This window comes from Falco biarmicus, chromosome 13 (assembly GCF_023638135.1).
Source record: "Falco biarmicus isolate bFalBia1 chromosome 13, bFalBia1.pri, whole genome shotgun sequence".
In the NCBI taxonomy this organism is placed as follows: domain Eukaryota; kingdom Metazoa; phylum Chordata; class Aves; order Falconiformes; family Falconidae; genus Falco; species Falco biarmicus.
Window position 1 is genome coordinate 19764380 of NC_079300.1, and position 261567 is coordinate 20025946.

The following is a 261567-nucleotide window of genomic DNA, read 5'->3' on the forward strand; positions in this document are numbered from 1 at the left end:
GTACCCCTGTACTGAAATTCTAGATAAAGCATTTGCTCTTGCAAGCAATTTTTCCTTGTATGTGTCCAAAGGCCAAAGAAAATCATACCAGTGGCAGTCAAAATATTTGAATTATAAATGGAAGATTAGCTGCTACCTCAGTAATGCCACCTATGTTCTTGTGCTCTGTATTGTGAGTGAAAGCCAAGCCAAATAATTCACTGGTATGTTTGCAGGTCCAAGTCATTGCTAGTGCTTCTTCTTCCACCTGAGTTTGTTCCTGATCCATCTGTGTGAGGTGTATTGGTACTGGCTGGTCTTGTGTGAGCACTGTTCCTGTACAGACAGAACATGCACCCACTACCAGTCCCCCAGTTGGTTAATAACCGAATTGAGTTAGGACTGACAGAAAACACCAGTTTTGGTTTAATTCTGTCAAGTTTTGTTAGTCCTTCTCCAGATCCACTTTTAAAGGTGTCTTTAATGATTTCAATAATTGATCCAATCTTGGTAAAAGAATTTCCCCCAGACTAGTTGTCCTGTGAATGAATCATGGAATTTTGGGTAAGGTTTTTTCTGAGACTCTTCTCATTAGCATTAACAAAGTATTGTCTGTCTGTCAAAGGTCACAAAACCCTCAGACTGTACAGGCTGAATGAAGCCTTAGACTCTTTCTGAAACCTTTTCAGTATCAAGCTTGCTGGATTCGTGCACTGAACTGGCAGAGGCACAGATTCTGATCCAGAAGTCACGATGCTTCAGATCTGCCTCTTATCCATTGGTTGGAGCATAAGCAGAGGAAACTCAGGATTGTCTTTAAAAACCCATGTATATTATCTTTGAAAGGTTTTGGTACCAAAACCGTGCTGAGTGGAAGCTGACTGAATCACTTCCTTTTAAATGACTGAAGAAAAGAGTGGAATTTTCAGTTCTTTAAAATATTATTTTTTGATCTTTGGAAGGAAAGACCTTATTTTTCCACTGCTGATATACACTGATACCTGAAGAGAAGGGGAAAGATGAGAAAAGGAAAACTGAGATATGAGTGAATAGGTGTCTGACCAGATAAAAACCAATCATACATCTCAAAACTTGCATGATATTTATCGTACCTCAGTCAAAGTTATTCTTCATGGTTAAATTAAAGAATCTAACATCACCATTGCTGTCTTCCTAGAAATAAAGCACTGCAGTCTTTTACTTTGGTGGTGGAAGCTAATTCTCCTGCAGTCAGTGAGTATAAAGAAACGGAAATCATGAAATGTGGTTTTCAAGTGAACTGGATACTTTCCAGGTTTCTTTAATACAGCTGAAGTGAAGATTGTGTAGGACACCACTGAGTCTCTCGACAAGAGAATTCTAATGGAGCCTGAGATTGTGAGCTTTCTGTTCAGGCAGAACAGAGCAACTTTTCAAAGATTGTCAAGGATGAAACTTAATTGGTTGCTGCAAGAGACCAGGAAATAATAATTCAAACTGCCTGACCATAACTTAAGAAATAGAAAGGCATTAAAGGCCAGATGTCATGCATAATCATGTAAGAGCTGAGAAAACTTATGTGAAGTCTAGACCAAGAAGAAAATCTAGATAACATAAAATTTTCTGCCTATATGGTTCTAGAGATCTTGGATGTGAATGACAGTGCAGTAAGAGCCAGAAAAGTAAAACCAAAAAACTCAAATTCCCAGATTGAAAGACCATGCTGGACATATGAAAACCAGGGAGAACCTACTCTGAGTTTTCAGAAAGCTAACATTTACACCATGGCAGTCAGATAAACAAGCTATTAACGTTGGTACTGCAAGAGGATTTAATGTACAGAAATACAGAACGCTGCTGCAATTTTTGCAGAAGCAGATAAGGTTTATCTCTTGTTGTTATAAGCATATGCAGGATTTTCTTACAAAGAAAAAAGAACTGAATGAAAAAAAGGAAGAATACAAACCAATTTCCCAACATCGAATGGAATTTTCTCATCTGTGAAAAATGCAACCACCATATTCTTTTTCCTCACTTACTGCTCCAGCTGGTTTCCCCCCACACGTCATCAAATCCTTTTATAGATTTCATTAGCCCAGCGTCTTCTTCTTTAACAATGTGAGAGTCTTTTTCTGTGCTAAATAAATACAAATGAATATTAATACACTCTTCTTTTGTTTGACTCTTCTAACTTAGAGCTACAGCAGATGCAAATTTTGTTCACTGTGCTAGTATTCCATTGGAAGGCAAAGGACAACAGTTTTTCATAGACTTTAATAACAGTAATTTAGAAACATAGATTAGGTAAGGTAGGTTTCCTGCTGCACATGTGAAACAGCTCTATGTCTGCAAACATAAGATGATCCTAAACAAAAACCCTTCTCAAAACATGCACAAAATTGTGATTGTTTTATACATCAGAAGTTACATTTGCAAGGAATCCTGTTAATAGATTACTAGATGGCATCCTAGTTCTTTTCCCATACAGGAAACAAAAAGAAAATCCTTAGATAACACTACATAATTCTATCCTTTAAGGATTTCTTTTGTCGTAGTAACATGCAAAATATTTCAATGCAACACAGACATAGTTTTACCTTAGTTAAGGCAGGAAAAAAATCCATCAAAGAAGAGTTAATCACTCCCAGCAAGAAAAACAACTTATCTTCCATACAGTTGGATTCTGTGTTCAGTAATTTTTGATTAATTTTATTTACAAATGAAAGATCCCCCTTCATCTGTGTAGCATTTTTTGTATCATAGGATTTCAAATATGAAGATGGCTTATATTATTTTTCTTTTTTTTTCACAGCAGAAGTGGAATAAAGTTGCTGTGCTCTGATATATTGCTTTATCCAGCCATCCCAGTGGATCTAAAGAACCTGAGTTAGTAGGTCACTTAAAGTGCTGGGGAGAAGTGAAGGACACAGGAGAAAGGAGCATGTTGGAACTCAGTCATGGAGAACAAGATTTGTTAAACTTTGTAGTTCATTCTATTTCGTATTTTGATCAAAGGAGGAAAACATTGCTGGACTGAATTGCACTCCCGTTCTTCCTCTAGCCCCATCCTAGAGGACAAGCTTGCGTGTTTTACTTCCATCTGGTTTGTGCCATGTCAGCTTGGAGTCCTCGGCTCCTGACCTGTCCTTTTTTTCCAGTTTTTCTAAAGAACCTTCTTTTCTGTCTAGCATAACTAAATGTTTCATTCCCATGCTTCAAACTTCATATGGCTGTTCACAATCTGATTTATTCTTAAAACACCAATTCATTCCTTAATGCTTGTCTACCTCATAGTTATGTATCTGTACAAAATTAACTTGATGGTGGGAAAGTTCTGCACACAGATGTGGAAAGCTTATGCTAGGATCAGTTCTCAATTATTAACAATGATGTAAACTTTGAAGAGTTATACTGAAGATTTTTCCATTTAGGGTGGTTTTCAGTATCAGGTGGCATTTCTCATAAATTTATGCCACAGGTTGGTAGTACACTTCATTTGGTTTAAATGAATTTCACTTCGATTAGGCTTAAATAAATTAGGGACAGGATTAAGCTGTAGATACACATTAACTTAGTAAACAGCTCCTGCATTCCAAGATATTATTTCTTCTTATGTAGCACTGAACATTGACTCCACATCTCTACCAGCGGATCAGAGCATATGAGCACTCACTAATCTACTTCAGCATGAAGCAGACAGGCTTAGCTCAGGATCTGCACGGATCTACTGCAGGGGTTTTTTTTGGTCTCACATTACATATTTACTGAAGTTAGACTGAATGACAATTTATCCTGTCTTCACTAAGAATATGAAGACGGCTGAAAGAGGAATTTGATTCAATTCTTTTATTTGAATCCAGCCTGAATTGAATTTTCTTGAATCCAGCCTGAAGTTCACACTACTGGCCCAAAATAAGAGCTTGCTTTTTTTAAAAAATATATATATATATGGGCTCTACATAGTGCACATGGAGTAGTATATTTGGCAGATTTGAAATCAATCCTGTTCAGAAAAGCTGTATTATTTTGCACTTAGATTATTGTAAAAGTATCCTGCCAAGAGAGTATGTAGGAAGAAGATCATTCAGTTACCCTGATTAAAAACATTTGTAGATGTCATTTGAAACTTGTATGCAGAAACCATTTCTTTTGTTACCATTTCTGTAGTTGGCATTTTACTTCTCCATATATGTGCATGCTCGCAGAAAGCTGCCAGACTGTTTTCCCAACTGCGCTGCAGACAGTACAGAAACCTTGTTTCAGGTCAGCACCCCGTTGTGGTGTGCTAGGGTCATATCAGTAGCCTGGGGAACATCTGATGGTGCCCCAGCAACAGTTACCCTTGATCCCTTAGGTCCTGGACTTGAATTGTTGAGGTTGTTGCTGCCTAATCTCTCCTGCTTGGCTTTGTCTCCAGGTGGAGCATGTGGGTGCACTCGCGTGAGGGTTGTGACCACTAGCTGTTAGATGTCATGTCCTGTAACTTCTAGCAAAGTCAGAGCTAGTTTCAAGAATATCTATGTGTAAATGACAGTAGCAGATCATCTACTATAACTACTTCACCAAGAAAACCAGAATCAAACAAGTTGTAAATATTTTTCTTTTAAAAGCTGAAAATAATCTTTTCCATCATGTAAGAAACTGATATAATTCTTCATCCTTTCTAACAATTCACATTCACAATGGGATCACAGTGAGAAATAGAACGTGCTTTATTAAAAAAACTTGCCTTGAATCCGAGATACAACAAACTGCACTCAAATATATAAGCCCTTCCTCTCCATTTAGAGGGAGGTAGGCCTTGCCTCAGATATGGTCCACAAAGAATTATTTTGCATTGATTTAGGATAACTGATTCCAGCACTCTATTACTCATATTGTTCAATGTCTTTTGTTTCTGCCTGCTCATTTAAAAGTGGCAAGTTCCATCATGAGAGGGTTAACAAAGATGTATCACTGTATTCCAGGGATGGATGACCTTTTCTCTCACATCATTTAAGATACGGCAAATCATTATTTTTCTCAGAGAATTGATGCTTGTTTCCTTTAGATTTGATTAAAGATGCAGATACTGGCAGAAATTTTAAGAACCCAAATGCAAATACTGATTAAGAATCTTAGTTATTCAGGTATCAGGGTCTTGCCAGAGCTCTGGTTTGCAGCAGACAGGAATCCTGGTGTTAGAATCCTCTTTCTAAAGATTTGAGAATGGTTGAGGCTTCTCCAGCACACTTAACTTCTGTAAGTGAGCAGCACTTTTAAATGTGTGAGTCTAAGATTAGCAACAGTAGGTTTTAGTGAGATACATAAATTACTGATACTAGGAGCTTTCCACCTGTTCAAATTATCTGAGTGTTCAAATACAGAATGAATAATCAACTTAGTCACTACTTTTTGAAAACTTAGTTGTGCTATACATAATTTGTTGTATTACTATTTTTTAATGCTTTGTACTTTTACTCCTAGGGAATGTTAATTATACTGTCAGATTAAAAAAAAAAATCAGCTTAGCATAAAATACTCATCGTTCTCCCTGAAATATCTGAATGCACTGCTGTGCTGCATTTTAACTCTAAGATGAATTGGTTAAAAAGGGAAGAGAGCACTGGGTAGACACATTTCATTAAATGTCCAATTATATTCATAGCTGGAGCTGCAGTGATTCTTCCCTGACCTTTAATAGAGAAGTTGCTCTCCCAATAATTATAATTGCTTGTTAAAATAACCTAATAGTGCAGTACTAGCCTATCAAGAGCTATTTAAACTTAAGATTCAGGTAGCTCTTTCTAATTCTAGCCACCTCTTTTGTTAGGGCTAATTGAATCATACAGGTTATTCCACAGTCCTCTAAGAGAAAGCATTCTTGCTTTACCATTCACACAAAATCTTGCCAAACAGTCATGCAGCAACATCTCCGGCTGAACTGCTGTTTTACTGATTTTAGTAACAAATGTCACTAAATCTAAGGACTGAGATAATGCAATAAATGACAGAAAACCCTTAAAATATGAAGCTTAGAATTGTTTAGAAATACTCCCTATTCTCTCTATGAAATTTTTTCAGATATACTACGTCAGCCAGTTGCCTGAATATGGAATACCCACCTATCTTCAGTGGAAGTGAGTTCAGAGCATAAGGGAAAAAAAAAGCAGTTCAAGGGCAAGAATGCTACATTGGATAAAAAAGAGAGGAAAATATAATGCTGAGGAGGAATAATAACTAATATTAAGCTTGGAAATTTCAGAAAAAAATACTTCCTGGTTTTTAGTTTAACAGTAAAGAAAGCTGTACAGAGCTGTCCAAAGTGATGAACTTTAAGCTGGCTGATTAAGCTGAGGAAAAAATATGGATTAAATTTAAACAAACCAATCAACCAACCAAACAAACCAAACAAAAAGAACCTTGACCTTTCAGTTGAATGAATTTGTTTGGTAAAGTGTTTATTTTGTTTTTTTCCTTTTAAAATAAAATAAAGTTGTTTCCTTTTAAAATAAAAACACTCCCCCTTTTATTTCCTAAATGTTCTTAGTTCTCCCTGCCCCTACTTTTTTCAAAACAGCTGAACAATTCAAATTTACAATGACTTTGGCCAACCTGAGTCTGCATCTTTCAGCATATTCATCAGTTTCTTAAAGAACCGCCTCAAGTCAAAATGCAAAATGAAACACTCATTCTCCTGCTGTAAGCTGAATGAAAACCTACAGACATACCTGTACTGGACTGATAGTTAAGTGTAAGTTCAGAAAGGACTTGTTCAAAAAAGATTAAGAGTTTCTGCTGAGTTAAAGGAGGGATAAACTTCGGTAAACTACTCAACAGTTCAAAGTTACTCAGCTGGAAAGCTCTGCAAAGCCCTTGCTTCTTTGTACAACCACCCTGCATACCTGTAAAATAAGGGGAAAACAGGAATACGTTCAGAAGTTGGTGTTCCTGCAGGGAATGGTGAAATGAGCATCCTGTTTGAGGGAGGATGTGGTTTGCAGGTGGCAAAGAGGAACTGGAGATCTGCCAGTGTGAATACCAGCATGGCATTCAAGTTAACTCCATCAACCTCCCAGCCAACTCTAAGTAACACATGCTGCATGCTAATAAACATCATATGGCTTTTCAGTCTGTGGTGGGAAGGGCCAAAGCTGCAATTTTTCAGATAGATAAAGTACTGCTCTGGTATCAGAAGGATGGTTTAATTAACAAGATTCATTGTAAAGGCAGGAAAAGATTTCAGAATCACAGCAATGTCATGGTTTAAAGTTTGCACTGGATGGAGGAAGAGGGAGAATTGGCTAATAAGATCTTGCCAAGAGAAGACTCAGGCTAATGGCATGCTCAATAGAAGGACCCTGGAATGTCTAGATACATCTTCTGCAATGTCTTTAGACAGTTGACAACAGCATATTAATAAAATGCAGGAAAAGGTTAAAATATCTTGTCAGTAAGACACTGTATGAAGGTTCCTTGGATGAGGTTATTTTATGTCATTTCTTATTTCAATACACAGCAGCCACCAGGCCACATGAAATTCCTAAATTAATATTATAAATTATGTAATTTTACTGTTCTGTCATGTCTGTCAACTTCAATTCGTGATGTCAGTAGAGAAGCCATAGAAGGAGATGCATGTCTGGAGGGGGTTGCTTATGTTTTTCAGTAAGTCTTTTCCTTTTTTGGATTTGAAAGGTCTGATTAGAATGTGTTGTCTAGTACAAATATTAGATAGATACTTGGAAAGATCTTAAAAATTTGCCAGGAGTGTTAACAGTGGGACCCAATTACAGTAGAAAAGGTACAAAACAAGTATGCAAGATGTAATCACCACAAGTCTCAATGACCAGTCTCTCTAATTATCAGGTGTTTAGCCTCCATAACTGCAATTCCATATAATCCTCATGAACCAGGCAATATATAGGAAATTAAAGTAGAATCTTCTTGTTGAAGGGAATGCGTCAATGTGGATTGTAAATGACAGATACAAAAAACAAGGGGACAACAGTAGGAACATATCAGCTCATCTGCAGAACCTCATCTGATAGCTATTAATCAGAGAAGGAAACCTTGGGCTGGATTCTTAGGCAGCCTAAATTGAATCGTCTAGACTAGTGTGAACAGAAAGGATTTACATGAGCTGAGGTCTTGTCTCACAAGTTTGAAATGTCAATTTCATTTTATAGCGTATCAGAAAGCCCTCATTCTTCTTTCTGAAAGTTCTACTGGTTATATCTGCAGAAAATTAACCTTGTCTGTCTGAGGTCATCAGCTGCTTTTACTACTTTTTAAAAAGAAAAGGGCTTTTAGTTGACTGTCTTCAGAGGTACACATTTAGGACGCAGTGTAATTATCTAGCTTGAAGCTGTGATCTGTAGCTGTGGAAATAATTGCGGAAAACTTTAGCAGAATTCAAGAAAAAGGAGCATATATGCTTTAGTTATGTGAGGGAAATGTGAATCTTCCAGATGTGAAACCATAACGTGCAGCACAGGAAAAGCCCTCAAAATTCAGGCAAGTAGGACACGAGAGGGTAATAGAAACTGTTGGGTGATGTGATCATGAAGCAATATGCTTCATGCTCAATCCACCGCCTGATCACAGCTGCATCAATCCAGATTCAAATATCTTTGGGCAAGTTGCTCAGGAATTACCCAATATATGTAATTGAATAAAATAGACTTTCTTTCATTTAATAGCAACTCTTGTACCCAACTTTCTAGGGCTTTTTCTTCAATAATTTTCCTGGAGGAAGGGGACTGTACAGAAACTAAAGCTTTATACAGTTCCAGTTTGGAAAAGCTTAGTATTAAAATCTTGCAAACCTTATTTTTCATAGACTGCCCTAATGGCAATAAAAGGAATCTAGCAGCCCCTGCAGAGCTGGGGTGTTCCAGCACACATGCCTTATGTTTTTCTAGTAACTTTAATACACTGAGGCATGTCAGTCCAGGTAGAAAACTCAGCCTTCTGAAATAAGCCTATTTAGGTCAATGTGTCAAAGAAATTAAATTAGTTTGCAATTTTTTTTGGTGAAGACCCATTAACAGTTGAAAAAACCTTCAAATTCTCAGAGTAGTGTGTTTATTTGAATTTGAGGCTCTACTGTAATAATTTGTATTTATTAACAATCAAAAACATGAATCTTGAAAACTATTTTAATTCCACTGTTTGGTTGAGGATATAAACTCAGCTGTATAAAGATTCAGTGTGGTGGTTCCCACAGTGACTGTAGTTACACCATAGAATATGCAAATATATTTTCTTCTAAAACTGAAAATCTACCATTGTCTGTAAAAAATCTGAGCAATTTCACATGCATAGGGAGAGATATATTTTTGAAGGAACAGCACTATTGAATTTTGAGCTTCAATAGTCTTTCATTTCTCATCTATAATTACCCATTAAGATAGGGTTTGCACCACTGTATTTCTATAGAACATGACAACAATTCCTTTTACAGGCACTTATTTTTGCAGTATTTCAAATGTGAAGATCAAAGTGATTAATGGATTCCATTTCAGTGCAGAAGTACTAAAGAAAATGCTTCCTTAGATGACTTCTGTAATCAGGTTTAATTAAAACAATTTTTGTACTTCACAAAATGAGATTCAGATATTTATTTGAATGTAACTATAGTCATTTAATTAAATGATTAGCAATCACAGAGATGACATTATTAGTTCAAGCTCACTTAGCGTGTATTTTAGCTTGAGGCAAAGCCATGGGCTAAATTCAAGACAGGCACCTAATTTTTTTCCATTGCATTAACATAAAATCTTGTGAATGTAACATATTATTATTGTAGTCTGACTTATAGCAAGCTCTAAGGAATTTTACCCAAGACTGGAACCCAATGTGCTGGGCCTAAGAGCTGCTTGGAAGAGAGTGCTCCTGACAAGCTCAGTTTATAGTTCAAGTAGACGATACAAATAAAGAATATGAAGAAGAACAGGTCGATGCTGCTCCCCGACCTGCTGCTGGTCACAGCCTATCTCCAGAGGATCAGGTCTGATGCAATAGCCAATGTACCCTCCACTAACTCCACAGAAGTTGTGAACCCACTCTCTTAATTACAAATTAAGGGCTTTATAGCCATTCATTGTTTTTCTGCCTATATGTTGACTAAAAGGTTTGTCCTTACTACTAATGTGAAAAGCTTGAAAGTAAGCATCAGTTAGTGCAAATTTGTTGCTTTGTCATCTTCCTTTTATTCTGTGTCCCTATGCCACTGAAATAGTCACCTGTTTCTATTGACATTTCTCTTGTTGGTTTTGGTGCAACGGGACACAAAAATCTGGAGGTGATTTGGAAACAAGTGGTACTTCTAATGAAGAGTAGAAACCTTAATTCCATTAGATAAGCATAAGACAAGAGGAGAGAAAAACCTCTTAGTGAAAGACACTCTAGAGATACAGCTTAACAAGATTGTCTCCAGCAGGGCTTTCAGACCGTATAGTACCACGAGTGTGGCCTCATGGTGTCTTAGAGCCCCCAACCCAAAAGGCCATGTGTTCCTGCTGTGCAGTCAGTCTACGTGTTTGAAGAGGAACCAAACAAATGATTATTAGGGTACAGAAGATTTCCAAGAGAGATGCAATTATTATACTGCCACAGTCCAACCCTGATTAGTGTTATAAAATGTGCTGTCTTTGAGGTAGATGGACAGGTAAAGATATTTGAGAGATGGGAGCCAGAAGCCAAATCGCAAAGTATTAGTGTGCTACTGTGGGAACAATATTAAGACAGTTCTAAAAGCTGGAAGGATGCAAAGGGAGAAGTGGGATACTTGGCTGTGGAGGTCTTGGGCAGAAGTGTAATATGCTGGCTGTTTATTCCAGTTCTCTCATTTGCAATTTATGAATAGATGAAAAGAGCAACTGAAAACAAAATAAAAGTGTAATTGCCTTTTTCAGTCTTCATTAGCATTCTCCTCTTGAACAGATGGGACTTCACTGGATATTCTTATGTTAAGTTTTGTTCTGTTCTGGGCCATATTATGTTATTTTAATTATTTAATAGACAAATTTATAGACAGAGTTATCTGAATTGTCATGAACAAAAAGCTTAGAGCTAGAAGAAAAACAATTTTTTCATGTCAACTTAAAAGTCACCTGAAATTTACCTAGTTTCTGATTTTTCTTATCATCCTGAAACCAAGGACATGTTTAGTAAAATATTCATTGTGGTTTACAGACCACATCTGTTTTGAGACCATCACCCCTGTTAAGCTTCGTTACCAGTTTAAAATTCAGCTCATGTTTTCTAAAGTGGTTGCTGAAATTTACAGACATAGAACATGTCTGCAAACTGCACCAGATTTACTGTCTTCAGGTGCATGTGCTGCTGCTCTTTACATTTTGTTGTTTGATTGATCTGTAGGCAGGAGGAAAACTCAAGCACTGAGATAGATCAGCAGTATATTTTAACTCCTTTTATTTTCCCTTGGTTTTTTGTTTGGTCTGATTGCAGTTATTTGTGTTCATATGGCATGGTGTCGCTGAGTGAAAAGTTGCTGGTGTTGTCTTAACAGGTGTAACTTTTAAATAAATACTTATTCTCAGAAAAGGAGAAAAAATCTGGAAAACCAAGACTACATTTGTCAGATTTGGCAAATATTTTCTTTAAGAAAAGGAAGCGGGAATTCTAAACGTTAAACAATGTTTCATTCTGGAGCTGACAAAAACCTGGATTTTAACATTTGAGACATCATTTGAATGTGTGATTTAAGTCATAGTATTAGGTTAATGAGCCTCTAAATTTATAAGGAAAGTATCTAATTTTGAGTCAAATTAACTGTTTAAAATGTCTTGCTTTTATTCAGAGCATCTAAAATGCTTAATGTTAAATCAAATTTCTTTCAGAGGTTTTTTTTTTTCTTTTAGCTATCAAACCAAAAACTCATTCTCTCTCAGAGAGCAGACAGATTTGTTAACCATAGAATCTTTGCTGTTGGAAAGGCAGAATGGGAAAGAGGCAGAAAGAAAAATACATTTTCCTTCCCCATTTTTCTTGATACAATTTGACCTTTGTGCTTGCTGCAGCCCTGTTTTGTGGAGCAAATGTTCATCATCATGTGATCTGTCCTGCCAGTTACAGCAAACATTGGCTTTTTTTTTTTCAAAAAATCCTGACAGGCACCTATAATTCAAAATACATGATAAAAATAAAACAAACCAGTACAATGCTAGAGGTTTACAGAGATACTTGACTGAAACTTGCCAAATAAATGAAGATGGTGTGCAAAAGGCAGGATTTGGGACAAGGTGATCATTAGTCACTGTTTTAAGAATGGACATTTTCTGGAAAACCCAAATCTTAAAGTTTGCTTAGTCTCTCAAGGGGGAAGAGTAGGAATGCAGTTTGGAAAGAATTAAAATTAATTCTGTCTTAGGCCAAGTGGTTGAAAGCAGGTATCAGTCTCTTCAGACAGCAAGAGTCACTGATATGTGGAAACATGTGCAGTAGATCTCAGTGTGCTCAGCAAACTAGTCTTTCTATTGCTGATGCCATTTTCTGATTTTAATTATAGAGGCTAGTTTTCTTGCTGTAATCAAGCAAGAACCTTCAAAGAGATGAGAAATGTGTAAAGAATGTGTAGAGAAATGCTATAAGTTAAAACTTTGCAGATCCTTGCTGGCTTTGGTGTGACTTGGTCAAGGAGTACAGGCAGAGCTGCCTGCTCCAAGGAACCTGTCTGTTGGCGTGCAAGAGGTAAGAAGGGGAGCAGGCTCCTGAGATGCTGCCTGTGCCTGGCTGGCGGAGGAGTCAGGAGAAACCAGTTTGTGTTCAGTGCAGGCAGCTGGGCTGCCCACAGGCCGGGGACAGGCAGAACCCACTCCATCTAAGCTCTTTCTAACTGAATGAGTTTCATTCTTTTGTTTTATTATTTCCCATCTAATGATGTAGCGTTAGGTTGGCTGTTTCTCTCATCTCCCTCTCTTGTTTTCATCCCTTCTGCCACTTCCAAGTTAATTTTCCTGTGGTCTTCCTTTGACATCCTTTCCCCAGATGACTCATTTTGTCATCTTACACTGTTGTTCACCTTTTTGAAAATAACCCAGCATAGTCCCTTGCTCTCCTGCTCTCAAAGGTAACATATTTGCTTTTAAAAATTTAAGAGAATGGGAGAAGGAGGGAAAGTGAATAACCAGAAAAAACAGAATACATCAAACAGAAAAGTCAGAAAGTAGCAGGCAGATCTTTAATTAACTCAGGAAAAGACTTGGCTGAAATGAAATACATGATCTTGCCAATGTTTACTAAAAATGAGCACAAGAACAGATACACAGAGCCGCATGAAAGTTCCACCTAGCCCAGACTGCAGCTCAGGAGCTTTCCAAGGCAAATGTGGTTTCTGTATCTTTAGTTAACCCTCAGTGGATTTTTCTGTTCTGAACTTATGTCTCTTTACATCCACACAGGCATTTACCATCCATAGCATCTGTTGCCTTTTGAACCAAATCAGGATCCCAATGCTTCTCTTCTGTTCCTCTTCCCTGCTCCGCTTTTGATCTTTGCACTGTGTAAGGGCCTGTTTCTCAGTCGGTTGAGTCTGCAGCTCTTGCCAACTTCAATGGGAATTTGAGGAGCAGTCAGAAAGCTCAGCAATTCAGAAGAAATTCTAATGAAAGAATGACTTGAAAAGTTAATAATTTCCTCTCTGCCATTGTGCACAGTTCTAGGATATTTCCAAAATCTGAAAAAAAACAGGAACCGTTTCAAAAGGTATTTGTAAACAAACTTTGGGAAAACTAGTACCCTCTCTCTGCAATGACTGAAATGAGAAGTATCCCAAGCACTTGACATGGGGGGTGCCTTAGGATAATGGTCATTTTTCACCTGATGTAATCTGAATCATATCAACAAACCATCAGAAGAAGTTACAGTAAATGAAACAAACATTAACTCTTTCATCATCTTAGTCTGGAGACCTTAGCGCCTAACACACACTTCCTGTTTCATGCAGACTATTGCAAGGATTAAAAAGTGAATCTAAAAATAACCTACTGGGCATAGAAGGTCTTGTATAGGATAACCCCACCTCTACCCTTTCACAACTGCATTTTTGAGGGCCAAATTAGGTAAATTCTGTTTCACCTAGGAGCACCTATAAAGACGCTCCCAAGAAGGGGAACCTATGACCCTAGCATGTATTTAGTGTTGGTTTATTTCCTAAAGAGTTTTGAAGTTGTTTTGATTTTGCAGCTGATTCTCCCATCTTCTTTATGCTGTCCTACTTCACTTTTCTACCATTAGCACCCTGGCTTGCAGGTCCACCACCTTGATAAGAATAGTGCAAACTGCCCTCTCAATGAGAAAGTAATGCTTGTGGATGTGATACATTTCACCGGTGCATTTTTCAGCATGTTTTCTTCCTTTCCCACTTCACTCATGCAAGTTTCTTATTTTGAAATACCTTTCTTTGTCAATGTCATGGTTTAACCCCGGCTGGCCACTAAGCACTACACAGCCACTTGCTCACTCCCCCCACAGTGGGATGAGGGAGGGGATTGGAAGAGTAAAAGTAAGAAAACTCATCCGTTGAGATAAAGACCATTTAATAGGTAAAGCAAAAGTCATGCATGCAAGCAAACCAAAACAAGGAATACATTCACTACTTTCCACCGGCAGGCAGGTGTTCAGCCATCCCCAGGGAAGCAGGGCTCCATCATGTCTAACAGCTACTTGGGAAGACAAACGCCATAATGCCGAATGTCTCCCACTTCCTTCTTCTGCCCCCAGTTTATATACTCAGCATGACATCCCATGGTATGGAATATCCTTTTGGCTAGTTCAGGTCAGCTGCCCTGGCTGTGTCCCCTCCCAGTTTCTTGTGCCCCTCTAGCCCTGTCACTGGCAGGCCCTGGGAAACTGAAAATTCCTTGACTTAATATAAACATTACCAAGCAACACCTAAAACCATCAGTGTGTTATCAACATTGTTCTCACATCAAATCCAAAACACAGCACTGCACCAGCTACTAAGAAGAAAATTAACTCTATCCCAGATGAAACTAGGACAATCAGCATGTCTACACATATCCCTATAGCACACAGTATAACAGCTCTCTAACTTACCTCCCTACTGTTCTGAACAAGGTATTGAAATGGAGTTAAACTCAGAGTGAATTTGTCCCAATATGTTGCAAGTGTGATGTATATTTTATCAATTATTTGAACAAGATTTGTATGCCAGCTTCCAGTTTATACCTGATATACTTGTAACTATTAGACAAAGATCTGTGACTTTCAGCTGCTGCACATCTAATTTTCTAGATTTACAACTGTGGACTGCAGATACTGCCTTACCTGGAATCTACAACAATCAGTAAGAGCAAATATAACACTTACTTTCTTATACAGTACCAAAATGTTTAGTAATTTTACTGCTGTTTCTGGAGAAATAAATTTCTTCATAAACCTATTTTTTTGGACCGAGGCTTTTTACTACGTATAGAACAATGTTGTTATGTTGGGGGTTTTTATTTTACATCTTTCTAAAAGTAATCACTGCAGTGAGGACCACATTGGGAGAACCTTTGTACAGTATCTGGGTAAAAGCTATCTATGGCTGAAAGACTGTAGTATCTTCTTTTGGTTTGTTTTGCTTAAAGGCATTTGTGATTTATTTCGGTGTTCCACAGTCCAAAGACTGTAATGTAATATTTAAATACTTGTTCTGCTTCTCTTCAAGCTTTGTTTAAAGTATGTATTTGCGTGGAGGCCTTAGGCTCACAAGTGGAAAAAGCCAATGGGGAATCCAAAATATCCTTTGGCCATCCAAGGACTGATCTGTAGGATCTTTGAATTGTCTGGTTCTTGAGAGAGGACACCTTACCACAAGGAAGCTCAGCACACAATGGTTTAGATCACACTGATCCTGCGTGGGACAGGGAGGGGATTACGTGCCAGATGAAGGAGCATTTTTCTACCTTTTTGAATCTGGAGATAGCCTCTCAACCATGCATTCTAGTTCAGTGCTCTGTGATTGCACACAAAGGTGGGTGTAGATGCAGGAAGTGAGGCTTAACTCATTGCCAAAATTTTTCTTCTTTCTGTATGCACAAAGTAATTCCACTAACAGAGCATGCAGGCAAACAGAGCATGCAGGCAAACAGAGCAGAGCCCTAGGTTCGGCTGCAGAAACTTGAACTCCAGCCATAGCAACTTGCTTGATATGTAAGGCAAAGCATTTCTTTGTCTCAGGCTGTACTTTCCCAGTTTTGAAAGTAATTACGGTGATACTAGTATGTGCTGTAAAACACATTTCAAGAGTAGATATTCTAAGCTAGGTGTTGCTATTATTGGGAGCAAGCTGCCAGGGTAAATGGAGTGAACTGCTATCACTCCAAATGATTACTGGAGCGAGGAATAAAATGTGGTTCACTGGGTCTCACTCCCTTTTTCCTATCTGGTGTTTTACATTTGTCTGGTTTACATTTCTGGAGCCTCCTTTGTGACCTGCACTGTTCTGTACCTGACTCTCCTGTTCCATTTTCCAGTCTGCCACCATGCAGGCTTTCTTCCTGAGCTACAGCTGTGTCTCTCCTGAGAGGCATGTGGCCAGCATAGGTCCCCAAATGTTAGTAGCCATCTTCCTTGTAACGTTAGTTCAATGTAGTTATTAAACATCAATGAGCTCAAGTTTCTTAAGGGTCTGTGTGTATACCAAGGAGTCTGAGAAGAATTACCATTGCCTGTATTGGCCACAAATATCCTCTCAGTATGAAGCTATGGCAAGTTGTTTTAATTCTGGATGGAAGGTCTTTTCTGCTGGAAATCTGGTATTGGCTGCCAGCAAATAAGACAGAAATGAGGAATTCCCAGACTGTTCCTACCATATTACAAATCTGGCCCCTTCAGCTATAATCTTGGCATTCTTCCTTACCGTAAAAAAGTGTGTGAACATCTTGTCATACTCACTAAACCAAGAATTTGAGAAACATACTGGAATATTCATCAAGGGAGACCATGTAACTTGAAAATATGCACATCTTGAATAAATCATTTATTTTTGAAAGAGATGGAATAAAGTTCTCTTTCATCTCTTGGAGTCATTTTATTGATATTGTTACTTTTTGCCCTTCATAACAAAAGGGAGTGTTTTTTTAGCTTTACATTGTATTCAATTTACCCTGTAGATTGGGGAAAATTTTATTCTTAGTTTGAAATGTGGTGCAGGGAACTTCATAATGAAATCATGTTAATAAGAATAGCTTTATTAAAGAGCTATATAAAATGAAAGGGACGCTAGCTGATCCTTCTCTGTCTACTTTAAATCCAGAAAAATTACACAGATACTGTTATGGTAATCAGAACTAAGTACTCTACCAAGACTAAGTTTATACTGTTCCTCTTATTTCTTTGTCTTGTTTGTGGCTGTTGAATTTCAAGAATGTAAAGATTTCAGATGAGAGCCTCATGGTCAGGCTAATCTTTTTGTTTAAAAAAAAAAAAAAGAAAAAAGTTAAATGTCAGCATTTTTCACGCGAGTTAGACTGACTCCTTTAACATGTTTTTTTGGAAAAGAGTTTTCCTGCCTTTGTTTTCCTGTTCACCACTCTCTTTTTCTTTGTAGCCCTTTATCTACCCGAAATGAAACAGTTCCAGTAGGAAGAGACAGACTCTATGTAAAGTCTACTGTTAATATTATAGTTTCTTTTCACAAAAATACATTGAAGTTATAATTCTGGTATCAAAATGTGCTTGACCATGACTTACAAAGGTCTGATATTTCCCTTTTGAATGCCTGTAACCGTTTTTCAGCAGCTAAAAACCTTTTCCAGAAGAAAGTAGTTCCTACTCCTGTTTCTGTATGGAAATGGACCATTTAATCTACCTTGAACTTAACTACATTGTGCTGCTAAGTGCCATGTCATAGATATAAGTAAGAGACTTTACGTGGTCAGGGAAATTGTGTGAATTCATGTTCAGGATTCTGACTCAAACAGAAGGAGATCTGAACCTTCCTTTCCCATGTTCCTCTCCACTGGGTTATAATTTAAAGGGAAAATTCTAGTTTTGGAAAGCTTGTATTTTCCAGAGGAAAAAAAATTCTATTGGAAACTAAAATTCCATATTAGTTCTCTTAGCAGTTAGCATAAAAGGTCTATTAAAAGTATTTTCTGGGTTTCAAAGAGCATGGTTAGATAATTCCCTCAAGATATATTTGCTTGATAGGTTACTTACATGTGTGGAAGCTTTTCCTTACTGGTGCTTTGCAGTCAACCACTGATCCAAACCTCTTTGGACATGAGTATTCACCTTTTTGCTATAGAAGCTGATGAAACTTCCAGAGACAGAGGAGTATTCTCTACTTTTTTCCAATTCTTGCTTTGCACAATTGGAATAACTCCAAGTGGAGGGCAATAATATAACTCCTACCATCTAAAAGTAGTTGTCTTATTTAAGGGTTTGTTTCCTCATGTTCCCCATGTTACCTCAGCATTTAATAGGCCCAGAATGTCTTGGTGGGCTCCTGGCCAGCTTTGCCCTCTGCAAAATGCATTACTAACTAGCAAACAGAAGTGTATTAGCTTAGGGCTTGACTCTTCCTCACCCAAGAATCCAACTTGAGCAGCTGATGTTAGTCTGTGCAAATATCCCCCAGTTATGGCCCTCCTGTTGTTCCACGACACATGTTCAGCCCCAGAATGTACAGGAAGAAAATGCACCAGCCCCCTGACCATTTTGGTGGCCTTCTACAGGAGTCACTTCATTTTATCAATATATTTAATTTGCTGTCATGACAGCCACAACAACCAGCTAGCTGCAGATGACAAGTCTAGCTAACTGTGGTATGTCTACCCTCCATGCTACAATAGAAACATGCCCTGGTATCGTCATATAGTCATTAGGAACAGATGTCTGTATCTGGCAGTTGCTCCCTCATGTGTTTGAAAGGGCAGCCATCAGCTCTGCCTTCATTTCTTTAGTGTGCTCTGGTCCCATGCTCTGTCAGGAGTAGGCAATATTGGTAGTGGACAGGTATAATTCACCTGCTTCTGGAGGAGCTTGTAGCTTTCTGTGTTTGTCTTGCTTCCAGGCAGGTGTCCATGCTGTAACACTGCTGTGTAATTTCTTGAATAGCATGGTGCACAGCGGCTCTGGTTACCATTTGTTTATTGGTTGGATGTGCCAAGGTTCCTATAAAATTATATTGGCCAGAGGCTGTATATTTTGATAGTAAAGAAGCATGAGCTGCTAAGTTTTGACCTTTTCCCTTGCAATTGAAATTTCTTTTGCCCACTGGCTTTATTGCTAGTGCAGCAGCACAGAAGTGGTGACTTTAGAGGAGGATATGATTCAGGCAGAGAGGAAATTGTTAAGAGGAAGATGCTGTTATCAGTACCAGCATGGTTATGTGGGTTTTTTTAGGTCACCTGCTGGTTGGCTTAAACTAGAAAGACCAGTAAAACTTTTATCACCTGAAATTTCTTTGTAAGAAGAGGTATCTGCCTTTGACCAGTTGCACAGTATCATTTCTTGCAATGGCATTGCTTTCAGTTTGCAAGAAATCTGTGCTGCTCATTGAAGCATAATGCTCTGGAAAGGGAGTAACTCAATACCTTTAGAGGAAGGGTAACATTCTCCTCGGCACTGAGTATTCCTGTTGTGGAATACAAATGAAGGTTTACAGCTGGTCATTCAGTAAAGCTTATTAGAGTGAGCTTCATTAGCTCTTTTGTATGATTTTGCTAAAGGCTAAGCAGTATTCTTTATGTCTTTGTTACTTTTTGCGCATGCTTGTATGCAATCTAAATATAGGAACCTATAGACATGCAATTGGTTACAGAAGACACAGCTGTGGAGTTATTATTTACAATCAAATTAGAGGAAAAGAACAATTGAAGGGAACAGAGACCCCACTAATAACTGCTGGAAGCTTTGATTGAAATACTGTTTCTTCTTATATCCAAATGTATCATCAAGAGAGAAACAATTCTGTGTGGTTGCTTTGTTATTGGAGTACTAGATTATGTTGTTTTTCCATTGCCAGAGTTTACTTTTTAACTATGTTGTTCACCATTTTATAAAAATACTGTCTCATATTAATCTGTTGCTTTTCTTTTTCTTATTTTCTTTCTCTCATGAATTGCTGGTTTCCACTGCGGTACTCTAAGGAGAAAAGAATCCAAAACCAGCATCGGCCTTCCTTAATCAAAACCAGACTGCAGAGCTGGTACCACAGAAATGAAAGGAAACATCACCATCCCAGATCAGCGATGTCATTCCATCATGTCACTGGCTGGCAAAGAGGCTCAAAGACTAACATTGGCAGCCTAATAAAAAAACAAGCTCTGTCTGTATGGGTATTTTAAGTCTACCTTCTTATTGTTCAAGTCTGTTCAGCAAAATTCTCCGATACCTCTATGTCGCCATGTTGACTTCACGCATGTTTTGTCACAGCCCTATCCTGTGGTGCTCCCGTCCTTTAACACCCTCATTTCAGGTTGTATTTAACACTCTGCTGCAACCTACTGATGCTCTGAGGAACTACATATTAGGCAGCCCGTACTAAGCTTCTTCCCTCCTCAACCCCACCCAAGCATAAGGTTTAAAATAATTTAAACACTCCATTTTCAGCACTTGTGGCATCATTTTTTGGAGGGGAATGCTTTTCTATTTTGGCATTTCTATATTTGAAATTTTACTATAATGCAAACTTAAAATGAGTTACAGGTTCTGAAAATGGCTGTCAAGTTTGATGAGCACAGCAGGATGAACAGATTGTAAAGTCACTAACATGCTGAATTGTTTCCTTCACTGTTACAGTCTTTTCAGAGCTCCGTTAAGTTGACTGAATTTATGCAGAATGATTAATAAAATCAGCTTTGATAACGGTTAGTAAGCACTCACTGTTCAGGAGCATCTTCCTCTATTAAGCTGCTAAGAATAATAATATGCATAGAAGGTAGCAGAGTTTTTCTCTAGTAAGATGCCTTATTACCAAGGTGCTGGGATTGTTATTTGTTCGAGCATGGCAATTACTATGTACCCCTCTTAGCAGTTTGTCTTTGAAAAGCTGTGCAAAGATAAACTGGGATTCTCAAAGGCACATAGCTGCTAAGTCTTGTTAATTTTAGTAGAAATGGGTAACCCAACACCGAGCTGGCCTGAGAGACAAGATAACTGTTATAGCTGTACAGCTGAAATGATGGGTGCTTAAGAATGTGACTAGTAAATGTTAAGATAAGACTAACAAGCAGAATACCTAGCAAACATCTACCACAGACACCTGTCCAGAGATGATAAGTAGATGGGGAAATATCCAAATTCAACTTTCAGAATTATACTATATGTGCTGATAGGTCCAGATGATGATGGGAGCTTGAGTATATGATTGGAAGGAAAATGTATAGGAAAATGACATAGGGGAACTATGAACTTGGTGGTTTAGATCTACGCCCCCAGGTAGCTGTGCTTTATGGTATGCTTTTGAATGACTACACCAGCAGTCCAGTGCATTTTCTTTACATACTGTCTGCACATGGTACCTGACTGGAGTCCATCCCTGAATCAAGGCTCTCCAAAGCACTTGATGAAAGAGCCGATTCTGGAGAGGTGGCTGTTAATGGTTCATGTGCTGTGGTTTATGACCACACTTGGAAAGCCCTTGGGACCACACTTACACGGCCCCGTGGGAGATGCACAGCCTGGCAGGAAGTAATGACTTATGGTCAGTGTTTCTGCAAGTTTTGTTAGATGCCAGTCTGCAAGTCACCAAGTTGGTCTTCAGCCTCATTGCTCGTGGAGGGTAATCACACACTCCCAGGATCAGCCTAGAACACCAGTTACTGTTCAAGATGAAATCCGTGTTAGTCAAAGAACTGGGGAGGTTCACAGTCTCCCAGAAGTTGCCTTCATGTACTTCTTTGGGATTTTTAGCATTTAAAACAGTTCCCAAATGACAGGCTAAGAAATTGATTCCAGAGGGTGCCATGCTTTCTAGTTTAGTGTGCTTGCACGAGAGCTGAGGAAAAAATTTGACGTAAAAACCTAGAAAGGTAAGTGTCGCTCTCATGTTGGTGTTCTGACTTCACCAACCTACTGAGCCACCTCCAACTTCAAGCCTCAGACCTCAAGAGGGAGCTCATAAGTACTCTACTGTCTTATTTATTATGTCCTTTACATTTGAACTAAAAAATTTCCTCCTTTTAGGGACACAGAGATCATTAATCTGAACTGAAGGTCTTTGCCCTGTGTCTAATTTTTACGTGTTAAATCCACCACAGTGCTACTGAGTAATGCCTGCCTTTGTGTGAAGGCCTTTGGAATAGCAGAGCCAAATCTGCAGCTGATTAATGTTCCTACACACTCAGTATTAGTCAGAGAATGAGAATATTCTTCTGTATCTTTTATAACAGACATCAGAAAATAAACAGTGAAGAAGCATTTTGACGTTTAGCCTGAAAGGAGAATTCAGCAGCCTGCCTCCACACCAGGGAGCGGACACAGGCCATCCCCTCCGCTGATCCTTACCTGTGCCAGTTTTCCCAGACCATCAGGTCTGTCAGAGATGAGGGTGTTCAGCATTTCACACAGGCCCAGCTCACCGTCTCCAGACCTAGCGCTCACACCGATCAGACCTCACCGCCAGTCCAGAGCCATTGCCCAGGGAGAGCCTTACTTGTAATGGGCTTACTAGTAAATGGCATTTGGCTCAGCCCACCCACTGACCCCACTCAAGATAAGTCATATAACCTTATTCCTTTTCTGAAGACCTCCTTCATGTAACCGAAGCCAAAGTCTACCTGTCCAAGAGGCTTTATTAAGATGTCTGTCTGGCATTGTGTTAAGTATGGAAAGCAGTAAGTTGCAAGGAAACATAAAGGAAGTGGTTTATGGATCATGTGCTCCACGGGGAGACCTTGTGTGCCTGTAGCTGCAGAATCATTGTGGGTCTGGAAAACAGCCAGGCGCTGGCAGGACATGCTTGAAATGTTCTGTTCTCACAGTCCTTCCATGCCCTGCCACCTGCTTCTATGTCTGAGCCTGAGATGTTCCCTGTTAGTTTTGGTACCAATAACCAAACCAGAGTAAACCAGCTCTTTCCCTATTAGGATCTCTAAGTGTCTGTCCTGCACAGAATGGTCTGGAGGATGAAAAGCTCCTGAAGGGGAATGATCTGGGAGCAGAAGCTCATTGGGCTGTAGATGGCTTGGGTAAGGACAGCTAGGAGACAGGTATGAAATATTGTATTAGTTCTGGGGAGTGGGAACCTCTCCATGATATTCTGTAAAGGGAAGATGATGCTTTTATTTAACACTGGCAGTGGAAGATGGATTATCTGAATACTTGGAGGAAATTGTGTGAGGAGATGAGTTAAGAGCTATTAATCAACAAGGACTTCTAAATTGAAACAAATGCAATCCAATATACTTCAGACTGTCCTGGGCTTACACAGATTGGGATCACAAGAAAATAATTTATGCTGGAGAAGTTTCAACCCAGGAGGAAATTATAAGCATATGTTTTGGGGCAACTGTAACCTAAAGCTTTGTGGAATATGATTCTTACTAATTAATATTGCAAAAGCGAGGAGACCAGCGTCTGCAGTGCTAACTTTAGTATATTAGCAAATTACTCTTAGTAATAGGAGTACTCTAGATAACAAAGAACTTTGAGCCTGATGGTGGCAAATTAATTATTGGATCAGAGAGAGTCTTGCTGATTAGACAAAATGGCTGAATAGTAATAGGATAGACAATGTATTATATAGATGGAAAATATATTAGAAGAATGTAAAACATATGGAAAGCATTTTTAAGACTGCGAAGGAGGAAAATTGCTGGATCAAACTTGTGGAATCTGAAGAAAGAAATGTACTCTGGGAAGCACAAGTTTTGAAGCTAAAAAGAGACCTTAAAATTCATGGTTTCTGCCTTTCTTCACTTTCTTATGAAATAACTGTTCTTATGGGAACCTGCAGGTCACAGCCAGGCACAGAGTACTGCCAGCCCACAACTGCAGCTGTGCCAAGTGTTACTCCTTTCCTATTTCTGAAGGCAGTAGGACTTCTCTTCCCCTCACTGTGGCAGCCCTGCACCCAGCCCAGCTTTCCCTCCCAGTATGATCTGTGCACTTTACTAGCAAAATGATATATTACTTTGACTTCTGAAAAGATGAGAAAGGGTTAGATTTTAAGTTTGGAAATAAGTAGAAATTAAAGTCTGTGAAAGAAAAGAATACCCGCAAATGGTACCTAAGAGGTAAAGATGTCCTGTAAATGCAAAGCTTGTGGGTAGACTGACTGGTAATGGCTTATACCTTCCTTAAGACTATGCAGCAAATCTGGCACAGAAGGTGATGTATGCATTTTTCTAGGCCGCTGACTCTAGATAGATAAATGTTCTAATGCTTTCCATTCTGAAAAAGCTGTTGTGGTACTACAAACCATTGTTTCTTTCCCATCTTTTCTTATGAAAACAGCAAGTCAATAGTTTAAAATCTCTGTCTGTTTGGGAGCTATTAACACTATTGTATTTGGGAGCTATTGGGAGATAACACCACTGTGCTTGTTAAAATCCAAGTCAGCGGAGTTTTTCCTGGAGGGACCACTGACCATTACTTGTGTTTGAACACAGCAGGAATTTAAAGCTGGTTCCCAAAAAGGGGTTTGCCACCCATCATGCAACCAGGTGGAGCTCAGGTGATTTAAGTTCACAGTTGTGATCCTGCAAACCCTGCCAAACTGCTGCCTAAGAATCTAAGCAACACAGACAGCCCTGCTTAATTTAATAATGCTGCCTGTGTCTAATGGTACGTTTCTTAGAACACATATAGTATATGTTGGTTGGAGCAGACTCAGTTGTGGCTAAGTGTTTATTTCTTAAACAAAAGGTGTGCAAGAATTCCTTGTCCTAAACTGTTCTCTTTAAAACAATTTTGGCACTTTGCACTTGGTCTGACTGTGTATAAAATAGTAGATTGGAACAGTTTTTACCCTTCTTGAAAGATTTCAAACCCACGTTTCCCATTCCTTTGGCTATCTATACTCTAAGCAGCAGGAACTCTTCTATGTTTTGGTAAGGCCCAACCACTGTACAAAAATATTTCTGATTTCTATGAAAATACAGAAAGAGAACACACACAAGACTGAATATATCATTGCATTTTGGCATTCTGCAAGAATGCTGAAGTATTCCATGTCAAGTAGTACAGTGTAGAGGAATGAAGCTGGGTTAATTAACATTGATAATATACAGCTGTGGGCTGGCTTCAGGGGCGGTGGGTTGGCTGATGTAGATAAGGTGCAGCTGTGGCTGGGTCTGGTAAGAGGTTGGGCAGCTAAAGAAGAGAGAGTAGCTGAGGAAGAGAGAGGAGGAAGAAGCAGAGAGAAGAGAGAAAGAGCGAGCTCACCCTGGGTGAGGAGAGATTAGGAGAAGGCAGCAGAGAGACTGGTATGAAGAGTATGCTGGTATGAGATAGTAAAAGACCTTGGACCTTGTTGCAGCTGGCTAGTTTGGAGAGTGTTGTGACAGTACACCTATGTTTTTAACTGGATTTTTGGTCTAGATCAAAGTAATTAATTAGAATTTGCAAGAAAAATCCATGCTAAGGCTGGAGCTCCAAACTGAATTTGCTGCCTTCAAGTCTTCCCTCCATACCTAAACAGGAAATTAATTTCCCAAATGGTCATTATGAGAATACAGTACTTTTATTTTTTCATATAAATCCATGTTAAGAGGAGATGCCCACTGAACAACAAGATGCACTTGTTTTTCACCTTGTTGACGTTATCTTCTGACTTAAAAACTGATGTTTCTCTTGCATGTGTGTGCATGTGGCATTTGTGTTTATGTGTATGTAGCTTCAGAGCTTTAAAGAAAGTTGGAAAACATCAGATGAAAAGCCAAGAAGATGATTTGTTGTATCCATAGGGTGGACAACCAGTTTAAATACTACAATAAACAATATGGAGGGTTAAATACAGACTAGAAGTAGTCAAGTATAATTGGAAGCAAGCAAAGGCTGGGAGGAAGTGGGATACCATGACTAATGTGTGGTATCTAGTATAAAACTAAACATTAAACATGTCACACTCTTACCAGCAAACTGATGTCCACAGGGCCAATTTACCCAATGACATGCTGAGTTTAATGCAAGATAAAGAGTCGCAGAATGTTCCAAATTCTAACCAGTGTGACTATTCCCCCAACATTAAATGAAAGTGATGTAAAATTTTAAATTATGTGATATTACTATTTGAAAAATTTAAAATTTTATTTATTTTCAGCATATTGTATATTACTTTACTCTCCAATGTCTGTGTTTCCTGCAAGACAACTCTTGAATGTTGCCATCCTATGTATACGTAAAGACAGTGTGTGTGGGAAGGGGGTATATTTTTGGGGCTCTGACAAAATCCTTGATCCAAAACTCATGTACAGGAATAGTTAAATGTTACAGTACTGGAACATACTAAGTAAATGTTATAACACTGTAACACTTGTATGAACACTGATCTCTATCATGCCTCTATAAACTGGATGTAGTTCTCTGGCAGGGTACCTGCGCAGGTATCTAAATCACATGATAGAAAATCTTTGAGAAACAGACCACATTCTCTCGGTTGTGTAGTACAGGATCTCACCCTTGCATTTAAGCATGCAAGACTTCTGTATTTGATATTTTTCCATCATAATTCTGAATTCTCCATTGTTAATAGAAATTGGCTCACTCCAGGCCCTTTGTTGTGCTATTGCTTTCATCTCTCAACAGAACTCTTTTTTTTTTTTTTTTTTTTTTTTTTTAATTATAGAAGTCTTCAACCAGCATATTAAATCGCACTGTTTTCCAGACACAGAAATATAGTGTTTCTAGGAACTTGAATGCCTTTTAACTTTAAGCATTGTTATGATCAATGCTTTAGCTCTTGAGTAGCTAGGCTGTACAAGACTCCTTTCAGCCCTCTTGTGCTATTCCCACTCTTGGGCAAATCTAGTGCTAGCGACAAACTGTGGAAAAAAAAGAGTATGCAGTGTCCTCAATAGCAGATGTGCTCAGCTTTCATTGTAAAATAGGCAGACTTTGACCTTAACAAGAAGGTAACAAACTTGTATTGTTTGTTCCTTGATGCTGTTCCTTGAAACAGTTCTACGAGAATTGTTTTGTCTGTTGCTGTATCTCTTTTGTTAGCTACTTTGGATAAGTACCTCATTGATTAGATGTTCCTGCCCATTTTACTGCTTTGAACCAGTGCCTAACTCTCTTGTCCCTCTCCAGGCCTCTGCTGCCACTCTGAACTTTTACCCTGCATTGGGAAGGATATGGATCTGACTGGGTTTTATCATTTCTTGAAATTCCTCACCCTGTTTCAAAATGTTGATTTATTGAAGTGTCTACTAAAAGCTGCTACGTGCCTCCACCAAATGAGACAAAGAAGGCACAGCATAAGAGTTCCACTGACCAGCTATGGGATTTAACAACATTTAAAGCTGAAGTACATGGCTGCTACTTACCTACAAAATTAGAATTCAGACTTTGACTCTGCTGGTCTCCTGCTGCTGTCTAAACTTGTACTGGTGCCCTAAGTCATCAAAATTTAACTTCTTGAGATGCCCTGGAGTATCTCATTCTAGGTAGTATTAAGTACCAGTGCACAAAAGTAATGCTTAAACCCTTTTAGCATTCACAGTCTGCATCCTTCTGATTCACCTCCAGAGCACAGTCTGGTAATTTCCAAGTCTGCCTGACAGATTAGGGCAGGGTTGTTGTGAAGAACGTCCCTCAGCAGTGAAAAGAAATAGCATGCACACCTTATCCAGCAGCTCAGTGTTAGGGCACTCATCTGAAACGCTGCAATTCTCGGATCAGCTCACTGTTTAGGTGAGCTCATCTGAATCCCTTTCTCCCAGGATAATGCCCTCAATCTCTGACTGGGGTTGAGATACCCAGCCTACAGACTGGAGTGTCTGCGGTGCACCAAGACATCACAGCCAGTCTGCAGCACTCTTCCACTTTTCCTGAGGATTCTTCAGTCCTTTATGACTATGTGACTGTGTCTGTTATTTAAAAGCAGGGGGGGGTTGGAGCTGCACTTGGGCTTGAGCAGTAAGGCTGATCACAGGACACGGGAAAGGCAGGAGCCTATGACCTCAAGTCTCTCTATTTTGCTGCTGCAATAGAAAGTTGAAATACTGTTACCTTTTTGGTGTGTGCAGCAATCAAATAAGGGCTGAGACAGAGAGAGTATGAAAAACTAGAGGTACTGGCAATTACCCAGAAGAGGAGAGGCTTGTAAATCTGGGAGAGGAGGGGTGTTGGGGTGTTTCATCTTGTTTCTTCTCTGTGCACTGTGTAGTCCAGATTGCCTAAGTAATAATTTGTCAAAACATTTGCATTCAGACAGTGAAATTTCTTCTTTGACAGACCAACTGGCCCTCCAGAGCAGGGTTGTGCTACATCTGATATGAGCCATACTCATAACACATTCCCACATGACATTCTCATAAACAGACTAAGGCAGCATGGTTGAGATGAAATCATTAGCTGAGTACACAACCAGTTGAAAACTGTCCAAAGGTTAGGTATCATTTGGTTTGCTGAAACAGGAGGAAATTTCAAGAGAGCACTGTCCTCAGCCTAACTGTAATTAACGTTTTCGCTAGTGACATAAGAATGGAACAAACATTATCTGTTAACATTTGTAGGTGATGCTGTGCAGGGAAGGTCTGCGAGTGCTTTGATGCAGAAGGCAAATATATTATTTAGAAATTTAAGAACTGATATGAAATTCACCTCTTGACATTCAGTCCAGGTCCAAAATTTTGCATTTCAGAGAAATCAAACGCAGAAATATGAAATGGGAGAGTAACTAGCCAAGCAGCAGAAAGATGCAGGAGTGTCTGGCACCTAAATAGGAGCACCAAGATGGTGTTACTGTGAAGGCAAATGTCTTGGCGATTAGAAAAACTAGAGAGTTTAGTCCAGGAAGAAAAAAAGGCAGGGGGTATGTGGAGGGAAGGACATAATACAAAGCCTTGGAGATATCCTAGACCCTGCCTCCAAAAAGGAAGGTAAAACTAGATGAACTCTTATGACCCCTATGACCATACATGTCTTTCCTACCTAAAGACTTCTTTACCTAAGCTGAGGCAAGTTGAGGAAAAAAGAGAGAATGTAAAATGGAATAAATAATGACAAGTGACTTGGGGTTTTAGTGTTAATGGATTATTATTGTTTCTGGCTTAATCATCTAATTGTAACTTAGCCCTATAGGTGGGAAAGCATTTACAGGGGCAGAGCTTACCTCCCACCTGTGACTAATCAGCTGGCAAAAACTCAAGTGTCACCACCCCAAGTGAAAGCTGGGTAGGGATAGAGCTTTGAAAAGGGACTTTATAGTGTGAACCTATGGAGAAGGGAGAGACAGGTAATATCCACGCTTTTGTTTATGGCATGTGTTATGCCTGATTTGCATGCATCATTCCACTTCTTTATAAGTGTAATGTGATGAGAAATTGGGCCTAGAAGTTTTAAGCTGTTGGGGTCCATATAAAAACAACATTTAAGGGCACAGTCTGGGACTCCCTGCATGTTAAACTGGGAATTCAGAGAACTATAATTATTAATGTGCCATTAGTGACAAATAATTACATTCTAGTCATAAAAGTAATCTTGACGTTCGCCCCTGATGCTTTTCTTATTATCTCTCAAAGGAGCTATTAAGTGTCACAGATCTGTGTCATATTGTGGCTAAGTGAGGAGTAAATGTCTTATTCCAAAGAGAAATTGAAGAAATGGCCTTAAGGAAGACCAAGCAGCTCAGAAAACAGAGCAGCAGTCTAATTGTGGTGGGCCCAGAGGCACAGCTAAAGCCACCTGGACAACTTTCCATATAGGCAGATGCTGATGCAAAAGACTTTAGAATTTGATATCTGGCTACTCAGCCCACTGATCTAGGGGAAATACACAGGCAATATATGCCTGCATGCATGGGCAGTATCAAATCCCAGGTAGTATACTAATGTAATACTCATGTTTTCTGATATTTTTAGTGTTAAGACATTTAAAGTTGCATCTTTTTTCAGCTTCCCAAATGTAGTTATCTTTTAAGAACAATTGTTTATGAAAATGGCACCTTCTCAGCATCTAGGTCTGCTTTTTACACTTCTGTGAACTTCACCTGCTGTCTGCAGTGCCAAAGTATTTTCATTTTCCTAGTCCCATCAGCTCTCCAGGTGTGGTTAGGAGAGAAGCATCTCATTTCTATTCCCTTGTCTCTGATCTACCCATGAGTCATTCCCAGTTGATTGTCACCTTATAAACTGCTGAGAGACAGTGGGACTGTAGTGGAACCTCATTTAGACCTGGATGTTACAGTGATTTGACCTGCTGGGAATATCTGTCATAGTTGATAATAAATGTTGCAGTAAGTAAATGTAAAAAACAGGTGGCTTATTATCATGGGTGCTGAGGGCAAAAGCTGGACCAAGAACATTCTATCTGACTGTTTTGATTATAGCAAGTAACAGTGAAGGCCATATGTTAAACTTACTTTGTTTTCTGCACTTGGGGAAGTGAGGGGCTCTTTGTTCCACTGCACAGATGGCAAAGCAAAAGGTAGCATATAGATAAAAGAAAGTGGTAGTTAGTATAAAAATCTTCTCTTGAATGGTATAGCCACATCTTTCCCCTGCCACATTAATTTAATTTCTATAGAAATTGAATGAGAATGCATGTGTACATTTCAGGAGAGAGTTTTTCTCTCATATTAAAAATGTATGTCTGTGCTAAGTTGGAATCCTTTTGCTTATGCGGGGGAGAATGCCAAAGTCCAGTAAAATCAGTGGATTTAGTCCCATTAATGAGATTTGAGCAGTCTCAATAATGTGTTGTGTCATTACTACCAACTAAAATCAAGAATCTGATAACAGCTTTAGAGTACAGTTGCAGGAGTTTTTTAACACTCTTCTCTAATTACATGAAGTATATAGAGTTACCCTAAGCAGAGTACTTCTTAATCCATCTTGTTGAATGCTTTTGAGTACAGAGAAAGGAGAGAGATGTTGGCACCTGCCATTGTTGCAGTCAGTGGGATGGAATAATTTTGCATTGACTGACGTTGGCAATCGTGTTCAGATTTTCAGTTGGTCTCCTTGGGTAGGTGACTCCATAAGAAGTTATGCAGATATCATGCCCATCTCTGCTTTCATTTTATATCAGATCACTTCCTAATAGTCTTAGTATTTTTGTTCTCTGTTACTGTATTAGCATTTCTATTTATAGATGTTATCATACACCCCCGAAGATTTAAGAAATCCATCAGAAAGAAGATATTAGATTTTCCAGTGTACAATAAGCTCACACTACCTGCTGCTTTCATTTACATTATATGAGTTACAATCTCAGCTTGACCTCAAATTGACCTTGTTGCTGCATAGGTGAAAAGGATTTCTGTTTAAAATACATAATAAATTAAAATGAGTGATTGTATCTAAATTTAAATTAAAAGTAAGATTATTGCCATTCTAGTGTTGCTGTTTTTAAATAGCAATTGATTGCTCAAAGGCATACAAACTTTAAATATTTATATGGTGCAACCAAATCTGACACAGAGGCAGCTTCTAAACTCACAAAAATTAGATTAAAATCCAGATTTTTAATTACATAAATTAGTTATAATCAACTGCTAGGCAAAGAGTTTGCTCTTCAGTGAGGACCTTTTCCCCTGTTTCTTTTGCCAACATCCTTGAGAAATGTTGAGATTTTTTGTATTTTTGACCTGTTTGTAACTGGATATGAAGGAGACAGGGATGATAATTTGATTATTTCCCTTTTTATTTCACAAGCTCTCCGATTAAGGGAAGAACAAAGCAGCAACCTTTGACAAAATAAACTTCTAGGAAGTAAATTTCAGAATACTTGTTTACATTTTTTTTCTGACACATGTTTATAGTGTAGCACTTAGTTCAATTCGTCTAACTCAGAAGTGAGGGTGAGCCCAAGAGTCTTCTAGCTTGGCAAATGCAGGTGTCTGGTTGTTTTACAGAGTACTAGATTACATCAGTTTGCTCTTCAAAACTATTTTGTTTTCCAAAAATAAGTCATCTCTGGCAAAGGCATTTTTGCAGTTTCCGGACAAGATTCCAGAGGGGCTGTGGGAGGCACCTTAAATCTTTTTGCATTTTGGTGGCAAAGTGAGTGGGGAGACTTGGTCTCACAGCTAGTGTTTGTGCATGTAACCAAAAGTGGTTCCAAACACTTCGTGTGAGAGTCAGGAAGAGAAATAGAGAACAAAACTTACCCCAAAACCACATGTGGCCATGTTTTTGCTTTAAGGAGCAGGCTTTAAGAACCCACCACTGTGCATGCTGAAGGCAAAAATCCCTGCTATGGCACAGCCTGACAGTCAGGGGGGCTTAGGCTGGTGCTGTGGGTCCTAGTTGCTTTTCTAGCATGGCAGTAGAACAGCAGTCTCAGAGGGAGCAGAGGGAAGGCCTCTGCTTTTCTTGTGACATTTGAGGACAATTTTTCCACACGTGCAGGCAGAATTTACCAATGGGAGATGGGGGGAGGAAGGCAAAAGGTAAGGGGAGAGGCCACTTGCTGCAGTTCCTGGCTGTAGTTAGGGATGCACAAGCTGGTGGGATGCATTCCCTGTTTAACCTCCTCCACAAGTGAAGTGCTCTGCCTGCAAACTCTAGCAGGCAGATTTGCATCCACTCTTTCATTTTTTTTCTTAAATGGAACAAAAAAAATTCTTACCTTGCCAAAAGAAGGTACTGAATCATGTCCCATAAATTTATCCTCTTCATTCATGTTCTGCCATGCAGAATCTGCAGTCTCCAAGGTAGCCATTTCCCACCGCTGCTGCTGGCCCTGGCAGCCGTACATTGCTATAGGCATCTTTCTGCACCGCACCCAACCACCCCATGAAGGACAACAGTAGGCTCAGGCTTTACTTCCTACTGCTTTGAACTGGACCTGTACTCTATTGAAACCTGCTTCCACCTTTTTAAAATGACTGAGCTATATACTGGCCTTTCTGCCTTACTTGTATTGCCTGCTTTGTTCTTTGGTTATGGTTATTGTCTCCCTTTCCAAAGGAGCTGACTGCATTTGTGTATGTGCGATTCTCAGAGGCTTGGCAGAGGTAAAGAGAAGTTGGCTGGTTTTGCTGTTTATTTTTATACCATAGACTTTGTAGTCTATGTGCTCTATATTTTCATGAAGGAAAAGAGATTTGTGCAATATCTGTTTGTAAAAAGGAAAACGTCCAGCTTTCACCGAAGAGGATTACCCATTCCATTGTGGTTGCATTCGGCACCCACCCCAGTTCATCTCCATTGGGAATTTGTACCTGTGAGGTAGCAGGCTGAACGAATTTTAAAACAAAATTTAGAGGTTGTGAGACCCTTCATATTAATAATTTCTGGCAATAGAAAAATCAAGCAGACTGTGTGTTTAGAAAAGAAAAAGAAGTCTCCTGGAATGCAGTCCTCAATGCCAAGTACACTTTGTATAGTGTACCATGGAAAAACAGCACTTAAAAATGGAAAGGTCAGGTTCTTGACCTGGTTGACTTCCACAAATGGTAAAATATGCTTACTGTGGAAGAAGAATATGTGCCATCAAGGTATGGGACGTGAAAGTGAGAATTAATAGCTTGAAGACAATTAATCTTGCCTTTAGTATCATCTATAAGTATAGTGAAAATTTTACAGGTGGAGCTCTTACTAGAAGTTTCAAGATTCTCTGAATATTCCTAAATGAAGATTGTGATTATGTGGAATTACCTTAAGCTTCTCTTATTTCTCATTTGATATTTCTCCTTGTTTTTCAAACTAAAGAGATAGTTATCATGATGCACACTTGCCAACTGCTACATGGAACAGATAGAATTTCTACTTTAAAAGGTAAAGCCTGCTTGATCTATAGTTCTGTTTGTGTGATTATATGCAATTTCACCAATGCAAAATATGACATGGATATGTGCATGTCATGACAGCTGACCTCAGTCTATTTACAAGTGGCTTGGTGTTGCAATTAAATCATGAAGAAATTGTATGGGTCATACCAAATAGTCTCTTGGCAATGTATATTTAATGTAATTGATAATGGAGAAATATTTTGAAATTGAGAACATATCAGTCATCCAGTGATTAAGATAAACTTGAAATTGATTTGACGTGATTTCTCTTGCAGCTTCCATGATAGAATTTTAAAAGAATTTTTTAAGTGGACCTAATGACATTGCAGAGAGAGGACGTGAAGAATGAATCTTAGAAAGGCTCCACTTTTCAGGTGTTGCAGGGTGAAACATATAAACACCAAACTTGTTATTTTCTGCATACTTAAGAAAGGCATTCTGTGTTTAAGGGTGTCTGTACTCCTGTGGATGCCAAAGCATTTGCAGGATAAAAGATGAGTGTCTTGTGAATCACTGAATAATGCTTCTGCTCCATAAAGGTGCATGAATACATGTGTGTATCATCTCCTAAGAGGCTAATACTGCTGTTTCAATTTCAAGGGTTTACTTTTGCACAGCTGAAGTGGAAAGCACTTTTTTTTATCTTCTAGCTAGGTGTTTATAATGTTGTTCTTAATGTAGTGTCTGCATGTCTTATAAACTATTGATCTTGCACTTGTACCATATTGAAGGAGAAAGTATTGAAACCTTTTTACTGTGGAGAATGATTAATGGGAATTGTACAGCTGGCCAGCAAATGGAATATAGTATTTAGATGAACATTTTTAGTGAAACTCCAGATATGTCTGAGACTGATAAACAGTTTTAAATAATTAACATTAAATTAGGACTAATTTCTTTTTTTTTTCCTAAAAATATTTACTTACAGCCATATTTAGCCTTCTTACTCATTTGGACCTTGTGAACTAAACATTTGAACACCTTTAAACTACATCCATGTTGAGGTAGCAAAGTGCTATTTTTTCTATCTTTCAGAGGAAACTCAAAGGGAGTAAGATAAATTCTGCAGAATAGGAATCAACCCAGATGTCCAGACTATTGCTTTAACCATTAGGTAGTGCCCCCTTTATGTTTAACATTATACAAGTTTAGGACCATGCAAATGCTGCTGCATAAAAACTGTCAGTAAATATTAAATCTTCAATAGAAGCAGCTCTAACATTACAGCTTCTGTGGGGGGATAGCTGGAGGCCATATGCTGAATGTGCCCTCTTGTCATTAAATAACTACAATGCAACCTCGCATTTTACATGTCTTACACCAAGTACAATTGTGAGTAAAAATATTTCCCTTAATTTTTTTGCTTTCCTTGTTTATCCCCAATGGTAATTAGTTTTGTCTTTTAAAATAGCAGTTCCACTTGTCCCATGAGGCACTTGTAAAGGCAGACTTAGGTCACTTGTCATGTTGCATCTGTATCTTCAAGTAACAGGTGACTTTTCTTGCTGTGTTATTGCAAGAATATATGTTCCTCAATGGAATAAGAATATTTCCTGTTCTTTCCCGGGGGGATGCCTGCTCTTAATCCAACAGGATCAAGGATTTTTCTCCTGACTTCAATGCACAATTTATGCCTCATTCTTTTCTCAAGGCAAAACCAAGTTACCCCAAAACAACTGGTTTGGATGAATAAGTATTTCTTGTAGTATAAAATTTGGGGGTGTGGTAGGATTGTATCTTTACTGTTCAAAGGTATGGATGAGGTCAGATCCACACGATATACTCATTTTTCTCGTCACTTATCTAATTGCATTCCTTTGTCTTGTCAGACATACTGTTAAATATGTATATTTCTTTGTTCTTATTGAAATTGTGTACTTGAATACTACAGTATCCTTTCAATACAGCAGATATTTTTTCCTGCAATGTTCTTTTCTTCTCAACATCTTATATTTAACACTCTAAAAGGACAAGAATTTTGATCCAGCAATGTAACTAAATATGAGGTCAGATCTGATATTCCATAATTAAGGGAAAATACTCTGACCTTGATGAGCCTGTAAAACAAGTACAACGCTTATCTTCTAAATCACACAAAGCAGTGTGATTTCTAGTAATAAGTCCTTATAAAAAGGATACATGTTTGCCTGGTGTTTGAGGTTTACACTTAATTACCTACTTGATCCTGATTATTAAAGATATGCATACATGTTAATTGATTACTATTAATAGCTCCACTCTTATCAGTCAGTTGTATCTTTTAAGTGATCAGCCTACATCCTTACAAATCTAGCAGAAATCATTAAATTTGTATAGAACCTGTACATGGGGTAGGCCATAGGAAGAATCCTGAAATATTTAGAGCCACCCTGTGGCCCTCTTACCTGCCTTGCTAAAATAGCCTTACTGATGACAGCGATGCCTCTACTCAAGCAACTACACTGAAAAGGAAAAGCTAGCTGAAGTGTTAGAAACTTACTTCTCTTAGTAAATATCTTTTAAGCTAAAAGCTGTTTTTACAAAGTATAACCTTTACAGTAAAGTGGACCTATAAATGTAGATATTAGAGGCATTTCCAAGAGTATTAATTCTGTAGTTTTAAAATTTGAGCATTGAAGGAGATATCTTGTTTGCATATTTTCATTTCCTTCTATTATTATTTTGAGTTATGACATTATTGGCTCGGTGTTAAAACTCCAGATAGATGTGTCACCTTGGTAATTTGGTAAGTTCACCCACTGTCAAATGAAAATGCCAAGGGAAGTCAAGTCTTGGAAAAGTAACCCAGACACAGTGCAGGTAGCAGCTACAGAGGGAGAAAGCACTCAGTCCTGTGAGGCTGTTCTGCCTTGGTAGATTGAACTGTGCTCAAGAGCAGTTGTAATCCTCCTGTAAAGGGTAGGTGCCTGCAGGCTGGTTGTATGCCATGTTCTGCAGGTGGCAGAATCATTAAGGACTGTGCAATGTTGTCATTTGTAATAAATCAGATGGACTTGGAACTAGTTGGGAAGTGAATAGTGAGGTCTTACAAGTTTCTGAATTACTGAACCAACTTAAAAGGCACTTGCATTTAAAATCATGTTAAAATAGTTAACTTTCTTGTGCTATTAATAGTGATGGAGATTGCTAAATTCCATGTTGTGCAAGCGGCTGCATCAGCAGTCAGTGACAACTTGAAATTATTCTAGAAGCTATGGAAAAGGGCACATGGACAGGAGAATTCATTTCATTGCAGGCAGGAAGAAATTCAAAGCCAAAAAGAAAATGAAGCTGCATTATACAGTATGTTTACGTCTTTTGCAGCTCAGATAATAGAAACTCGCAGCAGTGAGTTTCATTTTGCAGTTAGTGTGTGCTGAGAACGGTACAGAACTCAGGTTGTGAATAGTGACAGAAGAGGCAGGGGGCTGAGGGAAGGCATTATGTCAATGGAAAAAAATGTTTGCATTGAAATTTGTGTGCTTCATCTTAGAGATATATGAAACAACTTTTTCACTAATCAAATTAATGGCCATTTCAGGGACAAAGAACAGACCTCAAACTCTTATTTTAAGAATTACTTGTTTCTGTAACTCCGGATCACCAGCCTAAGACTTACTGAATATCCAAAGTTACAACTTTGCTGTTACTGGTGTTTTACTAATGCTAATTATGTGTTTATCAAGCTAACAGTTTTTTTTTTTAAGGGTGGAGAATCAACAGGATATAACATACATACTTTTTTTTTTAGCAGTCATGCTAGAACTACACTATGGGATACCTGAAATCAAATGGAAAGACTCTTAAGAAGTACAGTGGCCCTGTGTAACAACTGGTCGAAATCTGAAAACTAAAAAACTTCTGAAATAAAGAGGAACTATGAAAGAAACCAAAATAATTAATTTAGCATAATAATTACTTGGTAAACAACCATTTGCATGTAAAATCCTGGACACCTGTGCTTTGCACTATGCATGACAATTTCAGAGGCAGTAGACTTGGCTCATCATTGACAAAGCTCCTTGCCCAGACTATCGCTGAATGTTTACTTAAGAGGATTATATTAAAAAAATGTGTTCTATTTAATCAAACTGCCTTTTTTGCTAATTGTTTCAGTATTTGTGGATATTTCTTGCTTTCCTGCAGGCTTGAAAATGTTTCTGATGCAGAAACAGCTAGCTCTCTTATTTCTTGATGTCTAGTAATAGATTTAAGCGGCCAGCTGCTCACTGACAAGTATCTGCACATTTGCTCAACCCTTAGCTTGCACATGCATAGCTGTGAAGAGAGAAGTAATGTGGAACACAGGCTGTCATTGCCCGACCACAGAGCTGACCACATCTGAGCAGGGGCAACAGTACTGTGCCTAAAGGCAGAGCTGGCTGCAGGTTCCTGACCTGGATTATGGTGATTATTTTCTTAAAATCATTTGTCAGAATGTACATGCACATACTGCATGGAAGAAACTGTTAATTGTCATTCTTTCTCACAGATGCAATGTGTTTTCTCTGCTCTCTGCAACAAATTGCAGTCAAATTTATTGTAAATTATAACTTTGTGTTGAGGCAGAATACTTTAGAGTCACTCAGGTTACAAACTTTTTTTTTCTTCTTCTTTGCAACATCAGGCTGCAGTTTCCTATAATGAGCCTTATCTGGATTATCTGCAAAGTGAATGGAGTCTCCTTTTTCCATCTTTCAATATTTTCTTGTGTCACATTTATCAAGAGCAAGAAGACTTTCCCAATCCAGTAGTACTTTCTTACTGAGCTTTAGCTTCAAACAAGTATAACCTCCAAGACATTACAACGTAACACCCATTGAAAGCTAGAAATATTTAGAGTAGTGTCTTTAATTGTTTTAAACCAATTCTGGGGCACTTAACACTTCAGATAGTTCACCTTACTGGGTAATGTTTCCCTTGCAGAGGAATTCTTAAACTCTGGACTATGATGCCCACTTATCATCGCTGCCTTTGGTATCTTTAGTAAGTTTTGGAGGAGAGAACTAGGAGCTATGCAGAGGTTGCAACTCATAGCACACAGGTACCTACAGAGACTTAGAGCCAATTGCCTCAAACTAGCGTGCTCCTCTGTGAGGATCTAAGCCAGGAGTTGTTGCAACATTGAACTCTAATAAAACAGTCTAACTAGCTGTTAACTCACTCTGTTGGGGTTTTGTGCCTGAGCACCTTTGCAGCCTCAAGTGTTGCCCTCACCCTTCTGTAGCATCATCGCCTTGTCGGGGATGACACCTAAAGTTCCTTGGATTTTATTTCGGTTTTGTCTTACAGGGACTGGCACGCACTCAAATGTGCAGTCACTCACAGGCGCCGCCTGTCACCCACCGACCAGTGTAACTGAGTGGTGAAGACTCTGCATGGCAGAGGAGAACCTAAGTGTTCTTGTGTGAAGAAATTCAGACACAGCTCTCACAGCAATCTTGTATTCTCCTCACCACAGCTTAGCGTTAAGGCATAAAGCTGTATTCCTACTGACAGGAGATAGGATCGCTCTGCTGGGGGAAGAGCCGTGACTATTGTGTAACTTCTGTGGGCTTAAATGGCTAAATTTGTGTATGGGCAGAGTTTTCCATAGTGAAGAAACACAGGGATGCCACGCCAACTGGCAGAAGGGCTGGAAGCCATCCAGCCCCACTTGGTGCAGGGACCACAGCACCCATTGCGGCTCGGCGAACGCTCCCACCAGCTCGGAGCCGCGGGGCTGGCCAGAGAGTCGGTTTCTCATGCGACCCGGCGGCCCGGCTCCGGGGCTGCCCGGTGAGCCGGCGTTCCTACCCCGGCGAGCGGCAGTAGGTAGCTCTCCCTCCGTCGAACCCGTCCCAGCGGCCTCCCGAGGGAGCATCCCTCGGGGACCGCCGCCCGCCCGGAGGGCTGCCTTCGCCGCCCGGGCTCCCCGCCGCACCCCGGCCCCCCAGCGGGCCCCCCTCGCCCCCGGGGCGCGCCGCCGCCTGGGGGCTGCCGGGCGGGAGCGGGGCCGTCCCCGCGGCGCCGTGCGGGGCGGGCGCTCGGCCGCGGCGCACATGGCCAGCGAAGGCGGCGGGGGCGCGACGCTCCCCCGGGGAGGGGCCGCGGCCCGGGCGGCGGCGGCGGGCGGCCCCCGCCCCGCACACCTCCCCCGCGCGGGGCGAGCGGGGGGGAAACCCCCAGTTCCGCTTCCTGACGGCGCCCGGGCCCGGGCGGGGAGCGGCGGCCGCGGCGCGGGGCTGCCGGCGCCCATGGCCGGCGAGCGGACGCGGCGCTTCACGCGGAGCCTGCTGCGGCCGGGGCAGGCGGCGGAGCTGCGGCACAGCGCGGCGGCGGCCGCTGCCGGCGGGCGGCTGCAGCAGCGGGTGAGTGCGGCGGGCGGCGGGCAGCGGCCCAGGTGCGAAGCGCGTTCGGGGGCCGCCGAGGGCTGCGTGCGGCGCGGCCGGGGCGGGGGGCACCGCGCGGGGTCGCACGGCCGAGCCGCCGGGCCGGTACCGCCGCGCCTGCCGCCCGTGCCCCGCCGGTCCGGCGCTACAGACGGTAGCTGGTGTCCCTCGCCCTCCTCCGGCGCGCTGCCTCCCGCGGCTTCGCCGCTTTGCTTTTCTTCGGAACGCGCTTTGCACGGGGCGATGAAGTGACACCGAGGACCTGGCTGTCGGTGCCGGGGCGAGCCTGGCGTGCCCGGTGGGGACGGGACCGAGCGCTCCGGCTCGCCGAGTAGCTGTCGGTCACGTGATTTTTAGGTACTTCACCGCCCACATGCTCGTATATAACCGTAGCTACCCAGATGCGGGTGCGCTCCTGGTGATTTCCACTGGAAATCCCATGGAAGGGGGCCCGAAGCCCTGCACAAACACAGCTCCTAGCCTTTGGTAGCGACGCTTCTAAACTGCATTGCATAAGGCTTCAGTCCCCACGTCTCTCCATCAGTGGAACAGCGCAAAAGGTCTGCAAGCTGTTGCCACCCTACCTGACCAGCATTTTCCCTTTGCATGGTGGTATGTAAGACATTGTTACAGTTCACAGAGAAACGTCCACTGGACTTTTCAAATCACTAGCCATTTCTGAGTCATTCATTAACCATTTTAATATTGAGATCCCTTTGCACTTAGAGCTATGTGTTATGAGAGATGAATGACTCCTTCTTAGATGATTAAGCATATCATTTCTGTGAATCATGTGGGTCGGATAAATATTTTCCTTTTCTAGTAGTAGACTAAAACGTAGACTAAATGAAGTAGACTGAAGTAGACTAAAAAGCTGAAAGAGGGAAAGTTGTAAGTGAAATGTCATTGCTTATCAAAGTTTATCCAACGCCCGTGCCTAAGTGCAGTGCGTTCTCACTCTGCATAAAATGGGAAATAATTCTGCAGCTATGTTCCTGTAAAGTTTGTGGGTTGTTTCCATCTTCTGAGAGGCCTTGCCCACTGGAAGCAGAGAGCAGTGAGCGCTAAAACGGCTGCTCTACTTGGAGGCAGTAGCCAGTTCATGCTTCCTAGCTATCTGTGCACCAAATGCGAGCTGTTCCCTTTACCCCACTAGACTTGCAGTGCTTTTGCAGTCAGTTTTGACAGTCTTCATAAAGCCTTTACCAAACTTCCAATATGCGAAAGCTTGGTAGAAACTTAATTGTCGCTCCTGGCTTGCTGCAAAGGTTGTACATGGCATCAGCTCTTGTCAAAACCTGAAGGGTCTCTACAACTGAACCACCAGCAGATTTGCCCTCTTGGCACAAAGAGATCAGAATTTGGCCCATTGCCAGGCAGTTAATTGCGGATGAAGTTTTGGTGGAAATGTTCTAGGAACTATCACAGTAGTTTGACTCTGCCCAGATACTGTGCTGAGTAGTTGTCCCATAAGGGAGTGTATTTAAGTCCACATACCAGCTAAACTATTGTATTGTCTCCTTGCATCTTGAAGTATTAGAAATGAAGTTCTGTTACAAGTATATTTTACTCTGCTGTGCCTCTTGCAAAGATGCAAAAAACCCCAGAGAATGAGATTGATGAAACAAATCTGAATTTGATGGTCTGGTTTCCTGGAGGAGAGTACTTTTTTAAAGTGTTGCTAATAGATCTTACACTGCTAACTTAATAATACAGTATTTAATTACTGTTCATGCATTTCAGTTGCATTTTATTCAATCTGTCTTCAAAACATCGAGACGTAAGTTGTGGGGCAGCAAAAACCGTCCACCACTTCTGTGAGTCTGACTTCCTGTTGACTGATGAGACATACTGGTGCTGTATTTCATCAGGGCTTTGATTCGATATCTGAGGCAAATGCAGTCAGATCTGCAAAGATGGTCTTTTAAAGATACTGCAGTTAAGATTGGAAGAGGCCAGGCCAAATTCTGGTTTCAGTTATACTGCGCAGTGGGAGCGCTTAGGGACTTCCAGATGTTACGTTTTATTCACCAGCAGGCACAATAGTTCTGAAGTCTGGATTGCTTGCTGTGTTGAATATGTATGGCTCTGGGAAACTTAATGAAGATACCATCCTTTTTACCATCCTTTTTTGGGTTGCCAGTAATGTTGCCTGTGAAAGGCAAATTTTTATAAGATACCTTATGCCAGAGTACAAGGCAGTTATCTTCAGGGTTAAACCTTTTCTAGCTACATTAACTAAGAGTGAGCAGAATTAGCCAGTGTATCCTGGCTAACAGGCAGAGGAGTCCTTGGCAGCTGTAACTGGGGTTGCTGGTTGTCCATAGCCAGGTTTGGGGCTGCCACATGGAGCTGTGATGTCCTGTGCTGGCCAGCGACTGGTGTTTCTGGATCCATACCATGGAGTGTTGGGGCCAGCAGGTCTGTTGAGGCACATTTTCCAGGGAGGCTCCTCTGGCCTCTGTGCCTTGCACATGTGGAAGCTGGGGTGACACAGCCATTCAGGTAAAGCTGTTGTGTTGCTACTGTAGAAAAGTCCTGCAGGACCTGAAATTTCTGGCTGAACTTGTACTGACTTTTTTTGTACCATAAGTGAATATTCTTGCAGAAGAGAAAGACTGTGTGTATTCAGTGAGGTGCACTGGGTCTTGTCGCATCTTGCTCTGGGTGTATCAGTACCTTATATTCCAATTATACTGAATCTGACTTGTGTTGGAGTACCCTGAAAGCTAGCACAGCTGCTGTCAACAGTCTGCAAATAACTGCCTGCTACAGACTAGGGAAAGACTAGGTGTAAAGAATTAAGTGTAGAGGTGTAAAGTGTAAAGAATTAAGCCTTCTGGTATTGTTTTTGTGTCTATCCTGTATTGAATTGCAGCTGGGCTGTCAGGATCTGTGACAGCACCTGCAGTAGGTATCATTTGTGTCTCAGCAGTCTGGTAAGAGCCCAGGGATCAAATGCCTGTTTGACATTAAGTGTCTGAGAGAAAAGTGGAGTGTTGTGTCTTTTAGCTCTTTACTGTTTTCAAATATATTGCTTTTTCTTTTGCGTACTTTACCTTTCCTTTTGCTCAGATTTATTCATTTAACACAGGAAAACCCGTTGCTAGCGTTCAGCACAAAAATCTCTTGGTAGAAAGAAAGAAGAGTCAGTGTTAATCAGGGGGAAAGGGGTGGAAGAAGTACAGGTGTTTATGATTTGATGTACTGTGTAAGAGGAGCTTCGGTGGCACCCTGAAAGACAGAACATGGAAATGGAGTTTGAGGGTGGAATATATGTATGTATCTAGTTAGTAGGGGGTAGTAGCTGCAGGGGTTTTGGCACAAGTAATAACATTCTGCATTAATTACACAACTCTTCCGCAGATGGAGGGAGGAGGGGCACTATCAGGTGTTAACGGTATGTGGCAGTGCTTCAGGTTGTTTCCGTAAGTGCCTAGTTAAGCTTCCATGTAGAAAAGGAAATTCACCAAACTGGTCAGTGAAATATATCAGCATCCTCTAGAAGGTAAACAATTTATTGTATTTTGAAACTTTGTTGCAAAATTCTTTGTTACTTTTAATAGAAGAGTCTTGTCTGAAAGTTGGCGTCTGAGTGCTTGCTGCCAGTGCCCAGGAAAAGTGAATAGCTTGCCCAAGAAAGAGAAATTAATCTATCTGTTGTTTCGTTTGTGCCTGTAGCTGCAGCAGTATTTCACTGGAAGTTTTGAAAATAGGGATGGGCCGGTCAGTGCTCCTAGAAATCAGCTTGCTGGTTGCTTAGGTAATGCTAAACTTTTTGTTAGGTTATTATTTCCATATCTCAATTAATTTGGCTAAAGTACTGCTGGCTGCAATACTCATCCTTTACATAAAGTATTCTGACAACTGTTTTTATAAAAGAGCTGTGGGGGGCCTTGCTCCTCATCTCTCTTCCATACTTAAACAAGTTAATAGCAGTCTGGAACTGGGCTGCTGCTCCACGTGTCTTTTTTTTGGCAGCGGTTTCTTTCCATCACGCTGCAGCCAAGCACAGAGTTGTGGTGTCCGATGTCCGTGTACTGGCTGTCTCTCTCAAGTGGAAGGCTGGGTTACATGGCTTTCCCTTCCCCACAAAATGGGTTTCTCTCCTTGTTATTTTACCTGGGGCTGCTGTAATTCCCTCCTGAAAGAATAGGTTCTGTTTGTTTCCAATGTGTATTTTATGTGGTATGTTCTTTAGAAATATTAAATTCTCTATTGTAGCTGTATATTTCTAGTTTTGGGTAGGTAACAGACTGTTGTGGCACTTTTTTGTGACTCCACAGGTGTGTTGTTGTCTCTGAAGAAGAGTAATGTATATTGTTTACATCCTCACAGAGCACCCACTGCCTTGGTACCCTGGATAATAATAACAGAGCTTTGACTGTGCTTATACTGTAGGATGGTGTTGTATGGCCTTTTCTTGTTACATGGCCATGCTTGAATTGGACTTCCATGTTGAGAATCGGCTGATGAATGGAATGACACTGAAAACTTCATCTGTTGAGGAGGTGCAGTGTTAACTGAGCTATTCCAAAGACAGAAACTGGCCTGTGAATGGCTCCTGTCTTCTGAGGATATTCTGATGTCTACTGTTTGTCCACGGTGAACCAAAGTAAGGCATTTATACAGACAGTGAATATACCATGGTGCTGCATACAAAATAGGCTCTGTGTGGTTGTATGTATGTGTACTTGTAAACTTCACAGACCAGCTAATAGATTTTTATGAAGCACTGGGGATGGTGCTGCCCAGCCTCTCTTCCCCAACTTGTACTCTGGGAGTTAACATGAAGACTTCTTAATGTATTGGCTCTTTCTTATTTTTGTGGGGTTTTTGATTAAGGCCAAGGTGATAGCCTGGTGAAGAAATCTTACAAGCATTGAGTGAAAGCCTCATCCCATTTTGGTGGTTGAGGGAGAGAGAGTTTGTTCATGACACAGGCATAATGGAACATTATCTACAGCCTAAAGCTGGTGGTTCTGCTTTTGCAAGCCTTTTCATTTGAGATGTTATGCTTTGGTCAGGGCAAACCTGTCAGGCATATTTAGAATGTTAGCAACCTTCTGTGAAAGCAGGGCAGTACTGAAGTACTAAACAAGTTGTCTGTATTTGTATTTAACATGTGAACCTTGTTTGTGAAACTATATTCCAAAATTTATCTTTCATTAATATGCTATGCAACATCCCTTACCTGTTCAAAGATCAGACCCGCGTTACTTGCAAGTAGTCTCAATTCTCAGCAATTTTTTTGTTTGTTTTGAAGTGTCTGATGAGTAACTTTGTAGCTATTCTTCAGTTGGGGTATCCCAAGGACACTTGCTGTGGTGTGGCCCTGATAAGGATCCGATCGTTTTCAGCTGGCTGCTGGAGCCCAGATGTAAGGGCAAAGCAAGCAAAGGGCACAGGCAAGAATGCACTGCTTGCACATTCTCCAGCTGCTGGGCTCCCTCCTCTGCATGCTGACAAAAAGGCCAAAGTCTTCTCCTGAGCAATTCTAGGAACTTCATCTGAGACTGGCACCAGGGATTAAATTGATGCAGAAATGGGGAAGAGGAGATAAGGGAAGAGAGCCTCAGAGAGGGCGGAGACAGAGAAGGGAAGAAAATGGTTTAGAAAGAAGTCAAAAGCATTAGAGAAAATGGGCGAAAAGAGAAAAGACTTTGTGGGGAAGGAGAGACTGAAGAAGACAATAAAACGAAGGAAAGAAACGAAGAGAGCTGCAAGAAAAATTCATCAGGTTGGTGAATAACTCAGGCAAATAAGCCCTTAATATGAAACCCCAGACAGTCATCTAGTAGGTAGGGAAACCTAGGCACTCGGATTTAAATGCAATTTTTACTGTTGTTTTGCATCTGTCACTTGACTAACGCTTTGTTTTAAATTCGTGGGAAGTGAGTCAGCTTGAGTAACTCAAAATGCTCTCAGTTTATAGAGGCCACATAAACTTTTTTTCCCTTGCTTACAAGGTTAAAAAAGGGGCTTGAAGAGGGAGAAAATGAACAGTAGTAGAAAAGAGAAGGAGAATCCAGAAAATTAAGCCTTATGTTGGCTTTGGAGGAGGACAGTTGGGCAGAGAAAAGGTTTAATATTGTTGTGGTTTATAACAGGCAGTTCTGCAGTGTGTATGTCACTGCCAGAAGTCAAAACATGTTTGTAATTTTTCTAGCACAAGGTCAAAAGCCTGTAAAATAGTGACACAGATGTGATTGTTACACAAATAACAAAGACTTACTTGCAGGGTGTGTAATATTTCCAGTTTAGGGTTGCCTGTGTTTTGCAGAACTCGGCAATAATTTTCTGAAGCTAGATTGTATTTGCTGTGTGTTTTATGCCAACGTGTGTTCTTATATTAGCAAATGCCAACTTTGTCCCTGGTTTTGTTGACAAGAAACAAACACCAGGAGGTAACTGCTCAAGATTATGCAGTAAATCTAGAGTAAAAAACTTAGAATGATATTCTCAGAGTTCATCCCTGTCATGGGCTGCCCAGCTCCATATGGCTGAATAATTTGCCTGGCTGTTAAGACTGTTTCATAGTCTGCCCCACTATTCTCATTGCTGAAATAGGCAAATTTTCCCCTCTCCTGTAAAATGTAAGAGAACTGAGAGAGAGCTGCCTGCCCTTTGTGTGCTTGCTTAGTGTAAATGACTTCTGCTCACGTTGTTCCTTTCTGTGCTGAACACAAACAGGCTCCAAATAGCAGTGTAATAAGAGGGCACCAAGCTGCCTTAGTGCTAAATGGTAATGTGTGTCAGTGAAGCCTTCCGGAGCTGCTCTCTTACAGGAGAAACTTGGGAGGTTTTTGTCTTTTTATTTCCCACCCCTCCCCTCTCCTTTGTTGTTTGTTTTTTTTAGGTTGGGTTTACAAATGCAACAGTCGGTTATTTTTTTCCCCCTCCATGTCAATGATGCTTCATTACAACCTAAACACATCACTTAAAGATATATTTTTAATAATTACTTGTAATCTCTGGCACCATTTTTCCCCCCATGACACACACAGGCAAGAGGTCGATGTTGCTTTTTTGTTTTTCAATTTTACGCACTGCTTTACAAATACAGGGAGAGAGTTCCCTTGGAGCACTGGGGATGGTGCTGCCCAGCCTCTCTTCCCCAACTTGTACTCTGGGAGTTAACATCCACCTCTTTGCTTGGGTGCTGTAATGCTACTTCTCAGCTAGAACCCAAATATTACATGTTTTGGAACACAATGTAATGTTTTGAGATGACATAACGTAGATGTGATTTAAGCTTGTATAAAAATACATCAGATGAGGAAATCTGGATGTGCTTGTGACATGCGTGCGTTCATACTGTGCAGACAGCAATGTGAGCTGTAGCTACTGTAATTGGGATCCCAGGCGAATTTAGAGAAATGGAGATGGATGCCTACCTCCAACAAGAATCTTCTGCTCCCTTTGTGAAACAAGGTTTTATCTCTGCAGACTGAAAAAAGCCCCCAAAACAACAACAACAAAAAAACCCTCAAACCTCAAAAACTGAAAAACTATGCTGTATCACATTTAAAATTACTAATTAATTCATTATTAATTACCAATTAGCTCATTACTAGAGTTTCTTCCCACTGTTGCTGTTGCGCAGTTGGTAGTATATGCATTGTGCAGAAATCTAGTAAGCTGTCAACACTGTAGTGATTTTCTTAATTCTGAATGTAGTTCTCCACTTCCATCTTCATGCGGTGTGGAGAAAATACAAGGCAATTCTACCACTGAGTCTGAACTGGGCTTTTCAGCTTTGAGAATAATGTTGGCTGACTTAAAGCAAACATGATTCTAGGTTACTTTGACATGTTGACCTAAATTAAATGAGGTAGATATAATGAAATTTAATGAATGCAATGGAGTTGGATATGATAGAGGAAAAAACCCAACTTCCTCTTTTAAGTTTTACAGTTTATCACCAAAAGTAGTACAGAAATATTCTCTCTGAAACTGGAATAACTAGATATGTTCAGCATAGCAAAAAGGAAAAAAAATTTTTGGTCTTGCTTAACTAGACCAAATTTTAATTTTTAAATTGTCATTATTGAAATGCATTGTTTGCCCATGTATGTTTTCTGCTAGGTGTACCTGCTTTTGCAGCTGTGAGTAGGCTGATGTATGTCAGCTAATTTTGAGGAGTGCACTTCTAATTTATAGGCAAGAATGAATTTCTGGGCTCTCAAATGTCTCGTAACACGTGGCTTTGCTTTTCCTAGGACTAAGTTAAAGGCTCACCATGTGGGGAGCACAATGGCTCTGCAAAGACAAAACCTAGAAACATCTTTTATTCAAAAGGTGCCTGGAACACTAACTATGGGTTTAGCGTGTCTGTGTTTTGATGCAAGTTCCTCAGTGAGCTTTGTTCTAGATTGATCGGGGGGGTGGGGGGTGGGGGTGGGTGGTTCTTGTTTGGAGGAAGAGGTTGGCATGGTCTGAATAAAAAATACTTTCAAAATGTGAGAAGCTTATCTTGTGATATGAGTTTTTTCTAGGCTCTGGGACAATTTTGAGGGGTTTGTAAACCTTACTGGATTTCAGTTCCTGCCCTCCCCGCTCAAATTCCTCTGAATCCCTTAGGAGCTGCAGCGTGGTTGCTGGCAGTTTTTCCTGTGACATCTTTACCAATTTCTTTGTATTTCTTCTTGGTATCAAGATTAAATCCTCTTGCCTTTCTCTCTTCTGGTCCATTTTCTACGTTTGCTGCATGACTAGAATTAATGCAATATAGAACCAGTACAAAGCTTATCACTTGAAAGCTCTGAAGTACATCCTAGTTGGGATTAACATGGGCCACTGTCCCTGTACGCCTGTGAATGCTGGGCACAAGCCCCTGCTTTTCTTGCACCTCCCTGTTTTTTGCCCTGATCGCCCTCCCTCCTACCCATCTGCTGTTTCCCTGCTGGTCCCGTTCTGCCCCAGACCCTCCGTTCTCTCTTATATCTAGTTTGTTGGATTTTTACACATACCCTCTCCACTGTGTGCATGGTTTGAAATTCTAAAAAATAAAAAGTGTCATGTTTCTATTTTAAGTGCAAACTCCCTTACTGCCTGTCAGCTTTGATGCAGGCATGACGCACGTCTGGTCTTGGGGCACTGAGGTTCGTGTCCATGGGGGATACTAGAGTTATTTCATCATTGGTATCTACGATGGCATAGTTTGGTAATAAATGTGTTCATAGAGTGTTTATTCTGCTTCGATACTTGTGCAAGTACTTGCTGGGGAGTGGGGTGGGGAAAGAAATTTGGGACCACTTACTCTTTTGCGGAGTGTCTGAACAGGAGCAAATGTCTTCGTCCTGACCCTTTCAGGCTCCTGGCTTAGTACTGTGGGTGTGCTTGGTGCCGCTGCAGCTGGGAGGTGGAGGGGGAAATGAGCACACTGGGGTACTTTGGTGTGCAGATGTTGTGTCCCCTAAGGTACATGACAGAACAAGTATTTTGGGAGAAGGCATGTGAGAAGAGGCAGGGGAGCGACTCTCATGGTGTCTTCTGGCCACAGTGGCATGTAATGGAATCTCAGTGGCTTCTAACCCTGAAACTACTTTTTCTATCCCTTTCTTCTGTGAGGTACTTGTCGCTACTTCTTCCTTATCCTCTCTCCAACCCTTGCCTTCCTGCCCTTTTAGCCCTGCGCAAGCTCTGGCAGCCCCGATGGATAGTCCAAGCCAGCAGAACAGAGAAAGTAAAGGCTGCTCATGTCCAGATATTGTGTAAGATATATTTGCAGTTAGAGGGAGGGAAGGATGCCCGTTCTCCATATCCCCCCCTTTCCCCCTTTGGAAGCAAATGCAGCACTTCTTTCCTTGCTATGAGTAGACCTGGACAAAGTATTCAGACTTTGTTGAATATTTTAGAGTGAAAGTGATGGGCTGAAGTCAGCCTGGGGACTATTAGTTGGGCTATGCTGGTTTAGATGATAAATCATCTTTGGAGTCTATCCTGTGAGCAAGCTTTGTCTGTTGCTGTGCAAGTACCAGTACCATAGCATGTGCCAGGCTTGATGTCTTTTGTTAGGAATGCCTCTTGTTGCATTTCACAGGCTATAAATTAACTTGCAGTATTTGTAGCAATATCAGTCTGTCTTTCAAGATAGACATGTATGGCCTTTTTCCTGGCTGCCTTTCCCCCCACCCCCCACTTTTAGTTAGTTTGAAGAGCCTCAAAAATGGTCTCAAGTATCAAAAGTGGTTTAGGGGCCAAAATCTGGACATCCTTGGGGTGGAACTGTTTCGTGGTGTTGAACTTTTAAGCTATGCTGAACAAAATACAGGAACAAAATATAGAACAACTGTGTATTGACAGGGAGAGACCTTGGGAAAACAAGTCCTGGGTCACACCTCTGATTCTGTGTGCAGAGAGAAAGGGAGTGATGAGTAAGTATTACAAACAGTAATGAGCAGACTTTGATATTTATTCCAGAATATCATGTGGCCTGTATTTTTTGTAGTCACATATTTGCAATGCATACTGAAATACGTGCTGAGCTATCACGTCTCCATTGTCAGTATATAGGCACACTTTCTTTCCTTCCATTCATGTGTAGCAGGTGGACTTCCAACAGTGGATAAAGAGCAATTACAGTAACAATGCAGAAGTGCAATATCATACACAGCTCTCATCTGAAAGCAAGTTACTAAAAAGCATCTCCCTGTTCCAAAGCTCACATCTCACTGTAAGCATCAGTTGCCTTTTACATGAGTAACAGTTGTTTTTCTCTGAGCTCTGGGATTGTACGGTGCTTCTGTTCTGCTGACACAGTTTCATTAAACAGCTAAAATTGCAAGCAGTGGTGGAAACTAAGTCATAGAACATTAAGTAGAATTCAATTCTACTGGTCTCTTCAGTACTGCATGAATTTATCCTCATAGCTTCCTCGGAATCAATCAGAACTGTTTTGGAGGTTAATTAGGAGAACTTGCCAAACAAATTGAGGAGATGTGTGAGCAGAAATTTAGCTTATCCTCTTTCCTGGTCAAATAATAACCTGTGGTTTAACAGCGATGTTAGGAAATCCCTTGTAAACACAGGAAAAGCTGCAGTCTAGGTAGGTGATAACTTTCCATCAGGTGTCCTTCAGAAACCTCCTGCTGCTTCTTTTCGTATTTCAAATACATACCCAAGTGTTCACATGTTTCTGTAGCCTTTAGAAAAGAATTGGAGCTCATGAAACGTGGCAAATCAAAGTGATTTAAGTCTTCTCATTTTGGAAATGGAAGAAGATGGCATGATTTTTTTATGTAGGAATGATAGCTCCAGCTTCATGTGGATGTTGGCAGTAAAATACTTTCCGCCTTCCAGGTATCCTTTCTCCAGAAGGGGTAAGGGTATAACTATTTGCAGACTGGTTTCAAGTGGGAGTTACAAGTTACTTGCATCACAGTAACATGGATGAGCAGTAGTACAGAAGGACACAACTGACATGCCTTGATATGAGGTTTATTTCCTTTTTTTTTCCTCTTTTCTTTCTTTTTATATTTGCCCTTAAAATGAGAACCCTTCAAATTGACTAGGCATGGCCTGTTTGTTGCACTTAAATGTTATACTACTCGCATTTCTTCGTTCTTCTGTTTACCCACTCCCTGCTTTGCTGCCCTCGCCCCTTCCAGTCCTCAGTCCTTGATGGTCTTTTTGTCTTCCGCTTGTCTCTGAGCCTCTGTTAGTGCTCCTGTGAGAACAAGGAACAGTATATCGGTTGTCTGTCAGGCACCCTATCTTTGCTTGCCATCCAGGCCATCTTAAAACCCATTTGTTCCAGGAATTCTCCTTGCCGGTTTTTCAAACTGATAATCTCTCTGCTCCTTGGCTTCACTGAGCAGCTGTCCTGTATTGTTCTGTCTGGCTATGCCTCTCACCCCCATACTGCCAGTGTAAAGTCTTTGGCTTTGGTAATATGCCTTTCTCCTAGCTTTAAAGTTTCACATTAAACAAATGGGTTTGTGTAGATAATTGCTACTTGAATGATTGTTTATTAGATAAAATATAATTCAAATAATAGGTAGTGACTCTTCTGTGAAGAACCACTCTGCTATGTCTCTTTCCTTAAAGAATTTCTGTATCAGTGGTTCCTTGTTCAGTACGGCATAGAAGACAGTGCAGTGTCTTGATGTGTGAATGTATCAATAGATTTATACCTATTTTTAAATAGAATTAGGTAAATAGGTAATTGCCAGGAATGAAATCTGTTTCCTTGGAATAATGTGATATGCGTGCTTTTTGGGGTTTTAAGCAGAGATACTTGGCACTTAAATTCCGTGCTGGTGGATACTGAGATGTGCCAGAATAAGCTGTAAGGGCCACTACACTGCTCTTTGTGCCCTGCCACTAATTTCCCAGTGTGTTTTTTGCAAGACTCCTAATCCTAAAGGATCTGGCAAGGATTTGGATTTGAAAAAGTGAGTTTCTTTATTTTGGGAAAGTGTTTGTGTGATAAAAAATGGGAGTCAGCAAATGACTTATGACTGGAGCTTGAAAAACTGAGCTATAAAACCTGCATGCTGCAGCAACGAGAGGTTGCTGCTCAATGTGGTGGCTCCAGCCAATGTAAGTGGCTCTAACATCACCCAGCAGCACCTCTCGAATCCATCTTGCATAGTTTGCATTGCATCTGGTAAGCCTCAGTTGTGTTACTGACAGGTGCAGAGGTGAAGGTGGATGTGCTTTAAGAGGAAGATCACTGTCAAGGAACAGCAGCAAAGTGGGCCTTGCCATTTTGCCATGAAAAAACAGATGCCATTTTACAAAAGGACATGTAGCAACTGACTGTTGACAGTTCAAGGGATGAAATCTTTAAAAATAAGGAGGCATTACATGGGTGGTTGGATTACAGGAATTAAAACTAAAGAAATGAAAGGAAATCTGAATCTTCTCTCTCATGTCCATCCATCCCACACCCCTTTTTTTTTTTGGTTTGTTTTTTTGGTGTTTTTTTTTTTTTTTACTACTCTGTCCCTTTCTTCCCTCCCTCTTTATTTGCTTGGAGGCTTGAATCAGTGGAACTAGATAGATTTTCTTGTAATGTTACTAGTACTTAGATAGATGATGCTAAATGGGAATATTTCATGACAAGATCATCATATTTTTCTTGTCTTTCAATTGTGGCTGTTGTAAGGGTGAGCCTTTGGATCACAAATGTCTGGAGCTGTCTGAGAAGGTGCCTGTTGTGTTTCTTTTGCTGTTCTTGGCCAAGGAGGGGGGGAAGTGTGTGGTGGGTGATTTACATTTTGGAGCTGTCTCTCACTTTTCTTTTTTTTTTATTTTATTTTAAAGTCCAGTTAAATGCTAGCTTTTGATTTAACAACTTTGTATACTGGCATAGCTGTGCCTCAAGGGGCACCACATTAAGATGGGTGCCTTCAGTACCAAAAGCCTAGCACATTAGCACACCATTCTCCTCTGATTCTTGTTTATGAAGATTTTTTTTCCTTTCTTGAAGAAAAATACATGGAAGTAATAGGCAGCTTGATTTCATTTGCTTAATTGCTGTTAACATATATAGGGCAAAAAAGATAAGGCAGAATGACAGTGGTCTGATTCTTTTTGCCTGTGTCAGAGCTCCAGGTGTTCTCCATAACCAGCATGCCAAACAGATCCTGTTATCATTACTAAACAAGGACAATTTAAAAATATATTTATCTGTCTTAAGGGTATGAAAATAAATGAAAATTGAATCGTGACTAAAGAATAATACTTTCTCGTTGCTATTATCACAGGCACAGCTTACGAGATATTTTTTGTGTGCGTGTGTATGTCTGCGAGATAACAGTAGTATAAACTAGCAAAGTGCAAGTGCTAACGGTACGGCTGCTTTTAGACAGTTTGGCAGGAAACGCTATTTCCTGTTCTGCTGACTTTCTCATAAATATTAACCCATCTGGGGCTTCAACATTTGTTGCTACAGTGGGATAGACAATGGCAGTAACAGCCAAATTAAAATGTATTTGTTACTTTAAATATATTGTGTAGATTCTGCTTAAAAAATACAGGACTTCCCATTCTTTTGATTGCAGTGTAGCATCTTCAGATTTCTATCTGCATAGTTGACTTGGAAAGTGGGATTAGATTTACTTTTAAAGTATGGGCTCATGCTGGTGTGGTATGCTCTTCTGGATCAGGTTAGAGCTTTCAGAAGTCGCATGTCACAGGCAGATGCTGGGTTCCTCAGCACTTTTAAGTCAAATAGTAATTGTAGTTCCGTTTGATGTGCTTCCTGGATCACCAGATAAATCTACATGTGGAGTAGGATGATGGAGCCATTATCTCTGCTACTTTCTTGAAAGGAATTGTACCCTTGTCTCTTGAAACCCCAAGCAAGTGTTGTCCGCAGTCAAAGGGTAGCAGCACCACCAAGATAGAGGTGAACCTCCCTCGACCTTTCACTGTGCCTGTTTCTCTCCCCTGACAGTCATGTGAACAGGATGTTCAGCCGCATGTCTTTACTTAGAGTAGTACCTCCTACTGGGGAGCAGCAGTCTTTTATGGCCAGCATTCAAGCTTCTGGTTTTTTAAAATCAGATGCTGATACATAAGATTTGAAAGCCAGAGGGTGCCGCTTCACAGGGCGGTGAGATCTGCTGCTAAGTTTGTGCTGGGTGGAGGACACGTTCTCTAGGTGTCTCAGTTGAAATGCTGTGGCTTCCATTTCTTGGTGCTTACGTATGCCACCAACAATCTGCCCCAGCAGTCTCCTTGGTAAATTGCCAACCTGATCTTTTGTGAAGAGTAGTCATGTTGAATTTAGCATCAACAGTAAGACACTGATTTTGAGAGAGTAAACAAGTCTGCCCTTATGTCTGACAGTGCGTGTTTAGTTGTGTGTGTATGCCTTCATTTAGATGTAACTGTTCCTAATCTGCTCAGCTGTTTGACAAAAGTATAAATGACAGCAAGGTGAGAGCTCTTCTGGTGGCTGCAGCTCTGTGTTACCATGAAGTCATTGTAATAGTACATATAAAGTGATAAATGATAGTTAACTTCTGACTTGAATCTAATTAGAGCACTAATTTTATGTTGGAGTAAATTTCAGCAGAAGTGAGCAGTTGCTGTCTCTGTATCTTAATGCCTATCAAAATTTTAAGAGGAAGTTGAGAATCTTTTTCCTTGGTGTGAAAAAGCGGTATATTTAAAGGGGATCTGTGTGTATCATCATATATTCACTTAGATATGGCATCCTCTAATGAAAGCTTTGGCAGCACAGACAACCAGAGTGTTTACTTCCTTAAAAAACAACAATAGAACAGTCTTTGAGATTAAAATTCCAGCGTGTAGTCTGTAATATTTATTTACTTATGCATTTGCACTTTTCAGCTGGAGTTACTTAGGAACATATGGCTGTCAAATGCCCAGCTGCCAGCAGAAGGATGAGGGAGTGGTCCAGGAAGCTGGTCATCTATTTAAAAATCTAATTGTGTTCAGCACAATTAAAGAATTGCTTGCTTCCCTGAAATAAATCAACACATTTGCAAGCATGAATAATTGCAATTTCTTGAGAGGCACTGTCTGGCTGCTTTGTTCTTCGCTTCCTACTGGGACTGAGAAGTCCTGGAAGACTAAATAATGATCGGGTCAGTGTTTGGGTTTACTACCTAAAATTACTAGGATCCCTTGGAAGTTCATTTCAGATGTCATAATAAATTAGAGAATTATATCACTTCTGTTTATATACTAGATTAAGTTTTTTTAGTAATGCTCTGAAATGGTTCTACAAGAACAGGATTTTTTTTATATAAATATCAGTTAATAAAAAAAGTCAACAGTAGTTACAATCAAGGCTTTAATAATAAAACCAAATGACTTGCAACCAGATATTTCATTCAATGAGAATGAAAACTTTTTGCACATATGTGTATTTAGCTCATAGTTTCTACTCGTATTTTAATCTCCTTTGGAGTTCAGTATTAATCTTTCAAAACACACATGTTACTAATCAAAATATTATTCTTCTAAAGATTTTTGCCTGAAATACCAACCAGAAGACCTTTTTTTTTTTTTTTTTTTTTTTTTTTTTCAGAGACTGTGTTACAGCTTAACAAATACAGACCAAACAACTTATAGTTGGGCTGGTTTTGCTAATTTTATATTTAGTTGAATAAAGAGCCTCGTGGCTGTGAATGTTAATTTATACCAGCAACACAGGTTCGTTGGTTTTGTATAATTTTTTTTCTCTTCTGGAGTTCAAGTGAAAGAAAGGGAGTGAAACCCTGACAAGAGACATGAAATGAAAAACACATGTTGCACAGAAAAGCTGTCCAGGGGACAGAACACCACAGTGTTGCTCGTTAGATGCTAAAATAGCTATTATTTGGTTTGATATAGCGAGCATGTTATTGTGCAGTGAAAAAGCAAAGCAAGATAATTTCTTTAAAGTGCAGGATGCTGCTGTTGTTCTGTTTTGCCTTTTGGGGTGCTTTTTCCTTTCCATGGTGATAAGGGCAAAACAGTGGTTTTCAAGCACTTTCTTAGGTGGGGCATGAGAGGTAGCAGAGGAGCTGTGTATGAGTTGCTCCAGGTATATCCCTTCTGAAAGGGCTATGACATCTTGCTGAGAACTGTTGGTCTGAGGAACCTTGTGTTTGTGTTCTTTGCAAGCTACTATATGAGTGGTCTCATTGCTCCATTACGCAGCTTGGACATTCTGGCTAGTGTTAAAAAAGGAGGGATAGAAGCTTCCTTGAAATTCTAGATCTGCTGAGAAAGGAAAGGGTTTAGGGCTAATCCGTCCCTCATTGTGATCAAGAGGATAACTTGTGTTGTGTGATAGTAGCTGGTGCTACATACCCACAGATCCCATTTATGCCAAATGTCATGTCTTGTGGAGGCTGATATTTATGCTGATAGGATTCTGCGTAGGTGAATTTCTGTGTAGAAATTCATAATTTGCCCTGTGTGCTTTAGCCCCCGAAAAGTCATGGTTAGGAGATACATGACATGATGAAATGGGAAAAGGCTGCATGGTTTGCTCCCCCTGGACCTATCAGGTTTGGGTTTGGGTGGTGGTTTTTTTGAGCAATGTTTAAAAGAACCAACCAAACAAAACCCCCAAGATCCATCCTTAATATTTATAGCCTGAAAAACTTTCAGAGTCCTGACTCTTAGCTGCTTTATTTGGGGAAAAACTGCCATTGGATTCTTGGCACTGATGATAAAAAAAGGATCTAAAGCCACGTTATTATACTGCTAGTGGAAGTAATCCATATTCTTCTTGTGGGATCTTTCCTGTCAGATAAAAAGATACGTCTGCAGCTGCTCAGTCTGGAGGAGTGGGGTGATGGGACGTCAGCACTTGAGCCAATGCAGTTTTACTGGCCCCTGTATGTACACATTTTACCTTCCATTTCCTTTCATACTCTATCCACATTTTGTACCTCATTTTCTATTTTGCAGCTGTGGAAGCTTATGCTCAGCGATTGAATGAGATTGTTCCTTGCTCCTGGCTGAACTCTTTGCATATGGAGCCTGCCTCAAAGTGAAATTGCCTTGAAATAACAAGCAGGGATTATACAGCTGACTTGGAGTGGAAAGAAGCCCGACTGGGAGGCTCTTTTGCTCTGTGTAGGTTAGAAACAGAGCCTTCTGGAAAGTGACATTGTATGGCCTAAATGGCTGGTTTATAGCCTCTTGTTCTTGTCTTTGTGTTAGCCTCTGGCTGAAGGAGCTCTTCTGCCTTGGTTGGGTTTGGGGCTCTCCCAGACAGGGCACGAGTGCAGGCCCTGGTTTGCTAGGCTGAGTAAGCTGTGTTCTTTCGCAGTCACAGGATAACTCGGTTCAGAAGGAACTTCTGGAGGCTGTCAATTCCAGCTCCCCGCTCAAAGCAATTCCAACTAAATAAAGTTGCTCAGGCCCTTGTGCAGTCAAGTGTTGAGACTCGCCAAGGATGGAGATCCCACAGTCTCTATAGTGCCCTGTTCCAGTGGTTCACCACTCTTTATGGTGAAAAACTTGCTTTATTGTATTTATTTGGGATTTCCCCTGTTGCAAGTTCTGTTCCTTGTGTCTCGTCCCCGGCCAATGTATCTCCAAGAAGAGTCGGTCTTCTCTATTCCCACCTGCTAGGTCTTCTCTATTCCCGCCTGTTAGGTAGGGTATAGACCAGCAAGATCTTCCATTGGCCTTCATTTCTCAAGGGTGGACAAATGTATTTTTCTTAGCATTTCCTGATGCGGTGTGTCCTCCAGCCTCAGTCTATCTCAGTGACCTTGCACAGGACTTGATCCAGTGTGTCAGTGGACTTGTACTGGGTATTTGAGAATTGGACACACCAACCCAGATACTCCCTTTAACGCATTCATTCCCTGGTCATGTCAGCAGGTCTTTTCTGCAACTGGTTCGTTCTTCAAGGTGGCAGACCTGTTCATGTATTCTCAGTGATGTCTCACCAGGGTAGTCATGTCATTACTGTTAAACATAGTAGTAGAAGTGCTTCCTTTGCTAGAGATATCTTGCATTATACCCAGGACTATACTGAACTCTGTTTATGTCAGCATCATATTGGTAGTTGATGATCATTTCGACGTTGGCCACTGCTTCCAGCTCTCATCCCTTTATTTTCAGCTGCTGAACTTCCAGCTCACAGTAGAAATTCATATCTTCAAGGCATCTGACATTTTGAATTTAAAAATTTATTACATTAACCTGGAATGCTTTAGGCAACTAAACTCCTGGCTCCCTGGGACAGTCCATCATTCTTGTGAGTTTGGAAAGGGGTTTCTTGGCTTGAAAATCCAAAAGCCGCCTGTGAACAGCATGTGCAGAGCCAGGTGGGAATTGCTGCTGATCTTGATCACGCATGTAGTCTAGCTCAGAGGTAGAAGGTGTTGGATACTACTCTTGTCCCGTCGGTCTGGCTTCTGAGAGAGAAAGAAGGAAGAGAGGAAGGATACCACAACTGGGAGGCAGAAGATGAGCCAGTGTAACCTCTGTGGCCTGATATCATACATAGAAAAAAAAGTGGCATTTTTTCATTTTTAACACAGACAAATTAAAAACATGCTGGGCTCCCAGGTGGTTATTCAAAATGTTGACATGCTAAAGAATGGGAGACTGCTGGAAAGCTGTGACCTAGGTGGAGATGCTATCAGAGTGCATAAGATGCAGTAACATGCTGGGGAAAAAGTTAACTGCAATCCCTGGTAGAGACTGAGACCTCAGGTCTGCAGAGCTGGTGAAACATTGTGTGCAGATTTCAGGGTCCCAGTGAAGGAGATGGAGGACAGCAAAGCCTTGTGTCCTCTCCATCTTGCTTATGGCCATTCCTCGATGTGTGCCATGCAGGCTGCCACTGAGTCCCACACTCCAGTTCTCTAAATATTTTCATCCTGTGTTCGTTTGCAATCAATAGAGTCCTGCTTGTCTAGCTTATCTGGTAAGGCCTGTGTTTGTACCTGTCTTGTGTAGGCAGTTAGGATTTGTGTATGAAGCCTGAACCGTTCATTTAGTATCTGGTGCAACTCCTTGATGGTAAACTTTTTTCTTTGTTTAAAGTTTTTCTTCATTAAGCTACATAAGAAACGTAAGAAATAATTCATTTATCTCATAAATTCCTACCTCAAATATTAAGGCGTGTGCATTTTTTTTTTTCATTTTGAGCAAGTTGTTTGAACAGTAAAGGAGCATATGAGTAGACAGGAGCAGGCCAAGAGATACCTTCTCTCACAAGCTCTTATGTGAGCTGAAAAAGAGATACCTTTTCAGACAGTTAAAGGCTGACAGCCTTCTGATTATGGAACAGTTCTATTTTTTTGGTTACCTGTTCTTAGCTGAGCTGTCAGTACAAAGATGTCATTGGCTTGGACTAAGAAATGCATTTTCTCGCAAGATACCGCTGTCCTTAAATTGTGCTTTACCTCCAGATTTGGGTGGCATCGTTTTGAAAGGAACTCTAGTCTTGCTGTATTTGTTCTTGCTTTGTGTTTTCAGCCTGTATTTGAACAGAAATAGCAATTTTCGTTTGCGGCACACTGTGGCTGCTACAGAAATGCAGACTAGGTTGCACATCCTGAAGATGTCATGTCAGCGGTACAGTTTTTTATGACTTGTCTGAAGTTTGTTGATATCAGTGAGAGTTTTTACAGTGTTTTAATAGGCTTTTGATCATGTTGTAAAGGAGAAGGAGTAGTTCATTAAACCACTGTGCTATTCAACCCATATTCAGGCCACTTAACATAGGGAACATTGCTGTAAATGGCACCTCATCCAAACCCACATGTTATTTGTAAAACCTCATTAGCAGATGATAACTTCTCTTAGAGCCATGCAGTGAGCCGTGGGGCAACAGGCTGAGTGACGTTTCTCCCTGGTCTCTGGAGTTGCTCGTTTCATTTCCCAGTATTTCCATAAGCGGCAGGGCTGGTGCCAGGGCAGCAAGCGGAGAATGCATTTGCTCTTGTGTGGGAACAGTGACTTTCTATGTAGCTCACTGTGTTTCATTCTTCCAAATTGATTTGAGAAACATCTAGACAAAAGTCTTTGGAGTTTTTGCCTGTCATGGAAGTCTTGGACACTGACAAGGTAACAGACCACTTGTACTCTGTTACAGCTGTACAATCTGTCACAAAAAATAACATGTTAGAGTGAAAACAGACTAGTGTGGTGGTTTGTGTTTTTTTTCTTCTCTATGCCAAATTTGGTTTCCAGACTCTCTCCCATTGGGTTAGTGAAATGGAAGTCTTCTGGAAGCAGGGCCAGCTGCTGATAATACCATTTGAGGGCTTGTGTGGAAGCTGAACATGAATCTTTCTGAAAGAGGGGAGTAATTTGCTACTAGATCTTTTTGGTAACCAATGGAGTAGTGCCTGGGTTTTTTTTGCTGTAGCTTATTTGTAAAATCTTCACTTCAAAAATATGAGCCTGGCCTTAGTCGTAACTTCTGGTGAAAATTCTTCCCAGAGTTTATCTTAATACGTGTTTTTATTTAACACTGCCAGAGAAAGGATTAATTTTGGTACCTCCAACTAATTCTCCTCCAGTTTTATGGGATAATAAAAATTCTTCTAAAAAACAAATAAACATTTGCTTTATAAGTTAAATAGCTATATTTCCTGGTATTAAGTTATGTATTTATTTTTCCTGTTACAAGTTTAAGGAAACCACAACTGTGCTCTTAATCGCTCTAGAATATTTAGTGCTAAATCCAGAAGCCACTGAAGTGCATTGAAATAAAGAGGTTTTCATCACTGCCTATAGACTACAGTTCTCCTGTTTTCCTTAAATCTAAGATGTGAGAATAATCCCATTGATTTTTATGGAGGCTGTAGTTGTAGAAAACTACCTGTCAAAGTGAGAAATTACTTGAAGATCAGCAGTGTGCTTCACCTGAGTTGAAAATAAGAATGTGGCAACTGTTTGCATACACGTTATAAATTTATTTCATATTTGTACAAAGATAATATTCTGAGAAACTCCTTTAGGGGTTGCAGCTCCAGAGATGTGGGTTCTAGCCGAGCTTCTGTCGTTAGCCTGTTGAAAATCCTTACTGCAGTCTTTTTTGTCACTTTGTTTCCTTGTTTGTTAAATGGTTGCACTATGCTGATGCCATTGGTAAACTGCTACGGGATCTAACAGGGAGAACCCCTTGTATTTTGGCCATGTACAATGTGGTAGTAATTAAGAGTACTCCACAGAACTTCTGTATAATGCATGTTGATGTCTGGTGAAAAGTAAGACAAGCAATACTGAGAAGAGAAAGGCAGCATTAGCACGTGCAGTCATGGGGAGCCTGTTTCTGTGGTTATCAGATTCCCCCTCCCCCACACCCCCACGTCCATTCGAGCTGGTTTCTGGTTTCAGCAGGTAAACTCAAGGAACAGTGGAGCTGTAAGAATATGTTTTGCAGCATGAGCTTCCATGAGCTTGCCAGTTGTTCCGCAACCCCATGTCTGTTGTTGCATCCCTTGCTGGGCTCCCTGTTCCAGGTACGCGTCCCCCGTTGAGCAGCCTGTGTTGTGGTAGCACACTGCCATGGTTTGCACAAGGGTGCTCTTGGAGCAGACACAAGTTTTTGTAGCCTGCTCTTTCTGTGCTACATGTAGTAGTGCTGCATAGGCAGCCTTCAGGTGGTCACTTCTTTATTTTTAAAGGTAAGCCTGTGCATAACTTGTCATTCAGTTTGAACTATGCAATATTTCTGAAGGATAGACCAAACCAGCAGTCCTAATCCTGCAGCCCTTCCTTTGGGCTGTCTCCATAGCTGTGGTGGAGAACATCTGACTCATTTTTAAAAGTTTTGGACAGTGCAATTACTCTTTTGTTGTCGTCGGGTTTTGGTTTATTGGTTGTGTGTGGGGTTTTTTGTTAACGTAAAGAGAAGATTTTATAAACAGTCATTTAATTTACTTGTCATACCCAGCGAGGAGAGGTGAGTCTGGTGGTGAATTTGTCTTTCATGTACTACTCCCTAGAGGGTGCCATACACTTACTTTCCGCAGACCTTATGGTTGCTCTGTAGCTGGGTGTCATCGCAACACTTTTGTGGCAGCGCTGGGAAGGTGCCCCCGGACTGTTGCGCTAGTGTAAGCCTTGCTTGCTGCCGTAAGGTACAATGAAGAGAAATGAGGTGGTTGAATGATTTGAGCCCCTCTTGTATGTTATAACTATTCTACTAATTGGGGAGTTTGCACTGACTGTAACTTAGTGTGGTTAAAAATTGTGTTAGTCAAGGATAGCTTCTTGAGAAGGAAATACAATTTCAAGATGAAAAAGCAGCGTGTCATTCAGGAGCTGGACTGCCCAGTTACTGTGGTAAATCCCTGCTTTCACAGGTCACTAAGGAGCGGCTGGTGGAAACTAAAGAAATGCAAAGCTTGTGTACGTCTTACTCTCTTAGCTACCTTTAGCAAGACCCTTGGACCTGCTGTTTGAGACCTCGGTGTTCCTGATATTCAACTGTTCTGAAGCAACACTTTGAAATACAGTGCATGAATGTTTTTAAATGACTCTGAGAGGGCATGCTATGAGTGGAAGGCACAACTGCTGTTTATGGCTTTTAGCAACTGCAAGCACATGAGCTTTCTTTGAAATAAGTGCGTGATCACTGTGTATGCTTTAAAGGTGTTTTTTTTCCTCTCAAAACGCGTGATGGCAGTGGTTCAGCATAGCACTGCGTGGCCTCTTATAGGACACTGGGCTGGATATGAAAGCTTTGGGACATAACTGTGTTGGAAGAGAAGACAGGGTGGCTTCTGAAGATAGATTCTTATAGTCCCCCATACCTCCACTAGCAACCTGGCAGCAGACAGAGAACACAAGGTGATACTGGAAATCCTGCCTCTGTGGCAGTGAGAGATGCCACTATAATGTGGTATTGGCCATGGTGCTTTAAGGACGCAGTTGTCAGAAAAAGCACTGTCAGAAAGATCAGAGCTTACACTTTTCCTCAGGCATAAAATGAGCAAGGAAAGGAGACACATTGGGGAGGGTTTCTTTCATCAAGCAGACTGCCATGAAGACGCTTCTTGGAGTACTTCACCTCCGATCCAGGTCTTGGTGTTGGTTCCTTGGAGGCTGGGTAGGATTAGATTTGTTTTGAAGTAGCAGAGCATGAAGAGAGACTTTCAGACTTGGGTACATTTTTTCCTTCTTCTTTCCTTGCAAATGCCTTCAAGCCTTTATGAAAACAAACACTGGAGACCAAGAGCCTTTTGATGTCTCTGAGGAGAATTCCCTTTGCTAAGAAGATAATGTCTATCAGCTCTTTTTTATTTTGGAAGGGTGATGTGGGTGATAAATGATAAAGTGCTGAGAAATGGCACAGTAGCTTACCAAAATGTGAGTGATCCTCATCTGCATCAGGGTAGAGACTAATTTTGCTGTTTTATCTTGCTTCAAATGCTTGCCTGCTGCTTGTATAGGCTTAGACCTTAGCAGAAGTTTTACTGTAACTATGGGTCTATGTGTGGAGCTGTAAGTGATAGCCGCTGGCCACATTGCTTATGTGTTGTTAGGAGCTGCTCATCATCTATAGCAGGATTATGTATGTAGAATAGTAACTTGTGTAGCGTAGTCTTGAAAAACTGAAAGACCTCCCAAGAGGATGATTCATGGTGTAAAATGGTCAGGGCCTGCAGGGGGACTGACTCCAGATGTGCCCAGCTGAGTGTTGTGTATGTCTCTGTGTACCATCACCTGCACTGGAACTATGCCAAGCTATCTCTGATTAAGCCGTGCAAGTTAAATAGCTCATCTGGCAAATTTTTGTGCTCTCTCTGATGAATGATTTTCAGTGAAGGGACATTGTTTTGCCAGTTTATTAACAGCTGACTTTAGGTAAATAGTCCTGTCAGTCTGCCTGAGAGTGACAACAAATTGCTGTCTCTGACAGTAGCTGTGTATAAACCCACTTCACACCAGGGAGTACCTTGCTAAGCTGGATACTTGGGCATCCTTTGGTAGGTTGTAATAGCGGTGTGAGTATTATCATCACTGCTGTTGTTGTTTGTACTGCGCTGCCTTTAGTTCTTGTTAATGGCTTGTGGCTTTAATGGCTTTGGGCCCAGATGAACAGATTGTCTTAAGAAGTTCTAGGGGCATTCCTAATTTTGTGGGTAGTTCTTGCAGTCATCTGTCACTGCTGCTTTAGGATCATCACACTTCAAGAGCTTCTGTGTAACTTCTCAGTGCATGATATGCAAACATCTTGGAGAGGAGGGCTGGTTTTCCAGAGAATAAACAAAAAACCCCATGCCCTTCCAAAAAAAAAAAACACCAAAAACCAAACAACCAAACCAAAAAACCGCATTAAAAACCCAAAATGGTGAATGCCATCATGACAGCTGAGCAGGTGTTGGCAAAGGGTTCTTCTAACCTGCAGCTGTCCTCTTTGCCTGAGGAGAATGCACCCTCCTCAGTGTTTCCTTTGGAAAGTCATCCTCTCCCTAAAGGATGTTCTCTAAGATCTGCTTTTCTATCTTCCTGTTTACAGCCCTGGGCTGAAGACCAGCATACCAATAGGTTATGTCCTGTTGATTCAGATGACATGAATTCAAATGACACAAAGAGAAAGGAAAGTTAATGGAATAAAGAAGGCTGTGGGGAAAGGAACAAACTTTTAATGTGATGTGCTAAAGAGGTATGAAATACGAGTGATAGAAGATGTTTGGTAACATCTTCAGAAAGTCTTGCAGCCTGCAGAAACAGAAATGCAGGAATGTTGCAGAAGAGAAATAACTCAGTGCTTGGAAGATGAGAGGGTTAGTCTTTACTGCAGGCCTCCTGCTAGAGACAGTTTACCTCTTCAGGTCCTGGCTGCCCATTTGCAGAGCTGGCATCTCTTGTGTGGAAGCTGAGGCTGGACGATGGCTAGCTGTTAGCTCGAGGACCAAGATGCCTTTGAACTCTGCTTTCTTATCAGGGATTTTATAAGATATAGCAAGTGTGACTCCTGCTCTTGCACAGCTTTGTCGCTGCACACACCCAGTTCATGGAGTTGTCAAGGTCTGGGTCACTGAAGTCATCTGGGTTAAAACAACTGTCTGTCCTCTCAGATTCTTTTTTTTTTCTTTCTGTTTCTTGTTGGGTTTTGGGTTTTTTTTTTTCATTGAGGTACCTTTGGTTGTCTGCTTCCCAGCCTATTCCTGTAAACCATCATGCACAGCTACTTAACATAGCTGAGATGAGTGGTGGTTAAGAATGGAGTGAGAGTGGGAAGCAGGTGGCTTCCAATGTGGATATTCCTTAGTCCAGCCTTACTGACAGTCCTTCTTAATGGGGAATTAAGGAGTTGCTTGCACAAAGGAGCATTTTGCTTCCCAGGGGGTGTCACTGAATTCAGTTTCTGGATTGAAGTGTTAATTAACGCAAAATAGTGCTTAATGCTTCACTGTAAGAGTAGGTAACTGTTGATATTTGGTGCATAAACATAATGTATGTTAATGAGATCCCTACATTTGAAAAACAAAGCTGTGGCTACTGTGTGTGTCCAGGCACTTTTAATGGGCTGGGAGGTTTCTCTTCCAATGATAGCTCATGCTTCTGTGGGGTTCCCTTAAAACAGAAGGGGGTTTTTAGCTCTTCATCCATTTCTTTTCCCTTGTGCACTAGCTGTTTTTTCAGTTCTTGAATTTTGATCAAGGCCTGGAGGCTACTTCTAGCTGGCTTTGGCTTGTTAGTTTACTTGTTTTCAGACTGAGTGTAATTTTTCTCCCCTAAGAGATGAAATTCCAAGATTATGTCATTCCTACTTCTAGCTAATATTAGCTTAACCCACAAATAATTGTAATGAAGTCACTGGGGCCACTGGCAGAGAATAGTTTGATCCAAAGACTGCTGAAATGAATGGGATTCTTCACTGGGACCAAAGCAATGCTTTGGGTCAAGCCCTAGGGTGCTAATTCATGTATGCGTGCATGCATGTTCACATGCGACAGTGTTGGGCTGTGCTATGGAAATCAAATTTCACAAAAAAATTCCTGCCAGTTTTCCCAGCTGAGCAAAAGAAGATGCTATACAGACAGACAGGAGATGCATTAGCAGCCCCCAAGGTAGCACAGCAGTTGCCATAACAGCCAGCACTGGACATTATCCAGGCCTGTTTTGCTGCTGCTGGAATTAACAGTAGGAATGTAGGTCTCGCAGCTTCCAAGTGCATCTTTTGTGTGAGCAAAGTGTCAGCCGCATTTGCAGAGTGAGCAGGGAACTGATGAAAATGTAAAGAGCAGCCACAGCAGGCAGGATTGTTGATTTGGTGCACAAATTACCCAGCTTTGCCTCTGTGCTCTTGTAATCGCATTAGAAAAGTCAAACTAATAAGCATGCTAGGAGGCCTCCTTTGTCGGGCGTGCTGGTGGACAGGCAGGCAGGCCACGCAGGCGTGGGAAGTCTGCGCCCAATGAGGTCCAAGGAGGAATTGCTGGGTGGGTGCATGGACAGAGCTGGGGGTGACTTCGGTCGGTGCCTGCCGGTGCAGCTATTTCCCTTATGCACTCAGAGCAATTTACTCTAAAGAAATGAAGGCGAGAAGTAATGGCAATTGTTGCTTTAAAAGGACAAATTTAAAGGATTTAGCTTTTCTGGCAAATACTTTAATTAAAATGGTGATGTCTTTTGCTAGATCGCTGAGCGTTTAAACCCTAATCAAGCCCAGAAGTATTTCCACAGAATGTTTTCAGTGCGATTCCTGATTGAGACTGTGAGGAGGAGTATTATTTACAAAGACCTCATTAATAGACATTACCAGGTTGCTTATGCCACCGTGGGAATTGATGGCAAAACTTTCATGGCCTTCATTAGAAATCAAAGCCTTTTGATGCAAGGTAAATATGATTTTGGGTGCACATATAATAAAGTTATATGTATTAGCTTAAAAGCAGCTTCTCTGGAAACCCTATTGGAATTTCTTAGTTTTCCTAATGTGTAAGAGAAATCCATTTTCTGTAGATATTTTTAGTGCTTAACTTCCCCTCAAGTGCTATTATCTTACAGTCTGTACCATTAGCGCTTGCTGTGTTTCCAGGTCAGCCATGTGATTGCTAAGCATCCCTGCCTGCTCTTTGAATGACTTGTCAGGCAGGAGCCAGGAAGGCAAGTTGTTACTGCTGACTGCTGGCAGCTGCTTCTCCCTGCCTGGATCCTGATTGATAAAATAACATTAAAACACTTCCCTCTTACCCTTCTTGGAGGGTCACCAGTGTTCGGTTCGGTGTGAAACCCTGTCAGCAGAGACCCTTCTCAAGGCAAGCCTCCTATGTAGATGTAAAAATGTATTACTCTGCAGAAGGCATGCATGTGTGGGAACACGCAACAACTGCACTATTGAAAGGCGTTTTGGAGCTGCACACTGCTGAATCTCATTGAGCCACGGCTGTTTTAGCATGAGCTGGGTGAAGCAGTCCAGCTTTCTGCATTTTTTTTTACCATTTGTTACATTTACAACTCAAATGAGCTTGCTGTGCTTCAGAAAATTGCAAGTGAAAAGATTACAGCCCAAATCCCTCAGTGAGCTTAAATATGTGTCTTTTTTTTTTTTTTTTTTTTTTTTTTTTTGTGGCAAAACACCCTAAGGCAAAGTATTTTAAAAACAGCAGTGCTGAATAATGAGAGCTAATAACTCTCCAGATGTTTGCTATTTTGCTATATATGACTTTTTTAAAAAGGTATTTAAACTGATCTTGCCAGTTGTTGTGGATGCCTCTGTGTGTGTGTGTTTAATGAACAGCTGGCTCTTTTGAACTAGGAATTTTAATACTTTCAGTTCCATGAAACTGGAATTGGAGGCGGCAGCTGATTGTACAAGAGAGGGACCACATTTTCTCATGTGAATTCAGAAGCAGGGAGGGAGGGAGGGAGAGAGAAAAGCATCGTAATAATGCATGTGTTTCAGTTTCAGTGGATCAAATCTTTCCTCTGTCTGCATCCAAGCTATTTGGTTGTGATCAGATGATCAGAGCTCAAGGAAGCGATTGGAGAGCGAGCTGGCTGCAGCTGCATTGTAGGCTGTTTTCAGGGACAAGGAGCCACTGTTTTTCAAACATAGCATAAACATAGAAGTTATTTTGTAGGCTTCAGGATGCAGATATGGGTTGTGCTGCCAGCATTGTTCTGCTCCAAGCTTTTCGTTCTGTGGTACAGAGGAACTGTCCACATATCTGCAGACGACGACGACGAGAGGAGTTGTCACATGAAATTCTGCCACTGGATAGCGATGATGAAATGAGCAGACCCAGGACTCTCATCATAATGGTATGATACACTTGAATCGGCAGAGAGGTGTGACAGAATTATTACAGATGTTATGTGATTATATTTTTCTTTTAACTATGTATTCATAGAGTAAGGCCACTGACAGGCTATTTTTCCCTGTAGGTTAGTTAGCTGGTAGATTTGCTGTCTCTGTCAGACAGCTGAAATGTTACTTTACAGGTGAAGCTGTGAGCTACTAAGTTCTATATAAAGTAAATGTTCTGTTATTTAATTGTTGGTGTGTTTTGTTGCTATTTGCAAGATAGTCAGCCCTGGAGCCAGTAGTGTGGTTATGTTTTATTTCAGACTTGGAATTCCAAACAGCAGACAGCTTAGGAAATGTTTACTAAGTCTGTTCATCATAAAAACAAACCCAAAAGCCAAACAAAACAAAAAGCCTTTACTTTCACCCAGGATGCAGTTGGAATTTATATCAAGTTATATGCAAATAAACTCCTATATATCTTCACTACAAACTGTTTGCAGCAGTAAAACGTTTGCTGGATCACTGCTCACCGGTTTAGTGAGTTGCCTCTGTTCTTTAACGAAGGGGGTCTTGAAAGGCTCTGTGTCTTCAAGAGTAGTTTTCTTTCTGAATTGAATTGGATTATTTTTGTGGTGGGAATATAATAAGCACTATAGGTGTATTAGGAAGAAATGATAGGGTTGTTTCTCATTGTAAATCACTACCAGAATGAAGAATACACTTCCTGCTTAGTTACTGCTGCTTTTTGCCAAATACATGTATGGCAACTATTTCCAGAACCCCAGAGTGGCTTGGGTCTGAGGTGGCAATGATTTAGTACTGTGTGGCTCTCACTTAATAACAATATTACCAGGGCACTGCAAATAGTATTTTTGCAAATTTGTCGGGGCACTCATCTATATCATTTGAGTGGTAGAGATTGTTTTTCTTCTATAAAGTATGTTATGATGTCCAAAGTGCATCCCCCTGGTACCTTAGTCCTAAGTGGGTGATGGTAACATTAAAGAATTTAATAGCTGTCATGAGATGTAACAGTGGTTTGAATAGAGCGTTGCTGCCCATAGAGAGGTGTGTGGTGCAGTCATGGCAACTATAGTAGCTAGGACCCAATCCAGTCGGTGCTTTACGTATCAGCTGAGGGTATTACCCACTGCATGGGGGAGGCTAATGGTCATAGGAGGAAGGGGATGGATTTTGTCATTGTGAAGCTGGTGTTTAAGCTTCTTTTCCTTTAAAACACAGTATCTATAAAAAAAGCTCTCTCTTTCTTTTTTTTTTTCTTCTTTGCTTTTTTTCTTTTTTCCCACTTAAGTTAAACAAACAACCTCAACAGCATTTAAACAAATAACTGTCTCCTTCCTGGTAGTAATTTCAGGGATAAGGAAGTGAGAAGGGTCTGGAAGAAACTGCAGCATGCCCAAGGATGGATCATCTGTGCAACTTGCTTCAGTCCTTAAAAGAAAAGGGTAGGCTTGGGTGTTAAGGCAGCAAATGATGTACCAAGCTCCCCAAACCCACATGTAGTTATTGGCAGCTTGAGTTGCAGTTCATTGTGCAGTAAATCCTGGGAGAGTGGGGGTCTGAGATCTACGGCAAAGGTCCCTGGACTCTCAGAGAAGTGAGGCTTTATTGCAGCGTGGAGGGAGCCGTGGAAGCTGTCCACCACCCTGCAGAGCTGGGCATACCCAAAAGAGAGGCACGTTGGCCAGGTGGTCTATTACCTGTTCCTGGATGCGGGCTTTCAGGGATCCCCTCCTGGTCTCAAACACATCCACTCATCACAGTAACTGGGCCTTTGTGTTTTCTACAGCACCAGTTAATGCACTGGTATTTGTCCTGTCAAAAGGCAGCCTTTCCCCAGGAGATCTGTGAGATCATTTTCTTCCCCTCGGTCCCCTTGAGAGGAGGAGGATGAGTGGTTCAGCCCTGCCAGGAGGCTGGTGCAGGTGCAGGCAGGCACTTGGGAGTAAAGCTGCTGGGCAGGAGACAACTCGGGGAAATGGTATTCCCTTGTACACCTTTCTTTCTCTTCTGATTGCGCATTATTGTTGTGCCTTTTTGTGTAGAAACAGTTAATTATGTAACTGTGAAATAATTTGCCATCGAGCTTTGCAGTTAGGCTTAGTAATGTTGTGGAAATCTGGCAAGCTGAGAAGGAAGCGCTGCTTCAGAGCACTTCTGCAGCAGAAATGGGTGGTCCTGTTTCCACCAGTATTTCTGTTACTTGAAAGAGCAGCATGGTAAAGAGGAGTGGAGGCTACTGGACCTTAAGAAAACATGTGTTATGGTCCTAACAGATTATAGGTTTTTCCCCTTGATTTGTTGTAGATCGTTGAAGTCTGCCTGGATAATACAGTGGACAAAACTATGTAGATAAGCAAAAGAGTCTTTAGTTCACAGTGTCATTATGTATATTGTGTGGATGCCAGGAGCTAGACTGATCCAAACAGGATTACTGAGTTTTTGTGTCTGAGGGCAGCGAGTGATTGGGGTGCCCAAAGAAGAGAGGTGAGCAAACCCCAAAATGTAGGATATCTGAAATATGCTGATGTGATTGGGTGCAATTGCCGGAGGCTGTGGGCTCCTGTCAGCTAAGATCTGGCATTTTATCTTTTCACACCTTTAGATGAAATGGTCTCCCTCTTTGTAGCTTGTGTGCCACTGGCTATATGCTCCCTACTGAGAGTGTTAGTATTTGGTATTGATTTCAGGACATAAAAAAGCCATTCAAAAAGAAGGCATAGTTTAAGTCCCCAGGCTCTGCTATGTGTTCTTGCAAGTTTGACTGACCCGTGTGAACCAGAAGTAAAATCTCAGTATTGCCTTTATATGGGAAACAGTCCTGAGGCAGAGAGAACAGCAGTCTACCCTAAAATACTTCCAGTAACTACACAGCTCTATAGATGTGCCCCATTTTTCTTTGTTAATCCCCAAAGGGGAACATCTTTGTAGGATATTCCTCTAGGAATTGTGCCTTTGCCAGTAACACTCCAAGCAGGAGATGCTCTGGGTGCACTCCATGGAAAAAGAAAGGGAGAAGACCTGAGCACAGCCTCTGGCTATTGCTTAATGGCCACCTACTAATCACTGTATGAAACCTTTAGGCATCGCAGCAGGTATTTCTGGTGTTCTAGTCCTTGTAGAAAGTGAAAATTGATGTTTTTATTGACAAAAATTTTTTTCCTCTTCAGTTTGTTAGTTTAGAAATCTGGTTTTATCCTTGGGAAAGACAGTTTAATAATAATTTTAAGATCTTGGCTGGATCCACAAAACGGAGAGGTGCCAGAAAGGCAAAACTGGAAATTCTTTGTCAATGACTATTTTGTCATCTTCTCTTGGACACAATCCTGGGAGTTGCCAGAGACATGCAAAATAAATGTCCAGACAACCTCTAGCTAGAGGTAAAAGTTAAATACAGAGTCACTGAACACACAGATTCAATAGACCATAATGTTGTTTTCTGTACCTTTAAGAATATGTAAAATCTGGTTTTCAAAATAGGTCCATGAGGTTTGAGATACTAAAAACCTACTCAGAGTGAATGCAAATGATTGTACGTGCTGTTTCTGTAAGAAAAAGGAGAAGAGGAAGATGTCTGAAGGAAGAAAATTTAGCACATGGGGTTACGTGGAACTGTTTGGTGTTCAGAGCAGGGGCACTAATGTTTAGGATGATGCTTTGCATTTGGAACTTGTGACTTGAAGAAAAGTTGAGCTCTGTCTTAGAAGGTCATTCTATTTTTCATGTGATTTATTATGAACTGTGGCAGCTGAGGTTTGCTTGGAAGATAAGAGCAAGGCATGATATTTGAGAATGTGTCCTTTTCTCCACCCCCACCCCCCAGCTACACAAAAATGTGGTAGAATGTTTTGCATGTTGAGTAAAATACCGTAACTTGAACTGATGTGTTAGCTTGAAAACAGCAACAGCAAGGTGACATTACTACTCTCTATGCAGTTTTTTGTCTCTGAAAAGCGACAGCTTGCAGAGACTTTCTCTTTCCAGTTACAGAAGAACTAGGAGAACCTCCCCTGTGGCACAGATGCAGGATGGCTGCTCTGCTCTGGCATACAGGCAGGGCTGGGGCACTGCTCGAGCTACTTCTCAGCTCACTTGGTTTGTAAACGGAACCTTAGTCTTTCAGAAGCTGTAGGAACCATAAAAGCATAGCTTTGAGAACTTTTCCTCATCTCATACTGAAGTTCACCTCCAGAACTATGTTCCTGAAGTTCTGTTGTACAATCTACGTTAATTTTATGTTTCCAGTTGAAATAATTCAGTGCAATCATTTCCTCAATTTGTATGCATTTATCTACTGAAGATTTGTGCCGTATACATACTAAGTGCTATCAATAGATGGCAACTCGAAGAATTGCAAGATCTCTGACTCGTGGCCTAGTGGTTTTGAAGGTGGGAATGTATCTGTGTGTACCCAGATGAGGAGAACTTGCAGTGGCTTTTGGAGGTTGGCATGAGGCTCAGCTTTGGGAAGAGAAGGATGGATGTTCTTCCTCCAATGTCTTAGAGGAGGGATTGTCTTTGGAAAGCCAGACTACGCAGGTCTGTAAAGTTCAAAAAAACATTCAGAATGTTCATATCTTTTAGCTCAAGTCAGAAGCTTCAATGTGTAATAAGTTTTTAAACAACAATAAACATATAGCTTTATTTGATCTTATTCAACTTCCACTTCAGCACTTGGCCTCAACAGGAGCAGGAACAGGCCTACGTGTGGATAAATGAAGAGCATTAGGGTGTAAAGAGGAAAAGTAGTAGATGCACAAAACGCAGTTTTACTTGAACCATTTTTGCAGCTGTACTTGTTATCTTTCTGATTTCTCTGCCCCCCTGTGCCTAGCGCGCAGCAGCCCTGCTGGTGAGAGCAGGTGGCTTAGGCAGCAGCTATGGCTCTGGGTATAGCTTCTGAAATGCAGAGGAGCATGAGCCCAAGATATGGATCTGTTTTCATGTTTCATACTGCTGCAGTAACATCTAAAGTATTCACATGGCTGAAAAAGGGGTGGTGCTAAAAGGGCCTTTTTTCACTGAGCAAGTCTTCTCCACCTGATGTCAGTACTTTGAGCAACAGCATTTTAATATTGCCTTCACTTATTAGCATTGCAGCAAAGTGTAAAATAACAGTATGTGGAATGAAATTATTATAAAACTGTTAACCAAATTGTTGTGGCAGCTTATGAAGACCATGGACTCAACATAAAGTGATGAAAACATCCTCCTACGTAAGAGGAATTTATTATCTCTTTTTTTTTAAAAAAAAAAGAAAAGAAAGAGAAGCAAGCTATTTATTTGTAAGCAATGCATACTTGAAAGAGCAGGATATAAATTAAAGGGGTGCAGAAAAGTCTCTGTAAGTAGCTGTCCTTGAGAGTGCTTTTGGAAGGCTTTGGGATTTCATGCAATTGACAAAAATCGCTATTTAAAATTAATAATCAAAATGCTTCTTAGGAGAGAAGAAAATCGACCTATAGAAACGCAAAATAACTTGATTAAAACCAAAAAGGCAAAAAGAGAAACACACACAAGGGGAAGAAAAAAGAAAAAAAACCCAAACAGCAAAAAAAAAAACCACTTCAGTTTTTTCAGGCTTTGGCCATCTGCAGCCACACTGCTTTGCATAATAAGCCCATTTATAAACAAATTATGAACATACATGCTTGATTTGTGGCAGTTTTGTCTGCGATGCTCTGTCTGCAGTTCTGCTTGGCTGTAGCTCTGATGGGCTGTAGTAAATGCCATCTTTCAGTTTCCCTTGATTGTTTTACTCCTTGGATATTCCTACAGAGGAAGGTAAAAGAGTTAATAAAAAATCCCAATGATCTGACTGGTCTGAGATTTTGGAATTGGGGGAGCTATGGTTGTAGGAACCTTAGGCTAATTGTATGGTGTGGTGCCCTCACACCAAATCAGCCATGAGTGCAGATCTTGCATTTATATTTGTCTGCTTTCCTGTATTTATCACAATATTAAATACTTGGATAAATTACGAGGAAAATGTAAACTCTGGGTAATAATAGACAGATGTACATAGATTTAAATGCCAAATGCTAGGCACAGGATGAAGCATCTAAAATAACCACAATAGTGTCTTTTGAGTTCTGGAGACTTCAATAAAATGCCTTGAAATGTATTTCAGACAGAATTTTATAGAGGTTTTTTGTTTCATGATGTCAGTAAACAGTGTAGTGTTGGACAGAAATATAAAACTTTTTTTTTATGTACGTCTATGTATGTATTTGTGACCAGCAGCCTCTAGGTCTATTTTCAGAGTTGTTCTCTGGTTTTTTTTATGTACATCTTGGCCTGCACAAGCAGTTCCAGGCTCAGAACTCAGTTCACATCATTTGGTCTTTTGCCTCCCACAGTGAGATTTTGGTAATGGGATGCGTGACTGCGCCTGGCACTATACTGACTGACCAGGCTGTATGGGTGGGTTAGGTTGACGGTCAATATCTACAGAAATGGACTGGAAGCAGTGATACTGCCTGCTACCATATCTTGGCTGAGAAACGGTGCTGTCCCATGCTCCTCAAGCTCCGTTACAGGAGCACGTCTCCATTAGCGGTATCACTGTCCATAGCTCCAGGAGACGGGTTGGGGCAACACAGGCAGCTGTGCAAGCCAGAAGGATGCAGAAATCCACCTGTGATGCTTCATGCACATCCCAGGTGCGCTGCATTCCCAGCAAGCATCCACAGCTGGAACCCAACCTGCGCTGCAGAGGGCAGCTGGAGAGCTCAGGCTGGGAGGGCGAGCGGCGGCATGGCACCAGCAGCACTTGTTGTCTTAATGTGTGTGCACCACCCTTGGCCCAGGCTCTGGTAGACTGGTTCTCCTCTGCCAAGAATGGTGAGCTGCAGCTGGTTCAAGAAGCGTACAAAGAAATAGGAAATTAAACTCATGCTTTCAGAAAATAATATTAATGCCAGTCCTCAGCCCTTGCCTCTCACTGGCATTAACTCACTGCTGGCTGCAGCACTAGGAGCCAGGCTGGGCTTTCTTGTTTGTGCCATTGTAGGTACGGAATCCTCCACTAGAGCTGATCTGGATTTAAATGCATATAGCAGAGTCCAGAGTCCATTTCAGGCCTTTGGCTGCAAACACGGGGATATCGATTTAGCTTGGAAAAAGCTATGCTCTGTAAGAGGTCTGATTGAGGAAGGGAGCCATAAAGAAGCCAGGGCTCTTGGAGAACACCAGCCAACTGGAAGTACTGCCAAAGTAAAAGCTGCTGGGAGAGGCAAAGGCAGGAGGGAGAGCGTGTAAGAGAGGAAGAGTTCAGTGATGAGAGAGAGAATCCAAGTAGAAAGTGCTGTTTCTTCTCATCTGAAATTAGTTAGGCACACTGCTGTTAAACTTTGGTAAGGTTTGCTTTCTGAGGGCAAGCCACCACTGGTCGTGTGTTGACACATGAGGATATTTTGATGCTTTTTCCTCCCTCCTTGTTTTTATCAAAAGCTCTGTTTTTGCTTCACAGTGAGATACCTCTTCCTACTGCTGTTAATCCCTCCTCCCTTGCCCTTCTTCCACCTCTTCTTTCCCAAAGTGGAAAACCATCTTCTGCTTTGACTTCAGTATAAATGCACTCCATTCCCATCCTAGGTGGATTGGAAATCTGAATGGAGTGTGACAGACCTGTTCCTGATACTTCTCATTTCTATGAAGTTTCTTCTTTACAACAGTAACCCTAATACACTTGATTTAAACCCACTTTAAATCAGAATTTTAGTTCAGTGCATTTCAGACAAAAGCCTTATGCAAAATTTCATTGCTCATGGCAGATGAAGATGTATATCTCTGAGGCTTTTATCTCCACGCTTCATACTCTTCCATCTATCAGAAGCATTTGGTTTTAATGCACATGGGAAGTCTTCATTGCTCCATAGCGTCTCCAGCAAAGCAGGGTAACGTGGCAGAGTGCAACAGGAGTCACTGCACTTAATAGCAGCTGCTGAACTGTTCCACCATCAGCTACAGCAGAAAGATAAATTGGGGAGCAGATACTCAGATGTGAGTGCCTCTACACTGATGTGTGTAAACAGAAGTGTGATTGCTGTGTACTGCAAAACCTAGTGTGGCTACTATTGGTGATCTGATCTTTTTTTATGTATCCCAGGGGGGGTTGCTACCTGATTTCTAAAAACTCTCAAGAGAATCTGACTTCTAGATTGCATTTCCTGAATCATACAAGGTTTTGATGAAAGGCATCACCACTTCATGACTATTAGATGACTACTACCAATGTGTGGGTGAATACAGACTAGTTCCAGGTTGCGGTACCACCTGTAGCTGAAGAGGGGCTGGACAAATGCAGATAAACAGTTTTGATGTTCCCTTAACCAAAGAAAGGTTTGTAAAGGCAAGACTTTAGATTTCCTTTCTAAGGCTAAGCAGCATTTCAGCATATTTGAGCCTGGCAGCTCTGCTTTTTTGAGTGAAACAAGAAATGAATTTGCTGCCGAAGTACTCAAGTAACTGAACTCTTGCTCACTGGAGTACTGTTGTTTCAGGAATACAGAAACAGGTGCGGTGTCTCCATAGTGTTTGTAGCTAAAGAAGATGGAGGAAGACAGTGCCTAGGAAATACAGGGACAGTTCCTGGTCTGTTAGCTTTTGAATCACTTCCTTGAACAATTAAGGCTTCCAGCTTGAGTTAGTGATTGGAGTGAGGAATACTGCAGTGGCGAAAGGATTAGGATTCTGCACCAAAAATCATGTCGTACGAACACTTCAGGATGTTTTGGGTGGCAAGGTCTGACATCATCTTGGGTGCTATTGCAAGTCTAGTCCAGCTGAAGCTGGCTCAGACCATGGAGCATGAGCCCCTACGCTGTGGGAGCTGTACGTACATGCGCACATTTACACTGGGAAAGAAACAGATTCCTTTGTTATCCTGGGGCTCAATCATTTCAGTTCTGCTAGGACTCTTATTTTAAACTCTGGGAACTCTGTAAATAAATACATATCATAAAAAATGTGCTTTTTTTCATCCTGTTAATTTGGTGCCTCTTCAGAACAAAATGTAATGTTCTGTCTAAACAGAAAGAATTTGTGTGCAATATCTTACTTCTAAAATTGCACTCTGTTAATAATTATTGCCAATTTGTGGTTAGCTTAAAACATAATAGATTCTCTGTGTGTGGTTTTCGATGAAAAATAGCCATTGTAATGTTTGTCAGACTTCTTACTGCCTCGGGGATTATTCTGAATACAGTCTATGGAAACAATTGAATTGAACACTTCTTGCCTTTGGTGTTTGTTTTTCCTCACTTCTCATCTGTCAACTGCTGTGCTCATTTTCTTTTCATTATTATTGATACTTGCTTGAAGATGAGGCGGCCGGATTCAGTTCTTAGTTATATGTGTGCAAATCCAGTAGAATAGGGGTTTGACTTAATGCAGTAAAACAGTTCAGAAGTGTAATTCTGTGCTGCTTCCGTGTTTCTTCCCACTTGCCTCATCTCCCCCACCAAAAAAAAAAAAAAAAAAAAGCATGAAGTTAAGAGTGGAAAATGTATGTGGCCTTGCTGGATCAGTCAGTGGTTAGCTATGAAACTAGATGTTGGGAGTTGAGCATCATGTCACCACTTATAACTTTCTTTGGCATTTTAATAAGGGTTTGGCATTACCTTGATGTTTTCCACAGGCTGTGACTTCTGCGCTAAAATTAGCAGTTTCAGAGGGTAAGCCTTAACAGTAAAGAGATTAAGTTCTGATATGTAGATTCCTGGAACCAGATGCTCTACTGTCCTTTTTGAAATGTCTCTTCTGTTAGTAAATTATGTGCAAAAATGCATTGCAGCTATCTCTATAGGAGATTTGATCTTAGTGGGATTACAGAGGAGGACAAGTTCTTGGGAGAGACAGCTTGGAATTGGGCCTATTTTTTTTTCGCTTTTGGATGCTTGGGTCTTGAAGGTAAAGAATAAAAAGTGTTCACAGAGATGATCTGCACTTCTTTCTTTTCAGTGTCTTAGCTCTTTCCATGTCTTTAACTTGTTCTCCCATGTTCTTGAGGAGCTTTTTCTCATCTCCCTAGAGCTCCATAGAAAAAGCAAGCAGAGCGTCCAGCTGCCTGTTCCGTCTCTCCACCTGCCAGCTGGCACTTGTGCCTGAATTTGCTTATTCAGGCTGTGACTGTTCTGGCTTTTGCAGTGCTTGAGTTCCTCCGGCTATTGACCACCATTAGCTCTTTGGTTTTAAGCAAGGGCACAGCCCTTGATCGAGGTGCAGTGATCTAAGCAGTTATCTAAAAGCTTGTTTGTTGCTAGGAATGTCCGGTTTCTTTGGCCTTACAACCTTGCAGTTGAGTCTCCTTTTGCCTTTTAACTGGCCTGTTACAAGAGAATGCATATCCCTTATTGGCTGTCTGCTCCCAGGTGTTGGGCATGTGCTCCATAACATGTCCTTCAGATGAATGCAAGCAGCAATTGTATGAAAGATACAGGGACAGTGATCCTAATCTTGAATCTGCTGCATTCAGGAGGAAACATTTACTGTTTCTACACAGACTTGATTTATTTTCTAAGATTAAAGATATACAATATATTTTGTTGCTCGTGATGTAACTTGCTTCTTCATGATAACCATTTGCCCCTTGTAGCACCTGATTTTGTTTCTGCTGACAATGTAGTAAAGACATCAGCTGGGGAAGGACTCATCATTGGGGTGTTCATGCATCCATCACCTGCTTTTGTTCAGAAATCCTCTGACCAAGCAGCTCTGATAGATAGCATGCTCATTCCTGAAACACTTGTGTAAATACAACATATTTTAGCAGAATGTATGGAAACATAGAGAAAACTCATGAATGCAGTTTGAACTGAAGAACTATTTGGAAATAATAGAGATGTTTACTAAGGCATGCATAATTCTGGTTTTTATATAAAAGATCAAAGTAAATCCAAGTCTGGAATTGTACCAATCTGTTTTTGCCTTCTCTAAATCTAATTGAAACTGTAAACATCAGTTAATAAAATGTAATTCTAAAATGTTTTCACTATATAAACATTTCCTGAAAAATATACCAAAAAGGACCTGCCCAAATGAAATGTTTGAGAGATGAGTTGACAAAAAGGTTTGTACCAGCTCCTACTGAGAAGTTTCTTTATATAGTATTTTTAAGGTGCCAAAAGCTTTTGTACATACAAAGGGCTTGCCAATTTTCCTTTTTTAAATGAAATCAAAGGCAATTTTAAGTTACGTGAGCCTGCAAAAATAATCTGAATTGGTGGCTAAACATTGCTTTTTGTAGAAAGCATTCACAAGACAACTGTATTTCTTGGAAATATTTTCACAAAAGGATTTGCTCCTTGAGTCAGACCATGTCTGCAGTGTTTCAGACAGAACAAGGAGCTGAGTGAGGAGGAACTGCAGTAAGCTCTGCTTTATTTCCTATCCACATCCTTTTCTGGCACTTGTTTAAGCCTGGCTGGAGCATGTTTTTGTAGGAAATCAGAAGTTAACCTCTTAGCTTCTGATTTCCTGACCAGTTCTTTTGTGTCCAGCTCAAGTGGTGCTTAATAGAAATGAGTCAGGATGTTCCAACTATTTCTACAGTAAGAGGGAATTTTCTGGACTTTCCAGAATTTTCAAATCTAAAAAACCTCAGAATTTTCAATTTTTATTTTTTTTTTAAAACAACACAAACAAACCAAAACACTCTTGGTACAGTCAGGTTGTCAATGACCAGTTTAGGCTTGATGATAAGGCAAGAGTAAAGGTCCAAGAGCTTGTCTTTGCACATTGGATACAGGGAGCAAGATGTGAGAGTGGGGAAAAACACAAGGGCAGGAACTAGCTTACACTCATCCCATCAGAGAAAATCATCTGGAGAAAGTGAAGGAAGAGGATTTACTGTGATTCAGCTCTCTGCCTTGCAGAAGGAACCTGGAAGCTTAGAGCAGATTTACTGTGTTAAAAATGACATAGTTTTGGTCTTGCTTTTCCAGCTTGCTGGGAAATCATAAATAAATTCAGCTTTTTGATCTGTCCTTGGATAGCAGAGTTCCATAGCAGCTTCTTGGGTGGGCTTTCATACCTCGTACAATTCAAGACAGGCTTAAAAGGATTGGAAAATCACAGAGAAGAGTGAGGGAGGGGGGTCAGCAAAGTTAGTCTGTGACTGTGTATGTAAACAAACACTAGACCTGGACTGGCCTGAAAAATAACTATGAGGGGATATGGTGGAAGTCATAAAAGTCAAGAATGGTCAGAGATATATAGATGGCTTGCAGTTTCTTCTTCAAGAAGAGAAGTAGGGATTGTCAAATGAAACTAATGAGGGGCATGTTTGGAGGAAAAAAACAAACAAACAAAAAAAAGAATGAATATTAAAACTGGATTTCCTTGCCACAAAATGTTTAGCATCTATAGTGTCTGTGTAGGTTTTAAAAATGGCTGGAAAAATTCATGAGGGAAGTCTTTGAGAATTAGTAAATATGCAGGTGCTGCCTCAGGCTTGGGAACCTGCATGAGTGGAAATTGGAAGAGTATTCAGGAGAAATACTAGTATACTGACTGTTTTCTATGCTTTTACCTTAGCAGCTATAGATTCTCACAAGTGCAGAAATCTGGGTTAAATTAACTTTCATCCTACCTGGTATGACCATGCTTACATAAAATGGAATTTAGCATGGCGTCCAGGTGAACATTCAGTACTTCGTTTGGTGCTGAAGGAGTATTATACTTGGCGTTCTTGCCTCTTAGACATGCAAGTACATCAGCTTGATTGACTGCGCTCCCCTGAATTATTTTGCATTTGTTGCAAGTTACTGTCCCTGTGCATGGACCTGTATTGGCTGGCGCACGGTACCTTGTCTGTGTGTCAGGACCTGCAGCACTCCGCTGGATATTCCTTGCTGTGAGGCTGGGATAACTGAAAGAGTAGAACTTGATGGATTATATTATATTTCTTTTTTTTGCCAAGGTTGGGGTTATATTTGGTTAACTTTACACAGGCTTTTACAAACTATAAGGCTCCTAACCACTGCCATTTCGGTATTTTCCTAGTTTTTTACCTTCTTATTTTGGTAATACTGAGGACGGCACATTTGTTATAAGTCTAAATTAGGATTAGAGGTTTTAATTAAGAAATTAAAAGCAAAGCCTGGAAAGGTGAGACAATTCTCTGGGTGTACAGAAAGTTATGTCGAAGTGAGAAATACTGTATCAGGTGTTGGCACGATCGATTAGACTACACTGTGTTACTTTCTGTGTACTAAGAGATCAGTAAGAGAAGGGGAATGTCAAAAAGGTACAAGTTGTCTTTTTCTTATTTCTCCATACCAAACTCAACTAATGTAAATCTGACTTGCATGGTTTTATATTTCACTCCCTTTCTACTAAAACAAGAAAATAATCTTGCATCTTTGCTTTTGAAATTTATGTGCTTTTTGCCTCTTCCAAAATGCCATTATTTAGCTTTCAATTATATGATCCAGATGATGAATTATTGTATGCAGTTGCTTTCTTAATTGCTTAAGATGCCCACAGGCACTAAAAGAGAGTATACAGGAATTTATGACGTTGAATATATGTTAGAAATATGAGATATCAAACACAGTAATGGTTGTACAGTCAGTTTGCACACGTATGGAGGGGAGTGTACTTTGTAATTAAAAAAAAAAAAAAAAAAAAATGAAGAGGATCCCAGGGTATTTTACATCAATATTACAGCATTGTAGATGTTGATTGTGACCTTGAGTAAATGAGTGAGTTGCCTGACCTCCTTTTGCTTCAGTTGTTCCAGCTGGAAAATTGGGTGAAAATGTGGATTCTCTTTATAAACCAGATGTTGTCTGATCTGAGCTTTTCTTGTAAAGAAAAAGAAAAATAATTTCTGCAACGTAGCATAGACATGAATAGCAAGTATTAGATTTACAACCAGAAAAGCATGCAGCGGAAGCCAAAATCACAGCGGTATCGACATATCTAGAGATAGTAAATTTAGATTATTTAATTATTTAATTGCCTTTTATGGCCCTTCATCGCTGTGTGTTTTGTTATCAAGGACTAATTCCAGTCCAAGTAGATGAAAACAAAAGAGTAATGTTTGTTTGAAATTTCCCAATAGATCAAACTAAAGAAAAAATAAAAGTAATTGCCTATTTTGCTTTTGTATGCATCAGCAGGACAACGTTGCTAATTGAAAGTTTATTCTTCCAACCTGATTGCTGATATAGGAAGCGGCAGTTTGTTTGCTAAAGAGAATAAGCATAGCTGTTTCTATCCAACCTGTGCAAAGATACCCAGCACAGAAGCCCGTAACGACTGCGCTCGATTGCGCTGTGTGTGAGCCTGCAGCTCCGCTGTGCAGCAGGGACCCTCACCCTCTTTGCAAAGAGGACCAGCCAGTAGCACCGTGGTGCAGTACTGGTGCCCTTTGCTCTTCTTGCTCCCCCAGTAGCTACTGTCTCCAGAGGGCTGGTAGGGTGGATGAGCAAGGGCTGCAAGTGTAAGATCTATCATGCTGGTTTTCTGTAAATGATGCTGTGTGGCTGTAGCTGGAGGCATTTGGGGTTGCATCATCAGGTGCAAAGCCCTTCTCCGCCCAGTGGCAAGGGAATGAATTCTATTCATGCCAGGTGCAGGTGGGTTTCCAGCCTAGAAAGCTGCTGAAATGATGCTGGTGTTACATCTGTGTTCCTGTGGGGTTAGCTGGTAGAAACATCGCTGTGGCAAGGTGTGCATGTGGAGCAGTGTTCCCAGGCTGCGGGACAGGGAGGGACTGCTGCTGGCTCAGCTGAGCCTGCTTCCCAGATGGAACAGTGAGAAGTTTTTTTAGGAGCTGTAAAATCAGCAAAGGGCTGGTAAGTGGCTTTTGGACCATGGGTGTTACCAGCAAGCTCTTGTGAGTGCTTACAAAGGCTATTTTGAGGTGATGAAATACATGTGCTGGAAGGGCCCTTGAGGGCTGCATGAGATCCGGCTGGGAGGTGCCAAACTGCCCATCCCGAGGTCTTCTCCTCACCCCCTGGGGACACTTTCAGCCACAGATGAACCTTAGCAGCTCTGACAATGCACGGGGATTGGCAAGGGCAGCCTGTGGCCAGCTCCTGACACCACCGGTTCAGCTACAGGGTGTGTTTTAGCCTCTCACTAGGGCGAAGGAGCACAGCATCCTCTCACAGATCAGTTCTGCGTGAGTGCACTAATATCTGGGGCATGAAGTGAAGGCAAGGAGGAAGGAATCGCTGAGATCAGCACGCTGGCAGGCTAGAAAGAAAAGAAATGGCTTGACATAGGTGGAGTCACTGACATCAGGGACTGTTGTCTGGAAAGATCTGTTAGCAGGGCTCTGACAAAGCTAAGGGGCTTCTTTTCATGGGTATTTATGTAGGCACACTGTCCCCCCACCTTGGAGACCTCACCTTGTGTGCCAGGGTCACTTTAACTGTGATGGATTCCCAGCCCTTTGCCTGGTCAGAGCTGGATGGATGTGTAGGCAAAAGGCGAGCATCAGTTATTCTAATGGCTCCGTGGAGTGTTTGTTTTAGCTTGAGTTGTTAGATCGTAGCTGGAATCATATTTCTCAAAAAAATCACTTCCAGTTGATTCAATACCAGAGTGACTTTGCAAAAGGTTGTGTCATATGGAATTTTTCTTAACTGAATTTTTTTACCTTTCTGTTTAAAATATTTTGGTTTTATATTTTTCCCTCCCTTTTATAAAAAAGGACATTTTCAAAGCATGGATCAATACTGAGCATTTCATTCCAAAAGATGATCTCTTCTTGAGTTCATTTGGGGTTGTTTGGTTTGGGTTTTTTTGGAGAGGGGAGAAGATGGAGGTGAATATTCAGTCTTTGACAAAGGGGTTGGGATAGAGGTCACTAGGGCTTTCCATCTTCTTCGGTAGGTGCTAGTAAAAAAAAAATCTATCTATTTCTGGTCCCAGTGTAGTAATCTGCTTTACCTGTCTGACACGAAGCTTCTAGGAAGCACAGTTTTAACATGCGTTCACAATCCACTACAGAGCACATGCTATTCTCGATGCCTGGAAGATGTGAATAAGATGAATGTGTGGTGTCCAGTCATTGTCGCCCCAATTTTAGTCTCACAGTCTATTAGTAGATTTTTGGCAGTCCTATCTGCAAACACATGCAGTGTGTTACCATTCACTAAAATCAATTTTCTAGCAAGCACTCTGACTACAGAAAGGGTGGCAAATTATATCTGATGTGGCTCGATTTGCCCAGATGTGCAGACAGCTGACGCCGAGCAGTGCTGCCCTGCTGCGCTGTTCAGGGTGCGGCAGCCAGGGATGCTGGGCTGCCTGGGGGATTGCAATTGAAGACCAGGTAAGGAATATATGAAATGCAGCATCAGTAAGTATTAACATAGCTTACCCACTGGCACCGCCTGCATGTTGTGGGATATTAACTGTGTTAATCTCCTCGTTACTGGCCTCAGTAGTTGAGTATACCAGCAAAGTCTCCAAGTTTTGTGAGTTCTGCACCCTACATCCATAATATGGGACAGAGCAGGCTGTAAAGCTATGTGGTGTACATCTTTTTCTTCTTTTTTTTTTTTTTTAATAATTAAAATAATTTAAGTGTGGTGGTTGTTCTGTTTTAAAGATAGGGAGCCCTCTGTGAGCCTCTCCAGGTCTTGTCACCAGTACCTGAGCTGACAGCTGCCTGCTAGCTGTGTGCCGATGTCATGGTCGTAAAGTGCAGAATTGTTTCTGTTTCTGCTCCAAGGGCTGAGTGTTGGGCATGGCTGGCATCCTTTGGTTTTTCTTCAATGACTTTATTGCTGTGGTTCTACCAGGAACTCTGACATGCTGGAAATGCCACAAGCTGTTCAAGGAAGGTAGGCAGCTCTCTTATCTGCACTCTGCCAAGTGGTGGAACGTTAAGTTTGTCAGCCAAATTTCTCAGTACTGGTCTACGCTGCAGAGACTGCCTGAATGGTAATGTCACTGTTATCACAGTGGTATTAATTTATAAATGAAGCAAGTGGGTGTTTTTTGAGAGGTTTGTCTTTCATTTCAAAACAACATAATGCACAGTTGATGCAAGTTGTTCCAGCAAAAGGATTTTTCTTACTTGTTAATAAAACTGTGTTTCTCAAATCTGTTAGACAAAAGGCCTGAGTCAGGATTAGGTGCGTAATGGCTATGGATGTGCAATTATTTACATATACATGGACACTAGTCAAGACTGGTTTTGACTTGCACTCTGTTTGTACGTGTCGGCGTTGCTCCCGGACAGAAGCCCTGAGCTGAATGGAAGCATTCATTCCCTGAAACTCGCTATGAATTCGATCTTTGCATGTGATTCCACACCCCACCCTGCCCCAAATTTGGAGGCGGGGGAAAGGCAGTGGTTAACTGATGCATCTTTTCTCGATCATTCTTGATGGGAGATGTAGATGATATTATTTTAGAAGGACAGTACAGTGAATTCAGTATTTGCTACACAGCAAGTTAAATATTCAGCCTGTTTTGGAAGGTCTTTTATGTTAGTTGAAGATACACACTTCAGGAACTGAATTTTTATATGGCTGCTAGCAAAGCACTAGTGAAATTCATTTTGCAATGATTGCGTGATACACTGTAGCAGTGAATTAGTGTTGTCCAGTGGTACGGTTTTACATATTGCTTTCAAGATCCAAACTGAAGTCAATGATGCGTGACAGTGAAGGGATCAAAGATCCAATAAGTTGGACAGAACCTCTAGAAGAAATGTAGGAAAAGAGAATAAACAAGTTACAGAATTGTGACCCCTATCAGAAGACTAAATGCTAGTGGTTCTGAAACAAAGGGAACGCCTAGCTATTCCTTAACAGGGGTAGAGGTATCAAATATTATTTTTCCTATCTAGATATTGATAAGTTTCTTCAAAATACTGGGAACAAATGCAAATGTTCAGCAGAGGCAGCAGAGCAGAGGGTAATAAAACATTGAGTTGACAACTTTACATATTTTATTATTTTTTGAAGTGTTTCAACATCCTTGTTTTTACTATATGAATCTAATAGAGCAGTTCACAAATGGAAACCAAGGCTTGTGAATTTCCTGTGACCTAGTAGGTCTTTCCTCGGGATAATTTAAGCTATGGATTATACATAATAGTTCTGAATTTAAAAGCAGTGCAGGTGCTTGATGATCACCTTGAAGTGCCTGTTATCTTTATTCAAAGAGATAGAGAAGACTAAGGAAAAATTAGATAATCTTTTACAGTCACACTGATGCTAATGAAGTTTCTTTTGTATTTCTGCTACAGGACAAAGCATTATTAGACATTTGACTGGTGATGTTATTCCCCATTACAAGTGTTAGAGGAATTTGCATTCAAAACAGATCTAAGAAAGTGGAATCTTTATTTGCAGTTGTTTACTATTAGTTCTGTTTATATCTCTGTGTGAATGCTGTAGCTTATTTGTATTTCATTGCTTCAACCTTTTGATGTATTGGTGTTGAGAAAATATAATGCTCAGCATCTTTAGCGTTGAGTCTGAAAAACTGGCTGTCAGAGATACAGAAATTAGGTTTAATAATACTAGGGATTAAAATCTTGTGGACAAAAGATACTCATGGTGTATGTTGAATAAGGACCAGCTGGAAACTTGAACCAAAGTTCATCTTTTGTATTATTTGGGAGTAACACAAGTTCATCAAAGTTTCAGGAAGCAGCGGTGACCCTTATCTCAGTGGAAAGAGTGCCCTGGAAGGGCTCCTCGGTGCTGCCGGAGGCTGGAAGCTGGGACAGAGCCATCCTGAGGAAAGGAAAGATGGGGATCGGCTCATTCTGTGTGACAGTTACAGAAAGGACTGGACGGGTGAAGCAGCCTCTGAGAGGAATTGATACCTGCTGAAAATTAGGCCAGCAGAGCTGATGGATCCAGGATTAAATTTAATTTCTGGCAAGGACCGCTTGTTTTGGCAGCTGCGTTCACAATGTTATGTGAGAGGCACTTGGGACTCAGATAGCATGGTGATTTGAGAGAAAACAAGGGTGATTCCAACTTGGTTAACGTTGCGGTGCTATATTGGTAGCCACTTGAAATGTCTGCATACCTTGGCAAATGGTTTCTGTTGTCTTTTCTGTTTTCTAGCGCCAAACACGGAAGCTTTTCACCACTAAGTAGGAGCACAGTGAAATTTGTCTTAAGCAGTCACACAGCAGGCTGGCAACACTCAGTTTAAAGGAATTGATCTTCTTAAAGACAAAGATAATGATGAGATGGGTTTTTAATTCATAAAGTGACACCATGTTTTAACTGAGGAAGATGAAAGCAAACTGGTCAGATTGATGCGTTGATTTATAGTGCTCAGATCAGACATGCTGGGCTCATGTGACTGCGCTTTTGGCGTGGAAATCCAGCATGTGGAATAATCATGTGGAAATTCTGCAGAGGTTTGTTACTTTGGATCAAATGTTACTAAGGCTGAAAAATGCGTGAAAGAGTTCATAGAATTCAGAATTTTTTGCTGGAAAGAAAAATTAAAAAAAAAAAGGCACTCAGGGTAAAGTTGCAGATCTCAGACAGTACTTAATTGAAACAAGTTGTAAAAAAAATGCTTAGCATCCAATTTGCAAAAAATCCAGAATGAAAAAGCAGAAAAACTATCAGTTTGTCTTGGTTATGGACACTGATGTTAAAATAAAAAAGCCTAATGCATGCCCCATAAAGACTATGTGCATAGGGGAATGCAGCTTTGCTGCTACAGCAGGATGAATCCTCAGCTGGAACAAAGGAGAAGAAAGGGGTCTGTGTGTGTGTGCATGCACATGTGTGGGCACTGAGGGGGTTTGTTCAGTTTTAAAAGACCTTTGTGCCCTGCCAACCTTCAGACAGCTGACCATTGGGTGAGTCTCTACCTTAATCAGGAATAATTTGATTGCCTGTGTCTCTGTTCCTGTTGCCTCTGTGGTTCTGAGGCACCAATTGAGGGGCTTCTATCCTGTCGGGGTGCCACTGTGATTGCCACTGCATGGGGTCATGGGGTAGGGGAGCTGCTATGGGGCAGCAGCTGGGGAACAGGCTCCGTCTGGCATCTTTACTCTTGCCTGAGGTGGGAGCAGGGTTGAAGCAAGCACCAATTTATTTTTTTCTTAGTTGGCTCGTGACAGGCACTTCTAAACCTAGGTTTCTAGAAGCCAAATATGTCTTTTGAATATTGGCTTATAAATATGTCTATTTTTCTATTTTTTTAAAAACTGTCTTCAGCTTTAGGAATTTGCAGGGTGCTTCCTCTTACTGGTATTTTACACCACTTAGAAAGGGGAACTGTTACCTTGGTCCAAAAGCAGAGGTGATTCTGGGCCCCACAGCACGAACCTGTTGGTGTGCGCTCTGCAACTGAAGTCTGCTACCGAGGGGCTTGTAGGAGGTGGTGGTTCTGTGACTGCCTTCTTTTTAGCTTGCAGACATACGTGTACATGAAGTAAGAGTGCAGCTGGTTTTGCTTTTGAATCGGGGAGGGTGGTGAGGAGAAAGGATGTAATGGGTTTTGAGACAAAGATAGATGTTCAGTTGCAAACGTTTTTTTCTACAACTTCCTATTTTGATTTGCATTAGAGGCGGGGGCTGGGTGTTTTTATGGCTTAATGAGACACTCTTGCCTTAATAGCAGAATATTATTCACAGGAAGAAATGAGTTACTGCTGGTTTTCTTCCTCCTGTTCAGTTACTGTGGATACAGCATGTAAGTTTTAGACATACTTCCCCCTTGAACAGTATGTGCAGCTTCCAGTTGTTACGCTGAAGCTGCTGAAGGAAAGAGGCTGAAGAAGCACAGCTTTTAAAAGAGAGATTTGTTTGCAGCTTGAATTCTTACGGATACAATGAGCTTTCGTGGGAGATTCAAAAGGGAGACCAGTGAACTGCGGAGGAAAAGAAGGACCGTTAGGCGAGTGAATCAAGGAGAAATTCACAGATTAAGCTGCGTGAGTATGCACCCCTTCTTCCATCTCTTCAATGAAATTGCTAAGAAATTACAGGTCAAACACTCTTCAGGCTACACGTAGGAGAGAGTAGGATTTATTCCTTCATGTATATGTGGGACTGACTTGAGTCCCATCAGTCCGTGTGATGAGGTGCTGAACATTGGAGAATGATTACTGAAGTCTGAGACTGAAGCACAGGGAATTCGGGAGTTTATAGAACTCAAGTGCATTAGGGAAACTGATGTGATGCTGTACAGCAATCAGACATGTACTGACAGCAGCAATATGTGATAGTCTCTCTGGCGCCTGGTAACACCTGCTTGGTGGTTGGTTCCATGAAAATCCATAATGCTGCTTATGGAGTACAAAAGTTACTCCATGCTGGTTTAGATCTCACAATCTTCTATGGGTGATTTATGCTTCTTGAGGCCAGGAGGATGAGGAGAAAGCCACTGTCCTTCTGCAGGAGGACAAATGGAGAAAGCTCCAGAGTTCTTGGTGGAAAGCTGGAGTGAGGTTCTGTCCCACGAGCTAGACAGTAGCTTTGCCAGTGATGGCTTTGAGCCAGGACTATGCTTTCTGCAGCTCTGCTGTGTGGCACCGGGCACCTCACATTAACGGCTTTCCTAGGCTTTCCTGACCGAGATTGAAACTGTAGACAATTTTAGCTAAAAAGCATAGACCCATCTGTCGAGAAGCCTTAGGCAAGTACCAGTTTTCAATTTACTCACTTAACTTGAGAGATCACTTTAGATGTCAAATGTTTAATGGCTTCCCCAAGAAAGATTTGGAGACAATGGATCCTTGTGGCAAGAGGTGTTTAGTGTTCTTCTGTAGTTTTGTATATCCAATTACAAGCTGTGTTTGCATGCGCATGCTGGAGGCTCTTTCGTGGCTATTCTGCATGTCCAGTGTAACAAAGAATCAGTGATAATACACTGAGGAAGAGTATTTTCATTAACTTTTTTAAATAGGAAGGAAAATAACTTTGCTGTTGTAACGCTTGGTCACAGATTGGTTAAGACAGTTTGTGGTCCATCTAGTAGAGCGTTTGGGTTTGCTTGTTTGGATAGATATTTTATATGGAAATGGATCTTTTTGAAAAGACCACAGTGTAGTTCCTGCTGCCCTGAGCTAATGGCATACAGTTGAAGATACCAAGTTGAAGCTTCATGGTCTTGGGTCCCAAGAATGAGTGCTGGTGGTGCTGGTGAAAGCATCTAACCCTCGCAGTTCACAAGACTTTGGTAGGAGGTATGCACTGCACCTTGATTTATCCTCTTAAATCCTGGTTAGGAATGATTTTTGTTGTTACCGTGCAAATCCTGACTGCCTGAATGGTGCTTTCTGGAAGTGGCTGAAGCCTTACAGGAAAGTATGCCTGGAAATACAACAAAGCCCAAATAGTGACAATAAATGGGTAGATTGCCTGCAGGTAGAGGGGAATATATTTGTTCATTTTTGCCTGTATCCTCAAGTAACAGAAGCTGAGAGTCTGTTCCATTTAGTGGTGCAAAAGAACTTTTAAACTGTTGTGATTTCTAAGAGTCAATAAAATGTGTCATACTCTGACCTAAACCTTAGAGCGCTTGTAGCTGCGTGGTGCCTGTAATGGGAAGTAGGGACGTGCCTCTTTCATCAGTCTTGTGGTTCACGCTGCACTTCCTGCGAAGTGTCTGGCTGCCATAGTGTCGAGGACATAACTCGGGGTTTCAGGGGAATCTGTTCTGATTTCTGTTCTTTTCAGACATAAGATAGACTAAGATGGGGTCACTCATGTTACTCAGCGAGTGTATTTCTCAATAGTTTGTTTAGCCCTTAGGAAATGCGGGCACACTTGGCTTTACTTTTGTGGCTTGTGACCTATGTCTTTCTACCCAATATTTCATAATTGGAGCATGTTAAATCTTTGGCCTACAGGCACTTTTTGCTATCAAGCAGGAGCCCATCTCTCCTTCATGCATCAGTCCTCTGCACCTCTGATGCTGCAGATTTCAAAGTGGTCTTAACTCCCACCGCAGCTGTAAAGGCTTTTGTATACTGGGACCTTATTCAAAGAGTGCATTTCTTAATATACTACATTTAGACCTGTATTTTCTGTAGATGGACTCGTGTTATTTGCTGGAAACTCCTTTTATTTTTTTAAGACTAATTATGATCTGATTAGTTTTAATTGATTGTAGGTTGTCGATTGAGCTCAGTGTGGTTGACCAGATTTTGCTTACATTTACATTGTGTGTGTAAATGACTTGATAGCTAGATAATTGATTAGGAGGTAGCTGATGTCAAGGAAACAATTACAATTTTAACACCATTGTGGGAGCTGAGTTTATAATGGTCATATATGGATGACACTAATTTTTACAGATAAAGCCTCTGTGGAAATAACTTTCCATTATTTACTCAGATATGTAGCTTGAAAAATATCTTTAAGAGGTAAATAACCATAGTGTAGATAGAAAAAGAGAGATATTCACTGAGTAAAATGAAGCAGAACAACATATGTGAGATTTGCCCTATGGGGCAGTGACTTATTACTAAGTACTCTCTAGAAGTTAAATGGTATTTTGAAAAGTTTATTTAGAGCTAATGCAAATATTTTTGGCAGTTGTTTTTGCCTCAGGGGCTTCTGAAGTGGTTGAGCCCCTTTCAAAAAAGCTGTTTGCTCAGTCTACAGGTCTAGCAGTTCATATATCTAAATTTTAGGACTTAAGTGAAAACGGGCAATGTAGTTTGCTTGTGTGCTGTCTTGCAACTTCATCATCAGACTCACGATAACGATCAAAGTCTTTAGCATCAGAGCATGATCTAATGAACAGATATCAGAGTTTTCACTTCAATCCTTTAAAGGTACTTTAAAAAAAAGTCTCCAATGTACTCTAAAAGCAAAGTCTACTCAAAAGAAACATTTAATTTTTAAAGTAAGTAAAAATGTTTTTAAAGACAATTCTGTGCTGTACACAGTGTTAATGTAAAATACACCAGTGTTTTAGCAGCAGTTTGTGCGAGATGAACCTGGTGGAGGAGCAGGTGAGCTAGGAACACCTGGCACCTGTCCCTTCTGTCCCTCCCCTGAACCTGTACACAGATGACTGTGGGTAGATCGCTCCACCTGCCTTCTCCACTTTGCACAAACAGGGGGGTCTGGTTTGGTCTGATCTTATTGTTGTAATAAGTTCTATTGTTGCCATATAGAAGCCGTAGGTGTCAGAGCTGGGTTTCTGTCTTTGCTATGAGGGTCATCTGAGTACAACTTCAGGGCAAAAATAGGGAGCATCTTTTTTTTAATGTAGATTTTTCTTAGACTACAATGATCTTATATATGTGTGTGTACACAGTCAGAAGTGCTGTTGACATAAACTTTGTAGTGGAAGCTTAAAAGCCCTGGTCAAATCCACTACATGCAGGTTGCAGGAAGGTTTTATTGATGTTCCTGTTTGCAACCATGAATCTGCCTGCCTGAGACCATTCTAGAAAAAGTGAAGACGAAGCAAAGAGTGTTTACAGAACAGCTGAAGTAGACTGACTCCAGCATCCCCTTTGTGGTGCCCAGGGCAGGACTACACACTTCTCCTTCCCAGGGGTGATGTAATCACTGATGAGGCAAGTGGCTGGGGCGAGCACTCCAGCTCTGCATCAGGCGGTCCTCTCTGCTGCCCCACAGTTCCCATCCCTTCTTCCCAGTCCCCTTCCAGCATATCCTACCTGTCTGTTCAGGTGCCTGTATGAAGATGAGTGAACCGTGCCTTTGGCTTTTGCTTGCTTTCTTCATGAATAGATACAGCATGGTAGATGTAAAGAAAACCTTTTGTTGCTATAACTGCACTTTTATTTTCTGGCTAAGGTCAGGTAAGGGGAGCGAAGTGGCTGAGTGGTGCCAGGTTAGAGGTCTGTGTAAATTAAAAAAACCACAACCAAACCTTAAGATACTTTACAAGACTTTCTTGTTTCTCCCCTGAAGTGACCTATGGGCAAATATTTAGTCTAGGCTTCTGAAGTACTCACTATTGAGAAGGCGTCAGCTCTGACATTTTGAAAAGCTAATACATTAAATTTAATTTTAAAACCTAGCAGTTTCTATAAAGGTCTTATTGTCAGTGGCATGATAATGCTGATTTCAGTAATTTTCTGATTAAATGAAATCTCCTTTGTAAAAAAAAGGTTTCCAGCTACTGTATAAACACAGAGGACAAGTAAGTTGCTTTCTTGTTACCTTGAATATTTTGCAGACTATATTGGTGCTTTTATCTATGTCTAAAATAGCAATTACTAGTCATTGAAGATGCACATGCGTACCTGCCCATGCATATACTTCATATACTTTCCAGATTCAGAAAACATTGCAGCAAGGCTACAATGACAGATGTATAATTGTGACTGAGAAACAGAATTCAGGAAACACTTATGACTAAGTCGAGTGTAGCATGAAGCATCCCCTTCCCCTGCCCCCTGCCCCCCCCCAGCTGAACCAACAGTCTTGTGTGGCTTGCAGAATTTAACCATGAGTGAGATAGTTTTACAAGGCCAGACACTTTCAAAATTCATAACGAAAGCAATGATAAATTCTAACTTGAGAAATAAAAGGTAATAGAAAGAGTAGGTCACTGCCAGATGCCTGAGAACAAGTCTTTGTGGTTTGAGTAGCCTGAACCCTGGTCAGTCATCAAGCCAGCTGCTGGAGAGTTTATGTGTCTGTGTGCCACTGTAAGTCTCTGATGGCTTAAATCTGGCCCATGATTTAAAATGAAAATGATATGAGTAGGCTCATCCGGATGATAGCTGTACCCATTTTTCAAATATTTAACACATTGTATTATTCTCTTAGAGTAACTTTTAAAGCTGGAAAATATGCAAAGTAGACCTTTATAGATTTTGATCTGCAAAACAATGGTAATTTCCAATGTAAGCAATTGGGATTCACCCCATCCCAGCTGTATTTGTGCAGAGTAAGTCTCATTTAGTCAAGAAAATCCCTTATTGGTGTCAATCAGAATTTTCTTTAAATAAAGAGGCTTTAATGAAAGAAAATTATTTTTCACTTCTTTTATTCCCAGCAGCATTTTGCCCAGGTTTCCCTGCTGTTGCACTGTTTAAGTTGCTAGGTACTACAGCATTTTGGAAACTAATTGCTGAATCACTAGGAATTTGGGGGTTTAATTCTTTTTGTAATTCTTTGCAATTTTCTCTGTACCAGAATCTTGTGGGAACTGGCAATCCCCTTAATGAAATTTATTGGCATGTCGGCTTCACTGTTGACACTGAAGAGTGTATCAGTGGCGCTGTGCAGCCCTGAAAGACTGGCTGGATTCTTTCCAAGTGTAATTCTCCAAGGTTTGCTGAAAGACATGGCAAATTAAACATTTTGGACATGACAAGTGAATGTGTTTTAGGGTGAAAGGGAAGCAGTGTCACAGAAAATTTTTTTTGTACCACTAATTTTAATATTGTTGACTGTGAATCACATACTGAGCCAAATGTAGCCTTTGTAATGTGGCCAGAGAGTTGTTTGACTGTAAATAGATGCATACCAGGCCAAGCAATTGTAAAAATGGCAAGATCTAAAATAAAAGGAGGGACCATCTGCCTGCTGGTTCTGGCTGTGTTTCCTTGTCCTTTACGAATACCTTTTGCAGACCCTGAATTTCCTCCCCTGTGCTTGAAATGCAAAACTTCTTTTCCTTAAAGACAATCCATAACACAAAGTGGACTGTGTTGGGACTGGAGAGAGATCAGCCCTGTGGGGTGAGGGCATTTTAAGTTGATGAGACCTGTCACTTCCACCTCAGATGCTGGCAGGTGTTAAGGGACACCATCATCCCCACGCGTGGCTGTGCTGTCTCTGCTCCCTGGGTACAAGCGCTGCTGTGGGACTCGCTGCCAGGAGCAGGTTGGGTCCTCTGAGTGCTCACCGTGATCTCACCTGGTGCAGGAAGAAGGTGCACCCCCACGGAAGTTACCCCAGGAATCAAACAGCTGTACTGGCTTATGGTGAATAGAAACATACATCGGTCCTACAAAAAGGTGAAAGTTTTGGTGAATCCATAAAAGGCAAATGGTTTTCTAGCGTCAGCTTCAGCTCCTTGAATATTCAGCTAAGCACACCTCAGAGCTGCTGGGCAGTCTGTATCGCTAGCACATCTGAAGATAGGGTTAAATTCAGCCTTTAGACAACACTTCCTCCAAAAGTCATGGAGATCTGACTGTTCTTTAGCTTCAGTTTGGACAGGCTTGGCAAAGAAATATTTAATTTAAATTGGTCCACCCTGGTGGAATAAAATTAACTACATATATTAAACGTATTAAAAAAAAAATCTACAGTAATGTACAGAGACAGTACATGTACAGAGACAGTTATGCCAGAGACAGTATTTAACTGGGGAAAGGAAAGGAAGAACAAGAAGTGTGAGAAGCACTTCCCATTGATGTCATACCAGAAAGTAATTTAATTTGCTGTTGTGAGTTTTAGTAGGATTTGGCTTAGTTAATAGTATCATTGAGAAGTCTACAAAAAAAAAAACAAAGGAAGGTGATGCCATTATTTCAGTAAGTGGCCCTTTCTGCTGCCCATTTCAATATTTCAAATGTGTACCAGAAGGAATTGTAATTTTAGACAAGCCATAGCTTGGATAAATTAAAAATCAGAGTCCTCTTAATCTTGACCAGTCTGGCCATCACAATTCTTTTGTCTCTTATTATGAACGTATAGTGAATCCTCCTGTCATGAAGATATTTTAGTCCAGGTAACCAAAGTCCATCAGCTTAAATTCTTTCTGTTTATTTGTTTCTTTAATTTTCTTCTTCCTGGCATGAGGAAGAAAAGAAATTTATTTCAACATCTGTATTAAATTCAGTAAATTTTAGATAGTCAGGATTTGGTGTCTGGGAATAATACATCATTAAAGCATTAGAGAATTACAACATATAGTCTGGTTTATTTTTAGAATGGGCAAGTACTTGGGATGACTATCCAGAGGCTGTTGGTCTCGGTTGCATCATTTCCTCTTTTAGTGAGTGTTCACAGAAATACGACTTCAGGAAGATGATATATAAGTCATTTTATCCTATAATTATGAAGAGAAGATGGGTACTAGCATCAATGCACAATGTCTGTGCAGCTGGAGGCAAGCCAGGTACCATATCTGTTTCTGTTAAAACCATTTATGTGGATATTTTTGGTCACTATTGCTGGGAAAAATAATGCTTTTGTACTTAGACCAGAATATGGTGGTGATCAAGCTGTACGTCACTGGTGGAATCTGGGCTGTTTCACTTGTGTAATTAAGTAGTGATTATCCCTCTGTGGTGTTGGCTCTGGTGCTCATTAAAGGTCTCTTGACTAATCAAAAAGAGCTTGGAAAAGTTGGCTCAACAACATACAGAAGTACGCTCCACAACACTATCGGGGTGTGAAGTAAATGGTACTGCTGTGATTGCTGTAGCAGGTGAGGATTGGAGAGTGCCTTTTTACTACATGTATTCACAACTGTTTCAGTACAACTAAATGTAATTCATTACTCACTTGAGATAGAAAGACTATAAAAAGCATTATAAAAATCCGAGCCAGCATAATTCGATCTTGGCACAGATCGCTATGTTGGTCTATTTCCAAAAAGAACAGACAAGTTAAATGGAGAAGAGGCAGCACTATGGTTATTAAATTAGCTTTAAATCAGCCCTACTCATTTACAGATCTCTGCTAGTGCTCGCAGGGAGAAAATCCCAACAATGCTGCTTCTGTCTGCCTGTGACGAGAAAACTGAGCAGTCATTTCATGCCTTCTAGAGCTAAACTGCTAACTAAACCAGCTGCCATTTCCCATCACAAACGCAATACTAAGCATTGTAGTGGTAAGCTTTGCCAAGTCCAGAATACTGACTCTGCAAAGGATGGAGTCTGTGTCCATGTTGCATAGTCTTAAGGTTTGTAAGAACATCCAGAACTGATAACGAGGCATCATGTTTATTATATTGTCATATGTGATGTTGCCATGGAATGGACTCGATTACCTCCACAGTCAGTGTATTGACAAGGATGGGCTGTTACTTGCATCTCTGATTCATGGAAGCTGGCATAACACAGTATTACATTTTATACAAGACTTTGCTGTACTGTTGTAGAAGCAAGAATGGTATTTGTCAGAGCATCAATAGGAAAAAAACACCATAAATACTGAAGTGCTTCACTGAAAAGTTTTGCAGTAATTTTGGCAACCTCACGTCTACTTATATTTAGTTACAATTTGATGTGTAGACTTTCTCCTAATACTTCTCTGTTAACATCTGTTAAAATGTTTCCTGATGGAAAGTGATCATGCACTTTGCAGCACTGGGAGCAAGAGAATTAGTACTGAGGGAACAGGGATGTTCATGCTTTCGCTGTGTCTCTCCGCTTCAGGGTTTTCTTGAGTTGCATTCTTGTCTCACGTAAATGACCTTGCAGCTGTCAAGGAGAACTTTTCCCCCTGGAGTGTTTCAGACAGCTTTCAGGAGTGGCTTTCTGAGTGCTGCCACTTCTGTACAGAAAAGAGACACCAGTGTGACACAGCTTGCCCTGCCTCCACCTGCATCAGAACATCTGAGTGACGTTAATTTTGAAGGAGATGTAACTGGGCTCACCCCAGCCTCACAGGGATTTCCAGGGGGAAGAAGGAATACCTCTTCGTTCTGCCAGCCCCAGCAAAAAGGGTAGTTTCCATTGGCATAGAGAACCTGCAAATGCCATGCACTTGTGTGGGATTCCCCCATATTTCAAGAGAAATCCCATGATTTTGGGGATTCCCCAGCTCCTTCTCAGTCTATGACTTCAATGGGAAGGTGGCTAATTAAGTAATTTCCTTACATTATGGGTTTTTGAAGGATTTTGAAAGCTAATATCCACAACTTTTTCCAAGGAGCATCTGACCTAGATTACTATTGTGTTGACATATCTTGGGTTTTGAAGAGTGGACATTTATGGCATGTCTGACTTACTAAAGGTTGAGATTGTTGCAAAACTCTTAGCCTAACAGTATCTGCTCAAGGAGGGGAGGTTTCTCAGTGTAGTCAATGTTGCAAACTTGCTGCAGAAAACGTACATCTTTTAGTGAAACCGCTACACAGGAAAAATGTCTACATGAAAGACTTGTACCTCTTAAACATCAGTGCATAGGGTTTTTTCCACTTTCACATTGAGTTTTCTTGTAAGTGATTAACAGTTACAGTACTACAAGTTTGCTTTCTGCTGAACTGGGACTGAGTGAATTTTGTTCAGATCTGGACATCGCTCCCCAAAGAAGTGGTTCAGCAGAGTGTGTACACTCATTCTGCGCTGGTGTTTTCTCTTCAAAACTTACGTCTATATAGGAATACTTAATAGATAGATAAAATGGTAGAATTAGTGAAAGAGACTCTAAAACTTGTGGTTAAAGGATACTGTGGTGACTCAACATAACTTGAAAGGAAACGAGGGCGAGCTGTGCATGGTAAGATGGTTGGATGAGCCCACTGCATCGCTATGGGGAACCGCTGTCGGTAAACGGCAGACCGAAACCTCACTGAAGGATATGGCTGCTACTCAAACAGACATTTCTTGAGCAGGACTAGATATATTAACATCAGCTGGTACCGGCTGGTACCAGCTTGGGACAGTCTAAGGTGACATGGCTGGGTCAATATGAAGTCTTATGTGTCCTAGCAGCGTGCCTTGTCTTACCTGAACATCACATGCTGCTATAGACTCCTGTCACAAAATCTAAATTAAACTTAAAGCTGTTTCTTCCCATTTGGCCCTTTTGTGTTTTACGGTGGCCTTCCTCTAGATAAGTTTCTTTTTTTTTCCTGTAAACTATCCCAAATCTATTTCATAACTCTCCTTTTATGTCTCCAGGTTCACCTAGGAAGGAATCTAGCACAATATCTGTATGTCAGAATCACTTTTTATTTTATTCATACAGACAGAACTTTTGGTGGTTTCCTGGGAGTTGGTAGTTAAAGATACACCATATTTAGGTAGGTCAAGTATTGCTTCTCTTCCCTCCCTCTCCCTTGCATCCCACAGCAATATTCGTGAACCAGTTTCCTCGAGAAAAAGCTTTTAAAGAAGTCCTATTAATTACTGTTATGTGTTGATCTTTTCTATCTTTTACAAGACTTCAGTGTCTCAGCATCAGTAGATAGTGGTTTTGGCCTGTAAATGCTATATACTAATGATTTTTAGAAGTTTGTTAACTCTTAAGTGGGCAAATGGGACTAAGAGAGTTAATAGACTGAGAAGAGAGTTAATAGACTCAACTGTTGGAGGAACAGCTCCAACTTTTTAAATTGCATCTCCATCCTTGGAGGTTTTCAGGACTCATCTGGACAAGTTCCCAAACAGCCTGATCCAGCTTGCCTTGCTTTGAGAAGCGGGTTGGAGTAGATGACCTGCAGAGGTCCTGACTTATTCTGTGATTCTATCATAAGCTGTTCAGGAATTGAATAACTTTCTAGGAACATGCTTATCCCAGTGTTTCAATCTATTTTGTGTGGCTGTGTTACTGATACTTAATTAAAATTCTCATAGATGCATTTGATACCAAAAGGAGTCTTGAAGTTAATGTAAAAGGGAAACAGTGTTCACAAGGGCTGGGGAGAAATCTTGAGATTACTGTATTTACTAAAAAAACAGGAACTCTCTAGAAGGAAGTCAAAAGACGGAGAGACTTGTATATTTGGACCATTATAGGTACAATGGACCATATGTTAATGATACATATATAATCAAATATGATGGAGATTCATGAGATTGTCTGTTGCAGAAGTTTGTTTCATGAAGATGTGAAAGCTTTCTTTTCCAATACACTGTGGTTTTGGTTTATGGAAGAGGGAGGGAAGGAAATTTTCTATTATTCTGGATAGCACAGTGCAAGAACAGTGGGTAAAATACAACTTGCTTAATGTCCACCAGTGCATGCAACTGAAGAAGTGTTTCTGCATTTGCTTTCCACTAGTGTCCTTTTTCTGTCATTGCTGGCTTTTCTATCCCTTCTAGTAGTTCTCTGGCCCATTCCTGTTTCCTGTTTCTGATGCTTAAGTCTCTAAACAAAGCAAATGTTGTCACTCTTAATACATGACTTTTCATTTATTTAATGTATTCTAGCATGTCAGGTGGGCTTCACTTTTTCTGTTTTTGGATTGTATTTCAACACAGTGTGACTTTACTTTTGTTTGGCTGTTCTTAATGGTGGTTTCTTACTTTACCACTGTTACAGGCAATAATAGTGCTAGTACAATTATACTAATCCTGTTTCTGACAAGAAAAACTATGGGGATGGGTGCCAGATGGTTTATTCCAGGAGAAAAACCTTGGATTATTACCAAGTAAAACAATGTGGTGGCATTCACAAGCTACCAGCAGTTCAAGAGATGGGACTGTGTAAGACCGTGAAGAAATTAGGAAGTTACTTATTCTAAACCATATTAGCTCAGAGTCATACCTGTGTTCAGTTCTTATTGTGTCCATCTATTTGCCTACATGTATTTACGGAGAAAGAGTATTCCTGAGTGTGATGGGTAAATTAATCTGGTGGTTTTGGTCTCTGTAATGAGCTGACGGATTGTTATTGAGTTACCAGATGGAAAGTGACTGTTACAACTGGCCCAACTTCCTCACTTCCACTGTTCTCACATGAGCTCAGCTGCAACAAGCTGGGAAGAATGGTTGGGGGGTGGGGGAAGAAGTTATTCACACTTTGGGTTAAAAAAGGAAAAATGCAGTAGATCTCAGTTTACGAAAGGGGAGGAAGGCGGATTTAAGTGTAGAGAGGTTGCCTGATCTTTTCTGTTTTTCCCACAGCAGGAAAAACCCAAACTCTTGGAGCCTTTGGATTATGAAGCTGTTATCACAGAGATTGAAAAAAATATCGGGGATAACCAGTTCAAGGATCTGATATTATTCCCCGATGATGACTTTTCAGTAAGTACAAGGCAAATATGTGTTATTCTTTCTCTTAGGTTTGTCTGTCCATTTATTTATTTAGTCTTCATTGCTAGAGGGAGAGACAGAAGTTGTCCAAGGGCTCTCTAAGATTTTCTTAATTTATGCGTAATGCCTTAATTCCCTCCCACCAAATTGACTCCTTTTTTTTTTTTTTTTTTTTTTTTTTTTTTTCCCCTCTGACATTTGTGTGAATGAATTTCTTGTTCAGGATTAGATAAAGCTTGAAGTCCTGGTTGTTCCCAAATATATTTCAGGAGCTCAGCAAACATGTTATTCTGTAACATATACTTGTCTGTTTGCTCAGCACAGTGGTAGTTTGGCCAGTGTTGGAATCTCTCCCTACTGTTATAATCTAATTTAATCACACTTCCATAATTTACATCCAGTCTTTCTGATCCTATTCTGCTTAATATATTTGGCCACTAGAATCTGACAGGCCATGGCTCCCGGCCTTCTGCTCAAAGTCATGCTTTTTAGATGGTAGATGTGACATATTTCCAAGCTGTGCCATTGCTGACATTAGATTGCATGAGACAGATAAATCCAAATGGACTCGAGTTTTGTTTGGGTTTGGGGTTGTCTTAAATTCTTGTCCAGTGGGGCTTGAGATCTGGTATCCTGAGTGATGGGGGATGCAGAGTCTTCAGTGCTGAGGCAGGCTCCCATGGTGGGATGCTAACAGGCAGTGGATACCTGGGCTTCCTGACCTCATCCCAGGATCCTCATTGTTTGCCCTGGCAAGCTGCAAAGAAATGGAGAACCTGGATGTCCAGGGCAGCCTTTGCCATGGCAGTGACAGGGCAGCTTGGGAGGGCAGGGTCTGCCTGCTGGGGAGGCCTCCTGCCAGGCACATAAGGTGGCAGATTGCCTGCATCTTACAGCAGCTTCTTCAAAATCAACTGACCTCTGTAAAAGATTTAGGTTTTGATGAATAGGCATTCTTTAATAGAAATACATTTCCATTTGTGACCAATTGTAACTGCTGTGTGAGGGCCCTTCCCATCAGCTCGTGGCACTGCTGTAGTCCTGTGGGGCTGACTTAATCTAATCGACTGCTTTGTTTTACTAAATGGCTCTATTTCCTTGGTGGCATTAACTGAGTTAATGTGCTCATGGGATCGAGAGAAAACTAAACAGAATAGATTTCCTCATCATCGTTAATTCCTTTATCCATTTTGCACATTTGTGAATTTATAAAATTGAAATTTAGTATTATAAAGCTGACTAGACATACTGTGTGCTGTCACAAGGCCCTTGAGCCCCTTGCTTTAGAGTAACTGAGCTCAAATCAGTGGAGCAAATCCTCTCAGTGGAAGAAGAATCATGTCCTACTGCTCAAGACCTCTGCCCGTCAAACCATATTTTCATATCCTTATTTTAATTTCATTTTGAGCAGTTGGTGCCTGGCTTTTAGTAGCTACTTCTATTTTGTTTCCTCTGTGTTATGCTTTGCAACTATTCTGCATAATCTATTTAAATAAAAGAAGAAGAAAAAGGATTAAGACAGGTGAGAGAGGTACTTGCGTAGTAGAGGTGGCCTGTACTCGCAGAAGAGCAGAGGCAGTGGTAGGTAGGGTCCAAATCCTTGCAATAAACCTGTCTCTTTTCTTTTGGTTATCTTCTGTTGAAGTCAGCTGCAATAACAAGAGCCTGTGCCGCCAGACAGGCCTGCAGAGCCCTCATCGCAGACAGGTTTTTCAGCTGCAGAGTGTCTATTTGTAGCAGTGCTCCTTCCTGCTGAAGTATCACCTGTGCACAAGAGCTGGGGTCAGCCATTTGAGTAGGAAGAAATCCACGTCTGACTGAATTAGGAGGTGCTCAGGCTGGCTCTTGAGTGTTATTTAATGTGATAATGCCCCAGGAAATGGTGGACGTTACTGTTTAACTCCTAATGATTACAATTGCTCCAGACTTTGTGGCTCAGTGTTGATGCAGGCCCAGTTGGGCCTGTGTGTTAGCACATCCTATGGGCAAAGTCTCTTCAGACTGAAACCCCACCAAAAGAGTTAGCTGAGGCAGCGAGCATAAGAGAAAATTCTGCTTTTGATAGCTATTTCCCATTTCTGGGTATTCACTGCAGGCATCAGATATGGGTCAATTCTTATCATAGCTGCTGTACTGTCTGGTCTTTTGTTTCATCTCAGAATTGCTTTCCGTCTTTGAATTGTATTCAAAGGGAATGCAGTTATTCTCACAAGACTTTTGTTCATCATTTCCAACATCTTGGGAGAAGTCTGTGGAACAGCAAAGAATTCTTTGTGTCAGTCTGAACCTGAATGACTATATTCCTCTATTTCCTTGCATTTCAACAGAAGAGTACAAGATGTATACATTACAAAGATGCATTCTCTGGTTTTACTCCAACTGGGGAAAAGATGCTTCACTTTTCTGCAACTGTGCTTAATAATTTTCTTAAAAAAAAAAAAAAAAATCGAGTCATGTCAGTTCTACTTCTTGTTTTCTGAGCAATGCCTCGCTTGCTAACTCTCCTCCTGCTTATCCAAAGTCCATTTTCCCCTGGACAGAAAGCACGGCAGCTCAGCTTCATTTTTCACCTGTTCCTGCACCCTGTGAACAAATTACCCTTCTGTTGCTGTGCTGTGGAATAATGGGCAGTGGAAAGTTCTGCAGCCATACAGCAGCCACTGTGTGGAGGAAGGATCTGCAGAGAGTCACAGGAGCTGCCTGTCACATGAGTACAAGCTTGCGCCGTACTTCTTGGTGGTAGTGAGTGGGATGGGAGTTGATGGGCTTCCTGTTGCGCTCATAAAAATGTGCACACTCAGTGGTGGTGCTGGTAGGTTTGCATCCTCACCATTGAGTTACTATGCTCCATTCACCTTCAGTTCCCCAGACCTGGCCACACTCTCCCTTGACAACTGGAACTGCCCCTGTCTGTCATTCCTATTTCTCCCTTTTCTCCTACCTCTTTACTGGAAAGGATGCTATTAAAGAAGTGTGACAACTTCCTTCAAATTGGTCTCCCTCCCACCTTTAGCCTTTCATTTCTTAGTCTTGCACAAATTTGTTGTCATGCTTTTGTAATTCTGCTCCTAAGCACCTTCATGTATACAAGCAAAATTATTTCTGTATGCTTTCTGAAGTATTTTTCCATCATTTCTTCATGTCACAATCCTTAGGAAATTCACTGAACCTGCAGCAATGTTTGTGGTTTTTTTTTTTTTTTTTCAAATCTCTCCAGGATCTCAATTCTTGTGTAGAATCACTGATGCCCTCCCTTAGTGGCAGCAGACTCAGCACCCCTTTTTTAATATCTTGACTTGTGTGGAGGTTTAGTAACTAAATATATGTTAACAATATGTTGATAAATATTAGTCAATTTTCATAGAAAGGCAGCTGAAACTATTTAATAGGTACTTCAATCCGATACAGTATAAAAGCATGTTGAACTCTGGGTCATGAGAACTGGTTCCTCCTTCTCTCCCCACACACTGTTCTTTAAAATCTCTCTTTGAAAAGTGGAACTCAGACTTTCTTAAGCTAACTGCATAAATATGGCTGAATGTCTGATTTGAACCTACAATAGAAATAAGAATCCATTGCCTAAAATTAGAACCAGTGTTAAGATGGCAAAGCTTGCCTATGTAATGTCAGACCGAACTTCAACAGGTCTTGCATGTGCTCCTGGTTCTTCTGGGCTTTTGAAAGCACACATAGGTGCCCTCCGAGCATCACAGAGGCCTTAGAAGAGGGGCTGAATCATGCAGTGCTGATACTCTGCACCTGCAGGTGTGAAGTGTTTCCAGGCTTCTTTTTTTTTTTAGCTCTGAACGAGGAAGAGCTGAACAAAATCTCCCTATTTTTCAGAATGTGAAACCTCTGCTATCTAGATGTTGTGCAGGGACAGAAGTTGTTTGCTTGGATACAGAAGTTCACAAACAGAACCAGATGCATCTTTAAGGGGAGAGGGTGAGAGCAGGCAATGACGCTGCTTCCTCACATGATACAGAGCACGTGTGCCATAGGGGCAGCTCTCCGCACAGGACCTAGAGCCTCCTTGGAAATAACCCTGTAAACCTGTTATTTCTAAGATCAGAAGAGCTACAGTGGTGAGATCATGGGTTATTTTCAACAGCACATGACTTATCTCCCACTTTCCCATGTGATAGGCAGTATCTGCTCATCCTTAGAGGAGCAGAAACTGACTCCATTTATTCTTGTGCCTGATGGGAAATGGGTATCCTTGACATGCAGGTGTGCAATGGCTGGTAGGGGCAGGAAAGTGAGGGGTATCTGGACTTAAAGAGCTAGTGCAGTCAGCAAAAGAAATGCTGTGTGGGCAAAGCATAGACTCTCCCTGAACATGATTCAGTGAGTGCTGGGGCAAAATCTTTCCTTTAAATGTGCTCTGTGCCTGCTTTCCTTATGCTTTGCCCCTGCGCTCGTACCTCCTTGGTGATGTGTGCTGGGACAGCAGACAGCAGCTTGCCCAGAGCCCTGTATAGCAACTGCATTCGCATGGTGGTGTCCATGCAGCATACAACAAAAGCTTCATCTTATCCTGCCTTTTAATTTGATGAACTAACTCATTACAGTTTTTGGTAATGTTAAGTAGATCTGTTTACTTGGATGAAAATGGGGCTGAGCAACTTTTCTTCAGAGAGATTGGATCTAAGCATTAACATGCAGGAACATTTCTGCCCATGTGTGGTTAGCTCTCTTAGAAGGGCTGCCTTTTCAGGAAGTAAATGTAATAATTTTTCATGCAAACGTTTAAAGATTTAACCACTGGTAACATGCTTTCAGACTAAAAGCTGTTAGATTCAGAGTGGCAGTATTTGAAATGGCTGATGGAGTTTGAATTCCATTTTCAAATACTAAATCCACCATGTCTGTGGAAGTAGACACTGTCTGAAAGCGTTATGCCTAATCAATTGTTGATAAGGAACAATATTAACTTGTGGCTTTCGCTGTAGACTGAGTGTAGCAAGAGAGGGTGCTTAACTGAATTGCACCTTATAACTAATCAAACACCTGGGGCCAACAGTTTATGCAAATGAGACAGCCTGGCTGAATGCCAGAAATTGTTGGATATAGAATATTTATATAAAATAGATTTTTAAAAATTCATAAGAATATTGAATTTAATATTTTAGGCAGATACCTGCCCTATTTGATTATTGCAGTTTGCATGCACAAAGAAGGTAGTTTGCCTCTGATTTCGACAATTGCTATGATTGCCTAAACATTAGAAAATTAGGCTGCATTGGAGGCACGTTTATGCATGCTGAATTCTGTAAATAAAATCCTTTTTTTTTTTTATGACCCTTTCAGAAGCACTTAATTGTTGAAATTCAGTTGTTTTCTGAAGCAAAAAGGTTTTGATGTATACATGCTGTGTCTGATGAGCCTTTAATAGCGTTTAACTTTGGAAGTAATCAGCTATGAACAGGAAGTGTTTTTGTGGCAAAGCTTTTGCAGCTAAGTGGTTGAACATAACTAATTCTCAGAAAGGAAGTGCTTTGTAGTTTTTAAAACAAGTTTAAATATAACAATACACAAGATTTTCCACGTCCCACTTCTATACCTGCAAATAAACCTGCGATATTCTTTGGCAAAGTCTGCAAATGTGACAACCCAATGCTACATGATTGCTTTGTTTTGCACAGCTGTGTTTCTTTGAAATGGTTTCTTGTTGAGAAGGAGGGTGGGGGAGTATATCACAGGCACAACAGTGGGCTTGAGTTACATCTCTTGTTCCACTTGTCTTTTTAACAAGTTGTATAAGGGAAGGGAGGCACAGTGACCTGATTTAAGGCTGTCTTGGTCAGTGCGTTGATGCCAGTTGACAAGAAGCATTGTATTAGATAAAAAAACTTGACTTACTATATGTCTTAATTTCCAGTATTGGGTTTTTTTAGTTACCTTCTGCGTAATATGGGGGGTACACAAATTTTGTTGTGGGCAAGCAGAAGCACTGCAGCTTAGTTGCCGTCCCAACAGGGTCAGTACGAGGTACGGGGTGCATCAAATGTCTCTTTCCTGTGGCCTCTCTCTCTGCCTTAGTTTGAAACCACAGCTGATCTTCAGCAGTGGTGATATCATCGAAGGATGGACAGTGGCTGCTGCTGCTGGTGGCAGGACCCCAGCCCTGGGAAGAACTCCATAGGATGGACCTCAGGGCCACCCATGGGTTTTCAGCTGTACTCAGGGATTGCGTCTTCTTGGGACCACTTAAAAAAAGGGACTTCACATGTTGCATGTATGTAAAGTAAAAATAACAAAGCGTGTTCCAGATACTGTGGGTACTGTTGGAAAGTCCCTAAGCAACCAAGGATTCAGACATCTTCACTATTACTAAATGTGGCCTGAAAATTCATACTTCTCTGTCTGCTGCCTCTTTCACTCATAGTCTAAATGATTGTGTAAATCTTTACTGCACACAGGCTTTGGTAATACAGCTGGGTAGAGCCGAGGATCCTGCATTTAGGAAACTGCGCTTAGTTTGTCAGAATAACAGGAATTCTTTTGATTTGTGGTGTTTGTAAGGCACCATCATTACCTGTGGGAGCCAAAATGTTTTAATCACGTTGTATCCTAAGCTAACCAGATGAAACAGAAAAAGTTCGGGGAATCCCATGATGTTCGCATCTGCCTGAATGATACGTGCCTTTCTTTAACAATTACTCATATGGGAAGTGATGGGGGGGAATCAGCATGGTCTGTGCAAGCTTTAAGGCAAAATGCATAATAATATCCAGGCAATTGTCATGTAGAGTTTGGGTGTTTCCAATTTGTAGAGAAAAACCATCACTTTTTAGTCTGAGACTGGGGACTGGGAGGATATCCTCCAGGGGCACAGTAGATACTGCATGGTGCCTCACGGTATTGAGTAAGTAGTGGTTCTTCATATTAAACCAGTCCTATGCCATAGGTCTTCCTCTGGAAATCATGTGCCTTTCTGTAATGGAAGAGAAAGTGAGCTTGGGAAACCAGATGTGTCTTGGGTTTAGTCCTTTGTTGTCTTGAGCGGCAGAGTTACTCCGTTGTAATTGAGAGCCTAATTTGGTCTTGTAGGGTTTGGTTTTGTTTATTTTCCCCTCTTACGGCAGTGAAAATGAGTGGACCAGACCTGTGGATTACTTCAAAATACCCCAACGCTCCCTCTCCTGTGACTTCTGCAAAGTGACTGCCATGCTAACCTCAGCACGGAGGCCCTGGGTCACACAGTGGAGCACTGCTGGTGGCCCTGGCCCCTCGTTAGCCTGGTGGGAACTAAGGCAAGCTTGGCTCCTTGTGGAAACCTTCTAGAAATCCACTTCTCTGTGTGGTTTCCTACTGTGTGGCCTGAAAAGCCAGCTCACTTAGGAGCTGCCTTCAAAAAAACATAGCCTAACTTGGGCAGCATCTGCTGAGTTTGAAAGGAGGTTGCAGGAAGCGTCAGGAGTCCCTTGTCAGTCCTGCTCTGCTGCCTGCGCCCACGGGTGGGAATGCCGGGCTGAGAAGCTGCTGCCTAGTTCCACTTGCTTTCCAACCATTGAGCTGTCCTGGCAGTCCTTTTGCAACTTATTGGGAGGACTCTTTGCTCCTCTCTTTTCCTTCCAAAAGAGTCAAAGCTTTTGGTTCTGTTTCCACATTCCTGGCTGAAAAGGCATGAGGTGCAGAAGGGGAGGAGACAAGTAACGCTGTTGGATTTGGTGTATGTTTCTGGGACAAGATGTAAGGAAGGCTTGATGACATTTTTATCAGAAATCTCAGACACTGAAACAAGTTTGCTTGGAACAACTTTGTTCCCAGAAATCTATTCAAACATTGCTCTTGCTTGTAATAAATGCTTTAGCTGATAGCATTGAATAGCATGTGTGGGCAGGAGCTGGGTTGTAGTTGTTGGTATGTATGTGTATTGGCTGCATGACAAATTGAAAAATGCAAGCCATAACAATAAGGTTCTTAACCTCTTCATGAGGCAAAACTGCTGTTCTGTCAGTCTAACTTGCTTTTTTTTTTTTTTTTTTTGTCAGACAGACACAATTTCCCTGGAAATCAGGACGCTGTATCCTTCCGTACCTGAAGATGCAGAACAAAAAGCAGAAAATTTATTTGTTAAAGAGGTAAATATCTAGTGTGTGTATCCTTTAATTTTAAATAAAACCAAGGGTTTGGAGGAGGCATGCTATGATTATAGTGAACATCATCTTTCTTTTAGTATTGTTTAGGTGATCTGAATCACCTAAATTTGAGTATCGGAGGCTGGAAGGAATGGGAGGGTTAACAGCATATCTGCAGATGCATATTCTGGGATGTTTGTTTCTAGAAAAACTACAAATAGACTGAATCATCCTCTTATTTTGCTATTTGCCAGCTGCATTCCCTGTCACTGCTGGTTCACTGATATTGATGCTGGTATTTTTACATGCATGCGAATCATTGGTCATCTGAATGCGCTTTGCACTTTGAAAATGTTGTTATCTTTCCAAAGAAGATAACTATCTGACATTGTTTTAGGCTGTTAGAGTTATTACAAGGTATGTGTCTTATTTGGAGGTATATATTATAGCTGTCTGAGGAGTGGTTGCACTGTGAAGGGTGTGTAAGGGTTTGTATTTATTGTCAGTATTTAGAGTCTGTTCTACCTTCATAGTAGAAAGTCAAGCAAAGTTCTTTCATGGTGGTTAGAGCCCAAGCAGGAGTGATTAATTGCTCTACATCAAGAAAACCCTATAGTATTTTTTCATACCTGATGTCAGATTGTGGAAGATTGCTCTTCCTGCTACCTCAGGGATATTTCAGGTTGTCAGTGGTTTTATCACTCTGAAGGACACTGGAGGTGCTGGCTCTGCTGTGCAAAGGAATTTACTTTAGATGGCTCCCTGAAGCTTCCCCATCTCTCATTAGAGATCTAAAGTGTAGCTCATCATTTGCATTAACAGAACAGATTTATGAAACCAAGTTTTCAGCCAGCTTCAATAAGGGATTTAGTTCCAAGCACTTATAATTAGCCTGTAATATGTGTTCCCCGACTTTTTTTTCAGATTGGGATTTTTCACACCTGGCTTCCTGGTTTGAATGAGTATGGGCTATTTCATATGCACTGTAACTGCAAGATAATTTGTGGAGGAAAAGTCAGTTGCAGACAAACACAGGGATTTAAAAAAAAAATAATCCAAGATTAGGCAGAAATGTAGCTGTTGAACTGTATGCAGCATGATATTTTACAGGCAGGCCCTATTTCAGCAGGTCTAGAAAGCACAGTAACGACTTACTGCCAGTTCAAATTCCCTGAACTTTTTGCCATCTTAATCTGACAGTAAGGTTAAAAGATAACATAGTTTATGGAATTGTCGTACCCTCACAGAAACATTGCCACCCTTTCAGCACTTTGGGGTCTGCTTTTTATTTTAAGGTTCCACAAGTTGCAAGGCCAGCACTACGCTCATGGCTTTATAGAGAAAGTGGCGGGTCTAAAAATGGAACATTGTACACAGTGTCTGGGAATCATTACAGCTGAGTGCTCCAAGGGGATGCTAATGACAACCTGGTAAAATATATATTGAACACATCTATTAGCTTTCTCTGCAGTACCAGTGAGCCAAGGGGAGGCAGAGAGAGTAGCAGAGCAGTGGAAAAAAACAGTACTACAGAACTTAGCATGTGCATGGAACAGTAGCAGGATAAGACCCTCTTTTAAAGTAGTAATGCATATGTTCCACTCTGCCACAAAGCCAAAATCTATATATAAAATAAATCAAGCTCCAGGAAGAGGATGGTTTCTGGTCCAAAATTAAGTAAAACTGAGCTTGGGATGCTGTGATGATCTGTGATTGTAGTCCACTGCAGTAATTGCACGAACCTGTACTGACCCAGCAGCAGTCTGTTGAGCTCCAGGCTGGTGTTCAGCAATTCTGGATACATGTCCAAGAGTGGAGTTTGTGACCTTCACTTCTTCTTTTGAGCTGTGAAAAAACCAACACTTTACTCAATGAATGACTCTTCTTGTTCTTCAAATGCACTATGATATCATGAACAGAGAAAGCATCCATCTTGTACTTACTCTATCTTTTGGTCAACTGGACTTGTTACAACGCAGGATCAAATGCCTCGTTGCTGATCAGACTGTTGGGGAAGCTACAGAAAGGCAACGTACAGCTTCATCTTGCTGAAAACATTTTGGTGTTCCCCATAAGCGGTAATGGCTGTCTCTGACTAGTAGCACGTATTACACTCAGTAGTTTAGCAAGATGCAACACAAAGCCAGGTGCAAGTCAGATAACTACAACTGAAGGGTCTGCTGTTGAAGGTGAAATAATTTTCTTCATATGGTGCAGCGTGAGGAAATGGTACTGGAACTATTGCAAGAGCTCAGATCCATGATCTCCTGTCTCATCCTTCTGGACATTTGGTGGTGTTCAGATGGTCTTGTTTATAAGGTACTGATAGGCCATTTAAAAGGGTTTCAGAAGTCTGTGATAATGCCTTAAAACCCTGTCTGTCTTCTCCTCGGCATTTGTTTCCTACTGGTGATGGTGCAAAGGCTTGACTTCCACCTCTGGCTCTTTCATTGCTAGAGTCCTCCAAGGGTTAGTATTTTTCCCCCAGCCCTTACCAAAATCCATGCGTGTGACAGCCTGGGGATTTGATCACAGTCCTTTTGCTCAAGTAATCCTAAACAATACTTACAGGCACGCCAGGATGACTTGATTGCCTGTGCAGTATCGGTTTATGGATGCAAAAGAGCTGACAAGCCAGATGAAAAAAGATGCGGCTGATGTTGCTGAGGAAAGCTTTCAGTAAGGGCAGCATTTGATGCTGTCCAGCTGTAGTGGAAGGTTTATGCCTCTAATTGTCTGATTCGGTTCTCTTACTACTGCTTTCAGATTACTCAGTAACCAAAAACTTTCATTGTTGGTAATGTTCAGATATTATGGTAATGGATGAGGCAGAAGAATTTACTTTAAAGAAAATGTCTAACCTTCTCCTTTCTGCTGAAACTTTAAAATGAAAATTTTAAAAAAATAAAATTGAGGTGATGAATAAATAGTCTTTTGATAACTAAATGTTTCCTGTAGGATGCAAAGAGGATATTTTGCATTTTATGATTGATTACTTTCTAAACCCTTTATTAATTTATACCTAATTATTAGGTATATTCTAAAGGTAATATTTTGTGAATCGATCATTCCTATACCTCTAGTTGTCTTAGCATATTTTCCATGTTGATTTTTCCACCTTAACTTTTCTTAGGCAAGAGGAGATTGAGTAACTAAATTAGGTTCCAAGAAAAAAGAATTTCCAGAAACTTTTAAAGCCAGAATAAAATGGTCTTCAGTGCTTATTTTTTCTAAGTATTCCTGACTTCCTTGAATTCTGTACTGTACCATGCTGTTTCCTCCCAAATTCTGAATTTTCTGGTTCCTCACAGTGTCTGCTGCATGTATTTATGCTAGTCAGCATTGTCCTCATGGTCCATAATTTTGACAAATAGAAACATTCACTCCACAAGAACCAAAATAAGATTTTTCCTTTCAGACAGTGAAAACATTCCTAATATCACCTTTCCCAACTGTGTATTCCTGAACATGCAGATGAAATGGCAATCCTTGGGATTTTTTCCCCCGTTTAATTCAGAAGTAGAAGGGGATAGTGCATTTTGCAATTCAAAGTTAGATTTAGTTTGAGGAATTTAAGCTAATTGCAACATATTTAATCTCATATTGGTTTGCGTCAGGTCAGTATTTTCAAAAGTATGCATCCATATATGCACACACGTATGCTATTTGTGAGTGTGTATCTATATGAATGAAATTTTAGATATATATGGAAAAAAAATCCAGAAAGTAAAGAAATATTAGCAGTCAACTGTCCTTCCTTAAATGAGTTTAAGCCAGATGCATCTGCCATTTTTGGAAGGATCTACTTGGCTATGTTTTTGGGAATCATGTTTGCAGAGGCGCTGACCCTGTGGATGGAGGGGTGTGCTGGGGGCTGGGCACGGGCAGGAGGAGGATGGAGCAGCTTACTGCAGAAGCTTCCCTGGGTCATGCAGTATAATTGTGGAAAATAGGTCCAGAGGAGCCTTTGAGGAGCTGTCTCATCCCTCCCTCCCAGATAGACTGGGTACCTCCTGACCCATCCTTGTTGCTTTAGGGGCCTGATCCCGCAGCGGTGGCTGCCGCAGGAAGGGCTCCTTTGGTGACTTGCTGGGTGCTGGATCAGCTCATGAGTGCTGCCACTGCTGGGCTCATCCGTAGTCTAGCACAGATGGCAGAGGTCACACTGCATTCTTCCAATCCTATTGCTACTATCGTCCTGCTGTGCACTTCTTGCTGGTCACTGAGGTGGGTGGCCTACTGCCATGGAGATGGGCTGGTTTGGGGCTGGTTGGTACCAGTTAAAGTCAGGCCAGTCTCCTTCAGAAACCTGCTGTCACTCTTGAGCTGTGTTTGAGCACACTTGTAGCTTTAAAAGTCATTGTAGAGCCAATTGCTTCTTTCAAACCATGGACGTCTAGGCAGTTGTCATCTTAGCAACCTGCTGGAAAAAGCCTGGGACCAGAGGGCAGTTATTAATGGCATGTGTGACCTGATTGTGTCCCGCCTGTGACATCTGCCATCAGCCAGCACAGCAAGTAAGGCAGTCTGAGGTGAGCTCAGAACGGAGTGCGCTAAGGGCGCTCTGCACACACAGCACTGCTTCGACCTGTTCAGTGACTCTATAGCTCATGTCAAATTTTGGTGGTTTAACTGATGGAAATGACAGAGACGAGGACAATGAAGGAATGACTTTGCTGGGCAGAGCTGTTGAAAGTGAGCTTCCCTGCACCCCCGCCTTGGCTCCTTTTCATTTGTGGGTGTCGTTGTAGTCCTCACAGTTCATCCTCAGAGCAGTAGGGACCAAGCTGGGTGGAAAGCACTACAACGAAATAAAATAACAGTGTAAGAATAATAAATTTTCATTTGATGGTTGATGTCGTTCATTTTGTCTGCTATGGTGTAGTATTCATGTGGATGCCTCCTAACTTTCCTGCCTCGGTTTTCTACGTACAAAAGTTGGAGTTGTCACTTGTAGTAAGTTTTTAGAGCCCTCACCATTCATCTGAGATTTTTTTTTTATTATTTGGGATTTTGCAGATTGTGTCTACAGGATCTATAAGTAATTATTAAATATGAGTTTTATTAATCATAATGTTATGTTGCACAGCTTTCTGTGTAACTCCTGAAAGTGGTTGTGTGTCCATACAGTTGATTTCTGAAGCTTTTTTATTTTCAGGCTAATCTGTGTTGCTCTTGCGTATTTCAAAGTCAAATTAAAAAAGAAAATCCTCTTGATAAATATCACAAAGAAGGTTTTATTATTGCTCATTACAGTGTAGATTTCCCCAACTTCAAAATCTAAAGTGCTTTCAGTACTTTAAAGAACCTGTAGTGTCGGGACAGTGGCGTAAGTTATTAAGGGACGGTGGGTCTTTTGATAGCACAAGTAAATACTTTTTAAGAATGTTTTAATAGTATGTTTGAATGTTTTGATTTGTTACGCTGCCGTGTCACTGGACTTTACTATGTGTTTGAACCGTGTTATTTGGAAGCAGCTTTGAGAGTCCCAAAATGAAGGTCCCAGTTGCTAAAAGCTAGTTGTGACGCTGCTGTGCTTGTCACAGGTGTAAGGGAGCAGGGGTGGGCCTGGGGTGGAGGGCAGTATTTCAAGCCAGGGTGGTCATACTGCCTTCCACCTTCCCAAATCCCTGCACTCTGCCTTTGGTTGTTGCAGCAGAGGTCACAGGAGGGAGAAGCGGTGGGGAAGGCTTTATGAGCAGTGCCATGCATGTCCCCATCATGGGGCAGAGCACAAAGCCATCGCTGCAGCTTCCCCTGTAGCGCTGTGGCCACATCCACCTCTGGAAGGTCTTTGCTTTATGTTTCCAAGCTTTTGCATGGGTTTGTCCTTCTCTGTGCAACATCTCCCGTTTTCCATCTCAGAAATAGGTGCTCTTCAAGGGTGAGTGAGGTGGTAAGGCTGCTCAGTGCGTGAAGTTTCTCTGCAAGAAGCCCAGTTGTTCCACTAATTACTTTTGCCGTATGTGCATCTGTATTTCTGAAGACCATGTCCCTAGCACTATCTTAGGGTATCGGTAGGGGAGTTGCTTTCAAATGTTTCAAGATGTTTGCTTCATCTATGTTTCTCTCACTTCCCATTCTCTTTTCTTCCCTTCCCCTCCTCCCCGCCCCTCCCCCCCCAAAAAAAAAGAGAAAAAAAAAAGGTTAATTTGCATTGCAGGGTAAATATTTTTAATTGCATCTTTCACTGTGGTAGCCATCATGCTGTCATTGCCAGAACTAGAGCTAAGAAGTTACAGGTGGAAAAAGCTTGCAGGATTGTCTGTGTGTCTAAGGAAAAATTAGGCCAGTGGACAGAAAAAAAACAGAAAATGACCTGAATTTGATAGGGCCCTTGGGAATGGGCTGTGCAGCCTGCCTGATCAACAGTGCAGTAGGAAAGTTCATGCAAAACGTATGCCAACCCTCCCACGTCCCAAAGCTTCCATTTCTCTGTCTATATTTTTCCTCCTCCACAGTCCACTTGAGTTCAACAGCCCCTGCGCTGGTGCCTCCGCTCTTTGCCAGGAACAGTAGGATCCAGCTCTGGTCTCTTGATGAAATCTCTGCCTCTAGAAAGTTTTTTTTTCTTTTTCCTCAAATCAGGTTCTCGCAGGTATTTTTCCTCATTGCTAAAATTAGATTTCCAGTAGTAATTTCCAGTTAAAAAAGAAATAAAAATAATTGGAAGTCAGTACAGTCAGCAGAATTATGTGATTTTTAGTTGGGATATTCTGAAGATAAAATACTAAAACATTTTTGGTTTTGGGGTTTTTTTTATTTCAGCTAGATCTAGTTTACAATGTGTAGCCGCAACAAGCTAGTTCAAGACCAGCATTAGCTGCTGCACTGAATTGGCTTGCCTTTTGTGAGTTTACTGAATGATGCTTGAATGTGTTGCTTGTCCCTTTTGATTTTTATTTTGATTAGCTTTTTCTTGGAGGAACACAATAAACCTTTATAGTTATAAGCTAAAATGCTGTGGTCCATTCTATACGTTATTCACAAGTCTTTTTTTTTTTTTTAACACATCAGCCTATAATGTTTGCAATAAAAGCTCGCGTTGAGAATTCTCTGTGGGCTTTAATTGCATCTGTTAAGTAGAATACTTAGTAATGACAGTACCACAGGGGAAAAGTGGTCCTTTCTGTAGAAGGTTCAGTTGGTTTACATTTGCCAAGTAGAAAGCGAGTGAAGTGTGAATCGGAGGGTCTGTGCTCACCCTCACAACACTCAATGAATGAGCTTTTCATGGGCTCATGCAGAACAGCATGCCTTGCTCTTGCAGAGGATTCTTCTGGCTCAGGTGACTATCAGATAGCTTTAGCTAAAACTTTGATCACACAAATACAAGGGTGACCAAGTCTTTTTGTGAAGATTCACAAAACAGGATATTTTTTGGTAGAGTCAGGGTTTTTTTTCTCTATTCAAAGGGAAAATGGAAACAACATTGTAGTGGTGCAGGAACGTGATTGTGTGGGGAAGGCTCTGGACCTGACACTGCAAGGTGCAGAGTTAGTAAGTTGTAATGCTATATTGCTCTGTTTGCTCTCAAAGAATATGTGAAAATTTTGTAATGTCTGATGGTCACACTTTATTCTGCATCCTGTAAGATAATGAAGTTTATGTCAAACCAGAAAGTAGATGCTAGATCCACATGCAATGTGTTTACTGCAGACTGCCTTTGGCTGTGCTGAACTGCTCTGTTCAGTATCAGGGTGGGAGAGAGCTGCCTATAAATGCGTGTCCGCTTCCTTGCCACCTCTTCCATACTTCAAAGCAAATAAAGTTGTCACAGAAGACTGTGACGACACCCAAGGTGGCTTCTTAAATTGATTTTTGGCTACGCAGTGTGTATGTTTTACGTGATTGTTAAGCTAGTGCTGAGTAATTTAGAAAGCAACACCTTTAAGTTTTCAGCCCATCTCAATTTTTGTTGCAGCAGCCTGATAATTCTCTCTGCCCCTCTGAGGCAGAGACTGCTGTGCAATCAATGACTCCCACGGGAGCTCCAGAAGAGGTTAGCAGGGAAGAGAAGGAATACCCCCAGTCAGAGTACTAATTTATCCTGTCCCCTTGTTGACTTTTCTTCTACTTTCTCTGAGTAGCTTTTGGTATTTAACTCTCTCTGATACATCCTTTATTCCATGGAAATTTTTCTCCTGGAGTCTCATCCTTCTCATGCCTTTCTGTGAGACTGTCCTTCCTGTTCACATCTCAGATTCATTTTGCCACTGCTGCTTCTTTCTCTGCTCTAGATTCTACCATTTTCCTTCCTGATGTGCCTCCCTTCCCCTGTGGTCTTAGGCAGCATCTTCTGCTGCTAGGTTTTAGGCTTGATCTTTCCTTTTTCCTGTCCATCTCACATGGACTGGTGTGAATGTTCAGGTGGAGTGTGGAGAGAAAATAATACAGTATGGGGTAAATTCTTCAGCATACTGTACATTAACATTTTACACTCTGTAGCTAGAATCACTAGAAGTCCTGATCTTGTAGATGCGTACCTTATCAGTAACTACATATTCCATGCAACTTGTTGCATTCAAAAATGTTGTGTTGTATTTAACTGCACTGACAAAAGTTCTGCATCGAGTAAATCATAGTTATTCTAGTCTATCTGAAAGCATAGCCAAGCCCTTCAGCATAGCCTTTGCTCAGGTCTGGTTCCCTTATTTAAGGGAGATAGATATATTAAGAACAATTTCAAAAGATGAATGCAAAGCCAGCAAGATTTTTTTTTAGAAAATAAAAACTAGGAGGAGGTTGTAAGGGGTGACTAAGCAAATTCAGTGTGAAAGGGAGAACAAGGCTGGTGAGAAATGATAACCCTATTCATTTATTTCTGAATGTTGTTAAGAGGTTAAAGATGAATCCTTACCAGCAGAACAAGCAGTAGGGGGCTTATGCTGCAGCATAGGGGAATAAAGGGAGTAGGGCAAATGTATTTACAATTATGACTTGGGTAATGAAACTGGATACAAACAAAAAATGTATAATTAATGTCCATAGAGAAAGTCAGGGCTAAACTAGGTAGTGTCTTTAGAGGCAGTGGTGATATAATTTAATCATGCTTTCTACAAAGTAGATGAGAATCGGTAAAGCATGTTAAATTGCTGTGAGCCCCCTGCTCCATCTTGTATGATTCAGTGCATTTGATTTAAAAGGGAAATTGTGCTTCAAAATACGGAAACATAGGACACTGACTTTCCTTTAAAAACTGTGCACCCAGCTATAAAAGAGATTGTTCTCTAGCAAAAACGACTCCTTCAGATCTTTCCTAGTTCTCTAGCCTTCTTGAGTCTAAACAGTTGTAGTAATTCTACTGTTTGTATTTTTTCTCTTTAGGCTTGTAAATATTACAGTTCCCAGTGGCATGTTGTGAACTACAAATATGAACAGTATTCAGAAGACTTTCGACACTTACCACAGTAAGATCTATCATAAGTTCTTCTTTTTTTATTTTTTTCCTATTAGGTTTGTGTCATTTTGCTGAGCTTTGTCCATATTTTCACTTCCTTTTGTCTTACATGCTCTGCTTGTTTTACCATATTTATAGTGCCTTGCATTTTTAAAAAGGCGAAGAAAAGGTCCTTCAGCAAAAGTTCAAGACTCTGCAGAATTCACTAGTATCAACAAACTCTGTTAGTGCTGATTCAAATCCTTAGAAACGTATTTGCGCATTCAAAGCACAGTTGATACAGGAAAGCTGGCTTTCTGTTTTCCTTAATAATGCATAAATGTCACTCACCTTTAAGTGGGTTGAATCCTCCTTTTAGTTACCCTGTGTAACAGAGGAGTAGGATTTCACTTAGCGCTTTGTAGCTGCACTGTACAGAAGAACTGGGAGCAATGTGTACAGCATGCGCTGGTGCAGCACGGGTGATAAAAGGCTACAGAAAATGTGCAGGTTTCTGGGTAAGCAGGCATCCCTTCTGTGCTTGGAGGCAGTATCTTAAAATCAGTGTAAAGGTGCTGGGAGAAGGAGGAACAAGTTGCTTGACTTGAGTGGAAAGAAATGAAGAATTCGGTGCTTGTTCCTTCACGTGTGAATTTTTACCCATACTCCTGTTTCTGGCAGGTTTGTATCCTGTGCCCTGAGGACTGTTTTAGTGAGTGGTTAATAAAATCACTGAATGCCCAAACAAGCTGTGCTACCATCTCCTTTCCTGGGATTCAAGGCATTAAAATCTTGACACTGGATGGAAAAGGTTGTTATGTGCACATAAGACAGGAATGGGTGCTCCAGGCTTGGGCTGGATGGAAACTAGTACTAACTAAACATACCACTGTAGGAAATGATAAACTGATTATTGTGGTCCCTTTAGATGTTGTGTTCAGAAGATTTTGTGCTGCAAGCCTTCCCTCAGATCTGCACTGTCTCTTGTATGTTGGTATTTTTATGAACAGTGAATATGGTAGTGCAAAAAGCTGTTAAGAGCAGTTTTGCTAATCGAAGTTATAAGCACACCTTTTTTTTTTTTTTAAGTCCCTAGTGTACTGATATAGCATATGAATGTATTTAGTGCTCAAGAAAAATGTTTGCAGCACAGCAGTTTTCCATTTAACCTTAAGCATCTTAACTCATGAAATATGCATTTGACAGATGTGGTTGCATTACTCTGCACAAAAGTATATTTTAGCTGATTACATGCATCCTCTTCTGCAAAGGTTATTTTAATGTGGTGCTTAATATGATTTGCTTTCATGAGTTCCTGCTCCAGGGTTGTTGTGGTGTCTCACATCTTACTGTTTTTTTACCCCCTCACACAGAGGATTATAACAAAACGAGGTCTTGTTTTGTCTTGTATCACAACATAGTACTTGAGAATGGTTTGGATGCAGCACTGATTAATGTTTCAGAAGCAGAGTTATAATAAGCAGGAGTGTTTGTATTTTGTTTGCTGGAAGTTGTCATGGCTTTTGACCTTAACATACCTTAAACAGAGCTAGTTTGGAGTCCACCTCATTTCATGCCATTTACAGCCTCTTCAATGTCAGTGGACCTTGTTTTTCCCATGCATATTACAAAGTTTAGTGTTTTAAACTAGATCTCCTCATTAAAAATAAAGTGGCTTGATATGTCATAGTTTTGTATCTCACTGTTGATAGCTCTGGATGTCAGGTTTCCACAGGTTTTTGTTCCATTCGTTCAAAACTGCTGTTGCACTATCAGAAATTCGAGCGTATTGTTGTATCAATTCCTTTATAGGAAGTTGTTGTATTGGGGAAGATTGGATGGGTGTTCAGCATCTAGCTTTGCATCATGGGAAAGGAACATAATTTACAATACCAGAACTAACTGTGGCTAAGGTACTTCTGTTCACTGAGGTGCTGAACCTTCCCATGGGCTTTCCCATTTAGAAACACCCAAACTGGGGCTAGCAGCAATGCTGAAGGACTCCATACTTGTTTGTACGTGAGGGCACGCTGTGCTGTTTCACACAGCCATACAGCACGTCAGGTAACGGCTGCATGCTGTAGCAGGTTTCTATCAGATACTGAAATTACTCTTTCTGCACGCTGACCCGTTCTGAGTGGGAGGCAGCTGCAGTGCGCTGCTGGCCACCTGGGGCAGGCAGTGAGGGCTCAACGTGTCCGTAGTGCAACTCCACTGAGTAGTGCTGTGGCAGCGGGGAAGAGCTGAATGACATGTGCACGACAACATTACCAAAACATTTAGCAATTGGTTTAGTTTTTCTTTGAGTGTGTTCCTCCTTTGAGGTTTTTCTCAGGTCTTTCGACCCCTTAAATTCCTCTCTGTGAGCTCTCGCTACCTCTTTTTACACCAGTTTTTTATGCTTTGTGCTGGTGTGTTCTTGCTTCTTGAGCAAGTGTAAGGGTGGAGGAAGAACAGCGGTTGCTTCGTGTGTGCAGTGGTGACAGTATGTCTGGGAACAGAAAGAGTCATGAGCAAAGTTTTTGTTGTTGCCTATAGAAAACCTGGAACATCGGTAGATCTTTCAGGTCTGATCCCTTGGAATTCTGCATCTTCATATGGGTCTGAAGAGTCAGTAGGCAGAAAAAAGAGGGTATACAAACAGGGTCATATCCTTACCACACTTTACCTGCCTGCCCTAAAACGATGATGAGCATGCCCAACAGGATTCCTACCCAAGGAAGAGAAAAACTTCTATGGAGAGTGACACGCAGTTCTGAGTGGATGAGTGTTTTGTGGGTGGTCAGTGAGATCTGACACCTGAAGCAGTAGTGGTCTGTCCTTTCCTCTCTCCTTTATAACTCTGCTGAGAGAACAGAAGGGGGTGGTTCTTTCTAAGAAACTTACCGTGTACCCAAGCTAGTGGAAGGCTGTGGTTTAATGGGACGGGCTCACTTTCTGACCTGGGGCAGAGTTGCTGCATCATATGGTGAGGGGTCAGCACTCTGCTAATCCAGCAGATTTCTTACTCCTCCTTCCCCTCCCCAGTAGTATCAAGGGTATTAAGGCTGGGGTTTTGTTTTGGAGATTTATTTTTTTTTTTTAGTAGCTGACTAACTTGTCCTGTTACTGGTACAGATCATCAAGCAAATGTGTGCGGTGGTGCATCAGTCAGTCTGCCCACACATCACCCCAAGAGCGCTGCAGTGCACTTTTAGCTCTGAATAATGAATAAGCTAATAGGATTTTTGTCTAAAAATGTGAAGGCTTGAATGGTGTTTTTTGTAAAAGGTGGGATTTGGCTTGAATTTTTTTGTTTGGGGTTCTTCTGGGTAGAGGGAGTGTTTGTGTAAGAAATTTTAACAGCTGCCCTTGGTTGCATTGGATTTCCATCACAAATATTCTGAATGTTAACACTTTACAGATGTCAAAGATGTCAATAGATTGCAAATGTTCCTTTTATTCAAAATATTGATCAGTTGTTTGCATTAAACAAACGCCTAAACAAGAACAAACTAAAACAGAGAATAAAACTCATGTGTTGTGTGTGCACTTGGTTCTCCTGGCTCAGCCGAAGTGCTGACTTGGGTTGCAGTGGGGTGGTCATGTCATGCGAACAGTGACTTTGAAATGGGCAAAGTGAAGAGAAGATACGTGTTGCTTACTAATCTTCCTAATCTGTAACTTGGGTATGAATGTATAGAAAATGAAAATTCAAAGCTACCCCTTTTTTTTTTTTTTTTTCCAAATTAGTGACATTTAATATTATGTGCTACTGTGGGCTAAAGTTCACTAAGTTGAGAGAGGAAACTAGCTGAGCAGTATGTGGTTTCTCAACTTCTGTCTGTGTTTGCTTCCTTGCATGGTAGACAGTAGTGTTGCTCTGTTCCTGTTCTCAGGCTGGGTAGATGAAAGTAAATTCTGGAAGATTTACGGTCTTCCTGAGAAATTATGTCTTTTAACATGACAGCTTTTGTAGGTTTTTGTAAGATAACTGAAGATTTCCAAGATGAGGTTTGTAATCTTCAGGAATTTGAAAACGATATTGGTATTTCTCAGGCCACAGAAAAATCTAGTATTTCTTCATTTTACAATTTCTTTGATTTTTTTATATTTTTTTTTTAATCACGTGTATTTGACTGTTACTTAAGGTTTAATTCTGCATCATGAGAAGTACTCTTGGGCCTAAGCAAAATTACTTATGTGCTTAAAACTAATCAATTGCCGAAGGGCCTTGCTTTTTCATGTTCAGTTTTGGTTTTAAGTTGACAATATGAAGATCTTATATGACACCACATCAAAAAGACATGTGTATTTTTAAAAGTTACTTTCAGGCTGTGCTCATCATATAGCTTAGTAAAAATTTCTTGAAATTTTGAAAAAATATAGAAGCTTTAAGCTGAAGGTTCTAATGTTCTTGGTCAGAAAAAGCTATTAAAGAGTTCATGCTCATTCATCTGACAGCCTTAGATGTGATATCTCTTTGGGAATGGGGTTTTGTTGCCTGTTGTGGTGGAAGAGCAGTGAAGAGAACAAGAAGTGGTATTTATTTCATCATTTGTATAGAACAGTTAAAACTTCATAGTGTTGAAAAAAATATATGGGACTTAAGAAAAAAGCTGTATATTGAAACTGTAGTGGTTTTTAAAGGAGGCGGTAGGATACTGAGGCAGTAGGCAATAGGTGTATTGAAGATGCTGTGGGGGCTTGGAATGGTTGCCTCCCTGAAATAGCAAGTACGCTTATTTTTTTAAAAAAAATATATTACATTTTTCCTCCTCTCCCAGAAATGAATGTAGACCAGAGAAACTGCCATCACATTCCTTTGAAATTGATCATGAAGATGCGGATAAGGATGAAGTATGTATGCTCTTTTTTGGTGTTGTTTTTTTTTCCCTGTGGAAGAGTTATTTATTGCTTTAATATCAAATAAAGAATAATAATGGAGGCTCATTATCTCCTGTAAAATATTTCATATTTTAAATAACTCTGAAGTTAGTGGAACAGCTTTGTGTCTTATGTCATCATGTGCACAGCAGGCATATTAATAATGTCTTATTTTAAAAGGAATGAAAGGATGATTATTTGTTGTCAAACAGATATTCACACATTACAGTTTTCTTTTGTCTTAGAATTCAAAAAGCAAGCCCATGCAATATTAATCATTTCTTTCACACAGGATACAACATCCCACTCATCTTCAAAAGGTGGTGGTGGTGGCGGAGGAGGAGGATTAGCAGCAGGAGTTTACAAGTCTGGATGGCTTTATAAAGGAAATTTCAACAGCACTGTAAACAATAGCATTACTGTTCGGGTAAGGAGACAGCATTATTCTTTCTTTATTCCATTGGGATTTATATCCCCCACAGAGGCACACTTCTTTGCTATTGTCATTTACCTGTTTATATCTCAGGTTTGATTATGTTACTTTATCCGCAAAATAGTGCGATTGAAGTGCAGTTAGGAGTTGCCTTTTATTTAAACCCTGTGAATAAAGTATCAGTGAAAATAATTTGCAATACAATTGTCTTTTTTTTTTTTTTTCCCCACCTCCCACTTCAGTCATTCAAAAAGCGCTACTTCCAGTTGACACAATTGTCGGATAACTCATATATTATGAATTTTTATAAAGATGAAAAAATATCCAAGGAGCCAAAGGGATGTATTTTCTTGGATTCTTGTACAGGAGTTGTACAGGTAAGTTTCAGTTTATTTCATTTTATTGTTTGGGTGTCAGATAAATTTAAAAAGACAAGTAGAAGAACACATACATTAATGGAATAGCAGTCTCATTACCATTTTCAAGAAATGAAAACACCATTAGTTTTGCTCCTTAAATTGGTGCAAATGCTCAGACTGACAGGTTACAAAATCTGCAGTTGAATTATGGTGGCAGACCATGCACATGCTCTCTGCCCACGGCCCACGTGAGAAAAAATGCCATGAAATGTTTCTTTTCACTGAAATTACTTTCTTAGCTGCTAGATTTAACCCACAACAACCAAGCATGCTCTTAGTAAGCCTGAGGTAAAAGAGACTCGGGTTACAAAGCATCGACTGTTGGGCAAGTAGTAAATGAATCCTGTATCCTGAGCCTCCTTGAAGATCATCACTTTTGGAGGTGATAGAGAGTCTTAATGGCAGCAGGTAGGACAGAGCCTTATTGTTTGTTGTGGCTTGGAAAAATAAATAGCCAGAAATGTCTGACATTTTTTGTTGTTCCTCCTAAGACTTGTCCTTAGCTTTTATCCCCCCTCTTGCTCTGCCTTTCCTCTAATTCTATTAATGTATTTCTTTTTTCTTCTTTTTCTTTTTTCTTTTCTTTTTTCCATTCTAAACCAGATGTTATCTTGAACAGTATGTTACTATGGTTGATCTAGCCCTGTGAGTAACTAAATAAGGAAAGTTGTTTTTTTTTTTAAAGCTATACTTTATTCTTCACTAATTAATCAGTAAAGATTGGTAACAGTACTAGTGCAGATTTATTTGAGGGCTGTTTTGAAAGAAACCTTTCAGGTAATGCAAAGGCAGAGGGAAGACCAGTGATAAACACTAGCTTTGTTGGTTCAGAAATCTCTCCTTCACCCCTAAACCCCTTTGGCATAAGAAAAATAATCAGTGAGTAATTCACTCTGGGAAAAAATATTTGCTGACAGCCCCCTGCAGAACCTCATTCTGCACCCAGGAAAGTACCCAGCTCGGTAGGGAATGACTGTTTCCCCAGTGTTGTTCAAATGGGTGTTTCTTTTTTCAAACAGGGGTAGGACCGGATGGAGTTAAATATGTAGGAGGACAAAGTTGTTTGCTGGTGTCAGTCCATTGGCTTGAAAGACCCTAACAGTTAGCTTGGATGTGTAGCAGAAGCTGTAGAGGAGATTCTTACGTAGAAATCCTGTTTAGAAATTACTGTTTGCTCCTGCATGCTGGCAGCATGTGCTTTCTTTAAAGATGGGTCTCAGCCAGAGCTTTAGTTAAGCCCTGAATGTCCCTGTAGTGTGGTTTTAGGTACAGATTTAATGCTATCCCAGAGGGTGTCTCTTCTGCTGTGTTGTTTCTGCTGTCATGGGGTGTCATCAGAAACATCTTGACCGTAAGATTTCTGGCCTTTTTGACTAATCTTTGACAAAAAAAGCTCAAGAAACCATTGAAATCCTCATACTGAATTTTGACAGCTGCCTTCTAAATCTTACAGCGTTCCTGCAAGTTGTCCCAAACAGTTTGAACTGTATCTTCTCGTCTTGCCTACCCCTAGACACTAGTTTTCATGATTGATCTTTGATTGACATTTAGAATGGGATGCAGAAACTTATGAGCTATCTTTGCTAGTGAGTCTTAGCCAAGGGGCTAACAGGGCAAGTATCATAAGCCATCAAAGTCTGTGGTGAACTTGGAATCAGAGGGCTGAAAAAGAAAACCTGGCTTAGAGTTGCCATAAAAGAGATAGTTTTACTCAACTTTTTTTCCACATTCTATAGTCTAAGATTAAAACTGTGATGGGAAAGTTCTGATTTAATGAGGTTTAGTACCGTTATATGTCATTTAACTCTTTGTGAATAACTTCGCTGTCCTGTTTGATTAGAGGTTGGATGTCTTAATTGTAGTAAAACTTCCTGGAAAAATCATCTCCAGATAAAATACAAAATACTTCCAAACCAATTCTGTTATTTTGGAAGAATGACCTGGCAGGCATTAGACTTAGCCTGATGTTTCATTTATAGCTCATCCATAGTTTCGGTTTGAATCTTGTATTATTTCCTTCTGGAAGAAATTTGAAACTTGAAATTAAGTGTCGAAGATTGCAAGTCAACCTCAAGGTCCACATACCATATGGAAGGACTTAAAGAGAAGCAAACTGAGAAATGGTATTTTTTTTATTATTTTTTTTCCCCCTGTTAACTGATCGGGAAGAAAATAGTTGGCTTTAGATTTGAAACAAAGACTTTGCTGTAGATCTCATCTGCTTGCCAGAAGTCTGAAGTGCAGATGGAAAAGTGGATATTGAAGTTTTCCTGCCCTAATGTTCTTAAGACTCAGCATGCGAGATGTATTGCTCTATTAGATAATGTCTGATAGTGTTACAGTACCTGATTTAAAGATCTTGGCCAAGTCTGTGAGGGGAAGTACATAATATAGACAAGGAATGCATTACTCTTTGTGCTCTCTGAAGATAAATTAGTCTGTAGTATTTTTCTTTATAGATTGTATATAAATCCGTATACATAATCCACTTGCACAAATAATCCATCTTTAAAAGTTCTGAATGGCCACTACTTAAGATTCTTGGCATAGTTTTGTTCAAATTCTAGCTCTTGGTCAAGCCCTCATGTTGTATCAGGAAAAACAGGTTTCAGTGAAACTTCAGTCCTTGTTTTAGGTTAATTTGAATGTATGCAGTGATTGGAGGATTAGGGTGATAATGGGGATCAAGAAAAATCTTGAACACCCAAAAAACAATTGCTACAAAACCCAACCCTATTCTTAGCCTGTGTTGGGTGAACTAAAATTTATATTCCTGAATGAATATTCACTTCAATAAAGTACTTGAGAGGCAAACTGTTTCCTACCGAGAGAATTTCCAGTAGCAGAACTAAAAAACAATATATACACACACACAATCCCACGTCACTTTGAAAAGCCAAGATTTGACTGACTCTGTTGACCCAAGTAGCTGCAGAAGAAGTTGTTCAGTCCTAACTGATTCCTGAGCTGGGTCATGGCATGTAATATAAGGACTGGAGCAAGTGATTAACAACAGATTGAGTAGGAAACTTCTAAATCATCTCTGCTGCTGGGAAAAAAAATGTTAATGGAACTTTATCCTCAGTGTCTTGGGTTCTCTGTCTCCTCCTCTGCTAATCAGTATCAGATTTTGCCTCTGTTCTTCAATAAAAATATCACTCTCATCTGGCTCAGAAGCTATTCTTAGTAACTTGTTAACTATTTCTCAGTACAGTCCTATATTATGCTGTAGAACTAAAGGTTACCATTGTCGTGTTACTTGTAACTGTTAATGAAGAAAAATAAAAGAGTGGAATCGCTGGTTATGGGATGTACGAATTGTTTTTCATTTCTCAGAATCACTCCAAGGTTAGATGCGTCAACAAAGTGATGGCAGTTTTCTGGAATACTGAAAACAAAATGGTGGTGCTGATGTCCACAGTGGTTGTAAGAGTTTGGTGAAGTAATGGGGGATAGGATGCATCAGTGTTCTTTCAGATTTAAGCAAGGAAGAAAAAGAATTGATGCAACTGCTTCTGTAAGACTAAGATAAAAGCCTCGCTAATTTGATAAATTTGAGGAATGAAGCATATTCTGTTAGATCACGTCACTTAGTTTAATTTTATTGAGCTGTTTCAGTAACTAAGCACCTGTTAATTCTTATGAGAGAAATTGATGGATTAACCATCTACTGCAGGTAAAATCTGCTGATACAGACCAGACCTCAGAACTCAACCTGCTGCCAGTATACTGGGTGCTGGCTCTTATTCTGTGCTTGGAAGGGACAGCATTGTAATGACTGAACAGCACTCACCTCACCTTTTGCCTCCTGCAAAGTATTGTTGAAATCACCTTAATCATTTTTAAAATCCTTCTAAGACAAAGGCAACAGTGGGAAGTACCCGTTGTAATTTTTCGCATGGAGGAGTCTGTCCTATTGCAATCTTAGGGAGAGATTTACCACTTAATCTCTATTCCAAGCTTATACTCTTATCATCCAGAAGCTCTTTCAGAAAAATATAAAAATAAAATTATGTGGAAATGTTCTCATCCTAACCACAGTGTTTTGAACTTCGTTAGATGCTCAGAGATTGTTACTTTTATGTAGCCTGTTAGCAGTATCTGTAAATATTTTTAAACAGAAGATGTTATAAATCGTTCACAATTAGCTTTGACCTATTCAGGTCCAACCTCAGCAGTCAGGGCTGGAATAGTCTTTGACCATGTGCTGACTTTGCTTTTTTTCTGGTTTGAATTTGGTGAATTCAGTCCTGTTCCCACTGGGCAAATATGCGTATGATTTGGCACTACTTAGTGTCCCTTTGAGTGGCTGGTGTGGTAGTAAGGTGCAGGAGACCTGAGCTTTAGGGGTATTCTCTCCAGACCGCTACTACTCGTGTAGCAACACTGTGCTTTGCCACCAGAGGTCTTTCATTATTCCACTTGGGAGGTATTCCCTACTGCAGTTTGAAGTGTTATTGTCCGTAGTCTTAGATTTCTGTGGCTAAATAGAAGATGTATATTTGGCCATAGAAGATTTAGAATGTACAAAAAGCCAACAATAAACTGACATGAATTTGCATTAATATCACACTACTTGGATTTTCTTTAAAGCCGCTGAATTTTGCCTGAGTGTTATTTTTAAGGAGTGGCTGTATACAAGTCTGTGTTATGAATGCCTTTTTCAGTACCTTTTTATAGTTCATTCGAGTATTTATTTTTCTTTTCCTTTTGTTCCAACAGAATAACAGGCTTAGGAAACATGCCTTTGAGTTGAAAATGAACGACCTCACATACTTTGTGCTGGCAGCTGAAAATGAGCAGGATATGGATGACTGGATTTTCACTCTCAACAAAATCCTGCAAATAAATCCAGAGGGAACTGTTCAGGAGAGGAAAAGTGCAGATCTCACTGATCTGAAACTTGGTAAGAGTGAATAGTCTCTTGCATTTTTTTTTTTTTAATCAAAGCAAAAAATTGAACCTTCAGATACCACTGTTGAATCATTTTAACTGCCTGAGTCTGTAATGGATTCTGCACCTATTGATTTCTGACGAAGCAGCACCAGTCTTTTGGCAATCCCTGAACAATGTCAGCTAACTCCCCACAGATCATTTTCAAAAGGCTGTGGGGGAGGTAAAGCTGCTCCCCACAAAGTCAGCAGGAGCAACGTGGCTCTGCTTTGCATATGCAGCTCTTTTTCAAATATAGTCCTGCCAGTGATCTTGCTAGTACTTTGTGTTTTACTGTCTTGGGAGCCTGAAGGTTTTAAAGAGTTGTGTGCTGGAAAGAGGTTAGATCAGTTCTTTTTTCAGCATTTTTTTTTTTCTTTAACAATCTGGAGCTAGTAATTAAACAAACAAACAAAAAAAAAAATCCCAGCTGTGGTGTGTCGCTCTTTCCCTGGAAGCTTATTGACTTTTCATTTCTTGCTTTTGTGAGTTTGCGTATTAATATGCTTTCACTGTGGAGGAAAAGAATTGGATGCTCTGTAATACTGCACTCTTCATGTGGCAGTAACTCATTCCTCCACATAATAAATACATGTTCAGTCTGGATGAACCCCAGCTGAAATTCTAAGACTGAAAACACTTAAAACCTTCATACAGATTTCAACGGCTTGTGCTTTTAGCTGAATCACAGCTTTGAATCCACATATATCTGAATCTTGGGGAAGTTCAATGCTAATTGAAGGCTTTAGCCTGATGTTTATAATAAATTCTGATTTTTGGAGGGACAGAATACTCTTCATATAGCCAAGGATGTTTTTTATAATTTGGAGGCGCAAGAGACTTGCACTTCAGAATCAGAGAAGTGCTTTGGAAGATAACATCCATAAGGGATATTAATGAAACAGGAAGAAATAGGTGCATGAAAGGTCAAAGACATAAGGCTAAAAAACCTGATAACAAGTAACAGGAATGTGCTATGGAGTTAACTTGTCAAAAGATATGATACTTTCTTAGCGGAAGAGCCCTAAATGGCTGTAATTACTTATTTCATGCTGGGATGAATTACCTAGTGAAAGCAGAATGGTCCCTGGTGAGCGAAGTAAAGCAAAGAGATTGCTGTATAGTGCTGTTCTCTGGATCCATAGATTTGCAGCTCATGGAGTCCAGACTGCATCCCTCCCCTCCCCAAAGAGCAGGTAAGGTCCTGCCTGCCTCACTGAAGACTCCCTTTACTGGGACTCCAAAATCTTTTGGCTGAGATAAACTCTCAGTGTTGCCTCACAAGGGACTGGCAGTGCAAAGGAAGGTGTCTTTGGTGTGGGCATGAATATTTGTCATGGATGGATGTATTGGATGTTTTACTGAGTAGAGTCAGGCCTCTTGTTTGAAACCTTAAATATAGGCTAAATGCTAGTAAGCACAAGCGGAAAATGAGGTTGAGGAGGACAGAGCTTTACATCAGTATCTTTTCCATTTTTTAGCCTGTTGATACTAAAGGGAATAAAAGGAAATAACGTGGGGATAGATATTCTTTTTTAACCCAATGGTAACAGCAAGTATAATAAAAACACTTGCTTTTTTTTTTTTCTTACTTTCAAGACCCTGCAGAAGTTTTGGTGAATTATGATTGCTCTCAAGAAGAGACTGATTCTTCAGAAAACGCCTTGCACCCAGACTTCGCAAAAGTAATGGATGTTATATTTATCTTTACAAGTTTAATGGAAAGCGCCACTAGGTGAAAATTGTGTGCCAACAAATGATCATTATTTTGTGAAAGGTTTGAAAACGTAGCACAGCCCATCGTGATTTTTAGAGCCATGACAAATGACAGGCATAATTTTGTTTCTAAACAGCTGATGACTTTGTTTAAATGAGAAAAGCTCCACTGGATGTAAACAAAGTAGGTGCTCCCTAGAGTGGTTTGATTTAGAACTGTGAAGTCAGTAAAGGTCTGGTCCCTGCAGATATCTGTGAAATATTTACTCTTTTTAACTGCATTTCAGAAGAGTTTGGCCCTTGGAGAGCCAAGATTTCCTGTGTGATTCACAAGGAAACGAGCTGTGAACGGCTCATCGCCTTATGTAATTTCATTGAAAGATGCCTGTAGTATCGAGGGAGGCATTTTGTCCTTTGGATCTCCTAAAATGCCTCTTATGGATGAGATAATTGTAGACAGTGCTAAGAAGCTTTTTGATGAAAAGCTAGATTGGAAATATTTCACTGCTTTTTCTTGAATGTATGATGTGTTTGTAATCTTCTGTCAGTGAGCTGCTGTACGTACTATCTATCTACACAGCCAAATGCTGTTTGAGGATGCTACTCCCACAGATTTGAACTGAAAGCTGTATATGCAAATGAGAACAGAATTGAGCCTATATTTTACTGTAGGTTGCATTCATACACATGAAGTAGTCACCTAGAATTAAAAAAAAAGAAAACCAAAACAAAACAACAAAAAAGACCAACCAACCAGATAACGTGTAACTGAGTTTATGTAATGAGGACAAGAGTGGTAAGTGATCATCTTGTCTGTGGATAGATACTTTCTAATGATTTAGTTAATGCAGATATCTCAGAGACCACTGGTGGCCTGCAAGGCTAAACTAGATGGTTTGCGTGTTGTGTCTTGTATTGCCCTTTATACGGTTAATTCCTTTTCCACCCCCCTTGCTCTATAGGGCTCGCTGCAGCAGTGATCTGTGGCCTGTCCCTAGTCCATGACAGGTCCAGATCCCATCTCTACCTAAATCAGTACACCAGTCCATCAGGACCTGCTTCTGCAAGTCAGCCCATGCGTGGAGCATGTTAGGAAACGGACATCGGGCTCTTAGGCTTGTGATGCTGCTTCTGCACGTTCCTTAACATGTGTCAGCAGTGGCATGCTGTTGTGAAAAACAAAAAAGATTGAATGTGGCCTGAACAAGAGCATAGCCTGTACTGTGTCAGCTAAGGTTTGTACTCAGTCTTAGGCAACCAGGAATGTTGTGGACTCCATTAATAGTTCAGAGATTGAAAAATAAAGGAAAGCTGAGAGAAAAACAAAGTACAAAGAAAGATAAACATCTTTAGACTGAGAAAAAAGTTTCAAAGGTATGAGGGATCTGTAAGGGGATGGGAATGTGTAGAGCATACTTCACATGTCAGATGAATGGGCTTAAATAGTGTGGGGGGGAAATTATTGAAGTTAGATGTAAGGATAAACTTTGAAAAGGCAGGGTAGGAAAGCATCAGGTGGCTTCCGGAGGTTGTTGAGTTGGTTTTATCAAAGAGCTTATTATTAACTTAGGCTTGTGTCCATCAGAAATAAAATGGATGTGATGGATCCTGCCTTGTGGCAGAAGATGGATGGGGTGAGGACTCCCAGCCTCACTGTTGGCTGACATGCTGCACCTGGGCGTCTGCCCACCTGTAGGGCCAAGCTGCCCTTTCCTGCTGCCCTTTCTGCCCTTCCCCTGACACAAGGGGGTTTCTGTAGGGCTGTTTGTTGGGTTTTTCCCCTCGACTTGGGAATCCCTAAAGTGGTTTTAGTGCAGTGATCCACCATTCTGACATCTTACACAATGATGATTCTTAAGCAATTCAACGTCATGTATGTTACTAAATTGACCTGGTTTTGGGTTCCTTACAAGTATATCATGGCCTGAAAGTCCCTGCTGCACAAGCATATAACCTTCAAAGAGTGCTTGAAGGTGCTTTGGGATAAGTACTGCAGAAATGAGAAGTGTTGTTACAAGCGAAACATTGATCATTCGTTTAGAAGTCTGACAACTCTATGGATTTCTGTTCTCGTGCAGAAAACTAATTTATTATCTGTCACCACAGTACATCACAGAAACAGAAGAAACAGTGAAAGCCTCTCGAAATACGGAGCGACTGAATCTTTTCTCTTTGGATCCTGATATAGCAGTAAGTCAGTTTATATTTTTTTTCAAGTTCTCAGAAGTTTTAAAAGACGGGTGGTCTGAGTTAACCGGGTTAGATAAGCTACCAGAGCTGGAGTTCAGTAAGCAACAGGGTATACCTAAGACTTCAGCTTTTGAAGGGGTAGGGAAGCTATCCCTAGTCTGTAGAGATTTCTGTACAGAGTCTACTCATATGTGCTCACAGAATGATTGAGGATGGAAGTGACCTCTGGAGGTCATCTTGGTCCAGTCTAGCTAAGCTTTGAATCATTAAAGCAAACTGAAAATACTACAGGAGCAGAATGTTCTCTTGGACTAGGAGCATTACAAGAACAGTCTTTTTATTGTTATTCATTACACTGAATTTGACTACAAAAAAAGTGGAGATGAAAAACAGTGGGAAGGTAGAGCTGGTGGTACAAAAGGCTGTCTGTGTGGGAAAAAAAAAATAGCTTGACATGCAGGAAGTGCAGGTTGCTTTTCTTTCTATCTTCAGCTTGCTTATCATTTAGTGTCAGAGTTCATGATTCAAAAAAATGTAATTCCTTGCACTGAATGTACATTTGTTGGTGATTTAACTGGAAACTTTATTTTAGTTTAAAAAAAGACTTAAGTAAAATCTGTATCAGTATATATTCAAATTTGAACCTGTTGTCAGTCAAATATAGTGCCATTAGTAAAAATATTAAATAAATTGAAATAGCAGTGTGGTGTATAAGTAAGAGGCAAGAAGGGGGAAACCTCTGAAATCTAATCCTAAAATGTGATATTACAGTCTGAAAATATGAGGCTGTTTAATCTATATAAGGAAACAAAAAGCTAAAGTTTCAGACTCGGTAAGTAAACAAAAAAAGAATTGTGGGAAACCTAACTTGGATCCTGGATTCTGCCTCTGACAATTATATATGTCCTCAGGCAATCTTTTTGCTTTGCATCCTAATCTGTAAATTAGGAATAACACTCATTTCCTGTGGTAACGTGAAGATAACAGCAGTGACCAACTTTTTGAGGTTTTCAGGTGCTTCAGTGATTGCCAAGACATTTAGAAAGCTTACTTAGTTTTGGAATGCCATGCTTTTCCCATGTATAACGAATTGCCCAACTTATTTCAGTCCTTGAATCCTCAGAAAAAGGAGTTTCCAGGGGCAAACTCAGTGATCAAGCCATTTGAAGAAAAGCCTGCAAAGAGGATCCTGATAACTTGCAAATCCCTCAGTTTGAATCTCCAGGCCTGTGTTACTGAAAATGAAAATGATCCTGCAACCAATGTAAGCTTTACTTATTTTCCTGCGATTTTTCTCCTTCTTTCTTTTTTTTTCCCCCTTGGGAAAAAGAAGAAAAGCTGTTTCATGTACACATACTACGTTCACTCCTTTTCCTCTGCCCATCCCTTTGGATTCGATAATGAAACTGATAACTTTTCAATAAACATTTTGTAGCTGATTTCAATTGCAGACTTCTAGCTACAGTTCAATGAGGAATTAAAAATGTTAAAATCCTTGAGGATTCTTAACAATTGCTATAAGAAGAAAAAGTTTAAACTGCCCAGACATATGTAGGGAGGCAACTGAATATCAGTTGCTGGTGAACTGGTTTTTTGTTTGTCAAAAAACCGCCACAAACCAAGCAGATTAAATTACGGGAGAGAAGGCAAAATAGAAAGGACTGGATGCTTCGCCTAGTGGAAAAGCCCAGCTAAAAAAGGACGAAACAGAAAATTTTGCTTATTCTTTCTTAAAAGAAAAGAAGCAGGGAAAAGCAAGTTGTAGCTGTCAGTCCATAGCTTTCAGTGAATTCTCCTCTGAAGCAGAAAAGTTTTGAGAAATTAGTGTCCTGGCAACTCAGCTTTCATACATTACATATGAGGCATTGATTTTATTATTTTTTTTCATTTGACAATGACCTCTACAATGAGTGCATATTCAACATGATGTAATCAATACTTTTTTTTTTTTTTTTTTTGGCAGACTGGAATAACTGTTTAAATGAAGTCATGATAACTGTACCAAGGGCATACAGTAATTCGCTACAGAGGCTGAAAAAAGCATAGAATATTGTACTTGCCATGCATTGTTCCTTATCTCCAAAGTTTTAAGGTTCTGATTTCTGGACATCTCAGAAGGTGTTATTCTGAGACTGATTATTTCATCAGAACTATGGAGGCTCTTTGGAGGTTACTTACAGCCATAGGACTTAATTCCCTGGTACTGCATAACAGAATAAGTGGGTGCTGTCAGAGTGGTTTGAATGCTCTTGGTTTCCTTGCAAAATGAAATGTGTTTCCCACAGAAGAATACATCCACACGTTTGTTTGTACCAGTAAACATTTTTCATGTACTTAATTTGTCATCTTTGTGCTGCATTTCTGATGATCCCTGGAAAACCCACCCTCACTTTTCTTCCTTTTGTAATGTCTCTGAATCTACTTTTTAAAAATCCTGTAACGTTTTTCTCTGGGGCTCTATTCCTTTACCCTAGTAATTATCTGTGATAAATACATTATTTTAAAAAAAAATTCTGTGAGTTTGTAAGTTAGCTGTCAATTACTGTCCTGGTGCATTGTTAACAAACTACCTTTAAGAGCCCCTAGAATCACATGGTTGGAAACTAACTTCGGTAGGGGGGTATGTGAGCATGTGTTTTTGCTGCATCTCATAATTTGTAAATAGTGTATGTTTGCTTGCTTGCTTTTTTTCTAGCTGCAGGAACTGATTAAAAGATGGAGTTCACCCCCTTGCTCTCAGTTACCGTATGTTACGTTTCTGATGTTTTCTCTAGGTAGAGCCTTTCTTTGTGAGCGTGGCGCTGTATGATGTCAGGGATGGCAGGAAGATCTCTGCTGATTTTCACGTGGATTTGAACCACACACTCGTTAGACAGATGATTTCAGGTTCCTCATTTTCATTAGAAAATGGCACTGTTGAAAATACAGACTCATACAAAATGGAAGAACCACAGGTCAAGGGGTTCCCAGAAGAATGGCTGAAATACCCAAAACAGGTATCCCGTGTGTGACTGCTATTTTGTGTTAGTTCAATAGTAGTATTCATATTCATCAGAGAATTTGTCTGTACTACCAGTGGTTCTTGTTTTCAGTGATGCTCTTTTTTTGCATATCAGTGGTGCTTGTGTACAGATGCTTGATTTTCTAGCTCTCTGTGTAGACTTAGAAACCATTTACAATCAGACCTTTCACAAAAGTTGTCTGTTATGTAGACAAACCACCCATGTTTCCTGTGCTCTTCAGGTTCATTTGCTGACCTCTCCCAAACCAGCCAAACAAAATCACAACTTGAAGCAACATCTAGATGCTGCATTAATCTTGAAGTACTTCCACATTCTTGCTGTTGCTGTTAACCTTACCCCAAAAGGCCATACATTATCTTTTCTTCTCCCTGACATTCCTCTGAGATGTGACTGGTGGAGGCCAGCATTTAAGTGCCGTCCAAGAGAAACAGTTGGGTTAGGTGATGCCAACGCAGTCATACTGCTTCTTGACTTGGGTCAGTGTGCTTGCAAGGTGCTGCATGTGCAAAAGCTTACTTAAGAACTGGCACAACGATTTTATTTTCTGTCTGGCTGTATTCAATATGTAGCGATAATAATCCTCAATAATCCTTTCTGAATTTGGTTTGTTACTGTTTCCATCAACAGAGCGCACTGGTAGTATTTAATTTCTCCAGTATTGCTATATGCTTTTTAATTGTTCTGTCTTTAATCCACAGGCTCTTTTCTCCATAAGCAATCCTCATTCTGAGATTGTGTTAGTGGCAAAAATAGAAAAGGTGCTTACAGGAAACATTGCCAGCAGTGCTGAACCCTACATTAAGAATCCCGATTCTTTTAAGGTAATGTAACAAGAACATCAGTTCCTCCTTTGTCAGCTTCAGCCTGCTGGAAGCTGAAGACACGGCAAATTGTGCTCGCAGATCTCGCCAGTGCGTGGTTGCTGAACAGGACAAGCCCACAGGAGGCCCATGTTTAGGAAAGCAAATGTCCAAGCTCCATTGACTGAATGCATGAAGTACCGTTGTCTGCAACATATGAGTCCGCTTGTGGTGCTTTCCTATGCTGGTTATGTCTTAGCAGAGTGAAATTCAGCAATGTTTTAGAAATTATGGGTTAGTGCACTTAGTATACAGGTGACGTTGGAATAGGCACCTGTTTCTCTACGAGATCAGGCAGTGCATCTGCTTTGGGTGTGTTACAGAAAACTGGAATAATAACTGTAACTAACGCAGTTCTGACTGAAGGGATGGTGAAGAGTTTTAATTCTTCAGCAGCATGCAATTCATCTGTGATGTCTTTGCTTTCCACCCAGAACCTTCTGTTATGGGCAGTACCGGGCTAGATTATTTTAGGGACACTATAGCTTCTTCAGCTGAGGAGTACTTGGATGTACTCTGTGCTGTATTTCAGATATTATAATGATATTGATGAAATAATTCATTTTCTTTTTTCATAGTGTGCACAGAAAGTGTTAAAATCCAATAAACAGTTCTGCAGCAAGCTGGGGAAATACCGTATGCCATTTGCTTGGTCAGTGAGGTATGTATTAATTCTTTTTATAATTTTGTAAGTCTCTTATAGCTTATTCTGCTCTTGGACTCATATCCTTTTATTCTTTTCCACTTCTTCTGCCTGAAGCTAAGCAAAACTTTTTGCGTGGTCCAGGATCCCAGAAGATCCTGCAGCTCTATTATTTCATTGCCCTATTTTTCATACAGCTGAACATTGGTTACTTTCTCATTAAGTGTTACTGTCTTAGAATGTTTTCTTCAAGTACAAAGTGAAGTTGCTAGGGAGTAGCAAAAGTGACTGACAGAATATCAATTTATCATGAACTCCACCAGTGGTTTGATGCTAAAAATTACCAAAGATATTCCAAAGTCGCAGTTCTCACAAGAATTTCCTACAAAGATAATTATAGTCTGAAATAGAGTTGCAGTGGCCACTTAAAATATAGGTGCACAAGTCTGAAGCTCTTTTCTTGTTATGATGCCTGTCAGGTTTTAGGATAAATACAACCAATGATTTAGTGGGTATGGTGCCCCTGAAACAGTGCCTTGGGGGTGATATTGAGGGATTATGCTTCAGGTACTCTTGCATTTTTAGTGGTTAGTAGGTGACAGAGAGCTGTTATTTTCTTGTTTAGCAGGTCACTTGGGTTTTATTGCAGGGCAGTGCAGTGGCAGTAATGGATTTTTGTTCTTCCTTTCTTTCCTCCTGGATAATTTCTTGCTGGTCTCACCCTCGAGACTGAGGCATGTCTGTGCCTCATGATCCCCTTCTACTATGTTAACTCACAAAACTAGATACAGCTTTCTTGGGTTTTGTTCTCCCTTCAAGTTTCCATGTTATTCCTTTATCTGTCCTTTCTGTTTTATCCTCCTCAGTCTTCTGGAATTTCCTCAGCTTACTGCTGCTGTGGGATGAGAGCTCCCTGAGACCCTCCTGTCTGTCTGTGTGACAGCTCTCCCTTTCCTTCTGCCATGCATAGAGCAGGGAATATACAATTTTGTATTCCCTGTAAAAGGGAAAGCTGTCAATTGCTGAGTGAAAGCATTCCTTCTTGACTACGGCTTCTGTTCTGACCATGGCAGGCCAGGTGGAGAGCTGCCTGCAGCTGTAGGGAGGAAGGAGGAGCGAGTGCTAGGTGAAAAAGTCATGTTGTAGGACTGTGAGGGGACAGTGCGTGCTGCTGGTGCGGCGTGGGGCGCCAGGAGTGCGTGCTTTCCCCTGCCACATGTAGGGGAAAGCTCATGATTTTAGAATATGGTTTTGAGATGGCAAAGGAGAAAATGCACAGTAAGGTACAACCATTTGAAGAGGTCATTTATTTTTTTATTGATACACGTTTTTGTCAATATCCAGTAGGAACAAGAGAAGTAGCTGCATGCTCAAGAGAGAGGCGGATAATGTGCTCTGATCTGTCATCGCAAGCTCAAAGATATTCATTAATATTTACTACTTCGGTGTAGCCAAAGGAGCATTCATCAAAATTATATTGAAGGGTAACTCTTGTGCTGACAGAGCTACTATTAGCATGTAGTGGACCGTACAACGGCAAAAGGTGCAGGCTGGGCTTCAGACCGACTTGAGGGGGGTTATTACGTCTGCCCTGCCTGCCTGTGGTCTGTAGCAGTACTGTCGGTGATATGTCCTGCGACTCAGTCATCGCTGTAACTACCTTTGGGTGGCATGATGATTTTAACTAGTTCAGGGTCTGGCTAGTCACTGATGAACGTGGAAAAGGCTAAAACATTCTTCCATGTATTCAGCAAACCTCATCCCAGAGTGTTTCTTGCAATTAAAAAAAAAATACAAAAAGGTGGTGTTCTTATCTTGAAGGAGGTGCATTTCACTTCTGTAGGATTCTCCATGTGGCATCGCCTAGTTGCTCTGGGTGCAGGGCAGTAGGCAGAGCAGGGTTCAGGCTGGGCTGTGCTATGTTGGTACGCAGATGCTGGGCTGTGTATGTGCTGCAGCTGTGCTGCTCAAGCGCTTTACATAGTACTGTGCCTCGGCCCAAACTGCAGCTGCAGGTCTTACTCTGCCCAAGGAAGTCTAACAGAGATAAATTAAGTTTTACTTCTGTAAGGTGGATAGCATCTTAAATGCTGGTCAAGCTAGGGTGCACTGAGAAAATGGTGTTTTTCAGAAGATTTTTCTTTCCATTCTGTGTTATTTCAGGTATTGTATCATTAAAATACCAGTTGGCAACTCCTTGGTCATCTCAGATGTATTAGTATAACTGTATAAATTTATTTTGTAATAAGAGGCCACATTCTTTTGGAGTAAGGAATAAAAGCTTGAGTAGGTCAAGCTTGACTAAAAAAATAGTGCTCCACCAGATTTATACCTGCATGTCAGTTTTTTGAGTTGTAGTAACATGGTATATAACAGCAGCACTTCCAGTCACCAAAGCCATGCGAGCAGAAGTGTTTTCCATAGATGGATTGCTCTACTTACCTGCCGCTCATATAAGCGGACGACAGCAGTTGCTGATGCTGCACCCAACAGCATGTACTGGGTAAATGAACAGAGATTTCCTTCATGGAATCCCGTGCAGAATGGTTAATTGGCCCTGTAATGCGGTAAAGGACATAAGACAGGATGAAAGCAACAGAGCTCTGTTTGAAAGGAGCTTGTTCGCGTGATGCTCTGTACAGCAGGTATGGGAATATCTGGAGTTTGAGCCTTCCTGAGTCTGTTTCCTTGCAACTTTTTGTCAATGGAAACCCTTGGCTCTAGTCCCATACCTTTTCAGTTTCAGAGATGGCAACTACTTGTTTCACTGGGTATTCTCTCCAAAATTTCAGGCTCCTTTTTCAATATGTAGTCCACAGTCTTAGAAAATAAGATTGTAAAGACCTCTGCATCATACTGTGTTTTTGTTTTCCCTAGGACAGGATCAAATCGTTCCTAAATATGTTTGTCTAGTGAATATTTCTGGCTGTGATTTCACAAATATAAATGGGAATATATGCTTGAGGTGTCAGCAAATGCACAGCGAGTTCAACATTTTGCGGACTACTTGTGCGTGCGCTACACAGGTGGTCTGCACATGGGCAGAGGACATAGCTGGGGTCTGTGGACATCCCTCAGTTCCAGCAGGCAGTATTTTTGGACGGCATCCTAATTCAGTGTTTCACTGCCCATACCATTGAAAACTTTCCTCCCATCTGTAGAATTAATTACAGGAAATATACTTCAGTGTGTTTATCAGCTCTTAAATGTTTTCATTATAAATCGCATTAATAGACAACATAGTTGAAATGTCATTGACCAAATACACCATGTGTATGAACTTGTCTATCAGTGATGTTGCACAAGGAATTTATTTAGTTCATTGGGTCAAATTCTGCTCACATTTGCATCTGTTTATGTATTAACATTACTCAGGACTCTCATTGGTAAAAGCAAAGTATAATTTGGCCCTATAAAATCTATTTCTATTTTCACAGCTTGAAAATAAAAGTTTCCACAGGAGGCTATTGCACTACAGGGGGAAAAAATGGTTTGGCTATGATAAATAGCGAAACCCGGGGTTTGGAAATGTGTTTTCCAGTTATTTCATTCTGGCATTAACCACACTCCTGTTTTTGTGTGGAAATTTTCCCCCTTTAAAGCAGTTACAGATGGCCACAGTGTGATTTTTTTACATGTACATTCAGTCAGCCAAAAGCTTGACAGTTGAGTATGGTGCATGTGACTGAAACTCATAATTAGCTTATGTGACATCCAGTTTGTTAGCATCGTTCAAAAGCGTGACTCAGGGTTCCTCCCTGATTTCTTACTGGCGTTGGTGGGATCAGGTGACTGTATGCTCTCACAGGTATAATTATAGTATGTGTTAGATTTGTCACACTGTAATTCTATCTTCCATTCTCGTACTACTGCCAGAACTGCCAAAGTTTGCAAATATGTGTTTGAGCTACATATTGTAGATGTGGGGAAACATCACTCACAGAGATTAGTTTTTGCACTCTGCTGTTTCTTCAAATCCTCTCCGCCTTCATATACCTCACATTTTAAAGCCTAATACTTTCATCCTTCAACAGCTTGTACAGCTGCTGGTTCAGTTCTCAGGTGGCATAGGTTGATGTAGGTGAGGGTAGCGAGGCTACACTGGTTTACAGTAGCTGCAGATCTCACACTGAATCTCTAACCTTGGAGGTGAGCAATTCTTCCACAAATTGTAAGCCACTACTCTAAAAGTAGCTGTTTCAATGTTAAATTATGAAGATTGTGTAGGTTGTCCGTGCTTAAAGAATTTTTAGGGTTGTGGACTATGAGCTAACAGTGTCAGAACAGTAGAGTCATAGAAACACTTTAAATCCTGAGATGATGTTTCAGCTTCTTTTGTGAAATCTGTTCATTTGTTTTCCCCTAAATTAACACCTTCAGAATCTCTTCAGGATTTTAGTTCTGTGACATTTTTCTTACTCCAATCTCTCTGGTAAATAAATAACCAGCAGTAATGAACCGTTAATATACTAGGCAAGTGTTGGACTCCTGGATTGTAGAAATGGTTTATTACATTTCCTTTTCTTTGATGTGACAGATATTGTTCTGAAACACCTTTGGGATGTTCACTGTGACAAGGAGCACTCTTGCTCTGTCTGCACCCAGCAGCCTGGAAGGATCTAGTGAAACATGGGATTGCAGTTACTTAACTGTAGACGTAATACATGCAGTACTTGCTGCTCTGGTAGTTCTCCAGCTTTAATGAGCCAGGGAAATGGAGACACCAGTACAGTTTGATCAGCATAAAGCCATCTAACTCTTCCCTGAGTACATATAATATACCTGGTTTTGAGAAGGTTTATCTTGTTTTCAATTGCTCTACTGCAATTTCATCTAAACTGCTCTTGTAGTGGCAAGAGCATTACATAAATGCAGTACTGTGTGTAAACTGGAGTGTAAAAATACTTACCTGTTTTGTACTGCAGATCCCTGGTTTCATGTCTTTGATTTTATTATAGATGTTGTATTTAGGCTGGGATACGCTGCTGAGCTGATGAGGAGCAGTTCTAGAGGTGGGGCATATGATACCCAGGGAGCACTGATGCTGGGCAGGAGTGGTGGTAGGCAGGAAGATTCTGTAAAGCCCTTGTGACTCCAGAGTGGCTGGAGGAGAGGAGGTGACAATGCCAAGTCCCTGAGCCTCCCAGGAGGCAGTGCTCAGCACCACTGACCTGGAGTGAGCTACTTCCAGCACAGACCTGCTGCTTTTTCTTTTTACAGTATGAACATCCCCAGCCCTTCCTTGGTGAGTGCCCTTACACCCTGCTGTGCTGAGCAGTGGTTTGTTCGGTGTCAGAGCCTGCACTGGAATTAGTTAATAAGTTCCACCAGGGCCTGGGTGTGCTCAGCATCACATTGGAGAGCCAGTGGCACAGCAGAAATCACTGAATGTTTTAGTCCTCTCTGTTAGTCTGGAGAGGAAAGCAGTGCTGAGTCCAAAAAATATCGTAGTGTCATCAATGCTGTAATAATTAGTAAATCTTATCTTTTTTTTTTCTTTTTTTTTTTTTTTCTCTGACAACAGTTTAATAGGATTTGTAAAGTAAGTGGTGGCTGCCAGAAATTGGGTCTGGTTTCTCCCTAACGTAAGATTTTTGACATGGCATGTTGGTGTGGACCTTATCCCCTCTAGCTGCTGGAGGCAAAAATCTAATAGAAAAGAGCTGATTATTCTTTACAGTTGCAAAGAAATGAAATAGTGGTGCTTCTTTCAATTAATTAAGTTAAGACATGGTGCATTTATACTTATTCTTGGGATCCTCTTCCAAAGGTTTACTCCATTATTTTGCATCTGGCAACAATTTGTGCTGGCATAAATTCTTCTTCTCACTGGCAGTGGAACAGAGAAGTAAATTAAGGAAGCAAGATTGGCCAAATGATTCACAGAACAGCACTTAGTGTCGAGAACATTTTACTTTTGTTAAGCAATATTTTTGCATACTACAGTTGAATCCAAGGTTTGCTAATTTGGATAGCTGTTACATTATCCAGCCCAGCCAGCGCGTGTGACCCTTGGGGATATACAAAGGGCACTGGAATGTCTTCATTAAATCATCCTGCCTGTGTCCATGATCAGGAATGGTAATATCTGGGAATATTTTCCCGTGTGCATAGCAGCTGATATGTATTGTTTCCAGTTATAGACTGATATCCTTTTTTTCCATTTCAATTTGCACTTTGTAGATGGTTCACAAAAAATTTAGTCCATGTTCCACAAACTTGTTTTGTGAAGGAAAGGTGAGCCCCAGTGAGCTGGTGCCATTCTCTTGGAGGACATGGAACAAATTTAATGCATGGGAAGATTCAGTACGGGTCTCTAAACTGGCTCTGCAAAAGCATATGTTTCTTTACATGGTGAGATATAGTGGTTGGGATTTGACATCTTGCTGTAATTTCTGTTATTTAAAATTATCATGATTTTCATTGGACAATAACTTCATGGATGAAACTACCTATTGATGGTAATGAATTCTTCAGAATGCTTCCCTGAAGCAAGGAGCCAGTCTCTTTGTTGAAGTGAGGAGTCCTGCCCTTGATACGTGAGCAAGATGGTAAAGTCCCACCAGACCCAGGAGATGTGGCGCTCAGCCAGGGCTGGCCTCTCTGGGGCTGCCCCAAGGGCTTGCCAAGAGGCTGGAGAAGGCAGCCTTGCAGCCAGGGCGACAGAGGGGCAGGTGGGAGCAGAGAGCTGGCTCTAGTGAGGTGCTGGATGCTTCCAGCTTTATGAAGTGAGAGTTAGCTACAGGAGAGGGGGGCAGAAAGGATGGATGCTGAACTGGATGATTATATGTTGTAGCATTAAACTGCAGCAACTCTGAACTGTGAGTAGTCATACTGCACCTGCAGTCCGTGGGGACTGTCTGCATAGTGTAAGATTAAACAAGGTCTTAAGTTTTTGCAGAACTGGGATTGCAATGAAATTAAACTGAAATTGCCTATGCTCCTGCAAATGTACAGCTCAGAAGAGCGTTCTTGTTTGAAGCCCTGCAGAGAGCCCAATTTGTGTAAGAATTCATATCATAACCTTGTTAAAAGATTACATGACAATTTCAAATGTTCATATATATATGTGTGGGTGAGTGTTTATAAACATGTAATTTTTCTTTCTTTATAGACCAGTGTTCAAAGATAATCAGGGAAATGTTGACAGAGACTCACGATTCTCACCTTTATTCAGGCAAGAAAGTAATAAGATTTCCATGGAAGATTTGATTAAACTAATAACAGAATACAGAAGGTAAGGAACAGTTTTAATTTAGTTTGAGAAGGAATAAAAGCTTTATAAAGCTGTGCAGAGTAATTTTCACAGCTTTTTTTTTCTTCATTTAACACAGTGTGCCAAAGTGGCCGTATTAAATTGGGTTTTTTCCATTAGCCTATTTACCTGCCAAAGAGTACTTTGGGTTGGACTTTCCAGGAAAACTGAAACATCCTTTGGCACATTAATAAATGTTATAAACTAAAGATAGTGATTCCTTAAATTAGCTTCCATCAGGAGAGATGCAGGTGAAGTAAACAATAAAAGAAAACTATCTCAAGGAAAAAAAGGAGGGAGGGGATGGGGAAGAGAGGAAAAAAAAATGAAAAAGCATTCTTGAATGGTTTCCCCACTCCTTGCTTTTGTTTGTTTGAGTCTCCATGACAAACTGCAGAGTGGACACTGGAGGGAAAACACTTCTCCAAATGTTTAACAGTTTGTAAATTAGTGAATAGCAGTTTGGCTGGATAGTCTTCCACACAGGTGTAAATCAGGATAATTTTAGAGCGGAGTCTTTGTTTATACTGGATAAGTGACTTGAGAATTGAACCATGAATTTCTTCCTGTCTCTTCCACTCTAAATGTGCCTAGGAATGAATTAATCCAATTAAGTTATCCTGTTCCATTTATATAAAATCAAATCATAGAAAGATTGAATGTCAGCTACAGGGATTGGATCGGGCCCTTAACCTCTTGTGCCATCTTGCTGTTACTGGTCAGGAAACTTTACTGAAACTCTGACTATTCTTATTAGCCACCACTACTGGGTTTGTCTGTCTAAAGCATCTCCTAGATAAAAGAAATTTAGCACAGTTTTGGCAATTCTCAGATTGCTTGGGCACGAGGAATATGTCTTGGTCCCTTTTCAGCATGGCCCTTGCAGAAGCCATGGTGCTGTGAACTCCTCTCAGTGGTCGTTGAATTCCTTTTAGAGAACAATTGATTCAGATTTTAGAAACAAAATGTGGGTAAGTTAATTCTCATAAGGTTTGGCTCATCAGTTTCTTCCTTTTCTACAAAATATGCTATAATATTGCTTGCAAAAAGAAGGTAGGAACAAGGCCAAGAAAGACAAAAAAAAAAATCCAAAATAAAACAAACCACATTTGTTTCCTGCTGTTGCATTTGATTTGAGTTTAATAGCCAATAGGTGTATGTTAAATGTGTTTAATATACATTTATATTTCAAATTATGGTCTGTTTTTCATTTTTAGATTAATTCCTGTGATGGGTCTCATCTCCCTTGTTCTAATTTTCTAAAATGTTTTCATTTCTGTCATTGCAGAGCAGAGAAGATTAGCAAAATACAGACTATACCTGGCTGTTTGGAGATTGCAGTTGATTGTGTTCCTTTGGAACATCCAAGTATGATTCCACTTTATAATTAATTATTATAATTAAATAGGGAACTGTCATAGATTTTTCAGCCATAATTGCTGCTTGAGACAATTCTGGTAGAAGAGCCCGTTGAGGTATAGAAAAATGTATGCAGGGGAGTGTTCTTGATCTGTTTTCATTCAATTACACCATTTTTTTTGTTTCATCCTGTACCTGGCCAGATATACCCCAGCAATATGGAACGTAACGTGATGAATCCACATGTGATGGAAGTCCAAGGACCACCATTTTTTGTTCCCTAAGGGATTAGGTCAAAGAACTGAGTGGACTTATGTAGCTTGAGTTAATAGCCTTGCACTGTTGGTTGGCTGTGATGCTCATATTCTCTGTGAACATCTGGGAGATGCAGCAGGTTTCAAGAATGTAGACTAGGTGGAGGACTTCATTCAGAGGCCACTCTGGCACCAGTGCAGCAGCTGCTAAGACAGATGCTTCTTGCTGGGTCTTTTATTTCTTTTTAAACTTTCTGTTTCAAGGGCCATGCTTCTGTGAGCCACTGTTGCAAAAACTCAGGACCATGGAATTCCCCTGAAGCCTATCATCACACATCTTTATACCATCTTAATATGGTATTACATAAATAACATAGTTACACTAACATTTAAAAAGCAATTTTTATTTTTGAAACTAAAAGAAACTGATGTCTCAGAGTACACAAAATGGTGCAAAGCAGCTTGGGCCTTGTACTGTTCCTTTACTTGGTGTGCCCTGTGGCCAGGTGAAGTCTGGCTTTAAAGTGTATGTGCTTGTCAAGTGCACAGTTCCTGTGGAAAGTCAATGAAAATTTCATCACTCTTTTAGAGTAACAGCTGAAACATTTCTTTGGTATGGGGAAAATTTGTCTTGCTCTGAATAAGGCTGTAAAATAATTTTAAAACTGTACCAGAAAACTTCCGTGCCGTAGGATTCATTAAAATCTCCATCTTGACTTCAGCCAGCTCTGAAGGAAGCCTTGTAATAGCAGTAACCGGTTCTGTTATAACAGCTCCTTCCCACCCAAAGTCAGTCATGCCAGGCTAGTGCTAAAAATCTTTCATTGCCAAGCAAAGCCACTGAAAAGGAAGTTGGCCAAAGATCTTGTCAAGAGTTTGCCAATACAGTCATGTCTCTAGGGACCGACACTACCCTGCTTCACATTAGCATCAATTTGCTTTCAACAACAGAAGTAGATCTTTGTTTTTATAAGACTTTATTTACTCTAGCTACAACAAGGGCTGGAGCCATGGTGCATCAGGGGATATTGTCTGACAGTTTAACCTGAAACAAAACTTCTGCCTTTCTGCTGCCGGGGGGGAAGCCAAACTCACGTAGCTCTAGCAAAGGGCAAAAGAGGAAAAGTCTCCTGAAGCTCCCACCACATTACTTGTTCTTTGCGATTTCAGCCAGGATTTTACTGGTTCCATCTCAATATTACTTATTCTAAGTAGTAAGGCTGTAAAGCAAACAATAATATGTGATGGTTTTCTTTTCTGTTCTTTTGAAGACTGTGTAACTTCATCTTTTATTCCAATCAAGCCATTTAATGACATAAAGGAGCATCCACCTACAGTGGAAGTTGAGGAGTTTGTACAGGAATCAACAAAATATTCTCGCCCTTACAGAGTATACAAGAACCAAATATACGTATATCCAAAACACCTCAAGTACGATAGCCAAAAATACTTCAACAAGGTACAGTACGTGACCAATTCAGGTAGTTGTGTACTGCGTGAGCTCTCATTGAAAGTACTCATCACCACCCAAGGAGGGGGAAAGGGTGATGCGAGTCATGGACTTGGCTTTTGATCTTTTTTTCAATTTTTGCCATAGTGAAACATTAATATGTTTTTAACGAAATGAATCTGTGGATTAATGTGAAGTTGTATCAGTGATTCAGAGATAATGTGGTAATAGCTTTTTCAAAATTTTCAGAAGGGCTGTATTTTAATGAAATGATGTGCGCAGATAAAAATAATCTGGGTAATATTTTTAGTTCTTAAATGAAGTTTGAGTACTACTTGCATTTTCATGGTGATTGAAAATTAATTAAGGACAAGACACAGGTAGGCGCTGGTCACTTTGTAATCTGCTTCTACACAGTCGGTTTGAAGCCTGGGTTAGATTTTGCTGGTTCTTCTTGGAAATATTATTTCTAGTGATAGCACTGTGACTTAAAGACATTTTAAATGCTGATACACCATCTGCCATCTGCATGTTTCTCGGAGATTTTGAAAAGAGCTTATTTCAGTGCTTTTAGTTTGCTTGTGTTTTTATGGGTACCCCGCTTCTGATCTAAGCTTTAATACATTCCTGTCTTTTCAGGCACGGAATATAACAGTGTGCATTGAATTTAAAAGCTCAGATGAAGAAGGAGCGAAGCCACTGAAGGTGAGCCACAGTGAGAATATATTCAGAGAACAATGTTTCTGAGGACATTACTTAGCAAACCAAGGAATTGGGGCTATACTAACTCAGAACAATTGAAGAGCAAATGTTGTCATGCATCCTTCTACATGTGCACTGTGATTCTCTTTGATCCCACCTAGTCATAATGATTCCAGCTCACACAGTGCCGTTTTGCAGTGCCAGCTCTAACTGGTGGAGGAGAAAGAATTAGACAATATTAGAAAACTTAACCATTTTTTACAGTACAACTTGCTTATTCTAAAATTTACCTTTTACCCTACACTTCTTACTGAGCTCCGGACATTTGATTGAAAAGAGAGGAGCATAAAATTAGAGAAACTTTAGACTTAATTCTTAACTTTGCTATTGACCAAGGGCTATTGTGTAGTATTGTTGTACTGTAGTTTCCCCACTAATAAGTTGCCATCACTCAGTAACCAAGATCCTCCAGACTGGACTCTGCCAGCAAGGAGATTGTTAACTGGGGTAGCTTTTGTAATGCTGAAAAGTCAGTAAAGGCATTGTATTGTGTATTGAGCTGCATAAAAGTGCAATTGCTTTTGTAGTTTTTTTCAGAAAACTTTTAAATTGATAACAGCAAGGAGTAAGTCTAAGGAATCTGCATTGCTTAGTAGAGTGCAGGGTAATTTTCACAGAATCAATAGACTTTCACTAGAAGTATGTATGAAGGTTTGATCACTTAAAATATTTCTTTTAATATTTGATCAAAGTAACTATCAATCTTTAATGATATTGTTTCCAGTGTACATGCATATTAGATATACCAAGAGTAGTATCATCATCAGAATTTCACAATGTAATTAAAGCATGTTACTTTTATCAGTGTATTTATGGGAAGCCAGGTGGACCGTTATTTACAACAGCAGCCTACACCGCTGTGCTACATCATTCCCAGAATCCTGATTTCTATGATGAGGTCAGTCTGTTTTTTCTTTCGGTAAACATCAGCCAATCTCACTTGTTTGTCAATGAGACAGAAAAATATGTGTAAAGAATACTTCTGTTACAATAGCTTGTGTATCTGGATGGGCCTGTGTTATGCAGATTTACATACAGCCTCACCTTTTGTTGTTTGGGGTTTTCTTAAATCATCACAGTGAATCCTGTTGTAAGATGTTCTGAGTACAGTTAAGATGCTGTAGAATTAATTAGGAACAGTCTAGCTTTCTAAAATGCACATCTGGATTACGTTTAAGGGTCCAGCTGCATCTCTGGATTTAATGGAAACAGTAATTATGATGAAGGGTGGAGCCAAATGTCAGAACAAATCCCTTTCAGATACAAGATCTGCACTGGGGCCTTTTGGTTGATCCGGTGGTCTGAACAGAATATTCAGTGACATGTAGTGGCTGCAGCAAGTCCTTTAGCTGGTGCGTTTGAGGATGCAGCTATAGAATAGCGTTCACTCCTGGGCCTTTGCCAAATGTTAGTCCCGTATGCATCTTTATGCTTGACCAAAGCCAAGTATTGATTCCCCAGGCTTTCTGCAGGTGAACTTAGTTCCACCCTTTCAGTGACTAGTGTGTTTGGTGGCCTGTGAATGTCACATGTCTGTTCTGGATTTTCCACTACAGCTCTATGTGTAACAGTAAGGCTGGCAAACAGCATTAGTATATAGCCAGTGTTTTCCAAACTGTTGGCTTGATCTTGGAAAAACTTCCTTTTTTTCAGTTAAAATTTACTTCATAAAACACAGGGACAAGATTAGCAGATAATGTACAACTACCGGTGAAGTATCAATTTTAAGCTTTGTGTTTAGGAGTGGAGGTGGAGCTTCAAGCATTACATCTTCAGAGATCTTGCAGCCCCCGCTACCCCTTTGCCAGCAGTGTTTGGGGTTTTAACACTTCTGAAAACATTCTTCATGTGATGCTAGTGAGCCATCTGGTTGGGGCAGATTATTTTCAACTTGAACAAAGAGCTAATTCAGATCTTAATAGCTGATTTGGCTGGAAGAGGTGTGCACCTGTACTGAATGTTCCTAGTAAAGCAAGTGCAGTTTTTAAAAGAATGCAGTATGTTATCAAGAAAGTTGTCTTAATCTCCATGTCTGAATCCCCATTTCATATCTATGATTATGGTATTAGATTCTTACCCATAAGCTGATTTACATTGGTCAACAATTTCTAAACCTTACTTCAAGCATAGGATTAGCTTGGATAAATGTTATTATAGCTCACAAGGGCGAAGGGTCTTTTTTATTAGTTCTTGTAACATGTTTTGATTATTTTGTATTTTTATTCCAATAGGTTAATAATATCTCAAACCCAATCTGTAGTGATTCATGGATGGCATGATATGGGATTTAAGACTGAGCAGAAATTGTAAATAAACTTTTATTTTTGTGTCAGCCTTTATTACTTGGTCTTTGCCTTGAAATGATGATGAAGCAGTAAGCAGAGATGTTGTTTTAGTTTGTGGTTTGGTCATCCTGAAAATATGAGAACAGTGATGGCTGTTTATGGCTGCTAGAGTGCAGGTGATCACTTCTAAGCTGGGTCCATCACTCTTTAGTTCTGTCCTCTTTCATCTTACACTCTTTCATCATAAATGCAAATACCCATCCACAAGACAGACAGGAAAAAAACCTGTTTTAAGTAAAAGTGATGGGTGATCATCCCAATTTCCTTGAGAGAGCATCTATTACCCATGCACGCAAACATTAGCCAGCAAAGGCAGGCTGTGCTTAGACCTCTGTGTAGAGAGAGATGGCACTCATTTAGACCATCTCTGATGCCTGGTTTAATCGATTCTTAAACTAAAGTGAGGTGTAACATTTTACATTTCAGGTGAAAATTGAACTTCCCACTCAACTCCATAAGAAACACCACATTCTGTTTTCATTTTATCATGTCACCTGTGACATAAATGCAAAAGCTAATGCCAAAAAGAAAGAGGCTCTGGAAACACCAGGTACCTGTAGTAGAATTACTTTCAATTATAAATATAAATTATGTACATTCAAATAAGGATTGCAGAATTTCTGGCTGGATATTATTGTCTTCCTTTGAACTTGAGAAGCTTGTTTTTCCAAAGAATCATATTGATTTGTTCTTGTGCACAGTGGGATACACATGGCTTCCTTTGTTGAAAGATGCCCAGTTAGCTTCGCAAGAACACAACGTGCCAGTGGCAAGCAGTCTGCCTCCCAATTACTTGAGTCTTCAAGAGCCAGTTAGTGGAAAGGTATTAAGTCGTACTTTCATATTATTCAAATGGCGCAGAGCATTTATTTCCAGATGTTTTACATGAGATTTGCATTTGCACATACCTGGAAGTGTAAATGACAGGGTATCTGTTTTAGAATATTCATGTGCATATCATAGACTATATAAACTAAGATATGTACCACTGCACTGAGAGTCATATGTTGCTGATTCACAAGTGTATATGGAAAAAGTGTATTTTATAACAATAGTATACCCAGTTTCTCCAAAGAGTGAATGAGAGTGACCAGACAGATTCTTTTCACAAACTCAGGCCATGTGACATCATTCATTCTGCTGCTGACGTGATCCACAATCATGCTTCATTCTCCAGTTTTGTGGTGTGATACCCTATTTTCCCATTGATCGTGTCCACTTTGGATTGTATCTGCCTCCTTGTGTGTGTTTGTCATGAGGACAGGGTGGGACAGTGATCTGGTCCCTTGAATGACAATGGTTGGGGGCTTGTGCTGAAAAGTGGGTTTGTATTGCAACGGTTCTGTGGTTGTCAAAGCACAGTAGCCTGCACAGTTCATGCACGCACATGTGCAAAGCTATGCAGTGAAAATTTGATGCAGACTTGAATAAATAGGAAATAAGTGGGAAAATGTGGTTGTTTGTTTTTTTGTTTTTGTTTAATAGCAGATTGGCTGTGATGTAAAATGGGTAGATAGTGGCAAACCACTTTTCAAAGTCTCTACTTTTGTTGTATCGACAGTAAATACTCAGGTAAGCCAAATTTCCTCTTAGCTCTGTTACCTGCTTACAAACAAAAAGTGTCAAGGGATGTCTGAAAGATGTTTTAAAATCTTGTGTGAATTTGTTTCGTTAACTTTTAAAGGTTATTTTAATGTAGAAGGGCAAGATGACAATGACAGAACACACATTTTAAGGATAAAAGATAAATTATTAAAGATTATACCAACATAAAAATCATGGAATATCTGTTTAGACAGCAAGAAATTAAATTGTGAATGCCAGGAAGAAGTAAAAATCTGGCCACTGAAATCCCTGAGATTGTAAGGAAAAAAATATTGCTCACAACACTGAAAAAAATTGTGTAGTCAAAGCACCTAGAAATAAGTTATATAAAGCAGCTGTGCTGGGCGATGGGTCCAGCTAAATTAAGTTGATCTGTCTGTCTTGTGTCTGAGGCAGTAGGGTCCAAGTGTGTTCTTTGATATCACAGGTGGTTGCTGTAACCAATTTATGGAGCTGAATTCTAATCCTTTCTATAATACATATTAATTCTATAATAATTCTATAATATAGAATTCTATAATTAATTCTATAATACATAATAATTCTATAATACATATTAATGTGAATGTTTATCGTTTTAGGACCCATACCTGAATAACTTTTTCCATCAGTGCCAGGAAAGGGAAAAGGATCTGTCCCAGCCTCCTACCTCAAACTTTATCAATTCTTGTAAGGTAAGTAACCTGCAGCACAAACTGTGCTGTAAAGTTGTATTTAGGGCTTTCTCTCAACTGATCCATCACTTCACAACTCTAAACATGGCACAGACTTCTCAGGGGGCCATGGGTCCGTGACATCTTCAGTTGGACTTGGTGTGACTGGTCACAGCGCTGTCTCCTATCCCCTCTCCTTTAGAGCACGGCTGCATCTGCCCCATCAGCTTTGATAATCCAGCCTATGCTAAGCCTCAAACCCTGTTAAAGGATAGTGTGATGTTGCTCTGTTGCTCTAGGGAAGTCTGGGAAAAGGAGCTGTAGCCTATGGAGCTGCGGTATTCCTGCTAGTCCTCTCTTGCCTTAGATGCGTTGTATGCTTACCTCCTACTTGGCTCTTCGTACTTTCACTGTAAACATCTGGATGCTCTCCAAAGGGCTGTTTGGGGAAATTTGTATGTATAAATCAAGGGTGCTTGTTGCCTATCACGTTCTGAAATCAGAAGGAACGTACCCTTTTTGCAGAGATGAAATGAATAAGCAAGTACTGCATTAGATGGGACCGTGTTCAGTAGAGGACAAAAGCTGTGAGAAAGGAGGAGTGTAACAAGCAAATTATTATGACGAGAGCATTGTAGTAACAATTGTAGTGACAAGAGCAGCAGGTAAATGTAGGGCCGTGATTCTTTACCTATTCGTGAATGGTGACATTCAGAGTTCTTGCTTTGCAAGCCATTTACCGAACTTTAACAGGAGGATAAACAAGAGGACTGAAGGGTAGCTGTGACACTGTTCCACAGTGCTAGCTTTAAAACATTGTACATATGAGTTTTATTTATTATTTTTCCATTTAGCCGTCTGTAATATCTAACAGGTGTTTGGGGGTTTAGATGTTACCATCATGTAGGTGCTCTTCCCCTTTACTTCATTTATGTTTTCCTGTTTGACTGTACCTTAACCAGATTTTATAAAGCTGCTTGGGAAGAGATTTTTGCTTTAATAAGCAAATATAAAGTTCCAATAAATCATGGCAGTTCTCTGGGCATGTCCCTAAAGGTGGCTACTACTTTTTTTGATAGATGCAGGTAGACCTGAAAAGAATTGCTTTGTTCTTAAATAGTCTTGATTTAAAGAAATGAGTAAGGGATGTTTTAAAAAATCAAAGCATCAGACTGATTTAGAGGTTACACCTCTCCAGAATGAAATTCTTAACTATTGATGTTTGGAAAGCCATTGAGCATATTGGACAAAGTTTAGGAATCCGTAAAAGCTTTCCAACTTTCTAGACAGTAAGTCAGTTAAACTACCAAAATTGCAATGTTTTTTACTTGCTGTTTGTAGTTTACCTTTTAAAAAAGATTTCAGTAATTTTATTAGAATATAGAGATAGCATCATATGCAACAAGGGTTCAACTATGCAATATAACCAGGAAATAAGTAGTTTTCCCCAGAGTGTTTTGCTTTTCTTTATAAATCACTAATACCTTTGAAGAAATTCTGGAATAATTTGGAAATGACTGAAATGAAAACTAGGAGGAATACAAATGAGTGAGTTTGGGGCTTTTTTTAATTAAAAGCTCAATATCGTCCTTGATCAGAGAAGATAATATAATGTCAGTTCAGTCAGAGTGTTAGTACTACTTTTTACCAATATGCTTTTAACATAATTGTTTTAGCCAAAATAAGCTCACTTTATCAGGTCTCTGCATAAAAGGAATGTTTTTTCCTAAAAATGTAAGGAAATGCATGTCTTGAGAACAGGAATTAAGTTCTTTTCTTTCTCTTACATACATATCCTTAGTGAAATGTGAAATTTGTGTTTGCTTTCTCTCTCTTTTACCCCTCACCCTTAAGTCAGGGCAAAGCAAAATACTGGATTTCTGAAAAGCAGACAATACCTACAACTGTGTTGATGGTCATATTTGAAACAAACTCTATGGGAAACCAGTTCCGTACTTGGTTGTCCTGTTTTCCTACTGCTATTACACCAGTGGCTGTGCTGCATTTTACCTGCTGAAGCAGGAAATCAAGTTTCATTGCTTGTATTGGAAATCCCTCATTTTCTTTCTTATATCTGTTACAGAATTTGCTGAGGATCGAGAAGATCCATGTAATTATGAATTTTCTTCCTGTAATACTGAATCAGCTCTTCTGGGTTTTGGTGCAAAACAGTGATGATGAAGTTGCAACAGCTGTGACCAGGTATCTGAGTATTTTCTGTAGGAGGAAAAGAATTCACTCTAGAGTGCAAATGTAGATGTTAGTCCAATTTTAGCTGCTCTTACAAAGGTTGACTATGACATTTAGACTTTAGTAGGTGAGAATGCCTGCTTCCCCCTTAAGACAGGGCTCTGCAAATAATGCATGGAAGAGCATGGTATCATGCAGCTGACTGATACCAACCAGGACATCACTGACTATGATGGACCTGTCTCTGTACCCTGAGACAACCACAGGTAAAGGTCTCATTCTTAAGGAGCTAAGTGCTTCCCAACAAAGCTGAATATCTGGTTTGGTTTATGTTTGGGTCTGAGGGATGTGGAGTTGAGCATAGGAAGAGCTTGGCATCTTGCCACATCCAATGCAGAGTCAAACAACCAGGTTACACTGTTCTGGGGCATTTTTTAATTGGAGTGTATCAGCAGTAACTGAAGAGCAATGGAAGCATTTTCCAGTGAGCAGGCAAACAGCTGGAATGATTTGCTGAGTCTCTCACCCCTCACATAATGAAATTGTCTTTATTGATGCTGTTAATCAGGGCAGCAGGGAAAAAAAAAATACTGGAGAGATTATTATTGGTCTCTGCAGGAGGGCAGAAAGTTTCATTGCATTTTCTTTTGACCATAGAGGTGTTTTTGTTGTGCTTCTGCCCATAGCTAAACATAGGCACTACAATACAACTAGTAGGAAAAAATGACAACTGTCCTCAGCAACCCTGTTAAGACTAATCTGCTCTCAGTATATTTTCTTTCTTTCTTTCAACAAATTGCTCTTCAGAATTAGTTCCTGAAGAAGGATTAATTAGGAAAACTTCAATGAGCAAGGAAGCAGAATTCCTTATCTTAGCCTTGGAAAGCTAGTTTCAATATCCTTTATCAAAGGATCATGATACCTTGCAGAGCCAAGTCCAGTTTTACCACACCTAGGCACTAGGATTAGAAGAACCTCTCCTTGTAAAAGTGTCATTTCATCGGTGCATACTGTCTGCAAAGGGAAAGAAGCAGTCAGACCTTTGTTCAGGACCCTGTTACGGCCAACAGATGAACTGAAGTTAAGGCTAGAGAGAATGAAGAATTGTGTCCCAGGCTAGAATTTTGGTATGGGTTAAGTGACTGGAAAATAAGTGCTATAGAAGCAGCAGCTGTTTAAAAAATAGTTTTAATGATTAGGTGGAAAAATGGAAGGATTTTAATTTTTTTTATGCTTCAGATTTGATTATACGCCCATCTGGCCAAAAAATGAAAATATTCTCAGTGTTTTTCTTGTATGTGTGGTAGCTTTCGTGTTGATAGAGTTGATGTCAACAGGAATACACACGTCTGCTGTGTGTGCCATTCATTGATGTGTCCTATATATACACATTGTATTTTGTTCTGAATAGCTTGAAGCAGCTTGTGTTGAACATATTAAAAGCAACAACAACAGAATGACAGCATAGATTGGCTTATGTGTTGGGGAAAAAACATTACTCCTTTTATACTCTCTCAGGGTTATTTACTTGTCTGGAGGCCCAGTCATGTCATCATTTCTCTGTCTCATCTTTGCCAGAACTTATTTCAATTTCAAATCATAATAAAGGCTGCAGAATCAAAATGGGTACAACTAATTTTGTCATAGCTTTTGTGTTTTGCTACAAGTTTTACTTCTACTAACAGCAAGAAGTAAGGTATATGAAAAAATCTGATTTAAAAGAATTACAAAGCTTTTGAATCCAATAATAAGAATTGTACTAAACACTCAAATCACCATACTAGTCAAAATGAATATTTGTATGTGGACCAGAGTCGGGCATATTAACAATCCATTTTAGTCATACCATTATTATGCATACCCCTGAATTTGAGATACAGTTTGCTAATTTTTCACATTTGAGAATCACGAACTGTTTCTTCCCCATTCTTTTAACATAAAAATATAATTATAAAATTGCAGTCTTTTCTATATTAAGTATCCTGAAAAAATGAGATCCCAATGATCTCATGGTTAATCTCATGGTTAAGTTGAAGAATTCTTGCTCAGACCTGTGTTTTCTGAAACAGGATGATCCCAAACAAAGATGTCCCAGGTACAAGTTGAAGATAAAACTTTGCTGAGCACTTGGTCTCAAGTAGCACCATCTCTTCTGTCAGAAGCTGTGTTTGTGACAGTGGGTGCCAGCACGTCCCAGGCAATTTTCTCCCCTGCTGCTGATCACCAAGCTGATCTGCAGAAGCTTGAAGTATCTATGGTTGCACCAAGTGTCCAGCCTCTCCATTCTGCACGGGTGCTATGTTCAGCTTTTGCTCCTGAATGCTTGGGCACTTGGGCTGGGGCTGAGTCCGAGGTTCTGGGGAAACAGGGCAGGAGAGGGGCGTGCTCGGGCTTGAGCCTAGGCTTCTGTTTGCCTTTGATTAGCAGTGCCATCATGAGCAAAGTGTCAGAGCTTTACAGAATTACCAAGATCTGAGAGAACCTGACACTTAGCATTCCCAGAGAAAGAGGCTTTTGCCTCTCTGTTTCAATAACATACTCTCATTTTTCTTATTTCTTACCAACCAAGGTCTGTATAAACTTTGGTTAGTTAATAGTTTTCTTTTGTTGTAATGTCTATGCAGTTATAATGATTAAAACCGGATGCGTTTTGTTAGATGAATATATAACAGCACAATCCATGCAGGTGGAGGGCCCAAGGAGTGACTGTTTTCCCAGTGGGACGGTGTCTGCGCATGCTGTTTATCATTTGTATCGCAGCCCTCATGGACTGTTTTAAATGAGGTTACAATAGCAGAAGAATGTGATGCATCAGATAGACTTTCTCTGCCTTATGACACAAAACAGCTCTTTTTTTTTTTTTCCCCCTTTTTTCATCTTGCAGGGTTCTTACTAACGTTGTTGCTAAGTGCCATGAAGAACAACTAGACAACTGCATCAATTCATATGTGACGGTATGATTGCTGTTATACCATTAGTTGTTCTATGCCGGGGCGGGGTGGTGTTTGGTTTTCTGTGGGATTTTTTCCCCGTTTACTCTCAGTTGTACTTGTCTGTAGCTTTCTCTGCATTTACATCATGGCTTTTTGCCACTAGTAGGCTGAGTGACTCTGCTTAGGAAACTAAGATTTGGAAGAGTCTGAGTCAATTCTTCACCATGAGTTTCTTGTGTCACCTTGAACAAATTACACTGCCTCTGTGCTTTAAGGGCATCCTGTAGAGCAGTGAGTGTCTTTCTCTAGCAAACTTGGCTGTATCCTGGCTTGCAACCTTACTCCACTGAGGAGGAGGAAGGGCTGCTCCTGTTTCCTCTGCATAGTGCAGCTGGTTTTCCATAGGACACCAGGCTGAGGAAGCTGCAGTGCACTCTTAAAGGGCACTGGGATGGGGGAGGGACAATTCCCCATAGTCAGCTGATGACTAGAACTTAGATTTTAGAAGCAAGACCTTGTGCAAATACCCTTCCACTGAGCTTCTAGGAGTGTAGGCTTAGTGTCAGTCTTTGTGAAATGATGTTAAACTGAGAATTTCCCACCTTGCGGGGTTTGAGGAGGGGGGAAGGAGGACATAAATACATGAAAGATCATGAAACTTTAGCTAAGTAGGTACCAGTGAGAGACATTTAATGTAGCTTGTGTGCAGTCTGTAGCATTCTTCTTGACTGTGATGAGATTTATCACTTCAAAATAGCTGGCCATCTGTATTACACATGCACAGGGTTGCCCTCATTGTAGTTGAAAAGGATCCACAGGTGGTAATTTTTATGGAGGAGGTACTTCTGGATGCTTTTCATGGCTGCAAGATGGCTGCATGTTTCTCAGGAAACTATAGGTTTTTAGCTAAGCTTTTGATTATTTTCTTAAGTCATGATTTTAATTTCGAGATCCTAACTCTTTGCATGTGCTATTGTACATAAATTCTTTTCTTATCTGTTGAGTATAGATTCTTGTAACTGTTCCCTGTTTACTCAGCTGTATTCCTTCATTATTATTTTGAAGAAGAGGGTAGATATAGAATATGTATGGGTATGTTCTTTGTATGGAGTCTGGTTCCAGGCAAGCTTTAGTATTACCTAAAAAACCAAAGGCATGACCTCTTTAAAGGTGATGTCCTTGTTATCTGTGTCAATTGAATATCCATTGAATGACTATGAATAATACTATTCATATTCAGCAAGTATCTCGTCATCAGTATATTTGGGTAACAGCTTTATAAGTTGAGAATTTTATGAAGAAACATGTTTTTAAGTAGAAGAATATATTAGGAGAAGAATGTATTAACTGCTGTTACTGGCATGGACAAGAAAAATTAATAGAAAAATGAATGTCATTTAAGGGTGTTACACTTTTTTTCCCCTCTTCACTTGTGTTAAATTTTTCCTCTCCTTTTTAATTGTAGGGGAGAGAGCTGGAAAATTTTGTTCTAGTCTTGCTAGATGAATCAGTAATGAATACGTTGTAATATCTTTGAGTGCTATGTTTATTAACTTCTTTGTGTATTGCAAATAGCAGCATAGAGGAGAATTGCAGGTTGTTAGAAGAACTGAGGTAGATACTGCCATCACTTTGCCTCTTGGCCTGCTCAGGTTCAGTGGCGACAGAACTAATGGAGGTCATGATAGCAATGAAAGAATCCCCCCCAGTTGTGGAAAGAAGCTATGAGTGACAAATGTCTGTATGGGCTTCTGGCTGTAATAATATTCTGATTCACTGTGCAACAAGTAGTTTTCATAACATACATTTGTAGATTATAAGTAGTATAAATTACATAAGTTTGGGGGATGGGGGGTGTTGTGGGGTTTTTGTGGGTTTTTTATCAACTTTAGGAATAAAGTGTAAGCAATTACATTCCTGATGAACTCAAACTTTAGCGTGTTCATGGGTAGAATCATGAAAATATGGTAGGAGTTAGGTTACTAAATGGGAAAACTTTTTTAATTTTAGTGTTGACAACTGTAGATTGGTATTTCCATGGTATGGATATGCTTTCATGCTTCGTAGAGGTATGTGTTTACAGGTGATGTATCTCAGCATCTTAGTAGTCAAATTTTAAGTCTCAAGTACTCTGGTTTAAGCACAGAGGAATTTGGCTGAGGTCCAGCAGAACTGTTCAGGCTCCAAAATAAATAACCTATGTAATATATAAATTTAATTAATTACAATAGGCACCTATTGCAGCTAAATATCTTTGAAATAAGAGGTGATTATTAGGCCACACAAAAAGTCCATTTAGTTTGTTTTCCCATTTCCAGCAGCAGTCAAAAGCCAATAACTGTTAATCTCTTTTATCCATCTGTAAGGAAATTAATTCCTACTTTAGAGATGCTGGTTTGGGAATAAGTAAGTTGAGAATTCTGAGTCACTCAGATGCAATAATAATGCGAAATTACACTGACTTAACAACTGGACCCAGAAGTGTCAAACTGCGTAGGGAGAAGCTTACGGCATCTGCTCTCAAAACAAAGCTGAATATTAGTAAGATATTTTCAAGTGATATTCCTTTTACCTGCCTGGTAGAATTAAAAAGGTATTTCATTCCAACTAATGCACTGGCAGAGCTCTTGCTCTAGGGAAGGAGCAATGGATGCCAGCACCAAATCATCAGATTAAAATGTTGAATAAAACACATGCTAGAGTTATGAGTTCTGAACAACTTGGTAGATAAATTCCTCTCTTGAGGGCTTGATTTCTAAAGGGGTACAGTTTTCCCCTTCTGTCAGCATCAGTGGGTGCTCTACACCTTTCAGGATGAAGAGTTGTTACCAGCTCTGACTGGCTGTTGCCACTGGAAGGAAGGTGCCAGTGAAAGGTGGCCCTGACTGGGTGGGTGAAGAACCCTCCGTGCTGGCTCTGCTTCCTTATTTTATTTTTTTTTTTTACCCCCTGGTGAAATGCCTTGAAAGACAGTCTAGCAGTGTCAGCACCCTGTGGTCTATTGGAAAAAAAAATAAATCATAGCACTGACTTTAAGCAGAAATTCCTCTTGATTCACATTAAGCTGAAATCAACAGCGAGTTGTGTTTAAAACTGGGATTTTGTAGGGGAGCAGTGTTGTGCTCTTACTGCTAGGGGAATTAAACTTTTTGTGAATGCATTGTTCAACCAAGATATATTTCGGCAGCAAAGGTTGTCAGCTGGTAGTGGTGTATAAATAGTTTATTTTCTACTAAGTTTTTTTTTTATATTTATGTTAATGTACATTTTGATAACTTTTATTTTTCTTCTCTTCTTCAGTATGTGTTCAGGACCAAATCATTTGAAGAAAGGACTGTTCATGAGGAGCTGGCCAAGAATATGACTGGTCTTCTGAAGTTAAACGACCAAGTAACAGTGAAACAGGTTTTAAAGGTGAATGATAGCTTGAACTTAGCACATTTGTAGTTTTATTGGTTTTCTGCCTGAAACTCACTTCTCGCCTCCCCTCTTCGGCATCCTGCCCTGCTTCAGTAGACAGACTCACCAGAGTTGCTACAGTTGCTCAGCGTAACATGTTTCTCAGAATGCAGTGGTTCGCATAATAAAATTCCTCCTTTCTGTTACAGCTCAGCCTGAGTCTGAAACCTAATTCTTACACAATATGATGTGAGCGATTACTTTTAGGATACATTGTTTTAATTTTTATTTTGGAAGGTGCAGGGAAGATGTTCATCTGTAAGTAGGACATCTATATCTGATTTCAGCTGCTGCCTTTGCTTGACAGTGACCGAAATGAGAATGATTGATGTTTCCTGAGGTTTCTTATATCCAGCCAAGTCTAAGAAATTCATACATGTGCAGGCCCCATCACTGAGCCTGTCAGTTATGGGCATAAGAGCTAGCCAGTCCAGCTCGGAGTTCCCGGTGGCAAAAAAAAGTTTAAAACTATTTAGAGTGAACCAGTTCAAATTTTCATGTGCTGAGCCACTGGAGTAGCAAAAATGGGCTGAAAGCAGAAAAGCTAGCTTGCAGGAAACAGGCCATGCAAGGGTACCTACGAGTGTGTTTGGGGGGTGGGGGTTGCTATTTGTAAGCTTTTTGAGTGTGTTTGTTTCATGTATCTTCTCAGATACGTGAGGATGCATTTGTATCTGTTCACTATTGCCAATGGTATTTGAAGAACCCCTCTATTTATCTTCCAAAGGAGTCCAATCTTACTCCAGACCAAATTACACATCCACTGGAACTAACTAAGCAGTTTATTCTCAGCCTCTGTTCCCTGAGGTTCTCTGCATCAAGCATTGCTGCCAGTTACCTGCAAACAAACAGTGAAGAGAGAGCTCGGCAAGAACAGCAGGATTGTAGGAGCGCCGTTTGCAGGCTCCATGCTGCACAGAGCCACAGTGACAAAGTGCCTGAGATGGCACTCAAGGACATGATCCAGTGTTACTCAAATACATGGCACTTAGGATCTTTGATTTATTTGTCACGTAGAGTTTACCATTGTGCATTACTGAGAAATGCAATTGGTCTACAAGGCATGGTAATGAATCATAAAGTATTTGTCAGATAATAATTTTTTCCTTATGTCTTTTTTCCTTCTTTTGAACAGCATTCCTGGTTCTTCTTTGCAATTATCTTAAAATCAATGGCACAGCACTTGGTTGATACAAACAAAACAAAGGTAAGTATGTAAGTGATCTCAACAGAGTAGGCAATCTGTCTCTTAGGGAAAATACACAGTGTGGAATCCTGGGAAATACACATACTTGGACTTTTCTTCTTGACCAGTCAAAAAAAGAAATGCTGTTATACTTTGTACAATATTGGGTTTACCCACAACAACTTTGTATACCTGCTAGGCTCAAACTGATCCTTGCATGTACAGGTGGGCCAAAAATACAGGTGCGTCAGCTTTGTGATGGGTGGGTTAGAATGGAATGAGAATTCTCTAATTTCTGCTGGTTACTCAACAAGTGATTATGCCGGGCAGCAAATAAATGATTTGGCAACTCAGCTTTGAGCAAACCTTACAGAGCTGGAGATCAGTGCTTTGACCTCTTTTCTGTCTGATTATCAAAGATGCTCTTGGTATACTTGTTGTGGAATCCAAGGATAAGATTTCCCACTTTCCTGTGGACCAGATTGTTCCTTTTAGGGTTTATACTCAGAATAGATCCATGGAACTCTAGGAATATTTTTCTTCTGTGTTGAATGACCTGTGTTTTATTGTTTTTTATTCTTGGCCTGAATGTATTTTCAGGTTTAATGTGCAACGTTGTACACTCTCAAGTGAAGATCTGTTCCCTGTTTAGGTTTCTCGAATTCAGAGGTTTCCAGAATCATTTCAAACTGAGCTGGATACACTTGTAATGGTCTTAGCAGACCATGTTGTTTGGAAGTATAAAGATGCTCTTGAAGAAACCAGAAATGCAAACTACAGCACTGCCAAATTTCTGAAGGTGAGACGCTCTGTCATTACAGCATATGCACTTATTTTCCCCATACTTAATGCAAACTTGAGACTATTCTAGTCCAGTCAAGGGGAATAAAAACAATTCTGAGTGAATGATGGCTCAATTTCCAAGTTTAGCATTGACCTATATTTAGTTTTTCTATGCCCTTGAGTCTTTAAGAATGCAAAAGCTTTATCTGTCTGCCTTAAAGCAATTATGTCAAAGAGCCCAAGTCTTAAAATTTTGCCGATTCTTAAATTATATTCAAATAGGTGAAAAGTTTGGTAAGGAATGAAACTGTAGTTACAGTTGAGCTTTGATTTTTTTATTTAAATACTATTGCTCTGAATGACAGTGAGTGGATTAATATTTCCTAATCACAACCAGTGTGCACAGCTTTTACAAACCAGAATAAGCAAACTGCAAGTATTACGTGAAATATTGTAACCTACATTTTTAACTCTTCGATGCCCTTTCACTTCCCAAACGTAAGAAAGTACATGTGTGGTTTGGAAAAGTCACTAAAAGGGGTTGTATTTTATGGTTTTGTCCTGATATTTCTCAATCGTTTTTTATTTTCCCAGCATGGAATTAGCTGTGAAGCATTGGAAAACTGTCATTCAGTAGGTTGTGTGGCCAGATACTTAATCTAGATTTAAACTGGATGCACACACACACATCTTTCCATTAACGGAATGATGTACATTAATGATGTACGGAATATTGTATATAGTACATGCTGAAACGCAGGCTCAAGTCTTTTATGACAAGTTGAAGTACAGCATTAGGAGAGAGCAGTATTCCAGCAATGAAATGTTCCTGTGAGGTTATAAGGAAAACAACCCCAAAATGATGGTGGATTTTTCTCCATTCATACGTAGGAGAAACAAATGATAAACTTGCTGTCTGCTGTGTTGGCCTCTGTTGCTGATACCGTATGGAAGCCCTAGTTGCTGTTGACACACTGATGTGAAGCTGTATCTATCCATAGTGTTACATCATTTGGAAGATGATGCTGGTTTGAGACAGGAGCATAGGTGGAGGGGCTTAGTCGGTAGTTGTGCAGTGTTGCACCTGGGGAGGTGTTGCAGATTTGCATGCTGGTTTTGTGTGTTTCTCAGCTAAACTGGGAAGACAGTAACGCTGCATTATATGATCTGGCATATGGCTGTGTTTTAATTTCTCTTTGAATCTAGTCTGCCAGAAAGAATTACGTGGGTTAGAGATGATACGGCTTTCTGCGGGCTGGCATTGCAGCAGCCTTGTTTGAATGCTATGTGGCAGAAGGCTCAGGGCTTCACTAGTTTTGCAGAGTTCAGGAACACCAGAGAAGGAGGGCATTCCAGATTGTTTTCCCTATCTTGTGGGCTCTCTGCAAGGGAAAAATGTCAGCAGTTGTATCACCAAGGCCCTCAAAAACCTTTACACCTTCTGGCTATTTAGTCTATCTGGCTAGAAACAAGAGCGGTGCTGTCATCATAACGTAATGTAGTGGCATATTTATTTCAGGAAGATAATGTAGCTCATAGATAGCGAGTATTGTGACTGGATTGATTCCTCAAGAGTCATTGCTCTGTCACTGAAGGAGATATTCCAGTCAGCTGGCATCACGTACCACCTCTGGTGACTGAGTGTTGCAGTACATGAATGACTTCCATCAGATAAGCTTTCTCCTAGTATACAGTACACACTGATAGTTATTTCAGACTGTAGACACAGTGAAAATGGAAAGTTTGTTCAGCTTATTACTACTTAAAACAAATTAAAAAATCAAGCCAGATTCACCAGTTCTCTGGTTTTCATTGCCCTGCTATAAGACTAACTTCACCTGCACAAATAATTCAAGTTTATAGATGATGCGAGACAAACAGCCGGGTAAGTGAGGCCATGTACTGCTTCTTGGCTGCAAAATAATTCTTTTTTCCCCCTTTTCTTAGCGCTGTTTTACATTTATGGATCGTGGATTTGTGTTCAAGATGGTCAACAATTATATAAGTATGTTTGGAACAGGAGATAGCAAGGTATAGTTTTGATTTTTTTTGTTGTTGTTTGGTTTTGTTTTTTTCTGGAGTGACTTGCTAACAGAATATTTACATTGCAACTATTTATGATCTGTTCCATGGCTTCACCGTGCTCAGAACTAGAGTCAGTGAAAGTATTTACTGTAAATACGTGTTAAAACCTCTTGGGTTTGAGCCACCTACCTTCTTTTCTGGGAGTAAATAGCCACGTCCAAACTATTGCTTAGTGAGCCCTGCAGGGGCAGACTCTGCAAAGACTCAGCAAAAGGCTGAGTTTAAGCTGTGATTCTTTGGAGAGTAAGTACATTTGTGGTTTGGTCTATAAATATCAGCAGCAATTGGCAATAATTTTCTTTAAGGAGATTTAAAAGTAAAGACATATGAACAAGTTACAATTGTGTAAACTCCAATTGAGAGCGTAACATCTCTGTTACTTTAAATGAATGGTATGGTCTTATGTCATTGATGATGCAAGAAAACCAATCTTCTCCAAATCAGTTTGTGCTTGCTATGAGGAAAATTCCCTGCAGCCTGGATTTCTTCTGTAATAGTCAGTGATATAGTTTGAACAATAAATTTCAAACTGCAAGAGGTCCTCAGATTATTCAGCTTCACTCCTTTACTCTTCATTCATCAGGGTGAGTCAGAGGCTTTATCTCTTCCATAGCTGGGTTTCTAAGCTGTCATATGGGAGCGTATAAGACGATAGATAACAGAATGTATTCAAGATATGCACTCTGAATGACTCATCTTTCCCAAAACAGCTTACAAAACTATTAACTTTTATAAATTTTTAATGGTGATCTGGGCATTTGTAGGTAATGAGTGAGATTACTCCAGGTCTGGTTTGCTTTTACTAAAACCAACTTCATGCTGCACTTGCATCTTTCACCTAATCTCTGGAACAGATGTAGAATGGAGCCTCTCGGTATCAATGTTATAGCCTGAAGTCTATAAGTCTGTAAATATTATTATGCAATCTGAAAATTGTTTCCACATTTCAAACTTCCCTAAATACATCCAACCACAAGAACAGATGTTTAATTAAAGTCAGTTAATGGCCAGTGGAAAAGCCCGAGATTAGTCAGTGTGCAGAGCAGAATTTAGCAATGTGTGTGGAAGCGGAGCTGAGACAGATGTACCACTGGAACAGTCTTTGCAGCACTTGAAAACAATAACCACAAAATTAAATTGGAGATTTCTGACCTCGAGGAAAGAGAGGTCTTGCATTGTTTTCATTTCCTTCAGACGCCTAAGCAAGAGTCAGTCATGTAAATGTGCTGCAGAATGTATTTCTGTGCATCTTTTGCTGCTTTAACTGGATTGTTTATGTATCAAAAAGACAATCCTGCAATCTAACCTCTCTCTTCAGAGAATTTAAAGCATATATTGCTGCTTGAATAAACAGTTTGTGGGTATATCAGTCTATAACATTGCAGTTTGAATTTACTGCAATCGTGAATGAAGGACCATAATTTCTGTTCCACAGAAATATCCCTCGTGGTATTCCATATTTTGACATTTAAACATTGTTTTGAGAAATACTTACTCAACAGTTGAAATACCTCATTAGAATTCAGTTCGTTGTTGTATTCCCTCAAAATGTCACAGTTCCTCTTGGGAAACGCATTTCAGGTGCTTCATTTATTTGCCATTAGACCCTGAATTGCATGTCCAGCTGTATTGCTGATGAGGTACTGCAATGCAATAAAACATTTCAGGGAAAAATTCCCCACCATCCACTGCTCAGTAGATTCTGAAAAGTGTATGTTCCAGGTATCCTAGCCCAATGGTGGCAGCAGAAATGCTACAATTTAATTTTAGGGATTGACAGACTTAAACGCAGGGCAAATAAGACCTTTACAAGTGCTTTCTAATGCTAGGGCCAATGTTTGACCTAGATCGATGCAGTGTCGTATCAGTAGTCCTGAATGACTGCTTTCTGCCGCTGAGCAGAGTGAGCTGAGAAGACAGAAATAAAAATTTTTTACTGGATGTTGTGTATTATCTTTATATCTCAGTGGCACATCAATATAGTGGAAATTTTAGATTTGTGAAATAGTTGCAAGGCTCCACAAAAGATCACAAATAGATTCTTGGGAGGGAGATATTGAGGAAATAATACCAAAATTATATAATAGTTAAATCCCTCAGAGCTGGAACTCAGTGGCATCAAGAGAGGAAGTTTTCACCACTATCAATAGGTTTTGAATCTGCCCTGTGTGGGTGAAGCTTTGTATTTGGCTGACCAAAAAAAAGAGAAAAGAAAAAAGAAAACAAAAACACACACAAAAAAAAAAAAAGGCAGGCATAATAACTATGGCAGTCCCAAAGTTGTGCGGTCTGGAGAAGTTGCTTCACTATAATTGTATGCTGTAGTATATACCATCAAAAGATCCAGCGTAGCTTTAAATATACCTTAAATATTTAGCTTGGATCAAGCTTGTATTTATCGGTCCATCTTCAATGAAAAATCATAGTTCAGGAATCCAAAAAGCTTGTTTGACTGTGTCAAGTTCGTTTGGTAACAGAGATGAAACCCAAATGTTTATTATTTGTGCAGTTTGGCATCATTGTTGGGTGTGATTACGAATTCTGAGGCAGAGCTGAAGCAGTAGTGCAGCTTTTACCATTTTCCCTGATTTAATGTGAACTGAACCATTGCCTGTTCTGGTTTTCAGACTTTACATCAGTTCAAATTTGACTTTCTCCAAGAAGTCTGTCACCATGAGCACTTTATCCCTCTGTGCCTGCCCATACGATCTTCCAACATTCCTGGTAAGGCACCACCCCGAAACGGTTTCTTACAGTGGTGAATTATTGAGAGGTTCAAAGAGCAGATAATAATTAACCCTCTGAACTATCGTGTCTGCACATCAGGCACAGAAGCCCTGAATGGCTTTTCAGGTGTGGTACTTCAGCAGTGAGATAAAAATAACATCATTTCAGTACGCCTATAAATAAATGCGCCCCCTGACAGCCCAGTTAGGCGGCGGGAGGTGACTGTTCTGCTGGAAGTGTTGAGGTGAGCAAACTGGATTCTTTGTGAGGACTAATTGCTAAAGCTGCAGTAGCCTTGGGAGGTGGCGAGCTGGGGAAAGGGGTTGGACAGGTACAGCAGGAAGGAGCAGAAGCTGGGGCAGTGATAAAGGAGTTGTGAAACTGCTGTTGGGGAATAGGCTTGCCCACTGCTGTGGGGTGTATGACTTGTCCGTGTGACAGCTGCTCCTTTGTGGAGATGATCTGAACCGCACATGTAGCAGGAGTTTGGAAACATCTGTGTCCCAGATAACAGGCCATTGGTACTTTTGCTTCCAGGCTGTCTCTAGAACTGGCAGGCAGGTCCCTTGCAATAGCCCTTTTCTCCCAAGTGCATTTATTTTCTTGGCCTCTGACAAGCCTGAACGTTAATGGTCACCCCATACTGCAGTGTTTTACCTGGAGCAGTGAGGCAAGAGAGACCCATTTCTAATCTGTTAGTTATACCTCCTGAGCTGCTTCTCAGGGCAGGGGATACTGTGTGTAACCCACGTTTTGCAGAGAAGAAAGAACAGGTTTTGCCTGTGCCCTGCCACAGGAGTGAATCCACCCTGCCCATCCCCCAAAGCCAGCAGCCACCACATGTTCCATCTGGTGCACCGAAATCTGTTATTTCGAACCTGACTTCATGGCCAATGCCCAGTGCTGGGTGCTTTTCCTCTTGGTTTCAAAGGTGCTGGGATTTCAGCCCTGGGCACAATTCCCAGTTCTGACAGTTTTCTGTGTACTCGGGGGAGTTCACTTGGGATGTGGTCCTTTAAGTTGCTGAGAGTGGGAAGGTAACTTCCAGTGGAAAGCAGAATCGCCTCTCAAATTGTGGGTCCTCATTTTTGCTGCAGTTTTCAGCACCAAAAAGTGAGTTCAGTTCTGACACTCATGGCTTTCTTTAACAGTAGAAGCTGTTTAATTCAAATTTGAGTCAAATTGGAAAAAAGTTACAAAGCAAATACATTTTTTTGCACTTAATAAGTTAAAAAAATGCCTGATTTTTTACCTATTTTTGTTTTATATTTATGAAAAATGAAGATCCTGTGACGCCTTCAGAATCAACACAGGAATATCGAACATCAGGTATGAATAAGATGACCACATAAGAAGCAAGCAGAGTTGTGCATCAAGAGCTTTAAGATTTACTTTGACTGCTGCCACCAAATTGTGGCAAATTTAGGCAAAAATTATTTGCCATTTTCAAAAGTGGAATTAAGTCTTGATCACTAGTTTAGAACTTTTCTAGCTAGAATATGGGAACAAAAATTTGGACTCTGTGCTTTGAAGAAGTGGATAGTCTTAGTATGTGCAAAACATTTGAGATTCTCATATGGGAATGTGTATATAAATTGTCTTTTATTAAATTGTAAAAACTGCATGATTTTGAGAAATAATATTATTAGGCTAATTCACTCTAGCAAGTGAGGCAGCAGAGTGGGGCAGTCAGGTCAGGAAATCAAGGTTTAACAGTGGCTTAAATCAATAAAAGCTATTGAAAATTTGGAAAATGGGAGGTGGGGTTATGCAACCCTTAAGTTAATTTAAGCATTCTTGTCCATTCTGTTCCAAGATATTCCAGAGTACACATTGACCAATGAGTTTTGCCGCAAACATTTTCTAATTGGAGTCCTGCTGCGGGAGGTTGGTTTTGCCTTGCAAGAAGACCAGGATATTAGGCACTTAGCTTTGGCTGTGCTTAAAAACTTAATGGCAAAGCATTCATTTGATGATCGATACGCAGAGCCGGTAAAGAAATTGTTTGTCTATTCTTTTTCATTTGCTTGTTCATACAGTAGCTTAAACATATATGAAAATATCTTAGCCACTAGTGTATACTTAATTAGTTTCTTCAAGATTATGTTGTATCTTTTATTTTTTAGGCAAAACAGGCACAAATAGCAAACCTGTACATGCCACTCTATGGAATGCTTTTGGACAATATGCCAAGGATTTACATGAAGGATATGTTCCTTTTTAATATCAATACTTCCAATCAGGTAATTCACATGATTTTTCAGAACACTGAAGGGAATCAAACGGAGGTCTGATCTAGTCAGTCTGGTAGGAAGAGGTCTGAGTTTTATGCTGGTCACAAATTAGCTAAGAAAATACTGTTCTGAAAATGCTGATTTGTGTTCACCTGCAATATTTAATTTGGAAACTCTCAGTTTGCAGAGCACCTGCAGGGCCCTGGGGGTCTGTACAGGCAGGGTACTGACTGTGAATCTGGAACAGACCCAGGGCACTGGTTGTCTTGGGGCTGGAAACTCAAAGTTAGAGGTTTGCAGCCCCAGCCAGTCTGTCCGGTACCTCTTCCCTGGTGCTGCGGGATGGGGGCTGAGGACCTTGTTCCCCAGGCAGGTCCCTTGGCGAGTAGCTGGGAGATGTTGTTAAAAAAAAGCAAAATTTCCATTGCCACAGATTCTTTGGAGAGTTACATCATCAACCCACGAGCAGTGTCACTGGTACAACAGAGGGACCATGAACTCTACCAGGAGGCCAAGTAGCTAAAGGAGTGAGGGCGTATGAACATCATAAAACGTCTTCACCACCACAGAAAATGGTTGTATAAACTGCACATGTGGAGGAGCATGTTTATTTCTCAAAAGATTAGATGTGTTCTAATCGTAGCCCTGCTTTAAAAACTGGAAACAGATTTTTGCAGGGGCGTTGTGTTTCAGTCCCTCTAGCAAATGATCCTGTTCCACGTGATGGTTGCTAACGGCAGTTAATGCTCCTTTCCCAATGCTGTGCTAGGGTTCAAGAAGCAAACACGGTTAAACTTGATCTGTCCTTTACAACTTCAGTTATGAGAGGTTTTCATGTTGCAGGTAACTATTTGGCATATTATGGCAAGCCTTGATCTTTTAAGGCCATCATGTCTGAACAACTGAAAATAGCTTTTCAAGCTCAGTGCCTGACAAAAGCCTGTTGGGTGTGTTGTCATTGTGAAAGTTATGAATGATATAATTTACTGGAGTTTGTTCTGTTTGTTTCGAAATACAGGGATCTAGGGATGACTTGAGCACAGCTGGAGGATTTCAGAGCCAGACAGCAATGAAACATGCTAACTCTGTGGACACATCGTTTTCCAAAGATGTTCTGAACTCTATAGCAGGTATAAATGACAGGTTGAACATGCACACAGGTAGATTTCTGTGTATCTCAATCCATCATGCTTTCTGCTTAGTGTTCATGGAGGATATCATTAACCCGTTTTGTACAATATTCAGGGAAACATGGTGTGCAATGTTTCTCTTCCCTTTGGGTATTTTTGGATTGATTTTTATTTATCTTGTGAAGCCAGTTGTCTTCCACTGCTTCACTTACTCTCCTGCTTTGGAACGATGCCAATATTCAGGCTCTTACAAATCCCTGTGCCTGAATTCATTCTTGTAGCCTCTGCCTGACTTAAGAATAGTTCCAAGGTTTCTGGTGAAAACTCCTGAAGTCTCTTGGGGGCTAGTAGTTTTAGTTTTTTCCAAACTTAATAAAAGGATAGAAACACACATTACTTTGGTCACTTCCTCCAAAACCCATTTCAAAATCTGGGGAAGTGCATGGGCACCTTTCCACTGATTTTTATGGCTTTAGGTCAGGCCTTACAGAATGCAACAGGCCATTTTAATGCCATGAATAATGGCAACTGAATCATTTTACTTCAACTTGTTGCATGTTTTCAGTACTAAACATACCCATCAATAGCTTTGCTATTGGAATTTCAAAGCACTGGTGTCAATCCAGCACGTGACGCTTTTTAAGTTTTCCATTTTCCTTGTTAGTTTTTGTATCCATAAATGTTTTAGTTTAGCATGTTTGCTATGATTTTTGTTTACAGCCTTTTCATCAATAGCTATCTCTGCAGCAAACCATGCTGACTCCAGAGCTTCCTTAGCAAGTCTTGAATCTAACCCAAGTACCAATGAAAAAAACAGTGAGAGAACTGACACGTGTGAAAAGGTACATGTGCAAATGTTGAAAACAATTACCAGAGGTGGAAACCTGTCACTATACTTAACAAGGCCCTTCGTTGTCAATTCAACAGATCATGAGACCTTTGTCTTTGATTGGATCAACTCTTCGTTTTGACAAGTTAGATCAAGCTGAAACTAGAAGCCTTCTTATGTGTTTCCTTCACATTATGAAAACCATTTCAGAAGGTAAAGAAATGTGTACTCACTACCTAATTTATGTTGTTGTAAAATATTGTGAACGCTGGATCCAAACAAATGCTAAATGTGAACAATTATCAATGTATTTCACAGGCTTTGGGTCAAGTTTTAATTCTCTGTAACAGATACATAATGTATTTTCATATCTCCCTTTAGATGCACTGATTTCCTACTGGTTGCGAGCACCATTCTCAGAAATAACAGACTTTTTCAGCATTCTAGAGTAAGTTCACTTGGCGTTTGGTTGATTTTATGTTATGTGTTGATGTTTTAAAGTGACTGCTGCAAATAATTTCTTTTGGGGTTTGTCCACCTAGTGGACTAGGCTGAGATAGCTCTTGTATCTTAGATTATTTTGCCTTAATCTTCTGAAGTCATAATGAGATATTACCATATCCTCCAATACGTTGGCCATTTCCATGAGCAAGGGGTATAAATCTTTAGATGTTTCTCCTAAAAGACATTTTCACAGTAGTTTTCCCATTTGGGATTGAGATTCTATTCTTCCCTTGAGAAAAGAGAAGTATTTAGCTCCCCAAAACTTTCAAACCATACGAAAAGCTGTGTAATGCAGGATTGCCTGCTTTTGGCATCTCCAAGGTAGTTTGCTCAATCCAGTCTGTGTCTGCAGAATCCACGCAGGTAGCTGTTTTCAGAATTTGCTCATTATCTCGTAAGTGAAATGAAAGTTATTTAACTTCAAATGGTGAAGAAGCAATGCTTTTGCAACCAAGTCTTTGTCACTGACTTTGCCTCCTCACCAAGCAGGAATCTTCAACCATGGAGAAAAGGAACAAAGATATGGAAAGTAGTGCCACCTCTTGTGTATCCACGTGCTGGGAACTGCTGCATTCTGCTCTGTTTGCTTTCTAGGAGATGCATATCATAGAATAATTTAGGTTGGAAAAGACCTTTAAGATCATCAAGTCCGAACGTTAACCCAGGACTTCCAAGTCCACCACTATGGTGGTGGACTGTACTACAGGTCTCTTTGAGGCACAAAGATTCAGTGTTTTTTCATTATTAGGAAGCCATTGGTAGACATAAAATGTGTTGTTTTATCTTTCAGGGTCTGTCTGCAAAATTTCAGATATCTAGGAAAACGCAATATTGTAAGGTAATACTCTAGTCATAGACTGTACGTTAACAGTATTTGAATAATACTGCATTACATTAGGCTTAAATTAGGTTAATAGTATATCAGTGTTCTGAAAACATCAGTCTGACATACTGCAGTCAATGTATGCTTCTCTTTTTCTTTCATGCAAACAATGTTATCATGATGTTCTGGACATCTGGGTATATACCTGATGTACAAGATGTGATGATATAACCACTATTGCATTTATAACCCAAAATACTTGGCCATTCTCAAACGTAATTCTGTGTATACGCCAAACAAAGGAACTTGGACACTGTGTTTTCCATCCATATGATGGAAAGCATAATTTTGATGGGCACAGATAAATGTTCCACAGTAATAAAGAAAAAAATAATCATCTGTCTCTACCCACTCTCTGAAAAAGTATGAGATTGTGTTCCAGCTGTAAAATGTCAAATGTACGCTTTGTCCCAGTTGATGTTTCATTTTTAATGTTACCACTGTGAACTTGTCTATTTGTCATACTGTAGGAAAACAAAAGGTCACCTGATGAACCAGTTCATGCTCCGTGGCAGGTTTTGTCAGGCCCGTATTTATTGTTCAGAGACAGGCAAAATCAGCATCACATTCCATAACAGATTAACAGTTATTTTCTCTTAACAGGAAAATTGCTGCTGCTTTTAAGTTTGTTCAGGCCACCCAGAATAATGGAACCCTGAAAGGTTCGAGCTCTTCTGGCCAGGCATCGGGTCTGCTCTCGCAATGGTAATGACACATTGTATTATTAACTCCTATAAAACCACAATCTTTGTTGTCACCTCCAGCCCCTGTGCACTGTCACAGTGGTGGCTGAAAAGAGATTGACACAACATAGCACGGTTCAGAGCCCCAAAGCCAGAAATCGTGGAAGAATGGAGCCCTTTTACTTCAACTTGAGTTATAAGCTGTTTAAAATATGTTCAGAAGAATTCTTAGTTACTGTCAATATTGTTAAGTATTGCAGAAACAGTAGCTGTTGTTTTCAGATCAGATCCCTGCTGAATGATAAGCCACTGTTTTCTCCAACCTGAAGGAATCCATAGGTCCACAACCTTACGCTTTCATGGAATTACTGCTTTAGGGGTAACTATCTATGAATTCACTTAGAGTATCAGGGGATTTGTTTCTCCCCAATAACGTGGGCTTGTGGAGGGGGAAGTATCTAGCAACACAGAGTCAAACTTAAGAGTAGATTTGCTTGACAACCATCTTTTTACTTCCATGCTGCTAAGCGTAGTGTCCTTCACTGTTCTGTCCATGTTGCCAGTTAGAGAATCTTTCTTTCCTAGTCTTTTTATTTTTTTCCTCAGTCTTCCTAGTCTAAACATTGCAAGATCTAATCATTTTTATCAACTTTGTGGTAATAAGCTGCAGGTGCAGCGCACCTTTAATAGTATTTTTGATCCTGTTAGGGGAAAGTGGGATCCTTTTCATGTTAATAATGTAAAACCCTAGAAAGAAAGCAAACTTTTGACTCTGTGCAGCCTGTGGTTCTATCTAAGAGCATGGTGTGGAAGTCCCCCTTCCTCATGAGCCTGGGTCATTGATTTTTATCATTTGCATATAGCTAGAATATGCTCACTGTTATAAGCATGTACCTTGGAATGGAACAAAGGGGAGAAAAAAGGTGCTTTCTCTACCATACTTCTTCCTTTGCTCTTCTACTGTGCAGTTGTGATGAAACAGCACTGATTTCATTACAGCAGCTGGAACTGGCAAGCGGCCTTTAGGAGACTGTCGTTTTGTTGCATGTTTGCAGATGAAGCAACATGGTAGCAATCCAGAAAATAAAATCACGTTTCTGTTGTCTCCAGGGCCTTCACACTTTACCTCCTCACAAATCAACATTTGTTTTCGAAATGGCTATTTGCTTGGCCTGTTGTAGTACAGAGCATTTTTTGATGATGAATTGGGAGTTGAAGTGTTGCCAGTAATCAGCTCTAACTTGCACTTTTACATTTATGTATTTCAGTTTGTTGAAATGTTCATATGAAACCAGACTTTCCCTCCAACACCCCCCCCCCCCCCAAAAAAAAACCAACACACCAAAAAAAACCCCTTGAGATCAAATATCCACGTTTCAAATCCATTAATTTGCCAGGCTGTTCACTCAAATCCTTCCCCTGTGACCGCTAATGAAAGACTTTATCACGTTGATTGGCAGAAGTCTGGCCATCAATTCCTTACCTGTGTTGGGAACTTTTTCTTTTTTAAAAACTGAAATGTTGATTTTCTAAATTATTTTTGTAAAAATAACCAATGTAAAACAGGGTTTAGCTAGGTGCAGGAAGTAATTATGTCCTAGAATATTTTTAAATTATGCAAATTTAGGAAGCTATGGTTTTTTTAAAATAAATTACATAAAGGTGTATTTTAATAATGTTAAATCTTGCTGAATTCTATAGTGGTTTCAAATTCAAAATCCTTTCAAAAATTATGATAAGCATTGGTATTTTTCATTTGAAGCTTCTCATTATAAATTAATGATGTGTTTGTCAACATCAAAGAGAGTTAAAAGAAACACACACATATTTTTACTGTCATTGTGAGCTTGTCACCATTTTTTTCCCCTCATAGAAGCTGTATTAGTTCTTTCATGAGCAGGATGTATTTTTCTTGTATTCTGAGTTTACAGAACTCGCCTCAGTTTCTCCTCACCCAGAGGCAGTTTTCTAAACATCAGCCAGCTATTTAAGCTGATGCCTTTTTTCAGTGCTCAGTGAGTGTCCTATCTCTTGTGATCTCAAGAAATCACAGCACATCTGTTCGTTTTGTCCACCTCATTGACTTCCTTCTTCATTTTTGTTTCTCTGAAAAATTCGGCATCAGTTTTTTTAACTTAGCCTTTGAGAAGTACTGTAGAAAATTCTAACGTGGAAAACTTCTGTATAGGCATGATCGTTTATTCTTTGTTTCTATTTTTTAATGGTACCTTTCCGTTTCAGGATGCATTCTACTTCTAGTCATGATGGCCATAAGCATCACAGATCTCAAACATTACCAATAATCCGTGGCAAAAATGCACTTTCTAACCCCAAACTCTTGCAGATGATAGACAGCAGCACAGCAAGTAAGTACAAAAAAATATTTCCTTCCCTCTGGTATTCTATGGGGTTTGGATCAGGCTCTATACAATCAAATCTGTTTTCATGAGTGCCAGTGAAAGACAGCCTAAAGAGAAGAGCCTAAACATAGAGCTGCTGACTCTGCCTCTTTTTCAGGAGATTAAGAAATCTGAGCCTAAAATTGGTCAAAGGTCATTTAGAAACAAAATTATTTACAATAAATATTTAAATAGCCTTAATGACAAGTTATTCTCTGCTTCCCAGCATCTCTTGCATCTTTGGTTATGTACCTTGCTGTACAAGCAGATGTACACTGGCTGAAATATTACATTTGTTAGATCTAGCTGTAAAAATTACCTTCTCATGACAGATGGTTCTTTAAATGATGAAATCAAAGTCATCTATCCCACATTCCAATTAGGTTTCTCTCCTCCTTTGGGGACAAACAGAAACAATGAAGGATATACTCGCATCACTGGTGCAGCTGGTGAAATTTGACTCAAATTCTCTCCCTTTTCATCTCCTGTGAGCAGTTTTCTTCAAAATACCGCTTTGGTTACATGTACAGTTAGGACCCCATCTCTGCTGTGCTGAGACCTAATGACCAGATTGCAGAATTACGTCATCTTTAACTGCACTCAGAAGATCATTTGTCATCTTGCTTTTTACATGTTGCAGGCAGCTCCAATGAGACAGACATTGTACAGTACGTAGACACAGAGGCAAACATTGCTACGGAAGTTTCCCTCACAATCCTTGACCTGTTGTGTCTTTACACTCTGAATCATCAGGTATGTTTTGTTGTTTTATTTTCTGCTTGAACTGGTGCCATGTGGGATGTGTGGTGGAAGAAAGGCCTGGGGGAGCAGGCATACAGAAAACCTGAAATGCCAGAGACAGCAGGATAGGAAAGTAAGATATGCCAGTCCTCAATGAATGTATTTTATGAAGGAATTGACTCAGAGTACCCAAACTGAATTGAAGGATGTGGAAGAAGGGCATCCTGCATATTCAGGGCTATGTACAGCCCTGCTTTGCATGAGGGCACCATGCATCTACTAAGACATCACCTTATCTGAATCATGCTTATCCCACTAGATTTCAGAGATTTTAGACAGAAAGCATCTCTCTCTTTTCAAGTCAGCTGGCAGATCCTTTGTCTCTTTAAAAATTGCTCCATAAATATTGGCCCAAATGACTTGCTGAAGATCTCACATCTACAATACATCAGGAAGCTCGTTTTAGTGTCTCCTTTCTGCCATTCTAGCCCTTAAATTTAATGTATACCATCCACAAGTAGGAGTACAGGCATAGGAAAGTGCTCTCCTTGAAAAACTGCAACTTAAAAGGGTCTGCAGCAAGCTGGGAATGCCACATCCACAGAGGTTTTACACTGAAAAAAGATCTCCATATGAACATGCTGATGTAAAGTCAAGCAGATCCTTCCTCTTCTATTTACTCACTTTAATAACCCAAATGTCCTGACTTGTCTGTGAACTTTTCAGAGGCAGCTGCAGCAGTCTGATTGCCAGAATGCATTGATGAAGAAAGTCTTTGACACACACATGCTCTTTTTGCAAATCAACCAGTCAGCAGCAGCTCTCAAGCACGTCTTTGCTGCCCTACGGCTGTTTGTAGGCAAGGTAACTATGGTTTTATCCTGTTGGTCTGACCTATTAATATGTTACAGCAAGAGCAGCTTGAGGACAGTTGGGTATGTTGAAAGAGTTCTGAACTTCGCTGTATTAATGCCTACTGATGACAAAGATCTGATTTATTGTGATTAAAAGTGAGAGAAGCACAATCTGACAAATTAGTTCTGTTTTGGAAAATGAAAAATTTACTAACTGAAACTTGTAAATAGATAAGCAATATCCAGGTTTGTGATTTCTGCCTTTATCATTGGCTTTCGTGCTTTTACCACCCATGGAAGAAAGCTTGAAAACCTAGAGGTCCATCCATGGTTTTCACGGTAGATACCTGGGTTGCAGAATCCAGCAGTGATTACAGCTGTCCCCAGAGGAGCTAGCAGGAGAGTATTGCATACACCTCACTGAAAGTTCATGCAGACTAATACAGCTTTAAAAATACCTTGTTTTCAACATAGAACAGTTTTTGGAAAAAAACATGCTTATGTGTCAAACATTATTTGCTTGCATGGTACATATGCAAAAGATCACAGACAATTAGACACTTTGTGCCATGTGCAAAAACTGCACGATTTCCAAGGCATAGATTTAGGTGAGATCCTTTTAAAACTGACCAGGACATAACACACAGATAACAATTGCTACGGGGAACTGAGAATAAGCGAGCCTGGCCTGATCTCTCAGATGTAGATCAGTTTAAACCATGGGGCTTCCTTCTGGTGGTTATCTCAGGGCGAAGGAGGAAATCGTGCTTCTCCCAGTAAAGTAGCTTGAGGACATGGGGGAAACAGAGTAAACCATCCACAGACCTTTTTAAATTACTTACCAGCCAGCCAGGAACGGAAGAACTTTGTACAGTGGGGAGGATGAATAAATATCCAGGATCACCCTTTTCATTCATCCTGTAGCACTTGGGATTGAATTCTCTCTTCGTAGTTCTGTGGGAGCAGGCATCAGATGTGGTTCCTGCAGCAGAACCTCTTGGGTGGTACTTGAGATCTGTAGCCAGTATGTACATCTCCCACCTCTCCTCTCTCTGTCATCTTTACATTCACCCTGCTCATAACTAGAAGGTATGGTTTGGGGAGCCATCCTTCACGTTCTGTTGTCTCCTGCTGTTAAAACCCTTAAGCACTGGAAGTTCGCTGGCTTTGCTATTCAAAGTATTTTCTCTCTCCTGAACAGCTTTTCTAGTAGTGCCGAACAGCACACACGCTTTTCCTGGTTAGCTATTCTGCATTCTCTGCAGCTCTGCTTTCTGCTCGCTGTGTGCCAGCTGCTGTCTGGCCCTCCTGGAGGCCAGTTGGATTGCTGCATTGCATAGAGTGTTTGTCTGAAAACCTGTGTGCAGTTTTTACTTAATCTTAATTTGCACATGGGATTATGTTTAGCCAGTGGCTAATCTTTTCACTAAACCCTGGTGTGAATGAATACAGGACAGTTGTTTTTACTGAAAGCTTAACAGAAAAAAGTATTGACTCCGAATAACTGTGTCAAGGCCTAAGAGTAGCGCTAGACATGTACATGGTGGGTTTTTTTGCCTTTTTTTTTTTTTTTGCCAATAGTTCCCATCAGCATTCTTCCAAGGACAAGCAGATCTCTGTGGTTCACTCTGCTATGAAATCCTGAAATGTTGTAACCATAGGTCACGTTCAACCCAGACAGAAGCATCTGCTCTTCTTTATTTTTTCATGAGAAAGAACTTTGAATTTAACAAGCAGAAATCAATAGTCAGATCCCATCTACAGGTAAGTGAAGTCTGAGATCATCATTATTTGACTTTGTGCATTGGGTTTTATCATTAATATTTTTATGCATTGTAGCAAACCAGTTCCTTTGGAGTCCTCAGCCAGGCAGTTCCCTGTGGCAGCTTGATTTTGCTGCCAAGTCTGAAGACATTGGGCTGGATTCTCTGCTGTTCTTGGACTGCTCGGCTCTGTTCCAGGGAGAGACAACAGCTGTGAATGTAGCCACATAGCCAATAAATAGCCGGAGAAATGGTTATTCTTGCTTCGTGTGCATTGCTTACAGCAGTGAGAACATACCTAATGAATGGAGGAACTAAACAGGATCCGATAGCATAGTAACAGAAACGTGAAGTCCAGTAATGACGCACCTGCACTGCAGAATGCGAGCAATTACAGACAGTGGAAAGATTACACACAGTCCTTGCGTTTGTATATGTTATGTTCTTAAGACATATATAAAAGTGCATCTCTGCTACCCTAGTACATCAAGTCATACTAAAGTAGGGATTAAAAACTATTCAGAAACTGTGGTTTTTCTTTGCTAATTGCAGCCTGTGTTTTCTCCCCCCCATACAGCTCATCAAAGCAGTGAGCCAGCTGATAGCGGATTCAGGGATTGGCGGATCTCGTTTTCAACATTCACTCGCAATTATAAATAATTTTGCTAATGGAGACAAGCAGATGAAAGTAAGAAACATTTTTTTCAATCACTACCTCTTGCAAAATATCAACAATTTCAGAGGAGCAAGTGTATGAGTGAATAAAATTGCTGGCTTTTATTAGACACTGACCTATGCCTTCCTAGTGTGCCTTTTTCAGGCAGCCTGAAATTCACAAAAATGTTTGTGGCTCAGAAGCTTAGTAACTGTAAATAATTTTTAAAACAAAAGAAGAGAGATTTTTATTTGAAAATTACTTTATTTGTATTTATTGCTTATTTTCTTCATTTGTCTGATGGCAGAGAAGATATCGTGCATTGCGACTAAAGAAACACAACTGCAATTGACAGTTTTGAGTCTACAAATCGTCTCTTTAGTCAGTTCAGTAAATGTGCCACAAAAACATTCACAACAGTTGGGTTTTGTAACAGCTTGCTAACGCCCTGAGAAAGGCACTTAAGCTCTTAGATTAGTTATCGTTGCTATTGTATTCATTGTCTGTACTAAAGGTGTTGGAACAGGATTCCAGTTTTTAATTTTTACAATTCCTATCCACACTTTTGTCAACATGCATTTGAATTTTATACTTTGGAGGTGGTTTTCCTTCTCTGAGGGTGACTTTAGGATATAAGGTAGTGTTAGCAAGTTGGTAGATAATTAGCATAAGTAATTTGATGTCTTATTTAATAAGATGCAGTTACAGTTGTATTTGTTTTCAAAGCCCAGCTTTGATTTCCCAGTGCTGCGGTCAGGTCACACTGCTTCTGTAACATGCTTATCTCTGTGTGAGGCAGAAAAGGGAGTATTTAATTTCACTTAATTTTTCTGGATATTTTACTTCTTAAACAAAGGGAATGAGGGGGGGAAAGTCTGAAAATAGAAACTTATTTCATTGCCCGTCTGAAAATGAGAAACTGCAGAGCTGAGTTAAATATGTTGGGAACAGCTGATATGAGTAATACAAGGACTTTGTTTTAATCTTGCACAGTGTGAAAAGGCCAGGAGCCAGACTGCTGTGCTTTATTCACTGTGGTGAAGCATGCTGTGAGTGTAGTTAAGCAGGACTATCTGTAGTGCACGGTGCTGTTCACCAGCAGAAAGTGTATGAGAATCCAGTTCTGGATCCAGTAAGCAACCGAGGAACAAATGTTTCAGTTTGCTGACTTCAGCCGAGTTGTTGCTGATTGCCTGGGATATCTAGAGGTGCTATGAGATATCAGTAAAAAAAATCAAGGTTTTGAGTACAGTGTGTCTGTACGGTGGAACTGTGACCCTGCTTCAAAGCCTACTGAATTAGAGAAGGGGAAGAAGGTCTTCCATAAGAAGGACGTTAGCTCGTTCAGGGGTGCTGCATGTAGCTCTTTGGATGGTTTTAGTGATGTATTGCTTCTCTTTCCCAAAGAACGTTAATTTCCCAGCAGAGGTGAAGGATCTGACCAAACGCATCAGAACGGTTTTGATGGCCACAGCTCAGATGAAGGAGCATGAGAAAGACCCCGAGATGCTTGTGGATCTGCAGTACAGCCTAGCAAATTCATATGCTAGTACACCTGAATTACGTAGGACGTGGCTTGAAAGCATGGCCAAGATTCATGCAAGAAATGGAGATTTATCGGAGGTAATGTAAATAAATTGACAGGAAAACCATTTGTCTTTGAGTTGAGATGTTCTGATGAAAAGGGCTCTGAATATCAAACAGTAGTGATTTAAGAGAATCATACAGTGTTTCTCACATGCTTGAAATGAGAGGAAGACCGGTCTGAAAAACACCTAGAGATACAATGCTTATTATCCCAGTTTGCCTAAATGTGACTACCAGATACAGGCTTGAGCAAGACTTGAAAATGTCTGATGAAGAAGCTACAGTCAGTATCACATTAGCATCGCTGCTGCTTAAGCCTAGCAGGCCCAGTAGCTGTAGTGTAGATGAGGTTATGAGTGGTGCATAACTTTCATGAAGGATTTTCTTCTCCCCCACCATGGCACTGGAGTGGAACTTCATTTGTAATGTGTTGTCCTTTTAATGAAAAAAATGGGTGATGCAAAACTCCAGTGCATAGCCCAGGAATATCGGATTTACTAAGTAATCTTAATGGTTTTCTTGAGCAAATCTATGCTTTTACCTAAGACACCTAGTAAAATCAACAATCAAGAAGGATTTCATCATTTAATCCATTATTCTCTTAAACGGTTATATTAATTTTGTCTTCCCTTTTTTGCAGCATGGCTTGACTGATGAAAGTATGCACTCCTTATGACATGTATGCGGTAATTCATACAACGTACTTTAACATATATATGTGTCTTGGTCTCTTATTACAGGCCGCTATGTGCTATATTCATATCGCCGCTCTCATTGCAGAGTACCTGAAAAGAAAGGGTAAGATCAACATATGCAAAAACAATTATATATGTATAAACATTATTGTTGAAAATAATGTTTGGCTGTCCTGCTTTCCTTCCTTATATATAAAGTATTCTTAAAGCTGCTTGAATTCTTTCCAAATATTTTATTTTTAAAATATATCATAAATGCTCATCTTAGCACTGGAACAGTGAAAGTGTGTGTTTTGGGTAAAGAGGGTTAATTAAATGTTTAGTAAGTGAGTGTTAAAAGAGAATGCTTCACTTGTTAGTCTGTCGTTATTAAATATGCATGTATTAACACATACGAGTAGCGGTGTACTAATACCATCTTACACTATCATAGGTTACTGGAAAATGGAAAAGATTTGTACCTCACGTATGCTCCTGGAAGATGGTCAAGTCTCTGATAGTAATGTGTTACTAACAACTCACAATGGAGGAAGTGAGTGCTCTAACCGTGGCTGTTTATGGGTCAAATAACATAATTAGGGAATCAAATTACTGTTTTCCAATTGATCCGGAAAAATATCTACCAAAGCAAAAATATTTATAGTGCATGTTGATGGCTGTAATAGGAAGCAAGTAATGTCAGAAACATTATACGTTACTTTCCTGATGCTCTTTGGCTGGTTTGATGAATTGCTCAGAATCTGTCTGGTTAAGAGGTTTTTCAGCAAGAGAGCAGTCTGCTCTTCATCGACAACAGAAATCCCTCTCATTTCAATTGCTGTTTAGCATGCAAATCCGTGTCCCGTTCCTTGGCGAACCCAAAGATGGGAGGGCAGGGGGGTGGAATTTATCATGTTACGTATGGATAACCAGATATTAAGATTTATTTTTTTTTTAATCTGTGATGCTTATTAGAGAAATAAAGTGCGGGCTTATATTTTTTTAATGCTTCTATGCCAATGGTTATTTAGTTTATGAAATGTATATTTCAAAATAATTATCAGCATGAGATATTTTAGCATTTTTACAAAGAGCAATTTCTAGGGGCAAGGGCACATATCTGGGGAAGAGAAAACATTTAGTTTTGGAAAGGCTGTAGTTCTCCGATTACACTTGGAAGTGTCTGTGGGTGAGGTGAAAAAGTGCATCCTTTTAGCGGGGAGATTTCTGTGCAGACCAGTATTTTGGAGATTGTTCACTAGTGGTAAAATACTTAGCATTAATAACAGATCGCAGTAGGTGGAGGGAAGAACTTGTGGGTCATTTTAAACGATTTTCAAAATCTGATAGAGGGGATGGAGCCCCTCTGTCTCAGTGTGTAAAGGTTAGCTTTTTAATTGTGCCTTAGTACGTTTAAATTGAACACGAACCGTGTCAGGATTTCATTGCCCCCACTGGCAGTTTTACCTTCTCCGTCCAAGAGGGGTAGTAAAATATTCATGGGTCGGACTCTGCCTGACCTGTAACGTGCAATACCTGTGTAAGTCGCTCCTTCTGCAGCCATTCGCTAAGGCCCGGCTTTGCAAGCACTAACTGTAAGCTCAGGTTTAACCTTTAAGAGCCTTTCCATCGGCCATTGCTGCCACCAGCCTGAGATTTCTGTGAGGGAGCCCCTCGGCCAGGGCTGTGGCCACCCACTCACCTGGGCGGGATGGGGGGGTGCTGCCAGGGTGGCCCCAAGCCCGGCAAAGGCGCGTGTGCCCCTCTCCCTGAGCAAACCTGGCTGGTGGCACCAGTGGGGGTCCCAGCGCACAGTGTCTAGTGCCTGCAGGCCAGGCTGGCCGTCACAGCGCTGGTTTGACAAGTATAAATTGTCTCGCCTCTGTCTGCGATGGTAATTCCTGTACAGAAGAGCGTTGCCCGTGTAGCGTTACGAGGCTGCCAGCACAGTTCAGCTAAGGAACCGGAATTCCAAAGAGAGGAATAAGATTGCAGCAGGAAAAGGTCAGTTACCCTTTGCCGGGACACAAGTGGATTTATATCACAGAGAGAATGTGTAATAGTCCCATAAACGCAGTCAGTTCCATTTGTGCTTCTCATCACTTGGGCTGTGAAAAAACTAATCAATCCAGTCAAATAAAATCAATTCTGTTTTAATGGCATCCAATAACTTTTAGTTTTACCTGGTTATTCAGTCATTAATTGACATTGTTATGACTTGCACTTCAAGGCTTATTTTCCATGGGATGGCCTGCTTTTCTGAGCATTACCCCCAACATTAAAGAAGAAGGTGCTATGAAGGAAGACTCTGGGATGCAAGATACTCCCTATAATGAGGTCAGCAGCATTAACATTTATATACTTGTTTATATTAACAGAGTGTTATTTCTAATAGATGTCTGTGCACATTACAACAAATTATAGTGAGAGTAGTGTACTTCACACTGTATTAAAAGGCACGCAGCTTTTGAGTAAAATGTCATAGCTGTTGTACTAAATAGCAGGGGTAGGTGTTTATCTAACCAGAACATGAAGTACCAGAGCTGGAAGTCAGGGCAAGGGGGAGCCCACAAAGCAAACCCATTCTTCTGAATGAGTTCTCAAGTATTCAAATATTTTCACATTACTGTTATTTCAGGGGGTTTATTTAAAGAAGAGCTAGGTCACCAATACCTGATTAAACATGGTGTCATTGAAATAAAACTTAATATAGAAGATACCCACTATTTCATTTTTATTCTGTATGTGCTTTTGCTGCATTGTTATTAATTAAATGCCACCGGCTGTCAAATCACTGAACTATTCGTATTTGTGGAATTGCAGAATATTCTTGTGGAGCAGCTGGAGTTGTGTGTTGAATACCTGTGGAAGTCTGAAAGATACGAGCTTATTGCTGAGGTTAACAAGCCTATCATTGCTGTTTTTGAGAAGCAGAGGGACTTTAAAGTAAGTTGGTTTATTATACCTTTTTCAATTATCTTAAGACAATGGTAAAGATCAAAATTTTTAGGGAAAAATAGGTGCTTTCTTTAAAAGAAATGGGCTTTTTTCTTCCTGTCTGTAATTTCTCCTTTTAATACTTTGTGCTGTAGATAAAAACACCCTGATGTCTTACTTCCTTCTTTTCAGCATCAATACAACAGTAAACAAGCAAAACAATTTCAAACAAACCTTGTGTTAGCCAATGGATTTTTATATGTGTTTTTAAACCAAGAGCATATTTGTGTTGTATTTAGAAACTGCCAATAAATTGTGTGATTTCTTCACAATTCCAGGGTTTCTTTATTTCTTATTTACTTCACAATTTCAATACATAATGGATCACCAGATGATAATCTTTTTTACTAGTTTTTCTGGGTTTAAATTTAAAAAAAAAAAACCAAACAAAAAAAAAAAAAAAACACCAAAGAGGTAGATAGCAATAAGTGGGAGCTGACTGGAGTTGTTGGCACCCATGCTCTCACCAGCAGGTAGGACACGGGTTGTCTGCCCTCTTATTAGGTCCCTACCACCCCACTGCCTGGTGGTGGGCTGCTCGTCTTCCTGTACATGAAGGCACCCACTGCTGCAAAACTGCCCAGAAAACGATAGAAACCTTGAAATGAATTTTTAGTGACTGCTAACAAGGTTAAACTATTCCCTTAGTGTGTACAGCCAACTTTGCAAAGGTTTGGGAATCCGGTGAAGGCAAGCCGTGCTTGTGCAGAGCTGTAGTGGCGTTTCCCAAAGTACTTGCATGCTCTCACTTCACCTCCCTCTCCCTGTTTCTTGACGTAGAGGCTGTCTGATTTGTACTATGACATCCACCGCTCTTACCTGAAGGTTGCAGAAGTAGTGAACTCTGAGAAACGTCTCTTTGGGCGATACTACCGTGTTGCATTTTATGGGCAGGTAAGCCAACTTGCATTTTTTTGTCTCTGCAGATTCCCAGATTTCAGCTATGGTCTTCTAATCCTGATGTATTTTGGGGAAGCTGAAACAAGGAAACACTTGGCAGTGAATTCATGGGGTAGAAAGTGCCTTGTGGGTCAGAATCCAAGCAGGATTTTACTCAGGAGAGCACTCAGTTGCATCTGTGTAAACTGCTGCTATGGATTTAGTGGTGTAACAGAGAACAGACTTGTATGTCAGCTTTAGCTCTTGACTTCATCAAGCAAAACCAAGACTGAGGCAGGGCAGGTTTTTTCAGAGTAAAACTTAAATAAAAACAGATAAGACACCTTTGATATATGGTGCTCTCCTCTAATAGAACTTAAAGCAGAGCAGTATGCAGTAGACGTTTTGTTGTGTTTCTGACTCTGACTTCTGCTTTCAGGCCACTTCTGATTCTGTGCAGTATACCGTAGTTTTATTCCCTTTGCTGTGCTTCAGCATCCTCAAAGCATTATTTTGTGCTTTCTTCCACTACAAACCAGTGTAGCAATCCAGCATGTTCCTTTAAGACCTGGTTTTGGCAAGCATACGATTTCCTTTACTCTGATATCATAAGATGTGTAAACAACAGATTGATGTGAATCATTCTGTTTGCTAATTAGATTTTAATGCAGAAATTTGCTCTTTTCTCCTTTTGATCTTATTCAAGGCTGTGGTAAGTCTAGTTCTTTTGCATGTTTTGTTTAATTCTCCTCACATGTCCTCTATCCTTCCCTGTACTGTTACTTAACATTAATTTTCCTGTGCTCTGGATTCTTTGGTTCATGGCAGATGAAATAACGTTGTTTCATTCATCGTTGCATCCTGCAAACTAACTTTTGTTTGTTCAGTTACCTGAATTACCAAGCTGTATCTGTCGCCATGTTGTGTGTGCACCGTGGGGCCCAATGCCGTGTCATCTCATCTCAGTGGAAGTTTTTCTCTCAGCTTCACTGGGAGTGGGATTGGAGCCCTTCTTCCTCTGTTGAAAAACTCGGTGTAGCCCTAATGCTGTTTGAATGCAGAGCCTGCTTTCCTGGCCTGTGCAGCAGCTGCAGAGAGGCAGGCTCTTGTGTCAGTCTGTGATCTGTGGCAATGGTGACGGGAGCCCTCTGGGCAGGGTGCAGCCACCTTGCTGGTAGTCCCTTGTAGGAGCAAGAAAACTGGGAGTCAGAGGGAAATGGCGAGTCCTGGCTGTTCATACAGATCAGCAAAGCTGAACTTGCCGAATGCGAGCTGCACTTGAGGAAGGGTAGAGTTTTCCGTATGCCTCGCCTTCCTCAAAACGGGAGCAGGGGAGGGGGAAACAGGATTCTCCTACCTGCAACTTCTTGCCAGGGCTGTCCCAGGGGCAGCTCCTCGTTAGCAGGTAATCCAGCTGCAGCAGTTTTGCTGAGCTGGGTTAAAATCTGTTACACTGCGATGACTTTTCAGCTGCCAGTGCCACAAGGGCCACTTCATTTAAACAGCTTTAGTGCTTTAAAGCGTATGACTGTCATAGCTGCATATTGCTCGGACCAGACACTGAGCATCCATCCCAGCTTCCTCCTTCCCTTTTGCCAGGGCGATGTTACGTGGGAGAAAGCGGGAATGTTCTTATCACTCCTTGCAGAGGCATAGTGACAAAAGCGTATGGCACAGCGCAAATAACTACAGGTAGATCATTCCCAGGGGCGTTACTTGTGCCTCATTTACCAAGGATAATAGGAGTGTGTCTGCAGAACGGATTCAGGAGGGCTTACCAGTACACAAAGCACCACAGCAGGTGTGGGAGCTACAGAGGAAGCTGACCTGGAAGGAGAAAGGGAACAGTCCATTCCCATATGCTGGCTCTGCCTGCATATTTTTTCCCTCTGGAAGGTTTCCTTTCTGTATTTCTGTCAGTCCCTGTTTTCCCAAGTGCCACTTGCGTCCATTTTGGCCGTGCAAGTGGAAAGCTGTGAGGCCTTTCGGTCCCTCTGTTGCCAAGAGCATTGCAGGCCTCCATACGGAAAGGAGTCTCAGTGCCCAATTCATTTAAAACATTAAAAGCAATTCCCTTTTATTTTTTTGCTTCTGGCAGACTTTGCACACTTCCTCCCCAAAGCTTATGGTTGCAGGTTTTTACTAGTGTTACACAGTTAAACCAGTGTAAAGCAACATGAATCGCTCTGCTTAGGCCACTACAAAGGAAATGCCACAGAAGGAAACTCGGTGTGCAGGTGTGGGATGCTCGGTGCGCAGGTATGGGATTCCTTTTCAGCATTACACATACACTGTTCCATAAAATACCTGTGAGCGGGTACATATGGAAGCACACACGTATAAAAAGATGTATCATTACACATATGCATTTATTCGTTAAACACTTTTATCAATTGTATCAATAAATATATATGTTTTGCAAAAATGGAACACTGCTGTTCCTTAACTGAAACAAAAACTGCGGAGAAAGCCGATTAAAGGACAAAAGAATACTGCAAATTCTGTTTGCAGGAGAATTTGGGGGGTTCTTAGTGGAGAAAAAATCTGCAGTTGCACCTGAAAACCGTTCTTCAGTATTTAGCTGCTGCATTGCTGCAGGGACCCTCTGGAAGGATGAATTGAGTGAATGTAGTCCTGGGGGAGGATGTAGTTGGTTGTTTTCACCAGAGAGCTTTATTTGCCAGCTCACAGAGCCGGATCTCACGGCAGCTGCTGTTGTAGACTGCAAATTTTAAGGGCCTTGGGTGACAACATCTCATTGCACCACCAAGTGGCCACCAGCCAGTGCTTATGATTTTATTCACAGAGTGTTTTGAAAAGTCAGTATCTTTCTTGAATTAAAACAAACAAAAAAAGCTCTAAATGTGGTGAGTATCTGGAAATTTGTGTGGTGCTGATAAGCAAAGACATTCAAGACTTGTTTTCAGAGCAGTGTTAGGTAAAGGTAGAGCTGAGGGTTTGTTCTCGTATCTGTGCAAGAAGCTGTAGAAGCTGGAGGGCAGATTTTCACCATGGTAAGCTGGCTGCAGGTTCATGTCTGAAAGCCAAAAATGTGGCCCCTTTTCCAAACGCGGTGAAACAGCTGTAGCTTCCTGAGCAAATAGTACAACAGCCTCACTTACCATGGGAGGAGACGTTCACTTGGTACTGACAGGGGAGGATCCATTAGATGCTAATTCTTGGCAGGTAAAGCAGAAGGCTTCACCTCAGCTCGCCAGCTCTGGGGTTGGTGTGTATTCTTCCAGCCGAGCTCAGAGAAGAGGCTGGTTTCCTGTGAGCTCCAAGGGATGTGTCTGAGGGCGCACCGGGAAGAAGGGCCTTTTCAGTGCTCCCACAGTGACAATCCCAGGTTGCAGCTTGACTCTCAGCACATCAGAGCTCAGTGGAAACCAATAACCCACTGTCTGGGAAATCATCTCTCTTCCATTACCTTCAGCTTGTCCATGTAATAATTTTCACCCGTAAAGCTGCATTGTCCTTGCAGGGTAAAACCAGCCAGTATGAAAATAATCTAGGCATATGTATTGATAATGTAACATTGGCTGCTTAATATTTTAAAATCCTGAAAGTGGAGGATATTTGGCTCCTGGAAAGTATTTAATCTTACTTTCAATAGGCTTTGCCAGCCATAGAGCATATGGTAGACACGATTATTTATAGCTTGCAATTAACGTCTGCCTGTCACCCGTCAGCTGAAATATTGTAGGGAATATGTACTTAAATGATGTCTCTTGCATCAGAAACATAACTAAATATGTTAGTTGTTTGTTTTCAGGTATTTTTCTAAGCAAAACCATTAACGCAGATACCATCTTAGTGTGCCAGGCAGCATCAGTACAGAGATTTGGCACTTACGTATAAACACATACTTCAGTGTGCAAACATACACAGAATCAGTGTTTAAGAGCATAAACTATAATCTAGCTTGCTATGATTTGGAAAACATGAGGGGTTTTGTTGTAAACACTGAATAGTAACAGAAAACAGATGTTTTGTGACAGAGGCAATCCCAAGTAGTGTGTTTAAGTATGGTTGCATGAAACTAATGAAGTTTTCCCACATAAAGCAGTTTTGTTTCAGTGCGAACAAGACCAGAAAGCAGGTTATGATCCTGCAGATCTTTTCTCAGTGAAATCAATAGAAAGTCAATTGCCTGGCCAGCTCAGTAAATGTTTATAGGGTGTCAGTTTTTGAGCTGTAGATTTGTTCTCTAATTAAACTGTGAAGTTCTTCACATGCCTATGGAGATTAATTGACAATATTGTTAAAAATTGTGCAATGTTAGAAGGTCACTGTGAGACTGATTAAGATACTATTGGACAAGCTGCTGTTAGTCATTGGTTTCCAGTAATGCCCACAGTGCTCTTGGCACTTGCCACACTAAAATTCAATTTTATTGCCCCTTGTCCTCACTAAAAGAGAAGTCAGAGGTGCTCATATTTGTTAATCCCTATTGAAATAAACCTTAGGGATTTTTTCCTAAACAGACGTTGAAATGTACAGCTAATATATTTTAATTCTGTATATTTCTTTTGTGAAGATTTGCCTAGTCAATAATTTTACTGGCCAAAGTTGAAATATGCTTCAACATGAAAAGACTGGATTTTGCATGAGTACCTTCCAAAGATATTTTGGAGTTATTTGTGCGTCTCTGTTTTTCAACAGATGGCAGTTTGCCAGAATTTGCCAGGCATATTGTAGAATTAGCTGTCCAAGCCCTATCATGTTAAGTTCAAAGGGCCTTGGGTTTGACATCATTGATGCTGTCTGCCTTTCCCCTTGATCCCTCCAGCTGCAGGTATTTTCCTTTGGGTCACTTTGTGTTAAGGTGAGAGGAGGAGGCTTTGGGTGCAGCTGCAGTGGTTAACACCGCCAGATTTCATCAGCAGCATATGAAATCCTGGAAGGAGGGCTGGTGTTTCTCATGGCATTGGGATAAATCCAGTCCTTGTTAATGGGGCACCTGCTGCTTTCTGCTCAGCTGGGAGAGCTCTTCTTGGAGTGTTGATGTACATGTTCATCATGTAGCAGTTGAGTGCCTCACCTGCACATGACGCAATGCTGTGTTAATTTTCTGAGGTCAGTTTTTCTTCTGAAGCTTGACAGGTTCTTGTTTAGCTCTTTGATGGAGCTTTTTATTAAAGCTCTGCCAAGTCCATCCAGTGTAATAAGTAAATGACCTTTAAAAGGTTGAGCTTTTTTGCAAAGGAGCACACAGTGTCTTTCTTTTTTTTTCCCTTTTCAAATGTGAATCATTTAGTAATTATTTCTGAAAATGCTGCAATTCCATATGACCTTTCAGGATCTCCATGCCAGGGCCCTGTGCATGGCTGTGGGCAGCAGTGGCATGCTGCGTGCACCCCAGCTGAGCTGGGCATCCAGCAAACAGCTGTTACACTCATGTTCTGCTAGCATAGTGCTTCTGATATAGTTAATTCAGCCAAACAATTAAAGTTTAAAGAATTTTTAATTCATTAGGGTTTTTTTTCATCAGACATACACAACAGCATTCTCGAGAAAGCACATTAACTCTTTAAACAGTTAGGTCTCTTACATGAATAAATTTCCTGGGTAACTTCAGAGATACCAGGCCATAAATGCAGATCTCTAGGTATGTGTCTTCTAGGAGAGAGGTAAGCTTTTAACTTAGGTGCTGGAAATGGCATATTGGATGCTCTGGTGGGCATACAGGCAACCTTGATTCCTGATGTAAGCACCTTCTTGAGGCCTTGCCCTGTCTGTTGTGTTCACTGTATCCTTCCATTTCTTTCCAAACAGGGTTTTTTTGAAGAAGAGGAAGGTAAAGAGTATATCTATAAAGAACCCAAATTAACCGGCTTGTCCGAGATCTCTCAAAGGCTGATGAAACTGTATGCAGACAAGTTTGGAATAGATAATGTGAAGATCATCCAGGATTCCAACAAGGTACAAAAGATGTGCGGTTTCTGCATGAGGGGGAGAACCGAGCGCATGGTTCATGTTTTGAGCTGTTTTGAATGAATGTGAACTGAGTGTAGGTGTAAACTATGATAACCTATTCTGCAACCAAAAAAAGATTCTCACTTCATAGTGTGGCAGGTGCTTTATGGAAACGACAATGTTATAGCAGGGCATCACAGTCGGTGGGAAGAGAGCATATTGCATCATACGCCTGCTGAGAGCATGTGGATATTTACCGCAGTGAGGGAGCAAGTTGTTTTCTCTCTCGTTTAGCTTTCATCTACTTCTACCAATGGCTATGTTCAAAAGTTCCACTGTTCTTAGGGGCCTCTTAGTTAAGTATCTTTGCATTAATCTGCGGTCTGAATAGTACATTTGGAAATCTCTGTTTTAATCAGTATTGCTATGATAGATAAAAGTATAAGAAATATAATGCATGCCTTGGAAGCTCATCACACTTAACAGAATTTTATGATGTTTGCCACTGTTGCACAGGTCAACCCCAAAGATCTGGATCCAAAATATGCATATATCCAGGTGACATATGTCACACCTTTCTTTGAAGAGAAAGAAGCTGAAGATAGAAAGACCGACTTTGAAATGCATCACAACATCAACCGTTTTGTGTTTGAAACACCTTTCACACTCTCAGGAAAAAAGCACGGAGGTGTAGAAGAGCAATGCAAGAGGCGCACAATCCTGACAAGTACGTTTGCTCAGGCAGCTTCCCCTCTCCCGTCCCACTTTGGCCAGTTAAGCCCAGCAGCATGTTTTACGTGCCAGGTTTTCCGCAGTCAATAGGCACAGCGTGTTGTGCAGAATGATAAGTACTCTTTTTAATGTGTCCGCTGGCAAAGTATGTGCTTTCTTACTAGGGAAAGTTATTTTCATTTGTGGAGTCATCAGCTGTCTTAGCTGGTTTCCTTGTTATTGACATCTTAACTGTTCTTGCAGTGATGTAATTTGGGAGTGGTTCTGCTTGAGGCAGCTTAGCACTCAACCATTGTTCTTTTCATAATAAAGTCAAAGAAAAAGCAAAGATGTAGGGTGCCTGTTCTGCCAAGAAGAGTAAAACAAAGATACAGATTTTTGTTCAAAGTTGGAGTAAGATAAGTTATATAGATTTTTTTTAAGTGAAAGGTGAGGTTTCATCTCATTGGGCACAATCAGTGTTTTAAGACAGGAACGTCAGGGAGCGCTAGATATGTCTGTTCTTACTGAGTCATATTAAACAGAAAATGTTTAGTTCCTTATCATCATTGAAATCTCTTTTTAAAGAGGCATCCCTTGTGAAACTACTACTGGAACTTGACCTTTCTGGATTTTGGCTGAGAGTATGAGAACTGCCCGAGACAGAGGCGTTGTTCTCATGGGCAGCCATGAGCAGAGAGGCTGATGTTCACACCAAAGGCTCCTCAGAGACAGAAAATCCAGTTCCCCACCGACTTCAGTGCATCTGCTTCTCCCAAAGGGCAGAGTGAGGAAAGCTACTTTCACAGTGCAGGCGTAGTCACCTGAAAGTTTTGTTCTGGCAAGTCAAGAGAAAAGCACCGATGTTTGAGGGCATCTTGTTACATGACGCAGCTTTGCTTGTAAGCTCCTTTGTAGCAGCTTGTGCGTGGTATTTGTAAGTGCTGGAGCAGCGGTAGGTGTTTTGAGATGTGTATTGAAGCAGGTAGTTTCACTGACCTGAAAGTGCAGCTGTTAGAGTATGTCTGGCAAAACCAGAGAGGGTTGTTCTTCCAGCAATACTTTCCCTAGGTTATTACATGCTGTCATCAGCTCCCACCACTCTCAGCCAGCCAGGCCCTATCTTCAGCGTTAGGTGGGAATTCGATGACCTTCTCTTCTCCCCTGCTTTTCCCTCTGACACCTGCCTCACCTCAGTGCTTTTCTCTAAAGGAAGCATCTTTTTCTCCCCGCACCCCACCCCTTCGATAAAGTCATATATTTTCATTTGCTTCCTATGTAAAAAGAAGTGCTCTTAGTTTGAGAAGAAAGCAAGGCTTACTGATGTGACTGGAGGAGCAGTGGAAGTTAATCGTGCTTGTGCAGAGGTGCTGGGTGGCTGTAATGGTACCCACCCAGCATCTCTGCTGCACAACCTGCTGCCTGTGGTACGCAGAGGACAAGTGCAGTGGAGCTGCAGACTGTGGATTGCTGGTGCTCTGCTCTGGAAGTCCTGGGTTTCCGGCTCTCCAAGGAGAGCCACCCTGTAAGCCGGAGCTCATTTAGATCTGAGCTGACTGGCAGCAGACACTCACCAGAGGAAGGCATACGTGGAGTTTGGGAGGCCTTCCAAAGTATGTGGAGCAGTCAGGAAAAGGTTGTTAGCTCAGATCAGGCTTCATGTGCCATAACAGTACCTTTGCCAGACCCCCTGAGATCCGTGAGAAGGCCTTGACTGGAAGGAAGGGGTTTATCAATGGTTTACTCTTCTGTCAGCTCCCAGAGCAGTTATTAGAAGAAATTTTGGGATACTAAAATCTGACAGTGAGAGATTTTAGCCACATGAATGTGACAGAGCTCAGTAGCAAACAGTGACGAATCCAAAAGGAATGCTCTTCCAGTGCCTGCTGTCTCGCTTTTGCTCATTTGGTGATTAAAACTTAATTTGTATGCATTGATAAAGAGATTAACAAGGTCAAAAGTTAATACTTCAACTTAATAGTTTTGCTTTCTTAACTGCTCTCTTGTTGGGTGAGTTTCTCTGATACATTTCTTGCTTTCGAGTAGCCAGTCACTTGTTTCCCTATGTGAAGAAGCGTATTCAAGTCATAAGCCAAACCAGCACAGAGCTGAACCCTATCGAAGTAGCCATTGATGAGATGTCCAAAAAAGTCTCAGAGCTCAATCAGCTTTGCACAATGGAAGAAGTGGACATGATCCGACTGCAGCTCAAACTCCAAGGAAGTGTCAGTGTCAAGGTAATGAAAATTTGCTGCTTTTTTTTTTTTTTTTTTTTTGTCTTCTGCCTCTACCTAAATTTTTATTCAGGTTTTCATCATTCCAGACATGGTTTTTCTATTTTATATTTCTGGTTATGTCTTGTATTCCAGTGCTGTTGAAGCCCACCCTAAAAATGTAGGGGAACTGAAAGTTTTCCACTGATGTCGATGAGATTTGCCGCATTTATGTGCAAATATTACGTGCAAAACTATTTCGGTCAAATGTTCTCTAAATAAATGTTAAGACCTTTCCAGCAAGACCATCATGTGCCACTTGAGAATACAACCCATCATACAGCTGGGCATGCAGATATTTTAAAGGGAGTTTTGTTAGGATTGGGGTTGTCATTCCCAATTTAGAAAAGTTGGGATTGGTGAGAGGTGTGTGTATTTCTGGTTCCCTTGTTAAAATGTCTTCAGGCATACAGCTTTCTAGATTGTTACCTAGCTGAGGACTTTGAAAGTCCAGCAGGGATCTGCAGTTTGTGCAAGGCTGACCAGCTCCCTTTTCTTCAGTAAAACTCTTCAGATTTCATCCAGGTGACAAGAGGAGTGAGGTGATGTTCCTCACACAGGTTTGGTTGCCTGAGGCCAGTCCCCAAGCCTTGGAACACAAGAGAATATTACAATAAACTGCTTGTTCTCTGCACCCAAGTTGTATGGTTTTCCCCCAGGTAAATGCTGGACCGATGGCCTATGCTCGAGCTTTCCTTGAAGAGACAAATGCCAAGAGATATCCTGATAATCAAGTTAAGCTTCTGAAGGAAATCTTCAGGTAAACGTTCAGTTTAGATTTCCCTCCTCTGCATAGTATGAGTAGTGTGAGTAGGTGTGACATGGAATCAGGCTGAACTGAACCAGGCTAATTTACATCTGCATTCACCCTATTTTCCAAGTCATTCCCAAGAAAACATTTACGGAAGTTTTGGGTTATCCTAGCAGCCTACATTCCTCTTGATCTGAGAATGAGTTCTGAAATTCATTTCTAACAAGGTGTAATTTGCAAGGGAGAGAAGTACAGTAGGATTTGTGTGTGTTTATATATATAGATAGACAGTTTTTTCATTACTACAAAAATTATGGGGTTGTTTTTTGTGTTTTTGTGCTTGTAGGCAATTTGCAGAGGCATGTGGACATGCTCTTGATGTCAACGAACGCCTTATTAAGGAGGACCAATTTGAATATCAGGGAGAGATGAAGTCTCATTATAAGGACATGCTCAGCGAGCTCTCTGCAGTTATGAATGAACAGGTTAGAGCATCTGTTTTGGTGCTGGTTGGGCTGAATGAGGGTAGCTAATTGTGTCTTCTAGTGACAAATGAAGCTGTAGAGCAAAAAAAAAGGGAAGTAAAACCTGGCAGTGCAACAGTCACTGAGAAAATATAGTTTACTCCCTCCCACCCGACATTTTTTTTTTAAATCCAGGTTTATTATACATAATGAATTTGACTGATCGACAAAGGTTTGTCTTCTACCTGTAGCTACATATTGGAGAAAAAAAAAATCATTAATGAAAAAATTCAAATTCAAAAAAGTTGAATGTTCATGAGGCTAAATGCAGACTGAGGTCTAGAGGCATAGAAAGATAATCAGTTAAACCAGTGTTTTATGGTTTGCTTGCCTTATCCTACAGCTGTGATGTATTTAATTAAAACAGTAAATTGCTTTCAAGATCTAGCTTATAACTGGAGGAGGTATCTTTATAGTTTCTATTTGTATTCAGCTTTGAGAGCAAGAGTTATTTCTTTTTTATCTTTTTATATTGAAGTACACTGTCAAAATACATGCCATATATTTCAGCTGTTAGCAGCTTCAGAAGGACAAGCATGCATGGCAACGTTGTATGAAATGCACCCCAAAATACTGAACTGGACTTCAGTGCATACTTGCAGCTACTCTATTGTTGTGTCTATGCAGATATTTTTTATTATGTTTTCTGTTTTAATTTAAATATTGAATGATTCTGCATACTTAGATGCAAATTAAATCATGCTTAATTATTTCTCTGCATGCTTGTGTGTAGGCCACCTTAGATTGCATCTGAGAAATACTCTGCAGTGGTTGCGCTGCGTTACCTATAGCACACATAAGCACTGATTGTGTACAGAGTTACTTTGTTTAACCATTGGTATCAGTGATGGCGTCTCACAGAAGTGTCCAATTGGCACCCCATCAGAGCATGCTGTATTACTTCTCTTCATACGTGAAGAGAATAAGGATTTATCAGGATTTTTGGCCCATTGTTATACTTACTGTGGAATCAAGCTAGTTTTTGACAGGGTGTAAAGCGGTGTAATTGCTTTGAAGGCTCGGTGTATGTCAGGTGGGGGGCTAGCTTGATGGTTGCTCTTCTGAGAGTTGTGCTCCTTTCCTGTTCAGGTGTATAAAGATTTCAGAACCTCAAGCATTCCAGTAATCTTATCATAACTAATATTTATCTCTGTTTGTTATGTAAGTATGTAAATATTAAGGGTATCATCTGTTACTCCGTGTTCATGCCTCTCCTGTGCAAGTTATTTTGGCCGTCCAGTCAATGTGCACAGGCAGTACCTTGTCTCTTGTGTGAGCTACTGTTCCCACAAGAATGGAGAATGCATGGTCAACTTAAATGAGGTATGAGCGGCCCATGAGTTTCAGCATTCATAAAATATTTGGTGAGTTCTATTAAATACTCACACCTGTATTTATATCAGTGAGCTCTGAGTTTTCGTCATGTAAATGAAAAGACTAAATAACATAAAATTACTTGAACATAACAATGTAAATATGTAAAGTTAAGAGTTCATCCAGCAAAAGTCAAAATCACCATCTGTTTAACTAAAATATCTGAATTTGACAGTCCACGCTGAAAACCAGTCTCCTACTTGAGCCCTGCGGGGAAGCCTTACAAGTGACAGCCCAGTTTTCCAGGCAACGTGGCTTTCCGGGAAAATTCTGCTCCTCTTGCAATGAATTCATGAACTCCCTACTTCTGAGCACAGCACTGCCTCAGAGGAGTCCCATGCTGTAAACTGTGGCTGAAATATTTACCTTGCAGTTGGAAAGCTTGAGGCTCTCTTATAACTGTGCTGTGTGCTTTACACCAGTAAGATTTGCCATCTTTTCCATTGTCGTATTCAAAAGGGGTTTGTTTGCTCACCCACTGACAGTGACTCTTTCATCACCATATGTTTTTCTCTGTTTTGTTTTGTTCTATTTTTCTTTTCTGACAGCTCTGTCATGGTCCTTGCTTATACAGCTTCTCTTCTTCCCTGTCTAACATTTCCCTCAATACTATAGCCAAAAGTGGTATGTTCATTTTTCTTACATCTATTTTTTTTTTCTTTTAATGTCATGTACTTTCCTTACTTGCTGGTTTTTCTACTTGGTATGTTTGTTCAGTTTCACATCTAACGAATCCCTTGCTCAGGGAGTGAAAAAAAAAAAAGAAAAAAAGACAAGGTACACGTGTGATGTATTGTCCGTGAGCAGTGTTGAGGTGCATGTTCTTTAGGATCCTAGTCATGAACTTGGGCAGCTCAGCGGGGCAGCTTGACAAGAACCTCCTAATGCAAAAGCACGTGCCTGTAGTAGCAAAAGTGGCGGGATGGAAGGGCCAGGGACAAATGGCATAGAAAGGTACCAATTAAGCCAAGCCCCCCTTGCCCTGTGAGTGTGGTCCCCTTCTCACAGCCCTGCCCACCATGCTGCTTGTGCCCATACCCTGGGACAACTGGAATGCAGGCTGAGGCCACGCTGGGGTGCAGTGGAGAGTGTGCAAGCCCAGCTGCGTGTGTTTCAGAGGAGTGGTACAGCCCAGCGCAACAGCAGCCGCCCCGAGCTCTCTGACTCTGATGCCCCGGGGGAGAGCGCTGGATGTGAGTCCCAGCTGGGCAGGCAGTGTGCCCCGCAGCCTGCCTGCGCTCTGTCCTGCTGCCCCGCTCTCCTCGCAGCTTCCCTGGCTCTGCTGGGCACTGCCGGGTGGTGCTGAGTCCCAGTGCCGTCCCTCCACCTGCTGCATGGGAGCAGCTCCAAAGCTGTACGTGGAGGCGGTGTGGTCATGTCCGCCCAAGTGATAAATGTGCTAGGGTTGACCTGCAGCCCTGACCGGGGATAACTGGGGCTTGATAGCGTAAGATTAAACCTGGAGCTTTGTGAAGGGGACAGGTTTCTCTTCCACTGCTGATGGCTGCATGGTCAGTGGGGGTGGCCCGTGTCTCTGCTGGGGATGCTTCAAGATAGTGTCCCATGGGAAAAGGCGGGTTTTCAGTCTGTGTTTATAGAAGTAGGAAGAACAGCTATTACCAAGGCTGAAAAGAACTTCAGAAAAAAAGATCTTCCTTCTTGCTAAAGCTTTATACAAAGGACAGGGCAGAACAAGCTTTTGCCACTGCTCCTCCCAGAGTACAGTTCTGCCTGCAGCCTCAGCCCGGCAGTGGTCCAGACCCTGCTAAGGGACGTGTTTCCTCGGCTGCTCTGTGTGAGGCTCGGTGGGGATGCGGCGTGCCCCGAGTGACTGCGTGGGTGCAGCTGGGGCTGGCTTGTACCACGGTCAATAGGTGCTAGTGCAGGTGTCTGCTGAGTTTATAAAATGTAGGTGACTTCTAAGTTGTGTTTGTGTTAGAATTGTTAGAGAAACATTGTTCAGGGAACCCCATGAAGCACCGCTTGGCAGAAGCTGTGACCCTAGCCCAGTCCCATTTATCCCCCCGGTTCAGAGGACATCCTCCCTCTCGCTGCAGCCTCCTGTCACTTCTGGGTCCCAAAGCAAAAAACCTCTGTCAGATCTTTAGCATCATTGTGTAATAAATAAATAAATAAAGGGAAACCCTTGGTTAGACTTTTTTATTCATTTAATTTATATTAATTTATATTAATACTTCAGACACCAAAGTATTCAGATCTCTCTCACTGTTAATTTTTTTCCTTCCCTTTTCTTTTTTATGGAAAGATTGCATACAAGGAGGACTCGGCAAAACACCAAGGGATGGAGCGCACTTACTCGCGAGTCATCAATAGAGCCAGCTCGTCTGTGCCAGCAGCAGCCACCCCAGCAAACCCTGATGCTTGACTGCAGCATGGGCAACACGAAGACTTGGGGTGGCTGATTTTTTGGGGTTTGGGTTTTTTTTGCTCTCTGGGGTTTTTTTCCTTTTACATTAATAGTACTGAAAACTTATTTGGTCATGGACAACGCCAGGAAAAGGATTTTTGAGTTATGATTTTAATTTATTGGAATTCTTCATGATGTTATTTTTTAAAACTGCAAGCTTGATATTTTTATTATTTTTTTTTTGCCTGCCCCAATATTTGCACATTCCCCATCTTTTTCAGTGTTGTTGTTGTTGTCTGGTTTTGGTTTTGAACAGCCTTTATTAAGCCAGGCTGATTATGAAATTCCCATTGAACAGATAGGTACACAGCAAACCCTAAGTTTGCTATAAATTATAATATATCTAATACTAAGTCCTAGTATACATATATTTTAAAGGTCAGAGTGGATGTTTTATAACATTTAAGTATATTGCAATTGTAAATAGAAGATGTGTAAAATATGTCATTTTTACAAAATTTAAAAATTATCTTTTTAGTTAATTATGACAGTACTAAGACTATAGATAACATTTCAGTTACCATTATATTAAAATATTTGTGTATGTGTATAAAAGCGTCCATAAAATTTTCTCTTTGAAGGCCTGTGCGTTGGTTCATTCCCACGTCAGCACTTTCCGAAGTGGTGAGATCAGGATGCCTCCTGCATCGCGGCTGTCTGCTGTGTTGCGGCTGTGATGGGGACATTTCTGACCATCTGCAGAACTTGGCTTCAGATTTGCTCCGTGGCCCCAGGCTGAGGCCACCCTGGGAACCCGGGGCTCAGTGTACTCCTGCTTGAGGCCAAGGAAGCTCTGCTCATCCTTTTAAGTTTGTAGCCTCAGAATTTGCTTGGGGGCTGTGGGGAAACCATGTGCCTCCCGTGAGGCGTGTGTTTCAGTTTCCACGTTGTGTTGGGATGAGGTGGAGTGGTTCTGCCAGCTCTTATGAGTTCCCTTTAACCTCAGCACTCACACGCTCCACGTTCATTCCTTTACCCATAGGAAATCCCTGCTTTCAGGGGTCCCTGCTTGTTCTTTTAGGATCCCTCTCTTCTGTGCTTGCAGTCCCCACAGTTCCATTAAACTGTGGTTCATTTTCCCTGGGGAAACCCTGGTGATTCCCCGAAGTCCTCCACAGGCTCAGGAGCGTTCGTTCAGGTCAGAGGCCAGCGCTGTGCCTTGCTGTGTGGGCTACCAGGAGGGTTTTTGCAGTGTGTTGCCTCATTCTGCCCGACCTCTTTGCCTGTATCTCTTCCCATGACACTCCCAGTTCACAACTGGTGAATCTCAACTCAAGTTGTAGCCTGGCTCTGCAGAAAAGAGCCAAGGGTGGCCTCTAAATTCACCCCGTCTGTACGTGCAAGGTAAAAGTGCCACCACCCAGTCTCTGCCTTGCTTGCTGGTACTGCCAGCGCTGGCTGCAGGGTCTCACTATCACCAGATCAGGGATTTTTCAGAAAAAAATCTTTGAGAAGGGTTGAAACCCACATGGTGTTCTTTCCTGGGGGAGGAAAGAGGGGAGCAGTCGAGATGGGCACTCCGTGGGCTGGGATGGGCCCTGCTCCAGTTAGTCCTGTGGCAGCGCAAGCCCATGCCTGTGACTTGGTGACAGCCCAAGCTCTTGGTGGCATGCTGCGCACCAGCATGCACCGCTGCTGGAGCAGGAGCCAGGCACCTTCACCATCCTCACCTCAAAACGCCCAGCTCTGCTGTTCAGGCACCGCACTGTTCAAAACCAATAGTCTGCCAAAAAGAATGATTTCTGGCTCAAATTTTAATCTGCCTTATACTTGCCCTAGTTTTGGCATTCCTTTCCGATTCTCCTCCCCATCCCCCTGGGTGAGGGGCAGGGAGTGAGCGGCTGCGTGGCATTTAATTACCAGCTGGGGTTAAATCGAGCCAATACTCTATACGCAGTGGTAGATGAAGTTATTTGCTCATTTGTATATATGGGAGGAACCAGTCATCGGTGGCGACAGTGGGAACCCGCAGGACAGAGCAGGTAAGTCTGAGCATCGAGCCCTCTTGTCCCTTGGTTTGTCGGTCTCACTGGACTCGTTTTGCGTTTACTATGATTTGTGTTTATGGATGGGTATTTCAGAAACGACCAAGGTGATTTGGAGACAGACCATTTCTAAGTAGCATCCACAAGAATTGAGCAACTGAATTTGTTGGGCATCTTTGGGAATAACTGGATTGCAAAAGTGTGGCTCGCACCGGGGGAGTGTTGCAAGCTGACACCAGCCTGGTCTGAAGCCACACTGTGGTCTGTAAAGCGGAGGTAAGGAGATCCCTGGATTGTTTTCTCAATAGCTTGCACACAAAATGAGTTTCATGTGTAACTCTAAGGGTTGTGGGGTTTGGTTTGTTTTAAGCCACCATTTCTGCAGCCTCCTCTGGGACTTTGAAAATCCAGTCTGTATTCTGGCTATTATCTTATTGTTGGTGTTAAAGATGCTCAGGCTTGTGTGTAGCTGTGTCCTTATTCCAGATGGCTCTTCATCTCCTGCTGTGTTCAAGCACTTCCAACATAGCTGCGTGAAAGCAATTAGCAAACATTAGCTTTGAACTGGGGCTGCATCAGAGAGAGAAAACAAAGCATTAAACCATGGATTGTCCCAGTGTTTTGAGGGGTGAGAATGAGAGAAATGCAGAAGGCCTGTGAGGCTGTAGGGATTATTACAAAGATGGGATTTGGCCCTTTATTGCCGTAAAGTTGAGCAACCAAAACTGCAGAAGTTAGATGTGTCGGCACTGAATCCCACATCCAGCCCCCACAGAGCTGCACGGTGTTGCAAAGGCTGGTGCCTGACGGGGATTGCGTGCCACAGAGCAGGCACTGTGAGGAAGGGCTCTTTTCATACAATCCCTGCTTTTCAAACTCTTAGCATTACATGAGGTCTACGCTATTGTTTTTTCTGTTTAAAACTCTGCTCTGAGACTCCTTTTGTCTAAGGCAACCACCAGGACACGGGTGGCTGTTCTCGGAGCTGAGGTTTTCTCCAGTAAATTATTTCACAGTGTTTTCTTACAGCTGGGTTTATGTTTCAATGACTTTTGAAAGTGATCCTTTGAACTTGCTTTATTTCAAACATTAGAACAATTTTAAAACAACCACACAACAAACTTCACTTGTTTTCCTTTACACACAAACAATAAGCATAAGGTGGGTAAAACACACAGAAGAGCAGTTCAGGGAGGCAGACACGTCCAAGAGCAAACGGACTTTCCTGCTGCTGGCATCCATAGGTTTTATTTTTACTGCAGGATGGGCAGGGCTTCGATGGCCGGAGCACAGCTGCCCCAGGGAGACGGGCAAAGGTGGCTGTGAGACATGCTGCAGGCAACATTGTGTTAAATGTGCTGCTTGAAGAAAAGAAATAAAGATGGACAGGGAAAACAGCTGCCAGTGCTTCTTTAAGTAAGTCTAAATTCTTGCTAAGTGTGGAATTACAGAGGTGTTTACCTCTACAGGTGGGACTTTGACAAGGACTGATTTTTAGGCTGTGAGCAAGATTATTAATAGCAGGCGAAAAACAACGCGTATGTGCAAGCGCTTGATTTAGCACTGTTGTTGGTGTCCTTGCAGATGCTCAGCGTGTTCAGCTCTCGCATTCAGATTGCTTGTGTAAGAGGAAAATCTGCATTTTTCTGCATTAGACCTTCACAGCAAATGGTTTCGCATAAGACTTTTAAGTGCAGTCTGAGAAGCTGCTCTTGTGGATTCTCCAAAGAGGAATTTTGGGAGGCAGCAGAGCCAGAGGAGAGGCAAGTGGCAGAGGAGGTTTGGGGCAGCGCGAAGCCATCAAGGGATACAAGGGGCGGAAAGGCCGAGGGCAAAGCTGAGCCCGAGGAGGTTCTCATCCCCCTGCTGCTGTAGGCAAAGCGTGTGAAAGATTCCCCTTCACCTGAGCAAGGAGATCTGCCCGTGCCAGCCTCAAACTGAGCTACTTTAAGAAGTCTTCAGAATGCAAATGAAATTATACATTTGTTATTTAGTGGAAGCTACCTTAACACCCCAAAAGAAGTTAAACGTTATACATATTTTATGTTTAATCACATCTTTAGTGACACCTAACCACAACCAAAGGCTTAAATTTCAATTAGAGGGAGATGTATTAAATGTTTAATAGGAATCATTCCTTACAGGGTAATTATATCTTAACATTCACCAGAGAGATGTTATGTCGGCAACGTGATGTTGATCAGAACAGGGGTGATTTGTTGGGTTGGGTTGGATTGGGGTTGTTTTTTTAATAATACCCAAATGAGAAACAGGAGGATGATCTGTACCATTTGTATTCAAGACATGCTGCCCTTGTGCCACAGGCACGGATCTAGCAAGAAATGAAGTTACATTCACACGTAGTTTTGAACGTGGAGTTATGGACCTCAGTGTGAAAAATGTCCCACGTGCTGAGAAGCATCAGGCTGCACATACATTTTGCTTCAGTTTTGAACAATTTTAAAACTGGTAACTGACTACTCGGTATTTCAGCTGTAACTAATATGGGAGGGTGATTCTTCAAGACAGATGATCTATCAAGGCTATCTTATCTGCTATGGATTTAAATGCATTTAGCAATTTTTAACAAGCTTGCTATGCATGCAAGATATTTTTCTCATAATATTTAGATTATCACAAAAATAATCAGTGTTTATGCATTCACAGCAAGCAAATTAAAGCAGTGAAGTGAATTTTGAACCCAGATAGTTAAAGGATGTTAAAATCAAATACCAAATGAGAAGAGAGAAAAGGGGTTTTGAGAAAAGCATCCAGAGCTGTAGAAAAAGAAAAAAAAATACAAAAAAAAAAAGAAAGAAAGAAAGAAAAAACTTCAAACTAGAATGTTTCTCACTTAAGAGAATTGCATTGAGATAAATAAAATTAATCCCAAAGATAAAGAACAGCCAAGCCCATCTAGAACTATGAGCGTTACCAGGAAGGACCTTCAGCTCCACCACTGCTGTATCCCCTCAAGCAGGAGCCCCCTGGCATGGACCCACTGGCCCCGCACATGCTTCCCGCTCCTCCTGTCCTCTCTTTGCTTCCTGGAGGCTGCGGCACGGAGCTGGCAGCGCTTCTCCTCCAGGTCCCCTCCTTGTAGAAAGGGGCTGCCAGAGGATCTGATGAGCTGTGCCAGGGATGTGCCAGAAGCAGCTGAGCTGGTGCCTCTCCCGGGGCAGCCCCTGCGCAGAGGGGGTGGGCGATGGGCGGCTGACTGGGGGGCCGTTGGTGACTGGATGTCAGCAGCGCTCAGGGCATTGCTGCGGAAGCACAAAGTGCTGCTGTGCCACGTAGCGCTGCCTGCAGTGGGAGGGATGAGTGGTTTGGTTGCGTTGTCTACTTCTACACCTTATTTTGATGTGGGAGCTAGAAACACTGCTGACAATTAATGATGAAACAAAGCACTTGTCTTTGCAGCAGAAATTAATGAGCAAACAGAAGGCATGAAAGCACCAGGGGCTATTAAGGCTCCAGGCTCTCAGGACTGCTGGCGGAGCTGAGTGTGCAGTGGCTGGAGCCACCACCTCCCAGCTCACCCTACAACAAAATCCTGGAGCTTTGCTGGTTAAACACGGCTGCCAGGAGACATCAAGGGGCAGCAAGCTGTACCGACACCGAAGAGCCGACTGAGACAAAATAATCGGAAACCTGATGTTCTTGGCAATTATTTTCTTTTTGTTATTTTGCATGGGGGTTTTTGCTTTTGTGGTGGCCCCAAGTATATACATCCTGACAACAAAGGGCACAGCTCCCAGTCTGGTGGGAGAAAATCTGCTTGCGGGTCTTTCAGGCTGCAAAATTGCCAGGGGTCAGCTCCTCTGCAGGAGAGCGCCCGCTTGGCTTCTGCTGCCAGGTGAGCTCTGTGATGGGGACAGCAGGGCTGCCTGTGCAGGGCAGAACGTGGCTCAGGAGAGAGATCAAAGTCTGAATGCAGATGTAAAACTGCCCAAAGTTAGGGAGGGTGGGTCCATGCGACTCGGAGATGGGACGTGCTGAAGCAGCCCCGTTCCCTGGCTCAGCACCTGCCACGGCCAGGGCATTCGGATTGCGAAGCCTTGGCGTCATTCGCTCCTGCTTCGTTGCAAACCCCTTGTAGTGGCAGTTCATGCAGCACTGCTCCCACTGCATCCTTTGTGGCTAGGTCAGATCTCTCCTGTACTTCAAACATGTAATGCTTCTTACTGGAAAACACGACTGAAATTATTTGCCAAGTCACACTGAACAGAGTAAGTAATTTGAGTAGGGAAAACTTTGGGAAAGACCAAATCAATGTTTTCCTTTTGAAATGACTAAAATCAGAGATGGGCTGGAGTTTGCTCTGGATGAGGCTGGTCCCTCCAGCTATGCCCTCCCTGGGAACACCAGCACCTGCCAGCAGTGCGGCAGCCCCTGATGGAGATGCTCACCCCAGTGAGGAGCGCTGCAAAACCCAACCCTCATCTGCCCAGTGCACGCAGCAGCATGTACATCAGGAGGAGAACACACACTCGAAACCATCGTTGGAGCCAGCCAGGGCTGTGACAGGACAGGGTTGGTCCCTGCATGGACAGTGTGATGATCCAGGGTGCAAGGGTGGGCTCGTGGCCAGCAGCACCGCACGCAGACCCCAGCCTGGGCACCCGCAGCTCTCTTCCCCCCTGGCACCTTCCAGCACATTTTTGTTCACAGTCTGCAGAGAGTGGCTCCGGGCAGCCGTCAGCTCACGGGGTGGCTCAGGGAGGAAATGAGAACATTATTATTCTTTTCAAGAGAGGTCCAGCACGTTTCCTTGGTGAAATATTAGCTATGGAAAAAAATCAAGTAACTTTCCCACCTCCCAGGCACGTGTTGGAGTATTTGAGATGGGGAAAAATAAAAAGTACAGTGAAACCAGCAGTGTTAGGGGAAGCTGTCACAGTGTCTAGATTATCAGGCCAAAAGAGTATGAGTGATTTTAAGGCAGAATGGTAAAAAGCTCATTTGGGAGAACCTCCTCATCAGTAGCTTGTATGTCTCTTTTACACATACAGCCTCAAGATGCAAAAACACCGGCACCCAAGTCATTCTGGCACATGGTGCTGCAGGAGCAGGACCGGCCCTGCGGGAGAGTTGTGCCTAACAGAGGTTTGGGATCCATCCTGGGCAGCCGCTCATGTCCTGTGCCCTTAGGAGCATCCCCGAAGCCCAGCGAGGTGGGAGTTAGAGTAATGAGTGTCCTTCAGGCCAGGAGTCGTAGTCTGTGTGGGATACGTGTGTGATTGCTTCTAATGCTTCACTGAATTGACAGTGTGCAAGTATTTATTGGAAAATTCTCAGTAATGCAGAACTGCAGTCATAATTACTGACTTTCCTGTCCTGGTTGTTGAGAATCTTCGTGCAGTTCTTAATTATTCACTGAAGCAAAGTATCTTGAAGTTCTCAGTGTGAGCATCTCCCCCTGAGAAATACCTAAGAAATTCACCTTTCCCTTTCTTCAGTTAATTACCCCCCAGCTCTATAGAAGATGTGTTTTCTGCGTGCTTTTTAAGCTGTGCTGCCCATATGCTGTTTCAGTTAGCTATAATCATTCATTTGTGTCGGAGAACAGCTGTGAGGGTGTCACTTGCCCTGCAATATGTTTTTGTGACCTGCAAACGCCACGTGGTGTTCCCTATAGTTTTGAGTCATGTTTTAGATGTATTTGCACAGATTGCATGTGGTGTGATATCTTATAGCTACGTAGACACAAATATTCTCACCTACATTTCACGTGGTATGTTTTGTTTGAGAAAAGAAAACAGGGTAAGAAATAATTATTATTTTGGAATTTAGGGTGGATTTTCTGCTTGGAGCTTCTTTGTTAATCATGAGGCTATCTCCCATGAGTGATGGCTTGTTTTAATTTGAAAGCTATTGCAAGTTCTGTGCAGGTAACTATGGGTCCAGTTGCATGCTCCTAGTTAGGAAACCTCCAGCTGAGCGTACAGATTTTCTTGCACAAGGCACGGTTTTGTACTCTGTAGCATATGTTGTGCTTGCAGGGAGCTGGCATAAAACAGATTAATTCTGATTATTCCAGACTAACTTGAGAAGCCATTTAAAGGGAGAGATACTAAGCAGCTTGGAAATGCAACATGGAGGCCTGAAGTGCTCTCTGAAAAGTCTGAAGCATTTCTGTAGCCTTGCTTTGCTGCCAGCCCCGGCCAGAACCACAGCCAAGGTTTTCAGCTGTGAGTCACGTACCTCAGAGTTTCTATTTCCCATGTTCAGGTTAAGCCTGGTTTTTTAAAGTATTGAGCATCCCCTGCTGGAAATCAGCCCCCTTTCAGAAACCTCTGATGCTCAAACCCAAAGCAATACTGGTAAGGTTACTGGGCTGCGGGCACTGCACTGGAGGTTCCATGTGTTGTACGGGTGCTTGGCTCCCTGCAGCCACGGGATGCTCGTGGGGGCTGCTTGTAACAGGGCTCGTGTGGGGGTTTCTGTGCACGTGTTGGGGTTAAGGCACAGTCAAATGGCCCTTGCAAAAGGGAAAGGATGCTTAACAGACATTAACAAGTTAAACAATTACCTGTTAAATAGATTAATCAAATAACTTTGTACCGTGGTTCCCTAATCAGATTATGAAACCTGAGAATGCTTTAAATGTTAATTGATTTTTGCTGTCTTGTTTTCTTTCTGGGAGGTTGTGCAGCTCGCTCCCCACAACGGCCTCGCTGCGCCCGCATGAGCAGACGTGATTAAAAGGGAGCGTTTAATTAGTCATGAGTGTAAAGCAAGTTTTCATTCAAGCGCAAAAAGCAGCCAGTTTTATATTCTCTCACACCCAGCTACATGTGAGGCCTGTGAACATTTCCACAGGGTCTCCTCTCGCTACTCCCCACTCCCTCTGCAAATGTACTGGTTGTGCCTGTGCCCTGAAGGCAGCCCGTGTCCCCGTGTTGTCCCCATCCCCCCCTCGCTTTGCTGCCATGCTGCTTCTCCCCACTTCGGTGTGAATGGGGGAGCGCTGATGAAGACTTGCCATCACCTTCCTGGGCTCATCCTGCCAATCCACTGGGTAATTTTCATTCTGCTGGCAGGCAGCTGCCCAAGCATGCTCACAAAAAGATTTGTAAGGAAGCAACGCGTGTCAGGTGCTGTTGGTGGTCTGGCGAGATGCGGGCGGTGGGGCAGGCGGCCCCCGTGGGGGTGGCAGGGTTGGCTGCAGTCCAGCAGCGGGTGGGCTGGCAGGGGCAGGAGCATCTCCCCCTTGGCCGGAGCAGCCACACAGGGGCTGGTGCTGTGCCCCACAGCTCTGTGTGCATGAGGGCACCCTCTCAGCCCTTCTGCACTGGTGAAACGGGTTCCCTTCACAGCGCAGGGGGGCTCTGGTTCTGGGGAACATCCCGAAGCAGGGAGGGCAGCCTGCTGCTGGCATGATAGCACTGGCAGCCCACTCACACGGGTGCCCGAGCACCAGCATACCCTGTTCTTGTCCTTCAGAAGGGGCTTAGGAGTAGCAGGTTGCACCTGTGAGACAGTTTGGAGCCAGAATTCATGCTTCTCAGAGTAAGTATGGAAATTTTTCAACACTTGTAGTTGTGGGAGTGTACCAAAATGGGCCTCTGGGTTCCTCTGCAGAGCGATGGTGGCACAGAGGAGAGGGAGGTATTCCTGCACCTAAAACTGGAGACACTCCAAACAGCCCTGTAATTAATGTAGCCAGTGAATGATTAGCTGATTGCTGTGGTGAAGGCCTGAGGCAGTGCTATAGAAATTGGTATGAACTCCTGTACCTGCCTTTGCCGTGGAAGCTCAGCTCCGGCGAGGAACCCAGGCTGGCCCTGTGGGGACATCCCTGCCGGGTAGGGGCATGTGAGCTGGGAGGATGGGGCAGATCAGCACCCTCCCTGGGGAGTGCATGGCCAGGGCATGTTAGGAGATTGTATTAAACACAGACGTCATCAGCAGACTTCAGAGCTTGAGCTGTTTTGTCCAATTATTAAAACATTTTTTATTTGTGCTGCAAATCTTCTCTGCCAAGTCTTTCTATTGCAAGAAGGATGCATTTCTTTGTATGGCTGAGCATTTGCAGATGAAATTCATTCAAAGCAAGATGTGACCTGGCCTGGTGGAGCAGCACCCCTGGGGACACTGATTCCAGCTACGGCACTGCCAGCATGCCAGGCTCAGGTGAGCAAGGGCTCTGTAGACCATGTCACGTGTCCCACCCATATTCATGCTGTTACTCAAAGTTGCTTGGAAGAAAACACGTTAAAGCAGAGCAGCAATCTCAAACCTTCTGGTGAGCCTCAAGCAATAGGATTGGCCAAGTGGAGCACAGGGATAATTTAGACATCTACATGTCTTCACTTTGAGAAGAGTGAAAATGGAGAAATAGAAATGGAAAACAGGGAAAAATGTAAATTTACCTCTCCATTAAAATCAGGCAGCCACTGAGAATTAAACAAGGAGAAAGCCAATACAGGACGAAATTTTAACATTAACCCTATTAATCCCTTCAGATGCATAGGAGAAAAATGATCAAAACCATGTGTCAGCCAAAACAGAATCAAAGCACTAAAAAACATTTCTTTTTTTATTCATTTTTAAACCCACTGAAATATTCTTTTTTTGCATCCTTAAGTTGTACAGAGAGATTCAGAAGAGAATTAGGCCCTTTTGCACCACAGTGAAGTGTAAAATGTTAAGTCAAAGTCAGAAATCAAGCAAGGACTCAGGGCACAGCAATGCCCTCGCGCAGTGGCAATAGGAAGAGTTTGGCATTAGCCCTGACTGGTGCTGCTGTCAGGCTTTTTGCTTGGTCATTTTTAATAGGATGAATAAATCCAGCATTGCTACCGTTCGTGGCTGCTAACAGCAAACTTCCCCTGGAGAATCCTGCCCTGGCAGAGATCTGGGCTTCAGCTTGGTGCAGGGATGATGGAGCTGTGAGCCGCACTCTTCCCCAGGCTTTCCTGTGAGTCACGCGTCGGGGCAGGCAGGCTGCTGTGCTGCTCTTCCAGCCCGTCCCAGTGAGGCTGGAGATGCGACGCAGCGTTGCTGGTCCTCAGCCAGGGTGCCAGAGCACCAGCGTGACGAGGTGCCTCATGGCAGGCAGGGGTGAGGGTGTGGCACTGGCAGATGCGTCAGAGGGGGAGCAGAGCATCGAAGGGATGGAGGTCTTACGGGTTAGGGGGAGTGTGTGCCAGGTGAAAGGAAGGGTGTTGTTTATTGCTAAGCAGTAATAGAAGGAGACTTTCCACCTCCACATTCAGTCCCGGTCCTCTGCCTCCATCTCCTCCTAGAAACTGAAACCTGTGGCAGCCCAGCCACGCTGTGACCAGCCCCTATGGTGGCAGGGGAAGGCGTGGGCAGCGGTCCCCGCTGTGCTTGTGCGGAGTGTGGAGGTTGCGGCGCTGCTTTGGTGCGCCTTATGGCAAGCTGAAGGCTGGTGCTTGTGCTCTGCCGGTGGGGTTCAGCCCCAGAGAGGGGCACTCCGTCTTTCTGCATGGAAGTTGCTGTGCTGCTGGGAGGCATGACACAGCTCCAGCCGCAGCGTGCCATAGAAAATAGCCACAAATTTACTGCTGATGGATTTTTCAAGGGAAAAAATATTGTGATTTGCAAAGAGAAAAGAAAACTTTGTTTTACTGGAGTAGCCATGAGTCCTTTTTGGTTTTTTTATATCTCTGACCTTCAGGGGAGCAAAAGAGCAGATTTGGCAAGCAAGACAGCTGGAAAAACTGTTCAGCAATGGCAGTAGCTGTGCAGGTGCCAGTTTCTGCTGGTGGCAGGTTTCACAACTGTCCTGATTTCGGCTGGGATCGCGTTAATTTTCTTCTTAGTAGCTGAGGTGGTGCTGCATTTTGGATTGGGTGTGAGAATAATGTTGGTAACACTGATATTTTTAATTGTTGCTAGGTGATGTTTATACTAAGTCAAGGATTTTTCAGTTTCTCATGCCCTGCCAGCAAGAGGGCTAGAGGGTCATGGGAAATTGGGAGGGGACACAGCCAGGAGAGCTGACCTGACCTAGCCAAAGGGATGTTCCATACCATAGAACATCATGCTCAGTATATAAACGGGGGGCAGGGGGTGTGGCGGGTGTTGCCTGGGGCTGCCGATCGCTGGTCAGGAACTGTCTGGGCATCAGTCAGCAGGGGATGAGCAATTGCATGGTACATCACTTGGTTTGGGGTTTTTTCCCCTTTTGGATTGTATTGCTTTCTCCTCGTTACAATTGTTGATAGTAGTAGCGTATATAATATTTTATTTTAATTGTTAAGTTGTTCTTATTTCAACCCACAAATTTTATCTTTTTCCTGAATCTCCTCCCTGTCCCTCAGTGGCAGGGATGAGTGAGTAGCTGCATGGTACTTAGTTGCCAGCTGGGGTTAAGGCACGACAACAGCACACCTTCTCCGCTCATAGTGCAGCCCCTTCTCCAGGGACCCCCTGCAGCATCCACGTACACACACATGTCACCGTTCACACACATGTCACCGTGCCAGGCAGGGAGCTGCAGAATATCAAGTGGTGGCAGAATAAAGAGCTGAGCTCCTCCCAGTTTTGGGTGAAGCAAAGCATCTGCATTTTGTTCACGGGTTTTCTATTGCAACACTAGTTGGTATGCAGTTCGTACAGTCCACTGAAACACAGCACAGGCTCCGGCAGTCGCATATGGGTATTGCTGTGGGGCTGCTCCAGCCCAGCAGCTGCCAGCAACTCTACCTTGTGTGTGGTTATTCTTCCTAGTGGAGAGGTTTGGATATGACTGAAGGTGAATACAATTTTACCCAGGTCCATGTCCTACCAAGCACAGCTTGCCAAAGCAGCTCAGCTGTGAGAAACCCTGTCCTTGCTGTTGAACGACTTTAAGTTGAAGTGTTTCGCAGCGAAACACACGCAGCGATAGGTGTTTGTAGCAGGCACAGGAAGGTATGCTGAACAGCCAGCCAGCCAAAACCTGCAGCCTACCAGCGTGCCGTGGCTAAGAGACACATGGCTAAGAGCCCTGGCCTGGGCTGGCCACCCCACAGGTCCAGCAATGCAGGCACGTGCCTTGGACCCCACCAAATTTATAAACACAAGGTCATGTGCATGGAGCTCTGTCTGCTGATGGGGACACGCTGACCAGCAGTGAATTTAGCTTTGCCAGATTTTCATCACTCAAAACTCCTGACTCATCTGTCCCCCTGCCCATCAGTCCCTGGGCAGGAATCGCAGCAGTACAAGGTTATAAGACAAATGTTGTTGCCTCAGCATCTCTGGTACAACAAAAAGTCCCTGCCTGCTCTAGCCTGGTACACGTAGAGCAGTGGGCATGGGATCAGAGGAGCAAACGTCTTCAGTAAACTAAATGCTGACCTGGCAACCATCCCCTGCCCATCCAAACCTGCCAGCTGCGGGATCAGCAGCAATATTATAATTACACGAGTGCTGTTGCTGCTGTAGTACCTGATCCACTTGCTGGAGAAAGAGATAGAAATATAAATTTGAAACCAACACTGGAAGGTTGTTGCTATGTTTTCAGTCCTTGGATCACTCCAAAAGAGGATTTGTATTTCAGTTCCAGCAGTTTTGCTCACCACACGTTGTCCCTGGCACAGGGGCACCTGCACTGTCATTTAAGCCTGGCTCCAAGCCCCTTTCTGAGCCCAGCTTTCCCCTCTCCTTCCCATTTGTATGTTGTTACGCCCTCAGCAATATGCACCTCTCTGAAGGGAGGAAAAAACTCAGCATAAGCTGGTGCTTCTGGTTGATGTAATCTGGATGGGCTGGAGAGAGGACAGCCACAATCCGCCAGCAGTTTTGCCAAGATTAATGCCAGCACGTCAAGCCCAGGCTGCCAACAGCCCTGCAAGGGGGAACGCAGCAGGGCTTGGTGTGCTCTTCCCCTGGAAAAATCCATATAGCTGCATATTCCTGCAGGAATTCCAGCAAGTCCTACCTGCCCTTGTTAGGCATGGCATGCTGCTGTAGTTGGAGGGGAGGGGGGGAAGCAAGCACAGCATGAACTACAGGAGCCACTTCGTCCTTGTGAAGTGCTTTCTGAGGATGCTGCTCCCAAGGCGGCAGCACCACCCCCACAGGAACATGCCCAAGGGCAAAGCTCCTTGCCTGCATCCTTGTTTTTCTCTCAATTCCAGTAGTTTCTACCCAACTGCCCGGTAGCTGCTTGGCAGCAGCACCTCCTCACAGACCTGACAGCTTCCTCTGACACCCTCTGGAAAAAAACAAAACCAAGTCATCTCTTGTTTTGAGCATCTCACACCAGCTTTCCTTTCTTCCCCCGGGCTCCAGCAGCAAAGCAGTGTGCACACAGCTGGAACGCCTTTGGTTTTTTCTCAGATATTTCTGAGTCACTGCTGAGCTACTGGAAGGGGAATGGTCTCAAAACAAAAGGTGTGTTAAATTATTTTCCCGCTGGCTTTCTGTCATTCTCAGTTTTGTATTGTGAAGTGGTGGGGGGTGGGAAGGATGTTCCACAGGTTTTTTTGCATTTTACTGCTAGCAGAAAGCTCGCTTTAGGGACTAGGTGATGAGAGCAGCACAGAGGATTGTGTTTCCCTGCCTAATGCAAGATTCATGCTTGGTCTGTCTCTCCTTACACTCCTGGGATGCTGGTGCAGGCGCCCCATTCCAGCAAGGGTGCCCGGGAAGGGGCAGCGGGCTCCGCTGTGGCCGCTCAGCAGTCTACCTGCTCGTCCATCACCACTGTTGGCGTCCTTCGTTAACAGCGGGGGGCTTGCACTGTATCAGCTTTCGTTTGGAAATTTCATTTTCATTTGAGAATTTGCTAATTCTTTTCCAGGTGCACAGAGCAAAACAGAGTAACTCGCCCAGTGTTAAGGGGAAGAGGAACTGCAGCCCAGCAAAACGGGACCCCTCCAGTGGGGCGACCGCTGGCCTTCTTGGATAAACCAAAGGAAACAGGCTCCGTCCTCCGTGGTCCCTTTGGAGAAAACCAAAGCCTGAGACAAGCGCGGGGGCGGGAGGGGTTTGTGATGGTGCAGGATACCATGTTGACAGTGATTTGCGCAGCATGCGAGAGGCCAGCTCTGCTCTGAAAAACGAGACCTGAATGAATAAAAGATGGGCTCTCTCCTAGGAACTGACAGCTCAGCCCAGCCCTCCAGGTGGTGGGAGCCAGCCCCAGCCCTGTGTGCGGGGACGGACTCCCATCCTCTGCAGGCTTTTAAGGGCAGGATCCCCCCGCCACCGGTTCACGAGGTCCTCTGCAGGGCGGGCGCTTTGGCAGGGGCACGGGGAGCCCCGCTGTGTGGTGTGGGACTATGGAGGGAAACTTGCACCTCCTCCAAATCATCCGCAAGATGCGTTCCCAAATCAATACGCTGGAGAGGGAAAACAGAGCCCTGAGGGGAGAACTGCAGGCCTGTGGGCAGAGACCTGTGCCACCAGTGAGAGAGGCAGCAGGAGAAGGTGGGAACAGCAACGTGAGGAGCCTCACCAGTGATGGGGAAGGACCAGCTGTCTCTCCAGCATCCCTGCATGGAAGCATCGTGGCTGTTCCCGCTCCGGCACCAAAGGAGCAGACAGGTACCAAAGAGCCAGGGCTGTCCATGGCACCTGTGTGTGCTGCCCATGCAGGATCTCCCAGCCCAGCTGTTATGTGTCCGCAGGGAATGGGAGACGAGCCACTGCCTGCCTAGTAAACTTGATGGAAGTGCTCTGGCCTCCTTCAGCGCCCACATCCAAAATCAGCTGTTGCACTCTGTGGTCCTTTCAGGGGGGTACCTGCATCCCCCAAGCTGAGCTTGCTTTGCTGCTGCTGCTTAAGCAAGGAGTTCAACTCAGAGTTCCGTTTGTCCTTGCTTAAACAGACTTTGACTTACTGCTTTGAGGTTTTGTGGGCACGGACTGTCTTGCCCATGCCTTGTCCCCTGTCTGTTCTAGCCAGAAAAGGACCAACAGCTGTAATCGGGCCGTAACCTCTCTTGCCTTAGTAAAAGATGAGGAAAAACTCTACAAAGAGTAACAAACAGTGCTGGGTCGCACACATCACACCAGATGTGCAGTTTCTTTTTGCAGATAATGCAGTTAGTTTTGGCTGAGGGAGAGAGGGGCCAGTGTAGGGGAATAAACTTTCTTCACGATTTTATCAGAGGGGAAATATGGAAACATTCCTCGTTATAGAAGAGTAGTTGGGACTTCCGTAGGATTAAATGAAGCAGGAATTAGAGCAAAATGTTGTTTGGTGAGAAGTTGTTATCTAGAAGTGGATGTGGTTATTGGCAGGGTCAGGCTGTTTGGTATCGTATGTGCTTGAGGCCTGTCGGCTGCTTGACTGGTGTCTGTGATGTCCAGTCGGCTGGAAAACTGCCTCACTAACGCAACGTCCTGGCGTTAGCGTGGTGTGTGCTATGAGCTGCAGCTGCCATTACAGCCCATGTGCTCCGCAGCGCTGGCGGCTGACCCAGCCTCGGCTCTGAACCAGCCTCCGGGGGATGTCCTGGCCACGGAGAAATGCGCCTACAAGTTTTGACAGAGACAAGTCCGTGAAAATGTATGAGATGAGAGGTGGAAGAGCACTAGTGGACTTACGTGAAGCTAGACGAGTGCTGCCAGGTCAGGTTACTGACCCGAGGGCCTCTTAAACTGAGGCTGCTAGTGGCTATGGGTGTCACCAGCTTGGAACAGGTGGCTGGTCTTTCCGCAGCATGGAAGGTGTGCGGAGTGCCTTCCAGCCTTGTGGCTCTCCCCCTGCAGCTGCCTTCTGGGGAAGGGGGGATCCCCATGGGCTGTACGGCCGCCTCTGCTTTTCAGCCTTGCCCCGTACAAAACTTTTCTACACCAAGAGAAAGTGATTAAAAATACATCAAGGCTATCGGAATTCTCATTATTTTTACTGTTCCTAGCTCTGTTTTTGTCTCTGCTGCTCAGATACCACCATGACCGTGCGGCGCTACACCATGGCATCAGCGGTGCCTGCTCCTTCCAGCGCGAGGGCTCCCCGGGCCGGCAAGAGGGCTCCGAGCCGCAGGCTCCCGGCCACACCAGGCAGTGCCTGGCCACCAGCCCCTCCTGCTGCCACGTACCTCACCGGCAGACAGGAGGAAGGGCTTGAAAAAATGCCAGCCAGCTGTCTTTCATACAGTCGTTCCAGTCAAATGAAGCTGTTCCAGCAGCATGTCTATAAGTGCAGGTAGGTTCAGTTTGCCTTCGCAGCATCACCTGCCTGGGCTGGTTGCAATTTTCACCTAATAACCTATATGGATGTTGTTTGGGGAGTTATTTCGTTATTAGCAGGCTCTTTGTTTGAACCTATATGGGCACGGAGCAGCTGGGAGACCTCTCTGGGGTAACCTGCCCTGCTCCTCCTTGCCAGTGTCGGCAGTTTTGATTTACTACAGAAAGGAGAAGCTGAGGGAAGAGGGTTGAAATCTTCTCTCCATTAAAGCCAGGCAGAGTTTTGCAGATTGATGTGTTGTTCTGACAAGCTAAGCTTGAAAGGGATTTTTATCTTTGAACAAAAAGCATGGAGATATCAAGGAACTTTGAACTACGCTTTTGAAAGTGTGATTAATATGGCTCATAGATTTAGATGCAGTATCATATTTCCCCTGTAATTGAAGCATTACCAATTAATGCTGTCAGCCTTGAGAAAAATACTTTCAGGACAGCTTCTAAATTAAGTGAAATGGCAGCTGGACAAGCCCTGAGCGTCTTTGCTCGTTGATGAGCAGCTTTCCAACACAGGGCAACAACCACGGGTAGAAGCACCAGTAATGACACTGTGACATGGGACAGCCCCAGTCCCCTCCTGCTGCTGGTATATACACCCCAGCAACCCGTGGGGACTGCTGGGTTTAGCACTGGTCATGCCGCGCTTAAAAGAAGAAGAATCCCAATGGCCTGGAAGTGCGTGCGTTTGGACAGGGAGGAGCCCGTGCGCCCACCTGCCCACGCGTGTCCCAGGGCGCAGGGCTCCCGTGGCTCCTGCTCGGCGGCTGTGCAGCTGCGGGGGGCCGTGTCCCTGTGCTGGCTTGCCCCTCTGTCCGCCTGGCACGTCCGTACCACCCTGCTACAGCAACGCAGCCCCATGGCAGGCCAGTGGGCAGCCTGTGCAAACCCTGCTAGGAGCCCAGCTCCTTGCAGAGGGGCTGGAGGGGACCAGCAGGTCAAATTTTCACAGGCACCTATGTTTTTGTGTAAGAGCATTTGGGAGTCCAATGTTTTACAGCACTTAAACATCTAAATTTAGTCCCTGGCAGGGAACTCGTATGGTTTTCGAAAGCACCCTGACTCTGTAACTCTGGATTTCAGCATATGCCCCGCTGGGTCCAGGGAAACTTAAGACTCTCGGTGCACATAAACACTCGGGAGACGTTTGCCCTGAAGGAGCTCACGTGGGAAGTGAGTGTGCTAGGAAACACAGGGTCAGCATACAGGAGCAGGAGTGGCAATGGCAAATGCTGCTGCTTTCTCATACAAGCAAGAGAGCTTTCAAAGCAATCAAACCGGCAATGCAGATCTATTGCAGCTAATGCCTTGGGACCTACAGACTTAAAAGCACCAGCTACGCAGCGGACAAAGGAACGGCGCCGACTATTTTATCGCTGCCTTTAGAGCTGCCTTGTCAGCTCTGAACAGTAGTGAGTGTGGCACCGTGACTCACAGCCACGCAGTGTCAGCTGCTTTAGGAGGAGAAAGGGCCATGGAAAGAGCTTTTAACCTAACCCCCTCAGCAGACTGGGTGATACCCTGAAGCGTGAAGCTTTGTGTGTTTCTTATACCAAAAAATGTTAATGCATTTTCTGGTTGTAATGGTGGATGTTTCTGTTATATACACAAAGGTCTAACAGCAGTCTTAGTAAGCTTTTGACTAGTAGGATAACGTGTGGCAATGAGTTCAGCAAGCTAATTAAGCTTAACTTTTTACAGTGATGACATTTGTGCTTCCCAGCATGCTGGTCCATGTCAGGTTTTCCTATTCTTTAACTAGTGTTGTTTTCTCATGTTTTCCTCTAAAGCTATAATACTACATGTGATGTTCGGTATTTTTGCTTTAAAATTAACTCCGTAGAAGTATCACTTTGGATTTATCTAGGCTGCAGTTACATCCAAGTAATAGAACAACAGCACTGCTAACAAATATCACTAATTTACAGGTCAACATTTTCATTCATATATGCTAAAGCATTATTTATACCATGCAGTTCTCACTTTTTTTGTAAATAAAAAAAAAAAGGACTAAGTATTTTAATACATTAGGCAGGATAAGAGAGGCTGAGAACTGTTTTCAGGGCTATTGTCGTAAAATTACAAAAGGTACAAGGTCCATTTGGTACAGATGTCACCATTGAGGTGTTTAGGCTTGATGGTTTCACCTTCCAGTGGGACCGGTCTGATTGGCAGGTGAGAAGGGGCAAGGAAATGGTGGAGGTCCTCTGCCCTGCAGGACACCCCCCGGTGACCATCAATAAATACTTCCATAGTTTCATTATTTTTCCTGCCTCATGCTCCTGAAGGGCCTGAGTGCACCAACAGCAATTGCACAGGACAGTCAGGATGAAAAGCAAAGCTCCGCAGTACCCGATCTATTTACTTGCCAAACCGACCAGGTTTGGGACACATCAAGGAGCACGTTTCTCCCTCTGCTTTCACAGCTAGCGTTGTAATCTCCCGCACACACACGCACTGCTTGCAAACCACTGTTCTCGCACCCGCCTGCAGTAGCTGGGTGCTGATGCCTACCAACTGAAGGACCTCCGGGTCCACGTGGTTCACGTGCACCCCAAGGGGTCTGCACGCACGGCGGGTGCTCTGCACATACGCATCAGGGGCCCGCAGAGGCACGTGAGGCTGGACTGGGAAAAGGCAGATGCTTGCAGCAGACGGATAGACAGGCAGCCCCCATCATGCTTGATCCCTTGGGAAAACTCTGTGAACGGCATGAAATCCTGCCTCCATGCAGCATGCAGGTGCTGGAAGCATCTACCTTTTGCTTGCCCGTTTGTTTGATTTACTTTCTTTGCATGTTTTATACGTTTGTAATCCTCACAATGCTTTCTCATTTTTCCCCAGAGGTAAAGTAAAGGCTGTTAGTTTCCTCTTACCGATGGATATATCGTCATACGCTGCGAAGCAAGGTTCCCTCAAAAGCCCACAAAATCAGAACACAACAGTTAACCACCATCGCTGAGAAGGATATGTGAGCCGGTGAATTTTTAAAGGCCCATCGATTCTCAAGATCAATTGGCCTTAAATGATAGCTGTGTGTCAGGTTCCTTTCCTGCAAAATGCTTTGGCAGGATGCCTGCCAAGAACCACCTGGGTGTCGGGTCACTGGCCCCATGTTTAGCATGGAAATGGAAGCCACAACATAGCCATCCGGAAGCCCAAGCAACGTGATGAAGCCACACGATAGCAAAGGTGCCTCCATAAAGCAGCTTTGCAGAGATTTAGAGTACGCAACATGCCTCAAGGATCCCTCAACTTAGGACTGCTGTGAACAGGGTGTTGAAGCTGGGTTTGATGTGTTTGTCACAAAAAGTGGGAACCATGTCACTGCTTGCATTTGCCGATTCCCTTGCCAGAAAAGTATTTGATGCAAACAACAAAATAAGAGCTATTAAAGAGCCTGTGAGGTTTTCTCCATATGTAAAACTTTAAAACTTCACAGTGCTAACACAGCAGAGTTAAGAAGGTGTTACAGAGCCAGTTAATGCTACTCTAAATCTCTGCAAAGCTTGGCAATGGCTGTTCATGCACGTGTGGGGTTTGCCTCTAAGGGAGCGCAGTGGAGGGTAAAGAATAACCAGTATGGAAGCGCGACTACAAATCTGTTTCCAACTTGGCGTGTTCATCCAGCCCAAGACTAAAGGCTGTACACCATGTTAAAATAGGAAGAACTGTGAATATCAGAATTTTCCAGGAATGGCTTCTCAGCACAGCTCAGATCAAAAATCATCAGCAGAAATTCAGCTAACAGGTGCAAAATCAATGTGAGCAAGAACTACAAGCAGCTTGTAAAAAATTAGGAGTGCTTGTTAGTTCTAGTCATATGAGTAAAGATAGTGTCCCACATGTTTGTTTTGATTACAAGTATTTATGGAACCAAAATACTGCACGTTGCTATTTCTTTATGTACATGAAGCACTGATGATTGAATATTGTAGAAAGAATGCATGAAAAGATGTTTCTACTGATAACTTTAAGGAAGATTTTCATCTCATTGTCTACACAAACTCTTGAGCCTTCAAAAGTGAAAGCAGAGACCTGCTGGAAAAAAAAAATCCCTTCTGGATTTTCTGTGATGTTATACACTTGTATAAAAATCTGTGCTTCTTTTTCATTTTGAAATTCACCATGTTTTGTATATTCAAGTACATTTTTAATACATTCTCACCAGTGAAGTAATGATTTCAATGTCACTGCTATTTTATTTGTAGATTTTTATTTTCAGCTTGGGCCCACACAGAGTTGCGTTGTCATGTCAGAAGTAAGGAATCGATGACTTCCAACAAATGAGGTTACAGTTTGGAAAGTTTACTCAACAGCTCATTTCAGAAGGCATTTACAGGGAAGTGCTTTTTTAAATGTTTTAAAGAAAGCTTCATTGTCAGAAACTAGACACTGCACATGTGTCCAGTTAAGTACCTACATCCAGTTGATTTCACCTAGCAAAGTAACAACAAACATCTTTGAAAATCTGGCCCCTAGACCTTTAATAGGTACCCAAGCTTTTGACAATTCATGTTTGAATGCCAGATTTAATGGGATGTGGGACTCCATATGCTTTAGACAGCTGTCAAAAGTCTCAACTTTTAAGTTTTCTAAGCCTCAGCTTCCATAAAGCAGCAGTGGGACATCTCCCACTCTTTTTGTGTCAATGCAATGTACATATGTCACTGACACTAACACCACGTATTAGTAAGCGTATGACAATGTCAGTGGTAGGGGGCTGCTGAGTCTGATGTCACACAAATACAAGTAACAATGTATGGTCAAGAAGTTAAACTCACTGGACATTTATTAGAGGTATGATGGCCTTAAACTTTTGTATATTTAAGAACAGAAAAGGTGGAAGGGAAAAGAGAGAAAGAAATCCAAGTAGTTATTGACAAATGACGCAGTATATTAATGGAAAGATTTATTTTTGAATATTTTTGCAGTCTATAGCGGTGCCCACAGATTTAAGAATATATGATGATGCACAGGCACATTAACTTTTAAAAGCAGTTGTGCAGATTTGACCTAGCTCTGCATCTCCAGGAGAACCAAATTGTAGCAGAGGCCACAGAGAAACCACTGAACACGCCAGTTTTACCACAGTACAGAATGAAGTAACTTACCATGGAGCACTTACTGGCAATTAGAACATTCCAATAGCAAACATTCATAGATTGTTCAGTGCAAGAAGGGCGGGTATAAGTAAAGCAAGTGTTAAAATTCAGAGAGATGCAGGCAGCAAATAAGCCATGGTCCCTTTCTTTTTTTTTCTACCCAAGAGGATCCATACAAGTTCGGAGGAGCTCTGGGCTTCTACCTAAAACCACTCTGGAATATATCTGTATTAAACCCTGGAATGTATACTGAAGCCTATTCACTGATGGCCAAGCTTGTTGGACAGTCTCCAACTGGGAATCCTTCCTTTCGGAGAGGTGGTCAGTGGTACTCAGCCACACAGGTGGAGAGCTGCAGGGCAGCTGAGACAGCATGAGGTCCCCTCCTGCATTAGCGCTGGCCGCTGAGATGTATGCTCACTCCTGTGCCACACTTGTGCCTGGGACTAAGTGGCTGTGTATCTCCATAGGGAATGCTGATAAAGACGGAATCCACCACTGCCATTTGTTAAATGACACGTACTCCGTTCCATCAGCACGACCAGTTGAGAGTAGTGAAACGTGTCTCTAGGTTGAGACAAAAACAGTCTTGTCAGAGTTGATTCTCGACTTATATCAGTGGAATAGCGCCAATTTGAACGTTACTTCACATTTATATCATTGCAAGTGAGAAAGAAATGGGGTGTTATCTTTAGGAAAGTCTTTTTAAAGCTGTGCTCATAACACAGAAGTGCAAAGCCATGCCACTGGACCAGTGAGGAGGAGTTACTAAGGATGAAAGTAGAATTTGGATGTTGTGTGTCTGAGGGTAGCACACAGTCAAACATTTGAAATCTTGATGCCCAATTTAACAATAATAACCCTTAGATTCATCTTCAACCTGCAGCAGATCTTGTCCACACCAAAGTAATGAACAGAGCCTAGACAGCAAAATCCTAATAAATAAATAAATAAACAAACAAATTAATAAATCCTGCCATTTGTAAAACTGCACTCTCCCAGAATGGTGCTGCTCAGCTGTACCATGGAAAGAGGTAATGTTAGATAGTGTCTCTACATCAGTAGTTCAGAGCCAGGAGTACCCTCCTGAGCAAACTTCTGCCCAAAGCCACTTACCGTACTTTGTTTCACATTGTAGAACGGTCCCACAGCACACGAGCGGACCTCTTCTGGATGAAACTAAGTCAGAGGATGTGCTTATAGGGTGCTCCAAAAGCTAGCAGGTACTCGGTGTGTGGGGCCACACTAGCCAGCCCTCTGCAATACCTATAAGTGTGGACACCAGCACTGATGGTTTTGCTCTGCGTGTCCTCCTCTACTGGCCTGTACTACTTGCTAACATAGCCAGAGCTGCAGAGCACCTGGACAAGGGAGCTCCTGTCTCACAGATTTTAAAAAAGAAAATCTAACCAGGTGAAATTTCATCTTGTTATGCTATAGAGAGGAGGAGATGCCTTTCATCAGCCTTACCTCTCTATCTGGTGTTTAAAGAGCCGAACTCTTGCCGCAGACACAGAGGTGGAAATGCGATGCTCCAGACTGTAACAGAGGAGTCACATCATCTTCTCCAGTAAGTTCTTGCTCAGAGTTCAAATGGGGCTTGTGCTTGCATCCTCAGACAACAAATGCACGCCCAAAGGTAATAAACTGGTGTGTGGGGCACATCTCCTGTCAGTCACCCAGTGAAAGCACAGCCCACCTACTTCAAGCTCCATTCACAGGAGCAGGAGCACTATTTCTGATGCACTGAATTGTCCGCAGCCTTATATCCACTGTATTTTTGCTCATACATCTTAAATCCCTGACAGCTGAACTTCAGTTTTTCTCTGCCTTTTCTGATCAGACGTAATCTAAGAATATAACAGCATGGAATTAATTCAGCTGAGGAGCCTCTGACACCAGGTAAGTGATGCCTGTCTTTAACACTGTTATTTTCAACGATATTAACAACACTAATTCCAGCACTGTAGGCTCCCTCTGTAGTCCTGAAACTTTATTTTTTCAGAGAAAATGAGAAATAATCTTTCAACTCCTTTGAAGGTCTCAGTTCACAGGCCTTGAACAGTCCCTCAGTGTTGTGATGAAATCGATGCTACATAACTGCACTACGTGCATCTCCTTCTACAATCATCTAAGCATAGCAGGGACAGCTGGTTCGAAGGTCGCGGAAGTTTTTTTACTGTTGGGTGCTATAAAGCACACAGAGTATTTCCTCTTCAGGATGGAAAAATACAGGTGGTGTTAGATCTGTTCTGCACTTCTACTGCATAATGCCTTTGTCCAACAGGAGACCTGTTAAGACGTTCAACTGTCCTCGCAGTTAAAACGTAGATGGAATTGTGCTAACCTTACACAGGGAAGGGGCTGGCTCTGCTGAAGTCAGGACAGATGGTCACTTCAGGGAATCTTTCCTTTATGGCAAGCGCTGGTTCGGGTAGGAGTATTTCTAGCTGGATGAGTCACCTCTTCCTCAATTGCTGCATGAGACACTAAAAAGTGATTTTTACGTAGGGATATTTGAAGACATGGCAAAGGCTGAAAAATACGTCTTCAAAGCACGTTGCGGTGGTTTCTTTCTCCAGTGGGAGTATTATATGGCACGTGTAGATTAAAAAAAAAATATCCTCCATTGTTTTCTTTTTGCTGAAAACTGGGATGAAATGTCTTTTTTTTTTCTTTTTTTTTAAAAAATCTGTGGTACTTGATATACAAAATCAGTCCCACAACAGCAAAATGCACAAAACCATAATAAAATGATCTGTTTAATGTAAAAAGTAAGAAACTTAGAGTAAAGTGCAAAAATTAGAGCGAACGTTTCTGTTCTGTGGCTCTTCAGTAGCAGGTTTGACTCTTCCCCGGTTTAGAGGACAAGGACTATCATCCGCCTGCTGGTTGCCATGGAGACTCCCATCACTTTTGGAATCATAAGTTTTGCCTGAAAGGAAACACTCCTTCAGTGTGAGTTTTTAATGACCGCAGGGGCTTCTGTTTGTCAGCACACCACATACTGGATTAACTACCATGTCTAAGCAGGTGGGAGGGGAAGGGAGTAAAATACTTTCTAGCACTCAGTGACAACATATTTAGTCTGTATAAAACCCACAAAACACGTAAACAGAATTATAAGACTTGCTGTGTTAGGTTAGACTGTTATGGCATCAAATCTGTTATGTCTCTCAGTATCAGCTACTTCAAAGGACAACGAACTTTGGTCACAGACACGGGCATGGCAATAAATCCTTCTGGCTCCTGCAGGAGACTGGCCTGAGAGCTGCCAGGCTGCATAGCCAGTGAGATCTCTCTTTCTCAGGCTTGAGTTAATAAGGGCTTCCCTATAACCACAAATAATGACAGCTTTTCTAGGAAAATATGCGTACATGAACAACTGGGTCTATCCACATGAAAAGCTGTCTAGCATGTTATCTGTTCTGTTTGCACTGCCAGAAGGGCTCTGGAATTTGACAGCTATGTCAGCTTCTTCCTCCCTAGTGCACAATTAACACCTGGGATTGCTCTGAAGGTGAATTTGTTCAACCCCAATCAGTGGCAGAATGGTTAGTTTCACCAACGTGGATATGTTGGCATAAATTTCCGGCTTGAGTAAAATGATGGTTATTTAGAAGAGGAATATAACAAAGCTGCAAGAGTAAGCCTCCATTACTTCCTAGTTCTGCTGTCTTTGCTAGATGGTAACTACGTAACTACCTGTTAAATCTGCAATTTTCGCTTGATTTCTTCTTTCGAGGCTGTTTTGTGCATCTGTGGGGCCATCAGTATACTTCATTGCAATGGCTGGGGTCTGGTCCTTCTCTGGCTGAGTCTGAGTAACTGAAAGAAGAACAGAAAAGGATATTTAATTGAGTTTTATTAATGGTCACTTGCTCAAGGAGGGAACAGTACATCTAGTTGACTCTACCTGGCTGATGACAACTTGGTATTGTTTCAGCCCTGCCTTCTTGAAAGGACTGAACAGATTCATGGCCAGAATCTAGGTCTTTCACTGGCCTTCCCATAATCTCATTCTCAGTTGCAGTTTTATTTCTAATGAGGAAGTATGTGTGCATTTTCCCTTTGCCTTTTACTTCTATTTCTCCTCTTTCAGTCATCTCAAAATTCTTGTATTTCAGGCATCTAAAATATCAGAAGCAAAATAACACATGAAAATTCAAGATCAGCAAAAATGACACTGATGTCTTGGAAGAGCTATTGGAATCTAAGTAATCAAATCAGAACAGTCCCGGAAAAAACAGTACTGATCCGTGAACAACTGAGGGTTTGTTTCAACCCTTTTATTCAGGCCTGCAGCGCTTTTATAGTTTTAGACATACAGCCTGATCAGAAATCAATAGATCATATAGTCAAATGCTTCAGTATGGTGGAGGGTTCTTAATGACCAGTAAACAGAAATTAAGAACTGAGGCAGCCAGTATCAGTTAAACAGAACTATCTCCAGTCATTTCATCAGAGAAGGCAATCGGGTTCATCAAGCATGATTTACTCCTGGTAATCCAGACTGGCTATTCCCAGTTGCCTTCTTCATGTGTCCAAAAATGCCTTCCAAGATGACCTGATTTTCACTGGGACTGATATGAGGCTGACCAGCCTTACAGTTCCCTAGCCTGTCCTCCTTGCCATTTTTCAATATAGGTGTAACATCTGGCTTCCTTCAGTTGCTACAGTGCCAATCTTTGTGACCTTCCAAAGGTGACGGCCCACAGCACTGTAATGCTATCACCCAGCTCTCGTTACCTTTGGAGGCAATCACCCAGATCTCGTTACCTTTGGAGGCAAACCACCTGTTCCCATACACTTCTACAGACTGAGGTTTCTCAAAAGACCCCTGATGTGATCCTGTTCTAAGACTGGTACTTCACCTGCTCCTTGAACCCTGACTTTAGGTGCAGGGACCCTGAAGACCTCGTTAGTAAAGACTAGGGCAAGAGAGGTCTGGAGTAACTCTGCCTTTATTCAGGGCACTGTCACTAGATCACCTGCCACAGCAGGTCCACGTTTCTATTTATACTTTCTGCTAACGTAGCTGAAGCTCCTCTTAGTGCCTTTGAACGTTCCGTGCCCATTTCAATGCTAGTCGAGCTCTGGCTTTCCTAACATCATGCCTATGTGCCCAGACAATGTTTTTGTATGCCTCTGTAGCTTGTCTTCGCTTCCACCTCTTGCACACATATTTTATACATACATAAAATTCTTGAAAACATAGTATTTAATTTTTAGTGGCATGAGTTTTAAGGAAGTGGATTACTCACTGCTTGAACAGGATAGTGCATAAATTAATCCTTATTAAGTACAAATAAAACTGTTTCGCCACAAATTGTTGTGCTCAGTCAGAGAGATTTTAGGTTTTGTTACACAGGATGCCAAATGAAATGTTCTGACCATCTTTCTAGTATCTACATCACTCTGAAGGTACTTCTAAATAAAGTATCACAATTATTTTTTCCCCTGTACTTTGATCTCTAGGATTGAGACTCTCAAACCTCTGACTTCATATACAAGTGCATTTGAAATAATCAGAACAAGTAAAACCCTCTGCTAGCAGTGTTTTCCTTGTAAGTAAGCTACATAAATCAGCAGCTAAAGACAGCACCACCTACATTGAAAGCTGCAGTGGCCAAGGCAGTGTTTTTCAGCACAGCTTTTAACGAGCAAAGTTTCCATCATAGTTACTCACTGATAGGCACTGGAGCTGAGATGAATTTTACTTGGGACACCATGACTCTCCATCCGGGAAGCTATATTCACCGTGTCTCCAAATAAGCAATAACGAGGCATCTTTTCTCCAACAACTCCAGCCAAGACAGGACCTGTATGGATCCCAACTCTAATCTTTACAAAGACATAAAACACCCCCCAGAAATGTCACTTGTTATTTAACATCTTTCTTAATGCTATCCAGTTACCTAAAAGTTCATCTAAGACAACACTGGACACCAGTAAAATATCAAATATCCACAGGAAGAGGCTCTGTGAAGAATGTGCCCATGTGGGCCTTGCCCAAAGTCACAGAGGAGTCAGAAGCAGCTCTTTGATGTCTGCAGCAAGCATTAACCAAGAAGCCCAACCCAAGAAGCAGACAGACATGCATGCCTCTTTGCGTTGACAACTTACTTGGATAGGATTTCCAGAAACTGGGTTCTGTACTCCTTTAGCTGCTATTATCATTCCCAAGGCAAAGTTAGCGACGCGCTCAGCATGAGTGGGTACAGGCACAGGGACCCCACCTACTACCATGTAGGCATCTCCAATTGTCTCCACCTTTAATTGAGAGGGACAAGCATATGAGCATGCCATATATATCTTCCTTGGATTAGTGCTTTGTTGTCTGGGGCTCTTACCTGCACCAACTCCCCCTTCCTTCCAAAAGATGTTTCTGATCAACAAAAAGCTCTAGCACTAAACTAGTTAAACTAAAACCAGTTAAACTAAAAAGTTTCCTTGAGATGGGGATCCTTTCCGTAACTCCACAGTAAATATTTCAATGCATTCTCTCCCTGCTTACTTGACCCATTTTAGATATTAGTGTGAGAGACCCTAAAGGGTAAGGGACGCTGCAAAAGTGTCGGGCTTTTGCCCTTCCTCTTACCCAGGGCAGACCTATACAGACAGGGCTGCCCCAGGCACCGACTCCGGAGCCGGGAGGTTATCCCGTAGCAGACTGCTCTTACTTAGCTCTAATTCACAATTGGTGTTAAAAGCATATTTCTTTTTTAAAAGATATTCCTTTTTTAAAAAGTCACAATAAAGCAAGGGAGCCTGTTCACTACTGATTATTACTAAGGGATTCACAAGAAATTAAGAAACCTCCAATCTCCAGGATGTCAGAGAATGCAAAGTGTGAACTAAGCAGTTTGGGAGCCTCCTTCCTTACAACTAGCTGTTTCCTACAACATGCAGCCTGAGAGACAAATGCTGAAGGGTTTGTCCTCCTTCAGGCATCCAGTTTCCCTGCAGCGCATGACAAGGCACCTGAGAAATACTTGGGTGTTGTACCAGAGGTTTTGCTGGGAACAGAACAGGCCTGTCAGAAAATTCTCAAATGTTTAAAATTCATTGTAAGAGATGGTTACACAGTAAGCAAATTTTCTAAACTGCTCTTTTGAGACTTCGTTGTTACCACAACCATCAGTAAGTAAGAGATCAGTTTAAATTAGATTGATTGGATTTCTTAAAAATGAACACCAATAGGAGAGCGGGAAAATAATTTCATCTCTGGGTTTCTTCGTTAACATAATGGCTTAAAACTGTTCAGCACATCGTTCTTGAAAAATGTGTTCCTGTTCATGCCTTCTATCAGATAGCCTACCCCATAGTCATGCTAGTAATTTTCTGTAACAAATTAAAAAAAAACCAACTGTAAAAAGCTACTAATGCAAATAGATACTCTAATTATTTTTCAACCATGGTAGGAGATTTAATTTAACAAGATTTATTCATAACTTCAGATGTTTATAAGCTTAGGCCAAGTTTCTTTGATCAATTTCAGTATTTCATTTCCTTCTCAATTCCCTGAAATAGTAATTTCGTCCTCCCTCTCTGTACCCTAGTAACCTCCTTCAATATTAATAGGAATTATATACAGGCATCAAAAGGAGATTATTATACTGACAGATAATTTACTCATGATGGATGATTTAGACAGAATATGATGCTAATTTATCCTAAAATCTGTGGGCCATATCCTGGATGCTTCAATTATTGAATATAGTTCCCTCGCCATGGCAGAAATGCTTCTGATTTCCTAGTACAATTTATTGCAGGGTGAACTTCATACCTTGCCTGAGCAAGGAATGAATGAGATTTGGGTTTCACCCTTTCTTATTTCTGCCTTCCTAAGTATTTAATATGCTGGGCACAGACAGAAACTTAGGACTTGCTCTTCAGCTCGTCAAACCTGGGTAGCTCTGGAAATGTTAATAATGCTATTAGTATATGTCAGCCAGGGCTCCGATCTTTCCAGCATGGCTTGGAGACAACACGTGCATTAGTCTAGATCTAATCAATGCTTTTTGAGGTCAGAAGGAGATCTATACCATTGCCTAAGATCTCCATGAAGCAAAACAAAGTCTCGGTATCCACTGGGTATTGTTTATAATTCATATATATATATGATGTTATTTCCTACCACAGGAGACACTTAAATGACATAGTGGCCTATTTACAACAGGTTGGAATAAAAGGACTAGGAAAATTATGCAAACTGGTCCATAAACTAGGATATCCTGTCATGTTGGGTAGGCATTTGAGAGAGGAAAGAGAGATGTATCAACAAAAATGAACAGCCATTCTGGTGTTAGTGTTGTGAAAAGAGATGATGTGGAAGAACACCCATGACAGATGTAACATTCCTGTCTGAAAATCTTGAATGCATTTAATCACACTTCTGCATGTTTTTTAGTTTCTCTCTGTGGCCACTACAAACAGGCAAGACTTTATGGTTTATCAAAAATCAAGCTGGGAGGAAGAGGATTTAACTGCATTTAAAAATAAAAACCCCAAAAAACAACAACAACAGGATCTTTTTCAGACTATTTCTACAGTCTTTATCAATCAGTACGTACCTTGTACACGTCATGCACCGTGGTCAGTCTGTCAAATCGCAGGTACATTGAATTCAACATGAGAACTATCTGAATAGGCTCACATTGGGCACAAATGTTGGTGAAGGTCACAACATCACTGAACAATATAGTGCACTCCTTGAACTCTCCTGTGAGCAGAAAGACCAGCAGTAAGTACCTGTAATGGCTGGACAATCACAACATCTGTCTGAGACTCATTCGCAAAGATTACTTTTTCGTCATCCCTTTAGGAGGTATGACCTATCAGCTGTAACACTCATATAGGGGTGCTGATATGAAAGAGAGATGTTGATATAAGAATATATCAAATATAAGGATTATTGCACATCTCAACAATCCAGGTATCTGAATATATCCATTTGTCCATCCATATTCAGGATGGACTTAGCTTTTTACCCCTGACTTCGTATATGTGCTTACTAAACGGAATTCAAGCATCTTTTTGCTTGCTATCCTTAATAATAATGGGAATTGTAATGCTTCTAGGTTTAGACATACCCTAGAGGAACTAAGAGAATTTTCTAGGAAAAAAGAATGTCTTTGTTCCTTTCATTTTTGGTCCCTCATTTCCCTGTATACCACGTATACATGTATACAATAATATTATATTGTTAAAAAAAAAAATCTCAGGTTACTGTCGAAACACTGAATTTGGTTCCCTGAACGGGCAGCTGCTACCACTTTTCACCTCCTAAGGAACAATTTTGGCAAACAGCTTCCAAAGGTTTGTTTGAAAGAACAGTCTAATCTTTACTATCAGCGAGATTAAGGGTCTGCGGTCGTCCTCCTCCCCATGAATGTCACCAAGTAGAGAAGGTGTTCCCTGACAGGGGCAATAGGGCTGTGCCAACACCCCAGTGTCTCTGTCACCATCACCTGGTGCATCATGACTGCACCTGTTCATTCACCTGCCTCAACTCGCTTCCCCTCTTTCAGCTGGTTGGCCACATGCTGTGGAAGCATGGCGTAGAGCAGAGCTTCGGTCTTTTTCTTCTCTTCCTCCAGGTGCTTCGACAGTATCCGCAGTTCTTCCTTCTTCCTCTCCAGCTGGTTGGAGAGCTCCATCTCTGCCAGACGCTGCTGATTGAGAAGAATCAAATCCCTGGTCACGTCATGAGGTGCAATGTCTGCAATATGCATCTGTCGCTCCTCCAGCTCATGCAAAGTGCGAAGCAAAGGTGAGCAGAGATAGAGCATGCACTGCAGGGACTCCATCCAGATCATCTGGCCTGTTTGAAACAAGCATCGGTAAGAGTTTTCAGCAGCTTGGACCTTCACATGATGCTCAGTGTTACTGATGTTAATTTTAGGGCATGACTTCTAAGAACAGTGGCTTTTTGTAGGGTCTGGGTCATCACAGGAATTACTCTGTTTCCTGGAATTAGAGGTGGGACTCGTTTGGAGGAGGTACACTAGGCAAATAAAAAATTTCAGGACCCAGAAAGCAGTCACTGACTCATTGCAATTGCTGGGCAGAGCCCAGTCATGCTTCAGGTCCCTCCTCTTCCTCAGGAACCCCACTGCTTGCAACACCTCTCCTCTCCACTGCTACGAGTTCTTGAGCTTTTTCTGAAGCCAGTTAGTCAGCATCATGCACAGGGGAACTGAGACTCACAATGATTAAGTGAAACATTTAAAAAGTTAAATTTCACAGCGGGTAATGTGGCTCCAGTACAGTCAACGGAGCCTGCCCTCCTGGAAGCCGGAGCTTTCAGTCACTAGGATCATCTAAATAAGCAGGTACAGAAATGCCTGAAAGGTAGAAGGGATTTGGGGCGTGGGGGAAGGAAATTGTGGGCTTTTTCCTTGTTGGTATTTGGTTATTATTTATTATAATTTTCTAATTTTATGTATTTAATTATTTATTCTCTTTGTTATTATTTTATTATTAATAATACGTTTCATAAGTATCTCTTCATTTCTGAACAGCAATCTAGGTATTCCTATTTATTTATTTATTTCTCATCCCATCCCCAGGGCAACTGGATGAACAGCTTGGAAGCTTAACAGGATTGGAACATCAGAGGTACCACGTAAATTAACTCTGGCAGCATAAAAGGAAGTAAAATTGCACCTGTGACTAGTTTGAAGTTCCTCGGTTTGGTAACATCACTTTTTTCAAGGTCTCTCTAAACTCTTAATTTTTTTCTGAATCTCAGGAATACCAGCTTTGACACTCATTATGTAAAGGTGAAAGGAGAGAAGGGAAAATTAAGTTGTACTGCGTAGTTCAGAGAAGGAAAATTGAAGTCACAGAACACTTCAACCAAATGTCATTATAGTTAATTACATGAAGCAGAGAATCATTCCATACCCATTCCTCTCAGGAAAAATATAGCAGGTTAAATATCTTTTTTGCTAAAATAATTTTAACTGGTAAACTCTTATGTAAGATGGGGGCGGGGGGCAGGGTGAAGACAGAAATCAGAATCTGAAAATGCAAGTACACAAAAAAAAGCACAGCTAACTACTCTATGTCTATCCACATTTGAAACCCAGCCAGCGGCAAGTAACACCCCTCAAAAGCATAAATTAAGAATGAATCATGCAGTCACATTTTAGGCATCGAAATGCATGGAGGCACAGGGAAAGCCATTTCCTTCCTGCAGCTGCAGCAACGTTATCAGGACTTTGTCTCTTAAGCTCTTCCCTCGTTCCCTGCCCCTTCCAGCCCCTCACCCAGCCAGGACCAGGCAGGGACAGGAGTGATGCTCGCGGTGTATTTCTGTGGGAATGCTCGCCCCAGGGGTCACTGTCTGTACGTGCCCAAGATGCAACCCGCGATCTGTGAGCTGGTGTCGCTTGTGCTGGGCAGCTGGGTTTAAAATGTTTGTGCCACGCACAAAGCAGTAATTTCTTTGGCAAAGAAAATTCTTAGCAGTGCGAAGGGATTCTGTCGGGTGCATAGGCTGGCGTGTGACGCTACGGGGAGGTGAGACCTGGACAGTTACTTGCACAGAGCTCCACGCATCTCCATGCTGAGCCCGGTGGCTCAACAAGCAGAACTCTGAGGGCTGGCACTGTGCCCCTTCCACAGGTCCCCAGCGAGGCCGAAGGGCGTAGCTGAGGGCTGGGGAGATTCACAGGGCAATTGGCATTGAATCCCAGACAAAACCAAGAACGACAAACACAATTACATTGGAGGGATCGCCCCAGAGTAATGCCTTGCACTATATATTTGGTTTTAACCTCTGCAAAGAAAAACACACAGAGGGCAGTGTCATGGCGGAGACTCTCGTACCTTCTGTGGGAAGCGGACACGACTGGGCGCCTCTCTGAGGTGCACAAACGTGCACAGCGTGGGCAAAACCCAGGAAGAACTAGAGGTCTCTGTGCAGTTTCAGGGCTACCATGTCATTGGGATCACAGAGGCTTGTTGGGGTAGGTCACCCATCTGGAGTACTGCAAAGGATGAACGCAAACTCTTTAGAAAGGACGGGCAGGCAAGGAGGGGGAGCTTTTGTGAGTGACAAAGCAAGGGAAACGCACAGAGCTCTGCCTAAGGCTGGATGATGAGCCAGCTGAGAATTTCTAGGTAAGGATGAGAGGTCAGACACAGGTGGGCGACATTGTGATGGGTGTCTGCTACAGATGCCCTGCTCAGGAAGAACAAGTAGATGAAACCTTCTTAAGACAAGTGGAGGAAGCCTCATGGTAGACTTTAGCTACTTTGTTATCTGTTGGAACAACGCAGGAGAGCGTTAGCAATTCAGGAGGTTTCTAGAGTCACTGCCACAGGTGAGCTTCTGACACAAGTGACCGATGAGGGAAGGTGTCCTGCCGGACCAGACAAGAACTATGGATGTGAAAGCTGGGCACAGCCTTGGCTGTAATGACTGTGATGGTGGAGTGCAGGAACCTGAGGAGAGGGAACAAGGCAAAAAAGCAAGATCACAGCCCTGGACTTCAGGAGACTGGACTTTGTCCCATTCATGGATCTGCCTGGAAGAATCAGGGATAGTGTCTTGGAAAGAAGAAGGGTCCAGAAGAGCTGGTTGATTTCCAAGGACCTTCTCTTCCACCTTCAGGAATGGTCTAGCCTGATGTGCAGTAAGTCAAGCAAACATGGCAGGGGCCTGCACGGATGAACAAAGAGCTTCTGGCTAAATTCAAACATTAAGAAAAAGAGAATACAAGAGGTGGAAGCTCAGTCAGGTCACCCTAGAAGCAGAGACAGGGTTGAAAAAGCCAAAACCCACCTAGAGTTGCACCTGTTGACAAATAAGAAGAAGGGCTTGTGCAAGTACATGAGCAGCTAAAGAAAGACTAGTGAAACTGTGGGTCTGCTGCAGAATGGGGCAAGGGATCTGCTGAGAAAGGATAAGGAGAAGTCCAAGGTACTCAGTGCTTTCTTCGCTTCAGTCTTTGCTAATAAGAATCACGCTTCATTAATCTCAGGGCCCTGAAATCAGTTGGAAAGTCTGGATGAGTCTAGATGAAGACCTACCATCGGCACAGGAGGTTCAGCTTAGTAAACATTTAAACAAATTGGATACACAGAAGTCCATGAGATTTGATGTGATGGATCCAGGAGAGCTGTGGGAGCTGGCCAGCATCATTGAGAAGCCACTCTCAAATAGTTCTGAAAGTCATGGGTGACTGGGGGAGGTTCCTGAGGACTGGAAGAAAGTACATGTCACTCCTATTCTCAAGAAGTAAGGGATGGAGGATGTGGGAGGGCTTGGTGCATCTGTCATTGTCATGGTTAAACCACAATAGTCATATAAGGAGAAGCTAAAAGAGCTGAGGCTGTTCAGCCCAGAGAAAACAAGCCTCAGTGGGAGCTTATCAATATGTAAAAATACCTGATAGGAGGGAGTAAAAAATACTTTTCTCAGTGGTATCCAGTGAAAGGACAAGAGACAACTGATACTAATTGAAATGCAGGAATGCCATTTAAACTTAAGAAAAAAACTTTTTACTGCAAGGGTGGTTAAACTCTGGAATGGGTTGCACAAGAAGGTTGTGGAGTCTCCATCCTTGAACACGTTCAGAACCCAACTAGGCATGGTCCGGAGTAACCTGCTCCAGTTGACCCTGCTTTGAACAGGGATGGACTAGACAATCTCCAGAGGTCCCTTCCAAACTCAACTGGAGTTGAGTAAATTCTGGGACTCTGGGAATAACTGAGACTAGAGGTGGTTCAGAAAACAATCTGATCCTCCATTGGCCTTGCCCCTGTTACTCAGGAAACCTGCCAAGATGTGGGGTTTGCAGCATTAGAAAAACACCGTCTTTCTAAGCCTTTCAAATGGGAGCGCAGCTGCTACATCTGACTGAAAGCCTTCAAAATTGGGTGAGGTAATTGCAGAATTTGTTTACAAGCATCCTAAAGTACTGTTTCTCTAAAAAGATCCATCTAATCCTCTCCTCACTGCACAAAGACAAAGCCATTTATAGGACTTACGTGAAGGCGGAAGTCCACAGAAAAGCATTAGTTCAACTCCAGCATAATTCCTGATTTAGTATGAACAATTATGCTATTGAAAACAGTGAAGTACCTCTCAGCTCTAGCATTGGCCGTTGTTTCCAAGACTCTGGCATCATCTCTCTTCTAGTCTGGAAAACAAATTGGCTGTTGATGAATTTCTGAATGCTAGAGATGGTGAAGGGTACTTCTGGGTGAAGGATACTGAAATAGTGATCCAAGCAGATGCCCATGGTCTGGAGGCCAGGTACAATCTTTTGAATGCTCACCCCAGCTTGCTTCACTCTGAGCTTAAAAAGAAAACACGGACAATGCGTTATAATTCAGATCCAGTTTGGGTTCAAACCAAGCTGTAGCTATCACTGTTTATAGACGTACGCACGCTTAGCCTTGCTATGCCACGTGGCTTATTTCTGAGCAAAGTTTCTGTTTTATTAGTGTATTACTGCAAAGTTCTGAATGAGTGTCCTTCATAGCAAGACAAAGCCCCCAGAAAGGAATATTATCCAAATGCTCTTCCATATCAATTCTTAAAAACAAAATAAGCCAAAAATATTTGCTATTACCCTTGCTTGCACTTGTGTAGGTCTAACAAATAGCCCTACAGGTAGCTGCAAGAGAAAATTAGATACCAGAGCATGTCCTGCATGCCAAAAAGAAAATAACTGTGGCATACAACATTGGCAAATACCGATTTTCTATTGCATGCCATGGGTTACCTTCTCTTAACCATTGCTGTGTAAAGGTTTAGTCACTCTCTTTAGCCTGCTGACCATACACAGGCTCTTAACTCCTGCAGAAATGTCCACCCTGCCTTCGCTGCTTGTCATCAGTTATTGAGGCTCTGATGTAGCTACCAATAATGAGTGCAGGACTTGCCCTTTTTCCACACTAGTAATTTTATGAATTATGCAGACTGGGTGTCTTGAAAGGTTTAAAACTCTGAACTTTGTTTAATGTAGACAGTGGCATGAAGCAGACTATGTGCTCTGGAATCTCTATCAGTCAGTGATGACAAAACATGTTTCCTGAGTGGATGTAGTCAACTTTCTTCTGCTGTCCTGTTCTCAGCTTCTTCTTTCTCTGCTCTTGTCTTAAGCTAATATTTGCTGCACAGAATTGGGAGCAAGAGGAGCTGTGGCTTGGTGGGAACCCAGGCTAGCTGGAAACCAGCCACAGGGCAATGCCTGCCAAGAGAAGGGCAGTTCCATTGCTGCAGAGTACGTGTGCACAGGAGAGGAGACCTGATCCTCCCCCAGAAGATAAAAGAGATTTTTGGGTCCAGTTCCTACTAGATGGGGTTGCATGCTGCCCAAGGCAGTAGGTAGCTAGACTTTCCTAGCAGAAGCTTGTAAGAGAAGACTCAGGAAGCAGACAGAGCTTCAGTTGCCAGCAAAGCCTTACAAAAGCCTTTGGATACATTAATAACTGGGAGGAGAGGGTGGCTAGCTCCAAGTACAAAGCCAGTTTAAAGGATTCTTTGTGACTTTGGCACATCCAAGGATGGGAAAGTGGCTACAAACCTCGGAAAATTCTGCTCTGTGTCTGGTAACAGATAGATTGCTGCAATAAACCTTGCTGGCATGTCTGCAGGTGTTTCAACATGGTAATCTCAATAAATTCAAAGGAGATCCTATCTGAAATGATCCAGATCCAGTTAAGGGTGACTTTAATGCATGTCTCTGTACAGAGCACTTCTGCAAATGAGCGTGCACCGTACACAGAGCACACGCAGCCGTGAACTGCAGGGCAGTCAAAACAGAAGAAAATTCCTGTATGGTTTATGCAGACTAAAGCCCTTACCATATGCTCGTCCTACCTCTTTGTCAAAAACCATATGAAAAGGAAGTCCATTGCAAAATGTTTTTGTGTCAATCCAGAGGCTCTTGGGATAAACAGGATCAAATCCTCTCAGGAGCTTACCTGTGGCAAGATAAGTGTGTAGTTTTTAATCAGGTTGCACCTCATAAAACCAGTCTGCATTACTTCTTAATGCTCAGTGAGGCAGGACCCTATCCCATAATGAGTGAAAACAAAGGAAACAGTGTGTGGGTCCAGAAGCATGCATACATCTGTGTGAAATGCTCTGCAGTTTAACACGCAGCTGATTAGCAAATGATCTGGGTTGGCTGAGAATTTAAAACTTAACCACATAGAAAGCACAGAGCATTAGATGCATGAAATTATGTGGAAACAATAAGAACAGACTAACAACTGTAGAAGTTGCTGCTCTATGAATCTGCAGATGTCATAGCAATATAACACAGCTACATCCCACAAAAATGGACATAAAAGTGGATGTAATATACTTTGTTAGCTACTAAGAAACACTTATGGAGAAAAAACCCCAGCATGATCTGGGCTTTAGTCTCTTATACAGAGAACTCTAGTCCATGGCACAAAGACCAAATGACCGTTCGGTTTCTATTTCACTTACCCTGAGGGTTTTTTCAGAATGGTCACAGACCTACAGATCAGATTGCACTTGCTAGTGAAAGATATTTTTGTTAAATAAATAAAATGGGTAAAATAGTCAAAAGGGCTCATCTGACTGAAGCACCCAAAGCCTTTGATCTTCACAGCATAAACTTGGATCCTCCAGTAACCCACACTAATCAAAAGGATGATTATTTCAACTGACCTCTTTCCCCCCGAAGGTGGCTATGACAGTTACTCTAGTAAATTCTGCTTGATAACAAGTACTCAAGTCACTTAGGAGACTGGTGAAAAAGATCACAAATTTAGGACCCAACTTTTAGACTTTTTACTGCTTCAAGGAAAGTCAACATGGATTTTTCATTTTTCAAAGTCTGGCTCTTGCATTTATTGTTAATAGATTATTAATCTTTTTAAGTAACAATGCTACTCTAAAATTTTATTTTTAATATATATTAATTTCTTACTCAATATATCTGCCCCTGTAATGCATGTGGAATTGCACCAGATGATAGCAGGTTCCATTTTTCACTCCTCCTAGAATCCAGACAGCTTGGCAAGAGTGAGCTGGATTTTCATTCCTCTTGGGGAATCAAAAGATCCTAACTGGAAAAAACCTTTCACTTTATGAACATATATAAACACATAATACACAAAGGTAGAAACAGAGATTACTAGATTAGCAGTAGATTTTTGGTAGTGGAGGGTGTGCTTCAGCTTTCAGAATTTACGACAGCTGATAACTTTGGAAAGGAGTAGCAGCTACCAAGTTAAAAAAACACTCTTTTAAATTCATCCTCTTAGACCAAGTGACAGAACAAGGAAGTATCAAATGTACCACACAATGACATTTTACAAAACACTTTTCCGAAGAAAACCCTGTTTAAGAGACAAAAGTGACAGGTCATATTCCATTTATGTATCTGTCATCACTAAGCATGCTTATTATCTGCAATTGTTCTTTGATTACCAGCATCTAACCGAAATAAACTTAACCAGAAATGTTTTGAAAAGACGCAGAGGAAATATGAATGATAACCTCAAAATGGATGGGTGGGTGGAGGAAGGGAGGCTTACTGACTTTCTTACTGAAGAGACTCAGAAATTATGACAAGCTCCATCTGAACGATCTCTCACCTTTTCCTAATGTGATTATTCCTCTTATTGTTTTCCAGTGACTCTTCTTCACAGGACAAACAGAGCTTCCTCTGTCTCTAATTGTATTCTTGGCTTTTTCAAGATCCTGTTGAAATAAATCCAAAGGGAAATGCAAGGGTATTTTTATTTTAATCCTATTTTAATAATACAGTGATAATGAATACTAAAATACCTCTTTATTAAGTTGGTTCTCAATTTGTTTTACAGAGTCAGCAAGATATTGAGGTGAGGAACAAAACTCATTTCTTTCCTTGTATGAAAATACAGGGTTTTGAGTGACAAGAAAAACAATATGTTCCTTTTTCCCAGTTCTTTCTTCTTCTTCTTCTTCTGTTTGATTGACTATTTCCATTGAAATCTCAATGTTAAAAAAATCCAAGGCTGCTGCACCGATGATTCCTGAAGAGGAAACAAAAGACAAAAGTATTGCCAGGAACAAACTCTTTCCATTTTCCCTTTTAGAGAGCCCACAGTGGAATTTCACTGTTTCAGAAATCACTTTTCCAAAGGACTTCTGGGAGAAGAAAACAACCTATGTTGTTCCTACTACCATGAACATGGTAAGAATATGTGCATAGGAGATAAGCTTTAAGGTTACTGTTTCTTTTGCCTTGTCTGATGATAAATGCTTCTTTTCACTAGCAGCAGCTCAGCAGGATATCTGAAGAATGTGTCCAAACAGTCATACACAGCAATAATATGAGTTCCCATTAACGCAAAAAGTGCACGGGGTCTAAAGAAATTCTGCTATAACAATCTATTTCAGTCATTGCAGAATATTTTCTTTTGAAAGGAAGGAATTATCTTTCATGAAGATGCACAATCAGTTCTCTCATTTCTGCTTAGCTATTAGGTGAAATACTGGACAATGACATGAAAAGCTCTGCCTGAAATTCCAAATATTCTGTGCTTCAACAGGAATACGAAATGAGTTTTGACAAAGGGGGTAGTTTTGGTACTTCTAAATTCAGCAGCATCTATGAAAGAAAGGAATATCATCATGCCTTACAGACTTGCAGCTCTTTAACCCTTGCATGAGTACAACCATGGAGATCTCTATAAATGCTAGTAAAAGATTCAATTTTGATCAGGGTTTAGTAGCAGTTTTGCAGATTGCATATACTACAGGCTTATTTATTACAGGATGGATGGATGTCTTCAACTATAATTTGTATTTCACTGTAATTTAAAGAGCATGAGTCACTGAGAATTAATCAACAGACACAATACACACCGTGAACTTTTTCTTCCAGGAAATTCTATAGGAGTTCTATAGCAGGAATGGACAATTATGACCTGGGTTGTCATATCACAGACTTTGATTGAAGCTACTGGGAGCTAGGAGTAACCAGGCAGTAGGGAAATACTGAGGTCAGATGTCTGGTGACTGAACTCTACCAGGCTTCAATTCCACGGCCAGTCCTCATCTGAAAACAGAATCTGAAACCTGAGCAAAGTCTAACTGCAGATGTATGATTACTCTGTATATGTACTGTACCACCAGCGCATCTGTACTCTGCATTCCATCTGATTACCTGGCACAATATGGCACAGACCTCTTCTGTCTGAATAGTAATGTAAATGCATTGACCCGTCTTCATTCTTCTCTACTCGAAAAGATGGTGCATTCATCTCCTGAGGAAAAACAAGCAAAACCAAAACCTCAGTATCTTTTTCTGATAAAGAATTCTGGTGAACTCCACTTGTACAAAAGCATCCCACGTCTTAATAAAAGAAGCAGTAATACGAATAAGCTGAAAAACAGAAAATTAAATATGCTCACCTGTGAAGGAAAATCTGCTATGCTATTGGCTATTAGAGCCAATGTACTAAATAATATCTAATATTGAGGTCTACTCAGAAAAAGTTATTTTAAAAAATTGTCTTAACATTTTGGAGTCATCTGTTTCAGAACATAGGAGAGCCTGTTATGGCATGGCATCTTTCTTCATTATTCATTCATACCTTCTGCTGCCAACTCTGGCAGAGTCCGCCCGTATCTGCTCAGTACTCGAACTTGCCTGGTAGGAAAGGGAGAGGTAGCTGTGCAATGCGTCCAGGTTCTCTATGAACTCATAGAGATTCCCACCCAGTGTCCTCAGCATGTGGTCATAGCCTGAGCGTTTACAGAACTCAAAGAAATACTCTCCAAACTCTCTCAGAACCGCGTCGGCGGGAACACCTGGCAAAACAAAGATACTTTAAGGAATAAGAAAGGGTTGGAAGTTCTTGAAATGCTGTCAGGTGGTTTAAGAGTAAATGCAGATCTGCAACATAGGGAAGGCATTGCAAAGAACACAGAAGACTAAAACATGAGCTGCAGTCTCAGGCTTGACCCATGATGGTGTATTTTTTGAGGCACGGTGACACATACCTAATATTTTGCAGGCTTTGTCAATGAGCTGCATTGTGATCTCATCTTTGTAAACCTCAAAAGTCAAGAAAGAATCCTGGACTCCAGCCTGCAGCCTGCAACAGAGAAGGCAATATTCTCGTCTCAGTAGTGCTCTAAATATGACGTGCTTGGGTGACCCTACTGGCATTCATTAAGCACTGTTTGCTACTAACCCACTCCTCAGCCTTCTTCAGGCATTATACTGGAAAGCACTACTTCCCCTGATGGTTTGAGAGTGTTGCTTTGACATGGCTGCCTGGTGGTGTCCACCTCTCTGTTTCTGCTGTTTCACCTTACGTATTACAGTGAACTCTTCCAAGGATTAGGGCATCATAATGCGGTGTGCTACAGCAAGTGGAGTCGCAGTTTGTTTTCTGGTCTGCTGGCTTGTCATTCAACGTGGCCAAAATATCAAGTGTTTGGGTCTCCACAGACCTGACCAAAAACTTCGTGGATTTTGTTTGTTTTTTTTTTTTTATATTGGCTTCAGTGGCTATGACAGGTCTGTATCTAAGTATCATTTATATATCTTTATATCTTGGAAAATACTATGTAGCTTACAAAGACAAGACAAAAGCAGAGAAGATAATGTATTTAGCCGCTTTCCTAAAAGCACTGGAATCAAACTGACTTGATATCAAGGATGTCATCTTTTCAGTGTAATTACTTCTTGATATTGTCACAGTGAGCTGGTGACTCCATTGCACAATTGTCTATAAGACTAAATGTCACCCTTAATTATCTGATATAACAAATTAATTGGGACAAATTAGTATCAGAGTATGATGTGTTACAAGGTAAGAAACTCTTGCTTTTGCCCTGCTAGTTACTTCTGATAATTACTTGAGATACACGTTGGCTGCCATTTGCCGCTGAGAAATTACAGTCCTCCGCTGCTAAATTCCGGACCATTTTCTTTCAATACACAACATTTATTGGGAACATATTACCTTAATCTTTCCCACGTTTCTTCACCATACTTTTCAACCACCAAAGACTTCAGGCATGTATTTATAAATCCATACTGTAAAAGCAAATACACCAACATGGAAAAGCCATACTGATTTTCAAAACACAGCCCGACCATGCCAGCTTTTTAAGATTCCACCGCTAACGTTATATTGCAAAAGAGAAAGTAATGATGTTTGACAGCCATTATGTCTTTCAGCGAACAGTGCAGCGTGTCGTGTCTCGCAGCGTTTCAGGAGCACTCAGCGAAGCAGCCAAACGCTCACCCCCGCCGGGCGGAGCGGGGGCAGCGGGGCCGGGGGTCGGCAGTGGGGCCGGGGGGAGCAGAGGGGCCGGGGTGCAACGGGGGGGGGGGGGGGGAGGGGGCAGCGGGGCCAGGGGGGAGTAGCGGGGCTGGGGGGAGCAGAGGGGCCGGGGTGCAACGGGGGGGGGGGGGGGGGGGGGGCAGCGGGGCCGGGGGGAGCAGTGGGGCGGGTCCCAGCGGCTGGCGCGGCGGCAGCACCGGCAGGTAAGTTGGGATGTGCCGTGACTCTCATGTTTTGCGGTAGCACGGGCAGACCCTGCCCTCCAGGTGGGTGGTGGTGGGGGGGTGTGTTACGGGGATAACCCTCAGCAGCACTATCACGGCGGCAGCAGCCGGAGGGCGGTGCGGCCCCGACCCCCCAGAGCAACGCGGACGCGCAGCACGCCTGGCCCCCGGGGCCGCCGGTCCCCGACAGGCGCCGTCTCTCCCGACTGCCCCCCCCGCTGCGTCCCCGGCGGCTGCCCGGCCCCGACCCTGCCGGGCCCCGCCGCCCTGCCCCGGGGGTCCCCGCCGCCCGCCCGCCCGCCGGCCGCTCACCATCCTGCCGCCGCCGCCCCGCCGCGGGCTCCCGCAGCCGCCGCCGGCTCCCGGCGCGCCCGCCCCGCCGCCCCCCCGCTGCCTGCCCGGGGGGCGGCGGCACGGCCAGGCCCGGCCCCGCTGCGCTCGGCGGGGACAGCCGGGGGCCGCGGGCAGAGGCGCTGCCGCCGCACGGGGACTGCGGGCCGGCGCGGTTCCCGGTCTCCCTCGGCCGCCCGGCTGGCGGCAGGAAACGCGCGTTGTCGGTAGTAGCTGCCGGTGCGTGCTGCGGGCATCGCCTGCGATGCCGTCACATCAGCTGGCGGCGGGGCACGGCGGGTTCCCGATCCCAGGGCCCCGCTGCCGGAGCCTGCGGGCTCCCGGGGCCACCGGGGCGAGCAGCCCGGAGGGGACAGGAGAGGAGGGTGCCCCTTGCCAAGGCTTTCCCAGAGCCGTGCGCCGCTGCTGCGGGCCTGCGGGCAGCAGGCGGTGCAGCCGGGGGCAGGGGGCTGCCGGCTGCCCAGGCTGCGCCTCCAGCAGTAGGGGTGTTAGCGGGAATACAGCGATCGGTTCTCGGTGCAATGAATTCGTGGGGTTTAGAGCCCGGCACAGTTATTTCCCAGGTTTGTTTTTGGAATAATTTTTTGTAGGTCACTTTCGGGAGTGACTCCTGAGTGGATGCGGGGGAGACCACTCGCCCTCCCTGCGTAAAGATGAGCTCCCGTCCTCAGTCAGCGAGCAGGCAGGGGCAGCCCCGTGGGTGGCGAAAGCCCCGTGGGTGGCGACAGCCCCGGCCCCCCCCCCCCGCCGCCGCTTGGCGCAGGGGCTGCGGGACGGTTCGGGGGACCACGCTGCGCCCACCCCCTGTGCCAGCCGGGCAGGGAGGGTTTTTCTCGGGCCGTGGCAATTCCCAGCCACGCCGCTCGCCCCTGTCCCCAGCCTCCCGGCCCCCACGGGTGCCGTGCGCGTTCGGGGGGCGCCGCCACGCCTGGCCGCAGCCCCCCGCCAGCCCCGGCCCCCCGTGTGTCCCCGCAGCCTCTGTGCTCCCCTCAGCCTTTCTGCCCGCAGCCGTTGGTGACTCTCCCGTGATAAACCGGGTTTCTTCTCCAAAGCTGTCCCCTCAGCCCAGGGCGGGAGCCAGGCCCAGGAGAGAGCTACCCGCAGCCCATGCGCCTGCTGCACTCCCCGGGGCCGTGCGGCGGCCCAGCTCAGCACAGACGCGCGCAAGCCCCTCTGTTTCCTGGGCAATATCAAATATTTATTTCAACATACACCTGCCCGGCTAGCGTTAGCCTGCGCTCCCGGCGCCCTGCCTCTCGGCCTGCTGTCCGTACTGCGGCTGTAAGGAGCGCCCGTGCCCGCTGCTGCGCCAGAGGTGGTGCCCAGCCCGCTGCCCCCAGCCACGTAGAGCCCGCAGCCGCCAGCCCCTTAGAGCCCCCTGCCCCACGGCCCCATAGAGCGCACAGACCCCAGACCCACAGACCCATAGAGACCCCAGCCCGCAGCCCCATAGAGCCCGCAGACCCCAGACCCACAGACCCATAGAGACCCCAGCCCGCAGCCCCATAGAGCCTGCAGACCCCAGACCCACAGACCCATAGAGCCCCCAGCCCGCAGACCCATGGAGCCTGCAGCCCCATAGAGCCCCCAGCCCCGCTGAAACCCCAGCCCCACAGAGCCCCCAGTCCGCAGCCCTGCAAAGCCCGCAGCCCCATAGACCGCTAGCCCACAGCCCCCCGCCCCGCAACCCCATAGAGCCCCCAGCCCCGCAGAGCCCCCAGTCTGCAGCCGCGCAAAGCCCCCAGCCCTCAGCTCCGCAGCCCCATAGACCGCTAGCCCGCAGCCCCATAGAGCCCCCAGCCCCGCAGAGCCCCCAGCCCCCTGCCCCACAGCCCCCCAGCCGCAGCCCCGCCGACCGGCGGCCCCTAGGGGGGGCCTCTCCCCGCCGGAGCCGGGTCCCGCCGCCCCCCCCCTCCCCGCCGGCCGCGGCCGCGCTGCGTTGCGCGCAGGTGTGCGGCGCCCCCCAGGAGGGGTGAGGGCACCCTCCTTCTAGGTGCCTTAAAAATAGCCTGTCACTTGCAGAGCCGGGCTCGCTGCTTTCCGCAGCCTGCAGAGTAACTAAAAATAATCGGCTTCGGAGTTCATGGCTGTCAGTGCCGTCACCACAAACGTAACTCGCTGTGAGGTTACAGGGGGAGTTGTGTGCAAATTTTACCGCATTAATCTGCTGTTGATATTAATGCAAACAACTTGACACTAGAAATGACAAGAAAATAAAGCTAAAGGAAGTGGAAGCGGAATAAACACAGCATCATCTCAGAATTGTGAGCGTTTGTTTATTGCCTTCAATTTATAAATTAATTTCTATTTATAATTTTCAGGTTTATAAAACCTGGATCACTGGAGGGATCAGCAAATCAAATAAGTACTTTAAATAAAGTAAGTATCCTCTCTTCTAGTACTTGATTACCTTTTCTTTCTTGTTGTATGCGTGACACCTAAATAAGCAACCCAATGATTTTTAGTAACAAAGATTAGCAACTATCTAAAAGGCTTGGAGACGCAATTCAGATAAACTGTCCAAAATTCAAATTAATGCCTGTATACTAAATCTATATTGCACAAGGTAATTCATACTGGAACTGAATTTATCATTATTGCTTTAGCCCTTCTTTGGTTAGTGACTTAATCCTACTATTTTTTCAGGTCTTTTTGTTGTTATGAGAGAAAAATTGAACACAGAATCTTCAGGTCTGGATTGTTTGTGTGCAGGTCGTTGGGCTGCTCACCCTTCACAGTCCCTGGCCCATGATGTGCCCTCGGCCACCTCTGTCATCTCTAGCTGGATAACAGAAGCCTTCCAAGTAAGAGAAAGAAAACAAAAGAAAAATTTATAACACACTTCTGCTGTGACTCTTTTTAAAATGTCTTTATTTCTTTGGCACAATGTAATCAGTGCTTCCTAGAATTTTGAGATCAGCAGCTATTCCTTTAATCAAAGACAGAACACCCTACCCTACACGTTTCTGTATCTCAGCCCACTCTGTGTAAATGAAGACAACAATACTCCCCTTCCCAATCTGTTGCTGTGCTCCAGCGACGGTGTTTATGGTCTCTCTTGGCCCTGCGTATTCCAGTCCCACAGTCTACACTGGACCCCACTGCAATGGTCTGGCACTGACACAAATTGCCACCTGCTGCAAGGGCAGCAGAGCAGGTGTATTTGGGTATGTAAAGGAGAGGATGGAGCAGGATGTCTTTAGTTTCAGCTGGTTTCTTTCTTCCCAGAACTCGTAGGGTGGATGGGGTAAGTTCAGACAGAACCGCACACTGGTGTTCTCCTGGGCTCTGTCCTGTGAGGCTGAGTCTCACCGTGAGGGCACAGGATACCTTCAGTTGAAGTATGTCTGAAAAGTCCTCTGTGGGCTTCACCTGTGCCCAGCCTACCCTTCCTCCCATAACCAGCTCGGTGTCCAGTGCTGAGGATGGGGTACACTACTCATCAAGTGCATCGGTCCCTTATAAATTGCTAAAAGTGATGTGTCTGGAGGCCAACCAGCAGCCTAAGGACTGTGCTGCAAATCCTGTAAAATTCTGCAACCTTGCCAGCAGTTTGCGAGCAAGTGTGTCTTATATTTCTTCCACCTTTGTGGCAAAAGACCCGTTAATTTGGAAGGGGGGTGCTGTGGCCTTGGAAAAAAGATACTCATCTGTACCTGACAAAAATAATCACATCAAGAGCCAATTTCCCCTGGCCTTTTGTTGTGCTCATACCCAGCTAGCACTAAACAGCATCCTTGAGCTCTGTGCAGCTCAGCAAAATAAATGGGCTAGCTGCAAAAACTGTAGATGCTGGTTTTTTTCAATTAGATGAGAAGTGAAAATATGCAGTAGAGCGATTTATAACTTCTGGTTTATAGCCTTGGAGAATGCAGCCATAGACTTTCATAATTTGTGTATGCAAAGACATCCTCCTTTTTTCTTCTTTTTCTTTCTGTTGCGTGATTATTAGCAACAATGCAAAGCCATATGTTAGTTGCCATGGTGGAGGGGCTGCCTCCATAACTGTCTGAGCAGAGCACATTCTAACCATTGCAGTCTGGAGCCCAAAATACCACAGCAGTAACAGAATCCGTTCTCCAAGTGGTTGCTAGCACTCTCTCCTGCTGAAGACCCCTAGGACGCAGTGCTTTTCAGCATACTTCCTTCAAACACAGCCCCACATCCGTTGTTCAGATATCATGTGTTCACATTTGTCTTGAATTAGCCTGCAGCGACTTTTTAGTGACTCGAAGAGAAAAAGCATCTGTCCTTCTACCAGTGGGAACCAAGAAGGAAGTTTTATATATATGTATTGGTAGGCTTCCAGTACTTCACGCTACCAAACCATGAGGACAGCTGATGTAGAGTCTAGATTGGGAATAAAAATAAACACAGAAGATGTGCTGCCCTGCATAGTTTGGATGGCTCCAATTTTTGCAATATATACTTAAAACCCCCAACAGTTATATTTGAATTCTTATTAAAGACCCTGGGCAAAATTAAAATGTTGTTAATGTAGACCAACTCAACAGCAGTGAAATTGTACTAGTGCAGCCTTCTACCCTCAGGAAAGTTTTCAGAACCCCAGCTCCTCTGGTCATCTGTTAAGCTGAGCTGGAGATGGGAGGCTGGGTCAATAGGATTTCAATTGGCTTTGTAAAACTGTCGGGAAAAGTTACTGGCTTGGGTCCAAAACCTTTTCATAAGTGCACTTTATGGCACCGATGGGGAGGGAATTGAGGAAATGAGCGATTTGCTCTGAGAACTGGATGGGCTTTAGCTTTGTTCCCTCTCTCCTGGCTTTCCACAGGTGCTGCCATGGAGTTCCTCAGTCCCTCTGCCCTGGCGCTTTCCTTCCCGGGCACTCATCTCCTCTGAGCTGGGGAAGTCAGGGCTGCATCCATGAAAACGTGTGTCATGCAGAGGAGAAACAGGCCCTGTGGGTGCATCTGGTGCGTGAAAATTTCTGGTTAAAGTCTGCACGTTCCTCTGGTATTTTCTTTAGCTTGCCTCTGGTGTCACTACTGACATTCAAGAGCTAGCATCCAGTATCTGTTTTCTAAGTAGAAAATAGCTCATTACTTGTATTTTTGCTTCTGATTGCTAGTTAATGAAATTTGTTCAAGCTTTAACATCACTGCAACAAGCTACAAAGAATCATTTGTCTTGATTGCCTGGGCCAGGCTCGCTTCTGCGGCAGCTCACAGACAGCACAGTTATCCAGGAGACTGGAAGAATGCAGTCAAGGATAATGCAAAAATGGGTAAAAGTCAAGGCTCATCCATCTTTGGCGCTGTACTATTACATCTGCATTGTATTCCGAGCCACATAGCTCAAATGTATTAGCATATGGAGCTGTTTGGTTGCTTTCTGGTGTCTTGTTCCTTTGGAAAAGCAACTACAGATTTCAAAGTCCGTGCGTCAAATGAAGAAATAGCGTAACAGCAGCTGGTGCAGGCTGCGCTGTTAAACAAGGTTGGGTCTGAGGGGTCTGTGGCATATTTCTCTTCCATCCCACCAGCAGCCCTTCCCAGCGCTTTGAAAAGAGGGCCTTTCAGGTACTACTCCTGTCACCTAGCATCTGCTGTGTAACCCAAAAAACTCCAAGGGCCCACCCAGTTCAAGAACCCAAAGCAATTTAGCGGCACATCCCAAATAATGTCAAACCAATGAGCGGTAAATGATGGCACTAGCTTTATTTGGCTTTAATATTGTGACAAATCGCTGCTTTACTTTTGGAAATAAAAATCCAGCTACCCTCCATTGTGGCCCATTAAATATTTGGGTTTCTGTTCTTAAGGGGTGGAGTCAGGTTTCCTGTGGCTGCATGTCTTAATTAGACCTGTAACTGTTAAATTCCAAATCTAATTGAATACGCTGATGGTTTTACTTTCCTCTTGCCTGAGTTCTGCCCCAGCCTCTGTCACATCCAGCCTTGTTCAAATCAAACAGCTTTCTTCTAGGGAGCTTTCTGCTTGGCTACCTTTTCCCACCAAACCACTTCCCACAGATGCTTTCTTGGTGCTTTAAATGTAACAATCAGCTTCCCTGCTGCTTTTACTCCCCTGAGTAATAATTTGCAATAGTATTAATTACACAGCATGCTTAGATTTCTCATACCATTAGTAACACATACATGTTTATCTTTCCTCGTTTGAACTGAATCTGTGAGCTATATCCCATGTGGCGTCTTTGGCTGGAAAATACCTGGATCCATTCTGTGCAAAGATGAGGTTCAACTTCCTTTGTCGTTCATAGGGACAAACTGTTCTACAGCCTTAGGGGAGGGGCACCAGCCCAGCATGGTCTCAGTTTTCAGAGCACTGCAGCTCCCGTGATCCGCAAGAAGGACTGGACCTGAGCTTTGACAGTGATGCACTTTGGGAAAAGGAGGAGGTATACAAAATATTTCCCTTGCTTAAGCAAAAGAAGTAAAGTTTGTAAATAATTAGGGAGTGCTAAATAGGGAGTAGTAAACTGTCTTGGAAAATCTAGGTGGAAAACTGTGATGGTGATACGAGGGAGGTCCAAAGGGCTGAGAGAAGTGGCTAAGGAGCTCTAAGGAAACTCTGGAGATTTGTCTAGTAGAAGGGCTATTAACCAGGAGTTTTTAAATGTCCAAGCAAGGATGGCTAACAAGGAAATTTAAATTCTTGTGAAGTGGAAGGAAAAGGAAGACTGAAATAATGAAGTGCTTGCCTCCGTGCCCAGTGTGTGCCTGTGGGTCTTTAAAGGAGCAGTGGGATAAAGGCTCCTATTCCTCCTGCAGAGGGAGAAATGCCGTGATCAGGAGTGAGCAAGGCAATAGGTGCTGGCTGGTTGAAGCTTTATTTTTTGTAATGGGCTCTGCAAGGGATAAGGGCTTAACTGGAGAATCACAGTGACTCGCCTGTCTGTGGTAGGGTGAGCTGGTGGGATAAGAAACTCAGATACAGACTAGCTGATAGCAAGTAGTAAGAGGTAGCTGAAGGTAGCCTTGTGTTTTCTGCATCTCCACCTACAACTGTAATCTCCTTTATGATCTCTCCTTTCGAAACTGTAGGTGTTGGTGATGACCTAACTAGCACCTGACTCGCCAGCCATCTGTCCTTGGAGGGCTGGGTAGGGATGAGGGCAGCTGCATCGTGTGATGGGGGAGTGGCTGCCACCCTGGCAAATCCCTTCAGAGAACCACCCAAAAATCTCCATAATTGTCCTTTCACCCTTACACCACCCCCTCCATCCAGTCAATGATGAACAGACTTGAAAGGCATGGTCTGTTGAGATGATGTGTAGAGCAGAGAAGGGCTAAGCTCTACACTATCGAGAAAACCAGAGAAATGATCACTTTGATGCACTTTTTTATGTTTATTGTGTATTCTATCTCCCCTGTGTATCTCTATATAATGAATTTATATCGTAATGCAGGAAGGTCCTTCCCCCCCAAATCAGAGCAATATAGCCAAACCAACTAGCATTAGCTCAGGCTGGCTACTGAAAATGCACTGCACCTTTTTTCCCCTCTGTATAATGTACCATGGCTGTCCAATAGCTTTCACAGGTTAATTTGGGGACAGTAACGGTCTTTGTTCTGGTTTTGGATTTGTGCTTCGTTTCACACTGATATGACTACTGGATATAATACAGCTGAGCTTTTGAGGTTTTCAATATTAAATGTAGAGCTACATATGTTTGAGATCTCCAGCAATTCCCGTTGAGATTGGTTTTTCCTCCGATAATTTGTTTTGCCAGATCCAGTGTCTTCCATTCTTGACATGGACCATCTTGGTTTCATCAAAGCTGGTTCTAGATAGCGTGTCTTTGGGTGAGGCTAGGGAATAAACATCTCTCTTATTTTAAGATGAGTTACTTTGTTGAAAGGCTATTTTGTTTAGAATAAGAATGTGTATCTGTGCCCCTCTCTAGTTCACCTGAACTAGTTCTGCCCAGCTGGATGAAGCAGTTTAATTGTAGCTACAAAGAACGTGATGAAGACTGTAGAAGCAGCCCCAGAAGCAGGATAAATAGCTTGAGCTCAGCTCTAGGCCACTAGTAGGATCAGAACTGGCCAGTTAGTGCGAGCGTGTCCCATGCTCCAGTGTAGATTTCTCATACGCTTGGAAACTGGCATTGTCCTCACGATGGACGTAGCAGAAAGCTGCCCAAATCAGGACATGTCATCGACCTTTTAAGCAAATGTTTGCAACTGCAGCTAACCCGTTACTGCTGTGTGTGTGCACCAGCTTTGCTCCTTTTTTTTCCTGACCAGTACTGCTGCATTCACTGCTGAAAGCAAGGGAAATCCAAGTCTTGGTCTTTGATGGAGAGCGGGAGCAAGAGCTAGGGTGGGACATGGCTTTGGAATTAGCGAAGTGGGATGATGTGTAAAACATGTAAAACAGGAGTGGTACTGTAATATGAATTACAGCTCAGAGATGCAATGCTAACTTTGGATGCATGGAATAACACGGGGATAGCAAACACTGTATTTTGTTTGTGTAGCCAGCGAGCACACTGTAATTTGTTTGCGTGCATGTAACAGTTTCAAAGTGTGCAGGATCACCTTGCTGTTTGAGTCATTTGTCTTCTCTGCTGCATGCACAGCAGTGCCTACAGCCCCTCAAGGAGCGTGCTGTGGCTTCGCTCACTTCCTTTGTTGCTGCTTGGTTAGTTTCCCCCTTTCTCTTTTCCCTTCTTTTTCCTACCCTGACAGAATGGCTTTCTGGGAAGGGGAAAGCTGAGTATTTCTGAAAGCACTGCAATGCAAGTAAACCGGCTCCAAATGAACCTTGACTGGGAAAATCTGTGCCACACAGCATAGCCATCACAGTGTGCAGTATGTATCAGCTGCTAGAAAAGACTGCCAGGCTGGTGAGGAGCCTGAAGGACCAGGCATCCTCACAATCCTTTGCCAGTAGCAGTGTTTGGGAGAAATAGATGGAAACTAAGTTGTGAATTAGTTTTAAAATGTTGATTTATCTTTGCTTGATGGGCCTGTACACTGTATAAAGTAAACATCGGTTACCAGAGTATGCCATACCAGCTCTCCAAAGCCTCACACAAGTTATACTTGTAACGCAGGTGAATGGTGGTATCCACATTTTCCTAAGGGAAAACAGAAAAGCAGTGCAACATGCACTGGGGTAGAAGGGAGATGATCCAGCATGTAACTCCAGAGCTGCTGGCCATCAGAGCTATACTCTGGACTTTCTTTTGTTAGCTGAAACAAGCAAGTACAAATGTGAAACTGGAGAGATGTGAGTTTCTAACTGAGAAGCACAACCACCAAGCAGCTAATTGGGAGGAGGCTAGCTCCAACTTGTCCAGCTGTTCTGTCCCAGCAGCTTGCCTGATGGTGTAATACATTAAAAACAACAGTAATCCTGCTGTCCGGTAACGTGTATAGGCTAGTTACTATAATCTTAACTACAGCTGAAAGCAGCGACACAGGAAGGAATATCACAGGTAACGCCGACCCAAATCTATAGCAATAAGCCCTCCAAAGGATTGACCATGGAGATGACAGACTCTAAGTTACGTTGGCTTCCACTGCTGAGCAGATTTCTGCTGCCCCGGAGCCAACAGCTTCATTCCCCGTTTTGCCCTGTGGAAACATCCACTTCCATGCAGTTTTGTGTATGGAACTTGCTGGGGCTTCTAGGGCAACGCATCTTCTCTCACCTCACCTCTAAGTATGGGCATTAAAGAGAAGGTATCATTGCCTGCTTCCACACCTAAAGTGAGAGGATTTGTAATTGAGTAAGAAATACTAGACTACCTTTTGAGGCTGTTTTTCTAATGTAGGCTAACATCCTCAGCTAATATGCCTTGCTTCCCATGCTCTGGGGAAAAGAGATGGGAACAACGATGGAGTGTTCTGATGCCAAAACAGCACCTGGCCCCGAGCAGCAAGGTTACTGCTGCCATGCAGGCTGCCTGGGCTTTGGGCTCTTCTGACAAGCACTGCTTAATGGCATAAGCATCTGAAAATCTGTCCCATGTTCAGGATCGTTCCTGTGACCCCTGTATCTTCTTGTGCATTGCAAATATTTCCTTGCGCAGTGCTTAAACAAAGGGAAAATGAAGCAGAGCTGTTTGAACAGCCATTCAGAACCACAGCACTTTGCGGTCAAAGCAATCCTAAAGAATCTTTCAAATCCATGCATGCCACCAAAATATAATTAAGATGCAGGATTACTCAATAGAGCTCTTGATTCATAGGACTAGGACTGATGAGCACCAGGAAAGTAATAGATTTTATTGGGTAATCTGTGTGTTTGGACGCACAATCCTTTAAGCCAAGTCATTCTCGTAGGCCTGGGAAATCCTTGAATGACAATTTCTGCCATTGCCACAGAGAACACAGAGCAAAATCCTCTGCATTCCGCCCATCTTGTAATACCAAAATACAAAAACCTGTGAGTAAAAATCCTGCTCTAATGGTTAAATTCCTGCCAACCTAAAGAAAATGTCTTTTTTTTTCCTTATGGCTGCAGAAATGAGACCCTGGCTGAAGCTCCCATCAGCAATGAGACTGATCAAGCACTGCATGCATCTGACAGCCAGCTTGGCACTGCCTCGCCACATGCAGCAGCTGGGCTCCAGTGGTTTTAGTACGCAAGTAGGTCTGAAAAACATATTAATTTTTAATTAAATGTTTAAATATCAAGTTTAGAAGGTCTCCTTAAGGCGTGTGTCAGTAATATGTGTGCTACTATGATTAAGGAGGTAGGTCTTAAGCTATGCACTGTCGGTAAGCAAACTAAAACTCTCTATTGAGAATAAAAAAATGTATATATACATGTGTAGATGTGTGTGTGTGTGTATATATGTATATTTTTAAAGAAAGACATCTGGCACAAGTAATGTCTTTGCAGTAGTGAGAGCCTCCTGCCTTGCTCCAGTTTGCATTCGGTGCTGTGGCAGTTTCAAAGACCTTGATGGCCGGGGCAGGGGCACACAGCAGGAGGAAGTCACAGATGTTGGTGCAAAGAGTTTCGATCAGAAGGGAAAATCCTAAAAATAATGTCATAAGCTAATGCTGATACGCATGGAAAGAGCTCAGCAGTTACATAAAGGATTGGTTGGTCTGGTGTAGACTTCTATGCAGGGAAGGCTGGCTGGGATATTTTTTAATATTTTTTTTTGGTGTCAAATATCTAGGAAAGAGGGGAGAAGTAGAAGACATGAAGAGTGAGACAGAGTGTGTTAATGGTTTGAGCTGTGCAGAGATATGACTAGAAAATTAATCTTCCCTATGGGAAGAATTGTATCTATTTCACCACAGGGTTTTTTTCAGCTATTTAGCCCTCTTCAGGCTGTACTGGCTTCCTAGTGAGTGCTTTAAGAGTCTGGCAGAAGGTATGCAGAGCCAGACTTTGATGCTCCTCTCTTCTTTCTGGATGCTTTCCTGCAAATGCTGAAAAGCAACTCTGGAATATCATAGAATTTCTTCTCATAGTCATCTATACATATTTCCTTGTTAGTAAGCACCATATGTCACTCTTTAAACAGCCCAGTACTGTATTTACTGAGACCTGAGTGTATGTGGTAACACCACAGCTCCTGTATATGATGTACCAGCTATACATTACACACAATTTCAATAAACAAGTCACTTTTAATCATTTCTCCCCCATTCAGAAATGCATTTATATATGTGCTCTCCTGCCCACGATGAAGAAGTGTTTGAAATATGTTATTAAGGGTAACAGATGTATTTGAATAAGGGCTTTTTTTTATGTCTGACTGTTCATTGGGATAAGTCTTTGAAGTCAGGGCAATTCCAAAATGTGAAAGCAGCATTAAATAAAAAATAATGATAAAAAAAAACCCAAAACCAAAACCATGCCACTCTCCCTGAGTGAAAATCTACAAGGACATTAATCACCCTTTTAACTAATTGGAAAATTCTTTAGACACGTTTCTGCTATGGCAACTGGGCCAGAATTAGGCTGATTGATGGGGCTTGTGAAATCATCTTTAGGACTTTCCACTTTGATCAAAAATATTCCCAACTAATAGTCCAGCTGGCCTGGAGACAGAGCGAGGGATGTCTTCATAGATCCTTGGGATGTGTTAAAAAATGCAGTCTTTCTTTTAGCAATGTAAGTATATGTAACTCTTTGGTACTTTTCCAGCCACTCACTTAAACTTGACTATGTATTGAGTGCTAGGTGTGAAAGAAATATACATGTCTTTAAAAGCTAACAAGAAAAGGATTTTTGTTTGTTTAATTTAGAAACTGGCGTTCTGCCTCGGGCTTTTTCTAGTTGCTAATAGCAGGCAACTTCAATCTCTTGCTAGGTCCTGAGAACAACTAGAGGCACTGAGTACACAAGAGGACAGGATTTACACCTTTCCATTTGGCTGACTCTGCCTAATTTGGTAGAATAAAAATCGTTGGCATTCCTGCTTTTAAGAAATCTGCAGACTCAATGAGGTTTGCTGAACTGTTGCCTGATGTCTAGGCGTTGCTAAACTGTGATAGCATTTTGACAATGAAATGGCTAAATTAGCACAAGCATTGCTCCTGTAATTTTTAAGACATCTTGGGACTATCCCAGAATTTACTTGTTTTTATTTTCCTGAACAATCTGGTACTAGAGACAAGGTTTGAAGTTAACATTCATCCCGCATCTCTTTCATTAATGCACACATTTGTTAAATTCTTGTTCTGCTAAGATGCCCACTTGATTTGAAAATAAGATAAAATTGGAAATCTTTGAGGAGGAGAATTCTTGAAGGTCTTTAGCTAAGGTGAATGCAAATCCCTTGCAATTAATTAAGAGCCTTCTTAGGGACAGGCAGATTGATGGCAAGGTCACAAAAGCACACTGCCTTTTTGGGGGGAACTCTGGTGCCTAGTTCAAAGATTGTGTTTTAGAAAATGGAAAAGAAAAAAAAAAGGAAAACCTGCTCAGTACCTGTGTTTGGCTGGAAAGCACTCGGTGCCTGGATCTGGCACTGGACATGCTAAAAACGGCTCAGGAGGTCTGAGACCTGGCTGCCAGGCTTGTAGGTCAGCTTGGGCTTGGTCGGACCCTCTAGAGAGCAGAGAGAGCAGCAGACAAAGCCAGGCACTGGCATACCTTGGCCTCGCCCCGCCGCTGGCTGCTGCTGGTGGGTGCGTTTTGCAGAGGGCTGCAGGAGGGTGGTGTGGCCCTTCCCCTGCTAACCTGCTGCTGAGAGGCAGGGGAGCTGGACCTCTCTGCCCAGGGGCTGCCAGCCCCCTTGACCCCACCGGGAGGACTCAAGGCTCCAGGGGGAGAGGGGCGTCTGGAGAGAAAGCCCTGCTGCCTCCCGGTGCATCGGTGACCTGGGTGCCAGCATCCCGGTGGTACCCTGACAGCCCTCCCCGGAGGGGACCGGCCCTGCCACTGCACCTCTTGAACTTGGAGGAAATATTTGCCCAGTGACTCAAGGAACAGGGGCTGGAGCCTCTGCAATCACCACTGTTTTTTCACAGGCAAATAGGAAGTGTTGCTAATATATGTGTGTACATACAGTTGTCCTGCACATTGGAGTCGTCAGAAATACCCCTCACAATGGCCTTTCAAGTAAAATTGAAGGAAATGGTAGGTAATACTGACCAAAAATGAAACTGTATCATTTTGAAAATTGTCGAATACTGTGATTGGTTTGTATTTTCACCTCCTTTTTAATTTTTATACTACAGTTCTGAAACCAACAGAAAGTAATAAAGCATATAACTAAATCCATATTATTGGTTGAAAAAGGTTTCTGATGATAGCATGTTCCTGTCCCTAGGTGTTATAATTTCTCAATTAGAAGAACCAGAAAAGTAGGTGAGGGAGATTATACTTAAGCAATTTGCAGGATTTTTTTCATTCCTCCACTCCCACCTAGACATGTCAGGATCCCATTGAACTAAGAAGAAAATATATTCCAGAAACAATTCTTATTGTCTGTCTTAAATTTACTACTAATATTCTCTCTCCATACTGAAACAGAAGTGTTTTACAGATTCAGATTTTCTTTACAGTGGTATCAAACTTGCTGTTTGCTCAAATTAAGGAACACCATGGATATGTGCAATAAAATATTATTTAAGAGTGCTCATTTTCAACGTAGGTCATTTGCATCTTTCAATGAATTTCAGCTTAGCTCATTTGAATAATATTGCTTGGCTTATGCTATATGGGAAGAATCTGCAGACTTTCCAACACCATTTTAAATCAAATTAGTGATTTTAGTAATGACATGAATAAAACATCACCTAGCCAGGTAGCTGGAGCCAAATAAGCCTTGAGATGTGGCCACAAGCAATTTCACTCCCTAGAAAGAATTTGGATCAGCAAGAGACAGTAAGAAAGTGCCAACCTGAGTATCACCTGGAAAAGCTGTTACTGTTTGTTCAAATATTTTTTTTTTTAATCGGCACCACAGGCTTGTGCGAAGTACGTTAGTAACAATGCACTTTTGTTAATATATGCTGCATTTCTATTAGGAAGATTTTGCCATACATCTGATACACCTATCCTGGGAGAATGGTCTTGTATACAGATTTTTATTCTAGTGTATGTAGCTCTTTATCCTTTATGGTCTTGGTTTTTTCTGCACTTTGTATTATAATGTCTTGAGAAACTGTAGCCATTTCACAGGAGTGGGTCTGTGCTACCCAGTATTAACATACCATGCCCCTCTTACCAGGACATTATTTATTTAGGTATTTCCTGAAGGTAAAACAACTAACTTATGGGCATCAAAAGCTTATCCTTACCTTGCATCCATGTCATGACAGTTCAAAAAGCCAGGCTCACATGTGGACCTCGTTTACCCAGCCCACTGGACTCTGCATGAAAGACACATGCATACATAGGTGGTCTCATGCATGTTCACAGCAGGTTCAAGTTATTTAGTATGTGATTTTTTTTTTCTTATTTGCTTTAGGCCTCCTTTCAGACTGAAAGTCCAAGAACCATAATCACATTCCTGAAAACACACCTTCCTTCATGCCACACCTTCCCCATAACCTGCCTTATCTACAATTTGCGAGCTGTTTTGTAGAAGAGTGTCTATTTTTTTGTGCTTGACTAGTGACGGATGCGAGTACTGTTAGTTGGCCCTTAGATAACAGTGTAGTAAAGGTAACAGCAATAACCTTACAGTTTCGAGAAGCATCTTGTCTGAATTTATTGTCATTGTATAAAATTTGTTAAAAGATCACTTTTTGCACTGAACTCCAGCTTGTGAGTTGAGAGCTGTTTAATGGCTGAAGGACAGTTGTGTTTTTCATGGATGTTTCACATTTTTTACGATGGTTGTCGTGATGTGCTCAACTGCTTGGTGGTCATGTGCCATTACCATTTCACAAACACCTTTTGACTACTGAAAGTCTTGCTCTGTCTACCTCTAGGAGTTACCACTGGCACAACTCTGCCAAAAAGGTGTATCCAGGGGAATAAATGCAGCTAGTTTG

At 41.8% G+C, this 261567-nt stretch overlaps 3 protein-coding genes and 1 long non-coding RNA gene across 19 annotated transcripts; 3 read left to right on the forward strand and 1 right to left on the reverse strand.

The window, feature by feature from the left end:
- The first annotated feature begins 39984 nt into the window (after positions 1 to 39984).
- DOCK10 (dedicator of cytokinesis 10) lies at positions 39985 to 202641 on the forward strand. 11 transcript variants are annotated; one of them, XM_056357892.1, is made up of 57 exons: positions 89104 to 89236; positions 89480 to 89738; positions 101550 to 101669; positions 109676 to 109765; positions 119090 to 119172; positions 123908 to 123980; positions 124300 to 124434; positions 124683 to 124817; positions 129582 to 129765; positions 131391 to 131476; positions 133614 to 133697; positions 134806 to 134961; positions 136472 to 136693; positions 137419 to 137541; positions 138159 to 138241; positions 145338 to 145460; positions 146767 to 146846; positions 148363 to 148550; positions 149181 to 149246; positions 150109 to 150201; positions 152075 to 152198; positions 152350 to 152471; positions 153134 to 153220; positions 153835 to 153927; positions 155990 to 156108; positions 158981 to 159050; positions 162330 to 162443; positions 163624 to 163695; positions 164327 to 164473; positions 166405 to 166488; positions 169170 to 169266; positions 170554 to 170598; positions 171086 to 171261; positions 171396 to 171512; positions 172522 to 172633; positions 173354 to 173475; positions 173561 to 173675; positions 173844 to 173910; positions 174757 to 174804; positions 175453 to 175554; positions 177774 to 177898; positions 178572 to 178684; positions 179399 to 179536; positions 181108 to 181290; positions 181867 to 181977; positions 183352 to 183567; positions 184272 to 184329; positions 184660 to 184758; positions 186436 to 186542; positions 187029 to 187151; positions 187983 to 188096; positions 193860 to 194006; positions 194517 to 194727; positions 196758 to 196948; positions 197644 to 197744; positions 198082 to 198220; positions 201900 to 202641. In XM_056357892.1, the coding sequence occupies exons 2-57, from the start codon at positions 89637 to 89639 to the stop codon at positions 202017 to 202019; spliced, it is 6555 nt and encodes a 2184-aa protein (XP_056213867.1). In that variant the 5' UTR covers positions 89104 to 89236; positions 89480 to 89636; the 3' UTR covers positions 202020 to 202641. The 11 variants fall into 11 exon arrangements, with proteins under 11 accessions (XP_056213865.1, XP_056213866.1, XP_056213869.1 ...); XM_056357890.1 differs by lacking the exons at positions 89104 to 89236; positions 89480 to 89738 and adding an exon at positions 39985 to 40149; XM_056357891.1 differs by lacking the exons at positions 89104 to 89236; positions 89480 to 89738 and adding an exon at positions 39985 to 40149 and having other exon boundaries at positions 101553 to 101669.
- Positions 202642 to 216566: 13925 nt separating this feature from the next.
- Positions 216567 to 222171, forward strand: CCDC195 (coiled-coil domain containing 195). The gene is given in 4 exon segments (XM_056358882.1): positions 216567 to 217552; positions 218897 to 219158; positions 222041 to 222130; positions 222132 to 222171. Coding segments are annotated over 4 exon segments (657 nt in total). The 5' UTR covers positions 216567 to 217287.
- A 1261-nt stretch (positions 222172 to 223432) lies between these two features.
- LOC130158354 (guanylate cyclase soluble subunit beta-2-like) lies at positions 223433 to 246695 on the reverse strand. 5 transcript variants are annotated; one of them, XM_056359031.1, is made up of 17 exons: positions 246126 to 246695; positions 245266 to 245339; positions 244295 to 244389; positions 243942 to 244102; positions 243456 to 243555; positions 242093 to 242319; positions 241900 to 242005; positions 240146 to 240249; positions 238400 to 238616; positions 233807 to 234127; positions 232878 to 233026; positions 230428 to 230574; positions 229991 to 230145; positions 228218 to 228432; positions 228007 to 228129; positions 225772 to 227236; positions 223433 to 224868 (listed from the first exon to the last, which is right to left on the reverse strand). In XM_056359031.1, exons 1-16 carry the CDS (start codon positions 246126 to 246128, stop codon positions 227085 to 227087), a joined length of 2349 nt encoding a protein of 782 aa, XP_056215006.1. In that variant the 5' UTR covers positions 246129 to 246695; the 3' UTR covers positions 223433 to 224868; positions 225772 to 227084. The 5 variants fall into 5 exon arrangements, with proteins under 5 accessions (XP_056215006.1, XP_056215004.1, XP_056215005.1 ...); XM_056359029.1 differs by lacking the exon at positions 246126 to 246695 and having other exon boundaries at positions 245266 to 245569; XM_056359030.1 differs by lacking the exon at positions 246126 to 246695 and having other exon boundaries at positions 223433 to 227236; positions 245266 to 245569.
- On the forward strand, positions 246687 to 257890 carry LOC130158355 (uncharacterized). 2 transcript variants are annotated; one of them, XR_008825258.1, is made up of 5 exons: positions 246687 to 246811; positions 248486 to 248543; positions 248811 to 248968; positions 250957 to 251098; positions 256622 to 257890. It is a non-coding gene; the product is annotated as an uncharacterized LOC130158355 (long non-coding RNA). The 2 variants fall into 2 exon arrangements; XR_008825257.1 differs by having other exon boundaries at positions 248877 to 248968.
- The last annotated feature ends 3677 nt before the right edge of the window (positions 257891 to 261567 follow it).

What these genes read in the sequence shown, in the direction of transcription:
- DOCK10 (XM_056357885.1), top strand. Translation starts at nt 68,677, where the DNA reads ATGGGTTGTGCTGCCAGCATTGTTCTGCTCCAAGCTTTTCGTTCTGTG. An exon ending in GACTTTCGACACTTACCACA is followed by an intron (nt 119,173 to 123,907) that starts GTAAGATCTATC and finishes CTCCTCTCCCAG; the next exon opens with AAATGAATGTAGACCAGAGA. An exon ending in TGTTCCTTTGGAACATCCAA is followed by an intron (nt 146,847 to 148,362) that starts GTATGATTCCAC and finishes GTTCTTTTGAAG; the next exon opens with ACTGTGTAACTTCATCTTTT.
- LOC130158354 (XM_056359029.1), bottom strand. Translation starts at nt 245,402, where the DNA reads ATGGTCGGGCTGTGTTTTGAAAATCAGTATGGCTTTTCCATGTTGGTG. An exon ending in ACCTCTCCCTTTCCTACCAG is followed by an intron (nt 243,556 to 243,941) that starts GCAAGTTCGAGT and finishes GTTTTTCCTCAG; the next exon opens with GAGATGAATGCACCATCTTT. An exon ending in GCCAATGCTAGAGCTGAGAG is followed by an intron (nt 234,128 to 238,399) that starts GTACTTCACTGT and finishes TGTTTCAAACAG; the next exon opens with GCCAGATGATCTGGATGGAG.